Source organism: Melospiza melodia, chromosome 6 (genome assembly GCF_035770615.1).
Source record: "Melospiza melodia melodia isolate bMelMel2 chromosome 6, bMelMel2.pri, whole genome shotgun sequence".
NCBI classification, from domain to species: Eukaryota; Metazoa; Chordata; class Aves; order Passeriformes; family Passerellidae; genus Melospiza; species Melospiza melodia.
This window is the reverse complement of record NC_086199.1, coordinates 63,108,694-63,377,921: the sequence shown is the minus strand read 5'-3', so window position 1 is coordinate 63,377,921 and position 269,228 is coordinate 63,108,694. Positions and strand designations below refer to the sequence as shown.

The 269,228-nt window shown below is 40.3% G+C and overlaps 3 protein-coding genes across 6 annotated transcripts; all 3 read left to right on the top strand.

Moving 5' to 3' along the window:
- The first annotated feature begins 42,303 nt into the window (after positions 1-42,303).
- MUC2 (mucin 2, oligomeric mucus/gel-forming) lies at positions 42,304-101,423 on the top strand. Its single transcript, XM_063159540.1, has 63 exons — positions 42,304-42,373; positions 43,949-44,213; positions 46,643-46,757; positions 46,905-46,995; positions 47,375-47,484; positions 47,708-47,924; positions 48,353-48,478; positions 49,177-49,294; positions 49,609-49,747; positions 50,267-50,377; positions 51,005-51,074; positions 51,437-51,574; positions 52,112-52,276; positions 52,842-52,936; positions 53,830-53,960; positions 54,612-54,863; positions 55,770-55,822; positions 56,081-56,190; positions 56,600-56,751; positions 57,191-57,329; positions 57,866-57,976; positions 58,281-58,460; positions 59,420-59,659; positions 60,828-60,984; positions 62,137-62,265; positions 64,135-64,285; positions 64,994-65,037; positions 65,604-65,804; positions 66,147-66,176; positions 66,549-66,999; positions 67,588-67,773; positions 68,837-69,028; positions 69,801-69,814; positions 70,215-70,826; positions 74,093-74,248; positions 75,382-75,639; positions 79,401-80,009; positions 80,665-80,871; positions 81,807-81,944; positions 82,952-83,089; positions 83,589-83,625; positions 84,217-84,402; positions 85,394-85,576; positions 85,630-85,649; positions 86,602-86,775; positions 87,822-89,116; positions 90,295-90,469; positions 91,025-91,272; positions 92,377-92,560; positions 92,683-92,887; positions 93,527-93,711; positions 94,351-94,417; positions 94,720-94,820; positions 94,980-95,011; positions 95,186-95,360; positions 95,982-96,086; positions 96,686-96,726; positions 97,356-97,478; positions 97,925-98,023; positions 98,609-98,737; positions 99,382-99,421; positions 99,704-99,833; positions 100,929-101,423. Exons 1-63 carry the CDS (start codon positions 42,304-42,306, stop codon positions 101,182-101,184), a joined length of 11,061 nt encoding a protein of 3,686 aa, XP_063015610.1. The 3' UTR covers positions 101,185-101,423.
- A 5,873-nt stretch (positions 101,424-107,296) lies between these two features.
- On the top strand, positions 107,297-151,682 carry LOC134419463 (mucin-5B). Of its 4 annotated transcripts, none has more exons than XM_063158691.1 (50): positions 107,297-107,336; positions 107,481-107,651; positions 110,180-110,378; positions 112,004-112,259; positions 113,661-113,775; positions 115,109-115,196; positions 116,063-116,190; positions 116,597-116,822; positions 117,638-117,763; positions 118,486-118,603; positions 119,834-119,972; positions 120,563-120,664; positions 120,881-120,950; positions 121,189-121,326; positions 121,865-122,029; positions 122,883-122,977; positions 124,437-124,563; positions 127,547-127,799; positions 128,798-128,850; positions 129,233-129,333; positions 129,634-129,785; positions 131,490-131,628; positions 132,344-132,454; positions 132,889-133,068; positions 133,459-133,695; positions 134,560-134,716; positions 134,930-135,058; positions 135,489-135,573; positions 135,775-135,812; positions 136,861-137,016; positions 137,917-137,982; positions 138,307-138,399; positions 139,030-139,271; positions 139,764-139,941; positions 140,234-140,484; positions 140,903-141,086; positions 141,607-141,799; positions 142,556-142,734; positions 143,201-143,270; positions 143,422-143,543; positions 143,924-143,955; positions 144,387-144,564; positions 145,140-145,244; positions 145,893-145,933; positions 146,493-146,615; positions 147,541-147,636; positions 148,944-149,072; positions 149,940-149,979; positions 150,653-150,776; positions 151,322-151,682. In XM_063158691.1, exons 3-50 carry the CDS (start codon positions 110,297-110,299, stop codon positions 151,494-151,496), a joined length of 6,387 nt encoding a protein of 2,128 aa, XP_063014761.1. In that variant the 5' UTR covers positions 107,297-107,336; positions 107,481-107,651; positions 110,180-110,296; the 3' UTR covers positions 151,497-151,682. The 4 variants fall into 4 exon arrangements, with proteins under 4 accessions (XP_063014761.1, XP_063014762.1, XP_063014763.1 ...); XM_063158692.1 differs by lacking the exon at positions 107,297-107,336 and adding an exon at positions 109,817-109,909 and having other exon boundaries at positions 107,351-107,651; XM_063158693.1 differs by lacking the exon at positions 107,297-107,336 and having other exon boundaries at positions 107,351-107,651; positions 127,547-127,796.
- Positions 151,683-220,452: 68,770 nt separating this feature from the next.
- LOC134419937 (mucin-5AC-like) lies at positions 220,453-268,835 on the top strand. The gene is made up of 48 exons (XM_063159539.1): positions 220,453-220,552; positions 223,427-223,486; positions 224,461-224,722; positions 225,708-225,822; positions 226,100-226,190; positions 226,586-226,698; positions 227,197-227,413; positions 227,735-227,860; positions 228,880-228,997; positions 229,772-229,910; positions 231,229-231,339; positions 231,748-231,817; positions 232,584-232,721; positions 232,806-232,970; positions 233,690-233,784; positions 234,757-234,883; positions 235,428-235,683; positions 236,303-236,352; positions 236,967-237,067; positions 237,196-237,347; positions 237,869-238,007; positions 238,100-238,213; positions 238,494-238,673; positions 239,167-239,406; positions 239,975-240,131; positions 240,719-240,847; positions 241,183-241,324; positions 242,452-242,495; positions 242,591-242,797; positions 243,681-256,595; positions 256,757-256,980; positions 257,832-258,006; positions 258,193-258,443; positions 259,733-259,916; positions 260,276-260,474; positions 261,350-261,528; positions 261,757-261,826; positions 262,111-262,208; positions 262,563-262,594; positions 263,320-263,497; positions 264,162-264,266; positions 264,495-264,529; positions 264,892-265,014; positions 265,126-265,224; positions 265,875-266,003; positions 266,644-266,701; positions 267,305-267,410; positions 267,925-268,835. Exons 1-48 carry the CDS (start codon positions 220,480-220,482, stop codon positions 268,154-268,156), a joined length of 19,323 nt encoding a protein of 6,440 aa, XP_063015609.1. The 5' UTR covers positions 220,453-220,479; the 3' UTR covers positions 268,157-268,835.
- Positions 268,836-269,228: the final 393 nt, after the last annotated feature.

The following is a 269,228-nucleotide window of genomic DNA, read 5'->3' as shown; positions in this document are numbered from 1 at the left end:
TGAGCTAAATCCAGACGTGGAGTGCTCCTTTTTTTTTTTTTTCCCAAACAGAAAATATTGAAACCAATTTCATTTTACTTTTATAATTCCTAACCTATATTTTTCCTCTGAGTTACATTAACATGGAGAACGTTTATCTGATGGACAAAAATTGGTGAAAGCACAGGTCAGGGTTTTTTTCTCTTTTTTGGCCTTTTGGCTTTACCAACTAATCAGTATTCCTTTTCTAAGGGAAATTCAGGGAGTTTCCTGAATTATACATCAGCTCTTCTCCTGGGTAGCATGCACTTTGACTCCATACTAACCAGAAAATAAATGGAAAGCATTACTTATGAAAGCAGCAGTGGCTCATATATTTCTAGCTTAGTTAGAACTCAGTTCAGTAAGTTATTTAAAACATCCTAAATTTTCTTAATTGCTGTACTCATAATTGCCACATAACTAAGCTAAACTTGTAGTTTGTAATTAATGTTCAAACCGGACTTGGAAAAATAAAATTATTTGCTTCTTTTTACATCACAGCTCTGTTAACTTAATAATCAGATAGATTTTGTTACCAGATATAGCATGAAAAGCAAATACATTGTGTGAACCAGGAATTCATTAAGTACAAGCTTTCACCTCTCCTGGTAAGGAAGTAAAATAGAACCTGTATTTACACAAATATTAAGGGCTGGGAACAGGACGTCAGTGGCAATCCGTGTTTAACTTGTTCTTTAATGTGTGTGCATTTTAGAACAGATAAGTCTCCAAACGATGCTAATATAACATATCTGCTAAGATAATAAAGTCAAGCATAAACTTGTGTTTACCCTTTACTTGATATATTCTGATGCTTTTTCTTTTAGCATTTTTGGTTGACTTGGATTTAAAAAAAAAAAAACAAAAAAACACCCAAACAAACATAAACAGCCACTGTAGTCACTTTTCCAAAGTTCTGAATCTCACAGATGTCTGAATTGTGGTAGAACAGATTTGAAAATCATGATTTCTTTCTTATTCTCAAATTTGAAAACCTCTTTCCATTTCTAAAGAAATTAAGTTATTGCAAGAATGAACCAAAGGTAAGGGTGGAAAGGCAGTTTCCATGCACAGTTCCAGAAACAAAGGACAGGGTGGCTATTTTCCCCATGGGCAGAGAGCACTCAGTAGGGAGAATCATAACAAGAATGCACTGACAGAAATCATGCAAGAACAAAATTTAACAACTTGCATCACTTTTGAGTGTCTTTACATTTGATTATTCAAATATTACAGAATTGCAGCTGCAACTTTTCTTTACATCTTCTTGGTCTCTAGGGCAGACAGCTGTGTTTGTGTCATGTCTCTCTCTGTCAGCTGACTATTTAATATATTGAGACCTCACTGCATGGAGAGACTGGCAGCCAGGTAATGTTTATCTTAATGTAGAATAAAGATGTCAACACTTTCATTTTCTCACAAAGATCTGAAAATTATTTTTCACCTTAATAAATGCTATAAATTCTGTCCTGAAAGCCCTTTGCTTCTGTGCATGAGTAAATGTAATCAAATCTCCATATTATTATTAGTCACACTGGTACAGAAAGAACAGTTTTTGCTCATGACAAAATCCCCCACTATTTGAAAATTCTGTGTAATTAATTGAACATGCACTTTTAATACTATTATGTTCCAAAGGAAGATTAAACATAATAAACTATGAAGAATCAGTTGGAAAATGAAAACTAAACATAAAATTGCCTTTATGTGGCAATTTCAGTTTGACAAATGCACTGCTCAGTTTTTAAGCCCAGCACCATATAGCACTGAATTGCTGCACTGTGCCATGCAGTGATATATTTATTATCTCAAGCTTGGATTTTCTTCCCTTGGGTCAGGTGGTAGTTGTCTCATATACAAATGTACAGGACAAATATAAAGGACTATTTCCACAGAGTTTCAGTAGGATCCAGACTTAACTTTAGTCCTTACACTTGTGAGTAGGGTTACTCCCTTGTGTTTTTCTCAGGTAAATGTTCCACTCCATTAATTACTGACTTGAAATCTCTAGTTTCTCATTGTTCAGTTTAAGAACAAGCAGAGAGGCTAATCACAAAACATGCACATATGTTACCTAACTACAATCCAACATAACCAAGATATTTGTCAGATGTGTGTTTTAAGCTGCAAAGAACTGATTACTAAGAAAATCAAAATATACATTGTTAAATTCGTCTAAGATCTTATCCAAATAAGTTAGATGACTTAAATTGCAGTTCTTCCACCTGTTATTATTTACGATTTGTACAAATGTATATATGTATGGTATGCATATACATATTATATGTATATACCTATAAATCCTGTTCTTTTGATTAGTTATTTAGTGAGTCCAGAGAACCGGGCTGCTGTCAGGCAGACAATTGTAAACAGAACTGAAAACTCTGACTAATCAAAGTGCTTAGCGTGGGCCAAAGCATGGGAAAGAATGGCAGGGGCAGGTTTTGTTCCACTGATGTAATTCTGGTATGACGCTGGTAATTCCATTGGAGTTAACCTCACAGCAGTTCCAAGGCCTGTGGCTGCTGAGCTCTATATGGAGTACTTTCCTTAATTTCTCAACCAGAAATCAGCAGAATACTTGCTTGTTGAGAATACAAGAACTTGAAATTGCCTGAGGGCAATCTGGCAAGCTGAGCTACTCCTCTGTTTACATGTTTTCAGTGAAATAAACTAATACACCCATGAAGGCTGGCTCATGAATGATAAAACTCTCATGTACTTTTAGGGTAATACTTTCCAAGCCTCAAAAGCAGTGGAATATTCATATCTGAGAAGTGCCTGAATGTAAAGGCAATAAAGAAAATAAATAAATAAAGTGGAACTTTAGCTATTCTTTTATCGTATTTATCTATGTTCCACACATTTCCAGAAAGAATCTCATTTAATTGTGTTTCATTGATCTCACCTGAAAAGTTAGAGCTTACAATGTTTGCCTGTGCTCTCACCAATTACTACAACCTTTCACGATGTGGTGGAGAGGTGCCTATATAAATGTGCAGGAAATGTCATGTGTTCCTTGCCCTCACTGATAAGCCTATGTTTCTGGTTACTCTGGGGTTTGGCAGCCTCTGGACTTTTCAGTAAGAAGCAGACATCACAATGTGAGATGTTTCATACAGTCAGAAAAGAATGGGAAAACCTTCTTAGTGCTGTCCCTTCTCCTGGAAGAACTGCAAATACAGGTGCAAGGAAGTTTAATTCTTAGAGCATCCTCATTGACTTCTGCTGAGCTTGATATGAAAATGGGCTTCCCACACACCTTTATTTTGAGAATTGAGTTTCAAACATCATATTGAATTCTTACTAACTACTACTGCATCATACTTATGATTGTGCTTTCTTCCAGCAATGTGCTACAAAAAAAGACAACACATCTGCCAGGTATTAGTTCAAACTCTCATTCTTCCCCAAGGTGAGCATGATGTATAAGTGGGGCTCTTGTTTAAAGAGCTGATGTCTAATAAACACCATTGAATGCACTAGGAAAGCTGAGGTCACTGCTGGCACACGATGCGTGACAAGCAGTGAGCATTAGAGCAGTCCTCACTTGCTCTCAGGTAAGCTCATTGAGGTATAATGTCAGCTTATGGAAAAGGCTGCCAATTTGGTAAAGAGCATTGCTGAGGATTACAGCCTTTTGCCAGAGCTTTCTGAACAGTGAATTCAGACAGGAGAGTGCTGAAAGGCTGGTTCTGGATTTGAAACTGTATGGGAAGGCAGCACAGGTAACAAATGATATGTAATATACTTGTAATGGACTGATGAGAAGGTGCTGTACAGCATTTTCCATTTGCTGTCATTTCCCATATAATGAAAAATTTGTGTTCAGTTTATTATCCTCTATTTCAGTAGATCAATGAAAAGACCATGCTGTTTGTTGGAAAGATATTTAGCAGCCTTATATCCAATGGGAGACAACAGAAAGAACTGTTTGTAGCCACTCACTGCTATCTGAGAATACCCATTTATTACAGCCTATTCTGACAGAGGCAGGTTTTCTGCAGAGGGCTGCATGCTACAAAGCGTTACAGCTCAGCAGAAGTACATTAATAACTGTGAAAATATTTCTGCTGGTTTTGTCAGTGCTAATTGTCTCTTCCTCTATCTTGTTCTGTTTGCAATGATGATAAACACAAGTGAGAGAGAGAAAATGGTGTTTTACAGCAGTTTTTTATAATGGCTAAACCTGAATGACCTTTCTCCTCAAAACTGAAAGCAGTGGGGTGGCTGCTGTTGGGAGATGGAGGCTTTCTACTGTTTTCTACAATGGCATGTTGCAACTCCATGATACACCAAGAAACTCAGCTAAGGCAACCTGCATCATGAGTGTCCTGGTACTGGCTGGGATAGAGCTAGCAGCTTCCTTAGTAGCTGATACAGTGCTGTGTTTTGGAGTTAGTATGAGAACAATGTTGAAAACAAACCTCTGTTTTGGATGTTACTAAGGAGTGCTTACCCTTGGTCAAGGACCTCAATTTCTCACACTCTGCCAGTGAGGAGGTGCACAAGAAGCTGGAGGGAGCATGGCTGGGATGGCTGACCTGAAGTGGCCAAGGGGATGTTCCACACCACAGAGCATCATACTCAGCATATAAACTGAAGTGAGTTACATGGATGGGTACAGCCACTGTTTGAGGACAGGGTGGGCAATGGATAGTGAGTAATTGTATTCTGCATCACTTGTTTGGTTGGGTTTTTCCCAAGGTTTATTATTAGTTATTAATGTAACATCAATATTAATTTTTATCATTAAGACATTTTCATTTATTAAACTACTGTTATCTCAGCCCATGAATTTGCAGGTTTTTTTCTTTTCCCTGACTCTCTCACCCCTCCCATGGCAGAGCAGAGGCAGGGGGAAGTGAGTGAGCAGCTTTGTAGTACTTGGTTAGCAGCTGGGGAAAAACCCTGACAATAGATCCTTACTTGGAAATAACTTTGTCTTGGATCAAACAAGATAACAATTGTGACCATTCTCCTGACAATCTGGGTTGAGGACACTAAAAACTTACATGATCATTCTTCCACATAACAATAAGTCCAATAGGGGATCCACTGGACTGCTGAAGGCACACAACGTTATAAACCTGTCCCTGCATGAAAGTTTTTTCCAGAGTCGCAGATAAAAGCAGCAAAATGCTTCAGACACTGTTTATACTGCTACACTGAGTTGTATCACTAAGGTTATAATTCTCAATTTTTTTTAAACTAGATATTAACATAATATTGTGTGTTGTTCAAGATTTAGCACTTTAATAGTGCCTACTTACTAAATTAAAGCCTAAAGGATCAGCAGAAAGTAGTTAAATGACCATGAAAGTTCTCATCAGCAAGCACCAAACTCAACAGATCTCTCAACAATGACAGCATGAATCACCACATCAGGATATCCTTGAGCCTTTAAGGTTATGAAATATTTACAACAAATGTTCTTTAGTGGACTCAAATATAAGAATACACAAATGGAAGTTGACTCTAGGTTTTTGATTGCTTATTTTTAATGAAAATACAACATCTGTCCTTTTCATGTTGCCTTCTCAAGTATTTGGCCCATTTTGAAGCATCTGGATTTAGAGAAGTCATGCTATTGGTTCAGCAAAAGGAAATGTCCATTCATGGCTACTAGCAAGGAGGGAAAGATAAGAAACTCTCATCATTACCAAAGCGTGTACTGCTAAGTAACAGCATCTAAAATCTCCGTATTATGAAAGAAAATAGATTTTAAAATAACCATAATGGTTTGCCCAACTGTCTTCTGCAGACCTGGGAGACATGGAAGATCATCAAGGTGGCTCTTTCTGGATCTGACAGCAGTGATGATCCACATAAAGACCAGCAATACACCGTGAGACTCTTGGCTACAGCGTGAGTGGAAATGTCACTGATTCAGGGAACTTTTGTCTGATCCCCTACACAAACGGTACTGTTCACACTCTATCTAATGTAGCAATACAAAACCAGAGCAACAGCATAAGAATTTGTGGAAATTACAAAGAGTCCTATTAACAAGGCAGTTATGAAGCATCTGTGACTTATGATTTTACATATGACATCATGCTTTGTTGATAATCTTACTTTAGGATTATCTAAGAAAAAACCTCCTGAGCAACTTTAAGAAGATTTGAGCTATACGACATTCACTGGAGAGCAGTCAGGTAAACTCAACTCCCAGTGCCCTAGAGTCAAAATCCAAACATTAAGCTAGTATACTTGTTTTTGATTCCTTAATTTTTAACAGGCTTCTACTTCAGATTTTGGAAAAAAGCTGAATTTTTTCCCTACCTCTGTGACACTGAAGTTCTGTGTACCCATCCATTAACAGGAAGAAGAATCCAAAAATAGTAAGCTCCTGAGATGTGATTTTATCCTTTCTAATGTGACAAACCAGGACTTTTGGTGGTCCTATCTGCAATATTTTCATGTGTGACATCCCTACCTAGATGCGCCTGAAGCATTAAGAACTACTACTCAATAGCATTGTCTCTAACTCAAAAAAATATGCATATGCATACACAGAACAATTCCTCAGTGGAATAAAAAACACAAAACCAAAATACAACCCCATCTCAACTCCCCAAACCAAACGCAGCTGTAATTACAGCTGCAGCAGCTTGTTTGTGGTCGGTATGGCGTGAAATACACTGCTAAAGAGCATCTCTCTCTTTCCAATGACTAGTTAACTCTTCCTTTTGGAACCTTCCATGCTATTGAACATTATACTGAACATTGATCATTCATTACCCATGAAAATCTATTATGACTGTGCTATTCTGGTAAATTCAGACAGACTCAAGTCTTGAGAATGACTCTCAAAGTTCCAACAGCAATATGGGTTTATGTAGGCATGAAGGGGATGCCTGATTAAGAAACCATCTGGTGAGCTCAAACTATTTTAACCCATTAATTGAAAATGAAATGCCTTTAGAGCAGGCTCTCCTGAAAGAGAATAGCTGATCACTTCAGCCGTGTGAAATGCAGCAGAGCCAGCTACCACACAAAACAGAACTGTTAGCCAGAAGTTGTGTCCAGCAACTCAGAACTACTGCAAAAACACAGCGAATTATAAACCACAGAATCAGGTCTCAAGATGCAGTGACTCACATAATTTCTCAGCATTTCTCTGGAAAATTATCCAAACATCATACTCAGTCTATTCTAAACAATTCATAGGCTCCTCTTAGCCGAAAAAAGCCTCACCTTTCTGGTAGCATAGTCTTACTTGAAAACGACTTAGGAATTTAGTGTCATTGCAAGCATCAGCTGTACCATTCCCCATCCTACAGCAATGGTTTGTGACTCAGGATTGTTGATGCAGCTTTCCTGTCCAAGCATCCAGGAGCCGCTCCAGCGGTACCGCACTCGCACCGCCTGAGCTGGGCCCGGGCCCCCTCACGGCAGGAGCTTCCTGCACACCCCACACTGCACACAGCCAGACAGGCCTTCCTTACCGGCTCCCTGCACACCCAAACTCTGCACACAGCCAGACAGGGCTTTCTTACCGGCTCCCTGCACACCCCACACAGCCAGACAGGGCTTCCTTACCGGCTTCCTGCACACCCCGCACTCCGCACACAGCCAGACAGGCCTTCCTTACCGGCTCATCTCTGCGTTTCCCACAGCAGGCTCCCAGATGCCTGGATCCTTATAAAAATTTAATCGCAGCACAGCAACACAACTACCAACTGGAGTTGGTGCCCGCTGAAAGATTTCCCGAGCTTTTACCCCGACAGTCTGTGCACCCAGACTGTTTGGGGTCTTCCAGCAGTCATCAGCACCTGCCGTGTCTCTGAGTGTCCCCACCTGGGCCACGCGTCCCCGGGCCCTTTGTTGTGCAAAGGCCCGGCACTTCACGGCCCCTTGCCCGGGGCTCTCCCCACACAGAGCTCAGCCCTCTGCAGCTGCTCACCGAGCTCCCTGCCCCGAATGTGCCCCTCAGCAGAGGGGTACACTCGGCAATTGGAGGCCTTTCACCTCCCGGCCTCGGGATTTAACCAAAACCAGCTGCACCTCAGCCTTCAACACTGCGCTGGGACAAGCGCAGCCCGACTATGTGAAGGACTTGAAGCGACCTTCTCAATAAAAGTGAGTTTTCCTGAACATCCGTCTAGAAAAATTACCATTTAAAAAGATAATTAGAAGAATGGTTTTGATTTAGAAACAAAAGGGAAAGAATTGGAGAAGACTGTAAACACAAACCCACAACATCCTCACAGCGCAGCCTTTTAACTCCGGGCGCACCTTCCTCTCAGCAAGCCCCCGTGGCCTGAGGCAGCCTGTGCATAGCCCCCTGTGCGTTCTCAGGACTCTGACTCCATTAATCCTACAGGCTCCCTCACTTCCCATGGAGCTCTGCTAAAACTCTCTTCCCACTTCCCAAACCTTCCCTTCCCTGCGGATGCCCAGCGGCTTGCATGGACGTGCCCTAATACAAGAGGCAGCTGGTGAAAAGAAGGAGGTCTTTTTCTCTCTTACTACTTAGCTGCTCTTTTTTTTAAGCAAAATACTGTCAAATGTACGTTAAATTGCAGGCAATTCGACAGAATGCATACTGAGACTTGTACTTTGAAAAAATTGAGTAGGGAGGTGGGCTGATGTGGTTTGCCAGGTAGTGTATCCCGCAGACACCTCTTTTGGGGTCAGTGGTCTCTGTCATCCACAATGCCTGTGCCAAGTCTGTCAGAGCCCCCTGAACCCATCACTCTCAGGGTGAAAGTGGCTCAAAGAATGTGTGCTGGGACTGGGTACACCCAGGGTGTGTCTGCAGCAAGGTGAGGATGGTAGGTTTTGAGCAATGCCAGGGTTTTTTTATTGCCAAAATATAGATGTCTATCAGTGATGCTGGCTTGTGTAGACCTAATTGACTTTGTTTCAAACTTGGGTCTGTTTTCTGTCTCAGTACTAATAAAACACAAAGGGCATTTATGTACATCTAGTGTATTTAACTGAGCTCATCGATTTGGTCTATTTTTATTATTGAAATTTTGATCTTCATGTTCTTCAATTTTTTGGATGTAGTTTGTTCAAAATTATATATGCTCTACTTTAAAATGTAGTTACCATTGAGGTATCAAAACCATAATCTTTTTGATGCAATTTAAATATAGCATGCTAAGAGGATCAGTTCATGAGTTCTAGGCCATAAGCAGGAAATTAAATAAAGGGATTTTAAAAAAAATTTAAAAGAGGGGAAAACATACTTGTTTGTTTTTATATTTTCCTTGACTATAAGTATTATTGTTTCAAATCTGAGAGAGTCAACGGAGACTTTGGTATCTCTGAAAAACAGGATTCTGAGTAGGTCAATAATCTCCAGAACAATAATTTTTATATCAAGAAATCCAGTAAAATTTAAAGTGTTTACCCTTAACTGATTTTCCAGGACTTTAACCACGCAATCAACAGATAAAGTATGTTTACATATTGGTAGCAGTCAGTGAGTCACTATTTAGTATTTACATTCAGTGATGATGTTGATACCAGATTGTGATATCTCTGCAAGTTCCATATGGGCTTTTTTCCCACTTTTGGTCTACCAGACAAGTTTATCTCATCTTGTACCTACGAATCTAAAGTATATTTATATAGATTTTGTTATAAGGACAAAATTGTATTGTCTGAAGCAAAGCATACGTGGGGAAAATTATTGCATGACATCTTTTGGCAGTATTTCTTTGTAGCAAATGCTGAAATTATTGACGAGTTTTTCAGAGCAAAGTGTTGCCTATCTGAAATAAGAACTTGTGGTGGGTTGACCTTGGGTGGATGTCAGGTGCTCTATCACTCCCCTACTCAACTGGACAGGGTAGAGAAAATATAGCTAAAGGCTCATGGGTTGAGATAAGGATGGGGAGAGATCAATCACCAGTTACTGTCACAGGCAAAAAGACTTGAGTTGGATCTGTTACTGAAGATTTACCCTGTAGTAAATCAGTGCTGGCTACTCCTGATTGAACTTCCTTGTTCTTCATGTCCATTAAAATGTATTCCAGGATTGGGTGCTCCATCACTTTCCCAGGTATTGAGGCTGACCAGCCTCTAGTTTCCTGTGACCTTCCCTTATGGGAAATACCAGGATCTCACCTTGTCTGTCAATTGTTCCAAATAATTCGAACCAATCACTTGCAAAAAAAAATCTTGCTAACTGTCAGTTTGATATTGGAAAATCCTAAAAATCTCTTTGTGTGGCTTAGCAGTCTATTTTGATTTGTTAAGTGTTGCTTAAAATACCAGCATCTCCAAAATTCAAAAAATGTCCGGAATTATTTGGAGTTGCTCAGAATTGTTTGCATGCCTCCTGTCAATTATCTCTGTATTCTCCAGTAAGTATAACAAAAGCAGTTCCTTAAATAGAATCATTACTCTTAGTTAGTAACCATTAGTTATTCAAAGAGCCAAAGCTAATTGCTTTGTATTCTAGTGATCTTTCCTTCCTGCTGTCTGAGGACACGACTTCTGGCATGATCCCAGCAATCCTCCCCCAGATGTCTCCTCTCCTCATTACTTTCCTGTGCCAGGGCCTCCCTTAGTTCTGGACCATGCTCTCCACTACTGCCTGCTGTGTAATCTCCAGGCAGGAAGACAAATCACAGTGGGGCAATGAGGACAAATGTTGGTGTCTCGAGCCCAAGGCAGAGAATCTTTCAAGGCACTCTGAAATGGTTAACAGCATTCTGTAGAAGGTTCAGACCTAAATGTCTCCTACAGACCCTAGGTGGATTCCATGACTGGGTTAAAGAGGCTGTTTCACTTTTAAGGTAAGCTGTTCCTGCAAGGCCTAAAATGCAATCACTAATTTGCAAGATCTGGTTTCTCTGCCTTTCCCTGAGTTGCAGAGCAAGGTGACTTCTGCTTTAGGGTAGGGAGCTGTGGTTCAATCTCTGCTATTCCCCATTTCCATTAACGCCTACTTCCAGTGGTACTGATCCTTTTTACTTCCTAAACAGGGTGTGATAACACTGTTCTGCCAGGCAGGAAGAAAATTATTTGTGCCAATCCAAAGATGAGGATACTGTGAGAGATAGAGATAGCACTGGAACTGGATCTGCCTTTGCTGATTGTTTGGCTGACTAGGATTTATAGCAAGCAGGACCTGTGTCTCTCAGGGCACCCCTAAAAACCATTCACCAGCACAAACTGACACATCCTTTGTACCAGTCTGTGCTACAGAAAATTAGATATGGTTTTGTGGTTGTTTTATTCACCTTCAGAATCTGTCAGTCTGAGTGACTGGCTGTTTACATCCAATGCCAATGACAAACCTAATCAAGAGGACATCTTCTCTGAGTGCTCTGCTTCTGTCACCTGCTCCATGTGTCTTTGCAGTCTCATCTGTGTGGGCCTTTGTGCAGGCTGAGTACGTACCACAGAACTGCAGCCATTCCTCCTGAGAACAACTCTGTGCTCATGGAAGGTAATTTCTACATCTTCCTTTGTGGCAACAACTTTGAGGAAGTGCTGGCCATGTTGAGCTTTGGCCTTTTTGAAGATAAGGAGTATGGCAGCCATTCTGAACAGCAACATTTAGAAGTGTTTATTGTGTTTCTTTGGGGCTGGTTTAAAACAAAAGGCTGGCATCATGAGAGCAGTACACAATTTATTAAACTCTACAGTATTGAAGGCAAGGGTGGAAATAAACTGATTTGGTGTCACTGCCCCCTTTGAAAAGCATCTCCTCTGAGGAGAATATAATACTGTGCACTTGCTTCACCTCTGTGAAAGGAATCGTCTAGAGCTGCAGGTATAGGAAGTCTGGTATGATGAACAAGGAGATAATTTAGAAAGAAAATCCTTGCATTAGCAAGTACATAGCAAGTACATAAAATATAAAAGGGCAAGATGTATTTTTACTCTTCTGGTCTATTTGCTACTAGATAAATAAGTAATTAAAATGGTACTAGTGACTTTTTAGATTCTCTTTGGGTTGTGTTTTGGGGGTCTCCATTTCTGTTTGAGAGGCTTGGACATGAGTCTCCCTTCCCAAGCAGCCTGTGAGAGGGATGTCACTCCATGTCATGATGTTTCATATGAAAATGCTACCTTCAGAAATCCAAAGTAGAAATGTGTGGATGATCTCCCTAATACCTAATCACAGAAATCTATTTGAGCAGAAGTAAAAAGATTTGCTAAGTGGTATAATAGCATATAACAGAGAAGTGGTGTAACAGCAAAATTGACTCTTGTCTGTCCATGGGCAAAAGCCTCTGGGCTTCCCTCAGCGTGTGACCGGAAATCCGCTATATCATACAGAGAATCCGTGTGCCTTGGCAGTTCTGCAGTTTAAACTTGATTGCCCACCCAGAACTCCCTATTGTGATCCTCAGGGAGACTTGGCTGCTTCTGCATGCACTCCACTGTCCCTTAATTGATTAATATTGCTTCATTTATAAAGTTCCACTGGCAAGAGGTGACATTTGTATAGTTGCATTTGGATGGTGTTTGATATATTTCTGAGTACAGAATGGCTGTCAGATTTGACAGCACAGTAACAGCACTGCCCATGTTTTATATGCAATTGTGCAAGGTGATTTGGGCATTTCTGACTTTGAAAGCCAAAAATTTCTTCTTTGATCTGCACACAAATTAATTATTTAGAAAAACACCTTCACAGGTTTTCCCTTTTGGCTTTACACAGAACAGGAAAACATTGGACCTGACATACCTATGTATGGCAAAATCTAGTGCTCTATAGGAATCCTTCCCTGGATTTACACAGGTGCCATATTTATCTCTTTGTAAAAATACATCTATTCATATTGATATTTATATTTGTTGATGTAAGAACTGCACAATTGTGACTGGTACAGTCCCGATAAGTAGTAAGCAAGAGCTTTTGTGTGTGCTTTTGGCAGAAGCAGGGGTGTCTAATGATAGGTGCTTGGATTTTTCTGAATGCCTTCTTATACATGAGCAAGGAAGTTATTTGTAGAATTCTCAGCATGAAATAATTTAGTTTGCCTCATTTAATGTAAAAGTGTCCATTGTTAATCATGTGGAAAAGGAAATAAATAGCTGTGAGGGAGAGCAAATAAATATTTTTTCTTTTGCTTTAATTATTTTTAAGAAAAGCAAATACACAATTACAGTGAAAGACTCTATTTTTCTCCTTTTTTTTGTAACATCTTTTTTATATTTAGTGTGACCTTTATGATTTTACCAAAAGCCTTCTTAATATCCTCATGTTTGTTTATGTGGTGTTTTTAAAAGAAAGCTTGAAGCAATGAATCAAGACCTGGTTTACATCCAAATTCAAGTTTTGCAGTCACTGTCTCTTTTCTATTGGACTTTTGGACCCAGACACAACTGCCAAAGGAGGATGAAGCTACTGAAGTCTGAGGCAGCCTGGAGTGCCTGAGCCTGGGGCACTTGGTCTTCTGGCCTGCCCAGAGCTGTGAAATCATTGGTGAGCTGTGCCTCTAAGTGAAACAGCTGTGGGAGGAGGTCCAAGAGCTGTGAAGAATCTGAAAGGATGAGGAAGCTATGAAATGGCAATTCTCTGAGCCCCCAGCCACAATACTGCCAGGGCAAGGGCAACCTGAGGAGTATCAGGCATGGCTGAAGGGCAGTGGGGCAGTGATGAAGTCTTTGGGGATGGAGATGGTGCTCAGCTTGGTTCTGTCACTGAAGGAAGGCTCTGAGGATGACTCAGATCCCTCAGGTTGTTGCCTTTTCTGAGGAAACAGCATTCCTGGGTGCTGCTCTGGAATGCAGTGCGGGGAAGAAGCACAAGTTAAAAGTCTTAGAGTAGTTACAGAGCTGTCACCTCACTGGGGTCATGAAGGTGTGGTGGGATAGGTCACATGGTTGGAGTGCACCAGAGGAGTGACCCACCAAGAAAAAATTCAGCTGCTGATGCACATAATTTTCTCTTACAAACCCAATACCTTCTCAAATGAATATAATCCAGTGTGGTTTCCCACTGCTATAGAAGGAGAACTAAGGTTACAGCAAAGATGAGACAATGGTGGTCATAAATGAGGAAGTAGCAAGTATAAGAAACAAAGGATCCAAGTTTGCCAAAGGTATTGGTAAGAGAATGACCTTACTTCAAAAACTTTTTCCTCTGTTCACATCTTAGATATTTTTATTTTTGAAATGTTTAGCAAACATCTTGGATATATTAATGAGACAAGTAACTTTAAAAAATAATTTAAAATCTTCCAACCATGCAGAAAAACCCAGTAAATAATAATCCAAAATTATATGCCACTACAAATGCAAGATGCTGAGGCTAGAATTCCAATAAACAATAAGAAAATGCTTCAGAATATAAGTATAAATTGTGTATTTCAATATCTAGTAATGCTAAAAAGATACACAGGAGTGGGTTTCCTATTTCACTACCAACATCTGATTGAATTTAAAGTAAATATCTTTATATATTTTTATCATAAAAATAACAGTGTTATATTTATTGAGGACCTGCCTGTTCATATATTAAGGGTTTTTTTACATGAATGCATGAAGCATGTCAGCTAGAAATACTGCTTGGGGTTTTTGTTTTAAATATGCTAGTAGTGTCATGGGTGAGTAATTTCTATTTGACATTTCAAGAGCTTAAGAACTACACTAGGTATCTGGAGCTGATATTGAAACAGGGTTTTAACCTCTTTCCTCATGTGTTTATTTCTGTTTCTTTAACAGATAGTAAACATTCAGCAATCTTGGAATCCAACGTGATAAGATTCTTTAATTTTTCCTCACCAGCCAGGCCATCTAGCCCACAAAGTCTGATTTAATGTACAAAAAAACAAAAAAAACAAAAAAAAAAAAACAAAATAAAAAGGAAAATAAAAGAATTGGATTTGTTTTCATAGTGATAAGGTTTTATGGACAAAGTCTTGCTGTGTGTAGAGTTGGAGTGAGCACACTCTATGTGGCACAGTTTTGTGGAAAAAAGGAACGGGCTCTCCCCTGCCGAGCAGTACAACTGATCAACAAATAACAAAATAACCTGCTCATTTATCAGAGCTGGGAGTGCAGGGGAAGGCACTCACAGCAAGGAACTCCCAAACTCAGGTTAATGACCAGTCTTACTGCTCCTAGAAGACAGATCACAGATGGGTGTTAACACTTTTCTCAGTCTGTTGCATCTGCATGGAACGAATGGGGGACATTTAGTTTGAATCAAGCAAGATATGCTGCATTTTTAGCATGTTTTGAAAAGGCAGTTTACAGCATCTGGAAAATGTAGACTGTAGATTTCTGTCAGCTAAGAACAGTGCTATTGCCTACTGACTAGAAACCATTTTGATGATAACTTCAGCTCAGCTGAACAAGATTTTAACTCCAAATAATAGAAGTAACAGTATTCTGCTATGCCTGTTTGTTGCTTAATAGGGTTAGTAATCCACATCTTGTTTTACTTTCTATGTGATGCAAATTTAGGAATAATGAAAAGAGTGCAGGAACAGACAGAAAACATAATTTTCTCCAGTCACTTTAACTACCCCAATAGATGAGAAGACTGTCTATTCATAGTGTCAAGCCATATCAGGCAATCTGTTCTGGGACATAGAATAACTCTGCTGTTTTTTTTGCTGATGAGAACATTTGTCATTTGCAATTGCCAGACTGTACATATGTTGGCATTAGATAAATTCTCAGTATGCTTCTTGAATATTTTCTGCCTACCAAATGATTTATGGCTGAAAACAAATCTGAGGAACTCCTGTCTTCTCTAATAAGCTAATCAGACAGTTCTGTTCCCTCCCCAGTCCGTGGGTGTACAAACCCATGTCTCTTACGGTTCACCAGGGTGCACCGATCACCATTAAACTGCCTCCTAGCCTGTGCAGAAATGCTCCTTTTTACAGTCTTATTGATGCTGTGACACAGTGCAGCAAGATTCATGGAGGGGAAGTAAAGCAAATGAGAAGGATCATGGCCCTCTAGCTTCTGGGATAGGGCATTCATCTGGGAGGTTGAAATATATCTCTGTTAGGCCCTGCAAAAACTCCAGCTCAGTAATTTTATGTTATGCTGTCATTTAAACCCAGGAGTAATTCTGGAATTAGCTGTGTTACATTGTCCCCAGCATTATTACAATTTCACACATACTTGGGTGCAGTTTAAAAAGGATTAAATTGCCTGTCCTAGTGCACTTAGCATGGCATCAAACTAGGGAGGGTTCATTAGCAGGGTTCAAGAGAGGTTCATGGCTGTAATGCTGTGCTCACTACAGACCTTTGCAAAGACAGAAGTGCTAAATGCTTACTGATCTCAAAGCTAAAATCCTGAAGCCAATCACTTGAAAGATATGTTTGCACACATTTTTTTTTTTCTACAATGGCTGATCTAAATGGAGGCAGTGTTTACTTCTATGTTCATTTTTCCCCCCAAATCCGAACCTTAGGAAACAGAAATGTCTGGTTACATTTTAAGAAGTGGCTTCTGTAATCAAATCAGTGGAGTTCTGTGTCATGGCAGATTTTACTGGCTCACAAAAAGAAAGGGAAAACTGATTCCAGCTAGTTGTATGTAATATATTATCTTGTTCTGTGTTATTTAAACAGTCCTAGTATCTGTGACTTCCATCTGTTACATACCAGGGAAAGCATCACATGCTAAAGTGTGGTAGAAAATGGTGTCATTTTCTTTCCATCTTCATTCAAGATCAGCTGTGTGGCTGCCTTCTACACTGATTCTCTGAGTCAATTTTGTTGCTCACATTGCTTCTAATTTTCTCATGGGTATTAATTATAACTTCATTGGCTGTAAGTAGAGTTCCTGCCCTTTTGGAATTGTCATTGTGTTGCTGTCATGCTTCCAGAGAGCAAACACTGTGCCTGCTTCCCTCTGGGAGTAGCAGTTCTTCCTGTTTTGGAGCAAAGTCAGTCTCACCTTTAACCACTATGGTAGCATCACAAGATTTTTACAACGAAACAGTTATTCTGTATTTCTGCCTGCTGTGTCAGGTAGAAGGAGAAATTTAAAGTCTTCTAGTCATCATTATCCTTCCATAATTCTAAAGCAAAAATGCTCTAGATTGACTTAAATACTGCAGTTTAAAGAAAACAAATTAGATTGTGAATTCTCAGTGAACACCAATGAGGTATCTCATGACAGTGAATATGAAGGATAAGCCATTATATGGGGAAATGTCTGCAAAGCTTAATTTTGGACCAGTAACAGGCCATATTTGAACCCATTCTGTAATTAGTAATTTCAAGGAACTGCATAAATCAGCTTTCCCTTTAGCCATGAGTAACTTCCTGAGACAGGCTGGTTGCTGGGGATTGCAACAGGCTCCCGGCAGTTCTGTCTGTGGCTGTAGGGACTGCGAACAATGCCAGGAGAGAAAGTTGGTTAATAAGTTACAGTGCCCTCAGGTTGGTTTATTGTCAGTGACCTGGATCATGGTGCATGCTTTACAATGAAGTAGTTCTCAGTGTCTTGTTTGGAGTGCCCACTTTGAAGTGTGGTAGAATATATGCAGTCAAAAGCCAATGGGAAACCAGCAGCTCATGTAGAAGAGCACATTATGGCAGGAAAGTAAATAGCAAACTTTCAGAGGTCACAGACTGGTCTATTGCTTTTTTTTTTCCCCCCTGTATTCTGGAATTTGGACAGCACAGTTGGCTGACAGAGGATCTAATTAGAGGTCACACAGGGCATGAGACTGGCAACTGTCACCCTCCTGTGGGAACAAGTTTGGGTCTGTATTCTTTGGGCTTGCCCGGGAATAAAGGGAGCAAACATGATAATGAAGAGAGACTGGCATTACTGTTTGCAGGCTTCGTGTCCTTTGCCCCTTTCTTTGGTCAATGAATTCCTACCAGGGAAAGGTCCTTCTTACTATTTTCCATTTCCTGTGCAATGTCTTTATTTTTTGAGCCCCACCATATGTTGCCAGTGAATTTTGACAGAATACTACTCCTTGATGTTTATTCAAATAGTTTCATCTTTGGAACACAGTGTAAAGGTCGTCTGCTGCTTGCAAATTCTCACAAGGCTGGGACGGCAAATGGTGTTAGTTTTGCTGCAGCAGAAAATGGAGAAGTGAGTCATCCATGATTGCAAAGTTTGTTGGCATAACTGCTAGAGAGAGAGAGAGAGAGAGCTCTGTACTAAACTGTCTATAGAAATGGTTCCTAGCAAAGGAATTTCCCTTTTCTTCAGAAAAAAGGAGGTATTTGGTCAGAGTCACTTATAATAATCTTTTCAAGCTCCTCCTCTTCTGACTACCCAGCTTCATCCCCAGATGGCTGACATAGCCAATCCTCTGCTGTGTGACTTCCTCCTATGGTGATGCTTTTGCTATTTATCTTCTTCCAGTCAACCTTTTTATCCATCGTCATTCGCTCCATGTGCTCACTTTCTTCATATCTATTGAGACAGAAATGTACAAAGCAAAGCAGGTAGCTGCCAGTACTCAGTCCTAAAGTGCATTAGGTGATACTGCTGCTTGACCTGTGCTCTTTGAGACTGGGTGCCAAGCTGAGAAAGACAACTTCCTTCTTCTAAATTTTACAGTTTAGAAATAAGATTATAATTTTAGCAGCAGTGCATTTGCCAACATCAGCTGATCTTTGAAAATCATGTTCCTAGGCAATGCAACGCAAAAGAGATTAGCATAAAATAACAGATAAATGGTAGGATTTACTGTATAAATTACAATACTGCATAAATTACTGTGTTTTACCTGCCCTTTCCATCATTCAGCTACCACAGCTTCACCAGTTCAATTTATCCTGCCGTTCAGTATCTGTACTTTGCCAATGGCGTGGGGGGGACAAGTGAGGGAGCACAATGGAGGAGTCGTGACTGCGGAGCTGCGTGAGGAGCCGTCCCTGTCCCTGTCGCAGCGGGAGCGGGGAGCGGCTGCGGCAGCAGAGCCGGTGCCGCAGTGAGTCAGGAGCCGAGGCAGCCCGGCCCGGGGAATGAATCACCGCGGGTACGGGCTGCGCCTGCAGATCGCTGCACCAGCGCCGCCGCTGGGGGATTTCGGCTTCCTCTCCAGCAGAACCGGGAGCCCCAGCTCCCGTCGCCACCTGCACAGCGGCTCCTCTCCCTTTGCCGAGAGAAATGAGGCTGGGCTGCGGGGGAGCTCGCACTGGGAGTCTGGCAGGTCTCTGCAGCCGGGAGCCTGAGGAGCTGCAGACCTCCCCTCCTGTGTATGGAGCTGGTTGCTCAAGCACCTTTGGCCTGCGACGTTCTTTAAACATCACAAATAACATGTTTTCTCTCTGAGTAGTAAATTCCTGTCCCAGTGTAGTCAAGGTAAAAAAAAAAAGCCTGATAGGGTTCCATCCTCTGGGGCATTATGTTCTTCAGTCAGGCTAATTTTCTGCATATGACTTTACATTTTCATGTTATTGCCAGAACTGTTTTGTATTGTTGCTTAAATAGCTTCTACATTTCATACCAGGTCTAACTGTGTTTCAGTGGTGGGTAAATAATAACATTAAAGTGCAAGAATTATTCCTGGTAGTTACCTGATATGCCAAAGTGAAAGTAGTAGATATAGTACTATTGGACAAATGCCAGATATATGGATAAAAGTATGTAAACGGGTTTTGTTGGACACTTCTGCAGGAATATGTGTGCATATACATTTACATACACATTTTTAAAGGGGAAAAAAAGGTAATTAAAAAGCTAATCTAAAAAAAAAAAGACTTCCCTGGTATTAGCCTAATTTATTGGCCCCACCCAATGTTGAGACACAGTAAACAAAAAGCTTCATTGCAGCTGTGTGCATCCAGCTGTGGAAGCGCAATACTTCAGCTGCAATGCATGAATGTGACTTTTTCTATATTGTACAGTTGGAAAATTATTTCAGTGCTGAAAAACAGTGCTCTGTTAGTTTGTTGCATCAGATCTAATTTGATCTGATACAAGCATTATTATAAAGTGCTTTTCTGAAGAGTGTAACATAAAATCATCGTTCTCCCACATCCTTTTTGTTGGCTTACTAGTTTGCTTCTGTTCTGTCTTTCAGAGAATTTTTAAGCCTGAGACCTTAGCACCTCTTCACCAAGCATTTGAAAAAATTCAGAACAGTCTTAGTAATCGGACATTTTGGGTATTTGAGTATTTTCGCAGACTCAGTTGTAGTAATTTCTCTCATCAGTCTGTGATAGAGAAAACTTAAACCTAGGGTAGTAAAAGGGTGTTAATCTCCACTGGATTCTGTTCAGAAATGGAGGAGACTAAGAAGCAGAAATGTATGTTTGGTATTTAGGCAATGCTGTGGAACAGCTCCTGGATATTGCAGCAATATTGTGAGGCTACATCCCTAGCAAGACATCAGTTACTTCCAGTGTTTGGCTTGGTGAAGTTATGTTGCCATTACTGAGATGTAGGATAAAGCATTGAAACTCTAAGGACCTAAGGAAAAAATGTCAGCTGATGGTCTATAGATGTGGGAGTTGCTGAAAATAAATAAAGCAGTTGAGACACTAGATTTTAAAATCTGGATGCAAAATCTATGGAGATATGAGCAGAAAAGAAAAGGGGCCTTAATTTCTTTTGCAATGAATGCTAACTCACAGATAATTTGTTTTTCCCTAGCCATTGGTTACAAATATAATAGTATGTTTCTTACTCTCTCTCTGTTGTTAAGGGGAATCTGTTCCAGTACCCAGCTACCCTCTGGATGAAGAACCTTTTCCTAATGTCCATCCAATCTGAATGTCCCTTGACACAGCTTCATACCATTATGTATTATCAGGGGTTGTAGTTATGTCTAATAAGATTATTCATTATTTTTTGCATCACTTGCCATCTATTTGCACAAATAGAAGAATTGTTTACAAGCATTGTGATTCAGGGCCTGAGTCCATCTGCACAGCGGAATTTAAAAAAAAAGTAATCAAAATAATTTCTGTATGCAAAAGCGTTATTAATAATTACTTAGTATCTATCAATTTATATAGGGTCTGAATTAGATGCAAATCTCTTTCTGTACCTTCTGTCTATGAACCTTTTTCTCAGGCATAAGCTTCCAGATCTGTAGTGTGCTATTACAATGAGTTTCAGTATTTCTGTCTCTTTCTCTCAGCCTCCTGGTGTGGTCAGAGGGTTACATTTATCCACCGCTGTCCAGTGGATCAGCAACACGGCACCTAACGCAAAGCATTCTATTTTTATGTGAAAATAAAAGAGCAAAAATATCTACACAGTGGCCACAGCTTTTGTGGATGACACAGATATTTTCCCTTGATCCCTTTCCCTAATGAGAAGTAATGTTGCCATCTGCTGGCAGAGGACGAGGACAGGCTGCTTCTGGTGCTTTCTTCATGAAGCTGATGGGTTCCCTTGATGAGCTACAAATCCTTTCTTTCCCCCCCGTGCTTGATTCATTGATCTTGGCCATATCTTTAACACACCGAGGTAATTATTTCTGTGTGAGGTCCATGAGTTATTTATGAAGGTTTGAATCAGAAAACCATCTACATAGTAAGTTTTCCTTTCAAGTATCCATTGGCCTTGTCTTAATAAAGGAGTTTATTAAACATTAATGATGTGGTCCTCATTATAATTTAATTAATTGGTGAAAAAAATTTTTCCTATGAAACAGGGAATAAATGTATGCCTTTGCTGTAAACCAGGAGGTACTTTTCATTGCCACCTTCACAATAAAAAAATTTTTCAGGTCCTCTAATCTCAGTCAGAGACTTCAACAGTAGATTCAACAGGAAGAGACAGCTGGTACCTCAGACCCTGCTCATCTGTCTTTTAATGCCTAGTTCATGAATGAATGTCTTAAAATATTGTCTAGGAATGCTGGGACTAGGAATAGGACTAGGAATGTTGCTGCTTCACAAGGGTGGGGATACCAGAACAAGACACTGATTCAGTGCCAATTGACACGTTCTGCTTTGCTCTTGAAATGTGTTCTCCTTACATACCCCTGACCTGGGCCGTTGTCTGGAAAGATACAGAAAAAAACTCACTCATGTCCCACTGACACTTTTAATGGTCTGATGCCATATCTGGCAGGTTATTTCTAGGACTTTTCTTAGCTTAGCTTGGAAGAGCAATTCATATTCCTCTTCTCAGTTTGAGGGAAACTTCTTAAGACTGGCTTCACTTTATTTCACAAGACTCCATTTTTAAATCTTTTCTCTCAAGCCACTGCCCCTTTGTAAAATGACTTAATCTCATTTCCTGGATAAGTTTTATAACCCCATTTTGCTTATTTCCCCAGATATTAAGTGTTAACTCAGTGCAACTCCTAGAAATGTAGGAAAAGTTAAAAAAAAAACCAAAACAGAACTCAAAACTCCAAACGAAAAAGAAAAGTATAAATTTGATCAAACAGCCTTTTCTTCTTATCTGAAACATATTTTATTTAATACAGCACCATTTGACTTTGTTGTTTTTTTGTCTCCTGAACACAAAATAATGATACTCTTCTTCCTCTTTTCATAAAACTGCTGATGCTGAGGAGACAGATGGAGAAAATGTCCTGGTTTGACCTTGCTTAATTTTGCAGACTTCATGTGTATCGCAGGAGCTGATGGTGAAAAGCCCAGGCCTTTTAAAGGCTATGGGAATGCTTTTTCATGAGTAACCACAGAGGGGCTCTGGAGGGTGTGTGATACCACACCATTCACTCAGAAAAAGAGAACAGTTTTTCTGATGCTGATCATCTTCACCAACTGCTGGATGAAAAACTATGTGTTTTGGTTGGAAATGGAATATTATAAATTGCTTCTCTGTGCAAATAAATGCTATATCTGATGCCCAGACATTGGTTAAGTGTCGGATATCAAATGCTGCGGACTAGAGGAAGCTGTAGCTTTCCATTAACATGCAAATCTCATCATATGATAAAGTGGTGAATGTAAATAGCAGCGGTGTCTAGAGAGAAATCATTCTGACTTCCCAGGGTTTTGGCAATTAAAGGCAAATTTGTAGTAAATTCTACTTAAGTTCAAGGAAGGATGAGAAAGGAAACATGGCAGGAATTTGCAAAGAACCCTCCCTAGTTTAGGCCTATGCTGATGGCAATGTGAGCAGATCTTGAGAGATCTCAGATTGCAGCTGTTGCGTGACATTGTTTGAACTGAAAGCTTTTCTCCTTCCTTGTGTCCCGGGAGAAGCACCTGATTGGGGCTGCACATGGCAGAGCATATCTGACATGCTGCTGATGAACAGACTGGTCTTTAGGCACGTGTATACTGCAGAGAAAGTATTTGTCAAACCTCCTGCAAAATAAAGGAGGATTAATGCAGAAGATGAAAGCTAATCCTCCCTGCCCCACCTGGTTGAAACTGGATCAGAATTTCCATTGCTTCTTCATATGCTCAGTTTTGTGATAGCAGGAAAGGAAGGAGGAAGAGGAGATTCCTTGGTTGTAGTTAAGGCACAAAGCTGTCTCCCACTATTTCATCCCTAGACCCTGCAGGATGTTCTTTGAGGTTGGAAAACCATAGCAGGAACATGCATTGGAGTTGAAGCAGGAAGCTAAAGCATATATAGTTAATTTGGGGGGATGAAGGAGTGGGGTAAAGTGAACAGAAAGGTAAGGAACTAGGATTTGAGAGGGAAGGGACTGGGAGGTGACAGAGCAGGGGACTAACAGGAACTTGGAAGACCTGAATTCTAGGGAAGACTTTTCTGTAACCTAGGTTACTTCCTTTAACCTATTTTTATTTGCTCTTTTATTAAATTGCAAATCCCTTATTTCTCTGTGTTTTGGAGAGTCTTTTGTTCTGCCATGTCATGTTTGAGTACTTGGGACTTGGGCAAATTAAAGATAGGCCAAAAGAGATACAAAAAACCCTATCCATGAATGTTCTGTGATTTGGGGTTTTAGTAGGTCAGCTGACAATACCCTGTACTTCTGTGAACTGGCACTGAAAATAAAATCCTTGCATGCCCAATACTCCTATTTTCTGCTGCAGCCCAAGAAGGTTTAAACCTAAACCTGAGAGGGTCCTCACCACCAAAATTGTGGGAATGTGGTGGTGTAAATCCTTTCATTCCTGCTGAGGCTAAATAACTGTGAGAAAGTCAGCAAGTTTAACCCCAGAGGGAGCTCTGATAGGAAAGAGAGATCCCAGTTAGTTTGCAAGTGAGAAACCCTGACCACAAGGCTTATACTGTTTATTGTATCTAATGCCCTCTGATTATTGTGCCTGTGAACCCATCAACATTGTGATTGATGAGAACTAATCTGAAATAACTTTCTGAGTTTCTACGCAAACTTAGTTTCTATGCTAAGTAACTTTGAATGCATTTCTTAATCATTAAATCTCTGTGTTTACCATTAGATTTTCAGATGATTAAAAACAACTGTGTTCCACCTGGGTGGGACTTCAATAGAGCCATAGCTGTTGAACAGTAAATTTTATTTTACTCTGGCCCTTTTTGATGGGTATTTAATTATATTGCATGCAAAGACTCGGGATTTGAATTCTCTATTGTGCTATCTTAAGCCAAGTTCTACTGAAGAATGATTTGAAATGGACACAAACAGTTTTGATTTTTTTGAAAGTAGTGAAACAAAATGGTAGAATTAGGGTATGCCTTGTCAAGAAAATCTGTTGTTGCCAAAAAAGTTACTACCCCAAATGCCAAATCATCTTTTTGTATAAAATGTGGGAAGTTTCAAAATACACTGTATGTTTGTAAGGGAGATTTCTACCACAGCTTCTTACATGACCTTAAATTTCCAGTTTTCTTCTCTTGCTGTATTCATCTTGACTCTTCTGTGGAATTTCTCAGCTGTCAGTCTTGGCCACAACAGCTAAACTGCATTAGCTAGATCTAACCAAAATACAGCATTCACTCCAATTTGGGTAGGTTAGTTTGTTCTAAAAAGATAAGATTTTTTTCTCCATTATTTGGAGTGTACAAAGTAATTTTTTACACAGTGGTGATAGTTGCCATAAGGTTAACAAATTCACATTTATAATGCAAATGTTACCCCTGCGTGAATGCCATTCACTTTAACATTGAGTTTAAAAGAAGAACATAATTGGAGGAGAGGTTCTTCATTGCTTAGCACAACAGGTTCGTGTGTGGGTGGACTCTTCTGTGCTACAGCTACAGAATGGGAGAACTGAATCTTCAGATGTTCTTTGAAGGAAAATAAATATACTTAGGCAATAAAGTGAGATATATTTAGGTGGTCAATGCATTATACAATTGAACAGAAGCTAAACAATACTGTTTGGGCTTTTCCTTTCCTTTCATGTGTTAAAATTCTGTTTGTAGCCCTGCATTCAATTCAGATGCTTGAAGAATCACTTCATTTCAGTGTGATAGTCATAACAAAATACCCTGTTCAAAAGAGTACCTACAGTCACAGTCAAAATTCATTGTCCTGCTCTGCTGCATACAAACATGACATATTAGCATGTGTGAGGACTGTCTTTATTTAAGTTCCAGGAAGAGGCTGCTTGTCTTAGGGAATTCTTAGTAGAATCATATAGTCAAAGAGTTTAAGAGAAGCATTTTTTTAGAAAACCGGAACTTCCTTTCCTTGAACCAGGAACTTGCCATAAGTCAAGTCACAAACGTAAAGATGGGTGCAAACTCCACATATAGGCACTCTCATAATGGTTATTTTTTTATCAGCTGTGGCATGCAGCTGTTGTTAATTCTTCAGCTCCTCCTGGAACGTGTATTGTTTGTTCCTTTTGGAAACTGGGCGGAGATTAAATAATGAGTGTCTTTACTGGCTGTTTATCTTGGGCCAGGCAGCTCTTTAATGACAGCTGCTCTTTCTCTGTTGTAAAAAGAATTTTCATTTTCAGCATCTCAGGATTACAGCATGTGCAGCATCTGTAGAATTTGAAACTACTTCAAACCATTCAGCTTCTCCTCACTGTTGTTCCCAAAAGTTAGTCTGAATTTTCTCAGACCAAAGTGATCCAATTTACAGATGCTTTACTCCACAGATGCAGTAAATGAAAAATAAGCACGTCCAATAAACTGAAAGTACATTTCTATGTTGTGATGAATAAAATATCATTTCCCTGAGCTGCATGCTGAGGCAGCTAATTACAATGCAGTTCTAAAAGGCAGAAGTCCTTTGTTTAGGCTAGAGTTACTGTGTTTGGTGAGATAGTTTTACAAGCAGCAGGCTGTATTTGTGAGATTAAAAGAACACTCAGTGAACAGAGCTAGTAATTATTTTCTAGTTTTCACTGTTCTGAAAATAAGTGTATGCACTGAAACACGGTGTGGCGTATGCATTTTTTATTTGAAAAATTACTTCAATATTTAAGGAGTAGGATAAATGTTGATGCTTGGGGGTATAAAGCATTTAACATAACCAAATAGCTGATACAACACAGTCAGTGCCTTTTTGTGCTTCAACACAGTCTCCTCTTTGCTTTGCTGATGCAGAATGACCACTGGCGCTAATGAAAAAATATATTAATTATTGATGGATTTGATTATGATTTGAGTCAGATAAATGTCTGCCTATAGAGACTAGAAAGAACACAGGACTTTCTATTTAATTTCTACAACAGAATATACATACTGCTAAAGCTGTAGTGATTTAACCTCAGTACCATTATTTCAGTTGTTTTTTCAGTTTCTGGCCAAGATATATAAAAAAAGATCCAAACACCATTAACAATTAAGAAAATTAATGGTCTATAGTGTATGGTACTATGCAAATCATGACACCTCTTTCAGTCTTCATGCTTTTGCTTCTTATGTATTTATATTTTACCTTTTTCCCCTTCTCAGTATTAGAGTTTTACCCTTTTTCCAATCATTCTTACTTTGTCTGATCACTAGGGAAGCTGCAGTTATTTGTGAAGGTTTCTTTTCAAACTTGGTGTGTGATGAATTAACTCTGACTTTAAGATGGCATGCAAGAAGAAAAGACTAAGCTGTTATGACATGGTCTTATTTTTTACCTCTTACACTCTGCCTCCAACTCAATTATTGCTTTAAAAATTGAGGTAAATTTTTTTCTCTGCTAGAAGACAGCTGGTATTAATGGTACCAAATAAGTCAGTCTATATGTCATACATGTTTGGGGTTTTTTATGATAATAATAATTATCCTGTTGCAGTTCATTCATTATCACATTTCCTCTTCCCTTTGATGGGGAGTATTAGATTGTCCCTGACAATTTATTGCATTGCAGGTATTAACAATATATGTTATTTGCTACTGTCAAAATGTGTGTGTTTATTACAGCCTAAAGATGGCCATGCATTTAAGAAAGGAATAACTATTCATTGTATCACTGTGAGTAACTTATGAATAAGGAAAAATTGGAGCTGTAGGTTTTTATCAATGGAAATTTAACACTTTCCCAAAGCCTATAGATGTCATGAAATGGAATACAAATTTTCTCCTGAGTTCAAAAATAAGAGAAGGTGACTATGCAGTGGAAGTTCCTGGAAATGCCATCATTTGAGTAACTCACACCTAGATTTAAGAAAATAAAAAGTAGACTTCAGAAAGTAATCATGTTTGCAAAAAGCAGAGATGATATAAAGAGTGCGTGCTTCCACATTCAAATAAATTACAGAATACCTTTCTATTACAGTTGTCTGTATTCTTGGACTGGAATTACCAATATGGGTTTAATTGATCAAATACAGTTTTATAGTCAGTCTTTCTTTTTTGTGGCTTTTATTTGTCAGAGAGTCTTTTTTTCTAACAGTTTGAAGTAACTCTTATGTAAGAAGGATCTAACACCAGCTTCTATAAAATGATTGTGTAGATAAGCAGTCTAGTTTGTAAAAAGAACACATTGAAATAAAGTAGGTAAATAGAGGTGAGAGGACAAGTCTTGTCTAAGAAATGAACCCTGTAAAAGAAGGCTACTAAATACTCATGTCTTACATAACATCTCTCTGCAAAGGTGGAAGAGATAGGAATGAGTAGGCAAGCCTTCAGAGTGAGAGGATTAGTTAGTGTTCAAATAGTGGGGCTAACTGAGACTTTTATTTCATGAGTCAAATCCTGGGAGAAAGTTCTGAATATTGATGTATTTTTCCTTTCCTACAAATACATTGTTTTTCTTTAAATCTGAAGGAACAATGCAGATTGTATTTTCTCTGCACTGAGCGGCATCTACAACTGAGCACAAATCTCTGTGCTCACAGAAATCACTGTAGGAGCTATAGACTCAAAATCCCATCCTACTTTAGGGATAATTTTGGTTGCATGTTAAGAGGAGGTCTCAGAGAACTTTTGATTATTCATGCAACATAGGAAAAGTAGGAAGTGGAGGGAGTAGTCAGGAAAAGAAGAGAAAGAAGACATGGATTTGAGAACAGAGTATGTGTCTGCTTACCAGTATCCATGCACAGCAGTTCAATTTTCAAAAGAACTGGTTCTTTATTTTCTCACAATTTTTTTTCAAAGATGCTGAAATGGATTCTTGAACGCACACATCTGGGAAGAAAAACCACCCCCACCCCCAAAATGAAAAAACCTTTTAAGGTCTTTTGAAAAAATGATTTGCTGACAAGACATTCTTTCTGGAAAGTATTCACCTTGTCTGTGAGTTCTCAAGCCAGTCACACAACTGTGGGACTGGACTGCCCTCACCTGATAGTAGCCTTGCAGTAGGTAAAGGGGCCTCAGAAGAAGACTGGAGTGGGATTTTTCATAAAGGCATGTAGTGATAGAGCAAGGTGGAATGGCCTTAAGCTGTAGGTTTAAATTAGATAAAAGGAAATAATTTTTACTGTGAGGATAGTGAGGCAGTGGAGCAGGTTCCCCAGACACATTGTGGACTTCCCATCCCTGGAGGTGGTGAAGGCCAGGCTAGATGGGGCTCTAAATAACCTTGTTCATTGACAGGTATTCCTATCCATGGCAGGGGGGTTAGAAATACATGGTCTCTGAAGTCCTTTCCAACCCAGCCATTCTGTGAGTCCATGATTTCCCCAAGCACGTGTTCAGCACCATGGCCAGGGCAAAGGTAACAAGGACAATGGTAATGTGTAAATACTTGAAATAACAAGGAATCTTTCTGTGGACACGTTGCTGGTTGTATATCCAGATGTATATAGATGATCAGTAGCATATGATTAGCGAGATTCACCAGGCATAAAACTACTTAATTTCCTCCTTCTCTTGATAGTCAGTCATTAACTGTATATTTGTTTCTCTTGGAAGTCGGATCTGACAGTAAGTAAGGGAAGTTGCACCATATTTATAAACTCTTAAACAAAAGTGAAAGATAATAATGCCTGAAAGGAACTATGGCCATTTCCCCTTCAACAGTTCCTTGCTTAGCTTCCTCTTTAGTACCTCAAGTAAGGGGTTTAAATGTTTATTCTAGGAAGCTTATTCCAAGTATGAGAAAAAACACAAGAAGCTCAAGAAACTCAAAACTGAATCTGAAGGTGTAGTTTAGCTTTAGGTAGTGAATAAATAATATTAATATTAAGGATGTGCATGATTACTCTTCTCTTTCTACCTCTCTATCAAATATAAAAATGATCTTAATAACTCATGCCCTTCCCCACGCTGGCCAATCAGGGCGTATCCCCTGCAAGAAACCATTTGTGATAAAACTATATGTGGAATATTCTGGAAAAGGAGAGACATTCTTTCTTACAAAACTTCTAGATGAGTTTATTTTATCCTCTTCATTACTTCTCTCCTGGTTGCCCTTTCACAGCCACATTTTGCAAGCATTGAGCTTGGGTTGCCAAGTTTTACTAGATTTGGCCAGGATTGGTGGTGTGCAAAGCAGAGGACAAGAGATGTTGCTGTCAATGCCCATTGCATTTATTACTTTTCCTTGATTGGTGGTGGCAAACTACAGATCTGTATGTCCTTTTGTAGTCTCTGGCTGTTAAGACATGATCCTTTGCCACAGAATAAGACTTATTTCAGCTTTCAGAAATCTTAGATCTGATTACTGCTTATTGTCTGTTTTCCCCTATTTAAGTTATATGTCTTTAGTCTGTTTTCTTGGTGAACTAATGGAAAAGAAATGCAATATATGACATGGTGCTACTTATTTCCATCCTGATCTCAGAATGCAGGTCTCCCACTGTCAAGTCATCTGTGCTGTGGTCTTAGCAGAGTGCAGACCTATTTTTTCTGGATGCAAACAACACAATTCCACTTTATCCCTGGTAACAGCATCTTGGAAACAGTGATCCTAATCATAATTTTGGGCTGTTCTTTCCATCCTGGTTCTGCCACTTCTTCCAGTGCTTACACACATACGTATTCTTTTTCACATACATTCACATTCCTACTACCATCATCTGGTTCTGGGTTTAGTTCTAAAAATCACTGATTTTTCACTGATTTTTTTGGGTGCAACCCACACTCAGTGGCACTTCATGTAGAAGGTATGCACTTAGCAATGGAGAAAGCAGTCTAGGAAAATACAGGCTCCCACAGTCATCCATAGTGTCCATACCTGTTCATATTCAATCAATGGGAGGCATTCCAAGATCCTTATAAATGGTTAACAGAACTAGAACTTTACAGGTGAGCATTCTTTACAGGTGAACATCAAATATGCTTATTGGAATGGAATGACCAGAATAAGAATGTTGTTTTATTTTTTTTTTAATGTGGTCCCTCCATGAATGCAATATAGAATATGACAATGTTATTTTGTGCTTTGTTCTCTATACCTTTAATACCACTATGTGAATATTTTGAATGTCACTGGTCACTTAGATGGTATTATTTGGTACTTGTCATGTTGGTTTCAAGATATTTTTTGTGACAACTGGTAAATATCATTGTGCCCTTTGTGTGTCTGTAGGAAAGAAGAGAGTCTATAAGAAAGAAGGATGGGAAAACTGTGTGGACACACTGGCATTCTTCTTTTGAATTCACACTATATAGAGATAGTCACTGAATTTTATCTACTGTTTTTAACCCTCTCAACATTGTAGGCTAGTTCTGCAACTGTCTTTCAGTTTTGTTTTGGCTCTCCTGAATAATCATGGTTCTTAACAAATGATGTGGCTTCACAGTCACCGCTCTTAAACCTTGACAGAGCCCATCAGTGACTTCTGTCTGTTGTGACAATCGCCTTTCCTACAGCTTGTTGAAATATCTAGAAAATTTGATGATCCAGGAGGTAACTACCCATGGGATCTTGCTCTCCAACTGCTGTTGAAATGTGGCAGTTTTGTACTTGAGCTTCTTTAGAACATATAAGGAATGGCATCCAGTCTTGGAAGTTTGTTTACTGTTCAGTTTATAAATTTATTCTAAAATCTCCTTTTTCTTTATTTTGGACTAATATGTTATCTTGTCTCTATTACTGCTCTGCCTGGCCATGCTGGTTTTTGTTTTCATTCCTAGTCCTTCTAGGTCTGTTTTGGTTTGTACTATTTGCCTATTTGAGCCTTTAATACGGTGCCTGTAAACAGCTACGAGATCACTCCTTATTTTGATTGATTTGTTCATAGGAATTTCCCATTTTTAAAGTTAAATATTAATCTGCTATTAGTGGCTTTATTATTCCCACAGGTGTAGAATTATGTGCATTAAAGCATTATTAAAACATCTCATATCTCTATTCCTACATATAGCAGACAAGTCTCCACAAAAACACATTGCAGACTCAGTTCTCTGTGCTTAATAATCAGATTTCCAACAGGTAGTTCTGGTAAACTCTGCCTTATTGAAAATTTTGTTCCTAGCTGATGTCCATGGGCAAGAAAAACAAAACAAAAAAATCTCCACAAACAACCCCAAACCTTAGCAGTTAAAGAAAAATAAATTGTCATTGCTCTAAATGTATTGCTGTAGAGTTTGAGAAACTACCCAGCAAGAAAAGTAACTTCTAAAAAAATGTTGATAATGTAGCTAAAAGCCTCCTTGACCCTGCTGTTTCAGTAGCTGAACAATGTCCACTCCACAAGGATAAGCCTTTCTTGTAACTGAAAGCTGTGCCAACTTCCTGAAGTTGGTGTGTAACCAACTTCTATATGGATAGAGGGATTGGGCCAGCAGGTCCTCTAGGCCTAATTGTCCTTGCTAACACTGTGTCTCTGTCAGCTGTTGCAGAGGTATTGCAAACTCAGTCATGGAACTGGGGAGGCACACAAACATCAGGCTCTGTCTCAGAGAAATTTGTTTGTGACTAGCAATGTTCATGATCTTGTGAATCTTTTTATTAGGTTTTTCACAGAATCAAGATAAAGATTTCCATGAAACTGTGCTGGTTTTGGCTGGGATAGACTGAATTTTCTTCATAGTATCTGGTCTGGGGTTGTGTTTAGGATCTGTGCTGAAAACAGTTGACAACAGAGGGATGTTTTAGCTACCCCTGAGCAGGGGTTACACAGAGTACAGGTCTTTTCTGCTCCTCGCCCCATCAGCATGGAGGCTGGGGTGCACAAGGAGTTGTGAGGGGCCACAGCCAGGACAGCTGACCCCAGCTGACCAAAGGGATATTCCAGACTATATGGCTTCGTGCTCTGCAGTGTAAAGTTGGGAGGAAAGGACGAAATGGAAGGACACATTTAAAGTGCAGTCATTTTGTCTTGCCAAGTGACCGTTGCATGTAATGTAGCCTTGCTTTCCTGTTGGTTCAAAGCATTTTTGTACTGAATTTTTTCTTTTTTTTAATAGCTTTTGTTTTTTTTTACTGTTATTTTGCAAATTTTACTCATGATATTTAGTGATATTTGTATTGACACAGTTACGGACGGGAAGTAGTTTTTGTGAGATGCATTTGATTACTATATGAGGTAATATTAAATGAGAATATGAATAGTGGTAATGAAAGATACAGAGTGTTTTGGTTGGTTTTTTTTTAAATCCAAATGACAGTATTTAGGTAATTTTTTTTCTGACATACAAGTCTTGGATTGAATGCAAATACCTGACCGGGATTGTGTAGACAGTTAGAAACTGAAGTCTTCTATTCTTTAAATTTTAATTATGTATCCTTGTCACTATTTTGCTGTCTTACAGCTAATCAAATTAGAAAGCTTTTTCTTAAGTCTCATGTAGACTGTGCATGAAGTCTTACCTTACTCATGCTCATGACTCAGTAGCATACACTAATCTTCTGTTCACATCAGACTCCTTTTATATTTTTTACATTTACTTTGTGACATGGGAGTTGCCAGATTGTATGGGAGTTTCTCAGGAGTCTCACAAAGAGGATACACCTCCTTAGTCAATTAGAGAATTTATTATGAAGGTAAAGCATCAATCACTTCCAAGTTCATCCAGGTGTGCTTTGTTTGCTGGACTACTATAATATTATTTATATAATCGGATTCGAGATAACATACAGGATTATGTAAATACTGTTTAGCTTCATAAAATCAAATTCTTTTTATTCAAAATTACTGAATTATTGTCTGTATCTTTCATGAAAATGTCATCTAGTCATCCTAAGATATGATGAGGTGAATTGCTCTTTTCAAGTACACTGTCCCCTCAGTTAAAAATTATTCTTTTTGTGCTTGCAGTTTATTTTGGCTCAGTTCCACATACTAGCTTACATGAGAGAGACCTAACAAGTCCAGGGTCATGACATGAAAATGGCATTTTCAACCAGAGAGAGAGTTTTTTCTAGGACAGCTACAAAGTAGCTCCTGTTAAAACTCAGATAATCCATGTTTTGTAGTCTGTATTTCCATTCGTATTCTGTGTTTGACATAGGTCTGTTTATAATAAATACTGTCATTTGTATAAGTAGTAGCAAAATAAAATCTAGTATAACATCAGTAAATTCAGGAGTATTTTTTGCTTTGCTTTGGATGAATCAATATGAAACATTCCTGTGATGATAAAACAAAACAAAACAAATCCCAAATTTAGGAAATGAAACAAAAGAGTTGAAAAACAGGCTTTTCTTTGCAATATCTGTATCACCATAAATTTCTTGCAAAGAAAGGGTATATTCAACTCCCAAATGCACATAACATGAACAGAAAACATTAATTTTTCAAGTGAAGCCTAGAAGTATGATTTACATTTTATTTTATTATAATACTCTTCTTCAAGCACTCATGTGCCTGTCTCACTCTTTCAATGTGTGTAATATCGTAAGATATGTTGAGCACTTTGTGATAAATCTACATAAAACCCCCTGACCATTGTTTAATAATTTTTTTTCTTTTAAACACTTTTTCTGAATGAGAGGTGATTTACAGAACAATGTTCCTCTCTTGTCAGAGAGTGCTTGGATTCAATACCTTCAGAGTAAATGCCTAATTGCATTGTTATGTTCAGTCTGCATGTTCAGTCTGGCCAAAATTACCTGAAAAAGACCTTTTATTAATCATATGGCCCTCTGAGATGGTGAAGAGATGTTTCTGTTATAATTTATGCACAGGTGTGTGGTATATGGTAAGATTTTGGTAGCAGGGGAGCTGCAGGGGGGCCTGTGTAGAAAGAGACTTGGACAGCCCTGTGCCAGACAGACACTGGCCAGCTGGCTCCACACATAGCACAGCATGCAGATTAGCCCATCAGCCACACTGGCGGCTTGGGAATATATTTATGTGTTTGGAATTACATTCAAGAAAGGTTGGAAATATATTTAAGAAAGGCTAAAATGCTGTGTAGCAATTAGAGAGATGAGGGAGAAATATTCTCTTGAGGACAGAGAGTGAGAGAGCTGCTGGCTGAGGGTTTGCAGTCAGCCAAGCTGAACCCATCACAGCTAGAAAAATGAAGATTCTTTGTGTCTAATTACAGATTTGCCAGACTGCAGCAACACTTAATGCAACATTGGTGAAGCACTGTTCTGAACTGGAAGCTTTTCTCCAGTCTCTGTGTTGGGAAAGTACACATAAGATATTATCACTTATCTCACAGACTTGCTTTTGATTTAATATTTTTATTAAGATATTTGCTTTCAGCAAACATCTCTTACCGAGTTTTATGAAATACTTTTCCTCTATAATGTTTGTAACCTACGTAAGCAACACCAGAAAAATAACTGTTCTTCAGACTGGGCAAAGAAAGGGGATTGCGCTCTGTTGTCCCTGTTCTTCATGCTAGTTCACATCAGCAATATTCTGTTGTGTTATGTTCAGCTAAGTCTTACTTTCCAGGTCAAGTTAAGAATTCAGCTTTATTTTTTATAATCTTTTTCTTTCCATGAACTGAGAAACCTCTTTAGAGGTAGATAAAAAATTCGGGCTTATATCCATACCAAAGTTTCTATTCCCATGAGCTATATCAAATGTTTAAATGTGGTCACATCTCTCCTCCCTTTTCTCATCAGTGACATTAGATTCTCTCTAATTTCTGCATTGTAGAGTCAAGCTCCTTCCTGCTTAGCTGGTCCTTGGAAAAGTGAGAAAAAGAAAATATTCTGTGCAAAATGGAAGTGTTTCAAAATTAGGTGAGAGCCTTAGGGCCCAGAGACTCAGGTATTAGAATAAAATTGATCAGTTATAAGGGACCTAAAACAAACATCTGGTCCAACTGTATTCTCACAGGAAATTACAGAATCATAGAATGATTTGGGTAGGAAGGAGCCTTAGAGATCATTTCCTTACAACCCCCTTACCATGGGCAGGGACAACTCCCACTAGACCAGGTTGCTCAAAGGTTGCCATTTAACCTGGCTTTGAACACGTACATAGATGGGGCATCCATAGATTATCTGGGCAATCTGCCCCAGTGTCTCACTTAGTTTTTCACACCCCTTAAAGTAATTAACTTCTTTCTAATATCCAATCTAAATCTACCTTCCTTTAGCTTTAAGTCATTCCCTTTAGCCTATCACTGCATGTTCTTGTAAAAAGTCACTCTCCAGCTTTCTTGTAGGTCCCTTTTCAGGAAGGTGCTTTAAAGTCTCTCCAGAGTTTTCTTACCTAGTGCAGGCCTCTCTTTGTTCAGAATGCTGGATGTGTTATTCATATTGGGACAGGAATTTTGTGGAGATGCATATATCAAAACTATGAGATATTTTGATGCTCTGAGTAACAGTTCTTTTGAATAAATCAATTACGTACAATTTGAAGTTATAATCAGATTTTTTTATTCCAAACATTTTTTATCCAGCCCTTACAAAATTTGAACATAGGTAGACCCAATGGATGTATTGGACTGAATGGCATGGACTGTCAGTCTCACTACTGGCATTTTATAGTGCAGATAAATGACTTCTCCGAATTGACATTTGAAAAAACAGTGACTGAAAAGGAGAAGGAGGAAGGAATGCTCAAAGGTATTTTTTAGTTTTGCTTTCCTTTTGTCCCCTTTCAAAAGACACCTTGAGAGTATTCTGATCCAAATTTTGAAAGTGCATGGAAATAAAAGATATAGTGCAAAATATCATGGAAGTCTATAAAGGAAAATTTTTCTCAGATTGTCTCATTCATCAGCTCACAAAGCATTCTTCTATATTCATTCTTATATTCACAGTGTTGCTCTGATAATGTGCTGTATTGACAATATTGTCTTTTTAATGACTCAAATGTTAGTTATAAAGTAACGTTGTTAGGAAATGTGCATGGCAGCTGGAAGACTTGGATACAAGTCAGACGTATTCTCATGTTTGACGCAGTTATTCCCCGTCCTACAATACAGAGGCACTATTAACTACGTAACTGCTGACTTGCATAACAGAAAAAAGTTAAACTTTACCATGACTCTGGCAAGTTTTGCAAGGACAGCAAATTATACCAGCAGAATTCTAGTATTTGGTGGTAATAAGAGGAAGACTAAAAATTCTTAGCAATTCTTACTTCAAATGAACTCAACTTTTCATCATGTCCTGTGGAACCATCACCACACCTTTACAATGACTCAGAATATTGTTTATCTCAGCCATTTGATATTAAGTCTTAAATTTATGAAAATCTTCAGTAGAGCTGTTGGCTACAGGCCATAAACTAAGTCATTCCATTAAAAGGTGGGGAAAAATGAGAAAAGTTTTATCTATCAGCCAAGTGACTAGGCTGGCCATGCTGAAAAATATACTGTGTTGAGCAGTGATATTTGAATATCTCACATAAATTCTTGATTAAAAGCTAAAAATAACTCATAGCAAATGTTCACTTGGAGGCAATATTGATACACTGCTGCAAAAAGGAAAAAGAGAGTGAAGGGTTTGCTCTCCAATTTTTTGTGACAGTGAGTCTGATTTCCCATATAAAAATATTAAGTAAATGCAAATTTACTTCAGTTCCACCTTCAGTGTCAATAGGAATTTTGAGACAAGGAGATGGTAGAAAATATTAGTAGAGGAAAATTGCAATTAAAACAGATACGCTCAGTTCATTTCTTACTCAAATTCTTGATATATGAGCTCCATTGAGAGAGAGCACAGGTTTAGGTACTCGAGTTTTGTCTAGAATATTTTCTAGCATCTAAGTGAACTATATTGTCAGAAAAAATCCTCTCCAGAGGACAGAGGGGAAAAAAAAGCACATTTCACCAATATTTTTCCCCACCTTTTCCTATAGAGAAAATAAAAGATTTGGAAAATCCCGTTCTCCTGGGGTAAAATTACCAGAATATGGTATGTGTATTACCAGAGTAAGATGTGAAGTGTAATTCCCTTGGTGCCCTTTCCATGCTATCTCTTCTTGGCTCAGTCCATTTCCCTGTAGTAAATCCCACCGATGCTTGAGCAAAAGAGAATTCTAATATTATTTTAAATTTTCAAGCATTTTTTCCTTGTGTATTGATGTAGAAGCTGCTATGCAGAGGCTTTTTGCAGACTAAAATTTTCCTTACTCTTAGAAGCTAAGTGTTAGTAGGAAAGCGCACTAATTTAAGTTATTTCCTACATCCCTTCCTAATCTTCAGTAATTGTGTGTCACATGTTTATCCCCACTTGTACCTAACTGGAAGAGAAGGAAGTGTTTTGCAGCTTTAGTCTCAGAGGATGAGCTGCCGACTTCCAAAGAAGGAAGTACTATGAGTGGAAAATGGATGCTATTCTTAAAATTTCTATGCCAAACCACTTAAGGAAGGGCATGTAAGAACATTATACTACAGCCAGCATCAGAAGATACCTTATGATATTGTATTTCTTGGAATGAAAAGTAATGCACATAACCCAAAAGCTGCTCAAGGTTACAGTGATGAAATTGATTCTATATCAGTTTTACATCCATCTAAATGCTGACTCCTTTTGTGTTGATAATTTTGGATTAATCTGTTGGCAGCATGCATGTCAAAATGAAATTCACTCCCATTACTTCTCTGTCATTGCTTTAACACTTCCATGTACTGTTCAGCCTACTGCTGCTAGTCTCTATTTCTGGTTAAGTTTTTGTCAAGGTGTGCCATAGGGGGCTTAAATGCCTCAGTCAAGGAAATACAGTGATTGTATACGCTACATCTCTGAATTCATAATTTGACTGGATTTTACCAGAGCAATTTTACAATGGCTGCCAAGGGAGTTCCAGCAACTCAGTTCAGGTGATCTCTGTGCTTGAAATAAAAAGAGTGATGTGCTGTTGTATGGTCATGTGTAAGGCTGTGTGTGCTCTGGTGAAATTCTGGCAGGTGGAAGAGTAGGAGAACAAAACCCTATGGCCACTTCTGCAGAACAACGTTACTGATAGAACATTGCTGCTTGGCTTGGTAGCCTGTGATCAGCAAGTCAGGACTACAAAAGCAGATAAGGAAAAGGCCTCAGTCACCAAGTGTAATTGTACTTTTTGAGGTATTTGTACAGTGGTCATCCTGTTGCTGTGGCAAGACTGCAATTAGATTTCTTCTTGATATGTTAACTGATAGAAACAGACCCCACATTCTTGAAAAATTGTTTATTCTTCCTAAAACAATAAACCCAGTCAGGTCTCAGCTGAATTTTATCTTAAAGTTATATAAATGATACATATAGGCTCTCTTATTCTGCAGTGTGATTCAGAATGAAGATAATATTCCATGTAGATTCTCTTTTTAACAACAAGTATATCACAAAATAAATTTACCCTGTAACTAAATGAACATTAAATGTTAGCTATGCTGATGGAACGATTTGAAATAGTCTCATAAAAATTTTAAGAGTAGGGAAACAATGCAATGACATAACCATGACTCAAAACACATCTTTTATCTCTGCTTTTGCATCTGCTGCTACAACAAACATACTTGTCATGCAACCAACTTTTCTTTTTTATGCTTTGGATTTTAGCAGTGATTTTTGTAGCACTGGTGTTGGGGCTTCTAGGTCAGGCATATAGTGAAAGCTTATGGGAAGTTGTACTACTGCTCACGGGCTTCAGGAACTTTTAAAAAAACATCTCTGTTAATACTCAACTGTGGAATCTAAACATTGAAATCCTTCTTCTTGTCCTAGCTCTGCTGCCACTTGCATAGTGACAGCATGCAGAATTATAAGTAATATCTTTGGTAATAAAAGCATCTGAACACCTGACCAAAATTGGAAAGAGGAAGGTAACTTCTGATTAAGCTGACTGGAAGCAGGAATGGCACCAAATTTTACAGAAAGGTCAACTCAGGTATATATTACTTATGTAAGCTTAGGAAAAAGATGGTAATGATAAAGTGGAATTAATTTTGTTGCAAAATGACTGGTTAGTTCAGGTTGTCAAACAATTTATGGTAAATAAATTATTGCATGCATAAAGATGTTATCTGTGCATTACCAATCAGGTTCTTTTGGGTTAAAATTTATAGTCCAAAAACCCTTAAGGTAGCTGAGCAAGAAATAAACCAGGCTATGATGTCTAACTCAAAGACAGATTATTTCTGAAAAACGTATAAAACAGATGGTAGACAGGATCGTTACCCTTCTGTCAATAAGGAAACAGAGACAGTATAGTTTAGGACACCTTCTAATGCTAGCAAAAGTACAAATACCTAGGACTTTTGGAGATAACGATCTGAATTTATTTCTCTTCACATCATCATAACCATGTAAGCTCAAGTGTGAATTCTGTAAGAGTGGTCTCAGTGCTGAAAGGCATGCTGATGTCCCTTATTCTCCAGTTAGGGGTGTCACAGCAAGCCCCATATATGTCAGAAGAAGGGACAATGGGAAGTTGTTGGCCACTCTGAGAAGCAAAGACTGCGGAAGGAAAATTGTCATGTGTAACTTCATAGCTCAAGAAGGAATCATGCTCCCTGTACAGGCAGGACAAAGCTGGAGCAGAGTAAATCAGTCTCTAAAATTTGGAAGTGCTTAGCTAAAAATAGCTCTTCTCCTACACAGAATATATTAAAATTATAAAAATACCAGCATATTGAACTGAGGAATTGTGCAACTGCAGTTGAGGGATGATTATCTTTCTCAGTCACAAGAAATTAATGAGACTGATTCCATCGAGATCTAGAAGTTTTGTGGCAAAGAAACCTGAATGGAAAATATGCAAGTTTCCAGCTTACACCTGTCAGCATACACATCCTGTTCAATCTGAAAAGGGGTCGTGTTTGCTGTGTACATGGAGATGCTGTTGCAGTTTGCAAAGACTATATAGGAATTAAGTCATGGAAACCCTTTTTCTTCTGAGGAAATAGTTCTAGCTGGGAGACTATCTAGAAAAACACAGAGAGAATAAGAAAATCTTAAAAACAAGTCCTTTGGGAATCTCCTAAGTAATTTTAGAAAACACTTCCAAACTAAGAGTTTTGGTGGCCTAAAAGACATAAAATGCCAAGTGAGGAGATGTCTCTGAGTTATCATAAACAGTTGGGTTTGATAAAGTAACCATTGAGCAAAGATCTCTGTAGTGGTTTTGCTTTGTTTTCTATGAGTGGTTGGTTCTAAGTGGTTATTACTGGGTTTATTTTTATTTTCCAAGAAGGAAAATAAATCTATATTCTTCCAGTGATAGATTCAGGAGAGAGTAAAGGGTTCCTACTTAATTTCAGTCAGGATTGTTGAGTGATATGCTATGTAAGGATAAGAGAAGCACAAATTTGTATTCTCAAATAGAGAAAGGAGAAAATCTAAATACATCTTTTGAGATGTATTGAGGGAAAACAGGAAGATGTTCAGATAAAGTCTAGGCTATAGTTGGGATAAAATTATTTAATAAAAAAATAGCAACTAAAGAATATTCTTTTATGATAAGAGAATGTTTCTAGTTGACAAGAGCAGTCAAAAGCGCTAAGTAAAAAGTTTCCTTGGTGTTTTGAAAAACATAAAAGTTCTACTTGTAATATGATCAATGAAAGTAACAAATACTTTAAATGATCAAGTGGGTTGCAGATTTCTGCACTGAAAAATGAAATTATTTCTGCATTGAAAATTACAGATTTGTGCATTGAAAATCTGGTCACTGCATTGAAAATTTTTTGATGAGGAAATGTAGAGACTGGAAGCAGATATGTTACAAGATGTCTTGAAGGAAGTGTGCCTTTACCTCAAGGAGCCTGTGCTTCGTCTCCAGGAGAGAGCTGCAGAAAGACCTTCTAAAAGGAACTTTTTGGCACAAAATAATGTGCATGTGGAAATTCTGTATTTCTAAAGCAGCATTCCAAACTGGTTCCTGATTCTGTTTTCTGCTTTCTTTCTTCTTGTCCCAAGGAATGTCTTTCTCTGCACAAAGCAAAGCTGACCCTACAGCTTCTGTAGGATCCGATGTGGGACAGCAGACTGTAATATTATCATTTATGTAGAAAGTTAGCCACAATGAGCAAGAATGTTTAGGGGGATTAAGAACAGTAATGTTTTTCCATTTACCCTTCTTTTTCCTTTTTCTCTAAAGCTTAATATTATGTGAGAATTTCTACTACTTTGATGGACATTCTATTACACCATGATAAAGTTTGAAAGAGCACCTCTTTTACTGTAAAATCCTTGAACCTACTATGTCACCCAGTCTCAATTAGATTTTAGGCAAAATATGCAGTATAGGCAGTATTTTGGTTTAGATGTTCCCAAGAGGTGTAAAAATTAAAGAAATCCAATAATTGCCTGCAAAATAATTCCACAACACATGATGTGCCAGTTTATTTGTAAGAGTTACTGTTAATTACAACATTCTTCACAAGCATCACTTAATTTTTACAGAAATGATTCTATGTGATGATGAAAAATGAAAAATTCTTTGGTTTTGAAGCCTTTATTTTAGGGTCTCACCTTAGAATTTCTTCAAGGAATTTCTTTGTTCAGCCACCCCAAAATTCATTATTTGTTATGGGAGTTACTGAAGGTTAAACTTGATGTGAGCACTTGAAGGATTTAAAAGCACAGCATCCTGTAGATGAAGTAGAGCAATAAAAAATTACATGATTACTGAATCAATATTATAGTTTCCTGTATGCTGAATTCCTTCATTTATGGTGAAAAACGATTGTCTGTTTGCTTCTTATCTTCTGCAAATATCACACCTGTTTTTTCACCCCTCCTCTTGCCCCCTCCCTGTGAATCTCCTCCCCTGTGACAGAATCAATTGCCTCAGTGGGTATTATAAAAAGCTGAGTTTCCAGTGGAGTTCCCATTCACCCACCTTAGCCACCATGGGGCTAAGAGCGGCCAGCCTCTTCCTTCTCTGGCTGGCTCTTTCCTCTGCTAGTGAAATAAAAAAAGGTAAGCTCTGGAGATGAAATGGTAGCAGACTGCCTCCTGGAAAAGAGGGAGAGAGTTAAAATATTGTTGTGGAGCTAGAAGGAGGCTGTGCATTTAAATAATGGTCTGGAGTTTTAAGACGCCTTAAATCGCTTAAGCTTTCAAATACTGAGGCTGCATTGCTTGGACAAAATTGGTAGATCCTACTTTCTTTGGAGAGATTAGTACCTATCTCTACTGCATTGATTTCTAGTTTGATGTGCTTGGAAAATATTTTCAATGTTGCTTTTCTTTCCATGCATTGAGTCTTTATAGGTACGGCAAGAAAGGAACTGTAGGACTTTGAGACATTCATTGCTAAAGTAAGGAAGGAAGTGGATGATTGTGTCTTCTGTTGCTTTGAAACAGCATAAATTGTTCCTCAAAAATGAATGTAATAACATTGAAAAAAAACTTATTTTGTCATTTAGGACATTTTTAACCCTTTTGCAAAAGCTCTAACTTACTGTATTTGCTGTCGAATTTGAAGTGATGGAATGGAGCATTCTTACTGAAAACTGTTTTTTAGAGGAATAGGTGATTAATTATACCCAGTGATCAGGTTTGGGCTATTGGTCTGCTGTGTCTTGAATTCAGCGATGGGTGGAAAGCTTTACCTTGCATTTGGTCTTCCAGCTGTGAGCTCTGGGAAAATCTCTGTGCAGCCTTCCTTCTGGGGAGGGAAGTGTTCCAGCTTGGCTGGATGTATCTGGTATGATTGATACATCCATCAAAATACAGTAACCTAGGGGTTTTCTTAGCAGTTTTGCTTTCTCATGTTAAATGCTACAAGAAAATCTTGTGAAACGTTAAGATTCCCAAGGATGCTCAGCTTTTATGATTCACCCCTGATCTACAGTATCTGGAGATTGATCAGATATTGTTGTTAATTTGTATTTTTTGTTGGTATAGATGGCAGGGAAAGGAACAAATAATCTTCATGTTTTGCTATTGCAAAAATTTTTTTCCCTCCTACCATGGCTACTTTCTGACCTATCTTCTGAAAAACTTCTGTCTTGCAGTAATAGAAATCACTACTGCTTTTAAGAAAATAAATATTTCACTGAAATCTCCTGTTGTGCAAAAGCTCTTTCATAACATTTAAAATATTAGCCTTCCAGAGTAGGTAGTATTTTCTTGTTTTCCTACCTGTTTTGTTTCTAGTACGTGTTGCACCAGGAAAGAAGATAGTTCTTGGAAAAATTTAATATTGATAAAAATAATACTGAGATTCAAAATAAAATCATATGCTTGACACAGAAGCCAAGTTAGAGGTCAGTATTGTTTCCCCACTTCATGCAGATAAGTTCCTTCACTTCAGTGAAAATTATAGGATATACCCTGGTCTCAGAATTATTTATTAACATCTTCTTCTGCTTTTGAGATTTCCATATTTTCTGCTGACCTGGCAGATCCTTGATCCGCTTGAAATCCATGGAGTCACTGTGAACATAATTGCAGGTGGTTCTTACTGTAAAATGGAACACTTACCATTTTTCACGCTAGATAATTTCTTGCACTTCTTTTCATCTCTATTTCTTTTTCATCACTTAACAGGAAGGACAAGAAGCCATGGCCACTATGTCTGCAGCACTTGGGGAAACAACCATTTCAAGACTTTTGATGGAGACATCTACCAATTCCCTGGCCTTTGCGAGTATAATTTTGTTTCCGACTGCCGAGAGGCTTACAAGGAGTTCTCTGTCCACATCCAGCGTGCTCTCGACAGCAATGGCCATCCTGAGATCCAGTATATTCTGATGAAAATCAAGGATATAATGGTCTACCTCAAACCCAACCTGGTTGTGGTGGATGGGCGGATGTAAGTTCCTTTGCTATAATGGTATTCAGAGAAATGTGCTGGCAAGATAAAAGCAGGATTGATTCTTTACACAACTGTCAGTGTGCCATTTCAGAAACTGCTGCAAAGCATTTCCACTGACAAACAAACAAATAAACAAACAAAACAGCCTTTTGAAATTCAGCATTAAAATTGCTTTGGGGAGGGGCTTTAGTACTAATTGTCATTTCTACACTGGCATAAGGAATTATTTAAATACAAGTCAGGAATAGGTTTGAGCAAATTGCTCTTCCAGTTGTGCAGAAAACAGTGCAGCTCATGAGCCAGATTTTTCACTGGCTTAAAATGACATAGCTTCATTTTTTCAATGGCATCATCTTGAGTTTACCTTAGCAGATGGTCTAGCAAATCCTTGAAAAGGAAATGCATTTCTCCTCTTATTTTCTGACAGAAGAGAGGTAGCTTTTTCTGATCTTCATACATAATTCTTAAAGATCTGATGGCCATTCCTCAAGAGAATTTAACAGATTAACACAGGTCAAAATTCACAGCAATTTATCTGTTGCACTATGTACTTTTTCAGACTGAGCAGTGTTATTTTTCTCCTCTTTTAACATGATTATACAAGAAACTTGTGTGACACATTACTGATGCTAAGTAGTGTCTTAACCTAGTCTTTCCTATCATTAGCTTATCCTTGTAGTGTGTGCCTTTATACTCTGAATCAAGTGAGGAAACTCATGAGCTAATTAGTATGTTTTAGCATAATTGAAAAAAGAGAGCCTTTTAATTGTCAGTGGAGAACTCAGTTTTGCCCAAAATTCAGCTTTTGCTCTAACGTTTGGAAGACACGTGCATGCAATGAAAATATGTTCAACAATTGAAAGTAACATTCACTTTTCCAAAGATCATACTAGAATGCATAATAAAATGACAGAAAGTTACAAAAAGAATGCATTATTGCCTCAAATTGAAAAAGCTCTTTATTGTGCATTCAAGTCTTAAAAAGAACTCTATGAGAAACAAGTTAGAAGTCCTTTTAAAACTGTTTCTCTTAAACAAAGCCATTTTTGTCTTAGATAGATTTTATTGTCATAAAACAGCAGATCCCTGCCAAACTGTTTTGCTGCTCTGAGAATTTTTTTTTTTTTGGTAGAACTTAATTTTCCATATTGCTTCTGAAATGATAAATTACCAATTGTCATGCAAAATAGCATTTCACTGTGCTGAAGTGAAAACTGTAAAGTAGAAAAGTGTATGGATTAGCCTTCAGGTACCTGATCCACTGTTTGATTGAATGTCCTACTATTAGAAAAAAAAGATAAATATTCCATGCTGTGATAGCTAAAAGCTGAAAAGATGTCCAACATTTTATATTTCCCCTCAAGAAACATAATCCCTCAAGACTTCATTGTTTATTGATGAACAATGCAGTCAAAAGCAGAAATAATGATCTCTGAGTTTACATCTAAATGTGTAAGTCATTTGGGCATGTTAAAAATGCCTGAGCTAAATAGCTGTAAAAACCCCAGTGACAGCAAATCAGGAGATAAAGTTCTCCCAGTAAAGAGACTAGTTAAGAGATGTGCATACACATGCATGAATCTTGATGGATAACAATTACATTGATAAATTTGTAGAAAAAAAAACCAGTTATTTTGACTGGACTCCAGTTTACATTGCTTCTATTTGAGCAGACTCTAGTTTTCTGGATTTTATAGGATAAGACTGCCTGCCACAATTATTTTATTGCTGAATGAAATTCAGCAGTTCAGTTTATTTGTAAGACAGACACAAATTGTTATCACACAAAAATATCTATGCTTAGCCCTCTGCAAAGTGTCTTTTGTCACCATTAACAAGCTCAGTCCTGTCCAGTTAAAACTAACTAACTAGAGAAGAGCTACTGAATTCCTCTTAACATGTTCCTTTCTTTTGAAAATTTTGTTGGCTGTCCCTGTAACTGCCTGTGCATTCTGAACTCTTTCTAAAAGAGGCAGTTTCTTGCAATGGAACATTAATTCTCTCTGAAATGGTTATGAGATATTTTGGCAAAGAAACACTGTAAATTATCTTGTAGCTCCTTTCATTGATGTAAATTTTTAGTGAATGTTTGAATATCCTCTGTTAATAACACAATGATGATGGTTTTTCTTTGATTAATTTGAAGGTGTCTGACATTTTGGTATTTTTTAAGTTAAAGAGCCCAAAGTGTTGGGTAGGCTTTTCCTCTGAAATGGCTTTGACTTAAATGAGTTTTTGCTATGAGTTATTGTCCCAAGTGTCAGAAAGAGAAGACTTTATGCCTCATTAAAACAAGGCACCCTGTGCAGTTAGAATGAGGTAGTCAGAGTAGTTTCTCTATTCCTTGGGGTATTTGGCTTATTACTGACATTCATATCAGCCCTTATGTTTCCTAACTAATGCAAAGTCTGTGATTTTCTTCTTAGTGTGAAGACACCTTACTACTCCTCTGGTGTCCTCATTGAGAGCAATGAAATTTACACCAAGATTTATGCCAAATTAGGCATGGTTCTGATGTGGAACCAGCAGGATGCCCTCATGGTATGTATGATCAAAGTTTTTTTAATTGGTATTTCCTGGGTTTCCTGGGATATTTCTCTATCTCAGTGGGAAAAAAAAAGAGGGGGGAAAAAGGAAGAAGAAAAAGATAATTCTTTTCTGTTTTTCCTTTTTCTTTTTGTTATTTAGGTGGAGCTGGACAACAAATTTAATAACCATACCTGTGGTCTCTGTGGGGATTACAATGGCATTCAAATCTACAATGAGTTCATCAAGGGAGGTGCGTTATCCCACCATGCTGACAGTTGTCCCCAGAGACAGGCTGACAAGCCCTGTGCATAGAAACATCACAGGAGAGCAAATTTCACTTGAGAGGTTTCTGTGATTGCCCCAGACTAAACATGAAGTTCCAATTCTGCATTCCTGGAATTCCTACATTCTAAGTTTATTCTCTTCCAGATAAATCTTTTTGTTCTTTACTAGCCTTCTTTTCCTGTTTCCTCTTTACATTTTTAAGCACAGTTAGACATCATGCAGAGCAGGTACCTGTGTCTAACAGGCATATTTGTTTCCCTTGATCAGTAGCGTTCCAGAAATCAGGTGCTCCTTGTTGTCAATTTTTGGGGCTCTGCAAGTTCTCTTTCTATTTTTTCTCATAGATGCAAGCTACAATTCAATTACATATGGGAATATGCAGAAGATCAGCAAACCCAATTCCAAATGTGAAGATCCAGATGAAACTCAGGCTCTTCCAAGCTGTAATGAGCATGTAAGTATTTCTTGTGGTGAAATTCCTTGACATGGACACATGGAGAGATCCTTGTGCAACAGGGAGTTAGTTGCAAGGAGCTGGGAGGACTGTCCCTTCCAAAATATATGGTTACTTTTTCCTAGCTATTCAAAAGACAACAGGTTTTTTTTTGTGAGATAAGAAATGTCCAGAAGCTCAGATATCTGTGAATCTCTTCAACATTGTTCCTCTTCCTCCTCAGCGTGACGAGTGTCAGAAGTTGCTGACCTCCTCTGCATTTGCTGACTGTCGGCTGCGTCTTAATTTGGAGATGTACATCCAAGCGTGCATGCAGGACAAGTGTGCCTGCAATGGGAAGGACGACTCCTTCTGCCTCTGCAGCACCATCTCCGAGTATTCCCGCCAGTGCTCGCACGCAGGCGGCCGCCCGGGAGAATGGAGGACACAGAGCTTCTGCCGTAAGCAGCTACACAAATTTTACAAAGATCCAAAGGTTTCGTGCATGTAGCGCCATGAAATTTAAATTGATTACTTCTTTACAAAGCTGTTGGGATGTAATATAAATTTCATATAAGTAGTGCTAAAATATTATGGTCTCCTTATTTTCTTCTTCTGTTACTTTTACTACTGAGAAATATTTTTCAGCAAATTCTGTTCCCATTAAAAAAACTGAGATTTGATGTTGCAGAAGATGGGAATAATTTGATCTATTTGAAACCATAAGAAGTAAATATAAAAACAAGGGAAAGCAGTTCAGATTTAGATAAACATGCTTTGCCATGTAAAGTGTGGCTTGAGTCACCACTGACTTGAAGGGAGTAGGATGTGGTTTCTCAGGAATGATGAACTTAACACTCAAATAACTCCTGGGATCTTATTTTTTCAGCCAAGACCTGTCCTGCTACCATGGTCTATAGAGAAAGCAGCTCACCCTGCATGGATACTTGCTCACACTTGCAGATCAGCAGCCTTTGTGAGGAGCACTACATGGATGGCTGTTTCTGCCCTGAAGGCAAGTGTCACTCCAGCTGTTGCACTTGGGACAAAATCAAGAGCCCTGGCTAAGGAAGTCATACAAAAATACTACATGTAGTCAAATTATATCTTAGAAAAGAGTTGTGCTAGTCATTATTTTCCCCCCTTGAGGAAAATAACTTGAAAATTTTCTAAGGAGGTAGTAATTGATTGATTAATTAATTAATTTAGAGTTCAAACATATTAACACAGTGACAGGTAATAGACCTGCCTGTTAATTCTCAACAAGTGGGTTTTTGATACTATATAGTAAATCATGCTTTTTAAACTGAATAGTTCTGAGACAATGGACACCATTTGCCCGGAGAGTGGCAGTGATGGACAGTGAGTGAAATTCTCAGGCTTGCTCTCAACCTTAGGAAAGATTACAGTGATAGTCTTCACAGCTAAAAAGACTAAGAATCTAAACATGTGTCATTCTCAGATTTTTCTTATTTCTCAGATATTTCTTATTGTTGCAATAACCTTTTTATCCATGTATAGCTATATAAATAAACAGACTTGAATTTTCAAAGCTGAATCAAAGTGTTTTCTATCTGTCTTATATTGCAAAAAATAGAACCAGTATACTTCAAAGTTTAGATAACCTCAGCCTGTGTGGCAAATTAGAGCTTTTCCTCTGTCGAAATTGCTTATTTGAAAAAGAGCTGGAATAGTTAATGTTGTGTTTTATAGGAACTGTGTATGATGATATCAGTGAAAAAGGCTGCATCCCTGTTAGCCAGTGCTACTGCAAACTTGGTGGAAAGAGTTATGCACCTGGAGAAAGCATTTCCAAAGAATGTGAAGAATGGTAAGGTTGCTGGTGGTTGTACACCTTTCTTTGAATGATTTTAAATGGGCCTGTATTTTTCAAATTTCCTCATGGTCATAGGAGATGTTCTGAAAACTCTCTGAATTTAATGTTTACGTTGCGTGTCTATAGAACAAAATTCCTGGTAAGTTTCTATGGCATATGTCAGAGGGAAAATCTCAAGGGAATGGTCAAGGATACAGTTTTAAAACACCTGGAGATAGCTTGGTGGTTGCCAAATATACAGATACATTCAGTGCTCTCAGCTCTTGTAATAACTACAAGTATTTTTTGTATTATTTGTCTGTTTATAGCACCTGTAATTCAGGCAGATGGACCTGCAAAGATCTGCCCTGCCCAGGCACATGCTCAGTGGAAGGAGGTTCCCATTTTACCACCTTTGATGGGAAGAAATACACCTTCCATGGAGACTGCTACTATGTGTTGGCCAAGGTACTGTGTACAGTGGGGCTATTCTCTTGTAGAGTAAAACAGTGTCTGTAGGCCAATGTGTATAAGCTGGGAGTTATTGTTCTAGTCCACTTCCATTGGGTGAGGGAAGTCAAAATGCTGGAAGTTATACTAGAAAATTCAGGATTTAGCTCTAATTGCCATACGATGAAGCTGAGGACTTATTGCAATGAGTGATTAATTCAGTGAAATAGAAGACTGCCTTTGCTGTCATTATCCAGTGAAGTCCTTTGTATGTATGAAATAGAAAGGTCTCAGGATTAGAATTTCTTGGCCACTTCTGTAATAGCTACTTCTGAGTGTCAAAGTCAGGTGGGGAAAAGAGGTAGGCAGCTGTTTCATTTATCCCTAAAATACCTGGTGTCAGTTTTTCTAGAGAATGAGGAAAATCTTGTTGAGCTAGGAAAGTTATTGTAACTGATGAATTTAGTCTTTGTTGTGGAAATCATTTCATGAGATTTTTAATATGACTAATGGACATTTCTTTCCCTGTGATTGTAGGGTACTGCAAATGAGAGTTATGCTCTCCTGGCAGAACTGGCTCCCTGTGGCTCCACAGACAAACAGACCTGCTTGAAGACTGTTGTGCTGTTAGTGGATAACAAAAAGAATGTAAGTGCTGTTCTGTGGATTCTGCTAGATATGTTGAAAATTAACATATTTCCCTTAATGTGAGTGAATACTTTTTTCTTCTGGAGTCATAATTGTGGATAGATAAGTAACTTCAGACAGGCTGACAAACAGCTCAGATTTCTGCCCTGAGAATTCAAAATAAACCTAAACTTAAAAATATATGAGATTCAAAACAACTGACATTTCCCCCTCTTCTTTTCTCTGCTTTGTGTGTTATGATTTTTCTCACAGAATTCCAGGTGTCTGGAAGGAAGGGTACCTATTCTTTTCCACCATTCTCATAATTTTTTTTCTTCATTCAGATATAATTTTATAGTTCTAATTGAGTCTTTTTCAGAAGAAATCTTGTCTTTGAATGGTGATACAATCCAACCTTCTCAAATATTCACTTTAGTGGTCTCTTTGTTTATGAGAATATATAGACCACATAATCTATAGAGCTGCTGCCATGTTCTATTTCCAGATAGATTTTTCTTTTCAAAAATTTGGAGATCTCGACAGATCCTAAATATGTAAATGTCCTTGCTGTTAATCTTCTTTGTATTTGTAAAATCTTAGTTTTCCCCAGTCCCTGGAACCTCATTGATTCCATTTGCTGTTACACAGGTGGTGGTTTTCAGATCAGATGGCAGCGTGCTCCTGAACGAGATGACAGTGAATGTGCCTCATGTGTCAAGTAAGGGACACAGCCTTGTATGTCAAGTGTCACGCACCTGGCTTCTCATGGAGAGGTGTATTTTTATAGAGGCAAAAGTGGAAGAGGGGTATTTAGCACTTTCCAAACCTGGTTACATGGTGTGGGCATGCCCATTTGGTTCTGATCCCAGAGACCAGCCTTTATAAGTAATCAACTTGTTAAGTCTTTAAGCACCAGCATCATATCTAATTGGCCAGTGATTTTTAAAGGAAAAAGATATTAATTCAATCCTGGTCTCAGAGATTTCATGCTGGGTGACACATGAGACTCTAATAAGAAGTGTTTCTTTTGGCAGCCTGTGTGTACTTGTTCATTACAACAGTTCATGTTTTGTTTTGCAGCCAGCTTCTCAGTATTCAAGCCGTCTTCCAACTACTTTGTTGTACAAACTCCATTTGGGCTTCAGATGCAGATCCAGCTGTTTCGAGTCATGCAGCTGTTTGTGACTGTGGATCAATCAGTTAAAGGAAAACTTCAAGGCAAGTATCTAGGCAAATGGGAAGCAAAGTCATGCTGTTTCACAGCTGAATAATCATGTATTCTTTATAGGAGTGATAACTCATGCTACTTGTTAATTTGAGGGGAGAAAACAGAAAGAAAACTGGCTCTAGCAAACTAGAAATGTGGTTTTATTTTTTGATATTGAAATGACCTATCATTGCCAGTACATAGGTGTTTCTTAGAATATTCCCTACTTTTGTATTTGGTCTATTTGTAAACTATCCACAAAACCAGGTTTTTAGTGTATTTTGTGGTTTCAATATCATCAGAAAGCATAAAAAATTTGGGCTAGAGTAGTAATCTCTTGAAGCACAGATATCTTCATGGTTACTATTCTTGAATATGTGGAAGATTTAAACCAGGGCATCTAAAACCACAGTATTTATATTATGCATTAAATTGATGTGGAATAATCAGCTGTTTATAGTGTTTGTGATCAGTTGTCCCTTTCCTTTGGCCTTTCAGTATGAGACTAAGTAATGCTTATGTGAAATTTTTACCTTGTTCTCAAATAGGTCTTTGTGGAAACTTCAATGGAATGGAAGGTGATGACTTTAGAACAACCAGTGGGCTGATTGAGGCTACAGGATCTGCCTTTGCTAACACATGGAAAGCTCAGTCCACCTGCACAGACCAGGCAGAAAAGCTGGAAGATCCCTGCAGTCTCAGCATTGAAAGTGGTAAGCACATTAATGAGTCAGAGGCTTGGCTTCTGCCAGGATGAGCAGTGTCTGCTGTGCATTACTGAAACAGGCCTGTAAGAGTTGTAGTGGGGCATTGAAGATTTTTTACAGGACTGTAACATTAATAATTAGTATCTGCAAGTATGTATACATACAAGCACTTCATCAAACTGAAGTGAAAATTTAAGGGGTGATTGTAAAAGAATACTGAAGTGGTAGAATGGGACAAACAGTCATTAATTTGTACTATCTTAAAAGACAGCTTGTATCTCCTAGCATTATGTATCTTTATGTTTAACTTAAATTTATGGTCCCCAAATGGAAAGAGCTGTCACAATTCCATGTGTACAAATTGCAAAACTACAGTGCAGTTTTTGATTTTATGATTGCATGTCTCTGAAGGATTAGAAGTATATATGTGGTGATTACATGTAGTTTCTCCACTCCCCAAAATGCACACAGTTCTCTCATACATATTTCTGCACTGCATTTATGCATCAGCATAACTAGGCATGACACAAGGAAGATAAGGAAATGTGATTAATTTCTCTTTTTTTTGCAGCAAATTATGCTGAGCATTGGTGCTCTTTGCTGAGAAACCCAAAGGGTCCTTTTGCAAGATGTCACATAGCCGTTGATCCTTCAGAATACTATAAGGTATTGTAATTTTGCACTCTTTAAGTACTGCATTATTTCAGATGGTTAACTGTAGACCTTGATCATTGTTTCAACATTTGAGACATCAGTGAGTAACTTGTCCATAAGACATGCTGAAGTTTTTTCATTGTCTGATTCAAGCAACATAGCATGCAAAGTATCTCATGTGATGAGATCCTTATGGGCTGCTGCTGAATAAAAAAGTACATTTTTTTATTTTGCTTTTTTCCTTTTTGTGACATGTTTATTGGCTTGGATATTTGGACTGAAAAGAAGACTCAAGAGTTGCAGATGTGCACAGTTTAAGTTTAGAAACATTAGTTTCTCTAAAGTGGGGGGGAAATTCCAACCATATATTGGTTGGAATGTAACACCAAATCATTTTCATGCCAGAGTCTCCATGAATTCTTTTCCCCTGTGCTCATCTCTGTTGAGCAGTAATGGAGACTCACCTGAGGAAAAGGAATTCTAAAATCATTGCTTATACTTGGAAGTCAGTGTGAGCTCAAGTGTTGTAAAGGTCTTCGTAGACGTGGTTATTATTTTGCCTTTATTATTGTAGTTTTTGTGGTTCTCTGAATTTCTAATTAGTAACTGAGAATGAATGGTATCAATATCCTTCGAAAAATGTGTTCTTAGGAGGCTGACTACTTTTTAAAGGTTCAAGAGACTTGGCTTAGGTTAGAATAAGCATCCAAGTATTTTCATTGTGTGTTAAATGAAGCAGCACTTTAACTCTCTGGTCTTTGTCCATTCCTTTCACTGTTCTCTGGTCATGGGAATTAATACAAACAACATCAGGAAAAGCTGACAGGACATTTTGTAGCAATCAAGTTGCAATTGCCCATTGATTTCCTGTGGACTTATTGACCCTTTTGTTCTTTTTTTTTCAGAAATGTAAATATGACACCTGCCTCTGTGAAGACAATGAAGAATGTTTGTGTGCTGCCCTGTCCTCTTACTCAAGAGCCTGTGCTTTCAAAGGGATCATACTGGGAGACTGGAGAAAGAGTGTTTGCAGTAAGTAATGGAACAGTAATCCCTGTGGAAATAATTAACCATGGGAAATAAGCAGGCTCTCTCTTGAATTTGGTTGTTAGTGCTCCATCTCAGTGTTAAGGGATTTGGAGTATCTAAAGGACCAAAAAGAGACAATGCTGATAATGTTTACAAATTCACATTATATTCTTCAGACGTAATTTGCAATTTTTGTACTTAAAAGCAGAAAGCAATATTTTTAACTTTCATCTTATTTTCCCAGTCTAGCTAATAGGTTTCCATTTACTAATGGAATCCCAGCCATCAGGGCGTTTACTGTGCATTTGTTTATCAATGTCTTTGTTTCTGATCATGCTTGCTCTACATCAACAGTTCAGTATGTTAGAGACTAGCAGTTTATTATATTGTGCTCACTATCTGATTATCAGTATGTGAAACAGATAGGGCTATGAAAGTAGAAACTGTTAGTAGCAGTTAAAAATAAGTCTTTAACTGGTAAAGTTAGGTTAGTGTTACTTTTGACTTCTGATATTTTTCTGATACTTTATTATGATGTAAGGGAAAGTTTTTATCACTACATTCGGCACAGCCAAAGAAAGCAAAATGAAAATGTCAAGGCCAAATTTTCCATCCTGCATCCCTTACTTATCAGTTTGGTTTTTTTCCCTCCAGGCAGTGAAGCATCTTCCTGCCCAGGAAATCAAGTCTTCCTTTACAACCTTACAATGTGCCAGCAAACCTGTCGCTCCCTTGCTGATGGTGAAAAGTATTGCTTGCAAGACTTTGCCCCTGTGGATGGCTGTGGCTGCCCATCCAATACATACTTGGATAACCAGGATAACTGTGTGCCCATCTCCCAGTGCCCATGTTATTACAAGGGATCATACCTGGAACCTGGGGAGTATTTCACAAAAGATGGAGAACGCTGGTATGTTTTATTTTGGCTTCTTTTTTGTGGGGAAAAAGCCCTTAAAAATTACTTGTTAGGTGTAAGGTGCTTAGGTTTTTTGATACTCTAATGAGTATTTGCAATGCATTTCACATCATCTTCATGCTGAGCAAAGCATTATTCAATGCAATGATAATTGCAATGTAATTTATCAATAAATGAGAAATGCAGCTTGCTTTGGAGATTTGAGTATTGGCCTTCACAGATAAATGTTATTCTGAAGCTGAAGTGTTAATTAGGCTTTGTTAGGCAGAATGGTGAAAGGAAGCTAAAAGGCCAACTATGTGTTATGTTTGCTTTTCTAGCAGACGCAGATTGCTTGTTTTCCACTGGAGGAAGGTCCCTTGATATGTATTCACTGTAACATAGGCTTTTGAAAACAACATTTATGGTTCTTTTATATTTTCCCATGGTCTCTGGCAACAGTTTGCTGCCTGAGTCATCAGTGCAAACTGTGAAATTCCTTCTTTCATCCAGCAGAAGAAGCATATAGGTCAACAAATTTGCAACATATAAATTCAATAGTCATGAAAATACACTGTGTATCCAAATGGAGGCTTTAATTTAAATTATAATTATTATGTGTCATTACTATCTAATTCCTGAGTTGTCATAGAACACAGTATTAAAGATTGATAGAATAACTGTCGTTTCTTAAAACATAACATTTCTGTGCATTATGCCTAAAATCCTGCTACACTTTTTCTCCAACAAAAAAATTAATGACTGTAATTCAATAGAATTGGCCTTGAAATTCCAGTAGAAATTATGCAGGATATCTTTAATAAATACTCTCAAATTTATAAAAACCAGTCCTTAGACTTAAATTGAAGATATTGAGCTTGCTTTTTTTTTTTTTTTTTTAATTTTACTTCACTTTTCTAGTGTTTGCCGAAATGCAAAGATCCAGTGCACTTCAGTGAAATTAAGAATGAGAAGTAAGTGACATTCTATAAACTAAACTAGAATAAAATCCATAGCAAACCTCCCAACCCAAACCTTTTGAATTCTCCATTTACTTGTTTTGCATGTTTTTTTTCTCTTTATGTAAAACAGTAACACATTATCACTTTGTTCTCTCTTCAGTAAGTCTATTTTTTTCATAAGGATAGACCGAGATTTCTGTCTGAGGAACTACCACTTTTCACTGCATTTCTTTTGCCTTGATTGATCTAAACCAACAATTTATCTTCCAGGTGAAGCAGAATGTTCTTCTAACAAGACATACTTTGACTGCAATGCATTCTCGAAGTGGACTTCCCAAACACCTCTGCAACTTAGCTGTCATACTCCTCAAACCGATCATGTATGTATTCAACTTTTCTTTGTGTCTTGCTTTCTTTATTCTGTATTCTTTACATGACATGGTGCTACAGAGCAAATACAGTTGTAACTAGCAGTTTGTTTCTCTTTGGTTTAATCTACACTTCCCCCCCCCCTCCCCCCATAATAATAATCTGTTGCCATTTTCACAATGGTTTCCCTCTTCTCTTTACTGTATCTTCACTAGAGTTATGATTTCCAAGCAAAAAAGAATTTGAGTTCTTACACAATCCAAAAAGAAAAGAAAAACATTAGAAACCTAGAAAAAAAACCTTATAAAACTAATCAATATTAGACTGTGTAGTTCTAAATGCAGATTTTAAAGTGTGAAGAAGTGGAATTAGGATGCAGTGCTTTGTCATAAGGTAACCATTTCTCCTTATATTCCTTAGTTCCAGACAGAGTGTGTCTCAGGCTGTGTGTGCCCTGAAGGTCTGTTTGATGATGGCAGAGGGGGCTGTGTTGAGCAAAAAGATTGCCCATGCATTCACAACAATGAGTGGTATTATTCTGGAGGCAAGATAAAAGTGGACTGCAACACCTGGTGAGTTATAAGTGAATATTCTCTTCTTGAATATATTCTATGCACTATATTCATAGTCATATCTAGGCTTATGTGCTACAGCAGCTGCAAAAGCTGCAAGTATCATCCTTAATTTTCAGGAATACTTATTGCTATCTCAGAAAATACAGATTCTGCTGGAAGTATGGGGGTGGTGGTTACCTCTGTTTTCAGTAGGCATCTCTTGTTGGGAAAATTCACTCATTTTTTAAAAATAAAGGCTATCAAATCTAAAGATTCTAGCTCACCAGAGTGAAAATCATGTTATAGGCTTAAAAACAGGCTTATCAGTTGAAGCTGAGGCTTGGATATTTTGCATGTTGTCACATTATATCAGGCAGTTGCTTGGTTTGTTCTGCAGTTCTTCAAACAGCACACTCTTGGTGAGATCTGAAAATTCAACTTCTCTGCTCTCTTCTAGCACCTGCCAGAAAGGGGTTTGGAAATGCACTGAGGACGTGTGCTATGGGACTTGTATGATATATGGAAGTGGCCATTATAACACTTTTGATGGGAAATTCTATGACTTTGATGGGAGCTGTGAATATGTGGCTACTCAGGTAATGCTCATCAGGAGGGCTGAAAAGGAATTTGATTGCCTTGAAAATCTACTTTCCTCTTTGGTTTTATCATTCCTTATTGCCTGTCATCATTGTTCCCAAGGGTTTCACACATTCTGCCAGGATAAATTGTGTATTTTCAGTGCAGGCAAGCTGTGTGAATGTGGCTTTTCTTTTTTTTCAAATATAGATATAATAAATTACATGGAACAGAACTATGTTACAGTGAGAGCCAATTATAATTTGTGAAATAAATCCAAATTCTAAGCTTAGAAGCTTGAAACTTTTATTTAAAGATATATTCCTTACTTTGTTTCATTGTCCCACTCTTTTTCCCAGGCTGAGACTGTGTTAACTGTTTATATGTATGCATGGCTATGCATCTGTAAAAACATGTGTGTGTAGGATCTCACATTTGAAGGAGCAGTAACTATTTATACACTGTGAAGATTTAAATGATTGCAATTCTTATGAGATTGGACTAAAATGAAATATTCTACCTAATTTTCTCATGTTCTTTTTTTCTTTTTCAATAGGACTTCTGCGGTGACAAAAATTCCAGTGGCTCATTCAGTATCATCACAGAAAATGTTCCTTGTGGAACTACAGGAGTCACCTGCTCAAAGGCTATCAAAATGTTCCTAGGGGTGAGTGATGACAGTCAGTACATATCAGTACTCAAGTATTACCAAAAATGTAATGCTCTAAAGTCAAGCCCCTAAAAGCAGCTGTAACAAGCATTAGAGACCCTATCAAATTATTCTGTAAAGACATAGGTTCTCAGGTGATGAAAACTCTCTCAAACAGAAGTGCTACACCACTCTCTGCCATATTGAAAGTCATCCCAGAGTCTGAGATACTGGTTGCAGAATGAGTTGCATTGTTACAAGTGTCTAATATTTTGTCTCATCATAGAAATTAGTGTTACAATTCTTCTCTTTTATCTTTCAGAAAACTGAGCTGAAATTGGAGAACAAAGAGTCCAAAGCAATTCAGCGAGATGTTGGTGATGATGTGCAGTATTGGAACAGGACAGTCGGCCTGTACCTGGTTATTGAGGCTAGCAATGGTGTGATGCTGATCTGGGACAAAAAGACTACTGTTTTCATCAAGCTGAGCCCTGATTACAAGGTTAGTGCTTGTCTGTCTTCTTCTGAAGTAGTATTGTGAATAGACAAGGAAACATAAAAGAACATAAATGTTCTTTTATTCTGACTCCATGTCTAATCCCTATATCCTCTGTGCACTAATGGTCAGTTTGCATTGTTATAGTCACAGATTGCAGAAGTGCTTCTGGGGTTTCTTACAGTATATCACAATGCAGTATATCACAATGCATTGCACAGAATGCATAGGATGTTATTCCAATAGAGATAAACATCTCAGGCAATATTTCTGAGTTTCTGAGTATTAATAGCCATCATCCAGAATAATTTAGGGGATGTGGACTGACTGCACATGTGCTTGGAAACCTATGTGCAATCTCAACCCTGTGTTAAAACCAAACTCCCAATGCAATGTACAGCCATGCTTCTGGTTCCTGAAATTCAGCATCCTGAATAGAAGAATATTGAGGCATTGTACAAACAGTGACATACTGTTACTTGAGAGGATTGGTGGACCTTAAATAACACTACTAAAAATTCACCATTGAGGGAAGATTGATACATTTTCTTTCAAGAAAAATGGGTCCCTGTCATTTCTTTTCCACGAATGAAGAAATGCTGATCATTATGTTAGAAACTTTTAATAAAAACAGCTTTGAGCAGAGAATGGAGAATAAATAATTCTTCTCAGCTGTAAGAGGCTTGGGCACCCTTTAATGTTTTAAGTTGGATATGGAGACAGTGATATGGAAATACACTAGATATAAATTATTCCAAGGAGGGAAGACATGGCAGCTGAATAATTTGCTGAGGACAGACAAATTAAAATTTATTTTCTGCACAAATGATTTGACAGTAAAGAAGAAAGTCATCATTTACACAGACAGTTATTTGTCATTTTTCACGTCAATGTTTTTCTCTTACTTTGCCGGAGCCTGTTTCTCATTTCCATGGTATATTTAAAAACTCAATTTTCTTTTCCAGGGTAAAGTGTGTGGTCTGTGTGGCAACTTTGATGACAAGGCAAACAATGATTTTACAACAAGGAGTGGACTGCAGGACAATAATCCTCTGAATTTTGGAAATTCCTGGAAACAATCTCCCATGTGCCCAGATGTCACACAAGAGATTAAGCCCTGTGATCTGAAACCACACCGGAAGTCTTGGGCAGAGAAAGAATGCAGCATCATCCAGAGTGATGTCTTCAAAATTTGTCACTCCAAGGTTTGTAGAAGACAGTAGGTGATGGGACAGCACAGTGCATTTCTGATAATGCAAAACCATCAGAAATGAATGAAGAGATGGTTAAATAGATCGATTTTCAGTTAAGTCTTGAGTACAGCTACAGGTGTCAGAACTTTCATGTGGCCTTAGTCAAAGCAGTCTTAGTCTCTGTGGCAATGGGACTGTGTCAGTAGTGGTGACAGCCCCAGCTGTACAAACCCATTTTCATCACCACAGTTTCACTGCTACTACTCTGCAAGTTAGCTTCAAAAATGTATCCTGAACAGGCCTGCAGTTGCACCATCTCTTGTTGAGAGACAGTCAGAATTACAAGTACTGAAGGACCTTACAATCATCAGATCCATCTCCTGATGGAAATTTATACTAAACATGAAAGGTGGCTGTTGAAGAGGATCTTTTTAGACACCACTGACATCACACAGTTTAGACAGACAGCTGCTGGTACTGTGCCTCCAAATTGTCACAGCAAACACTGTGACAGCCCACAGCTTCCAGATTACAGTGCACAGAGAGCACTTCTTTTTATTTCTCAGTTCTTTCCTGATGCACGGTAATATTAACAACAATTTGTTCTTAACTCACAGTGGAAAAGATGCAAACAGTTATTAATTGAATTAATTTGTTATATATTTCCATGTGGTTTACTTCAGCAGCAAAAATCCAGTCTAAGTTTTTCCTCTTGCAGTCTCAAATAAAAAAAAAAAAGCTTTTTTTAATGTGTCATTGGATAAACTCCAAAAACTGCTAGGCACAAAATTGCATGCTTCATATTTGCTGTGAATGCAGCCTTTCTGATATTGTTCACCATTTGGTAGGCAAAGCTTGCTGGAAGATAAGATTTCACTGGCATCAATTCAGCTTGGTTTTGGGAGCACTAAAATGAAACTCTATTAGAAAATGTGAGCACTGCCAAGGACTCTTACTTTGTTTTTTCAGTTATAGCAACTTACGAAGGAGCTATATTATTTTAAGTCTATTATTCCCCAAAACATATTGAGCACCTTCAAGCCTGTATTTGTGATTTGGTAACTCTTAGGCACAGTCTCATTCCTTCCTAGCTCAATTCCCACATATCAAGAGCTCTCAAACATATTAGTTTGAAAACTAATTTGGAGATGAACTGGAGCATCATTTCTTCCCCTGACAGGTGGACCCACTTCCTTACTATGAGGCTTGTGTTCATGATGCCTGCTCCTGTGACAGCGGTGGGGACTGCGAGTGCTTCTGCTCTGCAGTTGCAGCGTATGCCCAAGAGTGCATCAAGGCTGAGGCCTGTGTTTTCTGGAGAACTCCTGATATCTGCCGTGAGTAACAGATAAACACAACTGTATCTTTCTAGCTGCTGTCAGAAAGCCAGTCAAATAAATCATTAGTACTGTTACTGCAAGGTAATGCTGGTGACTTGGTGAAACCTTTTCTCAGCATATCAGGGAACAAACAGGCTAGTAAATTTGTATATTTCAACTGTTTTCTGTTCAGCCTGGCTCTTCTCTCTTCTCTTCTCTTCTCTTCTCTTCTCTTCTCTTCTCTTCTCTTCTCTTCTCTTCTCTTCTCTTCTCTTCTCTTCTCTTCTCTTCTCTTCTCTTCTCTTCTCTTCTCTTCTCTTCTCTTCTCTTCTCTTCTCTTCTCTTCTCTCTCTTCTCTTCTCTTCTCTCTTTCCTCTTTCAGTTGTTCAAATTACTCAGAATTTGATTTTATATAGCACTCCCATGCTGTAGCCATGAACCTAATCAGTGTTACGTATATTAAGCGGTGTCCATTAGTGGTGCTAGTACTCATACCAGTACATCATAAATTAATGTAAAATAGTATTTAAATTAATATTACTCAAAAAGCGCTCAAATCAAAATGTTGAGATTCTAAGTAGTGGAAATATATAATTTTTTTAATTTTAAAAAATCATTCAGATTAAAAATTTGGATTAATTGGAGCTTTTAAGTGTAAGAAGCCACTGAAAAAAAAATTGCAAGTTTAATTCAGCTCTGCTATGTAAGTTAATGCAAACTCCTTCCTCTGTCTCTAGTCATGTAAGCTGAATTTAAGTTGTATTCATAGTGGCTCATATGCTTCCTCTTGAACTTTCAGCCTGTGTGATAAAGCTGGAGCTATTTTGTATGAAACTGAAAAATATTTAGGAGTTTGCTGGTAGCTACGGAAGAAAAATACTGTCAGAAATATACCTTTAATTTTAAACAAAAAAAAATTAAAAATAGATTTTCTTTATGATTTGAAGCATTTTTACCCAATGGCCTGAATATTTAAAATTTCAGCCTTGGGCACCAGTGTTTTGATATATCCTAAAAGTAAGCAGAGTAGTAAAAAGTCCAGGTTGTTTACCTCAAGAGAAATTTGGCCAGCTTAATTAGTAGATTGATATAGCTTGTACCTTAAAAGGCCTTCTCAGAAGTGCATTCTGGTAAGCTTGCTTTTAATCAGCTTCTCTCTTTTCTCATCAGCGATATTCTGTGACTACTACAACCCTCGCAACGAGTGTGACTGGCACTATGAGCCTTGTGGCAGTAATATCACAACTTGCAGGATGATCAATAATGTCAGCACCAACTTTACAGTACCATTACTGGAAGGTAATAAATTCCTTGCCACGTAATATTGTGTTTTGTATAACTTTGTTTGGATATCTTTTAATAATTATGGATTAGTTAGTCAACTTGATGAGATGTTCCTAAAACTGCTATGCTGAGTTTGCCTCCAGTCTTACATAAATGTTTCCTATAATGTAATGCATTATTTATTAACATCAATGAGTGATAGTTACATTGCTGTCAGCCACAAAACTAGTTCTCTGCTTGGATAATATCCTGAAACATGCATTATTATTACATCATGGTTATTTTGAATCCCATGCAAAAGTATTTTACAAGCAGGAAAATCTTCAATATGACAAAGAAGCAAGTCACTGATAGTTGGGTATTTTTAACCTTATCATTTTTTATGTACCAGATCATCTTGCCTTTACTAGATTAGTCTGAAACATTCACCTACCTTTACACTGGAAAATATCTTTTATAGCAGACACACTGATGCTGCTTTATATTGGATTCATACTGGAGATTCTGTTTTCTTTGCAGATGAGATATTAGTAGGTGGCAGTCCTTGTAGTTGATAATGGAACAGGAATTTCACATTAAAAGGACTCTAATGATCCAAGAATGTGAAAGACTTTACAAGTATCTCCTGGTTTACTACATGGTGAAGCTGGAGAAAGAAGCTGTATTTTTAGCCATAAAGTCTTTTTGGTCTGTACTGGAAGCAGTTATCTCCAGTTTAGGGACTGGCAAGAAATGCATTGAATTTGACTTTGCTTTGAACTGCTAGTAAAAAAATTGAAAGAAAAAAATCAAACAAATGAAAACTCAAGAGAAACAGAACAAACCAAACCGAATAAAACCAAAAAACTAAAACAGAGAAAAAAAACCCCAAAAAACCCCCAAAAAACATATCAAAAAAACCTACTAGAAATCGGCTAAAATCCCCAACCAAAATATTTTTTAAAAACCCAACAAGCCTCTGTATTTTAAAATAAATTATCTTATATTCTTAGAAGATAAGATTTGGGAAGTGTCAGAAGGCAGATTATCATATATCCAATTATATTTCTGAATTATTTTTGTTGCTTAATTTCAATAGAAATTTAGAGCACACCATTTTTATTAGGACATTTTAAGTACAGTCTGGCAGTGTGAAGTGACTTCTAAGTACCAGCTAATTACATGGTGCTTCAGTTTAAAGGCTATTTAGAACTTCAGTACAGTAAAAAGAGAACTTTATGTCATTAATAATTGGACTTAATAAGAGGTTATTTGGAGGAAGGAAATATAATAATAATAGTAATAACAACAGAATAATATTTTAAGCTGTATTTACATGAAAAAAAATGAATGACAATTGACAGTCAATTAATTCCTTGCAGTAAAGTTTGGATCACTGCCTATGGGTAAAGAAAACCACAGATAAATTATCTGTTTGAGGTAGAGACACCTGGTGTATTCTAGGCATAAAAACAATGCCTAATGTTCCAAGAAATGTAGTGGAAAACCTGTTTGTTAGTGAATCTGCTTCCATATTCCGCACAAAAATATTATTTACATAGTGATCTATACAAAAATTGGGGTATTTCTTTGTCTTAAAACTAGTAGCTGCCCATAGAAATGAGTATGTATTAGGGGTTTCTCCAAGGTATTGAACTAAGAAAAAGAAACTTTACTAGTTTTCTTAAAAAAACTTCTTACTTAATCCTCCTCACACTAGTATTATCAATGAGAACTGTTGAAGTCTTTTGGAAAGACTAATTGTTCACAGCTTGATTTGAATGGGAAGTTTTAGATTTCTTTCACTATGCTTGATTCAGTGAGAATAGTTTACTTTCAGAAGGTACAAAAGTAACTTTTTGTACTTTTTCTTCATCCTTATTCTGCTCTACCTGTCAACAAAAGGTTGCTACCCCAGATGCCCTAAGGACAAGCCTATTTACAATGAAGACACAAAGCAATGTGTGACTGAAGATCAATGTGGATGTTACCTCGAGGATGGAACCTATGTGCCCCCTTGGCAAGAAATACCCACAGAGGAAAACTGTACAACATGGTATATAAAAATTACTTGTGGTAATTCAGGAAATAATTAGTGTATGCAGAGTCCTTAATTTACTTTACTGGGCCTCAAACAAATAGAGATGCAACTTCAGCTGAAGAGCTGATATATTCTTGCATGTCATAATTTTCCAAACTCATAATAACACAGATTTTAGGTTGGTATTTTTATTGTAATAAATGTACTAGCAAATTCAGTAATTATACCTGTCAACTGTCATAAATTATATAATGAAACCTCAATGAACTTCTAAAACAACCTTTCAATTATCAGTACTCTTTGGGAAGAGGGGCTACTCTGCCTTGCATTCTCACTTAAAACTGGGACTTCAAAATCACTGTAGTCTGAAATACTCGCCCTGAAAGAGATAGTTCAGTCCTAACTCTTCATGCTTAGCGTGTTAGCAATGACAGCACTTACACCTCTGGCTCCACTTGGTGACCAGAGAATAATCTGATCTAGCTGAAAGTTCACTCTGCAAAACAGTTGTTATTGCAGTATTGCAACTCACAATTGAACTGAAAGTGGTGACTTAGTTTGAAGGAAAAATGGTAGGCAATACTAGAAAATATGCCCAGAAAAATATGCAGTAGTGTGAATGAAGATCAAGTGACAAATATCTATGTTTCTGTGCTCTTGATTCTGCTAACAAGTGCAATGAAACATTAGCAACATTTTAATTTTTGAAAATTTTTCTTTTAGTATCTGTGTCCCATCAGGATCCATAGAGTGTAAACCGGTCCCAGGTAAATAACGTTTGACTTTTTCTGGAAACAAAAAGAAAAGCAAATGCACAGAACTGCTCTCTCTGACCATAGGAAGGCTTAGTATTGATTCAGAATAATTCTTGCTGGTGCTAGTGAAAGTTGTGACTGAAGAAAATTTGGCAGCACTTTTTTTGAACTTTGCTGTTAATACTTCTGGTTACACCTTTTTCTCATACCCTTTCAGTCTTTCTCCCCACATCCCATATCCAAACTAATGGATTTCACTGCAAGTTAGCACTTCCTGAACATGTAGTTATTAATATAAAACTGTCAGATAGTAAATTTCAATTATTATTTCTCTTAGAACATTTTAAAACCTACTTTCTAAGTCTGTACCATCAGGCATTTTATTCAGGACTTGATTAAATATGTTCTAACATTGCTTTAAATGTAAAGATAAATTAGCACAATATAGTAGATCTAAGCTCCAGGAACAGGAGCTGAAAAACATGCATGACTCATGTAAATGCTCTCTTGTCCATAAGTATTTTGCCTCTGCCTCTTACGTGGTAGAAGAAAAATTGCACAGTAAAGCTTTCTTGCAGGATGTCCTTGTGTCATCAATGGAACGAGTTATGAAGAGGGTGCTACTGTGGGAGTCGTACAGGACGGTGACACATGTACAAGATACATTTGTGCAGAAAATGGCTCTGTAGTTCCTGTTGAAGTCTATCCCTGTCCAACATCTTCACCTACAACCATTTCAACCTCCTCCCCTCACAGTACTCTTACCACCACCACCACAGGTAAATCATGAATACAGATGTGATCTAAAAATTGTTTTCTTTAAGGAAAATATTTTAAATATAGAATGTACAATTATATGGGATTATAGTTGACACAGATAGAGCAATATTTATGGATTGTTTTATCACACCACACTATGAAAGACTTTTAGCATTTTGAGTTTATTTATTTCTCATTAAAGAAATTTTAAGTATATATTATAGGATGCCTTCCTATTTTTGAAAAAAGATGTTAGCTTTTCAATATCCTAATGGGATACTAGAAATAATGTTAGGAGTGTCAACAACAACAAAAAAATACTATTTCTTTTGAAATTATAATCTCTTTTTGTTCTATTTCAGTTTCCACCACAAGCCGCCCAGTCACTACAAGTAAGTTATAAATACAAAACAATGTTGTTAAAAATGTCAAAGGAATATTTAAAGGAAGACAAAGTAAATTAAAGACAATTAATACAGAAAAAAATATATTTTAAACAAAAATGAATTTTATTTTTTGTAATTTCAAAAGTGCTGTTAGTATATAGAGAAGAAGGACTTTTAAAGGATGCAGCTTGGTGATTTTATTTTGATGCAAAACTTCCAGTTTAAAGACCTCGTAATAGAGAACCAATTTTAGAACTCTTTTCTTTGGAACGATTATATATTACAATGCAGTCCTCTAGTCCTTAATGGAAGAAAATAAAAAATGGATCTTCTCAGGATGTTCTCTGTAAAATCTGAAACCTCTGTCTTTTCTTGCAGCTCCATGCGTAGTCACAGAACTAATCTGTGATTGGACAGAGTGGTTTGATGTTAGTAAACCTGAAGAAGGTGGTGGTGACTACGAAACATATGATGAAATAAGAAAACATGGAAACAAAATATGTACAGCTCCCGAAGAAATTGAATGCAGGGCTAAGGATAAACCTGATGTGAGCTTAGAAGAACTTGGTCAGAAAGTAGAGTGCAATGTTAAATATGGGCTAATCTGTAAAAATGATGAGCAAGATGTAACTATGTGGCCACTTTGCTATAATTATGAAATCAGAGTAAACTGTTGTGAGTGGCAAGAAATTCCTTGTGAGCATACAACTACACCTACTGTACCTTCAACTTCAACCACCACCCAGACAACAATAGCCAGCACCACTACAACCAGGACTTCAACAGAAATTACCACCCGGCCGATAGACATCCATTCCACAACATGTGAGTATACACCATCAGTTCTCACTCCATTAACTTCAACAACTTCAGGTATTTACCCGAAAAATATTCCATGATCTTTGCCTTTGGAGAAATATAGGGCTGTTGGTTACTAAAGGCAGGTCACAATCATAGAAAACATTGGTCTGCAAGGAAGTCTTACTTAAGAGAGTTTGGACTTTTAAGTTTCTGCTGGAGAAAATATTCCCAGAAGGACTTGCTGTGTGAGAAAAGAGTAGGCCATGCTTCAAACTCCTGTTGCTATAGGCATTATCGTGATGGGGTTGCACAGGCTTCCTTCTTAAGGCTGACATGGTCTTGCTGATTTTGTGAGAAACACTTTCCAGCAGTATGCCTAATCTCCTAGCTAGGAAAAGAGGGCTATGACCCTCTCTGTGCATAGATGTCAAGGATTCTGCTTTCTGGGGCCAGAATAGGAGGGCTGGTGCCAGAGACCTTTGCAGTGCTAAGGGTGAGCTGACCTCTCTAGCTCTATGGATGCTGCCTCATGCACAGCTTCTGTTCAGTTCCTATTGAGTCCCACTCATGCCTCTGTACCTTTGTCTGTTTTCTCTGTCCCTGTTCTTTCTAACAGCCCCATATCCATCCACACCAAGCACACCACAATCGACAACCACTCCTACGCCGCCAGAGACTCCCACCACCACCACCAGCACCCCGACAACAACCACCACTACTACTGGATCAACAAAGCCCACCTCAACTACTTCAAGCACATCCTCACCAACACCAACATACACCACCACCACACCAACTCCAGGTACTTCTCTGGACTGTTCTCTGATGTGTTCCTTTGCTATGGGAGAAATGAAGGTGCCTTGGCCCCTCCTTCAGTGTGTCTCCATGGGATTGCAGATTGGAGGAATTACTGTTCATCCCCTCAAGTGCCCTGTGCCCTGTGCTCAAAGCTGGTCTTTCGGCCTGCTGTTTAAGAAGAACAAGGATTAAGGGGTTCTAGGGTGAAGGTCTTGGCTTCCCTGACTCAAAATGCTGGTGCCCAGCTTAGACAGATGCTGAACTAATGGAAATTCTTGATTTTCCTGCTGTTGGACCTTGTCCTTCAACTGGCCAGAATGTAGTCACTGGTCCCCCACATGGAGGGCAATTGGAGTGGGACTTTAGTCTGTGACACTGTCATTCTAGGAACAGCTGGGCAGACTTTCTTCCCTTTCTCCTCTTCCTTTGGCATGTCAGTACAAGTGGATGAAAATGGTTCTAGATCTTAGAAGCAAGGATTACACTCGGACACTTTTGGAAACAGCTTTACCCTCAAAAATGCCACTTCCTGTGAACTGTAGCCTTTTGCTGATGACACCTGCTAGAACTCTGGGAAGCCCTTCATCAGGCTGAGATTCCACCAGAGGGAAATTTCATGAGAGTCAGGGAGGAACTTACTCCTATTCACACTACCATCTCTGACGATGAATTCACCACACAGCTCTTACTGCAAGGATTTGCAAGGTGCTCAGGTGGTGAGGCAGGGATAGAAAGTCCCAGCAACATAAAAAGGCATTACTCGTCCTCATTGCTTACCTACTGGTAGGTCTCTGTGATTTGGTGAGAAGCACCTTCCAGCAGCATCCCGAGTCTCCTAGCTAGGAAAGGAGGGCCATCACACTTTCTGTGCATGGATGTAAGGGATTATTCTTTTTGAGGCCAGAAAGGAAGGGCTGGTGCTAGGGATCTTTGCTGTGCTAAAAGTGGCCTGACCCCTCTAGGTCTGTGGCAACTGCCTCATGGACAACTTCTGTTCATTTCACACTGAGTCACACTGATGCCTTTGTGTCTTTGTCTGTTTTCTTTGTCCCTGCTGTTTCCAACAGGCACACCGAGCACAGCATCCCCTACATCGGAATGGACAACCACTTCCAAATCACCGGAGACTCTCAGCAGCACCACGACAACCACCAGCACCAGTACCACGACAACCACCAGCACCAGCAGCAGCATCACCACCAGCAGAGCACCGACGACAACAACAACAACTGTTCCAACAACCATCCGAACTCCTGCACGTATGTTCCAAAACCAAAAAATTCCTGCCAAAAGCCCTGTGCCTCCAACTACAGTACCAACAAATAATTCTCTGGCTCTGTTGTTGCTTCTGGCCTTGCTATGGGAGTAGGGAAGATCCATGAGTACCTCCATATGTGGCTCTGGAAGGGATCAGGGATGGGTGTAATTTCTGGGCAGCCTGTGGCTAAATCTGGCCCTTGTTCTGGCTGTTTGAAAGGAACAAGGATTTAGGGGACCTTGGGAGAAGGTCTTGTCTTCCCTGCCTCAACAGTGCTCCAAGGAGGTATTTCATACTTGTGCCCAGATTAGACAGATACTGAAGTGATGGGAATGTTGCTTTTGCTGCCATTGGACCTTGTCCTTCAGCTGTCCAGAATGTAGTCACTGGACCCAAGGTGTGCAGTTGGAGTGGAGCTAAAGTTTGTGGCAGTGGCATTTCAGGCTCTGTTTGGGCACAGCTGTGCAGACCTACTTCCCTTTCTCTGCTGTTTTGTTTCTGTGGCCATTGCTGCGACTTTCCAGCTGTTTGGGCTGTAGGGTGTTTCCACGGCTTTAGCTGGCAGAGTTTGGGGATTGGTTTCAGAGCTCAGATTGCCACTTTGGACAGACCCAGGCTCTGGGCAGCTGGATTCTACCAGCATTCCTGTTGGTGCTTGTCTCCAGCAATCTGTGTGCTGCTGAGAGGTGCTGGAAAGCACTGGGAAGCAGCTGAGGCTTTGTCAGCAGCGCGGGTCCTGTGCCTGCTTTCCCTCTTTCCCTGTTGTTCGTCAGATGCTTTCCCAGTGGTTGGTTTCTCCATGAGATATTGAGGTGGTGTGCATGGCCCAAGAAGCTGAGAGAGTGGCAGGAGTCTCTGCTTAGTCGCACACTCTGCCTCCTGTATGGGCCTTAAGTGTGTGTTTTTTTGCATACAAAGCAGTGTGCCCTCCAGCTGGGGCATACACACATAACTCATGAGTGCCTGTGTCCTGATTTGGGCCAGGAGTGGTTTTTAGGGCCAGGAAGGAGAGGCCTGGCCAGACCACTGAGCTTTCTTATGGCCAGTGTTGGCTGAGTGCAGTAGCAGCCTGAGGGGCACTGCTGAGTGCAGGGGATGCCCAGAGCACCACCTGTGTGTGAGCTGGTGCCCTGCATTGTTGTCTCTCTCCTGTCTGTTCCTGACTGTCTGTCTTGTTGTCTCCTCAGCGTGTGAGTGCATCTGGACAGACTGGATTGATGTGACTTATCCAGATGCTTCTGACAAGAATAGTGGTGACTACGAAACCTTTGAGAACATTTGGAAGAAATACCCCTCCTGGGATTGTGCAAAAGTTGAGAATATTTCATGCCGAGCAGAGAAATTCCCTAGCACTTCCATTGCAGATTTAGGGCAGAAAGTGGAATGTAATGTTAACGTAGGGCTCATTTGTAACAATAAAGATCAGCAGATAGGAGGTATAATACCAATGCCGGTGTGCCTCAACTATGAGATCAGTGTCTGCTGCACCCCCAACAAACCAGAGTGTCTTCCAACTCCAAGCACCACGAGCACCACAACTTCCACAGCTTCCACCACAACGAGCAGTGTGTCCCCTCCAATATCAACCACCGCTCCAACATCAACATCAGTGGAGACTCGCAGCCCTACCATCACCACCACCACCACCACCACCTGGGTGCCCCCCAGCAGCACCACCACTAGTGGCAGCACCTCAGAGACAACAAGAACTGCTCCTGTCTCAACAACACCCGTTTCAACTACTTCAAGCACATCCACGCCCACACCAACCTACACCACCACCACCTCACCAACTCCAGGTACTTCTCTGATCTGTGTTCTCATGTGTTTCCTTGCTGTGGGGAGCTGGAGGTCTGTCAGCCCCTCCATTTGTGCCTCTCTCTGGGATCTGAGACTGAACTAATTGTTGTGTATCCCCTGAAATGGCTTTTGCCCAAAGGTGGTGCGTGGCCTGGTTGTTTCAGAAGGAGCAAGAATACAGGGGTCTGTGTTCTCCTTTCCTGTAGAGATCTTGATCCTCTTGTTACTGTGCAAACATCCTTCCGTGACCACAGATTCCCATCTCAGCTCTTAATCCATGAGTTAGTGAGGTGTTCAGGTAATGAGGTAGAGATGGAAAGTCCCCAGCAGATGAAAAGCATTACTCTTCCTCCTCTCTTCCATATCAGTAGTTCTCTCTGATTTTGTGAGACGTGCCTTCCAGCACTATCCCCAGTCTCCTAGCTAGGCAAGGAGGGCTGTGACCCATCCTATGGGTGCATGGATGTCAAGGATTCTGCTTTTTATGGCCAGAAAGGGAGGGGTGGTTCTGGAGACCTTTGTTGTTCTAAGGTGCCCTGCCTTGTCTATGTCTGTGGCTGCCGCCTGATGTGCAGCTTCTGTTGAGTTCACATTGAGTCCCACTGATGCCTTTGTGTCTTTGTCTGTTTTCTCTGTCCCTGCTCTTTCTAACAGGCACAACTCCATCCACACCAAGCACAGCATCCCCTACAGCAGAATTGCCCACCACGTCCCTGGAGACTTCCAGCAGCACCACCACCACCCCCAGCACCAGCACCCCGGCAACGAAAACCAGTCTTATTGGATCACCAACGCCCACCTCAACTACTTCAAGCACATCTTCACCATCACCAACATACACCACCTCCTTATCAACTCCAGGTGCTTTTAAGTTTTGTAGTGTCATATGTTCTTTACCTTTGAGACTGCTGAGGGTCTGTGAACACTTACTTTTTTGCCTCTGTGTGGTATTATGAATGAATTGACTTCTGGGCAGCCCCTGAAACAGCCTTTGCCCAAAGCTAGCCCTTCAGTCTGTTTCAGATGGAATAAGAACTTAGTAGCTTTTGCTGCTGTTGGACTTTGTCTTTCAGTTGGCCAGAGTGGCATCCCTGGACACATGGAGTGTGATGGAGTGGGGCTTGATTTTGTAACACTTGCATTTCAAGCTCTCTTTAGGCACCGATCTGTGGTCTGTATTCCTTCTCTCCTGCTCCTTTCCCATGTCAATACTAATGCTTCTCAGCTATTATAGATGGAGGAAGGAAGCATTCTTCCATACTTTTGGAAACAGTTTATTCTGTAGACTGTGACTTTCTGTGAACTGTGGTCTTTGCCTGACCAAATTCACTAGTACTCTGGGAACTCCTGTCAGCAGAAAACCACTTGCCAATTAGCCAGGAACATATTCCTGTGCATGGTTCCTTCCCTGACCACAGCTTCCCATCTCAGCTCTTTCCTGAGGATTTACTGTGATGTTCTATATAATGAGTCAGAGATAGAAAGCCCCAGCACAATCAAAAGCTTGCTCCTTTTCATTTCCTTACCTGTTAGTAGGTCTTTCTGATTTTGTGCAAAGCACATTCCAGCGCCCTCCCCAGTCCCTTTACTAGGAGAGGAGGGGTATGACCCTGTGTATGCACAAATCTCAAGAGAGGGGGCCAGAAAGGAAGGTCTCATGCTAGGGATCTTTGCTGTACTAAGGGTGGGCTGACCTCTTTAGGCCTGTGGCAATGGCCTCATGTGCATCTTCTGTTCAGCTCCTATTGAGTCCCACTCATTCATTTGTATCTTTGTTTTCTCTGTTCCTGCTGTTCCTAACAGGCACACCTCCATCCACACTGAGCACACCAAAATCAACAACCACTACCTTGCCGCCGGAGACTACCACCACCACCACCAGCCCTCCGAGGACCACAACCACTGTTCCTGGATCAACAACAACCATCTCAACTCCTCAAAGTATGTTCCCAATGCTAGTAATTCCCATAAAACCCCCTCTGCATCTAAGCACAGAACCAACAAAAAATTCTCTGGTTCTGTTGTCATTTCTGGCCTGGCTGTGTCAGTAATGAGGGTCTGTGAGTACATCCATTTGTGGCTCTGTGTGAGATCAAGGATGTGTGTAACTTTTGGGCATTACAGGCAATGAGATGTGCCCAAAGTTAATTTGGGCTCTTTCAAAAGTGATGAGGATGCAGGCTCCCAGGAAGAAGTTCTTGTCTTTCTTGATGCAACATTTTCTGACCTTGTACTGGGAGTACTGAAGGTCTGAGAGTACCCTCCATTTGTGACTCTGGATAGGACTGGGGATGGGTGTAACTTCTGGACATCCTAGGAAATGTCATGTGCCCAAAGCCGGCCTTTTGTTCTGGCTGCTTCAGAAGGAACAATGATTTAGGGGTCCTGGGCAGACGGTTTTGACTTCCCTGACTCAACAGTGCTCCCAGGTGATATTTCATCCTGGTGCCTCATCTTGTACAGATTCTGAAGTGATGGAAATCTTGTGTTTACCCCTGTTGGTCCTAATCCTTCTGCTGGCCAGAATGTAGTCACCGGGCACATGGAGTGCAATTGCAGTGGGACTTGGTGTTGTGACCCTTGCATTTCAGGCTCTATTTGGGCACAGCTGTGTATAGTTTCCTACTTTCTGCTCCTCCCTTACCCTTTTACTGTTAATGGTGTTCAGCTACTCTAGGTGTAAGAAGGAAGGATTCTTCTGCCAGGCTTTTGGGAACAGTTCCAGTCTGCATACTACCCTTTGCTGTGAGCTGTGGTCTTTGGCTGATCAGATCCACCAGTACACTGGGGAGCCCTTTATCAGGCTGACACTGGGAAGTCACATGACAAACGGGCAGCAAGATGTTCCTGTGCATGCTTCCTTCCCTTACCACACGTTCCCATCTCAGGTCTTGCTCCAGTGTTTAGTGAGCTGTTCAGGTAATAAGGCAGAGCTAGAAAGCTCCAGCAAGTTTGAAAGCATTACCGCTCCTCATTTCTTACCTATGGGTAGTGCATTCTTACATTGTAAGAAGCATCTTCCAGCAGCATTCCCAGTCTCCTAGCTAGGGGAGGAGGACCTGGATGGACGTCAAGGATTCAGCTTTCTGGGGCCAGAACCAGAGGGCTGGTTCTGGGGTTCTCTGTTGTTCTAAGGGTGGGCTGACGTGTCTATGTCTGTGGCTGCTGTCTGTGGTTGATGTGCAGCTTCTGTTGAGTTCACATTAAGTCCCACTGATGCCTTTGTGTCTTTGTCTGTTTCCTCTGTCCCTGCTCTTTCTAACAGGCACAACTCCATCCACACCAAGCACACCACCATCGACAACCTCTCCCTCAACACCGGAGACTCTCACTACCACCACCAGCCCTCCAACCACAACCACAACCACAACAAGAACACCAACGGTTACTGGATCTTCAATGACCACATCAAGTCCTGGAAGTATGTTCCCAGCAGTAGTCATTCCCACCAAATTCCTCTGCATCTAACTGCACAACCAACAAATAATTATCTGGTTGTTCTGTTATTTCTGACCTTGTACTGGGAGTACTGAAGGTCTGAGAGTAACCTCCATTTGTGACTCTGGATAGGACTGGGGATGGGTGTAACTTCTGGACATCCTAGGAAATGTCATGTGCCCAAAGCCGGCCTTTTGTTCTGGCTGCTTCAGAAGGAACAATGATTTAGGGGTCCTGGGCAGCTGGTTTGGACTTCCCTGACTCAACAGTGCTCCCAGGTGATATTTCATCCTGGTGCCTCATCTTGTACAGATTCTGAAGTGATGGAAATCTTGTGTTTACCCCTGTTGGTCCTAATCCTTCCGCTGGCCAGAATGTAGTCACCGGGCACATGGAGTGCAATTGCAGTGGGACTTGGTGTTGTGACCCTTGCATTTCAGGCTCTATTTGGGCACAGCTGTGTATAGTTTCCTACTTTCTGCTCCTCCCTTACCCTTTTACTGTTAATAGTGTTCAGCTACTCTAGGTGTAAGAAGGAAGGATTCTTCTGCCAGGCTTTTGGGAACAGTTCCAGTCTGCATACTACCCTTTGCTGTGAGCTGTGGTCTTTGGCTGATCAGATCCACTAGTACACTGGGGAGCCCTTTATCAGGCTGACACTGGGAAGTCACATGACAAACGGGCAGCAAGATATTCCTGTGCATGCTTCCTTCCCTTACCACATGTTCCCATCTCAGGTCTTGCTCCAGTGTTTAGTGAGCTGTTCAGGTAATGAGGCAGAGCTAGAAAGCTCCAGCAAGTTTGAAAGCATTACCGCTCCTCATTTCTTACCTATGGGTAGTGCATTCTTACATTGTAAGAAGCATCTTCCAGCAGCATTCCCAGTCTCCTAGCTTGGAGAGGACAGCTGTCACCCTCTCTGTGCATGGATGTCAAGGATTCTGCTTTTTATGGCCAGAAAGGGAGGGGTGGCTCTGGAGACCTTTGTTGTTCTAAGGTGCCCTGCCTTGTCTATGTCTGTGGCTGCCGCCTGATGTGCAGCTTCTGTTGAGTTCACATTGAGTCCCACTGATGCCTTTGTGCCTTTGTTTTCTTTGCCCCTGCTGTTTCTAACAGGCACAACTCCATCCACACCAAGCACACCACAATCGACAACCTCTCCCTCGACACCGGAGACTCTCACCACCACGTCCAGTACCACGATGCCCCCCAGCAGCACCACCAGCATCAGCACCCCGAGCACAACAACTGTTACTGGATCACCAACACCCACCTCAACTACTCCAAGCACATCCACGCCCACACCCACATACACCACCACCACATCAATTCCAGGTACTTCTACATTTTGTGCTCTCACATGTTTCCCTGCTTGTTGGAGTAATGACAGTTCGTAAGCACCTCTTTCTGTCCCTTTATGGGATTAGGGATGGGTATAACTCCCAGGTATTCCAGGAAATGGGCTGTTCCAAACCTGAGGGTTTGGGCTAAGTGTTTCATAAGGAACAAGAATTCAGGGATCATTAGAAGATTGTCTTGGCTTCCCTGACTCAACAGGGCTCTAAGGTGTTGTTTCACTCTGGTGAAACAGCTTAGTGAGATGTTAAACTGATGAGAAATGTTGCTCATGCTGTTTTTTGCGCCGTCGTTCTGCTAACAAGAATGGAATCACTGGATCCATGGAGTTCAGTTGGAGTAGTGCTTCATCTAGTGGCAGTGGCATATCAGGCTCTGTTTGGGCACAGCAGTGCCAAATTTTTTCCCTTTTACTTTCTTCTTTGTTCTGTCAGTGCTAACAGTTGTCAGTTGTAAGAGATGTTGGAAGGAAGGATTGCCCTGCCAGAGTTTTGGGAACAGTCTCTCTCTGCAGACTGGCCCTTGCTGTGGACTGTAGCCTTTGATGAGATTCACTAGTGCCCAGGGAAGTCATTCATCAGGCCTTCATAGCACCACAGGGATATCACATGATGATCAGGCAGGAATGTATTCACAGAGTCAGTTAGGTTGGAAAAGATCTCTGAGATCATCATGTCCAACCTTTGCCTGATCACCACAATGTCACCTAGACAATGGCACTAAATGGCACATCCACTTTTTTCTTAAAAGCGAACAGACACTGTGGCTCTGCCTCCTCCTTGGGCAGTCCATTGCAGTGTCTAAATATTTGTTCTCTGGAGAAATTTGTCCTGACATTCAACTTAAACCTCCCCTAGCACAACTGCCTCATGCACAGCTTCTGTTGAGTTCACATTGGGTCCCACTCATGCCTTTGTGCCATTGTCTGTTTTCTCTGTCCCTGCTGTTCCTAACAGGCACAGAAAGCACATCCACACTGAGCACACCAAAATCGACAACCACTACCTCGCCAACGGAGACTCCCACCACCACCACCAGCCCTCCAACCACAACCACTGGTCCTGGATCAACAACAACCATCTCAACTCCTCAAAGTATGTTCCCAAAACCAATAATTCTCACCAAAACCCCTCTTCCCCCAGGAACAAAATTAACAAAAAATTCTCTGGTTCTGTTGTCATGTCTGGCCTTGCTGTGGGAGTAGTGAAAGTCCATGAAGCACCTCCATATGTGGCTCTAGATGGGATCAGGGATGGGTGTAACTTCTGAGAGTCTTGGGAAAAGTCCTGTGGTCAAATCTTGTCCTTGGGCTGGCTATTTCATAAGGAACAAGGATTTAGGGGTTCTTGGGGGAAAGTCTTGTCTTTCCTGACTCAACAGTGCTTCAAGATGGTATTTCATGTTGGTGCCCAGCTGAGACAGATGCTGAACCAATGGGTAACATTGCTTTTGCAGCTGTTGGACCATGTCTTTCAGCTGGCCAGAATGTAGTTACTGGACCTGTGAAGTGCAATTGGAGTGGGACTTGGTCTTGTGGAAGTGCATTTCAGGCTGTGTTTGGGCTCAGTCATTTCTCCTCCTCCTATGCCTTCTCAGTGTCAGTTGTTTTTAGCTGTTAAACATGTAAGAAGAAATGATTCTCCTGCCAGTCTTTGAGGGAGCAGTTTCACTCAGCATACTGCCTCTTGCCGTGAGGTTTTGGTCTTTGGCTATCACCTCATCTGGTGAGATCCACTAAGTGCCCTAGGAAGCCCTGCATCAGGCCGACATTGAAATATAGGGGGAATCACTTGCCAATCAGGCACAAATATACTCCTGGGCATGCTTTCCTTCCCAGCTTCCCCTCTTATCTCCTATTCCATGAATTAGTGAGGTGTTCCAGTAATGAGGCAGAGATAGAAAGCTCCAGCAAGTTTGAAAGCATTGCTCCTCCTTACCTATTGGTGGGTCTTTCTAATTTTGTGAGAAGCACCTTCCAGCACCATCTCTAATCTTTTCACTAGGGAAGGAGGGCCATGATGCTCTGTGTGCATGGTTGTCAAGGATTCTGCTTTCTATGGCCTGAAAGGAAGCACTGGTTCTGGGGACCTTTGTTGTGCTAAGGGTGGGCTGACCTCTCTAGCTCTGTGCTCGCTGCCTCATGTGCAGCTTCTGTTGAGTTTCTGTTGAGTCTCACTGATGCCTTTGTGCCTTTGTCTCTTTTCTCCATCTCTGATGTTTCTAACAGCCCCACCTACGAAGACACCAAGCACGCCAGAAACGCCAAGTACTCCCACTCCAACAGCATCTGAAACTCCCAACATCACGTCCAGCACCACGATGCCCACCAGCAGCACCACCAGCATCAGCACCCACAAGACAACGACAACAACTGTTACTGGCTCATCAACAACTTTCTCAACTACTTCAAGCGCACCTACACCCATATGGGAATGGAAAACCACTTCCAAGTCACCGGAGACTCTCAGCAGCACCACGACAACCACCAGCACCAGTACCACGACAACCACCAGCACCAGCAGCAGCATCACCACCAGCAGAGCACCGACGACAACAACAACAACTGTTCCAACAACCATCCGAACTCCTGCACGTATGTTCCAAAACCAAAAAATTCCTGCCAAAAGCCCTGTGCCTCCAACTACAGTACCAACAAATAATTCTCTGGCTCTGTTGTTGCTTCTGGCCTTGCTATGGGAGTAGGGAAGATCCATGAGTACCTCCATATGTGGCTCTGGAAGGGATCAGGGATGGGTGTAATTTCTGGGCAGCCTGTGGCTAAATCTGGCCCTTGTTCTGGCTGTTTGAAAGGAACAAGGATTTAGGGGACCTTGGGAGAAGGTCTTGTCTTCCCTGCCTCAACAGTGCTCCAAGGAGGTATTTCATACTTGTGCCCAGATTAGACAGATACTGAAGTGATGGGAATGTTGCTTTTGCTGCCATTGGACCTTGTCCTTCAGCTGTCCAGAATGTAGTCACTGGACCCAAGGTGTGCAGTTGGAGTGGAGCTAAAGTTTGTGGCAGTGGCATTTCAGGCTCTGTTTGGGCACAGCTGTGCAGACCTACTTCCTTTTCTCTGCTGTTTTGTTTCTGTGGCCATTGCTGCGACTTTCCAGCTGTTTGGGCTGTAGGGTGTTTCCATGGCTTTAGCTGGCAGAGTTTGGGGATTGGTTTCAGAGCTCAGATTGCCACTTTGGACAGACCCAGGCTCTGGGCAGCTGGATTCTACCAGCATTCCTGTTGGTGCTTGTCTCCAGCAATCTGTGTGCTGCTGAGAGGTGCTGGAAAGCACTGGGAAGCAGCTGAGGCTTTGTCAGCAGCGCGGGTCCTGTGCCTGCTTTCCCTCTTTCCCTGTTGTTCGTCAGATGCTTTCCCAGTGGTTGGTTTCTCCATGAGATATTGAGGTGGTGTGCATGGCCCAAGAAGCTGAGAGAGTGGCAGGAGTCTCTGCTTAGTCGCACACTCTGCCTCCTGTATGGGCCTTAAGTGTGTGTTTTTTTGCATACAAAGCAGTGTGCCCTCCAGCTGGGGCATACACACATAACTCATGAGTGCCTGTGTCCTGATTTGGGCCAGGAGTGGTTTTTAGGGCCAGGAAGGAGAGGCCTGGCCAGACCACTGAGCTTTCTTATGGCCAGTGTTGGCTGAGTGCAGTAGCAGCCTGAGGGGCACTGCTGAGTGCAGGGGATGCCCAGAGCACCACCTGTGTGTGAGCTGGTGCCCTGCATTGTTGTCTCTCTCCTGTCTGTTCCTGACTGTCTGTCTTGTTGTCTCCTCAGCGTGTGAGTGCATCTGGACAGACTGGATTGATGTGACTTATCCAGATGCTTCTGACAAGAATAGTGGTGACTACGAAACCTTTGAGAACATTTGGAAGAAATACCCCTCCTGGGATTGTGCAAAAGTTGAGAATATTTCATGCCGAGCAGAGAAATTCCCTAGCACTTCCATTGCAGATTTAGGGCAGAAAGTGGAATGTAATGTTAACGTAGGGCTCATTTGTAACAATAAAGATCAGCAGATAGGAGGTATAATACCAATGCCGGTGTGCCTCAACTATGAGATCAGTGTCTGCTGCACCCCCAACAAACCAGAGTGTCTTCCAACTCCAAGCACCACGAGCACCACAACTTCCACAGCTTCCACCACAACGAGCAGTGTGTCCCCTCCAATATCAACCACCGCTCCAACATCAACATCAGTGGAGACTCGCAGCCCTACCATCACCACCACCACCACCAGGGTGCCCCCCAGCAGCACCACCACTAGTGGCAGCACCTCAGAGACAACAAGAACTGCTCCTGTCTCAACAACACCCGTTTCAACTACTTCAAGCACATCCACGCCCACACCAACCTACACTACCACCACCACCTCACCAACTCCAGGTACTTCTCTGATCTGTGTTCTCATGTGTTTCCTTGCTGTGGGGAGCTGGAGGTCTGTCAGCCCCTCCATTTGTGCCTCTCTCTGGGATCTGAGACTGAACTAATTGTTGTGTATCCCCTGAAATGGCTTTTGCCCAAAGGTGGTGCGTGGCCTGGTTGTTTCAGAAGGAGCAAGAATACAGGGCTCTATGTCCTCCTTTCCTGTAGAGATCTTGATCCTCTTGTTACTGTGCAAACATCCTTCCGTGACCACAGATTCCCATCTCAGCTCTTACTCCATGAGTTAGTGAGGTGTTCAGGTAATGAGGTAGAGATGGAAAGTCCCCAGCAGATGAAAAGCATTACTCTTCCTCCTCTCTTCCATATCAGTAGTTCTCTCTGATTTTGTGAGACGTGCCTTCCAGCACTATCCCCAGTCTCCTAGCTAGGCAAGGAGGGCTGTGACCCATCCTATGGGTGCATGGATGTCAAGGATTCTGCTTTTTATGGCCAGAAAGGGAGGGGTGGTTCTGGAGACCTTTGTTGTTCTAAGGTGCCCTGCCTTGTCTATGTCTGTGGCTGCCGCCTGATGTGCAGCTTCTGTTGAGTTCACATTGAGTCCCACTGATGCCTTTGTGCCTTTGTCTGTTTTCTCTGTCCCTGCTCTTTCTAACAGGCACAACTCCATCCACACCAAGCACAGCATCCCCTACAGCAGAATTGCCCACCACGTCCCTGGAGACTTCCAGCAGCACCACCACCACCCCCAGCACCAGCACCCCGGCAACGAAAACCAGTCTTATTGGATCACCAACGCCCACCTCAACTACTTCAAGCACATCTTCACCATCACCAACATACACCACCTCCTTATCAACTCCAGGTGCTTTTAAGTTTTGTAGTGTCATATGTTCTTTACCTTTGAGACTGCTGAGGGTCTGTGAACACTTACTTTTTTGCCTCTGTGTGGTATTATGAATGAATTGACTTCTGGGCAGCCCCTGAAACAGCCTTTGCCCAAAGCTAGCCCTTCAGTCTGTTTCAGATGGAATAAGAACTTAGTAGCTTTTGCTGCTGTTGGACTTTGTCTTTCAGCTGGCCAGAGTGGCATCCCTGGACACATGGAGTGTGATGGAATGGGGCTTGATTTTGTAACACTTGCATTTCAAGCTCTCTTTAGGCACCGATCTGTGGTCTGTATTCCTCTCCTGCTCCTTTCCCATGTCAATACTAATGCTTCTCAGCTATTATAGATGGAGGAAGGAAGCATTCTTCCATACTTTTGGAAACAGTTTATTCTGTAGACTGTGACTGTGAACTGTGGTCTTTGCCTGACCAAATTCACTAGTACTCTGGGAACTCCTGTCAGCAGAAAACCACTTGCCAATTAGCCAGGAACATATTCCTGTGCATGGTTCCTTCCCTGACCACAGCTTCCCATCTCAGCTCTTTCCTGAGGATTTACTGTGGTGTTCTAGATAATGAGTCAGAGATAGAAAGCCCCAGCACAATCAAAAGCTTGCTCCTTTTCATCTCCTTACCTGTTAGTAGGTCTTTCTGATTTTGTGCAAAGCACATTCCAGTGCCCTCCCCAGTCCCTTTACTAGGAGAGGAGGGGTATGACCCTGTGTATGCACAAATTTCAAGAGAGGGGGCCAGAAAGGAAGGTCTCATGCTAGGGATCTTTGCTGTACTAAGGGTGGGCTGACCTCTTTAGGCCTGTGGCAATGGCCTCATGTGCATCTTCTGTTCAGCTCCTATTGAGTCCCACTCATTCATTTGTATCTTTGTTTTCTCTGTTCCTGCTGTTCCTAACAGGCACACCTCCATCCACACTGAGCACACCAAAATCAACAACCACTACCTTGCCGCCGGAGACTACCACCACCACCACCAGCCCTCCGAGGACCACAACCACTGTTCCTGGATCAACAACAACCATCTCAACTCCTCAAAGTATGTTCCCAATGCTAGTAATTCCCATAAAACCCCCTCTGCATCTAAGCACAGAACCAACAAAAAATTATCTGGTTCTGTTGTCATTTCTGGCCTGGCTGTGTCAGTAATGAGGGTCTGTAAATACATCCATTTGTGGCTCTGTGTGGGATCAAGGATGTGTGTAACTTTTGGGCATTACAGGCAATGAGATGTGCCCAAAGTTAATTTGGGCTCTTTCAAAAGTGATGAGGATGCAGGCTCCCAGGAAGAAGTTCTTGTCTTTCTTGATGCAACAGTGCCATGAGGAGGTATTTCGTTTTCCTGCCCAGCTAAGACACATGCCGAGCTGATGTAAAATGTTGCTTTTGCAGCTGCTAGACCATGTCCTTCAGCTGGGCAGAATATAGTGATGGAACCCATGATGTGCAGTTGGACAGTAAATTTTGTTCTTGGCACTGGCATTTAGGCACTGTTTTAGGCTCAGTTGTATAAACTTTTTCCCTCACTTCTCCTTGGCTAATCAGATCCACTAGTACTGTGTGATGTCCTTTATCAGGGTGACATTGGGAAAATCACATGACTAAAATGTGTTCTGCTGCATGATCCATTTCTGGAGCACAGATTCCCCTGAGTTTTTATTCTATGAGTTAGCGAGGTATTTAGGTAATGAGGCAGAGATAGAAAGCCCCAGGCAGATCCAGAGCATTACTCCTCCTCATCTCTTAAATACTTACCTACTAGGTAGGTCTCTCTAATTTTGTGAGAAGCACCTTCCAGCACCATCCCCAGTCTCTTCACTGGGAAAGGAGGGCCATGACTATCTCTTTACATGGATGTCAATGAGTTTTCTTTCTGGGCTAAGAAAAGAAGGGCTGGTACTAGGCACCTTTGCTGTGCTAAGGGTGGGCTGACCTCTCTAGGTCTCTGGCAGCTGCCTCATGTGCAGCTTCCATTCAGCTCTTGTTGAGTCTCACTCATGCCTTTGTGCCATTGTCTGTTTTCTCTGTCCCTGCTGTTCCTAACAGGCACAGAAAGCACATCCACACTGAGCACACCAAAATCGACAACCACTACCTCGCCAACGGAGACTCCCACCACCACCACCAGCCCTCCAACCACAACCACTGGTCCTGGATCAACAACAACCATCTCAACTCCTCAAAGTATGTTCCCAAAACCAATAATTCTCACCAAAACCCCTCTTCCCCCAGGAACAAAATTAACAAAAAATTCTCTGGTTCTGTTGTCATGTCTGGCCTTGCTGTGAAAGTCCATGAAGCACCTCCATATGTGGCTCTAGATGGGATCAGGGATGGGTGTAACTTCTGAGAGTCTTGGGAAAAGTCCTGTGGTCAAATCTTGTCCTTGGGCTGGCTATTTCATAAGGAACAAGGATTTAGGGGTTCTTGGGGGAAAGTCTTGTCTTTCCTGACTCAACAGTGCTTCAAGATGGTATTTCATGTTGGTGCCCAGCTGAGACAGATGCTGAACCAATGGGTAACATTGCTTTTGCAGCTGTTGGACCATGTCTTTCAGCTGGCCAGAATGTAGTTACTGGACCTGTGGAGTGCAATTGGAGTGGGACTTGGTCTTGTGGAAGTGCATTTCAGGCTGTGTTTGGGTTCAGTTGTGTAGACTTTCCTCCTTTCCTCTTCCCCCTAGGCCTTCTCAGTGTTAGTTGTTTTCAGCTGTTAAACATGTAAGAAGGAATGATTCTCCTGCCAGTCTTTTTGGGAACTTTGCAGACTGCCTCTTGTTATGAACTGTAATTTTTTGGGTGATGCTATCTCTGATGAGATCCACTAGTGCCCAGGGAAACCCTGCATCAGACTGACATTGGAACACAGAAAAAATCACATGCCAATCATGTGCATGCTTCCATCCCTGATTACAGCTTCCCCTTTCAGCTCGTACACCAGGATTTAGCAAGGTGTTCAGATAATGAGGCAGGGATAGAAAGCCCCAGTCGGATACAAAGCATTACTCCTCCTCATCTCTTACCTATTGATTGGTCTTGCTGATTTTGTGAGAAGGACCTACCAGCACCATCTCTAATCTCTTCACTAGGAAAGGAGGGCCATGATGCTCTGTGCATGGATGTCAAGGATTCTTCCTTTATATGGCCAGAAAGGAAGGGCTGGTTCTGGGGACCATTACTGTGCCAAGGGTGGGCTGACCTCTCTAGTTCTGTGGCTGCTGCCTCATGCACAGCTTCTGCTCAATTCACATTGAGTCCCACTCATGCCTCTGTACCTTTGTCTGTTTTCTCCATCCCTGTTCTTTCTAACAGCCCCATATCCATCCACACCGAGCACACCACAATCGACAACCACTCCTACGCCGCCAGAGACTCCCACCACCACCATCAGCACCCCGACAACAACCACCACTACTACTGGATCAACAAAGCCCACCTCAACTACTTCAAGCACATCCTCACCAACACCAACATACACCACCACCACACCAACTCCAGGTACTTCTCTGGACTGTGCTGTTGGTTGCTCCTGTCCTGTTGCCCTGAAGTTACATGAGCACCTCAAAGTTACACCGGGATGAGTGTAACTTCAAGGCAACACGGGAACAGCCGTTGCTGAAAACTTGCCTTTTATCTGACTGTTTAAGAAGGAAAAAGGTTTTGTCATTCTGGAGAAAATGTCTTGAAAATTTCGTGCTGCTGCCTAGCTTACATGGATGCTGAACTGATGGGAAATCTTGCCTTTTTTGCTTCTGGACCTTGTCCTTCAGCTGGCCAGAATTTAGTCACTGCATGGCTTTGTTTTTTTTGGCACTGGCATTTTAGGCACTATTTGTACATAATGGTGTAGACATTCTTCCCTCTCTTCTATTCCTTTGCCCTGTTAGTGCAAAAATGTTTCAGTGGTTATAGATGTAGGAAAAAGGATTCCTCTGCCATCCTTTCAGGACAGTTTTATTCTGCAGACTGTTACTTTGAACTGCATCTTTGGCTGATCAGATCCACTAGTACTCCGAGAAACCACTTATCAGGGTGACATTGAGAAAATCACATGCCAATCAGGCAGGAACATACTGCTGTATAGACTTCCTTCCCTGATCACAGATTCCCATCTCAGCTCTTACCTCATGAGTTAGTGAGATGTTCAGCTAATGAGGCAGAGATAGAAAGTCCTAGCCAGACCCACAGCGTTACTTCTCCTCATCTCCTATCTATTGGTAGGTCTCTCTGATTTTGTGAGAATCGCCTTCCAGCACTATGCCCAGTCTCTGTTAGGAGAGGAGAGTCATGATACTTTCTGTGCATTGATTTCAAATATTCTGCTTTCTACAGCCAGAAAGCCAGGGTTGGTATGAGGAACCATTGCTGTACTAAGCTGACCTCTCTAGCTCTCTGCCAGCTGCCTCATGTGCAGCTACTCTTGAGTTCACATTGAGTCCCGTTAATGCCTTCGTGCCTTTGTTTTCTCTGTCCCTGCTTTTTCTAACAGTCCCACCTTCATCCACGACGAGCACACCAAAATCAACGACGACTCTGCCACCAGAGACCTCCACCTCTGCCACCAGCGCTCTGAGCACAACAACCACTGCTACTGGATCAACAACACCCACCTCAACTACTTCAAGCACATCCTCACCAACACCAACATACACCACCACTACATCAACTCCAGGTACTTCTCTGGCCTGTGCTGTTGCTTGATCCCTTCCTGTTGTTGCCCTGAAGGTACATGAGCACCTCAAATTGTGCGTCTCATGTGGATCTCGGATGGGTGTAACTGCAGAGCATCCCTGGAAGAGTTGTTGCTTAAAACTTGTTTTTCATCTGACTATTGAAGAAGGAACAAGGTTTTGTGGTTCTGGGCAAAAGATCTGATCTTCCCTCACTCAAAAAGGCTCAGAGGAGGTGTTTCATACTGATGCTCAGCTTACACAGGTCTTGAACTGACGGGAAATCTTGCATTTTTTTGCTGCTGGACCTCATCCCTCAGCTGGCCAGAACATACTCACTGGACATATGTGCAATTGTGGCATGGCTTTGGTTTTTCAGTACTGACATTTTAGGCACTGATTTGACATAACTCTGTAGGACTTTTTCCCACTGTCCTGTTCCTTTGCTCTGTCAGTGCTTGACAGCTGTTATAGATGTAGGAAGGATGGATATGCTTTTGGAAAGAGTTTAATTCTGCAGACTGTGACTTTCTGAGAACTGTGGTCTTTGGCTGATCAGATCCACTAGTATTCTGGGAAGCCACTTATCAGGGTGACATTGAGAAAACCACATGCCAATCAGGCAGGAACATACTGCTGGGCATGCTTCCTTCCCTGATCACAGTTTCTCATCTCAGCTCTTACCTGAGGATTTAGTGTGGTGTTCTAGATAATGACATGGAGATAGAAAGCCCCAGCAAGATCAAAAGCATTGCTCCTCCTCATCTCTTACCTATTGGTTGGTCCCTCTAAGAAGCACCTTCCAGCACCATGTCTTTGCTAAGAGGGAAGGGCCCTTACACTGTGTGTGCATGGATTTCAAATATCGTGCTTTTGGGAGCCAGAAAGGAAGAACGGAGCTATGGTTGTCTGACCTCTCTAGCTCTGTGGCTGCTGCCTCATGTGCAGCTTCTGTTGAGTTGACATTGAGTCCCACTGATGCCTTTGTGCATTTGTCTGTTTTCTCTGTCCCTGCTGTTTCTAACAGGCACACCTCCATCCACACTGAGCACGCCAAAATCGACAACCTCTCCCTCGACACCGGAGACTCTCACCACCACCACCAGCCCTCCAAGCACCACAACCACTGTTCCAACTACCACCACAAATCCTGAAAATATTTCCACCAGAACCCCGTCGGGTCCACCCACTGAAGCAATAAGTAATTCCCAGGGTTTTGTGTTCGTTGCTGATTTTAGAAAACAGGGTTTATTGGCAGCTTAACATGTGTTTTAGTTTCTAAACTCTGCACTAATGTAGTTGATTATATCTCAAAAACATCCCAGCTAACCTTTCAGCAGCAATGTTATATCCCCTGCTGTCCCAGTTCATCTGCCTCTGTTAAAGGGCATGAAGGAGTTTGCCTGTTCTCACCCATATGTAAATCAGTTTTCATTGAAGCACCATCCTTGTGGGCTGCCTGGGCAGAACCAGTGTATCTTAATTCCTCTAGCATTACTACTGCACTCTTATTGTGTACACAGTGCTTCTCTCTCTATCATGTGTCACTTATGTTATGAAAGCACAAATAGATGGCTCTGAGGCTGGTCTGTGAGAGTCATGAACACTTTTTAACATCCTAATCAAAAACTACTTTAAAGGAGTTTCCATTAACAACCATAATGAAAACTGGCCATGTGAAAAAGCAGAAAAGTGTATTTTGGGTTTGTAGCATCCCAAAATATCTTGTGTGTGAGTAGTCTTAAAGGCATTGGCATTAGAAATGGAACACAGACTACTCCACCAACGGCTCAGTTTCTGTAGAGTCAAATTACTCTGACCATAATCAATAGGGATATGAATGTGCCTCATGAAGCAACATAGGGAATAACGGTCTTTCCATAGAATATAATATGACAGCAATACAGTATTAACCAGAGTTCATTGATCAGTGGAGTCCCCTGGGATCTTGGACTGCTGGACTCTTCCATGCAATATAAAGTTTTAACACTGAGGAAGATGTTCCCTCTGGTACTGATTGTTGATAAAGTGTTTATATCAATGTCTCCTACGCAAGAGGCAGGATATTTTGTTAATAATCCCTCAGTGATACAAAATCATCAATAAAAAAATTTCTGCTTTATTTCTATCTAAAGACTCTATGCTTAGGCTTGATGAATTACGTATGCTTCGTGGAAAATGAGATGACATTAGGAAGAAAATGCAATTTCGCGACTTAAAATACTCTGTTTTCTTCCTATCTTAAAGAGACACCTGAACCAGAGACACCGACAACAACAAGCATTCCAGTTACTCCTTCAGTTACCCCACTGCCAACAACAAGAACGACAGAAATAAGTACCGTGTCTATTGCAAGCACCACTAGTCAACAGTCAACATCACCAGTGTCAACAAGCCCAGTGACAGCTACCACATCTGAGGTCACTAAAACAGGATCAACCCCCAAGACCACCACTTCAGGTCCCACACCCTCAAGTTCCACCAGCACCACACCAGTAACAGAAACTCCTATCCATGAGACCACTACCACCAGGACCTCAAGCCCTCCAACAGGATTATCTACCACCACTTCCAGCCCTGGCACCACCACAACCTCGGGACCAAGCAGCCCTACAGCAACACAGCCACCAGTATCGACAACCCCATTCACTGGAACAGGATCAACCCCCAAGACCACCACTTCAGGCCCCACACCCTCAAGTTCCACCAGCACCACACCAGTAACAGAAACTCCTATCCATGAGACCACTACCACCAGGACCTCAAGCCCTCCAACAGGATTATCTACCACCACTTCCAGCCCTGGCACCACCACAACCTCGGGACCAAGCAGCCCTACAGCAACACAGCCACCAGTATCGACAACTCCATTCACTGGAACAGGATCAACCCCCAAGACCACCACTTCAGGCCCCACACCCTCAAGTTCCACCAGCACCACACCAGTAACAGAAACTCCTATCCATGAGACCACTACCACCAGGACCTCAAGCCCTCCAACAGGATTATCTACCACCACTTCCAGCCCTGGCACCACCACAACCTTGGGACCAAGCAGCCCTACAGCAACACAGCCACCAGTATCGACAACCCCATTCACTGGAACAGGATCAACCCCCAAGACCACCACTTCAGGCCCCACACCCTCAGTGTCCACTCCCCCTACCACCACAGTAGGAACAGAAATAAGTACTCCAACCACGACCTCTGCAACTGTTACGACTCCAACATCACCTACATCAACCAGCCCCGTGTCAACCACTACCGCTGGTACTACTCCAACAGAAAGCTTTACCACCACTTCAGGAACCACCTCTAGTAGTTCTATCACAATCAATGCTACAACCACCATCTCCACAACCTTCAAAACCCTGCCGCCTGTCTCAACTACTACATCTGGGCCTACTGCAACATCAACTGCAGTCACCACTACAGAAAGTTCTACACACAGTGCAACTCCTCCAGTTAATGGGTCAACTACAGGTCTAACACCAACCACTCCCAAAAAAACTTGTACTATTTTCCCTAATGAAACTTATGAGGTGAGTAGATTTCATACTTTCATGATGTTTTGGATGGAGACTAGACACATAACTTCAATATTAGTAATGTAAAGAGTAAGCATAAATCTGGATAGGAAAGGAAGTGTCAGTCTGTTCTATTTCTTTCATTTTCTTGGGCATCAGCAGGACTTCCAACAATATTTGGATTAATAGCTTACATATTACAATTAGCTCTTCAAGGATAATTTTTAAAAAGCTTTCTGCAAGGAGTTAGATCGCAGTTCAGTGTTTGTCTTTGTTGTAGGATGGTTCTGATGAAGAGGAAACCAAGAGCTTAGTGCTCCTAAGCTATCTTCTCTATTTCTGCTTTTGAATAAGTCCAGAGTGGGTAAAAGTTGTTTTTGTGTTTACATTGCAGCCCAACAAAAATCCACAGGGCTGAATTTGGAATGAGTCATACTTGTTCACAGACTGGCTTCAGGGGAGGACTGTGAGACAGATCACTGCATTCGCTGGTTGTGAAATTTGACTCAGAGTTTTTTTTGTTTTGTTTTGGTTTTTTTTTTTGAACCCTCCACCTTTGACACAGACAAGTTTATGTCTTGTACATATCTAAAGCCTCATCATAGTTTAGATGCCTACCAACTTGCTCACTAGATCTGCAGGAAATTATACATGTCTGCAAAACTGGTAGAAGATAGAAGAAAACTCAATCACAATGCATGGACATAATTACCTTGGACATTTTTCCCTGAACAGTGTGTGTTCATTGTTCATTGAGTTTTAGCTGTTAATCTGCTCTAGGCATTCACGGAAGGGAATTGATCATATATTGGCCATTCATATTGATCAGTGTCTTTTACTGTTCTTTAGAGAGGGTGTAGGGTGAAGACACCTTAGGAGATTAGGTGAGACATCTCACTTTTAGACAGCTGAAACTAGAAAAAGTGATTCTCATTTTGGTTTACTGGCTTGATTTTTGTGCATAATGCTTTCCATTTAGCAGCTCTCAGTTGTTCTAGCTCATATTGCAGACCTAGATAGTGCTGACTGATGCACTTCAATCCTATTTTCAGATTTCTGATGGGGGAAAACTTGTCAATAAACATATTTTTTTTTTAGAAACCTTCAGAAGATATTCAGGCATAACTATTGTCAGTCTCACTGCTTCCTAAAGGTTTATCTCTCTCTCCCGCTCCCCCTTTCTTCAAACACAGCAAGGTGACTCGTGGATACTCTGTAACTGCACTAAGGTTATATGTATAGAAGACAACATTGTCCAGGTGATTCCAATAATCTGCAATCCACCCCCGAAACCCACGTGTTCCAATGGACTGTCTCCTGTGCCAGTCATGGATGAGGATGGATGCTGTTGGCACTGGGAGTGTGATTGTAAGTAAATATTTTGCTGAATATTTAATCTCCTGAGGAAACAATACTATTGTCAAGAACAACAATATTTATCAGGGAACAAGTATCGTGCAAAGCTGTGACTCAGTCTTCTAGTGTTGGTTAGAATGCTCTGTTGATTCTTTTTAGCTAATTGAGTGATTGGCTTAAGTTGCCATTATCTCTACCTAACTGTTGTGTTAGTAGAGTAAATTGGTCTTCCAAAGAAGGATTTAAATGTCCAGATCCAGATATTTATAGGCTAGAAGCATACATATATTTGTTACTTGTTCAGACTATTGGTAAAGATATATGTATGGTACAGTTAATCCCATTCTCAGTTGTCTGTCATTAATGTCAGATGAACTGTGCATTGAAAGTGCCTGGTTTTTATTGATGACTTCTAGCTAATGAGCTCATGCATTGACATATACACTTCATTAAAATTAAAATGCCCAAAGTTCACTGAGATGTTTCCCACATCTACAGATTTTGCTTGTAGTCTGATACGATTTTGTACATTGCCAAAATAGCCTAACTTAACTATGTTTTTTTTAGGCTACTGCACTGGCTGGGGAGATCCACATTACATGACTTTTGATGGACTATACTACAGCTATCAAGGGAATTGTACATATGTCCTTGTGGAAGAGATCAATAAGAAAGTTGACAACTTTGGTGTCTACATTGATAACTACCATTGCGATGCACGGGATGTAGTGTCCTGTCCTCGAACGCTCATTGTGAGACATGAGACTCAGGAAGTGAGGCTAACAACAGCACAACCAAATACTCTACAAGTAGAGGTACTATTGATTTCTCGATTCAAATATTAATACTGCATTAACAGGATCATTATATTCATAAGATTTGGGAAAAAAATAATGTGTGTTTTAGATTCAGTAACACTTTAGATTATAAAATTAGACTGCTTCAGAGGACTTCAAAGCATTTTTTTATTCTGAATCTGGGGAGAAAAAATTCTACAACTTCCTGTCTTTTTAATTTCAAATCTTTGCAGATCTCTCCTAAATACACAAGTGTGTATCGCTAAGAGTTAAGGATATAAAATAAGTTAATTTATAATTAACAATAATGTAACAAAGGAAAACAACGCAGAATGGGAGGAAATAATGTAAGGTACACATAACAATAAAGCGCTGGCCTGAAGCATTTTTTAAAAGTACCATTAGTAGCTTTGACTTGTGTCACCTTTTTAGTTTTTCAGAGTAGGACACTTATATTTTTATTCCACTGATAAATGTGAAGCCCAAGGTTTTTGGGCTTCAAAATTAATGAGAAGTGTTTGGGGCTCTTAGCTTTTTAATGTTTATTTGGTTTAGTTCTGTACATTACTGTGTGAGAATATTACAAGTTAGGTTGCAACATATTGTTGAAAATTTACAACATTTAGACCTCTTTTTTCTCTAAAGCAAAGAAATCTCTGCTGAGTGAAAGTAGTAGTATTAGTTTCACAGGTATATCATGGCTACCGTATTAAAATAAATAATACAGTTTAGTCTTATTTCTGTTATTTAATTTTCCTATAAGCACATTCCCTTTATGCCCAGGAACCTAAAACTTTATACCATATGAATTTAGGAGAATTTTATATTCCACTTTCATGAGGAGTTCTTGATGCCATAGTCACTCTAATAAGTCTGTTGAGTGTTAGGATTTATCTAGTTTAAACATTGAATAACCTCATTTGTCAGAGGTTAATGGACTTTTTGTGGCTCAGAGAAGAAAAGTTTGACTTTCCAGTAACAAAGGAAACACAGGAACTTTTGTTACAAATTAAAAGGATATTATTTACCTTTACATTCTCTCTGCAAAACAAAGGAACAGTCAATTGTTTTGAAAAGTCAAACCAAATTTATGCCTCTTTTCTGTTTTCCTTTATTTATTAGGTTACAGTAAACAACCAGCTCGTGTCTTTGCCTTACAAGAAGTTTGGTGTGAGCATCTATGAGTCAGGCATAAATAGTGTTGTGGAAATTCCTGAGCTGAAAATGAATGTGACCTACAATGGCTTGTCCTTTTCTATCAGAATGCCCTACAGCCTGTTTGGCAACAATACCCAGGGACAGTGTGGTAAGCCTCACTCTTCCAAATTTTGCACTCTCAGAAAACCACAGTGACAGCCCTGATGCAAAGATGAATGGTGTTTCCTAGCAAATCTGTGAGTGAATTCTTTCTCCCCATACCACCCTTAGGTACTTGCAATAACAACACGGCAGATGACTGCATGCTGCCAAATGGAAACATTGCAGAAAACTGTGAAACCATGGCAGATCATTGGCAAGTTGTTGATCCTTCCAAACCACAGTGCTCTCCAGGCCTAGTTCCTACAGGTTCACCTAGCACAACACCAACACAGCCTTGCAAAGAATCGTCCATCTGTGAGCTTATTTTGGGAAGGTAACAATCCTCTCAGTTTTACAACCCTTTGGTCTTTGATTTAAATGGAAATTTTAGGATTAGCTTACCAGTGGAAAGTGTCTCTAGCTGTTTCTCCATTTCTTATATCTTTATGATTTGCTTCTACTCCTTTCACTTTTTCTGGCTATTATTTTTTGCTGACAGTTTCTTTCAACCCTCTGGCTGCCATATTAACCTTTGTTGATGTTCCCATATTCTTTTATACTCTCTGCCCTACCCTGTCCCATGTTCTTACCTTTTCCCACGTTTACTTAGCAGAAAACAGAGTCCAACTGAAAATAGAAATCTTAATTTTTAGAACACCATGTCAGAAATTAATAAGAAAAAAAATCAAAATTGCTTTAAAGAGATAGCACATGGTTGCACCCAATAATATACAACTCCTGGACTCAAAATGTTGGTGTCAAAGTGTTTTATAGGGGAGGGAAGAATATTTTAAGGTATGTTGGAAGGTTTCTATCTGGATAACTGCTCTTAGCACAAATCTCTCATCAATAGTCCACATCCACATCTCCCTAATCTCCCGCGTTCACTGTTGCCACATGATAGCATGTTAAGCACATTGAAATAGATATGAATCATTCAGGAAGGAATAACGATAAATATTTCTGTTTCTAGTGTGTTCAAGCCATGCCATGCATTTGTCCAGCCTGAGAAGTACTATGCAGCCTGCGTTTTTGATAGCTGTGTACTTCCCAACCTAGACCTGGAATGCTCAAGTCTGCAGATCTATGCTGCCACCTGTGCTGATCAAGGCGCGTGCATTGACTGGAGAAAACACACGAATGGTGTATGCTGTAAGTATCTGGACATAAAAATTCATCTTGAATTATTAAGGAAGATTACTGCTGAAACAGTTCCACATAATGTCATACTGCTTTCAGAGTAATGAAAACACCAATAAATCACAGCACCTGCTCACCTTAAATAATTTTCCAGTAACATTTTTAACAAAGGAAATGATAAATTGGCCTGCAAAAATATACATGCATTGACTGTGCCAGAAACATCTGTATCAGTACATACTTTTTTTGTATGCAAGCAGCTCTATGCTTTGCAGGCATCAGCAGATCACTCTCTATTTGGTGACATGTACATTAGTTTTCATCTGTAGTAAGAGTGCAAAGGGAAGGATGACACTCCCTTTTGAGAAGTTGTGCAAAAGAGACTAAAACTATGCAAAAAATTATAGTCAAGGTGGAGACTCCTGGCTTTATCACCTTAGTGTAAAGTACAGTATTGTATCTATGACTAAATTGCACAGAATTATTCCATTTAGAGACATAAGTCTATCTGGGATATTTCCTCTTTACTTCTCAAGATTGTTATAGATAAGTGGGAAAATGAGTAAACAGTGTTTAAGTTCTTGGCATAAGGTCATGGGGCTTTTATACAATATTGTTACTGAGCTGTTCCTCCTTTTTGTTCTTCCATTCCAGCTCATGAATGTCCTTCAGGTAAAGAATATAGAGCATGTGGTCCTATTAAAGAGACGACCTGCAAATCAAGGTAAAAAATTCCTTCACAGTTAGTTGTAGCTTGTACAACTATTCAGTTGTATCTAATGCACAGGTGAATGAGCATTTCTGAAACTGACAGTCAAATTTATTAGCACTATTCTGTTGACCCTAAATCTGAGTGCCTGAACTGTTTCTGTTTCTGTTGTTTGGCTATATCAAACTGACACTGCAAACCCCAGTCACAAATGGGCAGATCATTTGCCACTGTATTTTCAGTGAAAGGTTATTTTGCATAATCCTCCTGTATGTGCCTATGACTAATGGCCTTTCTCTGAACATTTTGTCTTATAGAGGACAGAATGAGACATCAACTAAACAAGCGGAAGGCTGTTTCTGTCCTAATGGAACCATGCTGTATGACTCTGGTGTGGATGTCTGCGTGAAAACCTGTGGTGAGTTTTACTGCTTCACTTGGATGCATGATTGTTTCCTCTTTGTTTCCCTTCATGTATACAACAAAGATTTGACTGTGTGCAGTCCTCATACAATGTATAGTAGAGATCCCTCCTGTTATATGACTGGTAATGGAAATTTATTTTGGTATTTTCCAGGCTGTGTTGGAGTGGATATGGTACCAAGAGAGGTATGATGCTGTATGCTTTTGGATTTCAAGTAGAAGTTTGGGTGGGGAGAGGAGAGTGGTTTTCACTGGTACAATCTTGTTTTGTCATCTCTTTACTTTGTATTCCTGGTTTTACTTTTGTTCCTTTTAATTGGTTACTATGCAATCACTCATTTTATTGTTTTTCAATTGCAGTTTGGAGAAAAGTTTACAGTGGACTGTAAGGACTGTATTTGCCTGGAAGGTGAACATGGCATTGTATGTGAGCCTCATGTATGTGATCAAAAGAAGGTCACTTGTGAAGGAGAAGGCTTCTATGAAGTCACTGAAGTCAATCCTAAAGACTCCTGCTGCCCTCTTTTCACTTGCAGTGAGTTTATACTCTTGTTTCTAGTCTTTCTATACCTCTTGCAAATAGAAAGGAAAAGAGACTGAACTACCTTAGTACTGGAGATCTACAGCAGGGAGTCACAAAATAGTATCTTTTCACATGCTTTTAAAAATCAACTTGCCCAGTGCTAGGGAAAATACATTTTAATATTGCAATGAATCAGTATAACTGAATTTGCAGTTATGGGACTCAACATAGCTAAAGCTATAGTTATTGTGTTCGGGGCCACATTTTATTTAAGCAAAATGCAGAGAGATTATGAAATTCTCTGTGGATTTTCATTTTCCAGCAGTTGCCTAAGATCATGGAGAGAGTAGGAGTTGTTCCCTACTTCTTTGCTTAGAATGGTGATACTTTATTAACACAGCATAATTGCACAGTAGAAAAAAATTCATAAACTAATACAGTACCCCATATCCAGTGCCTGGATTTATGAGGAAAAATGTGTTCTCTATTTGCAATTTGGATTTTTTTGAAGACGATCTGGACTGTTTCTTAGCAATAGCAAGTTCATCCTAAGTGCTTTGATAGGTGCTTATTTCTAGTAGCTGTGAATTAATGTATTTTCTAGCTTATGATTTTTATTTTTCTTTTCCTCAGAATGCAATACAAGCTTGTGCACAGCTAAAGCCCCCAAGTGCTCACTGGGATTTGAAGTTCATTCTTATATTCCCAGTGGTCAGTGCTGTCCTGTATACCAATGTGGTAAGTCCCTTGGAAATATATTACAAAGATCAGCCTTATAGTTCTGTTTATTACATAATTTAGCATTACACTTAATAAGACTGTACAATAGCCTTTTGAAAGAGGTGTTAAACACAATCCGATTCTACAAATTCACTACTATTAAAATTGGTTATTAGTGCTATAATTATGAAACTAGAAAATCAGATACAGCTCAGGTGACTCAAGTTCAATTTCCTGCTTATAAATAAATATAAGAACAACTACAGAATTAACTGGGATGATGGTCTCAGCTTAATCTAGCAAAGGCCCTAGAAGCATCCCCAGTAAAAGACAGATTTGCAGTTCTTGCTAACTGAAACAAGGAAGTACTTGTATTTGTTAAGTGGACATTCTTGGCTACAAACTGTACTGCATATTTTGGGACAAATCTTTTCCCCTTCTTGCACATGCAGTATTAGTTTTTATAGTTTATACATGTTGCATCAGCTACCAGAACTGGGGAATAACCATATGATTTGTGATTCATTGTGGAAGAAATGAGTTGGATTAGAATGGGTTGAAGACATTTTTTATTCATTTTTTCCTATCTAAATTTCTAACTCCTTGCTTATTAACAGTTCCCAAGGGGGTTTGCGTACATGAGAATGCTGAGTTCTTGGTAAGTTCTGTTTCAACAGTCTTCAAAAATGCTTAAAAGACCGTTAGTATATTTGATCAGAAGTGCTATGAAAAGGTTTATCCAGTACAATAGATATTTTATAAATTTTCAAATTTCTGCCAGGAGTTTATCAATTTCACAAAGCTAAACCTTTTTTGAAAAGTTTCCTGGAAACTTTTCAAAAGGAAAGAAATTGTACTGCATTTACGTCAGTATCATAAAGGAAATTGGGTTAAGTGTGCTAGCATTTAAAAAAGTCAGTCCACATTTACTGTCAGCACATTGTTGCAGTTTTAAGACTCTGTTTTTAAAAACTAAAAACCATATAAATAAGTATTATTCTAACCAAATTTAGATTTCTAATTCTCTTGGGTCTAGTAATTGTACCTTTTCTTTTAATATCAGAGTTTGTCATTGATATACAGGACTTCAGTAAAGACGCATTAAATTATATTCAGTATTTTAAATGTTGTCTTCTTAAATGACTAGCCAAATAGCTATCCAGTTGTCTTTATCTGATTCTTTTCATTTTCCATTGCTTCATTTTCAGATTTTTAAAAAATTAATAAATATCTGTTTAAACATGTAATAACTCATTAATATGTGATTTTTTTCCTTTAAATGTGTAGCCCAACTCCTCAGTCTTTGTTGACAAGTGCCAGAATTGTGTCTGCACAAATGATGTTAATGTCAGCACTCAACTGAATATAATCTCCTGTGAACGTGTCCCCTGCAACACATACTGTCAACCAGTAAGTGACAAACTTAAAGATAAACAAGACTCCAAAATATTTATATTTGTGAACTCCAGCTTAATCAGTGAGTGGTATTAAGAAAGGACAGGGAGCTGAAACCTAGAGACCAACTCCAGCATGGATATCAGCTGTTCTTTGAGCCATCTACTGCCTGAGATTAACTGTGTAACTGTCAGCATTCAGCTCACACTGGCAGAATTAGCTGGGAAATTTCTGTAGACCACATTGTGGAGTAATATTTAATTACTATGCATATTTATTCTAGTGCTTTAATTTATTCCATTTATAACCTGCTTCTATCACTTGTCTCATGTTGATTTGGAACACAAAAAGGCACAAATCTTGAGTGCACTTCAAAGCATAATCAATTAATGAATTCATATGTTTTCATTTATTTCTCAAAAATTATAGTGCTATTGTTTTTAATTACTTTTAATTTCTAGGGATATGAACTTAAACCAGTGAAAGGCGAATGCTGTGGAAAATGTGTGCAGACCAAGTGTATTATAAAGACATCAGACAATTCTGAACTCATCTTGAGTGTAAGTATGCTCTATGTCTTAGTTCTCCACCAAATCTGTAAAGTTCCCAGTTCCAAAAAGGGAACTCCTCATTGCCAGAGACAAGGCTTTAGTATAAGTTTGCACCTGAAAGATCAAAATATCAAAATCTCAAAACCTAGCTACAATTTTTTCACCTGAAGGTAGGTTTCATCAAATAAAATTATCTGTAAGGCCCTTCCTGGAATGAGAAATCAAATACCATTGGAAGGGGTTTTCTTCCAGTGTCTGGAAGCTTCAGCTTTTCTGTGTTATTTGATTTCGGTATGCTGAAAAACACTATTAAAGCCTGCATATGCAACAATTCTATTGCTGTAGTAGGATGAAGGTTTAGAGTCTTTCTTAATTAATATAAAATAGTCTAGCTTTTTGAAGGCAAAATCCATTGGCATGGATGATTTTGTTAAAGTACTCCATGTACTTTAGAGACATTTTTCTTTCTTTCTCAAGGAAAATACCATATAAAACTGAAATTCTCTCAATGTAGGGCATATTGCAATACATCAATAAAATTTCTGTCTGAGCTCCCTTCAGCTTTCCTTATTACATTTTGCATTTCTCTTGCAGCCTGGAGACTTTAAAAATGATCCTCACAACAACTGCACCATTTATAGCTGTGTAGATGTCCACGACCAGCTTATTGCTTCCACATCTGAGATTACCTGTCCAGCATTCAATGAAGACAGCTGCAAACCTGTAAGTAAAAATGGAAAATTTACCCTCTACTCCATACATAGATTACTTAATTTTATTTCAGCCATCTAACTAACAACAAAAGTAAAATTTAGCTCCGATGGCCTTTCGTCATAATTTCTCAGTCCTTAGGGCAGAAGTTCTAGATGCACCCATGCACAGCCCTAGAGAGTATACAAAATAAGATGCCTGGGTGAGAATTCAAGGTTTATAATTGGTAGCTGTCTCTCAGTGGCCAAAATACTGGCCAGCACCAAGATACTGAATCTTAGCTGACTGCTTTGTTTGGGTTCTGTCTCAACAAGAACCAGGTTTCCTTGAATGCTAAAACACAAGCTGTTCAGTCAGTAAGTAGATTGGCAGTAACACTGTGCATAGTTCCCATTCACATACAGAGGACTCTGAGAAACCATTTGTTGGAATTGCTTCTGAGCAAAAATTTCATGATGTTAACTGTAGACTTCCTTCAAAGAATTGTTTGTATTTTCACAGTCCTTTGTGAAGTCGGGAAGAGGCTGTTATCTTTGGTTATTTAGATCAATGTTACAGTACAATAATCATTGCTCTCCTCAGGTTTTGGCCTTAATGCCTTTTTAATATAGAAAAATAATATAATGTAATTTTTTTTTGTTTCTTTTTTATTTTAGGGAACTATTTCATTCTTACCTAATGGTTGTTGCAGAACATGTAAGTATGCCAGTGTATCTGAATCAACAATACAGAGAATGAATTGTCTTCTTAAATCAGCCCATTTTCCAGATAAATTTGTATTTAAATAGATACTTCTATGTTTATATTTGTCATTCCAAGACTCCGCTGTCTGATCTCTCTGGAGAAGTTTAAACTTAAAAAGCAGAAAGAGCACTTAAGGCAATTCTTTGAGTGCACTAGTGAAGCCCAGGGAATGCTGAGGTGCGAGGGACTTCTGGAGTTATTTCATTGAAAGTATTTTCTGCTCTTTCCCTGCAGGTGCCCCTCTGGACAGCAGCACACCGTGCTCTGTGCGCCACAGAAAAGACTTTATCGTCTACAATGGCTGCCGCTCCGTGGACAGAGTTGACATGACTGAATGTGAAGGAACATGTGGAACCTTCTCGCTGTAAGTAAACTCCCCAGACAATGAGATTTAAGTCCTGGTGGCACTGAGCTTGTTTATATAAAAGGAACAATAAATAGTAGACTACACAATGGTAGAAGACCTGGAACTATCTGCTTCATGAATCATGGACATAAAATGGAATCTGTGACCGACGTGCTTTGTTGTAATACAAAGCAGAAAAGTGTATTAAATTGGCTTGGGATTCAGACAGCTATGATAAGGGCTATTCATCCGTTAAGAGCTGGCTTTGTGTCAGACCACCTAGGCTAGAAATTGTCACAAAAGAACATGGATTATTTCCTGTAATGAGAATGAGTCCAGAGAGCAGCCAGACTTGGCAACTGGAAGTGGAAAAGCTGCTACTCAACAGTTAACAGCTAAAATGAAATACACATACATCTTTCAAAGGAAGATTCAAATATGCACAATTTTTATGCAGTGAAGAAATGAGAGGTTGTTTGAGTTGTGGTGTTAGTACAGTAACTTGAGTACATTTTTCTCTGAAATGAGAGAATATATTAAAAATTGGTTATAAGGAAGTGGTTAGTAGGACATCTGGTAATGAACTACTAAAACACTGCAAAACCAGCTCTAGCTCTCCAAAGAAACTGTCACTTACTGCCTATCACTGAACTTGCCACAGTGCACCTTACATGGATCAAAACTAATCTTCAGTATCACATGGAACTCTGAGAAGCCAGGGAGTTTATTAGTATTTTGAAATTCCTGATCATCTTAGGGTCTTGTTGTGGTTTCTTCTACCAAATACAAGAAAAAGATCGATTTTGTCACAGCTTATAGCCTGATATTGACAGATTCTTCAGGTTAGGAATGGTGCTTAGGAAGCTGATGAACACAAGATTGCAAAAAATACTTTGCAGTGAGATGGGAACAGAAAGAGCTGCTGCTTCCCCTTTGTGTTAACATTGCCCTGATTGGGTTAGGCATTTTATAATCACTGCTCTGTCAGATGAGCTTAGCACTTCCATTAGCCACAACTGTGGCTCTTCTCACAGGAGTTCTGTACCTGATTCCACCCTCTCCTGTACATTGGCTTCTGGCACTGAGTAACATTGCCATTTTGCATGTTGACAGATACTCTGCTGAGGCCAATTCCATGGACCACAGCTGCTCCTGCTGCAGAGAAACAAGCACCACTGAGAAGCACGTGGTTCTGAAATGCCCTGGTGGGCACGCAGTGTCACACAAGTACATCTACGTGGAGAGCTGCAGCTGTCAAGACACTGAATGCCAGAGGCCAGAGTCCAATGAGCTGCAGAAGAATGAAGTAAATGACAAGACGACCGCTCTGAACAGGATCAAGAGAGCCATCAGCTTAACATCAAAATGAAGGCAAAAAACCCCTCTGGCATTATTGACTGAAAGGACTGTGAACCATTCTTAGCTTCCTTGACTACTTTTGAACTTTACTTTTCCCAGTAACTGCATCCTGTTTGTTCTCTAATTAATTAACTGTGCCCTATTTATTTGTGCACAAAATAAGAACACAAATTTGTATTCTTACAAGTGCACAACCTCTTGAGTCCTTTCCAAATCCTCTGAATGATTAAAAGCACATCTCAAAAAGCATGGCTTTTGTACTCATTTTTATACAGTCTTGAGTTTTAGTTTGAAGAGAGAAGAAAAGTTGTTTTTCAAGTTATAGGAAGTCAAGTGGTTTCCTAAATTTTTGGGGTATCTACTCATGTCTCCTTAAAAGCTGATCAGATTGGGCTGTTCAGAAGATCCAGTCTATAAGGTGGGAGAGAAGATGTCTGCCAAAACAAAGGCAAAGAGGAATGATGGTCATGAAATTATTCAGATGACTTAGAGAAACTTTAGTTCATCACCAGAACTTACTTTAGCGGGGCTCTGTATGTTAGAACTGCAATTATGTATTTTCACTAAAAAAGTAATCCTTCAGCTATATGAAGATTACTCACAGTGCTTTCAGGATGTACAGTTACTACCATAGTAAGAGCTCTCCAAATTCCAACATTTGCAAAACAGATGCCCATCATTAAACTAAGTAATCCTAGGCTTCCTCTGCAGAAAATGGAAAGCAATAGCCATTTTTGACATTTATTTGTCTCTCAACAAAGGACAAATCTAAAGGAGTGCCTGTTTATCTTATTGTAAGGGGAGGTGAAACAGGTAACTGGAAGATGTTCATTTCTCTTGAATCATCTTAGAGTACAATGAGGGTAAACCACACCTGTTGTAGTGAAGGAAAAAAAAAGCTTTTGGTTGATTTTATCTCCATTAATGAAATCTTTATTGGCAATAGCCAACCTCAATACTGTCATCTTTGCTACCTAAAGGGTTGGTGGCACAATTTTTTGCTACTATCAAATGTACTCCAGCTTAAAAGGCAGATAAGATTTCTGCCTTTTTATAAGACTGATAAGGAAGTGCAGAAAATGAAACCCTGTATTTTTTTCAGCATTACAAAACCCTGATTGGAAAGCAGATTTCTCTGGAGTTGGACAGGTAGCTGATCTAACAAGAAGGAAGTTTTGTCAGTTTACAGAGCAAGCTGCAGATTAAATGAAGCCAAATTTCTGCTTTAGTACAGGTTTCTAAGGATTTCTATCTCTACATTCATTGTAAGATGTGACTGAGAGTTTTCTCCCAGGGCACATACAAAGTCACTCTCCTCTGTGAACTTTTTGTTATCCAAAAATTTCTATGCTGACACTAGAACCATATATTTCCTTGAGCTTTTTGCAGAAACTGCTTTTCTCAAAATCTGTTGACATTTAGCTGTCTTTGAGATTTTTATTTTTGCAGTTAAATTTAACTGAAGTCAGCAAATAACTTCTGGACACAGATACAAGATGTGATCAAATCTGCCTTGTTTCTTATGAAAAAGAGACAAAATGTTACTAGTCAGTAGTGAATTTTGCTCCACACTGTATTTACATTGAAATATGAAATCTTCCTTATTTCATTTATTTTTCATTTGGTCTGTAGTTTGCACAGGCTCTTTCTGTCCCTTCTAGTGATGGGCAAACTATTTCTTAGTGAGGAATTCTAAAGATCCTGAATAAAAGTCAGTAAGGCTGCAGATTTTGGCTTCACCACTGCAGGGCAGTCTATGGCTGATAATGTAAAGTCCCTTCATACCAAAAAAGCAACTGCCTCAAAAGGGAGTTTTTATTTCATCATATAGAGGGTTTTATTTCTGAGAATAATGAAATTTCTCACTCCCTACAGACATTTATTAAGCACTTAGTAAGCACTGGAAAGACAATTATTATGACAGGAATTTATATACAAGGTGTTATTTGTCACAGTGCTCTGGGTTATGGCAGCCCTCTCAGTTTTGTTGCTGGGTCAGTGCTGCCCATAAGCAGGTTCACAAGCACACGCTGTCAGAGAATTCTTACTTACAAGTTCTTGGCAGTTCCAGGTCACACTGCACATGCCAAACCTCCACTCCCTTCTGCACTCTTATTCACCTTAGAACTTAGTGGTTCAGTTTGCACCTGCATTTCCAGTGGAACTGGATGACAGAGTTGAACAGATTAAACTTTCTCCAGTGGAGAAATCCACTGATAGTACTTGGGAGAGAAAGGAAGAAAAGAAACTTTTAACTGTGTCTTTTAACTGTGTATCCCTACAAAAAGTAGTAGTGGCAGTGAGCAGCACTTTTGCTTCCTTCCACACCCCTCTTGGAAGTAAATTGAGATCTGTATTATCTGATCCCAGGAAGCATTTTGTTTCTTAAGCAAGAGCTGTTTGGTCTGCAGGCCACAAGAAGAGATTCTTCTGAAAAATCCTGAGGAAAATGAGGAAAAAACCCTGAGGGAAAAAAAAAAAAAAAACCCTGAGGAAATGTTTCTCATCACCCTCTCTGAAAGGGTGATATCAGCACATTAGGGATTCAGGAGACTGTGGAACATTCTGATCCCATTGTCTTCTAGGCAGGACCTACCACAAAGGACCCTGGCAGCTCCATAGAAAGCATTAATGCTGGAAGGGAGTGGGCTTGACTCTCTCTGTCCTCAAAGAATGGCTCAATTCTCCAGAAACTGCCTTGTCTTTTGGAGTCTAGCAAAAAGAAAGCAGTAGCAAGAGCCCATGTCTTGTCTCCTTGCCTGAGTCCTGTGTTCATCTCCTCCAGACTTTCTATCTAGCCTCCCACTTTCATTGGTGCTGAGGGGTTTCTCTTCCTCTGTTCTGTTTCTTTTTCTTCTTCTTCCAGTACTTAACAGTTTCAGTCTTGGAAAATGAGGAAGCCTTCTTGGGAGGCAAGTAGGACTTCCAGTCACATAGCCTTTTAAGGCACCAAACCCTAAGGTCCCAGCTCCTGCTGTCCAAGATCACACGGGTTTCATTCCTGCTTGTAGTCTTCTCATCCAAGATAGCTGGAATCTCAAGCAATTTCCTTGTAGCTACCTAGACATGCACTGGAAACTCCATGTTGTTCATGGCATTCTTCAGCAACACAGTGAGAACTTCCATCTGCAGTTAAAAAGGAGTTCACAGAAGATTTGCTTATAAAGAGAGTAGTTTTTTTTTTATGAAGCATTACTGGCTATGTGTTTTGAGAACACCAGAGACAGAAAGGAAAATAATTGTTAGCAATATGGAAACATAACTGCTGCTATATGAGGTGAGGCAGATGGGATTCAGAAAGAGGGGGGAAAACACATGCAAACCAGAAGAATTCTTCTCAAAATAATACAAGGTAGGGGTTTCTGATCTAATAACTACCTTGTCTTCTGATCTAACTATGTTCTTTAATAGTACTGTTTTGTTCTGTGGGAAGGGTAAGATAAAATTTTCAGTGTGTTTACCATTTAAGTGTACTTTGCTAAACCGCACTTCACTGAACTAAGCACATGCAGCTCTGCACATAAGCCCCAGTGAAAGGACTTTAGCAAAGGCAAAGCCCTAAGTAAATAATCCTGCAGTTACCGTGCTTGTTATATACTGTTGCACTTGTCTGGAAAAGCAAACTCAGATACTGGGAAAAGACAAAATAGACTTACAAATTCTGAGATCACAGAAAAGAACATTCTTGTAGTTTTAGGTCTGACAAAAATGAGACACATTTAAATAACTGCAACACTGATATACAATTTCTGAAATTTCACCTCCCAGTGGAAGCTTTGAGGGGTAGGGCAGTATTTTAAAGCAGAACAAGTTCTTAAAGTTGAGGAACCCTCTCCAGGGCCAAATTTCCAAAATTAACTCAATCTTTTCAGGCTACCTATGTTCTTAACTGGCAACCTCCCAGACTAAGGTCCAAACACGTCCAAGCAAGTTACCTAAGCCATATTTCCATCACTAATATGGAAAATCCCTTAAGTTAATTTTCAGCATCATGCTTCTAAAATCTGTTTTGTACAAACTTTATTCCCTTTAATGTTCCAGTTTTTCAGCACTCTTACATAAAATGCTTGAATTTTTTTCACAAGCTAGTCTCTAGAACAGTAAAAATCACCACTGTGATGTTTCCATTACCTTAATACTTTGAAAAAAACTCAAGCAGAGAGAAAGTATGGCAGAGCTGGCACTGAGAAGGTGCACCTGTGTTCCATGCAGCTTTCCTTTAAGCAGTAACAAAAGGCAACAGTGATCAAGGAATGTGGCTTTACACAGTGCCTGTGACCTGACACAGCAGTTAAATTTCAATAGCCTGTCCATTTGGACTAGTGTAGCCAAGTATTTCTTGCTGTTTTTTTTGCAGAATCTATGGGATCTGTATGATTATTCTTCTCCTTAAAAGTACAGAGAGTCTGAGCAAAATGTAAGGGCAGGTAGTTCTTGGGTGGCTAATTCTACCCTCCACACAAAAACCCCTAGTCCAAGGTTGCCTAGATTCCCACCTTAACTTGTTTTCTTCCCCATCTCTTAGCCTTTCTTTTGGCTTGCAGTCACTTTCAGTCATGGTGGACATGGTTACTGGGTATGTATTTCATGTAGTTTCAAGGTTATAGAGGCTTCATTATTAAGCATGCAGTGGCCTCTTCTGACTTATTTTGGCACCCAGGAAATAAGAAGATGCTTTTTAAAAAGAGGTAGAATCTGCTTTAGTCTAAACCCCATAAAAGTTCTAAATATTAAAGCAGAAAATTCATATGCTTCCCTTTGTTCTGCTACCCCATATTTTTCCACCAGGAAGGTTGTTTAAAGTAAAACCTTTCAAGTAGAAAATCTCTAGGGCCCAACCTCCTGATGAGATGGCTTTCTATGCAGGGAGTCTCTCTTACGTGAGGAAGTGCCAATAGGTCAAAGAGACCTCTGTGCACGACACCAATCAGCCGTGTCATTACTCCTTGTACGTGGATTTTGAAAGATCTACATCTTAAAGAAAAACAGAAAAGAGCAGCTGGACTCATTCCTTGCAAACAGGAATAACTAATATCCTTGATCTGTTCGCAAAAAGTCAAGGAGCTCTATGGCGAGACGAGAGGTTAAGGAGCTTTGTGTCCATTCGAAGGGAAAATGTAAAAAAACATTCAACCACCTCCTACCAAAATTGAAATACTGAAGGCATCTGTCATGTATTTTAGTGGACAATTGATGGCAGATATCCATTCCCTCCTTTCCCACTGCCTGCCAGAGATCCCCTTATATTTAATGACAGCTGTTTCAAACTGTGTGGTAGACACAAATCTGATAGATCAAATAAATCTTTAATGTAACTTTCCTAAATTCTGTGATATCATGCAAAGGATTAAAAAGGATAATTCATGTTGTTCTTGAATTCTACTGGCAATTACTGATTGTTATAACTACCAGTTATGTAAAATATTTTGCCAAAATCACTTTGGATTTTTTTTATCATGTGGATTATTGGCACAAACTGCCTGACAAATGAAATGTTTTCCTAGCTAATATTACTTTGTTAACGGAGCACACATAATTTCTCTAGGTTTATTTTCTAGGCAGTGCTTGTAAAACACTCTTATAGTGGATACTCATTTCAATAAGCAGTACCAATTTTGCCTGAAATGAACTGGGTTCTTAGAGGATTTCCAAACTCTAACTCCCAGTGTTGAAATGACTCAGGATGGCCATAACTCTTTACAGCACATATGGAATCATCATACCCCTTTGACAGAAGGATATGATACAAACACAACTGCCAGACTTTAGTACAGTGGCTGGCTATGAAGGGCACTGATCCACCAGATGCCTCCTACTTGAGTGTGTCTTTTACCAAGTTCGTAGCAAAAATGTATTTTTGTGAGTCACCAGTGTATTACATTACCTTCATGATGGCTTATCTTCAGTGAGTCAGTGGTGATAAAGAAACTGAGTTAATATTTACCTATTGTATTTACTAAAATCACATACCCTTTAATGACAAACGATCCATGAAATGGGCTGTAAAGGGGCCAAGAGGAATTGTTCTTTTTGCTAATACAGCTGCAGAAGAGGGAAGGCCTCTTATCCTGCAGGGTCCAATAAAGGGAAGAGTTATTAATCCCAGTTTGTCACTGTGGGGGGAATAGTTATAACTTGCGTGCCAATAGCAATGATTCAGTGGTAGGTGATCAACACAGCCTGTAAGCTCCCTGTCAGTCTGCATTTCCTTCTGAAAAGCTTCCATGTATTTCTCCTGAAAACCTCAGTGTTTCAACTCTTGAATATAAAAACTTAATTTGAATGCAAATATTCTTCCCCTGTCAGTAGCCCTGAAATCACTGCAGAAGATTGAAGCAACTAGTGACTTCTAAGGAGTGTAGCCCGCAGTATCTGTGGAGAAGCCAGAAGCAGCAGCTCTGGTTAGTCATTGACAGAAACTCTACTCCCCAAGAAATGGCAAAGGAATGGCACAAATGACAGAGCAAACAAGCAGAGGTAAGAAAATGGCTAGGTATAGAGCAAGAGAACTGGGTTTCCCATTTCTCTGAGTTGAGTTTTGCTCTTGCTTTTCTCAGGGGAGGATCCCAGATGACTGATACTACTATCTCTGCTGACTAGAGCATAAGTGAATGTTGGTTCAATGAATCATTTGTTTTATTCTGTCTTTTCCTTGAAAAGTTTTAATGTGCTGTTCATGTTCTTCCCAGGCCCCTAAGTGCTAAGTGGGGCTTACAGGGGTAAATGATGCCTAACTCATTCCTCCTGCCCATCCTCCCATTACCTTGAATCACCGCACACAATGTAGAACACAAAGGGCTGGAAGTTGCAGAGGTCAAGGTCACTATGTCTTTGTCATCAAAGAACTACTACAACCTGAAGGGTATCTTTGGCAAGTAGTTATTACATGGTTCCTGCTGCTTTTGTGCAGCTCAGTGGGAATAAAGGGGGCTTTTTCCAGAGTCAGGAATCATGGTCCTAGAGTCTGATTCCTCCTTCTACTCTCATACCAAAATGAATTAAATAGATACTTAGATTTCTTGGATGGGAATGGGAAAGGAAGTGGACAGTGACTGAAGAAATATGGACTTTATCTCAGCAGAGTTCTGCATTTGGATTTTGACACTAGCATTGATTATGAAAAATTAACGTATTTCAGCTATCCACCTTTACCTCAACTAAGCTCTCTTAGTCTGTATCTGTGGTCTACTGACCTATATGCTTTTCCTTCTGGGCTTCACAGCCCTTCCCCACACTTGCCATTAGCCCTGTTCTGCGGCCTGAACGGGAACTCAGTATTAACATTACCAGGAGAATCTGTTGTATTTGAGTGTTGATATTTCACTGTATTCAATTTCAGATCATCCTCATATTTCAAGTGTCATATTCTCATGGTTAAGTTTATCTACTAGATATTCTCCTAACTTACTTTGTACCTATTTGGACAGAGATCAGGAGGGAAGATGTGCTGTGATTAAAAGGAAAAGCAGCAGCAGTCCATGCCTTCCATCACCAGTGTCATAAAGTCTGTTGGTTCTGTATTCCAGCCAAAATGTCAGGGCTTCAAGAACTACCTTCCAGCAGTGCCCTGCCTCCAGTGTGACTGACAATGGAATTAATGGGACACGGACAGTGGCAAAGGGGTAACACGAACTCATGTTTCATGTCCTGCACAATGCTTATGCACGCTGGTGCAGACTTTTCTTTAGAGAAAGGGCAGCAGCAAATCTTCATCTAGCAGATGCTGTCACCTGTGATTCTGCAAAGCACCTTGTGCCTGTGTAGGGCAGCAGCAGTGGGCCAGCTTTGGGACACTCCACTTTGGCAACAGCACAAAGTCTGGCAAAGCTGTGAGCAAGACTGTTCCCAAGGCCCAGCTTGGTGCCTGCCAACCAAAAGGCATTCATATTCATACTCCCCAGTGGGTACATGGGCAGGCTTGACCTGAGGCCTTGCAAGAAGGGGCAAAACTATGTCCACCTTAAACTGTATCGGTGCCCACTTAACTACTGGCAATCACTCTGCTGTTTTCCCAAAGGGAATGGAGCAGCTGGAAGCATGGGAATGTCTGTTACCCAGGTTTGATTTTCTGGGAGTAGGTGAGAAGCTTCCTCTCTTGTCAGGAGCTGTTCCCCCACGGCACAGATGAGGAAAAGAAATGCAAGGTCAGTTTGTGTCAACAATGCAAGTAAATTTCCAGAAGGGACTCTAAAATCACCAAAATCAGAATATCCTTGTAGGGTGTCCTGCAAGGGGCTGTAGAGCTCATGATTGAGCTCACTGGACTTTTTATGGGTATGTGGTAGGGTATTAATGTACTTTGAGAGCACCAGGGGACTCTTTTGCAGCAGTGTAATCTAGGTGGTGAAGGAATGAACTGTGGTCTACATTATGACAGGACTTGGACACTTCTCCCTTATGATGTTTGGAGAATCCACCACTTCTGTGTGCATAAAGAATAAATTAAATCCCATTTGTGCAGTTGAGGTGAGAATTTTTACACTTTTGGTTTTGTTTCTGGTCTACTGAAGCAGTAAATCTGGCCTTTTTTTGTAAAATATTTTGAGTACACTTCTTAAGGGACAGTGCCCTCTGACAAAAGATTTTTCTCTAAATAAACCATACATTATGCTTGACATGATAATACTTTTTGCTCTGTTTAGAAGTTGCCAGTAAAGCTGGTAGAGGCAACAAACACATTTGCTTGTGCTGGGGGATTCTGCTGATGTGCAAGACAGAGAAAAATTCTGAAAGAGGTCAGTGTTTGCTTGCAACTAATCAGATGTTATTAAAAAAACCAAACAAACAAACAAGCAAACAAAAAAAAACTATTGCTGCCAAAGAAATAACAACTGTAGGAGGAGGGTGAGGGGACCTATTTTCAAAGGAGGAAATTTGAAACAGACAGCTCTCTGTCCCCATAAAGCAATAAAGAACTGGATACCTGTCCTGTTGAAGAGAGAGGAGGTTTCTGGGTGCTAATAATGAATGACTGAAAGAAAATTTAATGAAGCTCCACCTTTCAGGGACCCTGCCATCAGTGTTTTGTTCTCATGCCAAACTCCTGGACTATAAAAATCTGCCTATAAGCCAAGAAAAAACACTTCCCTGAAAGGATTTTCAAGTTACAACTTCATGGCAAGATGGAAATAAAAAACGGGAGATTGTTTTGGATCTTCTGCCTAATTTGGAGTTTTTGCAAGGCCAAAGAACCAGTTCAGATAGGTAAGAAAAGAATCTAATTCTTGCATTACTTGCTCTCATATAGCTCTCCATAGGTGAGAAATAGAGTTGACAAATGAAAATTTGTCACATATTCATATGAGATGTAGACATGCCAGATACTGTTAAACATGGTACCTTTTTATCCTGATTGTCAACCATTTAAGTATGACTTTTTTTCTTTCATTACTAGGTAGTGTTTTATGTTTTATGCTCTAAGTGACTATTCTTAAAGAGGAGACCCTCTGCACCAAAAATCCAAACCAAACAAAAAAAAAATGGTGACACCCTTTTCAACACATTTCACACATATTCTTCCAAAAATAAGTACTTACCATATCACCAGCTAGGCTTGATCGACCAGTATGAAATGCTGCATTAGCAGGAATCACATTTTTTGTGCTCTGGTGCACTCCTGGTTTGATTTTTAATCTCTTACACTTTCCCCAACTGCTTAATACACAGTTGATGTACCAGTTATTGCTGCCTTAGTAATTCCAGCAATTTCATTTCCAGGATAGCCAAACTTTCTCACCTGCCCTCATGACTGCATAGGAAAGTGCTAAATTGCCCTATGACAGTAGCAGTCCCTTTAAAAAGCTGTTTCGGCAAGGACTTATGGGGCACTTGAGTTTGGGCTGCCCATTTATAACATAAGGATCTGAATTTCTCAGTTCTTCCCTGCTGATTCTTAGGCAAGAATATTTAATAAAATTTTAGAGTTCACTGAGTAAATGAGTAACTTTTTGATTTGATCTGTGGTGGATATCTGTGTTGATAGTCCTAAACATGCTACCTGAAGTACACAAAGAAATTTGCCTGTTTCATTTGTCATTCTTTCAGAAGAAAACCTGAAAGTATTTTGTAGCGGGCATATATAATTTAATTCAAGGTGATTAATTAGTTTTCTTTGTGAAAACTGCTCAGTGGTGTGAAAACTGCTTTCTGAAGTAATGTCTTATATGCACTTAGACTAGGTACCTATACCTTTGACAGAGGTAAAGCTTAGAGGGCCAAAACATGAGTTCTGGTCGAGAAGGAAAACCAAGTATCTCTTAGCCAACAGCTGAAGCTGGTAGCAGCCTCAACCACTGAGATCAACCAGCAGCTGCCACTTTGCTGAAAATTCATGCCACCTGTGGTATCTCCTGGAAAGCACTCAACACAAAATCTTGCCTGAGTTAAATGAGATTTAGACATCCAGAATGGGATTCTTATCACTTCACTTTAGATATCTACAGTGAAAATATGTCTACAGCATGAATATAGACACAGCCTTTTTAGACAATGGAGAGATGCATGTGGTTTACAGCATCTTCTTGCTAGGCACATATGTAAGATGAGAAAGCTGAACCTCTTCTGCTTTTCACTGTTAACTTCTGCTTTTCACTGTTGACTTCAAAGGAGACTAGGCTAATCTGCTCACATTGCAGGTCTCTCTGTACTTCAAAAGTAATGGACTTCAAAAGTTCAGTGAGATGAAACTACTTCCCAAAGGCTAGTATTTTCCAAGAGTTATCAATTTTGCCTTTGAAAATCTGCCCCTTTAATGTTTTTCAGCAAAAAAAAGGGACAAGCACCTCATATGGGGTGAATTTCTAAGCTCCCCTACTATGATTTTTCTTTAGTCCAGGTCTCTACTGTCAGTAGGAGCGAATGTGTCACCTGGGGCAACTTCCACTTCCATACGTTTGACCATGTAAAATTTACTTTTCCTGGAACCTGCACATATGTCTTCGCTTCGCACTGCAATGACAGCTACCAGGACTTTAACATTCAGATCAGGCGCAGTGCCAAGAACAGCTTCCTTATCTACTTCACTGTCACCATTGATGGAGTGGTCCTGGAGGTGAAGGAGACGGGAATCACGGTGAACGGGAAGAAGTGAGTAAAGACTGCAATGTTGTTTTGAGCGGCATTTTTATTGCCACGTGTTAGGTGGTCTGACTGGAAAGCAGTGGCTGTGTATGAGATGTATAACTTTATGAGCAGGGTATTGTGAAGAGTCCCCCCCTTAGTGTTTGAGAAGGCAAGAGGCATTTAAACTAAACTACACGTCCCAGGGACCAACACCAACAAGTTAAGTAGAGAGCAATGTGTATATTACAAAAACAAAAGGTGTTTTAAGGTTTCCTTAATGTTGCTTTGATTTGAGAGGGAGGGATGAAGGAAAGTAAATAAATCCCAACACTCTATATCTGTAGAAGCTTGATGGTTTTTCTTTTTTCTCAAAATATTATTTCTGTGGTAATAACCCTACTGTTTTATGTTGCTGCTCAGGAACAGATGGTTCTTTTAGGGACAGTTTTCCATTTCCAGATCGATTAGTCTAGAAAATTGCTCTGCTTTGCAGATCACAACTTGGTCAGGGATCTTCTTATAAGAAAAGGCAGAATTTTTAGAAGTCAAAATCCACACCTTTAATTCCAACTAACCACAAACTGCAAAGAGAAGGATAAAAAATATTCCCTAAGTAAAAATCATATGCAACAATAGCTGAAAGTTAGGCACAATATTAAGGACAGTCCCCATGAGAAGTGCAGAGTCCTGATCCTAGCAAAGAATTATGAAGGGCCTAGGCAACCTTTGACTCTGGGAAAACCCCTCACAATTCTGTTGAAGAGAAAATTGCAAGCATATGGGCTGTCTTGACAGCCTTCTAGAAACAACCAAATATAGAATAGCACCACTCTGTTGTAATTATAGCACCGAAGCCCATATGTGTCTCCTAACTCAAAGGGGCAAGAAATCTCCTGTCTTCTATCCATTTTCTGAATTTCTAAGCTTTTAGACTGTTGCAAAATGAACGGTAATTGTCTTGGTAAGATGGAAAAGTAATGTAGGTCTGAGTTGCATGAGTACATGAGTAACAGAACAGAATTCTTTGTGAATCCCAAATACCAAGGGGGTCCCGGAAGGATGATGATGACCTGCAGTGTCCTCATGTGGAGGGTCATTTTCCCAATATTGTTATCTTGCTCTTTATAAACTTTATAGGGTAGAACCTTTTATAAGGGTTAGGTCCTTGGGTTTGGCTGCTTTCTATCAGTTGAGTGGCTGATCTACATCAGCCACATTGACACAAGACCAAAATGCATTGTGTTATGGATTAAGGTTGGTAAAAGGACACAGTGGACAATGTAATGCATTGTGTGGACAAAGTCTGACCTTGCAAAGAATGTTCCCGTGTCTTATTTAGTTCTCCAGTTTTCCTTCCTATGTATCTGTAAGGATTTCATCAGTCTTTTTTTCACTGCAATCTGTTTTTTCCCCTCAAATTTCCAGGATTGCCATGCCTTTCAGCTTGAAGAGCATTCTGATTGAGGACACCTGTACTTACTTCCAAGTCACTTCCAAGCTGGGCCTGACACTCAAGTGGAACTGGGCTGACACTCTCCTAGTATGAACAGTCAGTTAGTTGTTTTCCTCCTGGTGAACCTCATCAGTAATGAAAAGCGGGGCTGGATGCAGGCACTGTGCTGATATATGAAATTATGGGTGGGAGCTATCAATCTGTCCATAAACTCATAGAAAAATACCAAACTGGGCAATAGTTTCACAGGGCAGGGGCAGGCACAACCCCATGGTATTCCAGCTAATTTTTTGTGACAGAAGAGTTAATCCTGGATATAGCACATCTGCATTTAGCTCCTTGCTCCACGGGGCACTGGCAGCAACAGCCCTCCAGCTCTGCCTTGCTACTCTGTCTCATGCCCATATTGTGTGGGAAACTGATATGTGTGACCAGTTCAGACCTTGGCCTCTTTCATTCCAAAGCAATGCTATGTGGGAATTCTCCTCTGAACATCTACCCTGGAATATTCTCTTCTGTACCAGTGCATTTACACTTTTGTGTGTGAATACTTATCCTTCACAATCCAGACTGAGATTAATGAAATGGAAGTTGTGTGTCAAGTTATGCCATTCAGAGAGAGAGATAGGGTAAAAGGGGAATAGAGAGAAAAGATATCAGGAAGTAAAAAAATGATATTGAAATTCTGATTTATTTAAGTATTTGCTTTCCCCTTTCCCATGTACTAATTAATACCCAAAGTGTTAAAGGCATTATTTGGACATTACTGTAGAGTGGACACAACAGTAGGAAAAGTACTGCCTTTTTTGGGTGGACCTGAGTGGCACCAGGACATGTTCTCCAAGCATGTAGAAATGATTAGGTGCAATAGTTTTATACAGCAAGGCAATAGTGTGCTAACCTGGCTGTTTATTTCCACTAAGTATGGGGAAAATAAGTAATGCTTGGCAGACCCATGCCTAGAAGTGCTATAAAATTTTCCATTACCCTATGGACAAGAAAACCCATTATCTATGGCTAAAAGTTAACCAAAGCTGCTTCTTTACAACATCCAGCATTAGAGCACAGTTATCTGACCTGCCCAGAGAGGAGATGTGGTACCCTGCAAGAGGTACCAAATGTCTCTATACACAGTGTCAATATTGGGAGACACTGGTCCAGGGATTAATCCAGTATTCAACATGATTCAGTTACCCATCTTTAATGGGTAGGAATGACAATTGCTGGAGGATTCTCTTCCCATTTGAATTCAGTCTGTCTGCAGATAAGTTTTATGAGAGATTTGTGTCAGAAAAGGAGGCATTCCTACAAACTAGGACTGAGCATTTCTGCCTCTGCACTTTTCTGCTGTGAATCACTGTGCAACAAGTGCTGCTGATATGGGGAAAAGCCTTTCAACTCTGTGTTTCCTCTTTTGTAGCTGGACCTGGAAGAAACATATAAAGAGAAAATATGTGGTCTATGTGGGAACTATGATGGCAATGAGAAGAATGATTTGATTTTGGAAGGTAGGTCATAAATACAGCATATTTCATCCAGAACAGACCTCCTTATACATGACATGAAACTCGATATCTGTTTCCTCTGAGCAGGCTTTCAGATTTCCTGACAGGCACATGAACATTTGCATATGCAGGAGATGTATTTTAAGAGGTTCTGAGATATTTGGGGTTTTCTGCTCTTTTCAAATTTATAAGAGTCTCCAACCTCTTTGACCAAAATTAATTACTTGGCTATCATGCAGCACCATTGCCAGGTTCCCCACTGACAATAACTTACTTTCAGGAAATGCAAGAGTGCATTTTCTGTTCTTCTATTTTAATCTTTCTATTTGTGATTGTTTTTTACTCTATAATGAAATGAAAGCATCAGGGAAAACACAAAGTATCTTTGAAGAAACTGTGGTGCCATCCACTGACACCTTTAGATATTGCAAATAGCTGAGCCTCTGATCCTGCACCAGGTTGTATGGATGGAAAAACACCTTCATCCTGGGATATCAGCTGCAGGACTGAATCCAAAGTTATAACAACATCCCTTTATGTAATACCTGTATGACTGTTGCACATGTGAATAGAAAACTCCGTAACATCAAACACACCCAAAACAAAGAGAAGTCTGGAATTTATCAGAAGCACCAGAAAGTTCAGGCTGACAGCAGGCCTTGATACAAGTGTGCCAGATTCCTGACTCTAGCCCAACAGAAGGTTATATCAGGCTGTCATCCTCCATAAGAGATGGATGCTGGTTAAATTTGGGCATCTCATGAAGGGCATACTGCCTTTGAGCCCAAAGAGTAAGTGCATTTTTATAGCCCATTAATTGACCTAAGGAATTGTGGGAAGTTACTGAAATGCATCTGGGTTTTTTGCAGGGTATAAAATGCATCCAAGACAGTTTGGGAACTTCCACAAAGTAGAGGATCCATCACAAAAGTGTGCTGATGTGAGCCCAGATGACCACACTGGAAAACATCCCAGGAGGAATAGATGCAGCACCTATGTAAGTCTGTGGGACTAAGAAGCACAAATCCTCTCAACCTACAGTGTTGAAGAGACTGTTGAAAAAAATCTTAATTACAGAGCATGCACTAAACTGAATTTTTCAGAACTCTAAAGATGAATTTGAGCAAAATTATGATCTTATAGCTGAAAGAATATCTTATTATGGTATTAAAGAAATAGCTATTGGGAAAATGCCCAGTTGAATGACATCTTCCAGTCCAAGGCAAAGGACATTGTGGCAGAAAGTTACACTGGAAAATCTTCTGAGATCACTTCCAACTTGAATTATTCTGTGACCCTGGAACTGTGTCATCAAAACTTGAAATGTGTATTCAAAAACCTGAAAGGCGGTAAAATATCAAGTATTGCTTTTCTTCCCCCCCCCCCCCTTTTTTTTTTAATAGAAAAAAGGATGCAAGAAACTTATGTCCCGTTTTGGAAACTGCCCCAGAGTGGTTGCCTTTGATGACTACATAGAGACCTGTGCTGAGGACATGTGCCACTGTGCAGTTAATTCTTCTCACTCTGATTTGGTTCCCAGCTGCATATGCAGCACTTTAAACCAGTACTCTCGAGATTGTGTCCTGAGGAAGGGAGACCCTGGGGAATGGAGAACCAAAGAACTCTGCTGTAAGTAGCTACTGGTCTGGAGATTTATTTCAGGTTAGACATTTACACAAGTATTCTGATCCCAGCAGAGCAAAGCTAGGAGCTCTGGTAACTGCCTTGAATCAATCTGTGAAAATACTTTGACACAAACATTGTTAATGGAAAAATTTCTGCAAATTTAACTTGATTTTGCTCCTTAAATTAGAACTATAGCTTGATGTTGCCCACCTCCTTCTTGCAACTAAGTTTTCATGAGTTCTTTTTTTTTTTTTTTTAATTTTTCTCTGCATAGTTAACTCATAAAAAGCCTTATTTAAACATGGTGACAACTAGACACAAGTAGTTACTGAGAAGAGCAACAAGTTCATACTTATCTTACCTTGTGTTTTCATACTCAGTAGTCCAGTTACTGGGCAGGAAATCTCTTTAAATCCAGGGGGAAGGCTACAGGTAGTTCACCAAAAATGCTGGTGTGGATTGGGATAGCAAATCAATGCCAGAAGTACTGATTTGCTTCAGGCAAAAATAAACTGTTATCACTACCTAAATGATTCTGATGTTCTTTGCTTGTATTGTGACTTCAGGCAACCTTGAGCTAGTAAAGTAATGTGAAATAGCTCACATTTCCCAGCAGCACACTTTTGTCCAAAAGATAAAGTAAAGGTGGTCATAAAACATTCCTTTAAAACGTTAAACAAACACAACATATCGGCATAGAAGGTCTTGCAAACAAGATATGGAGGAAAGGAGGAAGAAGGGGTTGGGTAGTGACACAACAATTTGAGAGGTATTATAAATACATCATTAACATACTTCATTTTGGTTTGGTCTTGCAGATCAGGAATGCCCAAACAACATGGAGTACATGGAATGTGGAAATTCCTGTGCTGACACATGTGCGGATCCAGAAAGGAGCAAGATTTGTAAAGCCCCATGTACAGATGGCTGTTTCTGTCCTCCTGGTAAGGCAGGCTGCTTCTGCCAATGATCACACACATCAAGGGAGAAAAAGGGAGGTTGTTCCCTTTCTTTACCATTTCACACAACAAATAAACTGCTTCTTCTAGCATAATTTACCAACTTCCTTCTTGGAAGAGCCAGATTTCTAAAGATATGAGATCCTGACACTGGAGAAGGGAGGCAAAAACTTCTAAGGACTAGACAGGGAAAAAATGGTGCAGATATGGAAAGAGAAGAGGTGCTCTCTAGACAGTAAGAAAGCAGGTGAAGGTGTCTCATGAGATGCCTCCCTGCTATGACACTAAATCTAGCCGTAGCTTAAGTGACACAAAACATACATGCATTTCCAGGTATGTGCATGTGTAAATTTGCACATGAAATAGTCTAAGATGAGGCTCTGATTTCTGTTAGATTCACTGTTAGAAAGGGATGGAAACTGGCTCGCACCCTTGCAATCTGGCACTTGATAATCCTGCTCACAGTGAAAGATTTTGTAACAGGAAATGTTCTTTGAGTTTAGCAATGCTTTCATTTGAGTTCTAGTTAGAAATATTACCCATTCATTAACATCTGAAAGGGCCTGGTGTGGTGTTTTCCTTTAAAAGTGTCCCATTCATTTTATGAAATGCTGAATACTCCAGAGTTTTTTTCATACTCTAATCTTCCCTGATGGCATTTCCCTGACTCACCGAAGGAATATTAACTAGCCATTGTGTCTGAACAGGAACTATCCTTGATGACCTCAGCAGCAAGAAGTGCATCCCCAGAGACAGCTGCCCCTGTACATTTCAAGGCAAAGTCTACTCATCTGGAGGAACTTACTCCACTCCCTGCCAGAACTGGTACTGTTGTGGTTGTGATTGCACAAACAAGGCAGAAGTATTTATTTCAAAACATTGATGAGTGGCATTCTGTATTTCCTCCTTTTTTTTATAATATTTTCCTGTCATTTCTCTTAAATAACAATTCAAAACCTTGCTCTGAATTTCCAGTGTAAGAAAACTTGGAGGTATTCCTCAACCACACATAGTTATTATCCACCTTCACTTGAAACTGCATGTGAAAACTGAGCTCAAGGTTTCAGAATGTAGAAAAATGAGACTCTTTACTTATTAATTCAGAGACTTTGGCCACTATAGTGAGGTGTGAACTCACACCATGTTAAAAACTGGCACTTCCAACAACATCTGGATCTCCACAACACTGTTTAAAGAAGTCTCAGAAGTCCTCATCCCCTGGTCCTTGAGAATTATTTGATTTAGAAAAAAACCTGTCAGCTTGAACCCATCTCCATTCTCTACTGGTGAAAAGTGATAACATCTTAGGTATATTACTCTCAAAACAGTTTTATTTCTTACTCTTATATGTTATTTGGGCTCCTGTGACACAACATCATTTTCTAACCATCAGTCATAGTTTTGCTATAGGGAGGAATGAAATGTGGTATGGTGCATGGCCAAACATTCTGCAAGCCCCTTTGGATTATCCTGCATTTTGAGAAAATGCTCCTCAAATCCCGGAAATTTTGAGTAATTGAACTTAGTGGGCTTTGTGTGACTTTGGCTTCCATCTTGCCACATCCACCTTTAGTCCCCTCAAAGCCCAAGTCTATATGGCTGGACTCTTTTCTTCTTGTGTGCACAGGTGTGAGAACTGCTCATTATCTGAGGCCCTCCACAATTAGCTGCTGAAACATCCCATCAGTGACTTGCTGAACAGTTGCATCAGCAGCACAAGATGTTGCCAGATCCTGCTTGAAGGGGTTCTTTCTTCTTTAAAAAGTCAAGTAAACAATTTAGGCCCAGAAAACCATCTCTTGCTTTCCCATCTCAGTGTGTCTCTGAGGGAGCCAGCCAAAAGCCTGGCGCAGTTAACTCTCTCACTGATAGGAATTCAACCCTCACACTTTAAAGGCCTAATATAAAGGCTTCCACCCACAGGGTTTGAATAAGAAGCCAAGATAATGACCTTAAAACACAAAGAGGCCACATCTGTGCAGATTAAAATGGTGTTTCACTTTGCTCCCTTGAAGCTGTGTTTATTCTAATGGCTGCTTTTTGGGTTTTGTACAGTACTTGCAAAGGAGGCCACTGGAGCTGTATCTCTCTGCCCTGCTCTGGAAGTTGCCACATAGATGGAGGATTCCATATAACAACATTTGATAATAAGAGGTTCAATTTTCATGGCAACTGTCATTATGTCTTAGCTAAGGTACGAGCAATTTCTCTTTTCATTCCTAAATCTCCTGGGTAGCACGAGGCTTGAAACTGTGCTGAAGCTTTATATGACTTAATTTAATTAAATGGAACCAATCCAGCAAAGCACTTCAACACTGAGCAACATGCTCAGTCTTAAACCCCATAAATTTTTGAATTTGCAATGGATTGCAAGTCAGTTGCTGATGCTTAGCTTCAAAGCTTTGCAACTTCAACATACTTGTACTTTTTTTAAAAATTAAATAATTTTCTTAATGGATGTATTAGTGTTGATTCAAGCATTTTTTTGAAGCTTTCTTCATGTGTGACTGTCAAAAGAAAGTGGATGAACCAAAATTTCTTCAAAAAAATTGAATTATCTGTGAATGCCTGCAAATGAGATCCACACAAGCTGATAGCAAGGAAAAGGAGCACAAAGTTAGTGAAATTATTGATTTTGGCAATAAATAGTTTGCAGTTAGATATCAAATACCCCAGTTCTTTCATTACTCCTTCTTAGCCTTTCAGTGACACGTTTTTCTCTTCAAGCTCCCAGCCTGTAACATGCTAACAATGTCTGCACATACCTTTCTCATGTTTTCTCAGAACACTGATGACACAGTTGTGGTGATTGGGGAGATCATTCAGTGTGGGACTTCAAGGACAATGACTTGCCTAAAGAATGTATTGGTCACACTAGGAAGAACTGTGAGTAACTGTCTTTAATTAGCAATACATAGGAGATCACTTCTATTTTCCTTACATGGTTTGTATGGTGTCTGGACACTGAGTTACACTGATCCCAGAGGTGATGAGGTTTTGAAGACACTGCTTCTCAGTGCTTACTGAAGCTTGTCAAGTTGGTCTTGTCTGTCTCACATCATATGCATTCACTACTGTGGCCTTTTCTCCTTTTCACTGCAGACTATAAAAATATGTTCCTGTGGAAATATCTACATGAACAATTTCATTGTGAAGCTGCCTGTAAGAAAAGGTAAATCCCCTTCTTCACATCTTCCACAGAATAGCCTACATCTTTTGCAGAAGGATTCCTGCTCCTTTCTCTGAAAAGAACATGATCCTACTCACTGTTAGGTGGATACTAGGTCTGGGATTCCCTGGGAATCTCTGTGTTACTGCAAGCACTGGAAAATGGAAGCTCCTGTTTACTCAGCTTTGTAAAGATTTGCAAAAGCATACAACATGTTTTCCTTTTTCTCTTTCTTCTTTAGATGGCATCACCATCTTCAGACAATCTACATTTTTCATCAAAATCTTGAGCTCAGCTGGAGTGCAGATCAGAGTGCAAATGAAACCTGTAATGCAGCTCTCCATAACAGTCGATCATTCCTTTCAGAATCGCACATCTGGTAGGACACATAAGGCTAAACCCTTCAATGTGCTGGAGAAAATCTCTGTGATGTTTAGTGTGTGCAAATCTTATAGACTCCATCTGTTTAAACAGGCCTTCATCAGAGCCTTGTGAAGTGCAGACTATGTTCTTGGTTTTGCCACTAATCTCATGTTTACACCATTTAAGATTTTTGTGCTTCTGTTTCCAGTCTGTGTAATGGGATTACATCCTGTCTCTCTGACCCATTTTGTTTTTCTTCTGCCATTTCCTTTATTTATAAGCCTTTGGGGAAAATATTCTCTGTCTGCCACTGTTTACTGAAGCATCCTTGAGCTATCACTAAGTGCCTCTGTAATGCAGAAAAATAATAAATACACTCTAAACACAGGGTCCTATCAGATTTGTGGGAACATCAGGAAGTCTCTGAGGGAAAATGGATTTGTTTCAGGCGAGGTCCATTACAGAGATAAGAGTGTTCATCTAGAAGCCATTCCTTTTTCATGCATCTAGTGATTTCTTCTTTTCTTTTGCTTTTCTTTTGCCTCCCACACAAGGTCTTTGTGGCAATTTCAATAACATCCAGACTGATGACTTCAGAACAGTCACTGGAGCTGTGGAAGATTCAGCTTCTGCTTTTGGTAACTCATGGAAAACTAGAGCCAGCTGTTTTGATGTTGAGGACAGCTTTGAAGATCCTTGTTCAAACAGTGTGGATAAAGGTACCAGGCTTTTCATCCCTGGCTTATCAGTGCGAAATAATTTTCACATGATGGATAATCAAAAAAGCTTTAGAAATCTCATAAACATCAAAACCCTCTACCTTTGAGGCTATAACTAGAGAAAAAATATTGTGTTTTGAAGGTCTTTAAGAGGATAGCTTTGCTTTCAAAACAAAAAGACAGCACTACTGGTGAAAGAGCCAACACATTCGCTGATGACTTGAAAAGCACACACAGCATAAATGACAGCAATTTAGGCTTAAGGCAGAGCGCCACTGGTTGCCAACATTTGTGAAGTTCTTCATCCAATCTAGGTTGTTACAGCTGTCCTGAAGTCCAGAGAAGGAAGGTGTCAACAGTGCTGAGTTAAGCAAGCATTGCACTGTACTAGGTGTCCTGTCTGATTTTTCACTCTGACTGGATTGGATATATGTGTTATTTGGACTGACCTCTCCTAAGTACTGACACATATAGTTATAAGCTGCAGCTCACAGCCACACAACTCACTGATTATTACATGCTTTTCTTGACTATAAGGAATTATCTGGCTGTAAAGAATTAAGAAAGTTTGATGAAAAACAGTGAAAATGGGGAGGTTCTGTATATGTTCTGCAAAATCCAGCTGCAGTAATAATGTTAATACTTAGAAGGTGAAACCTCTCTTTTAGGAAAATGGCTGGTCATCCATCCAACTATGCTTATCCCTTTGATAAGTTGATGACCTGTATTTCCATCCAGCGTTGTCTAAATACTTCAGGACATTCTAGTTCAATGTGATACCTGATAAGAATATTGAGTCAGACAGTAATGTGGTTTAAGTGACTATGGACAATGATATTTTTTCCCACTTCAGAAAAATTTGCCCAGCACTGGTGTGCTCTTCTGTCCAATACAAGCAGTGTGTTTGCTGCCTGCCATTCTGTTGTAGACCCTTCTGTGTACATCAAGGTAAGGTACTGCTCCAAATGGGTGTTTTCATCTAGTCCAGAGACTGGCCTAGGGGAGTGAAATAGGTTACAGTAGTGACTGGTCACAAAGAAGTACACTGATGACAATTAGAAAAATTATAAAATAAGAGTTTGTGCAAGATGGGCCTTTTCAGCTACAGCCCCAAAAGCACTTGATAGGCATGACTGGCTTCTGTTGCGTGATCCAGAAACAAAATGAAAAAAATCAGTTCAAGATTTCAAAGTTTCAAAGAGTTCACTCTTTGACTAGCAGAATCAGTGTTTTTGAGTGGAACTGAATTGAGACTTTTACCAGCCCCATGGATTTCCTCTGACTTGGTTCAAAATTCACATAAAGGCAGAGAATATAAATTTACATTGTTTATATCTCTTTTATTACCTTTGAATCTTGTTAGTCTCCTTGTGTTTTGAATGCATGAAGCTCCCCATATGTTCTCTTGGTGTAAAGCTCTATATAATGCTGCCGAGAAAGCTGTCTGAGCTACAGAGTTGCCACAATTATGTAGATTGTAAAAAGTTCCTGCAAAACCACAGAAAGTTCATGCAGGGTGTGGGTGTGTGTGTATGAGTGTGTAAAACAACTTACTGAGAAAAACCTGACCCTGAAATTTTGCCTAGAATGTAGCATGTCTTCAAGTATCTTTACAAATATGGCTTATGTTTTACCTGTCCCAGAAGAAAATATATATACTTCAGAATTAATGTAAGCTATAAATAAAACAGGATTTTGCAATTTTCAGTTAAGAAGAAGTAATAACCAGTTTCTTACAGATATTTCTGTTACTCCTACTGATATCATCAGATTTTAAACCATGATTTGTGAAAGCTTTTCCACAACATCAGTAATGGCAGGATAAGTCACTGTCTATCCAGTATGATCCTACTGCTCTCTATCTGACTAGCTGTATTTGTGTTCTTTTGTACAGCCCACACTGTTAAAAGAACTCGAGCTTTAAACTCCAGCTAGACTTACATAACTAGTTCTTAAAATGTCATTACATATGACTGACTCTCTATAAGCCATCTTCTGTCATGCCCCTGTCATGTCATCGGGTGCATCTCAGCTGCTGACCAGATAGGTACACAAAGTGCCAGTCATCACTGTGCAATATTTTCAGATTATATATTTTGACAGGTCCTAGATTGTACATCCTCATAGGAGGCTAGTGAAGACATTTCTTAGTGTTCTAAGGAACTCTAGGTGCCTCTAACTTTTTAAATATTCATCTGTTAATGAGAGTTAGACATAATTTCATTTCAGTTTCTGTAACTGATTTGCTATTTCTCAGGTTTGCATAGTATTTCATTAGTATACATTTTCTCTTAAAAATATTAAGTTTATATATTGGTTGACTGCTTTTTAAATTGCTACATGTTTTGCTGTTTCTTCTATGAGCTAGATGTAATAATACCCATTATTGTCCTTTTCTGTCCTTTAGAAGTGCATGTATGACACCTGTAATGCTGAGAAGAGTGAAGTTGCACTGTGCAGTGTGCTCTCTACTTACTCCAGAGACTGTGCTTCAGCAGGCGTGTCCCTGCAGGGCTGGAGGCAGGGTGTCTGTGGTATGTGAACTGAAATCCCTTGGGCAGGGATATGGGGGAACAGCCCCATTTGTGGCAGTCACTGTCTTTTGTCTTTAGTCATCAAGTTAGAGAGCCTTTGAAAAACAGAATAAGTATTTATTCTATAAAATTCAGTTTGTGACTGCTTCATGCTCTTACAATGCATATTCCTTTTGTAAATCTTAGGTGATTTCAGTACTCAGATAAGCAAAATTGTATAAGGCATATTACTCAAATTAAACAGAAACAGGGTTAGTTTAATTTAGGTTTAGTTAGCAATTAAGTTACTTTTGAAGACATGGGCTTCTCCATGTATTTTAATTCCAATATCTTTTTTGCTTCACATTCAGTCCTCTTGTCCCAGACAATACAAATGACATCACTCATTAACCACATTTTCCCACATTACAGTAAAATAGTAATTCTATAAAACAAATATATATTGGTGATATTTGAGAATGTGAAAATCTTTAAAGGCATTTTCAGCTCAGAATTACCTAAAAAAATGAACCAAAGTTTCTTGGACATATACATGGTAACCAAATCCTGAGTTCAGAGTCCATGTGTGTATGTATCTTCCTTTGGCACTGCCAGAATTTATTACAAGATGACATAAAATCTGAAAATAAAATTCACTGCCTTGGATTCTGAATTTTGCTTCAATATTCCCAGGTTGTCATTGATGGTCAGACAGGTCAAGTGAGATTTGCCTCTGTCGACATGAAAACAGATGTATGGGGTTCTTGACTAATTGCACATCTGAATAGACAACATAGCAATGATCATGTTTTTGGAGCTTGATGCAGCTATGATCTGTTTAATTGCCTGACTTAGGAGCCAGCTGGGATACTTAATAGAAGCAAACAATGTAACTGGTGTGACTCTTTGCCAGAGGCATTTAAGACTGTGATAAGAACAATTTCACAAACCTGTGCTGAAATAATTCAAAGGAACACAGTGTAGTCCACAGTAAATTGTCCTAGAATCCTGCAGAGTTATGCACTAGACACAGACACACTGTTTATCAAAAGCTTTGTTCCCAACATAGAATTACTGACATTTTTAATGGCAAATCAAGACTGGTTTGCAGCATGGGTTTGGCTGAAATCTGTGTTCTTAAGGCACAGTAGGTAATACTACCTCAAACAGTGCATTAACCTTGAGAAAAAATGCTCATGTTTTAATCAGAACAATCATTTTAGGCCTTATTTAAGAAGAAATAATCTTTTGGGAACATGGCTGTGATAAGAGTATGGTTGTTTATGACTCACTGTTCATGAGTGAAAGACTAAATGAGCCACCACCTTCACTCTGTGTTCTGTCCCATTGTGGGGGTTGGAAAACCTGTTCCAGCTCCTGAAGCTGCATCCACTCTGCCAAGCTGCAGGCAGCATCCAAGGCAGGTTGTATCCCAGGCAGATGTCTGCACTGCAGTCAGCAGAGTGTGTGAAACAAGCAAGTCCTGCTGGTTAAACCCTATGCATGCCAGCTATACTCTCTTTAGCAGAGGCGTGAGCCATTACTGGAGTTGCTGGTTGCCCAGCAGATCACTGGGGTGAGCAGTCTTGGCACTGCTTTTCTAGTGCTCCCTGTGCAAGCTGGCTTGAAGGTATCTCTGGTATGCTCATGTTCTCTGCACTCTTGCCTCCAGTTGTGATTTGTCATCTTAGATGCGTGTCACTCCTGTGACCATGAGCACTACAGTCAAATAACCCTTCTCTTACCAGTCTCACTGTATCAAAAGTGATCTTATTCCTCTATGAAAATTTTAAGGGAGAAAGTAAGCACGGTATTTTATTGTATTAATAGCTAACAATTGAGACAGATATAAATTCATATTCAACATCTTTATAATTTTTTTTTACGTATTTTGACTTACAAATACGACTTGCTGTATCTTCAAAGAATAAAAAGTAGGAGAATATGCCTTGCCTGACTTACACAGGGGATATTGTGTTTGCTCCAGCTAGGACCAGAAAACCAAATAGTTTATGGTGGTAGGGTGCTGGTTTTGAATGTGTACACAAGCCTAGCACACTAACTAATCTAAAAAAGTGTGCCATGGTCATGGACTGGAAAAACATACAGAGCTTTATTTAAGCATGGAACCTATTGCTGATAAGTTATTAGCATTGTTGCAAAGCTGATTAGCACAAGTGCCCATGATCAACGCCCCTGTACCTTGTAGTGCATCTGTGTGTATCTCAAAAACAGCTGCAGGGTTAAACCTGCAGAATTAGAAAGAGGCCCAAGATGACTAGATCTCCAGTTCTCACTGAATTTCAAAGATATCTGGATGCCAGACTTTCTTGCAGCCTTAACCTGGGTAATGTTTCCTTACAAAATTTGTTGTCATCCCTATGGGTCAGTACTGCAGATTCTATGGCAGACCTTTGATGGTGGTGTATACTGTCAGCCCGTGAAAATGAACCAGCTTTTTACTATCTTACAGGGTTAGTTAACTCTTTAGATTTTGTTATTTATCTGTTGAGTTCACCCAGAAATCTTAGAAACTGTTGTTTCTCATTTCCCCAGAGGATGACAACAAGAGTTTTGCTAAAAACATCTGTGAGAACTGAAACACCCTTTTCTTGGTAGCATCAATTGATTGGCAGAGTTCCTTGTCACTGCCATTTAATGTCAAAATTTCTCTCTTACAAAATAGAGTAATTTCTTAAGTTATCCCCAGCCAAAGAAATCATTAGTAAAAGCCAGAAAATAAAATTTTAACAAGTCAGAAGTTACTGGTTTCAGGTTTTGGCATAAGATAGAAATGTAATTACAAAATTAAACACCCTGCTGAGTATTTCAGTGTCATATAGTTTAGGCTATGCCAGTAGATTCTCCCAGAATCCTGGGAGACAAGGTCTGGTGGTTTGATAAAAGCATGTTTATGGCTACCAGTGTGCAGAAAGGCATGCTAAAGTCATGAGAGATGATTGCACAAAGAAGGCCATACATCCCTTTTATTTCTCTTGCAAAGATCCCTCTGAGGAGTGTCCTGAGACTATGGTTTATAACTATAGTGTGAAGTACTGCAACCAGTCCTGCCGCTCGCTGGATGAGCCCGACCCGCTGTGCAAGGTCCGGATCGCGCCCATGGAGGGCTGTGCTTGCCCCGAAGGCACCTACCTCAACGATGAGGAGGAGTGCGTGCCTCCAGATGACTGCCCCTGCTACTACAAAGGCAAGATTGTTCAGCCTGGCAACTCCTTCCAAGAGGATAAACTCATGTGGTGAGTTGCTCTGATGATGCAAAGGCTGCTCTGTGCCTGGGGACATCAGGGCTCATGGGGGAAGAAGTCTGCTCCAATCCATGAATGGCATCATTTTACAGTTAGGAATAATGGCAAATTTTTCCTAGATTGTATCTTCCCCTGGCAGGAAGTGCAGCCACAGCAAATGTTAAAATCCCATATTCATGCTAGCAAACAAGAACCTGAAAATATGTTTAGTAGAAAAATATTTGTAATCTATCTCTTGCAGAGTTCATTGTTGTGTAAAAAATATCCAAAAACAGTGGGAGCAAGTTTTCTAGAAGACAGAAGGCTTGGAGGAGTTTCAGGCTTTGAAATGAAAAAGCAAAGTGAAAACCACCACACCATCCTGCAGACTATTTAAAAAATAAGAATGGTCCATGAAAAAAAAAAACCAATTATCAGTTTTTAAACTTTTTTTTTTAGACAAAAGAGAGAGAAACTGGGGGGGGGGGGGGAATAATAAAAATAATGTAATTAATTTGTATCTGCATTGAAAAAATTGTCATTATTCTCATTTTCAACTACCTTAGGGCATCAATGGAAACAACCACCAGGTGAAGGCTTCTTTATTATCTTTAGATGTTTACATGTTCTCTCTCTAGCTGTCTTCCAACTGAGGATTCTACACTATTTTGTAATCACATATTCATTTAGTAATTTAAGAGATCTCTTATTTAAGAAAGTATTAGTCTTATCTCATGGAGTAGAAAATGGATGCTTAGGAAAAATTTGATTTAGGGAAAACACATAACAAACCAGTGCCAGATGAAGGAAGAGTATTTTAAGAGCTGGGTCTTTTAATCTTCCTTCTGGGGATGGTAATGCACGTCTGTGAAACTGATAGCTGTAACAAATATTCATTTTGATAGGAATTTGTTATTCATGTGACAAGTGAAGCTTTGCAGTGCCTTTCTCCCTGGTGAGGGAGAAAAGTGCAAAGAGCTGATGTGTTTTGTTTTATGGAATCTCTTTAGCAAATGCATTCAAGGAAGATTAGACTGCATTGGAGAAACTGTCTTGGTGAAAGGTGAGATTTTGTTAAATAATGTCAGTATGGTGTCAGACAGTATTTATAATGTTTTTCTGTGTTATCTCTCACTTTCTGTAACATTTTAGTATTCTGCACATTTTTCCATTCTCCCTGAAATGTGTTAGTTATTGATAACATTTGTCTTTGTAAAATGTCACCAGACTTACTAGACTCTTTAGATGATGAGGATATTTCCCAAAGCTTAGAAGTTATCTGCCTTCTTCTCCCTTCACTGTTATTGGGCAGAACCAAACTATTAGAAACTTTAAATGATAGACACCTGCTGCCCTCTGAAATCCTCTGGCTGGTTTTGCAATTGCTGATGGCATCCTTATTGCTCTCTCTAAATTACTTCCTGAAATGTTTTCTCCTACTGCAGATTGCCCAGCTCCTATGTATTACTTCAACTGCAGCTCTGCAGGTCCTGGAGCAACTGGATCAGAGTGTCAGAAAAGCTGCAAGACGCAGGACATGCACTGTGTAAGGAGCTCACCTCCCAGCAGGGGCACAGCACAGCAGGGCTGTGCATGTAGGATCGTCCTTATCGAGCACCGATGGGAACACGTCATGCTGGGCACACACCAATGCTTCACTGATAACACAGCAGCTGTAGCTAACAACCTACCTGTGATGTTTGTAGCACGATTTCCACTAGCTTGCAATTAAGGAGATTTTTTTAAAAGCCAACACTTTGGCATCCAGAGCTAGCATATCTCTGCTGGTTCCCTGTTCTTGCCGTGCACTAACAAGTTGTCTTCTCCTATATCTTCTAACGTGCAGTATGTCACAGAATGTGTTTCTGGCTGCATGTGTCCTGATGGACTGGTATTGGATGGCAGTGGAGGATGTATTCCCAAAGATCAGTGCCCATGTGTTCATGGAGGACACTTCTATAAACCTGGGGAAACCATCAAAGTGGACTGCAACACATGGTACGTTATCCCAGGGAGGCTTGCTTTATAGCAAAGTTTGTCAGAACTGCCAGACCATAGTGCACCCACGGGACAGGGTGTGCTTTGAAGCCTTCCTCTTCATCATGAGAGCCATTGGGCTGCTAGTAAAAACAAAAGGGGAAGTATTTCTCTGCATCATGCAATACTGAGCCTGCACTTGGAGAGAACAAGCACCAATATCTTCTGTTAAACGATTTCCATCCTTTTCTGTTTCCCCACCAGCTTCAGAAACATCAACCTTACTCTGGCTGGTGTGTGGCTGCTTATTCAATAAGGGAGAATTGAGTTTGTGTGTGTTGGGCACAGCTGAACCCTGAAAAATGACTGAATTTAGTCAAAGAAGAATTGCAATGGTCCTCCCTTGAGACTTGCAGTGCTTCCAGATCCATAGTTCTCAAGATAAACTAATACTCTAGTTACTCAAATTTCTGGTGCCATAGATTTCACTGTTATTACTGATCATGGTGGGTAAAATGCTTTCAATCTTTATCCATTATTTAGCAAGGATGAGACTGTATAGTTCTGCCAAATGGATGCACAGAAAATGAGAGCTAGAAACACTTTGGTCTGATCACCATTGGTACAGGCAATCAAGTTTAACCTGTGAAGTCAAAACCTGATAAGCTGTTGTTGCTATCACAGAGTCATTAAGAAGTTTTATTGCAGTGAGGGCTTAGTTTTCTCATGAGAAGAGGACACACATGGGAAAGAAAGTGCAGTCTCTGCATCACAGCTATAACAACTAAATATTGTCTACAGTCCTCCTGAACTAGAAGTGAGGTTTGTCAAGGTGTGGTGGGTAGACTTTGGCTGGACATTAGGTGGCCACCTAACTGCTCTGTCACTACCCTCCTCAGCAGGACAGGGTTGGGGAGAAAATGAGATGGTCATGAGTCAAAATAAAGCAAAAGCAAAGGCTGTATGCAGAAGAAAAGGCAAACAAAATATTTATCCCCTAGTCCCCACTAGCAGGTGATGTCCAGCCCACTTACAGAGGTGTAGGGCTTCAGAAAACAAACATCATAACATACACCACTCTGTTCCCACCTCAGTCTCCCATTCTCTTAGCTTTTATTGCTGAGCAGACATCACATGGTTTGGAATATCCATTTGGCCAGCTTGGGACAGCTGTCCTGTCTCTGTCCCCTCCCAAAACCTTATCCATGTCCCAGCCTGCTGCTGAGGGGGAGCATGCACAGTACTGATGCTCTGGGAGCGCTGCTCAGCACTAGTCAATACACTGAGGTGTTACCAATACCTTTGAAGCTGACAATGCAAAGCACTGAGGGAAAAAAATCCTCTCCATCTCAGCCAGACCCAAGGAAAGACAGAGATAATATTTGTTCACACCACCGTAACAGAACTGCAACATGATCCTTCACAGATTAAAATTCAGAAATGGTTGAAATATTCAGTTTTTCACCCTGAATTTTTCTTCTAAACCCCCACCATCTGCTGCCAGGACTCAATTATTTAAAATATATTTGAAGGAAATAATAGAATGAATGTTGATGGGTAGCAAACATGAACTTTTTGATTGATATGGCATCTCATAGCATGATCTTAGAACAGTTGAGAGGGCACTGTAAACAACAAACCTTTTAATTATTCTGCCCCTGTTTGAGGTTAAAGAAAGCCCATGTTTCATGCAAACATTGTTATTCTTTGCATTTTGCTTCCCAGCACCTGCAACAAAAGGCAATGGAACTGCACGGACAATCCCTGCAAGGGAACCTGCACTGTGTATGGAAATGGGCATTACATGAGCTTTGATGGGGAAAAGTTTGATTTCCTGGGAGACTGTGACTATATCCTAGCTCAGGTATCAATTTATTTTCAATTTCCCATCCATATGCTTTTTACATCCCACAGGGTAGGCTTCAGTCTGGGTAATTAAAAGGCACTCCCATACAAAATAGCCAAACCAATGAGCAGAGCCTACTCCCCTCCTCTTGCACCTAGAGCTGATAAGAGAGATTTTCCAAATTAAACAAAGCAAATTGACTCTCAGAAGTGTCACAAGAGGGCACTGTGTGATCCCAAATGATTAACTCCTTGGTTGGACTGCTCTTTCCTGAAGGCATTCCACCATTTTCAAGGGAAAGGAAAACGTGGTGTTGAAAAGTGTTTCCATCAGTCATGCAAGACTGACATTATTTTTGTTGTGATGGAAGCACGCAGAGGATAACGTGTGAGCCTCATATATAATAATTGAATGTAATGAGACAGCACTCAGTGAGACATTTTGTCATCCCCAAATTACAGTTGGTTTTCCTAATTTTAAGAAAATATATTTTTACCTTTTTGAACTGTTGCTATGACAAGTTCATTTCCCACCCTTAGTTTTTCTTTTTTAAAATCCTGGTCAAAAATGCATCTGCCACCAGGTCATTTTCCACCAGATACTGCCAAAATTCTATAGTTTTAGTGAATAAACAAGTCAGATCAGAGTGTCATTCATTTAGAGCTCCTAAAAATGCTTATAACTGGTCTAGTTGCCTGACAAGATCTAATAGAATGTTATCTGTTTTTCTAAGGATTTTTGCCCTAATAACATGGATGCTGGCACCTTCCGGATTGTGATTCAGAACAACGCCTGTGGGAAGTCACGCTCCATCTGCTCCCTAAAGATCACACTGATTTTTGAGGTTTGTCTAGAACTAGTTATAACCAAGGAGCTGTGGTCTTGATTTTGTAGTAATTACTGAATCATTCTCTTATATTCCACCTCAGTTGCTGCTAGAAGTACCTATGGAAGTCAAACAGCCAGCAAGCTAAGGCAGGGAATTTGGGAAAGGCTTAGGTATTTGATTTTAACAGGGACTGAACACTTCTGTGCACGAGAGGAAAGATGCAAGGAGTCAACAACACTACAAATGTGCATTTGTGTGTGTGTGTGTGTGTGTGTTTCCATTTGTGACAGTAGACTCTGTGCATCTGGGGCTGTGGCTCACCTACCTACCAAGACAGAGTGTGAAGATGACAGAAAAATAAGACAAAGAAGGAGAGACAGAGTGCCAGTGCTGTTGCATTAAGTTTTCTATTTGTTTTCCTTCCATGCAATGCATCTGTTCCTTTGTAGAACAGTGAAATAAGGCTTTTGGAAGGAAGAATTCAGGAGATAGCCACTGATCCAGGAGCTGAGAAAAATTACAAAGTGGACCTCAGAGGAGGTTATATTGTAATTGAAACAAATCAAGGGATGAACTTCATGTGGGACCAAAAGACTACTGTTGTTGTTCACGTGGCACCCTCTTTCCAGGTAAGTAGGGGGTAGACTGGGAGTTATGATTTCAAAGTCAGAGTTATGCATCCAGAACTGGAGCCCCAGTTTTTCCAGAGTCTGGAAAAAAGGCTTGGAAAAAGTTTGGTTTAGTGGACAAGAAGAAACAGCAAGCGGGACACATCTCGTGTTTTATTGCACTGTTCAGTCAGTATAAGACACTCCAGAATATTTGGGGCAAGAAGTATTGATAACACATTGGAAGTGTTATGTCACTTGAAGTTCAACTTTTTCTGAGCCATTTTTTGCTTTCTGTTTAGAAACTTGCACCTATTTTGCCTTTACAGACTCTATAAATTATTTCTGTTAAAGAGTGGGCTGCACTCAAAATAACAAAAAGCATTAACTGTGCCTACACACATTACATAGGGAAAAGTCTGTGGTCTTTGTGGGGACTTTGATGGCCGCTCAAGGAATGATTTCACAACCAGAGGGCAGTCCATGGAGATGAGCATCCAGGAGTTTGGAAACAGCTGGAAAATAACAAGCACCTGCTCAAATATAAACATGACAGACCTGTGTGCAGATCAGCCTTTCAAGTCTGCCCTGGGACAGAAGCACTGCAGCATCATTAAGAGTAACATCTTTGAAGCCTGTCACAGCAAGGTAATCCTGTTCTCTCATCCTCAATGGTTTCACACTAGATATTTGTCGCTATTTTACAGCACATTTGCAGCATTTTTTTCGTAGTGAAGCTACTACTAAAGTAGTACTCGGCTACTTCTCTCAAAACCTCACTTCACAGCTGTGCCAATTTAAACCTGTTGCACAGTATTTGAGGAAGCAGCAGTGCCTGTTTTGAACAACTGAAGATAAGAGGATAATAGTTGGCCACCAGAAGTAGAAAGTTAGGTATCTGTAAAATGTAGAGATAAGTTAGTCTAGGACTGTTTGTGTGGTGATCCTTGGGAAGTTCGTTCAAGTTATCTAAATAGACTAATTATTTGGTTTATTTGAGTCACAAATTTAATTAAACAGAAATAAGGCTACTCTTCTTAATTAGAATGTCTATAAAAAGCTTCAGTGCACTTTAATAAAAAAATTTAAAAACAAACTTGGCTTAATTTCCTTTGTTCGTTTATGTTGGCAACGGTTAAAAAACAAGAGACAAGAAGTTTAGTGGAAATAGGATTTTCTTTCATACTCAATCACTGTCTCTCAGCTTAAGAGTACACACTGTGTAGTTGTGCTAAGCCAAAACAAGGTAGTTCAGTCCTGCAGAAATCACACTGGAAGGCATTTTAAGTGTAAGTAGCAGCATTGCACATATGAGAATAGTAAGATTTAGAGTACAATTCTACCAGGCAGGTGCAAATAGAAAACTACCTGTTGTGAAATATCATGGCTCCTTCATGACAATCCCAGTCTGTCACAAACCATGTACATGACAGAAATTCAGAACCCTTTCCCTCATTAAAACACAGTGCAGCAGACACAGCTGTGGTGACAGCTCTGTTGGTGTTTTGACAGGTGAACCCAATTCCATATTATGAATCTTGTGTGTCTGACTTCTGTGGCTGTGACAGTGTGGGAGACTGTGAGTGCTTTTGTACCTCAGTCGCTGCTTACTCGAGGAGCTGCAGCAGAGCTGGTGTCTGCATCAACTGGAGAACCCCTGCCATTTGCCGTGAGTACTGCAGGGAAGGGCACACAGAAAGCAGCGCCCCTGGTGCTCAGGCACACGGGATACAGAAGAGCAGAACACCTACACTGCTATGCATGTGTGACTGAGCAAGCTCTTTTTATCATATTTACCTTATTAAAATATTTTAAACAAGATTTAAAAAATAGTCCCTGCCCAGTATCTGAGACCTAAATGTTTTTTATTCTTCTGTTCCAGCTGTGTTCTGTGATTATTACAACCCACCTGACAAACATGAGTGGTTCTATAAACCCTGTGGAGCCCCTTGTCTAAGGACCTGCAGAAACCCACAAGGGAAATGTGGGAACTTGCTGTACAGTTTAGAAGGTAATTCTTCCTTGACTTTAATGCAGTTTATGGGAGTCACAGCTACTAGTCTGGTTTTAAATGTCTGAAGCATCAAGGTGACTGAAAGGTTATCCCATCTGTCCCAGAAGCTCATTGACCATGCCTTGCTAATTCACTGTGTGATGGTGCCATTCATAGCATCATTTCCCTGCTGCCTTTAAATATATGAAGAGATAAAATACCATTCAATATAAATTTCTATAGAATAATTACCTGTTGACAAATGCAGTAAATTAAAACCTGGGGGAGAGAGGTAAAAAGAGGACTTGGAAAAATAATTGGTGGTAAAAAGAACATTCATACTGGAATCACTTTCATTTGTGGATCAAATCTATATTTGGTAGAGGTATTTATGTAATTTCCTGTGCCTGTGTAACTCAGACTAAGAATACTTTGTTTAATTTTCCAGGCTGTTACCCAGAGTGTAGTCCTGACAAGCCATATTTTGATGAGGAGAGCAGAGAGTGTGTCTCCCTCCTCAACTGCACTTCATGGTAAGTCAGTTGATGGTGAGAAAGGTAGAATAGGACTGAAAAGGACAAACTAGGAGATGTTCTGTTAATGTTTATAGGCAGTGGCAATTACCATTAAATCCAGGAGTAGGTTTTTTGTAAAAGTAGTACAGTTGCAGACATTGTTATTCCATATATGAATTCATTTCAACAAAACAATTCTTTTTCACTCTTTCTCTTCAGTGATCCTGAAGAGAAACTATGCGCTGAAGACTCCAAAGGTAACTTTTCACCCTCACCATGCATTGAGTGATGGCAGGAATGCAACAACCCAACATCACATATTACATGTTACCAAACACATTGGCAATAGGAGGCCAGACAGGTAGTTTAGTATTAGGGTGCAAAGCTGCACAGATATACTTTGATAGAAAAAAGGCAGCCTTTGACCTCAAGAACTGTGTAAAGGATAATCACGAGGAGGAAGGGGACAGGTGTAATATGTAGGATTCATCTTACACAGGTTAATACTGCTTTTCCACTTTTCCACTTCCTTGGTAGTCAGTGAAGACAAATAGAGAGTAGTCTATAGCAGACCATTCATGGTACCTTTTTTAATAAGTACTTTTAGAACAGGGCAAATCTTGTAGAAGTGCTGACCATTCATTTAATAAAATAAACTAAGCTTATTAGATACGTGTTTGTGTGCCTAAAGGACACATTTGGTTAAGGTACAGTATCAGTTCATTCCCATATCTGGGAGAAAGCACATCCCAAAACACAGGGTGACCCAATAGATAAGACATTTGCAGTTTAGCTGATTTTGTTACAGTAATAGATACTTTGGTTCTTACATGTACAGTCTCCAAAATCTGGAGAACTTCTCATATATTTAAATGAAATTGTGTACCACTGCATGCTCCTCATTTGTGGATGGAAATGGCTGTGCAACACCTCCTGAGCCAGAGTTCTGTCACCCAGAAAGGCAATAATCCCAGTCACATTCCCTGCCCAGAGAGAGTTCTCCTGTGCTCCAATGCTGAGTTAGGCCAGTATCAGTTCTCATGCTTTTACCAACCAGCAATTCCTCCATGCAAGCTGACTCCAAGAAACACCAGGAACCAGAAAAATCCAACACACTTTAAATAAATGAGATACACTCACAGTGCAGCTTCTCAAATAGCAACTAAGAAAGTTTCTTAGCCACGTAATTCATGTTTGATGTTGTGACCTTCAGAAGGGTAAATGCAGAGTTTGGTTTGCTTTTCACTTGTATTTATATTGCAAGTGTCCTCTGTTGCCATGGCATTTTCTCTTTTGGCGCCTCAGTTTGCCTGTGCTGCTACAATGGGAAGACCTACACCTTAAATGAAACTGTGTACAGCCACGTGTCCGGGACCAGGTGTGGTGAAGCTGTCTGTGGCCCTAATGGACAGATCATTAAAACCCTCACCCACTGCAGAACTCCGACTACACCAGCACAAGGTACCCGATTGATAAGGGACTTGGTGGTGATTCTGTGGAAGTCCACAATGGTAATAAGATTTATCCATCCTGGAAAAAGATTCCTACAGCATGTCTAGGATAACAACAGTATTTAAGACTTTTGAAGTTTCAAAACGGAGGGATCAGAGCTTGTGGGTCTTGTGGTGACGACCAAAAGTGCAATCTTATAGATTCTTGCTAACCTTACTGTCAGTGAGGTTAAGAGAGAATAGAAAGATTCAGCAATTTTTCATACAACGTTTCCAATAAGCTTGAGCATATCACAGTTGACACTCTGGTGTCATTAGTCTCAATATTCCATACTTCTAAATCTTTTTCTCCTTCTTATCACCCATAACACGTTCTGGTTTTTATTGTACTGTTGGAAAAAGTGAGTCTTATACAGGTCACTTTTCTTATGAAACTAAAGCTTCCTGGCAGTTAACTCCTGTTCCAAAGACATTTTCCAGCATGAATGGAATGTAAAAAATCAGAAAACTTCTTTATCTCTTTTTCTAAAAGATATAAAGAAAAGTGGGGAATTTGCCACATGATTTTTAGAAATAAAAATAAGTGGCTAAAGTGTAAATATATATATATATATATATATATATAATCCTGATAAATATATATATATTATCCTGATATATATATATATATTATCCTGGCAGCGCAAATTATACAAGGACAACAAAGAAAATGCAATGTTAGCTTCTTTTCCCATGTGAGTGGAAGAGCTAAATACTTGATAGTGAACCCATGTGTTTGGTATTTACTGAAAATGTTAAAAAATTGAATAAATACAGTGGAGTAGTACCTAGTAAAGGCAGGATTATTGAAAGCAGAATGTAGGTGGCATAGTAAAATGTCTACATGGTCTGTTTCTATTTAAACCAACAGGTTCTTTGAAAGAAAGCACTAAAAGTCCAAATGGAGTGCCACTGGAAATCACCTCTCCAAAGTCAGGTGAAGTACTGCAGGGCTAGAAACATTAAAATGAAATGAAAAAATGACACAAGAAGGGGTGTTTATTGTATTCTGTATAGGAAAAAAAATAACTCGATGTGGGAGGGTGTGTGTGTAGTATTACAGCACCCTATGGTGTAATAGAGGGAGTGTTTATAATTACAGAAGATGGTTTCTGTGTGGACGTGTACAGAATGTAGTGAAAATAAAAAAAAAGATTTTTAAAAAAAATTTTTGGAAGTTGTAGAGAATGTAAGACATGTTGGAGGGCTTAAAAGTAGAGTAGTAGAGGATTTAAATACTAATTCATTTGATTTCCTGCAGAACCACATAAGAAATATATGACATCTGCACCTCCCTCATCAGAGGTAGCCACTCCCTGCTTCTGCAATGACAATGGACAATTGATACAAATGGGTGAGAAACCATGCAATTTATTTTCTGCACCATTGACATGGAAAGATGTATTGTTAGATAAAAGTGCTTCGGCAAGTGCTCATTCTGCCTGTCACAGTTAGATATTACCAGAAGTTGTTACATCTTTGAACTGTAGCTAACACCTTCAGAACTACAACTCTCCCATTTCCAATAACTCTGTTCTGGTTTGAACACCCCTGGTGTAAAGAAGAAACTTATAGCAGTTGCTGATGTCAGCAGAGCCCTGAATCCCAAACTGCTGAACATGAGCTTGTAACTGACAACAATATTCCAAAAGCAGAGGAGGAAAGACTCTTCTTCATCTGTTAGTAGCTCCTGCTTCACTTAGCTCCTGGTGTTTGTGAAGAGCAGATGCACTTGGTGATTTAATCAGTATTGGCTCTTCTTGTACACATTTTCAAATCCTTCCAATGTACCTAAGAGCAGGATTTCAGATTAGGCCTTGTGGCCCTCCCTCAGTCTTTGCCCTTTGGATGAATTGCTGTCCAGTTCAGCCACCGAATCCCAGGAGCTGCAGACGGTCCCCTGAGCATGGCTATTGGGTACAGATGGTTAAATGCAGGGCTGAGAATGCAGCCTCAGGCTAACACTCGGGTTTTGCCCTTGCAGGAGAAAATGTTTCTCTGCCAGTGAATGTATCAGGTCGTTGTGCTTACTCCATCTGCAATAAATCATGTCAGATTGAATTAATTTGGGCAGAGTGTAAAACTGGTCATTCTGAGACCCTCAAGGTCTGTGATCCACGTGCTGAAACCTGTCCACCAACACCTGCTCCTGGTGTAGCAAATCAAGTTCCTGCTCCCACAAGGACTTCTGTGAGTGACTGTCTTGCACTCAATCCTCCCAGAAAGGTGAGAGACTCAAGATGTGTTTAATCTTTCATCATTCCACCATTCATGCATTGCCTGCAGCCAAGGCTTGGTGTTCTCCTCTGATGCTGGTATCCAGCACTACAGCTGGACTGTAGGTGTGGCTGAACGAGATGATTTAGAAGTATGCCAGAAACCCCTCACTGAAAGAATAAGCTGAATATTCTTCTGTTCACCTGAAGCACATACATGATTGTATGTGAGCTGAACAAAGACTAGGAAGCCACATCTGGCAGTGTCCTACCACCAGAAGTTATCAGGACCCTAACATATATACCAAAAAGAGTAGATATCGAGGCTCTCTTTATTCCTATTTGGTTCATATTTCCTGGTTTCCAGAGCCAGAGTAAACACCAAATTTTGCCATGCTAGACAAATGAATGGAATGTAGTTGCTGTGTGTGATTTTAAAGATTTTGTGAAATTGCTTTGTTATTTGCCTCTCCTTTTTTTTTTTTTTTCAATTAATCAATAGTTTAATGAAACATGGAATTTTGGAAACTGCCATACAGCCACTTGCCTCGGAGAAGGAAGCAATATCAAATTGTCTGTCATGACTTGTCCACCTCAGCAACTGAAACTCTGTGTCAATGGTTTCCCAATCACAAAACACTCTGATGAAACTGGTTGCTGTGAAGTCTCTGAGTGTCAGTGTAAGTGGCAGGAAAATTCCTCAAATTTATGTTATGTTCAGCTGGGCCTCAAAAAGGAAAAGTCTATCTGGTCAACATCTATATTATGTTCATATCAATTCAGTAGGATACAATGGAACAGAAATCCCATCTGAAATCTTGGCTGTTGAAAGCAGATGTCCTTGCTAGAGTAATTTTTCTTTATCAAACTGGATTTTTGTCTCTGACTGGAAGCAAGTAAAAAGGTTAAAACCAGCTTGTACTTACAGGTAGCTCAGACGTCGAACTTGAAGCCTGTCATTCTGTCTTCTAGGTATTTGCAGTGGATGGGGAAATGAGCATTATGTGACTTTTGATGGAGCATATTACCATTTTAAAGAAAACTGCACCTATGTCCTTGTGAAGTCAATTCACCCTGACTCTCACAACTTCTGGATTCACATAGACAACTACTACTGCGCTGCCACTGGTGGAGCAATTTGCTCAATGTCCCTCATCATTTTTTACTCCAACTCTGTTGTTATTCTGACACAAGCTAAGAAACATGGAAAAGAAACAAACTTGGTAAAGTATTGTGTTTAAATGAATTCTCAAAATTATTTTGCTGTAGTTATATTACTGTACTGCCAAACATCTTGTGATGACAAAGGATTAAGCTTGTAAAACATGGAATGGGTAACAAATGCAATTGCTTCACTTCTTCTCTCTCTTTTTTGCTTTGTATCAATAGAATCTGCATATTCTAAAAATCTGAGAAATTATCACATAGCTGAAAAATGTGGGTTTTGTCCTGATAGGAGTATTCAAGTATAAATTGCAACATATTTACAAGGAATATTAGACAACTGCTTAAATGACTGACAGACACCATTTGGTGCACCTAAGGTCTGAATTTGTGCCACTCTGCTTTCCAGCTGCACTAATCATGTTCCTTACTCAATGAAGGAGCACCCATAAAAAACTTTTATTTCTTTTCTTTTAGATTTTGTTTGATGACAAGAAAGTTGTTCCAGACATTTTTAAGAATGGTATCAGGATAACCAGTTCTGGCCTTTATGCCATAATTGAAATACCTGAATTAGAAGTATACATCTCCTATAGTCGACTTGCATTTTACATAAAACTCCCTTTCAGCAAGTTTTATAACAATACTATGGGACTCTGTGGTGAGTGTCCTCATCAGCTGACAAAAATTATTGCTCTGAATTTTCCTCTATCTCTCATTCTCTTGTAAAATCTCTAAATGCTTGCAACTTCACTATTTCTCACAAATGTTAATAAATTTATTTAATGGAAAGACACTGTCAGGAAATGTAGTTTTAAGTCATATCTTTCATTCTGTCCACAGTCTGTTGGGGGATGGAGATAGAATTTTTCTAGGCCCTTCCTTTTCATCATATCTACTTCATATAGGAATGTAGGAAATGTGGAGAGTCCTGTGCCATCTCAGTTATTCTGGCCACCAGAAGAACTGTATCAGCCAACACATCAATTCTGGTTTTCATGAGTAGTTGGCAAACTGTTTCTTTGAGCCTTCACTTCCTAGAAACAGTTTGTGAGAATTTATCCAGAACCCCACATGTTGCTCCCTTCACACAAGGAAGAGAACTTCCCCCCAGATTTTCTCTAAAACCAGCTTCATCAGCATCAACTGTCCTTGAACTGTCATTTTTATATTGCTACCAGGTACGTGCACCAACCAGAAGTCTGATGATGCTATGAAGAGGAATGGTGAGGTCGTCGAGTCCTTCAAAAAGATGGCACTAGATTGGAAAGTCCCATATCCTACCAACAGATACTGTAACCCTGGTGTCTCACAGCCATCGAAGATTGGCTATCATCAGCATTGTGTGCCTTCTAATCTGTGTAAAATCATCTGGTAAGGCAACTCCCAAAAGTATCAGAAAGAAAAATCCACAGGGTATTTTCATTCTTCACTAAATGGCTTGGGTGAACTGATTCTAGGATATGAAGAAAATACAAAGTTTTGCATACCTCGTGCATTCCAGATTGAGAGCTTCTGCCAGCTCTTATATGCAAAAAGATGCAATTTTCAAAAGAACAAAGAAGAGCATGTTTAAGATGTTTTTGTGTTTACAAAATACAAAAAGCAGTGAACTGATGTGTGTGTTCTTGAGCTTGGCAGATATTTTTAAGCTGCATCAGCAAAATCAGTCCTCTCTTAATTGTATCTGCTGCTTGGCACTCCCTCTGCCTGTCAGTTCTGGAGAGGGCAAGTGGGAATTAGCTAAAATTTAGTATCTTAAAGCTCTGAATTATATGAAACACAGTCAGAATATAGTAAGCAAATATATGTGTCTGTTTTTAAAACAATTTTGTGGTTTAAAGCAGGATTTTCAAACCTGCTGGCATAAAAACGTCAGCATTTAGACTTGCAGCTATGAGCTGTGCAGGAGCCTTTGCAGGTAGCAGTCCAACATAATATTGTTTCCTTTCAAAGCACTGTAAAGAATGGCAGGCAAAGCTCATTCTTTATTAAGCTGTGGGGGTGTGTTGCCTATGAGAACAATTTGTAGTTGTTCCTTGAGGTTTTGCCCGGAGCACGGGGGATGGTTTGGCTCTGAATTGAATTCTTCCTTGGAAGCAGCCCAAGGTTTCTCTCTGCTTTGTGCAGGACCCTGACGGAGTGCCACGGCGTGGTGCCCCCCCAGCCGTACTACGAGGCGTGCGTGGCCAGCGGGTGTTCGGAGGAGCAGCCCAGCAGCGAGTGCCAGAGCCTGCAGACCTACGCGGCGCTCTGCGGCCTCCACGGCGTCTGCGCGCCCTGGCGGGGCCTGGCGGGCGGGCGCTGCGGTGAGCCTGGGAACGGGCCGCGGCTTAGCGCGGAAAACACCCCCTGGGGAGAAGCGAGTCTGCTCTGCCCTCCCTCCCCTGCTGCTCCGGACCTCAGAAACGGCAGGGACAAACGAACGAGGTTGTTCCAGCCCAGACCCGGTGCAAACCAAGGGGGAACCAGCCCCACGGTGTCTCCTGCGTAGCTCAGCCGAGGAGCTGTGTGTGTTCCCCGCAGCTTGGGCACTAGATGGCAACGCACCGCTTCCCTCTGCTCGGGCCGCCCCGTGAATCAGGGCGAGCCCTGCTGGTCCTGGCGCTTGCCCCTTGCTGGCCCCATGGGCCCCTTTGGCTGCAGGGCCCCCTTGCCGCGCCGTGCCGACCCGGGAGGTGGCCGCGGTGTCTGGGCTTTGGCCCTTCGTGTCCCTGCATCGGAGGGTGCACCTGGGTCTGGGCTTCTTAACTTGTGTGTTGCAATGTTCCACAGAGGCCAGCTGTTCTGGGGATCAGGTGTACAAGCCGTGCGGGGAAGCAAAAAGAAACACTTGCTTCAGCAGGTGGGTCATTTCCATAAGGCGGTTTTCAAGTCCATAATGTGAAGATTGCCAGGGAAATTTGAAGTTCGCATTCCCTTGGGATTTAGATGCCTTGATTGCCCTGGGCAATTTTTGCCTCTCATTCATTCTCATTTATATTCTGTTTGTGCAGAGGAGTTGTTACGAACACCCTTCCTTCCCAGAATAGCACACCAGTGTTTGTTGAAGGATGCTACTGTCCTGATGGAAAAATTCTGCTGAATGATTATGATGGCATTTGTGTGTCAGTCTGTGGTAAGAAATGGTATAAATGGTGCTATGGGAAATGGGGGTCAGAGCCTGACTAGAAGTGCATGCATATTAAGGAGGTTGTTTTGGGTACAGAGGAAACAGGGGAGATCTTGTTACTGACCCTTTCTGGGGAAGCTGGGAGCATTCCAGATTGAGAGCTTCTGCCTGCTCTTATATGCAAAAGATGCAACTTTCAAAAGAACAAAGAATAGCATGTTTAAGATGTTTTTGTGTTTACAACCTGTGACTTTGCACTCTGAATTTCTCTTTCTCTTGGTGGCTGTTTCTCAGATTTCAATACCTTCCTTCTGTTCCTGTTTTTCTGCTTCTCTTCTTTTCCCTGATGGAGTTACCTTTAAAGTAACATCTAATTCATTTTATAGGTTGCACAGCGCAAGATGGGTCAGTGAAACAGGTAAGAGAAAAGGAAAATACTGTCTTTATAGTTTGTGTTCTGTGACCTTCTGCAAAAATGACTGCATAAGTTGTTTCTTTTATTTCTAAGCCTAAAAACCAGTGAACTGCAATGACATTGGGGAGAAAATCAGATTTTATTAACTCCAGAACTTGTTTCTGTACTTGAGGTACAGAAACAGCAGTTTGTGGGAATCAGTTTCCTGGTAGAACTATCAAGCTTTCCTCCTGGAAACACATAAACCTGAAAAGGAAGGTGGCAAATAATACCATTTTTTCTTACTCTCTTCTTCTCCCTCTGGGATTTGAATTGCAATTTTCCTACACAATAAATTCGGTCAGCTCAGTCCTACACTGGCTTGCAGGAGGCATTCATTGATTTAATGCTTCCAGGTTTTTCTCTCTGAACTGCTATCCCTCTTGTTTTTATAGCCTAGAGAGGCTTGGGAACATGACTGCCAATACTGTACTTGTGATGAAGCAACCTTGAACATCTCTTGCTTCCCCCGCCCTTGTGCTAAATCTCCACCTCTCAACTGCACAAAAGAAGGCTTTGTACGCAAAATAAAACCACGTCTGGAAGACCCCTGCTGCACAGAGACAGTCTGTGGTGAGCAGATCCTTCACTTGCTGTAATATGACAATATTTGCCTTTATCAGTAATCCTTAAGTGAGATGTGGTGCCCCACAGCACACTGGAGTGGTCATTTTTTCCATCTATGTGCCAGGAGCTCTTGCTAGCAGAAAAAAACAGTCCTCTGGTCCACCTTGTTCTCTAAAATTAGTGTCATGACCTGACAGATATTTACACTGGAAAATCTCCTGTGGATCATTGGGACCAGCAGGTGTTCCACAGGATCCTTTGGCTCTTGTCCTTCTGAGATGAGAGGGTGATCCTTCCCTCTCATCACCAGTAAGAGAGGATGTGTTCATCTTCCAGGCTTCCCTAAAGCTTCCTGACATATATTTGCCCTCAGCTTTGCATTTGCACCCTCCCAGTCCCAAATGCCCATCCCAGCACAGGAGTGGCCTGCTCCTAAACCTGGCCATTCCCAGTATCTATATCAAGATGTAGGACAGAGAATCCTGGCAATGGTAATAGGATGGTTTTTTCCAAGCTCTCTCCATAAGTAACACTGCTGGATGGGAGGTTTTGGCTTACTTTGTCTCTGCTGTGTATTGCAGAATGTGATATAAAAACCTGCATTATCAACAAAACAGGATGTGACTTAGGTTTCCAACCAGTGCTTGCTATATCTGAGGATGGTTGTTGCCCTGTCTTCTCCTGTAGTAAGTACCTTGTTTCCTTAAGATGTTTTATTTGTTCTTTGAAGTATTTGATTTTTCTAAATGAGGTAACATCATGGCAGAAGGCTCTTTCTTTTCAGCCTTTACAATTGAGCTATTTTTTCCCTTTATTTCTCCCCCTTTTTTTTGTTGTTGTTTTTTGGGTTATTTTTGATTTGGAATAACTGGTTAGGGTTCTCTGTATTCATTATTCAGGGAGTGTAAGCTATTGACCATGTAGTGAATGATGGTTAAACTGAACCCATCCAGAAGCTCTGCTGCCAAATTATATTTCCAGATTCACACACATAAGTCCGTTAGCTTTGTTACCAGCATAGTGGTTAACACTAAAGAAAAGTTCAAGTGATTTCAAGTGTAGGTGAAAAAGGCAAAGGCAAATAAATTTTACCTTATGGAAAATACCAGAGTATGGAATTATCCCCACTTAATGCATATCATCTAAGCAGATGCTACATATGGGCTTCTGAATACCAAATATCACCATGTACTAGTTGCTTTTTTCCCCCCTCTTGTGTGAGCTATTAAGTTCAGCTCTACTCTTTGACTTCTCTAAATCACTCACAATTCAAAGAGGAGTACAGAAACTGCATCATTCCTAGCACAACCTTTTTCATTTTTTTTTTCTTACAGTACCAAAAGGTGTATGTGTTTCTGAAGGAGTTGAATTTAAGGTAGGCCTTCTTCCAGACACTTCTTCCTAGGAGTTAATGTTGCTTGAGTCAGAATTATCTGAAGTTCTTGTTTTCAATACTCATACAAAAAGCAGGATTAGAATGGCTTGTAATTCTTCCCTGCCAGTAAGTTTCCCTACCAAGCAATCTGTGATTCTGGGATAGGTTATTCAATAGCAATGCTAGAAGCCAGTAACTTGCTTACTAAAAGAGATCTTGCCTACACTTTAGAGTCAATGGGTCAGAATTGTAATGAAACACAAATTTTAAAGCTCATTGAATGTTGTAAGATTACTGCTTGCTTGCTCAAACTTGTCCAAAAATGCTTGAAATTTATGAAAACTCATTTAACATCACTGATACACTTAGGAATGTCAGCCTTGTCTTCATTTTGTGATACCAATGGTGAAGTTTTAGAGATCTGGATGTGTATTCATTTCAGGAAATTCTTGCAAAAGTAAACCTCATAAGCATTAGTTTTTTCAATAGGCCAGGGGGATGTTTATTCCAGAACCCTCTGAATTCTTGTCATGGTTTTCTCTCTCCCCTGTATTTCCAGCCAGGGGCAATGGTGCCTAAAAGCTCTTGTGAGAACTGTGTGTGCACAGATGAGCAGGATCCCGTGACACAGACCAACCGCATCCAGTGCCTTCCTGTGCAGTGCCAAACCACCTGTCAGCAGGTCAGCCCCTCCTTGACCACAATGCCTGATGGGTTGAAATAGGGACAGTATAACTGCTTTATCTGTGCAACACAGCAGGATAGACTCTTCTATTAATGGCTTTGTAAAGTCCTTTTTAGGGTGCTATTATTTTTGCTCCAGCAAATTTAAGAGGTCACCCTTGGAAAAGGGCTGTGAGGGGAAATGATTGCAAACCTGTTAAAGTCTGACTGCTGAAAGATGTTTGTGTCATTCTGTTCATGTTGTCCATAGTCAGCTCGTAAATGAAGATTGTGAGGAAACTGCACAGTGGTTTATATCTTTCCAGACACTTTCACTTGTGGATGGGGAATACTCAACTGCTCCTCATTATTGTGAGAATTAGCACTCAAGTTGTTCAGTCTGTTACTGAATATAAGTAGGGTGGTTGCTTTTCCATTCATGCCCAGATAAGGACAGATGCACCACCAGTGTTAAAAATGGACAAAATCTTTCATTACACTTTTTACTGAAGCCAGCCACCCCCACAGCCAGCAGAAAAGCAATGCATACCTAAAACACGGGGAGAAAATCTTCACATGTCTGACATCAGTAGTTCTTGTAGATAATGATATCAGACCAAGCAGTGGTGGCAGATTGTGCAAGTAATCATGTGCTAAATTAATTTATTTCACCTCTTTTGTGTGTTAGTCTGAAGAGAAGAATAGTCAATGACAGGGTCTTCACAGCAACTGAAGTACCCAGAAGTCATTATTCAGTAAGGCAGGAAAATTACCAGCTTTGATTGTCAGGCTTAATGTGGTTCCAACAGATTTCAAAAGACAACAAAATTGAAACCAGAAGGCTGGCTCATTTCCTCTGCCATCTTCAGTGTAGCTTTGATCCAAAGATGCTTCAGCAACAAGACACAGATTAAGATGGATAAATGGAAACTTTATTCCCACAGGGTTTTCGCTATGTGGAAGAGAAGGGTCAGTGCTGCAGCCAGTGCCAGCAAGTGGCATGTGTGGCAAATTTTCCTTTTGGCAATGTGACCATTGAGGTAAGCACTCCCTTGCTCTGCACACAAGACTGAACTATCAAAAAGACTTCAGCATTTTTTCAATCAGTGCCATGCGTTTCAAGGCTGGGAGGACCTCAAGGAGATGTAAAAATATCTGTGTTTCCAAAGTGAATGTAGATGTTTATATAGCTGTTCCCTGCTGTGTGCATTTCATAGGCACTACCATGCTGACAATTATAATCTCTGTCAGGAATGGAAATCATGTTACCTCCACTTCTCTTGACATGAAATAGCAAGAAAGAATTTAGAAGGGATGGTGACATGGTGTGATACTGCTCTTGCAGAGATATGTTGTGCTGGCTTCACATCACACTGCTCCCATCTGAAGCAGTTTCATTGTCTTGCCCTGAAGATACAGGGATACAGTGTGAGCAAGCTGATATAGCTGTGCTGCCACTGGTTCTGAATTTGCTGAGGCAGAAGTCAAATGACACAGCTGCTGTAATGTTGTGTGACTTGGTAACACACACAGCTAAAACATTGTGTCTTGTGAATGTAGCATTGTGTAGGCAGAAGCTGAGCCTTTTAGGGATGGGCTTGATGATCCTACCCTCAATGATATGGCTTGGTCTTTTCTACCCTTAATGATACTATGACTTCATGATTCTAGCTTCTTTTGGTTTTGTTACAGCCTGCTACTCCTGTTTATGGTCAATGATGCTGTTTCAACCAGTGGCTTGTCTTACATGCAGTTGCTTCTCTGACCGCTCTTGTGTTCTACATATTTTCTATTTCATCCTTTTATTCCTTGATAATTTATCTTACAAGCTAGATTTTTCTGTTCCAATATATAGTTTTTATCTATGCATGAGGAGGCTTTGCAGTTATGCATTAGTCTCTATTGCAAAGACATTTTTTTCCCTTTCATTCCTTTTCATTTTCTTCCATATATTAAAAAAGAAAATTGCTGAAATCCATTGAAAGAGTTATTTTTCTTTTGTGTATATCTCAGCCCACAAACATTAGCACACCTACCTTCTGGCATTTCTGCTAATAACTTTATGCTCATTCTGCCATTCTTTCATTCTTTCCCCCTGGGAGGCCACAGAAGTGAATTTGCATAGACTGGTAGTGGGTGAGCTTGGTACATAATTTGTAGATATGAGTTGCAGACATCTCAGTCCTTTCAGAGTGATATGAGCAACCCAGTCTCTGCCAGTTCATTGCCTTTATTACTGTTTCAGTTTTCTAATTTTTTTGCTATACTCCATTGGCTTGGGGGTTTTGTTTGTCTTTGTTTGTTTTTGGTTTTGTTTTTTAATTTTTTTTTTTTCTGTTTTTATCAGGTTGGAAAGAGTTATAAAGATCCATATGACAACTGTACTCACTACACATGCACTGAATCAGCAGGCCAGTTTTCCTTGACTAGTACAATAAAGGTCTGCCTGCCATTTGAAGAAGCAAACTGTGTGCCAGTAAGTATTTTACAGCCAGAGAAAGACTTCTGTAGTGAGCCTTGATCCTGGCCTGGGAGTTATAGTTGCTGAGTATTTCTTGATCTTTCCTTGTTTGAAAGAAATGTGCTTTTCCAGCCCTATGTCCCGTGGAAATAAGCCAAAAATATTTGCAAACAAGCCCACACCATTTACATTGTTGTGGGATAAGCATTAGAACTTGAAAAAGAAGGGTATTGGAGCAATAGCAAGGAAGGATTTTCATCACTTGAGAAACATCAGTGTTATAAAATGCAGTTGAACAAGTGGTGACTCACCATGGATCCTTGTGGGACCGATGAACAAAATGTCTTCTGATATGTGGTGTCTTATTAAGTGGGGATATGGAACATGAATGAGCAAGGGGTAATATTCATACCCAGGCTTTCAGCTATTGGTGGTTTCCAGTTACTTTTAGTAGCATTTTGGGACTTCACAGCAGATCAAAGCAGGGACTAGGACAGCCATGTACTTGAGTTTGCTCTGGCGTGGGCTCTGTCCAGGCCAGGCTGCTCAATTCTAGGGACAGCTGGCAATCTCTGTCTCTGGCTGGGGTTTTTATGCTGGCTTCAATAGGACCTAAATAAGATCAGGCATGTATTACAGGGCATCTTACCTGGCTTGTGAGAGGATATGTAGTTCTAAGAAAATTCTCTCCCTTCCTTGCTGGGTGATTTGTTCTGGTTTGGGTTCTTTAAGCAGCTTTATATATAATTGGTACACAAGTAGGTCTGGTGGGGAATTTGTATGGATTAGAGATGAGGGACTGTAACTGAGTTCTCATCATTGCTACTGTCTGCTTAGGACTACATGCATCTGAACTGACTGTTCTGGTTACTTTCAATACAGGGGACAGTTGAGGTGTCTTCAGATGGCTGTTGTAAGACATGTGAGTGCATTAAATCACTGCTTCTCTGTTCCAATACTGTTTGGTCCTTCCCTGCTTGTAGCCCTGTTTCTGCATGGATTGAGAGCCTGCAGATTCCACAGACTGAAAGACACTTTTACAGCAGCAGAACTGTTCTGTACCTCACAGCCAAGACTAAAAATCTGCCTTATTCTTCCAATGGGAACACTAAAATTTTTTATCTTCTTTTCTGTGTTTTTAAATAACTGAATTACTGTTAGCTTGAACTATACTCCTGATAAGAAAACTTGTAGAAGATATTCTCTGCGTTCTTGCATCTGCAAATTGCATAGAAATAAACTTTTGGGTTTTTTCTTCTGTAGCATCCACTCAGAAATCCCAGACTGTCATAGAGCCACATAGGTAATTTATAGCCATGTTAGAAAAACCTAAACCCTTCATGCCTCCTTTAGGTCTTGATTCAACAGTACCTTTACATGCTAAAGCTAGTACACAAATGGAAAAGTACATTGACTGGTGGGGAATCATTTTGCTCAATTAATGCCTCTTTGCACTCTCATTTGTGGGTTTGGTTGTGCGTTTGAACTGTGAGAAATTTTACTAGGATGAATTGTCCTTGGTTTACTAGCAGATACCTTTCAAAACATTTGTTCCCCAGTCTGAAGAAGCTTAACAGAAGCATTCTTCTGCGCAGGTGTTGACCTCCCACACAAATGCAAACGCAATGTGAAGGAGCAGTACATCGTCCATGGCAACTGCAAGTCAGCTGCTCCTGTCCCAGTGCCCTTTTGTGAAGGGATGTGCAGTACCTACTCCGTGTAAGTAGGAAGCCTTTCTCTCTCTGTCCTCATCTGTGGCTTGTCTTCCTGGGCTCTTGTCACCAGTGGGCTACTGCTGTTTGTCCCCTTCCTGCTGTTTGCTGGGAAACTGGGTGTGCAGGAGAGCAGTCATTAACAATGGCTTCAGTGTGATAGAGTGCCTTATCTTAGTCAGGAAAATGGATCCCCTGGGAAGGACGTCAGCTACATTTACTGAACCTGCTCTTAAGCATGTCCTTGTATGGTTTTTGAACAGCTCTAGGAGGCTTTCCTGCCTTTTGTTCTCTGCATGAATTGCTCCTTTCTGTCTTGCTAGAATGGGCCTAATCCAAAATCCACTGAAGTTACTGGGATTTTCCCCACTGATGTCAAAGGATCTGGCCCTGCATGGCCAATAGGATCCTGAGGAAAGGCTGTTATGAATAAGCAGAAGAATAGACATGAAATTTTGCTCCTTAGTAGTATGAGCATTTGGAGCAGTAAGTACAGATGAGTTTGGGAAGACCACAGGCAGCAGACTGATATGAAAAATCTCATTTCTATAGGTATTCTTTGGAGGCCAGTGAAATGGAACACAAATGCTCTTGCTGCCATGAAAAAAGAAGTCACAAAGTGAAGGTGGAACTGGTTTGCTCAAACCATAAAACAGTCCAGTTCACATATATGTACATAGATGAATGTGGATGTGTGGAAACAAAATGCCCAAAGAGGATAACATGAGTATGAACTAAAGGAAATATTTCATCCCCCATTTAGTCCTTCCCTAGCAAGTGAGTAGTTTAGAAAACAGCTGTGAGTAACCTTCAAATGACCATACTAGCGCTTTTTCTTTCTGGTATTATATGCAGTTATGGAAATTAGCTATGATTTTACTCTAAATGTTTGTAGAATAAACTGCATTTCAAAGAGGACTTGTTCTCCTGTTTTAGTGATGCTGCTAACGGGGCAAAGTGGCTGATGTCTTTAATCTTACACTGATATATACACCAAGGTTATTGCAAGACACTCTAGAGACAGCTGATGCCTTTCAAAAGTCCTGCCTGAAGAAAGTGCACATTTTTAAACCATAACCACATGTATTTCATTTCCCTTAGAAGTGAAACAACAATCACTTCCACAGCTGCAGTTCACCCAGAGGCAGGACTTGGCTCAGGGCCACATTTCTGTTCTTCTCCCCAGTTGTCTCAAATCTACTTTGGCTATGACTCTGCATCACTGGAGGAAGTCAAGGTGATTTTTTCCTTCCTCACTGTGAGCACTATATCAGGAGTGTAAAAACATGGGTCTTACATATACACTACAAAATGAATATATTTGCACCCTTATTGGGAGTCCTTATCTCACAGTGGGGTTTTTATTATTTGCCAACATCAAGCCCTCATCTGTGTGTTAGTTCAGTCTCACTACTGGTTGTGTGACTATGATTTGTGTTACAAATAATTGGTTCTCAGCTAGCATGCCCAGTGGTACTGGTGACAGTATTTCATGTGGACAGGGATCAAGATGAGCCAACAATACCTTGAGAGTGCACAAGGAAGGCAGATGGTTCTGTTATTTGAGCAATTTGTGTTTTGTGGCCTGAAGGAAGACTTCTTCTTCAGTTGAAGACTGTGACTTTCTTAGTGTCCTGCAGCCTGCTGAGGAGGCTTTTTTGAGAATTGTTTTGCAGGGAATGCTTTTGAACTGACCAAGTAGATATTATATTCATTATACTTTAGTTTTCCATTTTTAAAGTGTTGCAGCTCTTGAGCCCCAAGGAATCTTTAATTTGCTTATTTTTCATAATAAATCCTTCCAGCAGATGTCATGGTTCTTTGATGTGTACTGTCTCATCATGGTGTTACTGATCTTAAAATTGTGGGAATCCTTGACGTTGCTTGATTATAAGCTTTAGGAACCTCCAAATAATTCAGCTAACTCTCTGTGCAATGCAGCTCCCTTGGAAGGCACAATTGCTTGACTGAGGCTTATGTACAAATTTCACATTAGTCCAGAAAACTGTTTTTATTGATACAAATCAAGTGCTCAAATGCTTTTGCAATGCAAAGAAAAAAAAATAGGCCATTCCTTCCTTTCCTCCTTGCCTTTCCCTGAGGGGAAGAGGTCATTCTTGAGTGCTTTTGTCATCAGATAGTAAGTAGACTCTGGAAGTGGTCATATACACACTCATGCAAATCAACCAGCCAACCAACCCTGCAAATCAATAATTGTCAGCCAGATGACTTGGCAGGAACAAGATCAGAAACCTTTCACATCTCTGTATTATCTTCAGGTGGGAGAAGGGAATAAACCACAATCTAATCATACCAGCTGTCTTTAGATTTCTATTCTCTTGTCTGTTTCAGTGATGATGAGATTTTACACAGAAGCTGAGAATGGCATTGATTTAAAGGCATGCTTTCTGGCTTGTTTTTGGCATGCATTTTGCTTTTCAGGCGAGTGAAATGCTCGAACCAAAGGCATATTGCCATCTCCAGGATGTTTTTGATCATGTGAAATCTCACATGCACCTTCCTCATTCCCAGGTACACCTGGCACTCCCATTTACTCACTCATTCCAGCATCTACTGGCCTGTGTGATACTACTTAGAGGCCTGATGGCCAGGTTTTAAAGAGAACTTTCTGATTCTCTGTTTCAAGGTGCAGAGTCTTACTTAGCTGGTGGCAAGGTAAAGGCTTTTTAATGAGAATTTCAGCTTCTTCAGCTAAAAGACAGTCAGTAAATAAAGACAATCAGTAAATATTACAGAATCACAGAATATGCTGAGTTGGAAGGGACCCACAAGGATCATTGAATCCAACTCCTGGCTCTGCACAGGACATTCCCTGGAGTCACACCATGGGCCTGAGAGCATTGTCCAAGTGCTTCTTGAACTCTGTCAGGCTTGTGCTGTGACCACCTCCCTGGGCCTCCTGTTCCAGTGCTCAGCCACCCTCTGAATGAAGAACCTTTTGCTAATATCCAACCTAAACCTGCCCTGACACAACTTCAGGCCATTCCCTTGGGTTCTGTCACTGGTCAGAGAAGAATTCAGTGCCTACCTTTCCTCTTCCCCTCATGAGGAGCTTGTAACTGCAGTGAGGTCTCCACTCAGTCTTCTCTTCTCCATGCTGAACAGACCAAGTGACCTCAGCCCCTCCTCATACAACTTCCCTCAAGGCCCTTCACCATCTTTGTTGCCATTCTTTGGACCCTCTCTAATAGTTTAATAGCTTACATTGTGGTGACTGTTACTACACACAATACTCAAGTCAATGGGTCAAACCCTCTGCACAAAACCAAAAATCAGTCTGGAGGCTGGAGGCTGTTTGATCAAGATGCTGACAAGCTGGCCCTTCTTGGTCAGAGCCTGTGCCTCTGCACGCAGCAGCAGCACTGCTGCTTATACAGAGTAAGCTGGACTGCAGCAGAAGTCTGTATGTCCTTCTTCAGGCTGTTGCCACTAGCTCCCCACCAGAACAGGCAAAGTTAAACACAGGTGACTTAGTCTGAAGGAGCTTGATTTGACCATGATCCTGCTGCTGTTGCTGTGTGGGTGCTTCTCATGTGTGCCAGGGTCAAGCCTTCATCTGTAACCCTAGGCCATCTCGTCCAGTTACTGACTGGTCTCTGCAAGTCAAACATTTCCCTGGTGCAACTCAAGGAAAATCAGTGGCATGACTCCAAGTACTGTTTCTTCCTTTTGCATGAATTCTTTACACCAGCACAAACTTCAATAGGGTAACCCCAGGAGAACCAGAGCTCAGCTGAGCCAGCTGGGCCAGGGCTCAGCTGGTTTCAGCCTGGAGCCATTCTTTCCTTATCATGTGAGGATGGTACTCCCAACTCACTGAACAGTTCCGAGCCAGCACACCAGGAAGTACTGTCACATATTGCTAAAATAAATATTTGTCAGAGATACTGCCTCATGTCAGGTGAACAATTCCTAAGACACTTTATCATTTTACTGGTGTGCTCCGAATCTGGTTTGCTGTTATAAGATGAACTCTGACTTGCCTTTTGGTTTGAGGCTTGGAAAGGTCAGTTCACAACACTACTTTCATGTAGCTTAGCTAATTTATTTTTTTGCTTTTGTTACCAGTTATTGGCGTTTGCAAGGAGGAGTAGAAAATTCAGGTTGTACTCTGAATTTTTATTTGGGGAGAGGCGCTATTCTTTGACCTACTTCTCTACTGAGCGATCCCCTGGCTGTGGAATCCGACCTGTGGTGTTATCTGTGATGTGCTTTATCGAGATCAATCTATTCTGATATCTAGAATCTCAAGCTGAGAACAAAGACTCTGAACTGTAAATGCCCTCTGATACAGAAGGGATTGTTTAAAAGAATGCTACTCCTACTTTGTTTCAGTGTACCAGCTTAACAATTGGAAAGTTGCAAGGTAAACATGAAAAAATTTGTCTAAATATCACTCAGGAAAGTTATCTGATTAGTAATGAACCAGAAAAGAAAAGAATCTGGCAAATTCGATGGATCCTCGTTTAGGTGAGGGGGAGAATAAAGATTGAGTGGTCTGAGAGCTGTGCCTGATGCTTCTACAGATTCGTGTGTTCAAAGACATGTTCTTGGCCTTGTTTATATTTCCCTCCTGATCTAAGATAAGGACAAAGGTAGGCTTTTGTTTCTTTTATATGATTGTAACATTTAAGTTCATAAAGCCTTCATGCCGTGATATACAACATAGTATTTGCTACTTACCTGGCATCCAAAACATCCTTTAGAGAAAAACTGTGACGATTTTCCAAAGACAGAAAGACAAAAGTATCAGTTGTGAAAATCTTTCTTGTTTTTACACTTCAAAGGATCTGATTATTCAGTATCTTTAGGGCAACAATAGAGTCTCAGTTTACCTTGTACAGGGCCATTCTCACAGCCATTTAAACCTCTGACAATCGAAATGCCTCTCTCAGGAAAGCAGCCTCCTTGGAGGCCTGCCTGGGTGATTGGCCTTCTGTCAGGAGGAGGCCACAGTTTGATCGTGAAGCCACAGACACGTCGTAATTTCTCTTAAAGCACTTTACTTTTCTCTAAAACACGTGAAGCCTCAATTTCCATAAGTAGCCTGTAAAGCAGTTTAATTGGTACTCCCTGGCTTTATTTTTTTAAATTCAAATGCAGTCTGTCCAGTGGCTTCCTGAAACTGTGGATTGACACTTTGGGTCACAGATATCCCTGTTTCACTCGAGCTTGATTTCTCCAAAGGCCTGTTTTTAAACTATCTTGTTGGAAATAAAATTATATTAACCTCCAAATTAAATTATTTATCCTCCAGAGCATCCAGTCCAGAAACTAAGAAAGACTGAATAGGTAGGCAATGGTTTATCCCATTTTGCTTTAAAAAGTTCGTATAAATCAGGACTTGAAGCACTGTTCTCTTTCTGTTTAGTTACTGAAAATTGCTATGCATCTTACGTCAGCCCAGCCCTTCTCTGGAAATGTTCCTAACTCTCCTTCTTTTGACTTCCTAGTATGAGGTAAGTACAGCCCTACCTCATCTAAATCCTTTAAGCAATGTAAGGATTTGATCCCAAATGCCAATATTATGTATTTGTGACAGGAAGCACCCGATACTCACCACAAATTCTGCCAACCCTATATCCTAATTTGAACATCTCCACCAGCAGCACTTTCAGTCAAAAATATTTTCACCCTGATTTTTGCTAAGACTAATGCTGAGAATAGTTTCATAGCTTGTAATGGCTTCTTCGTAAAGGGCTTAATCTCACTTGCTTTTAACATTTATAGTCATCTTCTGAATTTTCCTCTTCACTGTTTTTTTGGTGTCCTTAGAAACTGATCTCATTCTCAACACTGAGAATAAGTTATATTATTAATAAGACACTGAATAAGTCATATTTTGACCTACATTAATGTCCCTCAGCATGACTCCAGCAAATCAAAAGGAGCTTAAAATTGGGCTACATTAGCAATGAAGTTAGTGCCATCCCTACGTGTTTTATTTATAAGTTATATTCATCTTCAATGTATGAAGGTCTCTGAAGAAGTGCATAAACTCTTCTGTGTTCCAGCTCTGAAATGGTTTATTTCATGTCACCATCTCTCCCTAAACTGGTACTCAAAGATAATCTTGAGTCAAGTCAATTGCCACTCTTTTGCAGCATCTTGACTTCAGTTCTTTACATATCTCACATTATTCTGTATTGACTGATGTATTTCCTGTAATGCCATAAAAACCTGGCTTAAAACCAGAGTTTAATCTGACCTGCAGTGCACATTGTTCTATAAACAAAAGGCTACTAAAGTGCACTGTAGCCATACCAGCTGCTACTTTATGGCCTGAAATTAGCCTTTCCCCAAGGGCTATTTTTCTCAAGAACCAGGGCACAAAACTTTACATCCCCAAATATCCCAATTTAGTTCTAGCATGCCTGCTTGAACTTACTGTTTCCTCTTGATGGTGTTTTCTGTTTTCCAGACCTCAGGTTAGGCATGGAATAGATTGCCTGGGTATGAGATACATGCTATAAATCCATCTTTCTTCACTGTTGCTCCAGGAAAATTTTTAGGAAGTGCTATAATTCATCCCACTGTTCCTAAAGAGGTAGTTTGGAAAATCCTTTGAATTTTTATAGCCTGCAATGCTGGTCTGTATGGCGAAGTTCTTGTTTGGTGTCTGTTTACTGAGAACCAGAATAGCCCCCGTAGCTCCTGTGGATGTTTGTTCTTCTCCATCACCAAATAAATTGGACTGGACATCCTCCAAGAGATGCCTGTGCCTTTCCAGGAGCAAGTGGTTGATTGGGTGACATTTCCGTGTCCAGTGTTGTGCTGTTCACAGTAAATCATAATAATGACCCTTATAGCCATTATAGAAGGAAAATCAGTTTCAAAGACATTGTCATCCTACATTTACACTTTCTTAATGGAATAATTATTCAATGCAGAGGTTTCTGCCAGATGGAGAAGCTATGCCTATTAATTCACCTTTTCCTCAAGCTCAATGACTTGAAAAACATCTGAAAAATAAACCCCAATCAAGTTGAAAAAAGCAAACAAATGTTTCCCAGCAGTCTCATATTTTGCTTTCAGTGCAATGCTCTCAAGTGTGCTGGACTTTCCTGACATGTTTTTATTAATAGCTAATTAATTAAGCTGCTTGCTTTTGATGTTGATTTTTCACTGCAGAATATGACTCAGTGAAAGGAGCTTCTTTGCACCCTGGGCATATTGTGGGATGGCTTAGCACTTCTGATTGTTTGTTCTATAAAAATAAGTTGTTATTTTATCTGATGAACAGTCCTACAATATTGTGTGATATCATTCTTGCTTGTAGATACTGTGGGATTCCATAATAAAGTTCCATTCTAATGCTTCTTTATCACTTTGAATTCCCTAGTTTATAATAGCTTTGGGCCTGATTCTCTTCTACTTTCTTTTTATAAATATATGATTCAGGATTTTTTTTCCTAAGCACAGCTTTTTATGGCAGCTTTAAAACCGAACAACATTTTTTCTTTTTATTTTCCTCATAAGGTGGATTGCCTTGCCTGAGAAAGTCTTCTAACAAAATAATAATAAAGCTTTTCATTATCATCAGCAAAGATGAATTACTCTGTGCATGAAGCTTGTAAAACACTGCAGGCTTGGCTATTTGAACAAAATAGTCTGTTAATAATGCATGCAAGGGATTATTAGTAATTAAGAACTGTTTCTCCTTGTTCCTACAGTCAAAACAAGGCAGCAAACATTGAAACGTGTTATCTTTGTTTCTAATGAATTCTGTCTGGACTAGCAGGTCCTGCTTCATCTGCACAGCTTTCTTTCAAAGAAAACTAAATTAATTATGTATCCAGTCTGCAGTATGGCTCAAGCCCTGAGATGGGTCAGCACTGTCCTTTAGAGTGGAATATGTGCTTACACCAGCAGAATCTAAAAGTGAGAAAAGCATTTACTTTCTCTGAAAATCCCCACCTGTCATTTGATACAAGAAGACAGTGAAAGTGGTGTTATGATGTGACAGAAACGTGGTGTGACAGGATCCCTAGGCAGCCAGTTCACTGAAGTGGAAAGCTTTTAAAGTAAAAAGGGCTCTCCCTTACCAAAAAAGAAAAAAAAAAAAAAAAAAAAGAAAGAAAGAAAAAAGGCAAAAAAATTCCCCCAGAAATCTTGCAACTGGATTTACTAGAGTACAGAATAATAATCTGCAGCGGGATGACCCTGAGAGGGAGTGTAGAGGTCTGAGGTGAATCTGTTTTAAAAGGTTTGATTAAATAGGTCTCCTGTGAGCTCTGTTCATGAAGGGTAGGAGCTTTTCCCCAGTCCAGCCCCTGCCAGCACCTCTGATTTGCCAGCTGCCTTCAGGGTCCCTGGGAAACCCTCTTCTGTCCTTCACCTCTCAAATCTAACTTTGGGTCTGCCCTCAGCTGCAGGGAGCCCCTGCTCCTTCTCTCCCCATCTACACTCCTGCTGCAGGCTCAGCTCCTGTGTTTTATACCCTCTCTGTATGCATTTGCCCTCCCAAACCTTCCCCCAGATAAATCTGTGCAATTACTCTCAGGAAAGGAGCCATCTCCCTGAAGAGGAATTACTTCAGGCTGCAGTTATTCGTGGGCAATTCCTGATATCTGTGCAATCTGCGTGGTTAATTAATGGTGAGTTATCCCTGTAGAGAAGGGCTGAAGGATATTGGGGTATGTAAACTTGGAAATGAGCTGGCAATGTGCCCTCACAGCCCAGACAGCCAACTGCATCCTGGGCTGCATCAAAAGAGGTGCGACCAGCAGGCTGAGGCAGGTGATTCTCCCCACTACTCCATCCCCTCTGGTGAGAGCCCACCTGGAGTGCTGCATCCTGCTCTGGAGTCCCCAGCACGAGAAAGACACAGACCTGTTAGTTCCAGAGGGCTCAAGTACCTCTCCTCTGAAGAGAGGCTGACAGGTGAGTTTGTTCAGCCTGGAGAAGAGAAGGTTTCACAGAGACCCTACAGCAACCTTTCAATATATAAAGGAAGCTGATATAAAAGATATAGAAAGACTTTTTACCAGGGACTATAGTGACATAACGAGAGACAACATTTTTAAATTGAAAGAGGTTAGGTTTAAACTGTAGATAAAGAAGATTTTTTTTTTAATAGCATTGGTGAGACACTGAAATAAGTTACCTGAGGAAGTTGTGGGTGCCCCATCACTGGCAGTGTTCAAAGTCAGGTGAGACAGCACTTTGAGCAACCTAGGGTAGTGAAAGATGCCCTTACAGGGGTATTGGACTAGATGAACTTTGAAGGTCCCTTCCAACCCAAAACACTCTATGAATGTATGATTCTATATTCTTTTCCTCTCCAGAGACACGCTCTTTATCAGAACATGCAACAGCAGTTACTTTCACCAAACTGAAAATCTGTTATAGTTTCTTTGGGGTTTTTTTTGTTTGTTTGGGGTTTTTTGTTTGTTTGTTTTTTGTTTTTGTTTTTAATGAATGCAAAGAGCAGTGAAAAACATGGCAGTGTTCTGCACCCCTTTTTGGCAAAGGAAGCTACTCCGGTACCTTCCGCCACTACCAAAAAACCCTCCTGCTTTTCTCTGGGCTTGTGGCTCTAACCTGCCAGGCCACACTGACTTTATAGTTTAACTTGCAGCTGGTCTCAACCTGTTTGTCATACCCCTCACTTTTGTGCCACAAAATATTAACAAAATAACCACAAGTTATAGTAATTTCTGCTGTTATAAATTTTTGTACATAATTATATCACTGGAACAGTGATGAAGAACTTTTGCAAGTCTGTCTTTCCCCTTCAGTGATGTTGTTACTACAGGGCTTACTACAAACACTGAGCATGGCATCTTTTTTACATAAATCTGGGTTTTCTTTGAGCATGGGTTGATGTCAGAAAATAACTTTGGTCTGAAATTTTTGCAATATTTTTAAATATGACAAATTGGCAAGATGTAAATCTCATAAAGTGATTTTTTAAATGCTCTTCAACTTAAATTGCTATGCTGTTATATTCAAAATATGTTTTGAGCTCTGGCTTTTGAAAAATACCAGTAGTAGGCATTCCAGAAATGAAATTTTATAAAGTGCCAGTTCATTTGCTCTGGTAGGTCTTAATCTTTCCATTACAATATCTAAAGATGAGAATTAAAACAATGAAGCTGTTAACAGAACAAATTAAAAATCAAAAGTCTATGTTGCATGTAAAAACACTGAAATGCTTTCTTATATTTTGATAGAGTATTAGATTAAACTGCATACACAAAAATGGCATTAAAAAAAAAAAAAAGTACCACAGTTTGACTACATGTCAGTCCTAGGTTAATATCTTCTTTATTTACTGGAAATTATTTTTGGATTTAAGGAAAACATAGGAAAAAATTATTTTTTAAGCCACTTCTGAAGATAACACGATGGTCTTCCATTTCATTAAGTATCAAAATATTTAGCATTACAAAAATTTTGTTTATAATCATTATGGGTATGCTTACTGTTAAATTGTCTTTTATTTCTGCATATAGAATTTATGATTTACTAAATCTATTTTGGTAACCATTTTCCCCTTTCTGCTTGCACCAGTCTATTGCCCTCACATTGCTATGGTATTCTCTCAATACATTTACATCCTCAGTTATTGAGCATAATAACTTTACATCAGTTTCAGCATAACATATACATATAGTGAGAAAGTATTACTCATCAAGCACTGCTGATTGTGTTACCCTTTAAGTCTGTTTAAACAATCCTGTGTTGTTGTTGCAGGTGTTACAGCTTTTACTTAGGCCAATATAAGGCAGAACAAAATTTACTGAAGTCAGCAGAACTCTAGTGAGACAATAAAGAAATGGTGGGAAGAGAGAGTTATTCTTTTGTTTATAGTAAAGTGTTAGATTTATAAGTACAACATCCATTTGATTGTATACCAATCCTGTTATTTCATGTGTTTTGCATTACTGTGCTCCTAATTCCTACTTACAACAATAGTCCCTCTATTATGTGCCTGTAGAAATGAATGTTTGTGGAGAACCAAATAGATCTGATGCTGACAGCTTTCTCAGATGAAAGGTAAAGAGTCCATTTGCATATTTTTATGCACATATCATGTGTATCCAGAAAGTCAATACAAGAAGGGTGGAACAATCAACAGGTTTTACAGAGCTGTTTGCTTTATATTCCTTAATCTGAAGTAAGACATATTTTTTAAGCCATCAAATGTGTAAGGCCCAGTAACACTTTTATTAAGGAAATTGCAAAGGTGAAAAACCTATTTGGTTTAAGGTAGAGATCAGTACATTTATGAGGGATTACCTGATATGATTCTTTCTAGATACCAGAAGGGAATCTGGTGAGCTCAGAACTCTCTTCCACTTGGAGAGTCATACTACATTTCATGCGTATACCAGATGCATGAGTTTTAGTGGCATGAGTCAAGAGGCCACCTTGATACTTTCAGTGCACACTGAAGTCCATATTCCCTGTTTGAACAACATGTTCCTGACCGTTGGTGTATTTCTATCCAAAGAGCCAAATTAAACTCTGTCCTCTTGCTTTCAGTACATGATGTGACATAAATCATGATGGTAGTGGCATGTCCAGGAGCTTTGCCAGACTGAGCACTTAACATAGTTCATGTCCTGAACTAGTGTTCCTTACTCAGCTCCCACACTGGATTTTTAGCACTAGTTTTATAATCTCTATTATAATTACAGTAATGTTGCTGAATGTCCCCTTATTGAATCTGTGACTCTTTCTTCACCATTATTGTGACAAACTCAAAGCCTGAAGTTAAATCAAGTAACCTGGACTTTTTTGCTGTGCCTGGCAGAGATTTTTGGAGGCTTGTAAGACTGTCTCTATTTCATAAATCACATTTGAAATTCACTCTCGCAAATTCAGACTCTCTTTGGTGTTCATACTGCAGAAAAGTTCAGTGCACCTCCTTTATCCTAGCTCAGTCACATTTTCTTCTCAGGATTAGCTATCCTGTGGGACCAAGTGTTACTCCAGTGGTATTCTGCCGTGTTTCGTGAGGTCCTAAAGGAAAACATTAGAGAAGCAAACTGCTGTATGTCACTAGTGGTGATATTGCACTGAATAATGTTTGCTTTCCAAAACCCATTTTCCATAGAAGTAATAAATCATTTAATTGCTTTCCACAAGTCTGCTGCAGCACAGCCAACCTCCTGCTTAACTGGCCAGACAGACTTCAGCAAACACTCTGCACAGGAGAGGTGAAAAGGGGCCCTAACATAATGGCAGGAGAAAATTTGTTTCTGTGTTGGCAAAAGCAACTATTTCTCCCTAAATCACATGCCAGTACAATGCAATCACCCCAAAATACAGCATATTGTGCTGCTCTTAAGTTGTAGCATGGGAGTCTGAGCCCTCATTGTTCTTTCCCATATGCCAGTAAGCAGTAGTGTTTACTGTACAATTTCCATGGGTTCAGCTTTTGTGCCTACTTAATTACAAGGAAGCAGCTACAATTTAAAGTCCCTACATTTCTGAAAGCAGGACAAACACTACTGGACAAAACTTAGATGTTTTGTGACTGAGCAAAGTGCTTTTGAACAGCTTTAAAGACTGGAATCTTCATTCTTCCTATACATGTCCAGCCCTGAGTCTTTTTTGTCACATACCATGGAGTTCCACAACAAAAAATGAACAAATGTATGATTTGGTAAATTTGCAATGTCAGTAAGTGACAGGAGCTACCTGGGGAGCAGCAGATTTACAAGGGGTCTAGAGAAGTCCTGCAGCCTTTTGCTCAGAACACACACAGTGGGACATCACAGGGGCCAGCACTGCAAAAAGGCAGGGATGCCAGAGGCTTTCAGTGTGTTCACTGGAGATGATAACAAAGCAGTTATGAGACAAAATCAGCTCTACTAGACAAGGACTGTTTTCCTGCAAAAATGACCCAGAATTAAAGAAGCAACTTAGTTGCAAAGACAATGGACCCATCTCATCCTTCAATTGTAACTCTGTTCACAAACCAGAAATACTCCCGTGCAACACAATTTCTAAGAAATAGGCTAAAACTAGCTGCAGTTATGTTTTTTCCTCCTGATGCTACTAAAGATTCTGTAAAATCTTTAGGGAGTTTAGCTTCTTTTGATAACTCACAAGAGTGAGTTTCTGCAGAGGCAAAAGTTAAGCAGTCACTGCAGGGTTTAGCTCTGAGCATATCAAATGTATTGTACATCGCTCAATGTCTTGAATGGTTCAAGTATATGATAATTTTGCAACTATTTTATGCCTCAGTTCTTAGTTTATTTTTTTGACTAAGCTTATAAGCAATTATTGGCCTGTTAAAAAAGAAATGTTTCTGATGTAAATTAGCATGGGAGTAATTATTTCATTCTACTTTTGACTTAAATTAAATGTAAATCATGGAAAATTAGGTTGTGAAACCACTCCTCCCATTCTGCTTTCTCCATTTATACTGGTTGATTAGTGAACTTACAGAAAGCTTATCTCCTTATGGAAGTGAATTTGTATTAAGGGTGTGTGTATGAATTTAAACTGTGCTGCTTCTCATTGATTGGCTTCTGGGAAGTGAGAGGTCTGGATACCAAACCAGTTCAGAATAAGACACTTTTTACAGCTTCAGAAAGCTTTATTTTCACATTTGCCTTCATCTGCAAAGTACTGGGTCAGACAGGGTGTAAATCCTGGAATGAGATGTTCAAAAGAGGCAGGAAGGGTTGGAAGACTAGGGCTGTGCTATTGGCCCTACAGAGCATCAATCACAAACCCACATCCTTTCTGATAACCCACAGGAGCTGATAATGGTTGAAACAGTATTTGCTGCTGTTGGGTCTCTACAGGCCTGTGAGTAATTTGCAATCTTGGACGACATTTAAAATTCTGCCTCATTTGTGGCCAGTACCATATTTATGGTGTTTTTCAGAGAGATCGAAGCGCTAACACCCTGGCATCCTGGATCTATTCCAGCATGCATACTTCCAGTTTGTTTACCCATGCTAGCCCTGTAGTTCCATCTCCTGTAGCCAAACCATTTTCTGCTTCTTGTTCTAAACTGGTAAATAAATGCCATGTTGTCAGCCTGTTGACTCACAGGGCAGGGCATTCCTACAGCTTGCACTGTTATTATATCTGTCTTGTAAAGAAAGCTTGTTATATCACACATGCACAAAACATTTTAGCTGTCACCATCTTTCCCTCATTCTTTTAACTATTCAAACATTTACCTAAGGAATGGTCATTTTCCATTCTTGGCCAACATGAGGTTTGGGTTTGGTTTTGTTTGTTTTATTTTTACTGGAAAAACAGTTTCCAGACTTCGGGGTTTTTTTAGAAATGCAGTTTGACTTCTTCCTCTGACATTTTTTTCAGCATGGGTGGCTGACATTCTTCCTCTTTTTCCCATTTTCTGTTTTTTACATATGATTAAAAGGGCCAGTAGGTACAACTAACAAATTAACTCTTAGATCAGAGAAAAAATCTACACCAATAAGAGTAGAAATTGATTAAATCGTGACGTGGGCCTGTGAGCAGTGCCAATATTGACTACTTCTACTATCTACATTGGCTAAATACAATAATAATAATAATAATAATAATAATAATAATAATAATAATAATAATAATAATAATAATAATAATAATAATAGTAGTAGTAGTAGTAGTAGTAGACTCAATGATCCTAAGAGAGAAAAATATTAATAATTTCTCACCATTCTCAGGGTAATACTGATCATGTGTTCTTATTCCCTTCACTTAGAAAAACTGAGGCAGTGAAGGGACATACTCTATTTACAATTACTTTAGGACATACATGTGGAAAGCATTTCACTGCCCAGTATCCAACAAATTCCTTCAAACCACCTGTTTGATGCTTCAGGTATACATTCACATTAACTTTGTATTGATATGAGCCTTGCAAGGCTGTCAAGTTTATTGAATCAAGAGTTAAAAGGACTTTCATTAGTTCATCTACATGAAGATGTAGGGATTTTTTTTTGGTTTTTTTTTTTTTTTTTTAATTGAGATGTTTGGCCTAAGTTTCCAGGATGTATAGTCTGATAATATTTGGCAGCAGTGTATGCTTTTAAGAGTGTTTTTCTCAGAGTTGACCTCACATATGTTTCTTGACATGCTGAAAACCAGCATGCACCTTCCTGCTTCACTCAAGCCTGGACAATGAGGCCTTACTTCATATTTTCTGCACACCCAGATTGTCAGCAGTAATAGCTGAATAGAACCACTGAAATACTAATTTTGTTCAGTGAGGAGTCTCTTTTTCACCACAGTTTTTTAAATTGTTATCTTGAAAATCAAGGGAAATCAAAATTACGTAGACTGCCTGCAGCAGTGAAAACAAATGTAGAGTTCCCCTAGGAAGGTTGCCTAATGCTGCAGATTTCTCACATATTCATTTTGGTAGAAAGCATCTGGAGGAATAAGCAGAGCCATATTTAACAGTAAAAAGGCACTGAAAATGCAATAGATTGGTAGGAAAGTTAATCTCCTTATGTTTTAAAGCATGATTTACAGGCAGAGCTGTGATGTCGGATATATTTTCAGTTAAGATAGTGTACACACAGTACAATCCTTTTATTTCATAAGAGCATTAGGATTCTTGGTGAAGAAAGGCTCTATTATAAATGCAACACATTATTATAATTATTGATATGTTAACAATTGTAAGAATTATTGCAAAGGAAGTAAGCTATTTGCTTGAACAATATCATTTTATCATCAGTTCCTATCTATGCACAATATAAATGGGATTGAATCCAGTCCATAATGTCAAAGTCCAACTGAATTTCATTTACAGTGCATTAAGCAGGAAAGAAAGATAATTTGGGAAGTGTGGGATGTTTGCACTTTGCTTACTTTGGCAAGACTCATTCCTGTATAATAATTTCCTGACTCTCCTGACTCTCATTTTTGCAGTCAGCATATGTGGGTCTTTCTCAGTGCCAGGAGATCACTGAGCTTCTTACAAAACAGGTTACATAATGCTCCTAACATGTGTGCCAAGGGGAAACCCCCTTTATTCCATGTCCTACAGCCTTTTAAAGCAAGTGTTGGCATTTTTTCCATTTTCCTGTGGTTAATTTTTTTAACTTGCTGGAAGTACAAAAAAAAAAAGCAGTCCAGTGTTTGCAATGAGTGCACCTATCAGAGAACTAGGTGGTGCCCAGTTTGAATCATTTGGGCCCTACACTGAGCCCATTTACCACAAAACTTGCAGGTAGATGGAGATATTACTGCTGGCTTTATCCTTTGTCCCTCAATTACATGTTCTTGGCATGTCCTCTCTCCCAGAAGGAGCGAAAGAGCTCCACCACTGCTTTTTCATCAACACCCCCAGCATCACCATCTGCTCTGCATGGTCTCCAGCCCAATGGGTGCTCTGGATTTACAGCTATCCCAGTCAGTTTTTGCTTAGACTTGTCAACACATTTCCTCTTTAAATAGCACAAAAATCTACATGGTGGGAAGAAGGGGAGGAGAGTGCACCCTGAATGATATTGCAAAAGCCTGATCTCCTTTCCCTGACCAGTTGGGAGCACTCTGAGAATGATTCCTGCATCCCAGCTGCCTTGTTTGCATGAGACTGGAGTGTTTAATGGAGAGGAAAGGAAGGAAGGGGCAGCTGCAAACTCGTGAATATTTTCCAAGGACCTTCTTGCAGGCCATGGATCTCCAGGTGTAAACATTCTGGCATCTCCAGGTGTAAGCAATACAAGCACTACCTGGGGTGCTGACCTTCTGGGAGTCATGTAGGCCATCTCTATCCCTCACTGAATTATATCTGGCTACCAATTTCACAACATGCATGGAGATTCATCCCCCACCTTTTTTGCACTTGGTACTTTGTATGTTCCCCAGCCCAGATGCCAGCAGATAGAAATTGCTGTGGAACAGCTGCAGCTGAGGCAGGGAACCTGCTGGCTGTACACTGGCTCACATCTTGTGGGACTTGTGGCCACTGGGAAACTTGAGGAATTTCTCCTGTCTAAACAGGTGTTTTCTCTAGAGAGATGTGGATCAGGCAATGTGAGGATGCCAGAGTAGGAAGAACGGAGAGTCAGTGATGGGATGCCTTGGGCCTTGTGTGACCTGGATGGGTCTGGCCAATCCTTCTGGGATGTCATCAAAGTCTGTCTTTCTGGGGAACTAAAGGCTGTGCCTCTTCACTGCAGCAAGTACAGGATCTTCACTGCAGCTGATCATTGACACACTGCCCTGCAAATAAATTTTTTTTGGTCTTGATTGAGGCTTCTGAATGGACAGAATTTACTTGCACTCACTCCTCTTGCTATCCCCAGACATTCAGTATTATAAGACCTCTCACACATATCTGGGGATTTTTGTTCTGCTTTTAGAAAATTCCACTGCTGCAAACTCTAGCCATTTTCAGGAAAAGGAAAGTAAGTAAAAATTGGTTATAATTAAATTTTAGTCATTGTTTAGTCAGACCTTAGACCAGCTGCTAACTGGTAGTTTTTTATGCTGGACCCTTTTAAAATGAGAGTTGTTGCTGCCGCTCCTTTCCTGATTAGTGCAAGCAGCAGGAGGTAAGAGGAGGAGGCAGAGAGAGATATAAATTAAAAAAAAAAAAACCCTCATGTTGCATTTACAGAGGAATTTCTCTATTTCCTAAAGAATAACAGCACACAATTCTGTAACTTCAAAACAGAGTATCAGGAAGTTGATTACATTTTTGTTGTTACCATATCAAAAATATTGAGTGTTTGATGGACCATGTCTGACCTAATAATTAAAAAACCCTTTTGTCAATGTATTGCCTTTATAGATCCTAAAGCCAAGTAAATTTCAGAAAGAAATCCAACATTTTTCCTTTAAAAAAGTAACTACTGGGCTTCTAGCCCATCCTCTCTTGATTGAGGTTTGTTCGAGTCATGGAGGGTTGGTCTTAAACAAATATCCCAATGAATTTTTTACGTCAAAGTCATGTTCACTCCATTGTATCTAATGCCAAAGGTATTGAGGAAATTCCATCAACAAAATCGTTTTCCAGTCTCCCTGCGTTCATTGCCAAGAACAGCATCAGCACAGCTGATAAACAGAGCTCCCATTTTCTGTAACATTCGTTTCAAAAAAAAACCAGAGCCAAACCAGTAGAGTCACTGAAATATAAATGAAGAAAACAAAAAGCTTAAAACATCACTTTTGTAGTTCTCTGTTGAATTAGACTTTATGTGATGGTAGTAGAATTTAGGCCTAACTTGAAACAGATGCTAAAATTTGCTTCTTGAATTAAGACCCTGCCCTGGTTGGGACCTGCTCATCTTTGGTGTAATAAAAGCTATGCAAGGATGCTCAGAACTACACTGGAAGTGAAAGGCTCATTAAGGTCCAGTGCCCTTCCTAACAAAATTCATGCATGGTTGTTACCCTTACATGATGTAAGACACATCCACCCCCACCTCCCTCCCTCACCCCCCGGATTACAGTTCTCTAATGGCTATTCCTATTTGGGTTATTTATATCTTTGCAAAAAAATAAGGATGCTGGAATGAGATAGATACTGTTTTTTCATATTATCTGGGATTTATCTCTAGGAAAGTGAAGGAGAAGATTTAAAACTCATGAAGCTCAAAGGAGAATAATTAGAATAGCTTTCACTGCACACCATCTTCAGTTACTAAATAAACAGAGGCCCTATGTGCACACAAACTGTTCCTTATGCCTAAGGCCAGAGCCTGTTCTCTCAAGCAAGCCAGAAAGACTTCAGGTGTTTTTCAAGCCAGATGCTGGAACTAAACCTAATCAAACTTTATGTTCAAATTCTGCATTCTGATTTTCCATATGGGACATTTCCCTATTTCACAACTTCTCTAAAAGAGAAAATAGGAGGATGTGGCTTTGCATTGCAGAACCTAAACTCCTTTTGAATTGCCTCTCCCACTACTTATCTTCATTCCTGTACTCATTCTTTCCTATATCATGTGCTTGTGATGCAACTGCAGGAACAGCACGTGGGCTCACAGCCCATGCTCACAGCAGAAATGTTATAGCCTCAGGATTACAGCATTTGTAGAGCTGGAAGAGTTAATGAAGAGTAAATGGCAACAGGCAACTTGAGAGGAGGGAGAGATGTTAAGAATCAAGGCATTGTTTTCTGGATTAATGGTTCGTACACAGCAGAGAAAGTCAAAACCTTTCCTGCTATAGGCAGCTGGGATTGGTAGAGCCTGGTCACACCTTTAGCAAAAAAAATTCTTAGCAATTTACTGCAAACAATTCCAAGTAAACTGAAACTTTCCAGGTTACTTAGTATTCCTCCTGATGTACTGTTCAGGGAAGACTTAACACTTGTAATTGGAGTTTTAGTGTTTAACACCTGATACTGGAGCTGTAGAAATGGGAAGAGAGAAGTGGGATGGATGGATGGATGGATGGATGGATGGATGGATGGATGGATGGATGGATGGATGGATGGATGGATGGATGGATGGATGGATGGATGGATGGATGGATGGATGGATGAATACCTGTAAGCCTTAATCCTCCTGCTCTGCAAATTCTGGAGGACAGTAGGCTGTGACTGACCAAAGCTAAAAGGGGTGAGTGTTAGGAAGAGTAACCAAAGCACCTAGAGTTACACATAGAAAAAGCAATCTTAACAAACACAGAAAAAGCAATCTTAACAAAGAATCACTAAGAGTGGTTATTGACTGTATTATCCTGCTAAATCCTTCTTCTGACAAAGTTATCCAGCTGGTCAGTACAATGTTAGCTGCTATGCAGAGCTGTCTGTGAGAACAGCTCTAGAAGAAATGAGTCCAGACAGAATATCACTAGGAAAAGTGTTATGCAGATTTCCCCGTAGGAAACAATAAATGACAATGTCTTCAGATACCTGTGGATCAGTAGATCTCATTCTCAGTCTCTTTTCTCTCCCATACCCTGCCTTGTCTTTCCCTGGATGACTGCTTCTTCCCAAATGTACCTAAGATTATTTCTAAGTGCTTGCATTCTTCATGAAGGTACTTGGTAATTCAGTTCCATAGAAATACTGGTTTAACTTCATTTATTGAGCCAATACAACCTGCTGCTTGGCCTGCCTTGTGTTATCATAGGTTGACATAATACCAACATTGGTCACAAGTTTTGTGGAGCCAGATGTGCAATAACTGGGAGATTCTTGGTCCATTTGCTCCTAATTTTACATGAGGCAGGTGTCTAAGAGGAGGAGCTGGGGCAGAGGTTTGCTTGGCATAGCACTATACTGTATGATGGAGAGGCAGGGGTCATCGAATTAGATTTTGATTCCTAGGATTCTCTTTAAGTTTTAGTCTGTATAGAATGCCCCAAATATCACTTTGGGTTTATAATATCTATTTAAGTGCATTAGTGTGAGTTAAAGTCCTTAGTTGCCCTCCAAGTCAATACCCCACCAAGGCAGTTGAGCTAATTAGAGACACAAATCTCCTTGCATCATTCTCCACTGACTTGGGTCCTGAATTAAGTATTTCACTTAGGTAACCAGATCAAACTGAATGTATTTAGAGCCCTCAGATTTTATTGGCAGGTAATCTCCTGACATTAAAACTAGAATTTGATTTGGATACTCATTTAAAGATACTTATCAGGACTCCAGCCTTTGAGCACAAAGTGTTTCCCCGCCTCCCTACCTGTAACCCATCAAATATCTGGAGGTGGTCTGTTATGGAGAGAGATCTCATCAGGAATACGCCACAGATTGGACCAGTCTTTATCCTGCAATTTATTGTCCAGATACTTTGCAAGTCCTTCAGTGTGCTCCTTGGAGGACCTGAATGCTTTTTAAACCCTCTTGTCCACAAAGCTCACAGCCTGCAATTTCATTCTATCATACACGAGAAATCCTGGGACTGGTCTGCTTGAAGATTACAGATTATCAGGGATGATTGGAACAACAGCATAAAACTGGTAGTAACTTCATGATCAAGAAAACTTCCCATAAACTTGGGGAAGTAGAGTTCAGTTTGTGCTACCATCAAATGTCAAGTTAAATATTACTTTGATTTCTGAAGGCAGTTATTGTTTCCAACTCCTAGCCCTGCAAAGCGCTGCCCAGTCCTAGCATCACCCCTGTCATGTGTGCTCTTGTGATCAGTGGTATTTCATGGAAGATGGCTCAAACCAGCAGACATGAGCTTCCAGGAGGGACCAGATTTTAGTATCTGGGGGTGGTTTTCAGCATCCTGAGTGAAGCAGCTCATTCAATACAGAATTTCAAATATCAAGGGCAGGGAAATCAAGGGGAAGATCGTCATTGACTACAGCTGGACTAAGATCACATCTGTCATCAACACTGCCTCTGGTGATTTTGTGTATCAGCTGACTCAGACTAATGTTGTAGTTACATGTGATGCAGGGTGCAAGGAGAGAAGCCCTGTCCAGGGGCTATAGGAAATCAAAGGACCTTCTTCAGCAGAACTGCAAGAATAACTCAGCAACAGAGAGGCACACATTACTCAGTATGAGAAAGGTGGAATTCCTCTGTGTCTGCACTTAATATCCATAACTGGGGAACAGTGAAACTGCTTGTAAACACATAGAAGTTTCCTGTAGCATGACTAAAATTAATTATAAAAATTATTTATTTTTACAAAATGTCAGGGGTTATCATCAGTTCATCCAGCCTCCTTGTTCTTCATCCCAAAGAACTTCGAATTGTGAATTTCCTTTCCAACTCTCTCTCCATCTCATCCATCATCTTAAGCTTATACTTCCCAGGTCACTTTCTGGGTGTTGCCAGGACATTAGGTATGTTCATATTGTATTTCATGCTACTCTATGAAGTGTCCCTTAATGAAGGCTACTCCTATTTTAAAATATGATCCACTCATTAAATTCAGCTATGGATTTTTATCCTGCATTTTTTTATCCTCTAAGTATCCGCTTTAAGTATTATGAGATCCAGGAAAATGAAACCATTCTTTATGGATCAGATTTTTCCATCAACTTTGGAAAATAATAGTATAGGGTACTACTAAGTTGTTGGACTTCTAAAAAAGTATGATAACCCACCATCTTTACACGATAGGATTTTGTTGTTTTTTTCAGCCAGCGCTTCAGAAGAGCACTTCTTTCCTTGACTTTGTTTCTTAGCTTAAAAACATCCTGATTAAGAAGAACTTGAGGAAGTGCTCATATAGTTTGATAAATTCCCCAAATTGTTATGCAAAATTAAATGCTCACTGGTAAATATAAATCACTTTACTTTTTGGGGAGGTGAAGTCATAGATAAATAAAAGGCAATCGTCAGATAATATTTTCACAGTAATGAACAATGGATGTATGTTTGCATAGTTGTACTCAGACAAGAAAATTTTCCTTGTTGAGACACTGACACCTATGCAAGACAAATTTGCTCAAGTCTGTGCTAAACTGTCTGCTTTGACTGGATGAAGCAGATTCAGTGTGATCAGAGTTGAGTAAGAATCGGGACAATGGTCAACTGTTATATCAAAATCCATCAGACACGTGTTCCAGAAAAACAGGAGTGAAGGAAACGTGATCTGTTGTAGTTTGAGGATCCTGCATTTTCCCCGAGGGAGCCCTTCCCCAAAGCCTAAGTAGTTAAAATGCACAACCTTTTGTTTGCTTCACAGTGGCTACTTACGTGAGAGGTCTCAGGGTTAAAGCACCATAAATCATATTTTTATTTTGTCAGGATGCTTAAAAATCTGATACAAACAGGCTCCTGACAAAAATGTTACACCACTGGAAAGGCCAGGAGTCATTGATTTTATGTTTACAGGTTCTCTTCCCCACATTCAAAACAATCCAGTTTACAGCCAAATAAGAGTTGTCGTGGAAGCAATTTCAAACTTTGAAAGCCAGTTATATGAATGGCTTAACAGGGACAGATGAGCTAGCTACGGAAAACTGAGATGCTCATTCCTCATGATAATAATGCCCATTTAATTTCAAATTATTTCCACAAATATTTGTATAAAACATTAACCTAAAGGCTGAGGTGCCTCTTACTTCAATTCAGTCTCAATTTGTGCTGCAGCTGTCACAGCACCACTATGGAGCAGAACTAGCAAGTCCACAGACAGGGAAGGTAAACCAGCAAAGCCCTAATTACAGAGCACTGAAAACCGTACCCAGAGTGTCTCTCTTTATCTAACAAGCACGGTCCTACTTTCCATTGAAGTTCATAGAAGGTAGCAGTACAAGAGAAAAGGCACCCGAAGATCTGCTGTAACAGCTCTTACCCTAAGGCTGTGTGAAGTGAATGGGTTATGAATGGGCTGAAGGAATGGGTGAAATAAATGTGTGAATGGGTTAATGAATGCGTTGAAATGAATGGGTTAAAAGTTTGAATCCTACAGATGTTAGGGAGTGCATAGAATTGAACAAAATCTGGAAAGGTTAAATTTCAGGATGATATTGTAATTTGCAGATTTAATTCAAAGACATGGAGGGGATGTTGATTTGGCTGAAGGGCAGTGTAGTTTGCCTGAGAATTAAGGCCATTCTGCCTCTGTGTGTGTGCTCTTTGTACTGGAGGAAGATGGGACAAACAAAATCTAAGCAATAAATTGATTTTAAAGATCTGCTAAAAAATATGATTACCTTGTTCATGTACGAAAAATAGCACATTTAGGAAATTACCAAATGCCTGTGCATTCCCACTGGGGCTCTCAGAAGCACAGTAACTGCACAAGAAGGTTTTCCTGAAGTTTCCAACGTGAAAACACAGATGTTTTTTATTACAGCAAACAGCAAATAGAAAATTTATATGAAACTAATAAAAAATTCTCAGAATCTCTACCTCAAACATAGCAAGTTTACAAGAGAAAAAAGATAAAGCATTTACAGCAAGTTATGTGCCTCAATGGTGCCTTATCAGGTTATATGGATACCAAAGATCACACAAGTGCCAGTTAAGAGAGCAATAAAGTATGTACAATATTAGGCTTTAGCAATATTGACACTTGCAGGGAAGCAGAAGGTAAGCTGTGTTAAATAAATCTTAATAAATCCCATTAAAGTAAGCACTGTTTGCTTGCCATAAAATCAAATCACTAACACAGCTGTCCATGCAGAACATTATCCACATGGTTTCAGATAAAGACTTGTAACTTCATCCTTCAGTTTTCCTTGACAAATGGACTGAGTCCCACTTCAGCAATTTGTCTTTTGTCAACATCTTCTGAACGATGGAACTTTATAAGCCACACAGCTGACAAGTTTGCTGCTGGGACTTCAACAAGAAAACTAAACCAGATATCCAACATCAAGGTAGATTTAAAATTAGTTCTTTGATATGGTAAAAGGGCAAAAGTAATTTGTTTTCTTAGTTTTCAATTTATGTGTCATACTATAATAGTATTTTACCTTCAATTTATTTAAATGCCCTGGAATGCAAGCATACAAACATACATATATCTCACTCTTAGTATTAAATATAGTTCTTATATTTTATATAAATATTTCCCCTTAACACAAAACTTAACCAAAAATTAATATGTTAGAGCTACTCAAAGAGGCTCTAACTTTAGTTATAATTTCATTAAAATGATTACATTAATTATAACAATTAAAAATGCTTCAGTGAGGTAAAAATACCAGCTTAGAGCCACAAAACAGGTGGACATCATCTTTGAGCATATAATCCAAAAAGTACAAATGTTTTAGTTTAATATTTGTGTTGAGCCTTGATTTGTTTGAATCTCCCTAGCATGCATACAACTGAATGGATAGAGCTTTTGTGGGTTAACCTGTAGGTCTATCCTACACACGGTGAAGAGAACTAGACTTGGTAGCTATGGGGATCATATGGATTTCCATGGAAACCAGAGGATAAGTCAGAGAGGATCTATGTAAAACACTGAATGTTTTCCTGCAGTGTCTAATCAGAGAGCTAACTCTCCAGCTGCTGGCTGCCACAAGACAAGGAAGGGCTCAAGCCATAAAATAAATCAGATCAGGGTTTCAGTCACTTTGGAAGTGCAAGTTTTTAGTTTCATTTGGCTTATTGCACTGACAGGTCCATGAACTAAATAAACAGACAAAAACTACCCAGAGTCAAGAGTCAGAAATAAGCACTCATGGCTATGGTGTAGGTTAAGACAGAAACAAAACAAAACAAAACAAAACAAAACAAAAAAAACAAAACAAAACAAAACAAAAAAAAACCAAAAAAACCCCCAAAAAAACCACCTCAAACAAATCCTCAAGTGCTCTCAAGTGCTTTCAATGCCATTCATGTGAAGACAAAGACCCAGCAAAATTCCTGATTTTCAGTCATTGTCCAGAAAGAAAAAAAGATTGGTTTACCTCATGTAGATGTTTTCTCGCTGCACATGAAATCACAAATTCCTTGTCTTGCTGCTCCTCTCTGGACAAAAATTTGAAGGGAAGTGACAATTTAGACAGTGATTTTGAGTATCTTCTAGCATCATAAATGTACATAATCCCTTCTCATACTAGAACATCATGTTCATAGTTTTTATGTATAGCAAGAGATTGAGACAGTTCCTTGCGCAAAATCTCTGTATGAAGAGGAAACCAAATTTGTGCATAAATGCGCTTGTAGGCATACATAAGTGAATATTAATACAGATGGCTTTGAAAAAACTTGCTTGACTCATCTGGTCTGCTCAATCTTCCTTTTTTCCTATAAAATACATGTATTTCAGCATATTACTTATTTTTTCTTAAGTCTCTGTTACTCAAAAGGAGCAAGGACTATGAATTAGTTAATTAAAATAAGTTAAAAGAGGATAGCTTATTTAGCCAAAGATTCAGAAGGTGATACGACATTTCTTTGTATACAAAGAAAATATTTGAATTGGAATTGGGGTGAAATGAGTGTGATTCAGCAAAGGTGATGTACACAGAAAAGCCTACATCCCATTCTTTTCTGTATCCTTTGCTCTGTTCCTCATTACAAGACATCTTTAAAGAAGATGTCTAGGCTGATTTTTTTATGTCTTCTTGATTTATGACCTCCAGGTGAGTTTTCTCTGAGAAAGCAGTATTTCACATTTGTGCCTTTAATGGAACATCCATTCAAGAGGCAAGGTAAATGTCTTCAGGAAATAAAATACAGTAGGGCACAGTGACTTTTGGAATTTATGCCGTCTCCCTTATGCAGCAGTAGTGACAAGCAGACATCTGTTCCAACATTTCCATGAGGTCTTCTGCCTGCATAGCACACTTTATTTTATTGACAGCTCCAGACTGACTTTAGAGCTTTATCCTGCTATCACTGCAATGAATGGAAGGTTGGGATTTTCATGTGATCTTTCAAGATCAGCTATGTTTGCTTTAAGACTGGCACCAGAGGACTTGGAGGCTTGTCATGAAATAGTGATGGCAAGCCTGACTTTAAGCATATAGTCTCTGACATGAGGAAATTTTATGCAAGTGGAACCTATTCTCTGTTTTCTAGAAAGATTTCAGATAGGTTCACTGTGCTCTGATTTGTCCTTTTTTTAATGCATAGTAGCTTTACCTGTAGCAAACTGGCTAGCCTCTACAAATCATTTCCTACAGGTTCTTGGAAAGGTATCAAATCCAGAAAGAAGGTTAATTAACCTTTGCGGTCGAGCTGATAAAGCACAAAACTTATTTGCAGCAGTTACACTGACTAAATACAGATGGTTAATCTTGATGAGGACATCAGCCATCAATATGTCCTTTAAGCTTTTACTTACCTCTAAATATCACTTTGGCTGTGATATCTCCCCTGCCATGAAATTTTAGATAGATGGAAATTCCTGAGAGGTTTTTGAGGCATGCAGTTTGGATCTCTGCATATTTCTGCCAAAGGAATGAGAAATTAGTTAATGTGCTGCTCTGGCTTCATTTTGCTGTTGGAATGATGATGTGACTGGCACACATGTACTGGCAAATTCTCTTAGGAATCCTTTTGGATGAAAGGTATTATTCAAATGTAAATTTTAAATTTTAGCAATATCACTTGTAACTTTGGATTAGAAATTACATGAGCAGATGTTGAATAGGCTGCCTAATTTTCTTTGAAATGCAAGGTATAAGGTAACACTGTGCAGGCCTGGTTTGAGTCTAGAACAATAGGAATTTAGGGAGGCCAGGAGTTAAAAGCAAGGAATACTGCAAAAGACAGGCAAGGTCTGTAAGTGTCCGTGCCTGCTCACTTATCTTTTCAGAAAAAAAATAAGAGGCATCATGATAGAAACTGTTTGTTGTCTTCTTTCAAAGCCTATCACATTCCCAAGGAGTCTTTCCAATACCTTCATCAGTTTTGTTTTCAGTTTTAAAATTTCCATATACCTCCACAGCTTTCTTGGCAATATGGCTTCCAACAGACCACATTTCCATCAGCTCCAGAGGCTGCTGCTCAACATTCACTCATTTTGTACCACTGACAACAGGATGCTGCTTCCTCTGCCACATTTTTGAAAAGACCTGATTTGTTCTAAAGTTGGGCCTTTTTACTGTGTTCTTTAAGGATGCATACACTGATTTATGAGCACAGGGCTCCAAACAATCTGTGTGCCAGAAACTGTTCAGTCCCACTTTAGAACTACATTAGAACCTGACTTGTGTCCAGCCTTTTTGCAATTGTCAAAGAATGAGGATATCTTAGAGATTGTCTCTGCTGATGTTCAGAGATAGTTTGTTTTGCTTTTTACCAGCCACCCTCCCACCTTTACATCTGGTCCTGTATCCTGTATTCTGTATCATCTATCTATCCTGTATCCTGCACTGAAATGCACATCCATGCATTTTTTAAGTCAGCACAGAAGATTCCTGCCAAAGGCCAGGCGATGCCAAAGGGGCCTCTCCTTGACATCTCATATCCATTGCTGTGAGGAACATCTTTACAAACTCTTGGTTCTCCTCCAGATATCTCTCTATTCCATACAGAATGTGAGAGAAGGTTTGCTGAGAGGTCAGGAGCCAGGAAGAAGGAATTGTGCAAATCCTGTGCACCAGCTTTCTGTGTTAGGTTGTGCACGTGTGTCGGGTCCAAGGACACAGACACTGGCTGGCAAGTCAGCAGCAGATGGGTCAGTCTGGGCCCCAGAGGTCACCAGATCTCCCACCATGGTCAGGCTGCACTGCTGTCTGTGGGGTCAAGTGAAAAAGCTCAGTGTTGAGATGAAAGGCAGATAGGAGCCCAAGGCCAACATTAAGGACAGCGTAACTTCAGCTACAGCTGCAGCTTTACTGACATAGCAGAACTATTCAAAACTGTAAGGGCACACGTACACAGATTCTTCACTGAATGCTTTCAGTGAGTCACCCCACTATTTGCAGTGATTTAGCTTTAGGCAAAGCAGCAAGGATCTTCCTCCAGAAAAGTTTTCCCAGGTAATAACCTATACTGTTGTCACAGACAGGAAAAAAAAGCTGGCTTTTCACTTCCCTTAATCTTGCTAATTTTTGATGTTAGACAGCTGGGGTAAAAATGAACCAGAAAGAGAATGAAAACTACTGAAATAAAAGTATCTGCTATCTAACCTGCATAATTCTCTGCATTTCCAGCACAGAACTCCTCAGTAATAACTCTATCTCATTCATTCAAGGCCTTTCATGTGCTGTGATTACACAAGCTGTTTTAGGAATCCAGTGTGGAGAGGTGATTTCCATTTATAAGTAAGGCAGAGTACAGACAAACACTGCAGAAGAGAGGATAACTATTGCACTCTATTTAGTTGAAAATTTAAAGCAAGTTTTCTAGCCATGAAAATTCCTCCAAGCTGTAATCAGACCACCATAGGATTAGTGGATCTTCTCCTTTACTGAATTTACCTCTGATGGTCAATTTTTATCCATAGAATTGTTCTTTCAGAAAATCATCTAGTTTTATGTATGATGGATGGGAAACAATGACCTGATGCTGGGGTAAAAGGTGAATAAGTCACCTACTGAACCTACTGAATTGTTTATACAAGACATTAAGGGTTTCTGAAAGGTGCCATTCACATGCAAAATGGCCAAGATTGTACTACAAGTGTGTATCCAGCAAAAGGAGGTAAAGGAAGCAGAGATGTTGCACTCACTTGATCACTGGCATTGGAAACTAAAGATGGAAAACATTAGAAATCTTTGCTAAATTCAAGTTTTACTCTCAAGTCTCTGTACCAGCAGAATACCTTCAAAAACCTTGTGGGTTTAAAGTTATCATAGTGGTTCAGGTTTAAAACACAGTGAGGTTTAGTGTTTCCACTGATTTTATTGACATTTTTATTGAGATCACCACCACAACTAAGATTTTGCTGTATTTTCCATTGGAACAAATGAGAAAGTATGTGATTTTGTACAAACATTGCTGACTTTCCAGTGGATGGATGTGAGCCAGTGGTCATTTCTGCCTTTCTTGTCTGATTTTTGATGGTTGAAAAGTCAAAACTCCTTGTATTTTTAGCTCCTGCTTTACTAGAAAAAAACAACCAGCTACGTGGCAAATTACTCTAAGAGCTTGCAGTAATGTTCCAAATTTTTTAAGTACCACTGACATAGTAAAAGTATACCTGGGAATGTAGAGATAATCTTGAAGATAACAGGTATTACCCCATTATATTAAGTAATTAAACCTTAGAGACCCTGGAAGAAAAAAGAGCACTATAGTCAAAACTACCTTCTAAAGACCTTTTCCTAATCTCTGTTACTGGCATTCTTTTTGTCCAACACACACTGCCATATAATCTCTATGAATATTTACCGAGGCCTTGCTGCTGGTTCACTATTTTTACCTAGACAACAAGATTCATGGAAACATTGACAAATCATAATCTAATCACAGATGAGATACTGTAAACGAGCTTTACGTGACTGTACTGGAGTGGCTCAACAGGTTTTGATACGTGTGTGGTACACCTCTGAGTGCTTTATGGGGACATCCCATTAGATTTACATCCACAAGGGCAGTCTTTTATTGGTTTGAGAACTTCTTACAACAACCAGTTCCTACTTCACCTCAGAAAATTGCTCTTATAATGACTCCATCTATCTATCTATCTATCTATCTATCTATCTATCTATCTATCTATCTATCTATCTATCTATCTATCTATCTCAGTTTGGAAGACCCTTTATTGTTCGGGGTTTTTTGTTTGTTTGTTTTTATTTCTCAGATAAAAGTAGCTGGATGTGGCCTTGTCTGCAACCATGCTGATCTGTTTTCACAATGAATTTTCAGGTGCTGCTTGTGTTTGGCCCAAGGCTGACACATTTATATATCTCAGTTCCTCACACCTTTAGCTCCTTGAACGGCACCTTCTTCAAGACCAGTTACTGTGCATTGATTTCAGTGAGCAGTTTGTACCTGGCTCATTTGTTGGCCACACAGGTAATTGTTGATCTGTGCCTTTAATATGTTATCAAACCAAAAGGAGCCAAGAGCTGCTCTGTCTACATTTACACACAGATCAACCTGCTAGCTGTGCATCAGGAAGATGGAAAGGGATTAAAACACAAGGGTTTTTTTAAAGTTAATGAATGCTGCAGTATCTGTGTTGGAGGAGTTTCTCTTTTCTGTCAGTCAATTTGATCAATGTTTCTCAAATCCTATATGAAATCCAGGAGATTGAAACATGCTCATAGAAGGTGCTGCCATGGAGAAATTGCTGCTTGAGGAAGCAGCAGTTTAAGCCCCTTTGGAGATAATCTCAAAAGTATGATAAAGATTTTATTCAATTAGTCAAAAATATGAAGATATATGAGTATGTTCACAAACACTGAGGAAGCTTGATCTACCTATTGTGAAAGTAAAAATTTTACTGTATATGGTTAATCATCAAAAAAAAAAATCAGAAAAAGCTAGGTATTTCCATAAATATTATCTCTGTTTCATTTCATTCCAGTTTCTTGGAAACAGGAATAATAGAAACATGACAAAATTCTAATGTGTATAATCTTTGTAAAATCTTTGAGAGGGTCTGGCAATACTACACTTTACAGAACTTTTTTTCCATGAGGACTGAAATCACAACTTCTATGGTAAAGTTCATCCAGCTTTCCCTGCAGTACAGTGCTATGAATCATTTGCATGAATAATGCCCTGAGAAAGCCTGTTTCTGAGCAGGCATTGCGAAAGGAAGCATAGGCATCTGACACAAACACTGCAGATATCAAACAGGGCATAAAATGAAGTCCACCTCTTTCCCTTTGTCTAATTAATTACGTTCTAGAAAAATTAGCCATATCCATAAACTGTGAGCATTGTTGCAGATCTTTTGGGAGGTGCTCCTTTACGTCATACCCTTTTCATTCAATATTGTTAACATAAAAATACGCAACACAATGTAGTGAGCTTTGTTATAGTTACTAAAGATAAAGATCTACACATTCACCCCCTGCCTTTTTTAAGGCACCTTTGGCCTCATGGTTTTGTTCCTCCCTTTATGGGTACAGTGTCTCTTGGTACTAGGGAGTTGAGGAGGTAAACACTGTGTCAAAGGGAAAATAGTCTCTATGCATGACAACCTTTAAATGTCATGCTCGACCAGAGAAGCAAGGGAGAAACTGTATTTTCCATCTGCACTTCTACCTCAATGGATCACTAGGTCTGAACATGGCTCATCTGGTTTCCAGCTGCACAGAGTAATTTGTAAAGCTCCATATTAAATCATTCCAGTTCAAAGAATTTTTGACAAATATCCAGAAGTCTATAATGCATAAATGGCTTCATTATACAGAATCTGAAATGCAGACTTGACTGATGGTGCAGGGATTCAGCATGAATCCACTGATAGTGGTGGTTTCAGGATATTCTTGGATTATGTGAAATATGTTCACCCCATAGAAAGTAAATAGTAAAGATACAATACAGATAAAAATCCAGTGCCCAGCTCAGGAGTTGTTCAGTAAGGAGTAAAGATACATGGATGGTGACTGCCCAAGTGAACTTTACTGCAGTATCTACATAGGTGGAAATTCATTATTCATAAGTATGTAAAATAATTTTCCCTTTTTATAAATAATCTGTTTATCTGGCTTGTGCGCCCTTTCATGTGGAGAAATACCCATCACTTCAGTTAAGAAAACTAGTGGGCCATATTCTCCTGTGGCATGGTTTGTCTTTCCTGCATTAGTACAGTCTTCAGTGTGATCGTGATTACAGCAGAATAGAGGTGCTACATTCTATTGTGAGTGTCCCCCCCTCTTTATAAACACCACGAACACACCATGTGTATAAGACATTGTAACCATGCTACCTTTTCAGTTCAGGTAAAAGCATGTGACTGACAATGTACAGACAAAGCAAACATGAAGTAAAACAAACCAATCAAACCCATGTAAAATACATACATGAAAAAATTCAGTAAAATAAGCAATGTTATGAGGAAAAGACCAACATGTTACACAAGCTGTGAAACAAGACCTGGCTTCTCTGCTGAATACAAAGGGTTGAGCTTATTAGCCTTTCTTTTAATAGCAACAGTTTTTCTTTTACTTCATGGGGTTTGCAAGAATCTAGGGCCTCTGAGATCACATACTTGCCAGATTCCACAGAAATCATCCAGTAGCTAAATGTATTGTCTGGGAGCAGCGGATGAATAGGCGGCCAGATCATCACTGGATAACCTTAACTGCAACATAAAAACCTGAAGCAATAAAAAAAAAAGAGTTTATTCAACACAGTAGACAGCTGGGGAAGCAGTGGAGTTTTATACTCAGTTAAATGTACATTTGTCCAGTATTCTGCCTTTCTGTTCCTCCTTCTGTTCCCAAGCCCAGTACATAAGTGAAATGGAGCACCATAACCTGTGGTAGGAAAAGGCCTTAGAGGCAGAGAAACTAAAATGCCCACAGCACAGCTGAATCTCCAGAAAGGCCCTATGGCTTTCAGCTATCTCCATTTTCTAGTGGGCTCTGCAGCAAGGCAGGGGTGGCAGCTGCTGAGCAGCGAGGTGTGGTGCTGATGCCCAGTTTTCCCAGCAAGCCTAAGGCTCTCATACAGAGCAGAAGGGAAGCAAGGTAGCAGTGAAAGGTTTTTGTTTTGCCTGTGAAAGATGCAAGTTTTCCTCCTACACCAGCTCTTTGTACGCTTCTGGGCAGTGAATTTCATTGACCTATACAAAGAGTCCTTTTACCTGGAAAATCACCCAGTGAGCTTCCTCATCCCTGCAGGATCAGTTGTCTTGTAGTACAAGGGAATGGTGCAAAAACCCTTCCTGGAGAAAGAAGGAATGAAACTCCCCAGCAAAAGATGCCTGCAGTCATCTCTGTGCCATGTGCTTTGTACACCTGGTGGGTGCATCTGTTCCAAACTCTCCTTGTTTCCAGACAGTACCTTGACTCTCAGTGACAATGATTAACTGCAATATCTTGTCTGTAATATGACATCTCCCTCCCAGCATCCACTTCAGCCTCGTGTGACACAGGAGCAAACAGAATCCACCAATGAAACACACTCTTTTCATCCCTTCTTCAACAAATACCTTCCATTTCTCATTTGTTTCAGAGATGTACAAAGCAAAGCACCTTCCATGTGGAAATCGCAGGCTGACGCCACTTCACGTTCTGCCATCTGGGACTGTTCCAATTGAAAACCAATACAGTATTTAGGTTGTTTAAATAAAAGCTACAAGTTTACCCTGCCAATGATTTGTAATATTATTTTAAAAATCTGTTATCATTCCCTTGATTTGGGATTTTAACTTAGAAGAATTGTAGCAAGTCTCAAGGATTAAGCTGTGCAGAGATGCTGAACCTATTGCCTAAGGACATGTACTGCTGGGGTGTTAGATTACAATTAATAGAAAGGGAGGAATGAGTTTTTCAGGTCAATACATAACAGCCTTTCTAGTAAGATAAAAAAAGATCTTTTGCAATTGCCAAATGGGTCTTTTTCCTATGTCTGTGTGAACATTTTGTCTGTGTGATCATTACAAGTGGTCACTTTGCTAACATGAGGAATGCATCTCGCTGGGAACTGGTGGTCACTGCTGACACAGGAATAGAAGTTTTCCTTGGACTTCCATCCAGTGACAAACAAGGAAGGAAATGACCACATGGACAGCATGGCTATTTCTTAGGTCATCCAAGTCCAAAAATTATATAAAAATATGAGGACTGCAGAGAAGGTATCAGCACTGTTACTGAAGCTAACAGTAGCAGGTCTGTATTTTCTTTCAAGTAGGTAGGCTGTGTAATAACTTTAAATAATATTGTTAAAAGCTTTGCTTTTTTCTGTCTGGTTTTCAACAAATATAACTAAACTAGGAATATTTGCCTACAGCTGTCACCAGAACCCAAACATTTCAAATTGGTATATACTATATATATCTAGTTACAAATATAATACCTCCAAATACTGAAAATATGTAATTATGTCCAGTGGTTGTCCAGTGTTAATGCTGATGAAGAACAAAAGGAAAGTTTTTGACCAAAGTGTTTAAAAAAAAAAAAAAAAAAAGGAAATGCAGAGAAAAATGTAGTTCTCAAGCTAGCTCTTGATGTTTTTAAAATAGCAGCCTTTTCCCATGCAATGCATGGAGTGTTAATAACAGGTGAGCTAAAGAGCAATTTCTAATATCGGTATCATGTTTCAATACATTCACAATATTTATTACAGTATAATAGGAACTATTGAAAACATTTCTAATACTCTAGAATCTCAGTAGTAGCGTCATATCACAACCCCTTTTCTCCCATATTCAAAGTTTTTTCTTAAGAGAAGCAAAAATAGCAGGTATTGGAAAGGAAGACTTATTTGATTAGTTGTTTTGTTGGGGTTTGTGTTGGTTCTGTCTTTTATTGGTTAACATTATAATTACACCACTTATAGTACTAATATCACTAGAAACATAACGTCAAATATTAACTTTGTGAGTGTCTTGAAAAATACTGCTGGACTTAAAAGGATATTTGATCCTAAAATATCTTTGCTGTGCAATTTCTAAAGATTTCAATCTTACCACATGAATGTACTGCAAGATTAATTTCTTGTATTATTCCTTGAAAAGCAGCCATGTGACTGTTCTGATATTAAGTTAAACCACAATATACTTATTTTATTCTCACGTTCAAGGCTCACACCTTCTTTTGTCTGTTTGAGCAATTGTACAGCTTTTAGCAAGGCCTCTCAAACACTTACTGGTTTCTGTTTGCACAGCTCTATGGTCATTAGAGTTAGAAGTTTAATACAGTGAATAAATACCTCTCCATGACCTGCTGACTGCCTTCCACATTCATGTACTGATGCATTAGAGCCTGATCCAGTTCCTATTTTGGATGTGCAGGTCTTCAACATTGCATCAGAATTTATTCTTCTCAGAACTGTGCTAGGATTTTCAGTGAGGACACCAAAGTGGGCCTTATTGAGCTCATGTCATATGAAAAACTGATTTAGCCCTGATTTAGAAGGATGTGTGAGTGCACAGTAAATGGATAGATATGGAGAGCAACCACATTGTGGAAGGCTCTTTTTACCTAACTTTGGGGATCTGAAGTTTGAGCACATAAGACTTCACAAATGCCTCACTTACTCTGTCCAACTCACACCAAGAGAGGGGTATCATTTTCGAGAGCTGCTCATCTTCCTCTCTGAACTAATGGAGCTCTACATGGAACCATAAGGCCAGACAGCTGTCTTCAGATGGCTCAGCTGAAGGGAGTCTTCCTAAACGTGACAGACCATATCCTTAGAGATTTTATCTTATGTAAAAAATAAAACAGATACTTTCATAATTCAGCTGCAGCAGCATGAGCTATGTTAGATGCATTTGACACAGGTTTTGTGGCATGTCTGCCCTTTGCTGCTGCAGGAGTGACAGCAGGGTAAACATGCCTTTAGGGAAACGGATGTCAGTTTATCCGGTGATTCATGCTCTCAAGGCATTGAGAGCCCTGATGTCTCCACAATGAATGTGCTGATTGTAGGCTGGGTACCACTGGGTGTGCACTGTTGAGTCCTTCTTCGATGTACTACTTGTTTTCTCATTTGTAATGCTCTTTCTAAGTAATAAGAACAACTGAAAATAAAGCCATGAACAAGCTAGGCACTACATAATGAAAACCATAATCTTCAAGGCTCCTTCTGAAATTCTCAGATCTTGCATTAAAAAAAAAAAGGTTCTGGTTTCTGCTCATCGGTAATATTTTCTTATAGAAGTCATACAGTTAAAAAGGCAGCATAAAATCTCAAAGTCATTGTTTCCCTTCCTTGGGCACTATGTAGAAAGAATTAGAAACTATGCCTGTTTATCTGGCATTTATCTCAAACATGTGTGAACTACCAAAAGTAAAAAGAAGTTATTTGTAGAGTGTAAATATCTTTCCTTATCTACTTTTTCTCCAGGCCACTGAATCTTAACTGGCAAACAGAAATGGTTTTGTGGCTCAGTGACTTATCAGTCTTCATCAGAAACATTTATTTACAATCTGTTTCTCAAAGTTGACTGTATTATACAGTAAATTCAAGTGTTTTATAAGCTAAGAGTCAGCACTTTAGCAAACTGATAAAACATCACTTACAGGAACAGTGGCGCATCTATGCTTTTGACCCAACATATTTACTTACAGATGAGGTATTAGTCCCAGTCTAGAGGATTAGTTCATCACAGTACGGAATTATTTCTGAGATTGACAAAGTTAGCTCAGTCTAGCCCCTGGGTAAAATACCAAGGATCCCCTTGGTTCATTAGAGGTACAAACTGAGGTTTATACAGAGCACGCTGCACCACCAAACCTCCTCACTCCTCATTCTGACCTTGCTCAGAATTACCAGCCCCTGCTGCCAGCTCATCACCCCTGAGTCTCTACTGCTCATTTTTTCAAATCCATGTATTTTCCTCTATTTGAAAAGCCACTGAAGCTCCTTTACATGGGTCAGCTGTGTGCCAGCCGTATCCACATTGTGAGGAGATATTCCTTTTTGCTGTTTGTTGTGAGGTTTCTTGCACTTTCCTTGGAAGGCACTGCCTGTCCTCTTGGTGCCAATGACAACCTACGGGATTTGCTGGCTTGGCTGCTGGAATTAGTATGACGCACCTCTCTGTAATTGTGTTCTTAATGTTCTCCTACCATAACTGCTTCCCAGCAATTCCCAGAAAGTCCCAAAAGGGTTTCCTGGACTGCCAGCACTTGACAAAACTGCATTTGGAGTCTGTCAACACCAATTCCCCTTTTTCCAAGAGGAAAGATTATTTTGTACCCTAGAGAAATGAACTGTGCATAGAGGGAAGAAGATCCTGGGAGGTCAGAGTGTAGGAAGGAGAGACAGGCCATTCCAGTCTGTAGAAGACTTTGATGAAGGACATGTCTCTCTGTGAGCTCTGAAGTTGACTTTAGAGTCTGTTTAGGGTTCCTTTCTCCTTGAGACGCGAGCAGTTTTCTTTAATTCTGAAGAACGTCTAATTTAGAAAGGTGAAGGATAGAAATTATTCTCTTTTATATCTATTGCCTTAAAAATATGCAGATCAAAGCCATATAGACTGAAATTTATGTAGTATGCAAACTGACACATGGGATCTTTTTGCATAGGGTTTATTACAAACACAAGTCAATCAAGACACTGAGATTAAAAAGAAAAAATAATGAGAAAATGGAAATCCATCTTGAAAAATTAATGTAACAAAAAAATTCCAGTCCATTGAAATCTTCATATTCTTTTGAATTTGAGTAGAAAAGCTTATTTATATTTCTCATTTCCCCCCTATATTCACATTGAATTCCACCTTCCTACGGTTTCTTTGGTGATCCTTGTATTCCCAAGTTCCAACATGAATAGGTGATTTCTTTCTGACCATCTAGACATTTCCAGTTTATCTGCACGGTGTTGTGAGCACATTTGATGGTAGAGGTAGATGGCAGAGTGACTTCTCTAGTTGTCTCAGTGTTACAGACTTTCTCTTTAGTCAAAACAACTTCTAAGACAGATATATTTACTGCATCCTGTATGTATTTTTCCTCTTATAGCCATGGTTAAAACTTACCTTAATAGTCACACAAACGCGAAATTAAAACCAGGAAAGAGGTTGTAGTTTCCTGTTACATAGTTTCTCCATCAGCAGAAAACTCTCACAAAACCTCTCAGTGGGGAGTTAAACTTCGACGTGGAGCGTATCTCCATCAAACATTTAGAGTTAAGGAGTTAATGGACCATTTCCTCCATTAGCTAAAATCATGGTAAGCCTACTGAAAATGAGGGTGGCTGGTAACAATTGCAGACATATCCTGTTCAGGTGCCTCCTTCAAGACATGCCCATTTTGCCTACCTTTTAGGCAGGAATAAGGTGGTGAGGCCATATAGGCTTGGAAGGACCTCAAGGATTCCTATGTACCAAATAAATATTTCACTATGGCAAAAAAAATTAAGTCAGAGGACAACTGGGTAAAGGCTACAAAATTGCATTCACATAGGCATGCTGGATAGTAATTCCTGTTTTGCACATCTATCTTTCATTTTACTTCTCTCATGTAATTTATTTTTAATGCAGCTTGCAATTGTTGAACTTATTTTCTGCTCAGTAACTTGCATGTGTTGCTCACTCAAACGAACTTCTGGATAAATAAAAGGGTGAAAAGAATAATATAAATAAGGTTATTACTGTTTGATAAGTGAGTCACAGTTACCTGAAATACTAAGCAGGGAGGCATCAGCTATGTATAAGTCAGTAAGGCAAATACAATCTTGGGCTTCACTACATTAAGAAGATAAATGGCATTAGTCACCTCTTACCAGAAACTCATTTACTTAAAGTAAAACTCATTTCACTATTGGCTTTCCTAATTTTTTGATAAGTAGACAGTCCTTTTTTGGAAAACCACACTCGTTTGCTTACCTTCCTCAATCCTTTTTTTTAGAAAGTAAACCATTCTCACAAAGGCCATAGCTTTTGAAAAAATCCAAAATAGGCAAAATGGAGGAAACATGATGAATTTTAAGAAGCCAAGTGTGTAGCGGAGTCTGTGACTCATTCTTTAAAACTGTAAACTTCAGAATTTTGAAGCTACTCTGGGAAGAGAAATATACGGTCTGTGTACTACAGGTTTTGGTTTTTTCTATATATTCAAATCAATTTTGAAACAGTTTTCTTAATTGTTTGAGCTGCCTCTGAATTTGCCCATTTGCCCTCAGTTAGCTGCTCCCCAGCGTGCTTTTCTCCTTGCCTATTCTCCTAAAGCAGGAGGACCAAAGACCCTTGGCCATTCTTGCCATTTGCCCTTTCTCATCTCTGAACACCACAGGCTGTCAGACTGTATGCTTCACTACTGTGCTTGTGACAAGGGAGCCCTGCTTCTACAAGAAAGTCAGGACACCAGATCTGGAATTATCTCCTGGAACACTAAGAAGTTTACTGGAGACTGAGAAGAGAAATGAAGGAGATAGAGCTGAACATCACCCATGTTGAAGTTGTAGAGTTGAAATAGTCCCAGAGGTAAATGAAAGCAAATAAATTATATTATTTCACCCTTTGTTGTGAATGAAACACAACTAGAGGCTTCCTTCTTGGCTTCTGAAGGTGAAGATGTCCTTTACAAATGCACAGCTTTGCAGAACCAGGAAGAGACTCTTGAATCCCCATCTCAGTGTACAGTAAAACTTACGCTGCTGGTAGAGCAACCCAAAACCACCTCCCTACCACCCTCAGGAGCACTGGGCAAAGACCAGTAACTCATGTGGTATAATACAACATTTCACATTACTTGACAAATCCACCAGAAGAACTGAGTCTTGCATAGCACTTTGATAAATCATTCATTAACAGATTTTCTTTCATCTTTGCATGTGGATTAAGGAGAGAGAGAAAGGTGGAAATGTAGATGCCATATCAGGAACAACACAAATGAAAAGAGTATCACATGAAAATCCAAAATTTCCCATCCCAATTTCTCCAGGGAAATATGTGCATTTGAGAAGGTGTGTCTGTTTTGTCACCTTTTCCGCTTGATATGGAGACAGAAATGCTTGCATCCTGCCCACTCTCCATCAAAAATTTGACTGAGGAAATAGATCCTATTTGCCTACAGGCATTCAGGCCTAAATTGCAGACAGAGAGTAATGTCATTTCCTGTACACTATGAGGAAGACAGAGAAGTCCCTTTTTCCTTAACTTTCAGGCAGGAACATGTTAAAGGGGGCTGTTTCTTGTACAAGGCTAAAGACTGACTGGAGATCACCTATGGGATTGGGCTGTGAGCATGTAACAAAGACAAAATGCTGTGTGGATGGCTGTGGACAGCTCCAGCAAGGAGGGCTGATGCACTGTGTTGTGCAGGTTTTTGCGTGGCTGAATATCATGGTAGTTATGCCCATGGATTTACCTGAGAAGAGCTGCCTGGGAGATCAGCAGGGGCTGCAAGAACCTCTATGCTGTTCCCCCTCTACCACGAGTGTCAAGACTTTACCAAATAAAGACCAAACATCTGTCCAAAGGCCCAGCCTCATGACCCAAAGAGAAAACTGAAGAAGAACTTATTGAACACTGAAGAAACAATTTTTAAATTAAGAATTAACTACAGTTAGTCAAAAAAAAAAAAAAAAAAAAAAAAGAGAAAAACATAAAGTTCAGACTGAAAGGACTGAAAGGAGGAATAGTAATTCAACAAAGTACCAGGAACAAAGAAAGGAGGAAGGTGAAGGAGGAAGCTGAGCAAAGCTCTCCAAGTCAGACAAGGAAAAACATTATCCTGGTGTGCACAGCTGCCAAAACAGAAAAAGAGCCACTTCAGACAACCAGGATGCTCTCAGGCTCAGAGGTAACAAAGAATGGGGAAGAAAGGGCAGTAGAGCTGAAAATGCCTTAATGACTCACAGAGATTGGAAAGTACATGATTACATAAGAGGAGGGGAGAAAATGGCCTCAAGTTGTGCCAGGGGATGTTTAGATTAAATATTAGGAAAAGTTTCCTCACGGTAAAGGCTGAAGAAACCCTTGCTAGGAACAAAAAAAACCTGTGAATATGTCACTTGAGAACATAGTTTAGTCATGAATGTGGTGGTGGTGGTGGTGGTGGATTGACAGTTGGACTTGATGATGTTAGAGATTTTTTTTTCAAACTTAATAGGACTATGTCTCTCTAAAAAAAAGTACCTGTAATTTTACAGCTAAAAGGGGAGTCATTCATCCCTCTCAGATCAGTAATGGGCTATGAGGGATGACCACAGTGGAGTCATTCAGTTCCACGGCGAAAAAAGTTTTGAACAATAGTTCCACAACCATTGGACCTAATAAAAACTCATTTCCCAGAGGGTTCTGTCTTCTTGTGCCACTGAAACTTTAACTGAATTACACTAAACAGAATTCTAATGGAACTATGCTAATGTTATTCCTTCAAGCTAAGAGATTATGAATGTGCCAACTTTCAGTCAGTATATTGATCTTAGTGGACATCACAGAACCCACCTGTCAGGTCAGATATTTTAGAATGAGTGGGAAAATGAAGCCTTGTTTCCAAAATATAAACATTTTGATGTTCAGTTCTCATGCTGATTCCCTGTGCATTAAGGGGTAAATTAATATTGAAGCTTTTCCTGAAGTGGAAGGGCTTTAACAGAGATATCCTAATAAAGTTGTTTTCGTTTACCTGGCTAACTAATTTCTCTAGCTTTACAGAAACTTACATAAACTTGAGACGTCTATTCATCTGCCAGATTTGATTGAATTTGGCCAAAGATCCAGAAGGTATTCTGGGAGACAGACAGATGTTTACTCTAGGGAACACATTATTATTGTATAACACATATAGTATAAATAAGTGTTATGGTAATAATTTAAAGAATGGATCTTTCCTACTAATTCCCTACAGTAAAGGTTTGAGTGTTTTAACTGACCAGGAATATTTCTTTCCTGGACACGATCACAAGGCTTTGGCAAGTGCTCTTAGCAAAGAGCATGTATGTGTGTACTCACTGCTGCTTCTGGAAACACTGTTTCTGCAGACAGGGCTTGGCTTGTGTTCAGCGAGGCCAGAAAGCATAATCAATTTTTGAATGTTCACAGGGTCAAACATTTGCACAGCTGGCATATTATTTCACAGGGAGAAGAAAAAAAAAGTAAAAAGGAAAAAAAAGTGAAAGCATTTGTAGGAGAAAAAAAGGTGGAGAATAAAAACAAGAGTGTGTACGATTTTGTAGTGATCTCCACAGCTTCTGGACTCCAACCATCTAGTTTTGATTAGCACTTCCCTACTGCTTAATTCCTGAACCAATAAAATGATTTCTGTTCTCTATGATTTGCTGCTTTCCCTATAAATGTAAACTGACCCTCATTGCTTGCTAACAAGGTCCTATGCCAACTCTTCTCTATATTTACTTCTTGCAAATAGAAAGTCTTTACGTCTCAAATAATTCTAGCTCAGTTTCCACTGGAATGTCTCTGGGGTCAGATTGTCATGCACAGCTGATAACACGTGAAAGGTATGCCCTGGATGGCTCATCTAACTTAATGTGCTTACCACCCCCTCTGGACATTTTGCCCAGGATAAATCAGATAGTACATCTTCTACCAGTCATGGCTCAAGACTGCATTTCAATGCATTATTAAGCAGCTTGTGATTCATGCAGAACCATTATGTACCTGAAGGATTTCCACCACTACCAGACTACAAGTTTATCAGTGTAACCATGTTAAATTGGGGAAGTCTTTTCCTTTGCAATACTTGCCAGTACATTCCTCCATGCCTTTCCTTGTACACATATATAAATAAAATTACATGTGTCTATGAGATATGATATGGTACAATGTGAGATTAGTATAATCTCCAAGGTGCCTGGTCCTAACTGCATGAGATTGTCTCCTTGCCATATGTCCTTGCATCCTGGTACAATTCTGGGCAGGGCACATCATTATGGTATTTGTCCCTCAGGTCCTATGCATAGACTGGTGCATAAATAGGTAATGATTTATTTTCTCACTGTCTTTCATGTTCCAGAAAGTTCCTAAACTGCTAATTGTCAGGCAAAGCTGAGATATCCCAGACAAATAAAATATTATAGAATCATAGAATGGCTTTGATTGGAAGGGACCCTAAAGATCATCTAGTCACAGCCATGGGCAGAGATATCACTCACTAGACCAGGTTGCTCAAAGTCCCATCCAACCTGGTCTTGTTGCACACTTCCAGGGATGGGCAACCCAACCTCTCTGGGCAAAATATTCCTGTACTTCACCACCCTCTGAGTAAAGAATTTCCCCCTAATATCTAACCTAAACCTGCCTTCTTTAAGTTTAAAACCATTGTCCCTTTCCCTGACAGTATCTGCTCATATAAGAAGCCCCTCTCCAGCTTTCTGGTAGGCCCCATTTAAGTACTGGAAGGTGCTCTAAGCTCTTCCCAAAGCCTTCTCTTCTCCGGGCAGAACAGCCCCATCTCTCTCAGCCTGTTGTCCTAGGAGAGGTGTTCCAGTCCTGTGATCAACTTAGTGGCTTGGCTCTGGACTCATTCCAACAGGTCTCTGTCTTTCTTGAGCTGAGGTCCTCAAACCTGGACACAGCACTCCATGTGGAGTCTCATGAGGGCAGAACAGAGGGGGAGAATCACCTAGACCTAAAGGAGTTGCTACCAGAGGAAGCTGGATCTCATCTCTTGAAGTAAACCTGTAATCATCCTAATGGCAAAAGTCAGCTCAGTAACACCTGAGGAACAAGTTTTAAACTGATGGGCTTGAATCTAAGAAAACCCCAAACCGCCAAAACAAACAAATGAGAAAAGAATAGCACAGTGCTTTCTGGTTTGTCTGGCTGCTAGACAGGGTGGAGGTAAACTTATCCTGAGGCCCAGTGCTCCACCAAGGGCTCGCAGCACTGCCTGGAGCTCCTGCTGCCACCAGAAAACACTGCTGGTTACCAAGGAGCAGGACCTCACTGCTATCTACACCAGTGCTATCAGCCCTTTTTGTTGTTCAAACTGAAACAGAAGAAAGGGACACATCTCCTTCCTACCCAGCACTTTGTTAACAGCCCTGTTAGTGAAAGATTAGGACCCAAGGGGAGCAACAAAAGGAGAACCAGGCTATGAAGTAAACTACATGGCATTCTCACATAGGTGTTTCCACCCTTGGGAAAGGGAACATAGAGCCCTAGCAGTATGTCTCACAATATGTATCAAATTTTCCATTACTTTGTGATAGCGATGTGTGACAACAGTTACACAGAGGGAAGGAAGGGTTTTACCATGTTGTGGTAATATTGAATGTATGTCTTTTGTGATCTACAATTACAGGATTATATAGACAAGGAAAGCTTTGCCTACAGCTCTGAATTTTGGGATTTTTCTCAAATTTGATACAACTGATGTTGCTGGTTAGAGAACTTAAAAACCAGCACGTAGATCTATGATCTTGAAACTGAAGTTTCTACATCACTTTTTTTTACTTTTTTTTTTGCTTTTTTGGCTTCTAAAAATGGCAAATATATGAAAGTCCTAGGGAAAATGAGCTCTCTGACACCTAGTCTTAAGAGAAAGGATCCCTACAAGCAGATGGGCCCCACCTTGTAACAAATTGAACAAATAAAGAATAATTTTTCTTTAGAAGCAGTAAGCATCATACAAAAGTTTGCCAAAGGCTGGATAATTCCATAAAGCTGTTCAACAAGAAGCCATAATTGATTAGAAATGAAAGGTCTCACACCACCACCCTGAGTACTCAGCTCTTAATCAGGTTATCAGGCAGTAGGGCTTTTCTTAATTGATAAAGTCTATTATTGAAAGAGGGTTTTATCTCATTGGTGAGGTCATAAAAAGTGAGTCACACAGAGTCAATAGGGTATCTAGCACAAAGGCCATGGTATGCATTATAGAGGCTACAGCTACTGCAGGTACTGTAGGTGCTGCTTACTTGCAGGCAACTACTAAGTGTTGTGTCTCCCTTCAACCTTCAGAAAAAGCTATTGAAACCTCATTTTAAGCTGTGCCTACTGTTCAGAATAATTCTGCTTATCATGTTTTGATATTGTTGCCTTGGCAATGCTGTGGGACATTTTTGAACCTAGGGCCTAATTTCTCATTTTCAATCCCACCAGCCGAGATTTTAATTAAGCTAAGTGGAAGGCATTCTCTGAGCACTGAGCTCTGTGTGGTTAAACTGGCAAGGTGCTCATATTAACAAAAGAAAAATGGGCACTTTTAATTAAGTGTTTTGCAGTTTTACCAAATTTTTACCTTAAGAATAGCTGCCAGTCAGAACTGGATTTCTTATCTTGGAGATCTCTGTGGTAATTCTAGGATTCATACATGAATTCTTGTGTGACTTTTGGCAAGCCTTTGGCTTTGATTTTCTTCCACTCTTAGGTACGTAACTCTTTGGTGTTGTACTCTTGCCTGAAAACCAGTGCCTTCTCTGCTTTCTTTTTTTTCTTCTTCTTTTCCTATAAATGAAGAGAAAATGATTCCATAAACAAACTCAAGAAATTTGGCTACCTCTTAGGAGGCTCCCAGCAAAGTCCGTTCCTAAAAAATCCTTCCATACTAGTGCCATCATCCTGTTCCTAGTGCTTTAAGCCCCAGAAAACAATGCACTGTGTTAAAAAAGCTGATCATGGGATCAGCATGGAAAAGATTTTGTTTCTGAAAATAATTTTTGAACCAAACCAAAAACTTTTAAGGTGATCAAAGCATCTTGTGCACATATTAGAAATATTTTGTTTCATTGTCAAGTCACTAATAATGTTTTTAAACATTGAATTAATCAAACGTAGAAGGCAGAAAGAAAGGGCTTTAAAAAAAAATAGAATATCTAAAGGCAGAAGGGACCCATAGGGATTACGAAGTCCAATTTATCAGTTGGACTTAATGCACTGGTGATGGTAGTTAGACACTCATCCTTCAGGCTTCAGAACCCTTCAGAGTTTCAGCCTGGAGGGCAGAAGTGCCCAGTTTGTTGATAAGGTGTGCTGGGTTTCACTGTGCAGCACCCCTGGCACACAGAGCACACAGACTCAGCTTCACTGTCCCGTGACAAGCCATCCATGGCTGGTTTACCAGGGATACTGAGACTGTGGCTTCTCCCACCTTTCTTCTCTCTTAACACAATACTCTGGTCAGCTGCATCAAGTGCAATGTTTTGTCCTATGCCAGAAATTGTATTAGCCATTACATCAGATGGAGAGATAACTTCATTCTGAGAGCAGCAAAAGAGCAAATGTAGCTGGAATATCTTCCAAGCAGTATTGCAAAAAGAATGACCAGAAGAACAGGAAGCATCATCTCATGCAGGAAATTAACATCTTAAAGATTAAACAAATTATGTCCATTAAAATTTTGCAAGGAAAAAAATCCTTCCAGTGTATCCTACAAAATGGTGTGAAGCTTTAGCTTCAAATAAGATGAAAAATTGCTAAAGACCATCCCACATCCTGCTAAAGCCAACAGCTGCAAACAAAGCGTTCACACTTAACATAGGTGCCATCAATCCATAATAGTATTATCAGAGAATCTAAATAGTCCTAGGGGAATGAGAAACTCTAGGCAAAGATCTTCCTGCCACTGGGTTTGAACAGGCAACTCTTGACAAATTTCTAGCCTCCTAGACAGAAGAAAATCCCAACTATCACCTTACTGCTGTTAGACCCATTCTGTCCAGGCTGCCCTCAAGAGATCAGGTAGTAGAGCACTGCTCAAATGAGCCTCGACATTATTGATTGAAAATATTGTGTGCAATAAAAAAAAAAGGCTTATTCAGCTAAGAGGCTGAAAGTTTGAATGTTGCTTCCTAGATTTGAAAGCTCCGCTGTCCTTACAGAGGCACTTCAGCAGAACTGGAAGTTGATTATGTGTTTCATGACACATCCACATGCACAGGAGTTCACTGTACCAGAGTAACTGTGTCACACTAAGACCAGTGTAGTAAAAATTTTAAAGAGGATTAGTTTACTTAGTTGGCATATATGACATAATGAATACAGAGCATGTTTTCCAAATAAGAACTGGATAATCTCTGATTCCATGGGTTTATCCTGGTAATGAAGGGCAGATAGTGAATACCTTAGACAATTAATATGCAAATGTAAAGTCTTATTTCTACCAACACTGCGGCAACTTTGAGCCTTAGCTCCACTGACCTAATTGCTATAGAGTACTGTTCAACCTGTGCTCTAGTTCAGTGGCTTCCTGTTAGACAGCTCCCATCAAACCACAATATTGCCTTCCAGAAAGGCAGCTCTGTATAGTCACGTAGAATGGCCCAATTTCCAGATTTCCATGGAGGTGAATGCAGATAAGTTACTCAAGCTGTATGCAGAAGATCACACTGGAGAGGTACTCAACCCACAGATTTTTTATGAGACCATCTTTATGCCAGCAGGAAAGTAATAGGTGTGTTTTTGGAGAATTTTAGGTAAGTTCAGAGCTCGTTGCCTGACCAGAAGCCTGTGTTAATGATGCTTGCAGTGGTAAAGCCATTGCTGAAGGCCTCAGCAGTGTTGTGGCTGGCTCAGTTGCACAGCTGTAGCCATGACCATGTTCTAGGCTTGCTGCCCTCTCCCAGCTGGCCTGTTCTGCAGCAGCAGTGAATAGTCACAAAAGTCAGCTTCAGAGTTCAGAGCCGACACCTGGGCTTGGGGACCACATTCCCTCTGAAGTTACAGGGAATCAAGCAAGGAATCAGGCTCCTCCTGGGGAATATTTACAGCATGAAACTTGACATCCTGCTGTTCTCCCCTAGGGATACAGCTACATGTATATTGTATAAAGGACACAAGCCCATGGTGTCCTTTGCAAGTATTTGGCATTGTCTATAGAAGCAGAGGTAGAAGGACACAGATTCACTATTCATGATGCTCAGGTACCCTGGGATATTTAAAGGGGCACTTTTTCATTTGCACTGTGTCTAGGCAACTAAATCCTACATCTGGGGTCTAAAGAATAATGTCCAAAATAAGGCTGTGCCTGGGAGTCCCCAGTGCTTCCAGAGGCAAGAAGATAATAAAGTGCTAAGGAACATCAGTTCAGTGAGACCATGAGTTCATGACAAGTAGTCATTCATGTCTTACGAGTGAGACATCTGCTCTGTTTATTAAATAGTGAATTCCCATGGGCTTTGAAATCCCCTTTGACATGGGCAGGCACATCACTGGTTCACACTTGCTGAGCTTTAATTCTCATCACAAGTACAAGCCCATTCCTTGTACAGTCTGGAAAACTCTTTCTGTAGCCCTGACAGAACTGCAATAGTATCCATGGTCTTTTATATTTATCCCATGAAAATATAAATAAGTTGCATCTACATCAATAAAGCTTGTAAAATGAAATTATAAGTATTTGTGAAAAACCAGGCAACAAGCAATACCTTTTCCCTTCTCTTATACCAATAAAATAATAAAAGTCAGTGTTCCAGTCTTTGATAAGTGGCAAATGGAAAAATCAATGAACAACCCCATATGTAATTGTTTTAGAATAATCAGTGGAAAAGGGCTTAAAAACTTTTTATAATGAAATTAAGGTAACTGAAATATTTTTATATTTGTTAAAAAACTGGATTACCTCTCTTTTCAAATGAGAACTGCCCCCTTTTATTTTTTTAATCTGCAGGGCTGCTGCCTAAGAGATGAATGTTTTGAGTTTTCCTTCACAAACCTCTGCAATATTGGGTGCTGTGGAGATCAGATCCCAGCTATGGGCCATCTCCAGCCTGCCCACCAGTTGTGGCAGCCCTTATTTGGGTTGTGGGGTCATGCAGTTTATGTGATTTGACTCCACCACCATCATGCCTGCCTTTATCAAGGCTGTGCAGCTCACCCCTGTTTGTACATAAAGCATGAGGTGGTGTGGCTATCACTTACTTCCTGCACAGCTGCTCTTTGTGTCTTCAAGGGAATGGAGCCAATAGGAACAACCTTGAACGTGGACCGTGCCAACCGGATGCAAGTCGCCCACTTCCATGGACATCTTTTTTGCTTTTTTTTCCAGAGAATTGATGTACAGTCCATGTTACCATTGAGGATAGTTGGTTTGCCACTGGCCACGGGCACAGATGAGCTGACCAGCCGACCCCATGGGCTCTGAGTGCTGACACCAGCCATGCAGAATTGAATCTTGTGATCTCCCAAAACATGGCCACCTCCCTGTGAACCTGGAGTGATGGCAGCCTTCTGTTGGTGGGCATTCCCAGTTGGATCAGCAATAGAGTCCCTGAAAGTATAACGAGAGAGAAGCCTTTGCTACTTAGGACTAAATAGGAATGAGCTCTTGTTACTGACTTAGTCAATACTTGACTAAGCTTGAATCAATACTTCAGAGAGATGACTTTATACAGCTGGTTAAAAAAAATACATAAAATGGAAAACTCAAGAAAATTTTTGCCTTCTGTCACCACAGTTCCTGTAATACATTTTATATGCAGTCAGAAATACAGACTTTTAAAACCTGAACTGGAAGCTTGATTTGGGGCACTAGGAAAATATCTGGAAAATGCTAACAATTCTGTTCAATGTGTGGTGGATTCATCACCTTCTCTCCCATGGGATCATGTGAAGGATATCAGGTATCCCATGACTTCCCCAAGCAAGTATGATGTGTTTGAATGCAGACTATCACTGCTGATACTCTCCTGCTTGCTATCAGGAAGGGGCTGAATGGGCACACAAAAAGTAGCCTGAGCTGCATTCCTCGTTCCCCATAGCACCTGCTTGGTCAGACTATGCTACAAGAGATCCAGGGTGGGTAGTAAAATCATGTAAGTAGCAATGGGAAGTAAAGGGAGGGTTTGAAGGGAGAGAAAATGCAGGTTGTTTGTTTATTTGTTCATGTAGCCAGGGACATCAAACAAATATAACAACTCACCCAGAGATTTGTGGATTTGGGACATCTCCCAGAGTTAGATTTCAGCACCAGCACAGGAAAAAGTCAGATTGTCTGAACCAAAAAGTTTGAATGGGTTCCTATTTCTTTGGTTATTAACTGGCATCTGAAAGCTGCTAAATCAGTAAATTGTTAGCATTTCTGGATCTGAACTCAACAAGCTTGACTTGCTCATCCAGTTACTGTTGCACCTGCTTTGACATCAACTTTATCAAGGAGGAGGATTTGAACCAGGAACTCCTATAAACAATTTTTCTTTGAAATCAGATTAGCAAGTCAGAAATGCTAAGTGATAAGAGAAGACTTTCCTTCACAAGACTTCCTTTAGCAACCCTGAGTCAATGGCACTGGGAGGACATTAGCCTTCACATCCCCCCTACACAGGGTAGAAAAATTGATTCATTGTCATCATAAAAGTTATAATTTTAACTTTGTTTCAGGAAGCTATGGACTATAATTAGAGATGTATTAAAACCACACATACCTTCCCTATTTTAAAAAGAAAGGAAAAGGAAAAGGTATTATGCACCTGGAGGAAAAGTTTGCCCAAAACACGGAATAAAAAAAAGGGCAAATAAAAAAAAGGGGGGGAGAAAATCAACCTGCAGTGTCTTTTCTTGCTAGTTTTCACATTAAGATCCTTTGTAGGCCAAAAGTGAGCCTTCCAAGTGAATAGATGGAAAGCTACTTCTTGGGGTGAAGAGATAGAGGTGGAGAGATGTTTCTTTTTTGGAAGCTGACTGGTCACTTGAAAGATCATTTTAGCAAATTTATCCTGGCATAATATTCCTGACTAGTTCTTCCAGTAAAAACCTAGTATAGATTGGAGTAAATCAAGAAGGCCCTTGCTCTTAGGTGTGCACAGCTGCACGTTGGCATCACACCTACAAAATACACTCTTTGGAGAGTCAGATACACTAAAGCCTGTGGTTCCTCATCAAGCAGGCACGCAAGATGTACTGAGGGAGGTGTACTTGGTGAACTTGTAGGAGGGCAGTTTCTCTTCTAAAACTAACAAACAGTTTCCCTTTCTTTTCTTCTGTTAAACCATAATGATATGGTCTATCTCAGACTCAACAGCTCTTTTGGGAATAGAGCTCTAGAATGAAAAGTCAGATTGAAAGCAGGACAATACTATAAGCAATTTAGGAATCTGCAAGTATCCAAACTACTACCAGCAGAAAAGTAATCTATTAAAACTAAGAGTTTTTATACTTAGGTCTGTTCTTAAGGCCATTACCCAAAAGATTTATGTTACTAATATCTTCAGAACATTGCTGTTAATAGTAATATTATTAAAATATTACTGCATCACATCATATCTACATCTACAAAACTGGATGGGTTATTCTCCAAAAAGCAGTTTTCAGGTAGGTATTCACATGCTGGTTCACTGATCTCACAAAACCTCTCACAGCTAGCCTGTAGCTCCTAGCTAAAATAGAATCCATGGAGGTGAAAAACTCAGTGTGAAATGCACTCACTGGGTGTCTTACATCTAGCAGTGAATTTCGTGGTTCTTCTCTATTGAGAGTGGAGAGAAGCACCCTCAGGGCATCATTCAGCCCACCTAGAATCTGAGTGGAACAGGTAGCATAGCTCCACCTGAGGTTACACCATTCTGTAGCAAACACCATTAAAAAGCAGCATTCAGAAGTAGCTTCTGACAGCTGACCCAAAAAGATCAGTGTCATTCCTTTGCCTTGATCAATTTTAATGCAAAAGAAGAAAATACATTATACTGCAGGGGAAATGGAGCTCTGTACATCCAGGGTTTTCATGCACAGGCTCTAGTTAGGGCTGTGATCTGTCATCACTGTGGTGGGTCATTACCCACAGGTATGAAGTTGCTTCTGTCAATATTTGCTCAAGTCTGCAAATAAATGGATTACCTGAATGTATATGTCTCTGCAAAGATTTGCATGTTAGATTTGTTGTTATCAGATCGCAGAGGGTGTAACACAAATTTGACCACAATCATTTCAAAGAGCTAAGCTTCTTTCTCACCCTGGCATTTTACCACAGGTTTCAGAGTAATATCATCAGCAGGACAGAGACATGATCAAAATACATAAAATAAATGCAGAGCAAGCCATAATTTGGCTTCTCTTACTTTTTTTAGGTTTAGTACAGAACCACAATTAAATTAGTATGATACCACAATTAAAAGATTTCTCATCTGAAACAGTTTTAAAGATAAAAATGGCTTTGTAAGCTGATGTGAATGCACTTTCAAAAAAGACAACTCCAAAGGAAAGGAAAATCAAAAACCCCAGGAGAAATGATTTCTTTTTTTCCATTCTCATTTTCATAAATGTCTAAAAGGTACGGGAGGAGAATGTAGTGAAAATTGATTTGACACTCCTTACATATCTTTGCTACATATCTGGTGGAAAAGTGGTTTTTCACTCACTGTATGATTTTTCTTGCAGCAGTGGTTCCTACTTTAAAGTGGATAAAAGGGAAAGTGCCACAGAGGTGAACAAAAGAGTGAAGATTTTTCTATCATACTTGAAAAATTACCTATAGCACCTACCTTATTAAGCTGTCATGGAAGCCAAGACTGTGTTGAATCATTACATCAGGATGTTCCAGTCACTGGGAGAGTTCAGGTTCCTTTGAGGTTCATGGTTTGGGGCTCAGCTCGGACAGAGAATTGTGAGGTTTCCTGATGAAAGGAAATAAGTATTTTTATTCATAGGCTAGTGCAGGAATAGTGTCTTCCACTGATAGGGAGGGAAACTCTTGTTGGACTTGGCTGAGAATATTAATTCTTTTGAACCTCTAAAGTGGACTGCAAGAGATGCTCTCAAACTAAAAGCTTCCTTGAGCAACATGGGTTCATATTCAAAAGTAAAGCCAAGGAATTTGGCTCTTACAAGGCACATGAAATGAGCAGCAGGTTGAGAATTTGAGTTCCAAGTGGGCGATAAAGTCAATTTTTATTGTTACACGGTACTACAGTCAGAGCTACGAGCAGTGGGCATTCACAGCACTGGCATGTACTTGCACTAAATTATAATTGCATTCAATATTTAAAAACCCAACCAAACCTCAAACAGCTATGCACTTCAAAATAACCAGGTCAAAGGATTGGAAGAATGAGGGATTTTGAAAGTCTGTAAAGGAAAAAGAATCGTAACTGTAACTATCATCTTTACTCCTGAACATTATTTTATATATTTGCTTTTAGTATTTCTTCACTTCCTGTTTGCATGAAAATAATGTCTTTCACAAACCACCTTCATTAGGCTTGTCCTCAAAGCAATTTATTTCAAATCAAACTATATTACTGCTCTTTTTACGCCTTTTTCTTCCTCAGTGTGCATTTTCCTTAAAAAAATTAATTTCTATTTTATTTTAAACCTGGCAATTTTCTGCTTGATATTTTCTCAGCTAATGCCAGACAATTTTTTTCTCCTCCTTCTTATAAGTCTCCTATTTTAGGAGTTTCTTGTTTGATTTCTTCTGATATACATATACCTATCTCAAGCCCTTTATTGTAATATTTATGGGTTTCATATATGTGGATTATGCTTTTTTAATATTGTTTCTATATAATAGAAACAATATTAAAATTGTAATATTTTTATTGGCCAGTTAGAAAATATAAGCTCACATATTAATGTGTCAGAGGGAAGAGTAATGAGTTTGCTTTTATTTTATTAGATGTTAAAAAATGGTTTACCAGTTTCTGAGAATTAGTTGGCACGTTTTTTCTCTATACCTCATCCCATTATAATTATCTGTGAGGTGTCCATGCTGCTCTGTTTTCGTATCTCTTCTGGTTTTGGCGGCAATTCTAACATACAAATGGCCAAACAACCAATTAATCCCCCAAAATCAGTTGAAACAACATCTGTGAGGCAGCAAAATTTCTATCTTTTTAGAGATATTTTAGCACATTAACAAAACCAATTACTCAGTGAAGGGCCTAAATGCTTCAAGATTTTTTTTTTCTGTTTTCTTCCTTCTCATTACTAGTGATGCAGCTTTCCCTCTTCACTGGGTGCACACATAAAATCCAAGGTTTGCCCACATGGGGAGTTGTTACGGGTGAACTCCACAACCTCCAGGACAGCAGGAACCTGTCCGTGGATGCTGTACCAGGTAATGGGCTGACATGTTTCTTCTGCTCCTCTGCACAGCAAACACAGAAATACAACATAGTCCTGGATCCTTGGGGAGGTAAAACTGCTTTATCCAATAGCTTTGGGCATTGGACTTGAATTTTAGGAGGAGCTGCTGGCTATGAGACCCTAACTCTGGGAAGTGCAACTATGAAATCAGAGGTACTTTGGACATAGTTAAACTGGAGAGTGTTGTATCTGTTAATGTCTAGCACCTTTTTGTTCCTGGCAGCATTACTTGGGGATTGCTGCAGATTCCAAAGGAGTAAACCATCTCAACTTCTTCCCACAGAGCTATGTTCGATCTATCACCCATCTGAATAGACACAGGACTAATAGCAAAATAAATACCCAAGCTGACATGGAAAAGGGATCCTTCTTTTATCCTAGAACCAATACAATATTTCAGAAAGCCACTGAGAAGAACAAGGATCCCATACACTTAAAGGTGACCTCGGACTGTATCTCTGTATACAGGGGGAGATGAGCTATTTCTTTATGAGCCACTCTCATAATTAGTCTTTACCATCAAAAGATATTATCAGAGCTGGCTGGTTACTGCTGAACATCTCCTTTTCCACCCCATAAAACCAGCTAGTTTCCAGCCTTTCTCACTGCTACCATGTTCTTCTCTTTATTCTTGCTCCCTCCAAACGAGTCACTTCTTCCTTCCTGGTGATCTCTGTGGCACTGCTCTAAACAACATAGTGGAAAAAAAGTAAAAGGGTCATTGTCAAGACCATTCTCTGCTCTGAACACTGCTTTGTGTTGCCATGACTGGTGAAGTAGAGATATATAGTGTCTGTCACTGTAAGCAGTGACTGAAAGCCTCTGCCATCAGCATCACCACACAGTGGATGCATCTTGAAGGAGGTTCTCATGGACCTCCTCATGCCCTAAAGAGCTCTTTCCACAAATGGTACATCTTGGGTAGATCGGGCCTGTTGTAACAAAGATAAAAGAAGAAGAAACATTAGCTGTGGGTGACTGACTGAATACCAATAACTAGAGGGTACAGATGTTTAAAATGCAGCTAATTTCCCTCCTTGACCTAGTCCCAGCCTTAAGTGTAACATCTTGAAGGTAAATGTTAGAGGGGGCAGACATTTTTCCTGCAGGCTATTTCCATCTTGCACACAGTTTCATGAAGTTCTTTTATGATCACCTTGTGCAATGCTGTGAGCCCAGCAGAACGGGCTGTGGCAGGGTGTTTTGGCATTTCAGTCTTGCACTTGGTCCTTCCAGTCCATGGAATGCCTCCAAGAGAACAGGTGAGTAGTGGCTGAGCAGATCGGCTGATTTCACACACATATCCACTTTCCTTGACCTGGATGAATATCTGCAGTAATTCTTTGCTAATATTTACTCAAAGAGTTGCACTCTGTGTATGTTGTACTATATCCTGCTTCCATGCTTTCTGCTTTTTTCCTATGCATTATTACCTGTGCCTGTTTTGCTGTCTGTCGATTTGTTCTTTTGTTGCAGTCCACTCTGGAAATATTTTGCCCCATAATTACACACCTAGTGCAGCAGAAGTTTGGTCTGAGGTGAAGATATTTGCACTTATAAATACATATAAGGACAGCAGTTCAGCCTCCCTTTACACGTTCATGACTCCATACCACCTTCCACAGTCACCTGCTCCAGACTGGCTTCAGGTCATCCAACACCTTCGTTTTTCTCAGGTCATTGCTCCTGTACTGGCCCATCTTCCCTAAATTCCCAACATTTCATGTTTACTAACATAAGGTCTGAGCCATGTATTGTAAAATAACAGATTTTGCCTGCTGCAAATGTGGAACAAGCAAAGCCCAGTTTGTAATCAGAGGTAAGAGAAAAGAATGTGATCCAGATCCAAACTTTTTCAGGCTTTTGACAGATGTAAGTTATGGTTTTGGTGTTAATGTTCAGGTGTACAACTGAGTGGCCTCAGGGGAGGGCAGAGAATCCCAGTTACCATCTGTTTTCCAGGGAACACTAGTGGCTGTGTGTTCCTCTCTTACAGGTCATCATGAAGTCAACTCATTAAATCAAGAGAGCTACATGGAAGTAAGTACAAGAGGGCTGACTCACAGTACCCAAGTATTTACCTCTACTAATTTTTGGTAACACAATAGAAATTTTCCAGTTAGGTGTATCCAAACAATGGCTTCCTATGAGACATTTGATGCAAATATTTATTTCAATTTAAGTCAAATTTTCAAGGGTTTAGGGAAAATTTGTACCAGATCAGTGATAGAGGACTGTCAAGGGTGTTCAAATAACAGATGCTTTTTCTCTTTAGCTTAAATTAAATTATCATGGACAGATAACAAAGAATAAGTACCCAGCTATAATGCTTGCTTTAACTTAAGTATTTGGAGAGTTTAAATGTGAGACTGAAGTGTAGCACAAGCTCTGTCCTGAAACCTCATTTAAAGGACCAATGTGATCCCATCTGGGGACAAAATTTACAAGAAATATGGATCTTTAATAGCTAGATGTTCACATGCACTGATTCTGGAACAAAGGATTCCTATCCCACCTAAAGCATTATACCTAGTTTAAAAATTGTCTATACACTGATATAATGAGCATTCCTCTCTACAGAACAGGCTGAATGCAAACCTAATGCTATGTGTTAATTTATCAAAGTCAGTGGGTTTACGCTCATTTATTAAAATTTGAGCTGGCTAATAATTACGCCACCAGGTCTAAGCGTAACATTGTAATAGTCTAGATTCTTAAGTAGTAAAAAGAGGTTCCAGTGTATCTGACATATAAAGTCTTGATATTCAATTAAACTTTTTCCACTGAAGGTCTCCTTTGCAGATAATCACAAAACTTACTGTGCTGTTCTGAAAGGTCACTATCCTACATAATCCCAAAATAGCATCACAGTGTGAAAACCATCACTTTCAATCATTTCTCCAATGTAACAATCATGTTGAGAATGCAACACAATTTTTTTCCTACAACAGGGTAGGTGTTACTTTCTAAACTTAGCAAAGCAACTTCCCAGCTGGCACCTTGAACAAATATGGAAAACCAAACAAGTAGGTTGGATTTGATGATCTCAGACGTCTTTTCCAATCTAATTGATTCTGTGATTCTGTGAAATAAAAGTAGACAAAATTCTGCAACTCCCCAAAATGGCAGATAAAAACAAGTGATCTGGAAGCTGTTTGTTGCAACAAATAGTTGTCAGGATAAGCACCCCTAACCACAACCATCAGTCATTAAGTTCATGCAAATGCAGAATCCAACTTTAACTTGTATTTGCATGTATTAATTTATATCATAATAATTATGATTAATAATGCGAAGGGTCAAAATCTTCCTCCCTTATTTTCTGACTCTACTAAGTCGAAAAATGGCCCTTTCCCCCTCTGTGCACCAAAGGACCCTTTCATCCAAACTGCCTCAGAATCCTCACTCCATTCTCACCATAGCTTTCCTCCTTGAATCCCTACTTTGCTGCTTGCCAGCATAGAAAAGGAGCTAAAGGGATACACTGCCTTTCCTCAGCTGCAGAGTCTTGTTGACTCCCCTGTACACTGCTAGTAGAAATAGTGACGAGTCATCAGCCAAATCGCTGCCTAACAACTGGGAAATGGGACTTGGAACCAAGCCTTGATTTGGACAGCATCTTAGTATTTCCAGAATATAAAGTATTACATTTTTGAGATGTGAAAATGTGTGATTTTGTCAACAGGATGTTGCACTTGTAGGTATCCATGGTCTCAAACAGCCAAGCAAACAATCACAAGCCACAGGATAATTGCACAGAAGTTTGTGCAATAATTAATTACAGGGACTACAGGGTCAATATATTTCATTAATTCAGTTGAAGGTTCTACTACATAAAAAGACATAGTATACTTCAGAATCTGAGTTTTGACCTGACTGGAGTGTTTTTGTTCAAAATAGAGTTAAATTTCCTGGCTGAAATGTGTTATCTTCGAGAATATAATTATGGAAAGAACCTGTGACATGCGCATTGGCAACACGAATTTCTGAGGGCTCTGCTTATTTCCTGCTGTTGCTGCACCAAAGCTCTCAATAAGAACATGCCCTTTCAGGTGTGTTGCTCCCTGTTTAGTCAGCCAAGAGCGAAGCTCTTGAGATTCAGGATTGTTTCCAAGGACCTGTGACAGATACAGTAATATTTGTCTCTTCCATTATGGAAAAGGTGCTGTCTGACACCTGCAGAAGCCCTGTGTAAACTGGCATGCTCCTCATACATGCAGGCTGGTGCTCAGCTCAGTATATTTAAACTCCTTAGTACACAGCAACACCCACCAAGAATAAATTACTCTTCTATCCACATTAGATGAACCAGGAGATCTCTCCAGGTGAAAGTGCAATTTTGTTTTTTGCAGTCATTTCAGAAGCATATGCATTTAACCTTGTAGGTCTTCATAGGAAACATTTTGGCTGAACAAGAATTCCAAATCTGGGACCTGTGTGGTTATAGGTAGAAAGTTTTGAATTAATCTCAGATAAAATAAAGTGAGAGTTCTCTAATTTGTTCTTACTTAATATGAGAAATTTTCTTTCAGACACCTATCTCCAGAGCACAGCTTAGTATTAAGCATGCACTTCTGGGTGGAAACCAACTACAAAATTGTATTCTTTGCTGTAGTTCTCATTCTCTTAGATAATGGTTGAACAAGCTCGTCTTTGTTTTCGATGATGCTTGACTTGAAGTTGTTCATTTAGTGTTTTGGCACTAAACAGAACAATGTTTTTGCAATCTCTGTGACTGTGTACTTGCTCAATATTTTGTTTAAAAATACTGTCATGATAAATTCTGCTCTTCACTCTAATAGAAAATACTGACATATTCAAACAGCACAGATTTTGCACTAATACCTAAGAGAATGGGAAATTGCTAAGATAAGAATTTTATACCTTAATAGTTTATTAAATTAATATCGCAATTAATTATATATTCTACTAATATCACCAATAATTCTAGTTCTTTGTATGAACATATAAATATGCATATGTTGTGGACATAAAGCCATTCAATGTTTCATTCACGATTTTGGTAACACTGCTTCTTGACAATATCAACCTTGAATGGGCAACACGGATTCAGAAATTGCAGAGGGAAATAGATGCCAGAAGCCAGCCAAGAAAGTGCATGCAGTTTGCTATATTATCCAGTTAGCAGGTCTGTAAAAGAGCATCCTTTTACTTCCTGTTTCGCATGAGGTAGGCTTACAAGTCTTATGCTTACAGAGCATTGCTGCACATCCTTATGCATGGATAAGCTGCCAGGAATTTTTACTGCAGTTTCATCCTGATTAGAGAGATTTTCAAAACAGACTTCAGTTTGTAACTACCAGTGGTTTTTATGATTACATTTCCTGCTAGACAGACTTTAGTTGTTGAGGATGAAAAAACCAATTGCCAATAATTGGGATAGCTGCAAAACTCTCTAAATACATAGAGAGGTAAGTCTTTAAATACACTGTAGAGGATAACCCTTCTCTTTAGGCTCAGTGATCATGCAGATAATGGTTATGGCACATGAAGGGAGCAGTCTGTCCATAACACTTCCTGCTCAGCCCAGCCCCTCTCAATTCCATTTCCAGCTCTTTTAGCTCACCTTAGCCAGAGTTGCAAATTCTTCAATTAAAGAAACAGTGAGCTGTAAGTAAATCTGGTTTGGGATTGTGGCCAGAATTTAAGATGCAGCATTACCATTGTACAGCATACTACCTCCAATTACCATTCCTTCCATTTTGCCTCCTTAACCTCAACATGCCCATGAGAGGGGTACAAGAAGATTCTCTGCATACCCACCAGGACACAGTGTGGTGGCACTTCCATTGTGAGTAGTTTTATTTTTTGGTGTTACTGGAATGAAGAGAAGTAGCAATGCAAGGGAGATCTGTCTGGAGCTGTTTTTCCAATGTGCTGTGTCACACCATTTCTTCCCTGCTTTGAACAAACACATGCCAACAAAAGCATTGTTTCTGACTTTCAGTGCTTCAACAAATACTGTTTTGACACTATGAAATGTGGCTTTGAGTTTTAAATACCTTGTTTTCAGGGAATGGCAAGGGCAGGAGTGATTGAACTTGTGCACAGACTGTGGGCACTTAAAATCCTCATGAATGCCATGGCCCTGGCCTCCACCCTTTCTTAGCACCTAAACTGACATTGTTATTAAATACTGAGCTTTGTTATACACTGCCCTAGACAGTGGCTAGGCTTGTTGTGTATTTAAGATTTTAATAGGATTTGCCCTGGCTAATCTTACATGTTGTAACTGCACAATGTAAAACTCATTGCTCTTTATACAGAGGAAGTGTCCTTAGACCCATTTATTTACTTATTCATGTATAGTTCTGGCTCTGACCTGCTTTTTCAGGCATTTCTATCCTATCCCTTTATTTACCAATGTGGGAACCAGCACAAGCCATCATCCCTTCAATTTGTCTGATTTTTAAATTTCTGAGCTAGGACCAAAGACATACCCATTTTTACATCCAACATATACATACCAAAAAAAAAAGGGGAGGCGGGGGGAACTAAACTAAACCGCAAGCCTGCTTATCTCAGTTTAGAGGTTAAAACAATGCAAATTCTAAACCCAAGCAATTGTCCCCAGGACCACTGAATTTAGTGGACTGCACAACACAGTGATAATCATTACTTCATAAGAGTTGAGAGAAAAGCCTTTGCCTTGAGAACAGCACAGTAAGTTTTGTGATTATCTGCAAAGGAGACCTTCAGTGGAAAAAGTTTAATTGAATATCAAGATTTTATAGGTCAGATACACTGGAACCTCTTTTTACTACTTAAGAATCTAGAATATTATAATGTTACATGAGAGAAAATGTACAAAATTTTATTATGAACTCTTAGTGATACTTATAAATTCAGCTTGGAACTGCTAGAAGGGAAAGTGATTTCGCATTATTGATGACAACGTTGTATGTTGTATTTCCTCGGCCACCCTAATCAGTGTCAATGTAATGGATTCATGTGACCCACAACAAGCTGGTTCGAAGGAGGGTCTAGCTTGATGGAGCTTCAAGCCGTACTGTGTGCAAAGCACTCAGTACTAAGTGTTCTACAAATCATAAAAGAAAAAATAATTTAAACCTTTAAATCTGCAGCAGTAACAGCAAAGTTGAAGTACAACACAGAGCCTAGAGAACAGGCTGAAGTGACTCTTGTATAGCTCCAATGTGGCTACATGCAACCCAAACCATTCCTAACACAGTGAAAGGCTTCTCTCGCTTTTTTCACATGCAGTCAATATCTTCTCTTGATCTGATCCACCTTCACTTGTGTGGGATAAAACTGAACTGATTGCCTGGGGACTGAAACTCCGTATGAAAAACAAGCCTGTCAAACAGATTTTAACCAAATTTTGTCATAAATCTTTCAGCAAACTGAGTTAGTGTTCAGCTGGGAAATGCTTCAGCTGCTGATGTATGCAGGGTAGGCTTTTCCCCTTGATTCTTGCCTGAGAAAAGGAAGACTGTCATTTAGCAATGTTGAGTATATAACAAGGCAAACAGCTTTTCAACAGAGGCAGGCAATTCTCTGTCATCGGGAATCTCTGAGCCAAGAAGGGATGTTTGCCTAAATTATTTGCCCTAAATGTAAATTGGTAAGTTACATGAAAAAAGTACAGGATAAAATATGTATGAGAGGACAGTCTGGGATATAGAGGAGTCTGATTCAACGGAAGTGATTACCTGATAGTTTCAAGTCTTTGAGTCAAGAAATGTACTGTTTGGAATACCACTGACAAAGCATGGGACTTGCAGGTTTCCTTCTGTGCAGCCCAGCTGAGTTATGCTGAACCGCTTTGAAATTCGCCAGCGTAAGAGACTTGGGTTTCCTGGAGCCTTGAATTCAATCCAAAACCTGCAAGAAAATAAAGCGCTCCCCACCTGTTTGCAAGAATGATTCAGAGAGAACAAATGAGCATACAAAGGAGTTCCAAAACTGCAGGATCCACACCATAAAAGCAAACTTACTTTTCCTGTTTCTCTTCTTGTTGGACAGAAACACAAAATGGAGATGAACAGCATTCTGGACCGTGTTTGTTTCAGAAGGCTTAAGAGCCCACTACATGCTATGAAACATGTCAAACTTTAGATCGTAGAGAGTAATTTATTTGTTTATTCTTGTGAAGACAGGAAAAAGTCTCCTCATTTCATGGCAATATTTTCTCTATCAGAAATGTTATTGCATTGATAAAGCTAATAATGGAAAACAGCCCTTTGTGTCAATATTAATCTGAGATAAATTTCAATAAGAAACCCTGCTTCACCTTCAATTTCCAAAGGAGTCAGCTTTTTACAGAAATAATTTTTGCATCCATTTCCATGATCATATAATTAGTTCAATAACGGACAATATTTCTTCAAATCTCTTCAGCATCCACTGCATAGATAGTGTAAACTTCTCAGTTCAGATCTGCATTTGATGTGCTCATTACTGCCTATTTTAATTGATCCAGTGCAGTTTTCTATCTATAGTATCCAAAATTCTTCCCAGAAACTTTAACAACATTCCTAAACTATTAAGAGCAATATAAAAAGAGACAACTGTGCTTTATTGTGTTGTATAAAAGTAATCATAGCTCTTCTACTCCAAATTTGTATAAAGGCATCAGCCCATAAGCATGTATTAGAACTAACCACACTCAGAATGTCACATCTAGTGTGACTATTGACATTCACTTCTTACTTTCCTAATAAGCAGATTACAAAAATCAGTTTCAGATCTGAAATCTACATGTGATTCTCTCTGTTCAATTTATTATTAATAGTTCAGACTCTACCTTCATTTCATCAGAAATATTGTTAGCACTCAAAAGAGGTGAAGAGTTAGAACATGTACAGTCAAAATTAGACATCATCTGCAACAATTGCTACTAGCTTACAACATCAATCTCCTACTGAAGACTGACAGTGAAACTGCCATGGGTAGTATTTGCTTGATGATGGCAACAGAAAAGAGCAGAATAATCTTTTCATCCCTAACTCTGCAAGTCATTTCAGGTCATGGTAAGAAAGTTCAGTCCATACAATTCTTATTTTCAAAGCATGAACACACAACACCAGTTTTCAGCCATTTGCAGCAACTGACCAAAGCAGATAAGGATTTTCATAGTTTTCAGATCAATAAAGCCGAAAACTGACTATAAAAAGGTCAACAGACAATTCATCCACTGACGTGTTGAATGTTTAATTCAGTACAAGTCTAGCTGCTCAAGTTTGACAGCATTCTTGTTTTATATCATACTTCAGCACTGCAAAATGATAAGGAGTCTGACAGCTCAGCTTAGCAAACCCTGCAACACCAATTAGTCACCACCATGATGCATATTTAGAGAATATATCTAAAACCCACGGTCTGTGATAACTTACAACACAGAGCCCATGAGAATTTCTCATGAGTAGTGCTCCTGTCCCTGCTCAGACTCACCGAGGAAGGGTTACTTACGTGAGCAGGGAGTGCAGGCTATCAGAAGTCACAACGTGCCATCTTTGTGCGTGGGCAGGATTGCACAACCCCGAGGCTCTGATTGGATCCTGCTGCTCTCCACTGGACTGTGTGCACATCAGGCACCTGCTGCAGGCAGCTGAACCCGGATTCGAGGTTCGATGAGAGCACGCTCCGAGCGTGATGGTTGCCCGCAGTCCTCTCTCACTGCCTGGAGAATTTGGCCACGGCAGAGTGAAAATGGCACACAGATGTCACCATGTCGAAGTGGAGTCAAATTCTCCCTTATTTTGAATCATTTTGATGCTGCACAAATTTAATCAAACTGGAATTTTCACACTTGATGATTTTTTTCTTCTAGATTCTGTGTTGGATACTTCAACATCTCAGCTGCAGAATTGTAGGACCTTCACAGTTCTACTTGAACATGGCATACTAAACATGCGACTACCAAAATAAAGTTCAGTATTTTGAAAATTAATCCTAGGGGTGTTAGACCGCTTGCCCCCGAAATTACTATGCCTTATTTAGCAACATGTAAAACAAAGATAATATATCCCAAGTACTTAAAAACATATTTTCAAAAGCAATACACTATTGATCAACTTCTCAGGGATTCCAATGATGGGCACCACAGAAAAATAAGCGAGGAAATTGCTGACTGTATTCAGTGAGGACTGAATAACACACAGTAGCAAAGTGTTAGTACACATAGGTAGAAATAACTGAACACGAAAAACATTAATTATCTAAGCTCTGTCCATAAAAAGCAAGAACCCTCTAAGAAGCATAACATTTCATTCATGTAATTTAAAACTATTTCATGAAACTGCACTGATGGTCTTAACATCAATACCTCCTAGTGTTTTGACATTGCAAAATTAATAATACTTTATAAAAATAAAGTAAGCTCTCCTTAAAATTTACTAAAATAAAAATAAAACCATAGATAAAAACCTATGAATACAATAAACCCTCACATTAATAACTACATAAGTGAGCATCAGGTTTGTCTCTAAAGTGATTATGACTCTTATCCTGCTACTGCAATAAGGTCTTATAGAAAGGACAGCAGTCTTTAATCTTAGCCAAATTTTCAAATGAAATTAATTTATGGCAAATTTTTACCTCCCTGCATTTTGTTCAACATTTTCCATTAGTTTTATGGAAAATTCTTTATGCTGTACCATTATCCAAGTTCATGAACTGCAATGCTGAATACAGAAAAGGACTTTTAAAAGTAACTTTTAAAAGTTACTTCACAATAGAGATTGAACACACATACACAGATATTCCCATGCAATATGCTCTCCCTTCAAGGATGACATAACAGAATCTTAAATTATTAATGAGAATGGCAATATTTGAACTGAAATACTAAAGAGGTCTCTGCTTACTTTTATACCACTTCTTTGAATTTAGTTAATTTTCTCTGAGTCTTGAATAATACATGCACCAAAGGATTTTATTTCTTTTTCCATGTTTGTCCTTGCTTGTATGCATTTAATTATATCTTCCATCCTTTTTTTTTTGGATTAGGATTGTCTGCTTCTGATTTAAGATAAGGCAATATACTTGAGGGTCTTATAATAGAACTTCTGACAAAACTTGCTAGTGGTAATAGTATATATACATACCTATCTCCACTTATATGCAGTCTGTAGTTTATATTATTACAAACAAACAAACAAACGAATTGTCATTCAGCAGAATTGTGTCCACCAGAGTATATTAACATAGATTTTTTTGAGCTTGTGCATCTTCAACAGGTTCCTTTGAGAGTTTATAGGCACTGCTCAGCATAGCCCTTCATTTCACACAATTTTTGACTAGTTGTACCCTTTATTTCTCTGAGTCTGCAAACACCAATTGCTTCTAAAGACTGATTTTTTATTTGGGTCATGAAGGCACTGCATAACAGATCCCAGCTTTCAGCTGGCTTTAAACAGTGCTGCAATGGCTCTATGGCATTGCATAGGTCTAGGTTGAGCTCTGATCCCAAACACAATGCTGCAGTGTCAATGCCTCAGAGAAAAGTAAATTCTCTTAGGTGCAACTTCATACTGATGCAGTGACACTATTTCCTACTATGAATTTACCTTGGCGGCTGCTAGCAGAGGGATCTCTGCAACACGCACCACTGCACAATGTAAATATGCCCTCCAGTATGTGTGTGTACATCAAATTTTTAGTCTATAATACCAATTCCAAATATTGGCATGCATGGTTGTGGTGTCTGTGTTTACAAACTGTAAAGAGGCTTAAGTGTTTATCCCCTTTACACACAGATATCCCGGAGGTGTTCAGACGACATGGGAACCCTACTCTGGGCCCCATGTTCGTACCTCTCATGGTACAGGGTGCACACTGTTTCTCCTTTACTAACTCTGCACAGGATCTTTACTAGCTTTCTATAAGGAGAATGTCTTAATACAGTACTCCAAGTTGTTCTCTGATGGATCTGCTTCCCAGAGGATAATGGTTAAATAATATGAGAGATATTATACTCAGTATCTTTTACTTCCTAATCATATCAGTATTAACCAGCCTCTTATGTTGCAGCTAGTCAGTCTCTAGTGCCTGATTTAAAATGTTATGCTTTGCTTGGGTTCTTCTAAATGACACTTCAAACTTTGAAATGAACAGATTAGTAACAGATCTTAATATCAAGTTACCTATTACTTGTTTTGAAGTCAAACATAGAGATTGCAATGGAGTTTAAAGCATTATGTGTTGCTCCTCTACAACGCACACACTAAGACAGAAGAACTACTCATGTTAAGGAAATGGCTTAAAATCTCAGTTATAATGTGATTTGATTTTCAATTAATGAGTTCTATCTAAGCACTTGGAAGTAAAGGAATGGATCAATGGCTCTGTTTGACTAGAAAAGAACATAAAAGGAATCGTATCCCTGTTTTACTCTTTAACTATAGCTTTACTTTAGATAGACTATATTGTGTCATACTATGAAATACTTACTACAGCTGATTGAAATGTAGTTCGTCTTCACATAAGTAAGAGAACACCTATAATGTTAATGAACAACTTTTAAGCTGAAATTGATCAGTTACCTCACTTTTCCATAGAAGCTTTAAGATAAAAATAATGCATTTGAATTTTCACAGGTCAAAATTCAGGGACAATGAGAATGGTACTTCAGCTGAATTCCATGCCAAGTGTTCCAGCATCTCTCTGGAGCTTAAACATGGCTTCAGAAGTGACCAAATGACCAGCCAGAGAAAAGTCAATCAGGCAGTGTCTTGTTAACTTGCAGTTTAGCCCTCACACAGAGGAAGTGCTGTAATTCCTGTCAATTACATGTTTTCTTCCTTCTCTTGAAATGAATACTCCCTACTCCAGTACGGCACCAGCTGGACTAGACAACATTTTGCATGTCCTTATAAGTTCATCATCCTGTCTTTTTTAACTATAAATGGAGACACTGATTTCAGTCATTATTGCACCCAAAAGTTAACCAAGTTTGCTATCACATTTTATTTGCATTCTACAGTGGGTATCTATGAAGATAAGATATTATGTTCTCATTTTATTTTATGAAGAAGGAGATTCAGAAATCATGAGTAAGATGTGTAAATAGCATCACAACCATGTAGCATTTGATCATGTAAGGTCAAAAAGAATGGATCTGAAAATGCTAACAACTCTTTTACTGAAATATTTCACTCAATTTAATATCATGGACACAGAGAGTAGGAATATGATCCTGTGAAAAAGGAAGAGAAACTAAAGAAAGAAATTACAGGGTTTTCAGATCAAATGCAATAGGAAAATCTTCTATCTTTTCTGTTTTAAAAAAAAAAGTAGGTACATCAACAAATTCTTCTAACATATTATTTCCATTTATGCAGTCAATTGTATGGATTTGATCATAAGGAGGTACAGAAATCGGACATGTTACTCCCAACTAATTTTTTAATATACTCTCCCATGTCACCTGTGTATGTCTATTGAGTGAATGAAGGTGAAATACAATTTGAAAAGGAATTATGTCTTCAAAAAATTAATAATTCTACTAAATCAATTTATCATAAATATTTGAGATTATTTCTGCAAGTCTCATACATTTTAACACATTTTATAATAAATTTCTGAGAAGGAATAGCACAAGACAAGAAATTTAATATGGCAGAGGTCGTATGTCATGATCAATGAATTAACCACCTAGTAGTGTCAGGATAATTGATTCATGACATATATGAGATTTGAAAATTTCAGTCAAAAATACAGATATAGGAAATCACTTCTGATGGTGCCTTATAGCTCAATTAAAGGGGTTAAACTGAACTGTAAACCAGTTTCAGCCTAATTATGATGACCAGACTGGGACGTCTCAGAGATAACAGTTCTTCCCTGAACATGCAGGAAATGTACATGAAACCACAGCATAGCAACTGTTGATATTAATTGATTTTTAGTGCTAAGTAATAAAATGATTCATAAAGTATATATTTCTTCTCACTAACATAATCTCTTAATAAGCTTATGTGTGTTACCCACGAGTTTACCATACTATTTTATCATTACTTTAAGTACATACCGTTACATCCATGAATTTTGTTATTTTTTCTGGATCTTCATCCTGGAACTTTGATACTAACCATTAGAAACAATGATACTTCCTTAAATTTTCACTGCATGTATTTCTGTATGTACAAGTATCTTGTAGGCTTCTTTTCCTTGTTAAATAGTGCTAAGTAAATTCTACAGACTTACACATCAATGAAGTTGCCAAAGGTATAACTCATGACTGAAACTGAACGATTCTTTTCCTCAAAACTTCCAATTCGATTTTGTTATGTCACCTTTATTTAAATAGTTGTACTCTTAAAATGTTCAGGACAAGCAGCATATTTCTTGCTTTTGTTTGCTGCTTAGGTAAAAATTGTGCCTTTTATTTCCCTCTTAGTGTTAAAGTTACTTCTTCAAATCTAACAGAAAGTAGATTATTATTAGATATTAGGAAGAAACTCCTTTCTGTGAGGAGTGGGAACAGGTTGCCAGAAGTTGTGGATGCTCCATTCCCTGAAAGTGTCCAAGACCAGGTTTGATGGAGCTCTCAGCAAGCTGGTCTAGTGGAAGGCGTCCCTGTCCATGGCAGGGGGTTGGAAGCAGGTGATCTTTAAGGTCCCTTCCAACACAAACCATTCTACAATTCTATGATTCCATGATAATTTTTCAAAAAACGTAATAGAAAATAATATTTGAGAGAATTTCAAATGGACATTTAGTCTATTCTCTTGCCCCAGAGCACTATCAACAGCACTTAGACCATTCTCATGTAGGTGTTTTACTAAGCTAGTGATGGAAATTGGAGAGCATTCCTAGGCAACCTAAATGAGTATTTCACTACCTTTTCAATGCCCATCTAACATCCCTCCATAACAGCTAAACTTCATTCCATTTTGAATGTTGTTATGACTCCAAAGAATATGGAGACTACACCACTACCTTCTTCCTTGCAGGAACTGTTTGAACCCATGTGGGATTATGGGATCTGCTCTCCTAATGAAAGACTGTGTTCCTCTACACCCCAAGGAAAAACATTAGAAAAGGTAAATTTCCCAAAGTGCTATAGCTGTAAATAACTATTTTAACATACTCAAAAAGCATTTTTCACTCCCTCATTGCTCCTAACATAATGAATATTCCAGAAAATATTCTTGCATATCTGTCCTTTAATATTTCTAGGGCTAGAAATTACATGGATTTTTTTTAATCATAGGTAGAATCCAACTAATTTTTAATGGTGAAATCATGTTAGAAGGAAAAGAGCTGAAATAACCCTAAAATTGCCCATATAAGAAGAGGAGACCCTCAAGGAAAAGGCCATATTACTGACTTGGCAGCACAAAAGGGTTCTCATTGTGTACAGCTGTGTTGTGCTTGGCCAGTGGGATAACTGCTGACTTTAAATAGCATTTGATGTCTTCATTCTCACAAACAAAGTAGCTACATAGGCAGGTGCAAACTCGTTTAAAAAATTTGTATCAGGTGGAACTTCTTTGGAGTTTTTTGAGAAGCTAATTATCATCACTTGCCCTTAAAAAAAAAAAAAAAAAAAAAAAAAAAAAAAAAAAAAAAAAAAGCAATTCACTCAAACTAACTTCCTGCTCAAAAGTCTCTTAAATTGTGTTTATCCCACAAGAAACAAAAATTTGGGAACACTAAGCCTAAGCAAAAATTCTTCTTGCTCACTTCATGACATTTCATCAAAAATGTGGAAAGAAGACTCCTCCTAGAGTGTAAATAGCTGAGGGAAAGTCAGAGCATCCTCTATTTACCTCTGCACCTGCAAAGGAAAACGAAAACGTCTGAAGCCCCACCTTTTAAGAGCCTTGTGAAACAATCTGGGAACTGAGCCAACTTCTACTTTCTCACTATATAAGAGTTGGGAACAGACAGGTATTTCCTCAGAGGCAGGTTGTTTGGTGGTTCCTACCGGACCTCCAGAAGATGGGTAAAGGTGGTGGGACAAGAATACCACTATGGATATCAATACTAGCCCTGGTCTTCATACAGATCAAAGGTAGGAAGATTCACTTGCTTGGCATTTTTACTGTTTTAAAGAATTTATAGCTTGCTTTGGAGTTTGAAGCTTTTTTTCCCCTGGCTTTGTGAAGCTAATGAACCTCTTACCTTCATGCAAGATTTTATTTTCTGCTTAAAATACTTTCTTTCCTAAGAAGAGAAAATTAACTCTTTTGAAACTGTCATCCTGTTTTTCCCCAGCTGAAATCTGGAACAGCTCCACTGCATTGAGTGGAACTTTCTCTGAACTTATAAGTCTACAAAAACGCCTCAAGATTTGCATTTAGCTTTTAATATCCACTTGAAGGTGGTATAGCATTTCTAAATGAACAAACCAAAAGGTGCAAAGGTACCTCTAGAAAGGAATAAATCAGTGGAGGAGTATGTCTGCATGAATTATTAAAGACTATTTATCAGGTGATGATAAAGTATTGAAGAAAGGGAGGGTTTTGCTTTAAAATCATCAGGCAATAGGTTTTAAAAATTTATTTACTCTTGCTTACGAGGTTGCATAAAAGCTTAGCACACCGGCTTGGTTTGCAATGGGCTGAAAACAAATGGAACTGCTATAAATATTCTATTCACTTAATAGTCACAGATGGATGGAGACCCCTTTAATTTTTTTTTTCTTTTTTCACCTGATAATTTCCCTTTAAGTTTAATGTAACAACAATGTTAGTTTTAAATGCATTTTGATTTCTCGTGCAGATCCTATTGTATGATTTCATAATTTTCCTGCTCCTAGGTAGTTCCACAGTAGCTTATGTTAAGAAGTGGTAGTGTCAAAGAATAGCCTATGACAGGACTAGCTGTAGCCTCAGCAAAACATGCAATGGCAGCAGGGATCTGCACAGTGCATGTGGCATGAGACAGAGCAGAGTCACACAGTTCATGGAGAGAGAAGCAGAAAACTCTCTGAGGCTGGGCACTGAAGGAGCCCAGAAGCACTGAAAGATTCCTACCCTCAAAAGGGACACACGTCCTCTAACCCCAGCTCTCTCCCCAGGAGAGGACTTGCAGAGTTCCCACAGCTCTGCTTTCAGCCTTAGCCCCTTTAGTGGTCCTACCCACAGGCTGCCCTGGTGAGGTGCAGCAGGGGGTGAGCCTCCCCTTGCACTTTGGCCAGAATAGTCTTCACCTCAGCCTGCCCTCTGACGGACTCTCACTAAACAGTGAGAGCACTGAAAGCCCATCTGGATAATGCATGCATTCTAATTCTGATGTTGCACTGGAATGGAATGAAAAATGGTTTCTTTGCTTTGGGCCAAAATCAACAGGCACAAATGTATCTATTGGAAAGACCTATTTCCTTCTGTATGGTGTGGCTTTTGCATTTATTTTCCTTCTGTGGCTTATTACAATGAATGCTTGAAACTAGAAAATACAGAGTAACTTTGGCTTTGACAAAGATCAGTCCTCTGACTCTAAAGTGAATTCTTCATGTACAAAAGGGACTTATTTGAAAGCCATCTAGCTAGAAAAGTAGGTTTTACTAATGCTTAAAGTACAGAGTGATCATAAAACCTAAAAAATTTAGGTCTTTTATCTGAAAAGCTTGTAAGGGAATCCAGAGGTATACTGTGACAGAACAAGGACCTGCTCAAATCACCACAGGCATGTTTTTGATGGCTTCCCTGCAGTAATTTATTACCCAAAAAGTTAAAAAAGGCAAAGGCTGAAGGAGTGGTGTTTGGCCATCGTTGCATGTAGCATAGGTCCTGATGCATTTCTGGCCTCTTGTACATAAATGTGTCTTTGATTTTTGATATATGGAGTGCTGCACATTTAAACAGATATAATTGAGACATTATGAGGGGATTCAAGAAAATTAGACATTCACATTTCCTTTACTACTCTTCTTGATGCAGTTCAAGCCCAGGGCGGTGAACAACCAACAAAATCAGAGTATGTTTCTCCATCTCTCCTGCAGCGACAAAAATTTTTATAGGTATTTTTATAAATAGGTATTTTTATGCTGATCTCTTTGCAAGGTTTTTTCTGAATAAAGGTGTTAAACTGTAAGATTACAAGAATATTTTGATTCCTAGCTACACACATACCACACACAATGAAAGAAGCCCTCTGTAAAATATATCCAGTTTTCAGACATTCTCTGATTGCTCTAAGCTTGGGAATTTCCTCTGAGATCTGACCCAGTGGATCTGCTCTACTGATATAATACAGTTATCTAATCTTTGACTTCACAAAAGGTACATAACTTATATCTAAAAGTGTATTTTCAGAAGAGGTGTGTGTTTACATACATATCACAAAGGTACTTGATAGTAGGTAATAAAAGGCACATTTTTTTACACTATGTCAAGATGACTGCATCACTCACAAGAGAATAAGAAAGCTGTAACTACCTTAAGCATTAGAATAATTAAGTACTACAAGATTCTGCATGAAACTTAACTGGACAGTGCAAAATAAGGGTGGAAGGATCCAAAGCTGACGGGTGTATTAGTAATGACAGGCTGAAATAATTGATCATTAAGTCTGCCCTGCAAAATGTGTGCCGCAGGTTATTTAAAAATAGATGTTGTAATCAGTATTACAACACAGTGCTCTGAGGATCATACTGCTCCTCTTCAGTTCAGAGTATCAGGGCCAGCATCAGATGGGAGTCTTGAACAAATGGTGGAAGAAAGTACTACAGTCTGTGCAATTTAGCTCTTAGTGAAATTTATAGAAAGACAGAACACAAAGCATTGTGTAAAAACCACCAATAAAACCTTGTGGAAACTTTCCACTAGAGTGTAACTAGTAGTAGGAAATATTCACTAAAAAGACTAGGCAGTCTCTACCCATATTCTAGGACTTCAGAAAAGATTAAACCTGGCCATTTTTTCTCCTTTCTATTTTCTACCAGCTTTCAAATCCCAAGGAGTGACAATCATTCCACCTTTTCCAAACGCACTGAACGTAAAGGGTAAGTTAAGCAAAAGTAATGGCTCAGATATCTGTGCCCTTGTTAATGACAAAGAGCATGGAGTGACTGAAAAAAAAAAATCAGTGAATTGTGTAAGAACCTTTAGCATCATAAACCAAAAAATTACCAGAGAATTAATTAATCAGGTAACACAGATAATCTAAATGTGAATCCAGTGCTTTTGACTCACTGCTCTATGATGCAGCTGTAAGAAAAAAAATTAATATATATGTTTAAACACGTATACCTATTGTGCATGTTTTTCCATGGTATTATATATATTTCCAGTAAAGAGAGGAAAATACTAGTGTGCTGAAAACTGTTGAGATACCTTATCCAAGGAAGAGGGTACAATTCAAGCAGGCTGAGTGTAAATGTGGAAAGGGATGGGGAAGATAATCAGGAATTTTAGAGAGTATCCTTGCAAGGAAAGGAAGCCTGAAAAGAAAGCTTTCTATAATGGGCTGGAGGAGGAGTAGAGAGGTGGAACCCCTTCAAAGTGAAGTGTAATTTTGGCACAAGAACAACCAGTCATACATGGGACAGGAATATGTTTCAGAAGATTTTGACAAAAGTCTTCCAGCCATTTAGAATTTGTGGGTATGAGTGGGCTTCCCAAGTAGGAGTACCAGCTAGTTTTAAACTAGCTTTTATATGGTTTTATGGTGAAACTTGAGGACTGCATACATTTAGGAAAGGATATATGGGATAGGGCAGTAATCAGAACTAGAGCACTAAATCTAGTGACCCCAGAGGTCTCTTTTGATTCTAGGCCCTATATCCCTATGCAAAACTGATTAAGCACAAAAAGCAACTGAAATAAATAAATAATGACAAAAATAGCTTGACAAAACAGAAAAAAGATGAGCTTTTTGGAAAGAGGCTGGTGAAAGAAGCAGGAGGGATAAAACATCTACATGGAGGTTGTTACAAAAAACTACAGAAAATTCTTATTGCTTATTTTGAATCCACAGCTGGCAACCCCTATCACAATGGCCGTGTTTGCAGCACATGGGGTAACTTCCACTTCAAGACCTTTGATGGGGACATCTTTTACTTCCCTGGGGTCTGCAATTACATCTTTGCATCCAACTGCAAGTCTTCCTATGAGGACTTCAACATCCAGATCAGGCGTGCAATGGTGGAAAATGCTACTGTGATCACTCATGTCTTCATGAAGCTGGAAGGAGTAGTGATCGAACTGACCCCCACCTCTGTCCTGCTTGACAACAAACTGTATGTTCCTTCTTTGTTCCCAGTGGGCTCTTTGAGCAAGTGTCCCTTTCCCTCATTTCATCATTGCTCCCAAGCAGTGGGAGGGCTCAGGTCCTTCCTGAGGTAGTAACAAAAACAAAGGAGGGCTTGACAGCAAGCTAAGTGTCACTTGTGCAGGTTATCCCCATGTCTGTTTTGTTCAGATGAGCTGTATCCAATATGCTGTCCCACTGCTACAGTAGTGTATGTATGCATGCAATTAAGTCTATAAGCTGCATTCTTTACACCCTTGGAGTCAGTAGTTTCCATTAATTTTACCACATCAGAATCCCTGCAAGGAATTTTTGACAGCTTCTGTTCTTGCACTGAACAGTGTGCAGTAAAGCAGTGACTGCTCTTCAGCTTGTCCCTGAATTATTTTAAAATTATCTGTTCTTCAAACTTGCTATCTATGTAGTAATTATAGCACTGACTTTGGCATAGGGTGTGAAACCTACCCAAAAGGCCAGGTAAATATTTGGGCACCTATCCCACAGTGAGTTGTCTGTTATGGCAACTATGTACAGTGAGCTAGTCTAAAGGTTATCTCGGGTACAGCTTCCTGAATGGCACTCATGCCACAGGAAGCCTGGAGTCTATCCCTTTATTAGCAAATGCTTCAAGGAGTAAATAGCAATATCCTGAAGCACACTGGCTGCAAAACAGAGCCTCCCAGCACTTTTTTGAAAAATGCAACCACAGACATATGCTAACACTTTACCCAGCAAAACACACTTAATGGAAAAGCCAAAGGGAAAAGCAAGGCTGATCCATTTGCACAATGAGAGGCAATGCATAGGAAATGGACAAAATATTAAAAACCTGTGTTGTCTGTGGTAGTTATTGCTCTAATTTCTTCACAGATATGTGTTGAAAATTCTCAAAGAGAATGAGAAAGGATATCATTGTGAACATTCAATGGATATTCTGTCCCTTCCCCTGTTGACTTATGATGATCTTTCCCCAGGGTCCAGATGCCCTACAGCCACATGGGAGTCTTTATAGAGAGAAGTAACAACTATTTGAAAGTTTCTGCCAAGTTGGGACTGACCTTCCTTTGGAATGGACAAGATGCCCTCCTGGTAAGAAAACATCCAAAACACAGCAAAAAGTCTGTATTTTGAAAATAGCCTGCTTACACCTTTGCAGTATTACAGCCAGGCAGGCATTAATTACTTTTGGATTTGTGTCCATTTTTAGTGTATTGTTCTGTCTTCTCTCAATTTCCCACTTTTTCCCCACCAAGCTCAGCTCAGAATCAATAAGCAGTACTGGTATAGGCTGTGCTCCTAACCATCAAGATGGCCATTTCTATAGACTTCCTTCCTCCTTTTGTTGTTTGTTTTTTTTTTTTTTTAGGTGGAACTAGATAAGAAATATGCCAATCAAACTTGTGGACTTTGTGGGGACTTCAATGGAATTCCAGGCAGCAATGAATTTATTTCAGGGAGTAAGTAATAATAAGCATTATTAAGTACTGGTGCTTTTTTTTTTTTTCTTCTTAGAATATACTTTAATACGGGTTGTGGGTTGTACAAACTGGAAAACTGGCATTACTTCTTTATGTATTCCTGTGATGTCAGTTGTGCCAAGTCAGGACTTTGAGATGTAATTAGACTACTATCATTGTTAGATATTTTAAGACCTGCCACATAAAAATTTCTACTTGTTTTCAATAGTTAAGATCCAGTTTTTTATAGATAGTGTTCATATTTCCCCCTTCATATTTTAGTGATATTAATTAGTAATCACTGTTCAAGTCATAGCAGGTAGTGTCACAAAAAAAAAATAACTCCATGCAAAATTTAGTAAGCATTATTCTAATATTTGAACTGTTTTTTACAGAGACAAAACTGACCCCCATACAGTTTGGTAATAGGCAGAAGATGGATGGACCCACAGAGCAGTGTGATGATCCTATTCCTCCTACTTCTCTGATGAACTGCTCGAGAGAATTTGTAAGAACATCTCTCTCAAAATGTGTTCTCTCACTATGAATGCATTCTCTGTCTTTGGAAAAAAACTTTTTAGAAGAGGGAAAAAGTAGAACATGAATATGACTCAGTTGTAGGTCTCAAACGAAAAATATTCTTAATTTCATGTTGTTTTCTTTGCTAAGGGGAATGCCAAAAATTTGCATTCCCCTTCCACAAGAAGATTGCATATTTTCCTGAAAGAGAAAATTACTGAGGATGTCTTAATATAAAGAAAGGATATAATGCTTGGGTAGTGACCTGAGGTGAGAGTAACTAAGGATATGGAAGCTACTAGAGTTATTCAAAGGAGTTCCATGTGTTTTTGCCCTATTGTTATATTTTTCCTTAAATATCAGCTTATGGATACTGTTGGAAGGGTTTCTGGACCAGATCAATCCTTGATTTATTCTGCTCCATGCCTTAAGTAATTATTTTCATATGTTCTTAACATTTGTTTACCTTCTCTCTTTTCCTTCCTAGGCCTCTATGTGTGAGACAGTACTGACCAGCAAAGCATTTACAAGTTGTAACATGCTTGTGAATGTCCAGGACTACATTGAGACTTGCATACAAGACCTGTGCCACTGTGACAGCTCTATGGCTGACTTCTGCATGTGCAACACCTTTGCTGAGTACTCCCGGCAGTGTGCTCATGCGGGTGGACAGCCCCAGAACTGGAGAACCTCAGATCTGTGCCGTGAGTATCTTGGGAAGGGACCTCCACCTGTGCTTACACATCTAGCAAACTTCACATGTGTGAGGTTTTTTCCTGAAGAAGAAAGTTGAAAAGTGCATGCAATTATAATCAGTTTTTACCTGGTCACACGCAAGACTTTGGGAATATGGAAGTTTAGGGGGTTTTCAATATCAGTCAGAAAATATAAAATGTTTCAGCCTCTGCTTGGATCAGGATACCTTGTCATAGCTTGACACAAAACAGACTAAATTGCAAAAAAAAAAATATTTCCTCCAGCTTTTAAATGAAAAGTCAGCTTTATAATACTCTTTCTACTTTTAGCCAAATCATGTCCATTCAACATGCAATACCATGAGTGTGGCTCTCCCTGCTCCGACACGTGCAGCAACCCGGAACGATCTGCGCTTTGTGAAGATCACTGTACAGATGGCTGTGTCTGTCCTCCAGGCAAGCTCATTTCCTGCCCTTTTCTCATACCAACCCCACTAGAGTACTCACCTGTACACATTTAATAACTCTCTTACTCTGGATCATTCCCATCACATCATCAGTGTTATTATCGTGGAAGTAATAGCTACATTTCTCCCCTGAATGCACTATTTCTATTCAAATTACTAAATATGGCCTTTTAAACAACAAATATTCCTTGCATATATACTTTTCTAATGTATATATATAAAATCACTGAACTTAGAATAAGATAATTTGCTCCTAAAAACAGCAGAGTCTTCTATTCTCAGCATTCAAACTCAGTTCACAGAAAGTATAAAATGTTTAAGCAGATTTTGCACGCAATCATAACTCCTGCTGCTAGCAAAGCTACATCTAGTTCCACAAATGACCAGATCCTTCTTGTCAAGTGTTATGTGTTTATACAACAAGGAGCTGACAGTGCACTAGGCAGTGTGTTAGATCTGGTCCTTCAGAGAATTATACACAAGAACTGCATATCAGTACAAGATAGATGTGTTCTTTGTGCATACTTCTGGGTCTAAATTTTTGTTGCTGTTGTGACTGTATATCACAGGAGCTTCACCCCTTGCAGCTGTTCTGCCCATCCCCATGATGTCTCACAGAATTCACCATCACTTGTTTGTGTAGTAGCATTGACTTCTCTAAGGCAATCCTCTGTCTCTGGGCATAGAAATATTTACTGTACAGATATGTCCCTGGGCAGTCTTGTAAATGGTTCATCTATTTCAGCTCATTACCTAATAGCTTTAATCCTAGTTCCATTCTAATGAAATCTGTAACAGAAAGGTATTTTCCTAGAGGTCCCTTTTGATCAGGCTAAGATTTTTAAATAGATTCCAATGGAATATAGCCCTTCAATCTCCACATAGCTTGTGTCCTATTATTTTAAAGTACAGCAGAAACAGGACATAGTCTCAGGCATCTGATAGATATGTGTTCAAAGGCAGGTTCTGCAGTGCCCAGAATAAATAACAGACCCTTTCTTTCCCTAGGAATGGTATTTGATGATGTTAATGGCGCCGGCTGCATTCCCCGCAGAGAATGCCACTGTACCTATGAAGGTGAAACTTATGCTCCTGGTGCCTCCTTCTCATCTAAATGCAGATCATGGTAATATTTTCTCACTTTCTGGTTTTTTGGGTTTTTTTGGTTTTGAGTTGGAGTTTTTTTTTGTGCATGAGCTGAATATTTACTGATTTCCCCATAAAAAACAAATGAGCAAGTACTTACCAATTGAAGTTCCATAATTACACTGCTTTAGAGGTCGCTTTCATGTCTGTTTTCCCTTCACACTTGGAACAAAAATTTGAGTTTTTGAACACCTGTTCAATTTCAAGAAATACCAATGAAGGAAGATAATCAAAGTCAAATACCAGAGGTGTTTAAAAATGTGAATTCGGGCTATACCTTTGCAGCCCTACAGTGTAATGCGAAGGTACTCATATAAATATTGTGGAGATCATGACATTTGGGGGCATGTTACATTTAGTGTGGAAGTTCACATTTGAGGGGCATGTTTAACAAATATATATTTTTTATTATCCCTATAATTACTGAAGTATTACTGCATAAGTGTATGCAACTGCACCTGCCTATTTATTTATTTTCCAAGAAATACTTAAAATATTTGACATGGATTACAAGTTCACCAGGACTGAATTCTGTCCAAAGATTGGAAATGAACAACAATATATATAGAAAGTTATCACCTTAACATAAATGTGCCTGCCCCATATTTGTCTGAGATTTCTAAGCAATACTGCTTTCTTTGGCAGTGTGATCAGTGTTTCAAGAGGAAAACTAGGGCATCATCTGCTCTTATTGCCTTTTTATTTTGTTTGCACTTGCATTACTCCAATTTTACTAATGCTTCCTTCATTTCAGTACCTGTGTTGGAGGTGAATGGTCTTGTGTCACTCAGTCGTGCCCTGGGACTTGCAGTATTGAAGGAGGTTCCCACATTTCAACATTTGATGAGAAATACTATTCCTTCTTTGGAGACTGTAGTTATGTCCTAACCAAGGTAAAAATGAGTCACAATCCTTGCTAAAGGAAAATGTTTTTATTGTATATAATGTTTTTTTTGATGAAAACTTCTGGCAATCACATCAGTTTTCTGAGTCATTGAGGGTTAACATGGTTATAGGGTTAACACCCCTAAATGGATTTCAGGGGCTTTTCTGTTAGGGTTATACTAAATAATATTGTAGTATTTTTGTGGGTTTTGATAATTTTTTAGGATTTGCACTGAGTTTTTATTAGATTTCATCGCCCTAGGTGTATTCATTGTTTATTTTTACTGAATGACTAAACTATTTTCATAAGGACTTCATATTAAATAAAATCTGCTCTTGACATGATCGATCTGAATGTTACCAAGCAAAATAATCATAAAATCTTAGAAATGAGCTGGAATGAGATGATTTAGAAATCTTATCCAAAAGTTTAAATTATTTAAATCATTGAAACTTTTGGATAAGATTCACAAGCATTGCCTTGATGCACAATGGCAGCATAGGTCAGACTTTACACATTAAACTCCTCCTTTTGGCACCAACATGTAAAATTAGATTCTCAGGGTGTCTGGAGGCAGAGGAAAACCCCTAAATCTGTACACAAAAGTTCAAAAAGCCCCAGAATTTAATACTGATTTTCTAGATTGCTATAATTATGCATCTCAGCTGTCCTCAATTTAATCTTCAGTATGCCAAAAAAGTGATAAGACACATTCAGAATTACAGCCTTCTCTGAGTCTTTCCCTATTCTGTTTTGGCCATTAGGCACACTTTGAAGATGAACACAGTTCTATGAAAATCAGAACTGAATAGAAATCTGAACCTTTATGCATTAACTTCCTGAATAATAATTTTAGTTTCATTTTCTATGAGAGGATATTTAAAGAATGTCCAAATCACCAGGGTCTTGAATAATCTATTCAGTGCAGAAGACATTGGAAACAATCTTTTCTCCCCCTGGTAAACTCATAAGCAGTGGGCAAGAAAGGCACACCTCCTTCTGCTCTAGCATACTAAACAGGTATTGCCTACACATTAGGAACTTGTCTTACTAATGCATGAGGAAGTTTTAATGTTCAGATTAATATGTCTAACTCACTCCTGAAAGCCAGAAGCAATGCACAGCTTCCAGTGTGCAGACTGCATGAATGCCAACTTAGTGATTCCAGACATATGTTAGACCATAGGAGCAAGAAGAAATGAAATAAACAATATTTTTAAAACGCCAGCTTTGCTAAGAATTTCATTTGCACGTGAATTTTTTTTTATATAACTATTTCAATATAGCAAATCCTTTTAACAATATCTTTGTTTTTTTTCTTCAAGCTCTGTGACAGCAATGAATTCACAGTGTTGGGGGACATCCACAAGTGTGGCCTGACTGACACAGAGACATGCCTCAAGGGTGTGGCCATCAGCCTAAATGGAGGACAGACGGTGAGTAGCAAATGTACACACCTGACATCCTACAGGGATGTTCTCTAAGGGTAGCAGACAAGGCAAATGACACCTAACAGCACAGACAAGAAATTTGCACTGCCTTTTTGTTTTATCAAAACAAAACATTAGTCATTTTGAACATTAGTCTTAATTTTTTTTAGTAAAGTAAGCACATTAGAAGAGAAGATCTTATTAGCGTTCTGTTATTTAGATAAATTCTGGTTTTTGCTCTCTTGGACAGTCAGTGGAACACAGAAATAAAGATTACAGAAATAGTACAGGAATCAGAACCTCATCATAGTCTCCCTCCATTTTTTCCCTTTATCTTGAGTAGCATTCGATAGGAAACATTTGGAAAGTATTTAACTTATCTGCTTGATAACTATTGTCTTTTCTTGTGGACAGAACATTGTGATCCAGCCTTCTGGGAGTGTATTTGTGAATATGATCTACACACAGTTACCATTCTCAGCAGGTAAGTTCCTTTGAAAAACTACTATTTCTCATTTTTATTTTAAAATGTTATTACATGAGTTAAGCTAAAAATATATTCTACCTATGGTTACACTGCAGCAAACCCAGAGCACTGCCATAGAGCACTATCTCCCATTTTTATGTAATAGGATTTTCCTATTCAACATTAACTTCAGTAAGATCATGGTTAATATTTAGCAATATCTAATTAGTTGAAGCAAATTGTGTTACTGCACACTTTCAGATCCAAACATTGTCATAAGAGAGGAAAGAAAAATTCTGACATGCAACTGGACTCCAATTTCTCAAGTCATTAGTTCTGTGTTCCCCTGTCCTTGTTCTGAAAGTACATTCATCACTGAAGTTTCTCATATGCCAGTTCTTCTCAAACACTACTGCACCCGAACACAAATCAAACCATGAATGGACAAAATAGGTCCAGACTCCATTGGACTCTTCGATTAAATAGTGCTATAGCAAAGGCAATGTTTTAAATAACAACAGAAGTGTGTGTTCTTCCCTCATTTTAAAACACGTGACAGAAAGTGGAGGTTTTTTATACATTTGTTGCTTAGGTGTTTAGGTTAGACTGTTTCGGTACTGGATTTGAAATTCTGTAAGGATCACTTTCCCCCCAGTTCTTCAGAAGCTAGGATCATATCAAACACAGCTGTAGAATTCCTTTATTATATTGTTCCTGTAATGAACAATTATTTTCAACTGCTCATCTCTAATGAAATTATAACTATTTTTTCTTATATCCCTAGCAAACGTCACCATCTTCAGGCCTTCATCTTTCTTCATAATTCTGCAAACAACTTTTGGTCTTCAGCTACAGGTTCAACTTGTGCCTTTAATGCAAGTTTTTATAGACTTAGACCCATCACATAAAGGGCAGACCTGTGGTGAGTGACCTTGTCCTAACAACTGCCTTCACCAGCACCTGTCATCCTGTAGGAAACTTGTACAGACCGTCTGCTTCCTTCTAGGTCTCTGTGGGAACTTCAATGATGTACAGACAGATGATTTCAAAACCACCAGTGGTGTGATAGAGGGCACCTCAGCTGCCTTTGGCAATACTTGGAAAACTCGGGCTGATTGTCCTGATGCCAAAAATACCTTTGAGGACCCCTGTACTGTCAGCATACAAAATGGTAAACTCAGCAATCTCTTCTATTCTCCTGTAAGATGCAAAGATGGAATAAGCTGATCAACCACCAAGCATTTAGCCAAAATAACAGAACTATTTGCACATGCACACAATTTTCCTCAGTTGATACTAGAAGTCTTCAATTAATAAATAACTAGCGAAATATTTTGGATCTTCAGATATATTCCTTTGGATCAAGATAGCAAGTCAACTTACTTAAGGGAAACTAGAACCATACAGCATATTAGGGATTCATTCCTGGAAATGACTAATTGTCACAGCTGTGCCTAGCCCCTCTGAAGGTTGCAGTACTTCCACTGGTAAACTAAGAACCAGACTTGCAGTTCAGAGACTGAAAGCATTCAAGCTGCATTTCAGTCAACAAAATATATAATTCTTGAGTATTCATCAGCTACTATTCTGTTTCTGAGATGAACTAGCATAGTTTTAATTTACAGTGTGAACCTTCCTTTTTAAAATTCAGCTAGGGGTATCTTTAGTCTATTCCATGACAATTATAATGAATTAGAGAACATTCAGTTTACAAAGAGTTCATACTTGTACCTAGAGGAAGTGAAAGACTGTGTGCCTCAGCTAATGCAGAGCTTAATTATATTGTAATGTTAAGCTTCTGTAATTTCTCTGGAGGAGGTATAGTTATGTTGAGACAGAGTTTTGCAAATGCATTGCCATAGAAATCCTTCCCATGTTTTCAATTCACAGACCAGTATGCTCAGCACTGGTGTGGACTGCTCTCTGATACCACGGGACCTTTTGCTGAATGTCACTCAACAGTGAATCCAGAAGTTTACCATAAGGTATTTGGCTCTAACTCCATCCATCTAATACAGGAGAAAAAGACTCAGATTTCTGATACTAACACCTGAGAGAGTAACTTGCCTGTTGTGGGGGGATGCATTCATGATAGTTCTTTAAAAGCCAAGGGTTCATTCTTATCTACACAATATGAAATTTCCTCCTTTGTGAAACTATCTTTCTATTCCCTGGAGGATAAGCATACAGCTGTATTCCTCCTGCACCTATTTTTAGGCATAAATTTAAAGACTAAGTTAGGAGTTTGGATTTGCTATCAAAGGAAAAAAATTGTTCCTTCTTAGAGATATAATGCAAGCTTTAGCCAGAATCTTAACGAGCACTTTAATTTCTCTGAACTGTTCTCAGAAGGCTTTTGCATATATGCAAGGACAAGGCAAGCAATGTGCATAAAAAGCAACAATGAAAATTAGACAAGATGTGAACAAAAATGTTCCGGGAATTCAAGGTGATGAAACCCTGTACTAGAGCCCCTGCGTACTTTAAAAAAACCTTCCTGTTATTGGAAATTTGTAAGATTATGCTCAATAAACATAATCTGGAATTAATAATATTGTATTATCCCTGCTCAGCATAGAAACCCATCAAATAACTTGTATTCTTTGTTACTCTGCTGCAGAGAGCCCAGGCTTCTAGGCAAAAGCTCCAAAAGCTGGGTGGCATCAAATAATCTCCATTTATTTTAAATATATATGGCACAGTGGCAACAAATTTGAAGTAGTTGGAAAACTGCCAACATGTGAAAAAACAAAAAGAAAAAATAGCTCAAGATAGTGGACCTCTAATTACTTTTTTTTTTCACATAAGTAATTTCTTTGGAAAGAGCTCAATGAAAATCAGGCTTATACATGTGGATTACACTCGCTTTAACCTCTAATGAACATAACACACTTAAACTGCAGAGTTCCATGGTTTTGACATGACGTTCTGGTGATCACATCATCCTCTGTTCCTAGACCTGCATGTTTGACACGTGTAACTGTGAGAAGAGCGAGGACTGCATGTGTGCTGCCCTTTCCAGCTATGTCAGAGCCTGTGCTGCCAAAGGAGTCCTTCTCACTGGATGGAGGAGCAAAGCCTGCAGTAAGTTTTACATCCCGTTTGCCTTTTGAAAATGATCACCCAGAAGGCCCCACACAGGAGCTCTCAGGGATTCCACAGTAAATTGTGTTAAACTGGGTATAGCATTGACTTTGAAGAAGCTGAGTAGGAAAGAAATGCTATGAAAGACAGCAAACAAGGAGAAATGTTAAAAACAGGCTTTGTTAGATTACTTGCTTAAAACCATCAGAAAAAACCCGAAGAGCAATACCTTTGCAATAGGAATAAAATAAGTAGGGTGTTTCTCAACTTACTTTGACTAAAAGTATAAAAACATACAGGAAGAAACATACTGTGTCATAACATAATCAAACTTCATTCTTTTTTTTTAACATGGGTAAACATATGACGCATTTAAAAGGGAAAATTTTGCTCTAGTACCACAAAAAATTACGCTACTGGGGATATCAGTAAAGTATGTGTACATAAAATGCCATGTTTATTTTACATACTTTATCTCAAATACTTTATACCTATGTTGATTCTTGAACGAGCAACAAATGTAACTCACCTTCTTGCTCTCAAGCAAAATACACCACCTTGTGTCCGAAGTCCCTGAAGTACACCTACAGTGTCAATTCCTGCCAGCCCACCTGCCGTGCTCTCAGTGAGCCTGATGTCACATGCAGCATCAAGTTTGTCCCAGTTGATGGCTGTACCTGCATAAATGGGACCTACATGGATGACAGTGGCAAATGTGTGCCTGCTTCTAGCTGTCCTTGTTACTACAAAGGAACGCCTCTGTCTTCTGGAGAAGTTGTTCATGATAATGATCTTGTCTGGTAAGAGATTTGTAAAAACAAGTGAAGAGATTGGATATAGGCAGTCATGAAACTATATAAATGTCATGAAATCAAATCAAAATAATTTCTATAACAAAAAATTTCAATTAAAAAAACACAGCTTCCTAAATTCTTAGGGCTACCCATGTTAGGAAGATTGCACATAAATAACTATGGGAATTCAACAAACAGTCCTGTGGTGGGTCAGCCTTTCCTAACAGCCAAACTCCCACCCTGTCCCTTTCTCTATGCCTCCCTTCCTCTTTGCCTCCACACATACTTTTCTTATCCATGACTGGAAAAGGTTTGTTCCATAGTGAAAGATGCCTGATCATCCTGTTACAGATTATTCCCATTATATGGAAATCTGAACTAGTCTGAAGGACAGCTTTAAACCAGGCATATAGACAGAGAAAACATTTAATTATATAGAATCTACTTGTATTTTGTTCTACTCTAATATAGAATATTAATATTTTAAATGTGCAAACTATTTTATAAAGGACACATTTTATTTGTTTTATCACACAGTAATTTTCTATTATTTCAAGTTCATTGGGAAATAGGTTGAAACTTAACAACAAAAAATTTTAAAATATCCATTCCCTTCTTTTTATAGCACTTGTGCCTATGGAAAGCTGAGCTGCATTGGAGAGAAGCCTGAACCAGGTAACATATCACTTAAGATTTTTTTTAACTCTCCCTTTCTATCATCACTAGTTTAATTTCTTTATTCTCCTCATAGTGATGCAAATTGTATAAGTCTGAAATCAATGAAGAAAATTAATTGAGGTCTTCTGTAATGTAGAGGACATTCTCAAAATATAAAGAAACACTCTCTTACCTTTCAGGTGGCTGAAACAAGTTAGAACCCCCTGGGTTACCAGGGTAAAAGGATACTTAGTCACCGCACTCAGTGTGAGAGGAAAACTATTCACATTTTAATTAAAATGTAAAAGCAAAAAACCCCAAAGCAACAAAAAACCCCCAAAAAAACCCGAACAAGTAAACAAGGATATTTGTTATCCTGCTTTGTTCTGTTTTTCTGAAAGGAAGTGTTTCATGAAGCTAAATAAAAATTCATTTTATTCAGTAGTCCAAGCATAATCGCAAAAACCACGTAAATATGAGATCAAAACAATATTTGGTTTCTCTCTCTCACTACATGCATCACATTAAGGTACACATAATTCACAAAGGAGTATTTCCACTTTTTTTTGGAAACACAAAGATACAAACGCATGGTTGGCCTCACATTTCTCATGGCTTTTCCTCTCTTTCAGTCTGTGTGCCTCCCATGGTTTATGTTGACTGTGGCAATGTCACAGCAAATGTGGTAGGAGCAGGATGCCAGAAGAGTTGTCAGACTCTAGATATGGAATGTGTAAGTACAGACTCTTTATACCTAGTTGAAAGTATATTACACAAGATATCTCTTACAATTACCAGCTACAGCTGGACTCTTCCACCATGGGAATGTTTCAAGACATCTTTTCTTTATGGTGCTTGCAGTACAAAACTCACTGTGTCTCTGGCTGCGTATGTCCTCATGATCAAGTGTTGGATGGCAAAGGTGGCTGCATTGCTCCAGAAGACTGTCCATGTATTCACAATGGGAATTCCTACAGTGCAGGAGAATCAATCAGAGTTGGCTGTAACAACTGGTAAGGGCATATTGAAAAATAATATTTTGGAAATAAAAAAATAGAACTGCTTAAGATCTAAGCAAATAACAACATTTCACTCTAGCAGTATCAGTATTTCTAGGAAAGAATCCTGCATAAAACAATGCACTTCGTACCTAAAAAGTAAGCTCTGTCTACTTGTCTCAATGGCACAGCCTAGAAATTGCAAGTTGTCAGAAAACCACCATGGTTTTGATGTTGTCATGTTCATTCAAGTCAAAAAATCTTTCTTCCAAGGAAATCCTTCCATTTCAATAGATCCAACAGGATCTGGAAAAGTGAAAGAATTGGTGTCTTCTGATGCAGTTGATTCATTACATTAAGTAACACGGTCCTTGCATAAATTCCAATAGTTCTTGAGCTATGTTGCATTTTTGAGAATAAGCAAACCTCATTTTTTCATTAGAATCTTAACACACATTAAAATACAGAAATGTACCTATATTTATATTGTGTATTTGTCTAGTTTTTACATTTGGAGTGCTTTTTGTCCTGTTTAGCACATGTAGAAACAGAAAATGGCAATGCTCTGAGGAACCCTGCCTAGAAACATGTTCTGTTTATGGAGATGGGCATTATACCACTTTTGATGGCAAACGCTTTGATTTTGAAGGAGACTGTGAATATGTTCTGGTCCAGGTAAGAGAGTATTGCCTAGACTTTTGCTCTAATTACCTTTGCTCTAAATACCTTCAATACAGTAAACAGTGAATATCATTATCCTGTTTCAGAACTACTGTGGTCAACAAGCTATGAACCAGGGAACCTTCAGAGTCATCACTGAGAACATTCCATGTGGCACTACAGGAACTACCTGCTCTAAGTCTATTAAAGTTTTCCTGGGTGTAAGTATTTTCTTTAAGTTGTGCCAGAAGGATGGAACAAGCTGTCCCAGATACACTGCATAGGAGAAGTGGCCTCCAACATAATGAAAATGTCACTAGACTCTTTTTTGCTCTCTGCTCTAGAAAGCAAAGGTGGGAAATCTAGAAAGACATTTCTTAACCTGAGGTTGTTGAATAGGATCCTCTTGATGATATTATTTCAAGAAGTTACAGTCAATATAAACAGCTACAAAATAGTGACTTTTAAATTGGTCTCTAACTTTTTCTTCTCCTGTCTTAGAACTATGAGCTGGTACTCAGTGATGGACACTCTGATGTCATCCAGAGGACACCTGGAGGAAAAATGCCATTCCAAATCCGTTCCATGGGCATCTACCTGGTGGTTGACACTACTGTTGGTCTGATACTCATGTGGGACAAGAAAACCAGTATATTCATCAAACTTAGTCCCAGCTTTCAGGTATACTTTAAAAGTGAAAACATGAATAAAATTACTTCTGTAACATAGTCATATTATCTCTCAAAGAAAGAGTGGAAATTTAGGCTGTAAACCAGAAGAGCAGAAATCACATATTATTATCCTTGTTATGTTGACTTAAATTGTGTACTATGCATTATTCTTAAATTACATTATTCAGCAAAGGCATAACAGCAACTTTATCAGTAGCTTTCTTCATGGAAAACCCTCACTGAAGAGACAGTTTTAGGATCAACTAAAACTAAATAGCTCTGTACTTAAAACAAAACCATCAGTCTATTTCTTCTTTGTAACAACTAGCTAGAGACATCTCTTCCTGAAAAGTGTTTTATGAAAATGTCCAACACTGTTACTAAATAGGCATTAATAATCTTATATAAGATGGTTACATAAGAGTTGTCCTGAGGTCTGTTTCTCACAGATACTAAGAAATTGTGCCTTACTGATCTTTGTCATTTTGTTTATCCTGATGCAGGACCAGGTCTGCGGACTTTGTGGAAACTATGATGGCAATGGAAATAATGACTTCACTACTCGCAGTCAGTCTGTGGTAGGAAATGTGCTGGAGTTTGCCAATAGCTGGAAAGTATCTTCTAGTTGCCCAAATGCCAATCGCACGCAGGATCCATGCACTGCAAACCCATACAGGAAAGCCTGGGCACAGAAGCAATGCAGCATCATCACCAGTGAAGTGTTTGCAAAGTGTCACTCACAGGTATGACAAAAATTTAGTTTTAAATTCTTGACAAAATGATTACATCCATTTTTATGTGGAATAGATTAAAAAATACTCTTACGTACATTTTGTCATGCTTGACAAAGTGAAGTTTGACCAAGTTCCTGCATAGAAATACTTTCACTTTGATTTTCTCAGCTTTTGTCTTGAGCAAGTACACTAAAGAAATGTATTGTTTTGGTTGGTTAGCTTGTTTGTTTTAATTGAAGGAGCAACAGTAGATAAATCTCAAGATATGTTTATTTGCTAACAGCATAATTCTCTACTAATACAAACATCAGCCACCTGATATGTATGACTCTCTACTAGCTTATAGTAATTACCAGTATTTTGCATGTCTTCAAGACCAAACAGTTCTTAATATTGCAGCTTACTAGCAATAGCTTTATTCTACGTTTTCCTCTTGATTTCTCAAAGCATTCTCATTATTTCTTCCTTTCTTAGCTTTCTCTAATACAGACCTATGAGTTTCAGATATCTTATTCAGCTATTTTAGGACAGTTCAAAGAAAACAAGGGCATGAAAACTTGAATGTTTTCTCTGTCAGGTTGAACCAAATGAATATTACCAAGCATGTGTGGATGATGCTTGTGCCTGTGACACTGGAGGAGACTGTGAATGTTTCTGCACAGCAGTAGCTGCCTATGCTCAAGCATGTAATGAGCTAGACATCTGCATATCATGGAGAACCCCATCCATTTGTCGTGAGTTTCAACCCACTACTTTTTTAAGAGGTTCAGAGAGAAAGAAATCAGAAGGGGGGGAAAAAGGAAACAAAGTAGAACAAGAAAGGAAGGAAAAAATTGTATTTCTAAGAAACACAGCTGTATGCTTAAAAAAACCCCAAACAAACACCCTAAAAAAACCCCAACAAAGCAGATTGTCTTCTACTAATTTACTCAACTATCTTAGTAAAATGAAACCACAGCTAATAATTTTACAAGCAGTGTGATTAGTGTCTAATTAACTTGACAATTATGATACAATACTGGTGAAATACGATATTTTATTACACTGCCATATGTCTACATCAGGTTCCTTGTAAATAAAAACTAGTGTACGCTAGCTAAGATCAGTGATTCAGTCAACTGATTTTTCATGTTTAATGCGTAACTGTTGGTGTTAAAACGTTTTAGAAATTTAACAATTGTATTGCATAAGCAATAAAATGAGATATTGCTCACAACCTATGAGGTTATGCTGATCCCATTGGATTTTTACCTAGAAAAATGGGAACAGTATAGAGCTAAAACATCACAGATATTTTTTTTCCTGGCATTTCTTCTTCTAGCTCTCTTCTGTGATTACTATAATCCACAAGGGGAATGTGAGTGGCACTACAAGCCATGTGGAGCACCTTGTATGAAGACCTGCAATAATCCAAGTGGGAAATGCCTTCATGAGATGAGGGGCTTGGAAGGTAAACATAATTATGCATATCTCATTCTACTTGAAAGGTTAAAATGCAGTGTGGTGAACAAAATTTGTATTACTCAGTGTATTACATGTTTGCACTAGAAATTATAAGAAAAGATTTTCTAATTAGTATTGTATTCTCTAATGGATTATGTACTTGTTTAGAATGAAGATGAGGACAAAATACTCCAAAGCATAATGTGCTATCAAAGGAATAGCAGTAAGAGGATCTGACATTCCACTTACCATGTAGCACATTTTGGGAAAATCAGATATGAGTGTAGACTTCTTTATACTTATGAAAGGCCTACTGTCAACTTGACTCTCTTTTTATTGCAGGTTGCTATCCACAATGTCCAAAGAATAAGCCCTATTTTGATGAGGAAACCATGACCTGTGTTTCTTATTGTGGTTGTTATGAAGATGGAAAAAATTACAAACCAGGAATGGAGATGCCTTCAAAGCAGAATTGTGAATCATGGTAGGATTAGAAAAGAATCTTAAAAATAGAGTTTAAAATTGTGGAAGACAATTCATCATGCTAAATTTGTTAATTACCAACAGCAACTAGGCCAGTAAATGTCTAATTTTCTTCCCTTCCCAGGAAATTAAATGATAATATTAGTGAAACATTTTATCATCAAGATATCAATTTACTACTTACTTTGTATATCTATTAAAGTCCTTTAAAGTTATTATCATTATTAAATGAAGTGAAAAACAAGCTAAAATAATTTTAGTTAGGGAATAGTCTGAGAATTTTTAAAAAGATATACCTAAACTCATTATGTGAAATTCATTAGAAGTGAGCAGCCAACTCATGTGCATTGTTTTGAGCTTGTTTCTGTTATTGCATAGTTGCAACAGTCAGCACGATCCTCACGCATTACCAGTGACAAGTGCTGCTAAGCCTTCTGTAAGGCTTAAGTACAGAGTTAGCAAATCCAATTGTGAAGCAGCTGTCTTGAGATACCTTCAAAGTAGCTACACTTGAATATGGTAAGCAATCTGAATAGCAGAAATCCTAAGCCAAAGCCCATTGGAGCTAAACCAACATCCTTGGCAGATTTTGCATTTCATAGATGCCTTGGACAATACAATCTAGGCCATTAACAGCACTAAACCTAATCCATTAAATACATGTCTTATTTTCAGTTTATTCAGTGTATAGGTGTCCTTAGTGCCTGTAAATAAATACATCAAGATTCAGTTCTTCATAGATAAATTGCCCTTAAAACAAGAATTCTTCTTGCATATTTTGGAAGCCTAATGGTAATTGACTCTGTAGGCTACCTCAACATCCATGGTAGTAATCCTTTGTATATATCCTTTTAAATGCAAATCCACTGTGGTTTTCTCCTCCAAAAAACAGACCTATTGGGGAGATAGGATTTCAAATCATCCATCTCACATTTTTTGTCCTGTTCCCAAAACCACTGGTAGGGACGCTGCATGTTCTATATGCTGGCTCAAAGAAGAGCTACCTTTCTTGCCAGAGAACTTGCAGCCTGAATATAATCACCTAGCCTCAATTTGTATAGCAGAACTGACTGCCTAACTCACACAACCAGTATGTCCAGACTCATAATCTGTTTTTCTCTTTTTCAGCGAATGTACAATTCATGGCAAAGTATGCAAATATGATGAACACGGTATGTTGATGAAGTAATTTTTGATATGAATAAGACACATTTAGGGTACTCTCTGTTTCAGGTAGCAACAAATAACATCCTGTTTTAATCTACAGAATGTGTCTGCATTTATGAGGGGCAGAAGTACAACTACAAAGATGTGGTCTACAACACTACAGATGGCACAGGATGGTGTATTGTTGCAACCTGTGGTCCCAATGGAACACTTCAAAGGTTTATGTATGATTGTCTAACCTCAACGTCACCCACAACATCAACGACATTTCACTTCACGTCTACACCACCTACCACTACTTCCACAGGTACGTCCTTTGTAGCCACTAAGATTGTATTATCTTGTTTAGTGAGGAAAATATATTATACAGTACTAAGTGGATTGCTCAGATATTGGCATTGAGATAATGAAATTTTGGTTAATAGAATTCCTGTACAGCATTCCTCAGGTTGGGAATCTCAAATTACTCTGGGCATATGTTGTTTTAAGAAATCAGCATTCAGTATAAAATATCTAAGTTTTGAAATTACAGAAAATACCAGCATGCTAGAATTCAGTATCTATTTTCCATCTATTTCATAATGAGAGTTCACCCACAAAACCTCTCCAACCAATAAATGGTTTCTTCAGATCAGAGCTAAAATACAAAGTGTAGGAAGGTTTGAAATACAGGAACAAAGACTGCTCTGCCCTGAGTGAGGAGCCAAAATTTGGAAGAAAAAAGTAGCAATGAATTTTGATGCATACTATAAAACTTACTCTTTCCACAGATTTTAATATATTCCAGAGAGACTAGTATATACTGAAACAAGATAGAACGAAAGCAAATACACTGAACCAAATGCAAAACAATTGAGACTTGGGTTTTTTCCAGAGCATATAAATTCTACCTGAGCCTTATTTTAGCGCCTTGTAAAACATAATTAGTATTCTCTTGGGAAGTGACAGTTCCAAGCATGTCAGTACATTAAATTGCTGGGTGATGGATTTTCTGTTCTACAATTTACTAAAATAAACTGATGCACAACAGGATCATAATGTAAGACAAATGACATGAGGAAAACTGTCAGCCCATTTAAAACAAAAAAAAAAAAATTACAAAATTTTACATTTAACAACAAAAAAAATAGCATCTACAGGAAGTAATTCTTAATTTCATGGTGTCTTCCTTCGCCTTTTCTCCTTCACAGTGTCACCAACTACATCAGTATGTGTTCATGAAGTCTGTAAGTGGTCCGAATGGTACGATGGGAGTCTACAAACCCCTGGCTATGATGGAGGAGATTTTGAAACTTTCAATGATTTACGAGCAAAAGGTTATGAAGTTTGTGAAGCCCCAAAGGCTATTGAATGCAGAGCAGAAAAGTTCCCTGATATACCACTGAAAGACCTTGGCCAAAAAGTAGAATGCAGTACAACACGAGGGCTTATATGTTACAACAAGGATCAAATTTCAACAATGTGCAACAACTACCAAATCAGAATCCTCTGCTGTGTTTTTGTACCATGCTCTTCCACAACGCCTTTCAGCGCATCAACCCCAGTCACAACTCCAAATCTGACAGAAACATCTACTGAAGCAACGTATTCAGTTACTACGGAAAGTATATTGATACCTTCACCTACTGAAGAAACAACTAGAACCACAACACCTGTCACAACACCTCCTCCAACAACTCCTCTTTGTTTCAAAGAAAAGTGTTACTGGTCAAGATGGTATGATGTAAGCTATCCAGGGTCAGGTTACGATGATGGAGATTTTGACACGATTGAAAACATTGAAAATAATGGATACAAAGTCTGCCACAATAGAAAGGATGTGGAATGTAGAGCAGTACGATTCCCGAATACACCATATCCTCTACTAGAGCAAAACATAATATGTAACACAGAAGAAGGGTTGAAATGTTACAATAAAGATCAACTTCCACCAATCTGCTATAATTATGAATTAAGATTTAAATGCTGCGTGAATATAGCAGTGCCATGTGAAACAACCCCTGAAATTCTAACAAAAACAACACAACCAACTACTATTCCATCAAGTACAATCTCCACACCAGAATCAACGACTCTAAGTTTGCAAACAAAACACAAGACAACCACGGAACACCCAGTTGAACCAAAAACAGATTACATTCACACCAGAATAACATCAAAACCTACAAGGCAAACTCCAAAACCAACTACTACAACACCAGTGCTAAGCAGCACAACCACAAAAACTACACCATATTCACCTACCACCCCCTGTGAACCCGAAGTGTGCACCTGGAGCGAATGGTTCGACGTCGACTTCCCCTCCTCGGGGCCCAGCCAGGGAGACTTCGAAACCTACCAGCACATCCGCGCCGCCGGCAAGCAGGTCTGCTGGCAGCCAAAGGAGATCGAGTGCCGGGCGGAGGACTACCCCGACGTTGCTATCCAGCAGGTGGGGCAGGTCGTGCAGTGTGACGTCCACTTTGGACTGGTGTGCAAGAACGAGGACCAGACGGGCAAGTTCAAGATGTGCCTCAACTACAAGATCCGTGTGCTCTGCTGCACCCCCAACTACAACTGCTCATTCCCCCCAGTCCCCGTGATAACAACCAGCCCCACCACCACCACCACCACCACATCGATCCCGTCCTCCACCACCACAGTCACCACCTCCACCTCCACGCCATACATCTCCACCACCACGAGTCCCACCTCCACGGAAATCATCACTTCCACCAGCACCACCATCCCCACGCCGACGACGTCTACGACAACTTCCTCCACCACCCCCTGTGAACCCGAAGTGTGCACCTGGAGCGAATGGTTCGACGTCGACTTCCCCTCCTCGGGGCCCAGCCAGGGAGACTTCGAAACCTACCAGCACATCCGCGCCGCCGGCAAGCAGGTCTGCCGGCAGCCAAAGGAGATCGAGTGCCGGGCGGAGGACTACCCCGACGTTGCTATCCAGCAGGTGGGGCAGGTCGTGCAGTGCGACGTCCACTTTGGACTGGTGTGCAAGAACGAGGACCAGACGGGCAAGTTCAAGATGTGCCTCAACTACAAGATCCGTGTGCTCTGCTGCACCCCCAACTACAACTGCTCATTCCCCCCAGTCCCCGTGATAACAACCAGCCCCACCACCACCACCACCACCACATCGATCCCGTCCTCCACCACCACAGTCACCACCTCCACCTCCACGCCATACATCTCCACCACCACGAGTCCCACCTCCACGGAAATCATCACTTCCACCAGCACCACCATCCCCACGCCGACGACGTCTACGACAACTTCCTCCACCACCCCCTGTGAACCCGAAGTGTGCACCTGGAGCGAATGGTTCGACGTCGACTTCCCCTCCTCGGGGCCCAGCCAGGGAGACTTCGAAACCTACCAGCACATCCGCGCTGCCGGCAAGCAGGTCTGCCGGCAGCCAAAGGAGATCGAGTGCCGGGCGGAGGACTACCCCGACGTTGCTATCCAGCAGGTGGGGCAGGTCGTGCAGTGCGACGTCCACTTTGGACTGGTGTGCAAGAACGAGGACCAGACGGGCAAGTTCAAGATGTGCCTCAACTACAAGATCCGTGTGCTCTGCTGCACCCCCAACTACAACTGCTCATTGCCCCCAGTCCCCGTGATAACAACCAGCCCCACCACCACCACCACGACATCGATCCCGTCCTCCACCACCACAGTCACCACCTCCACCTCCACGCCATACATCTCCACCACCACGAGTCCCACCTCCACGGAAATCATCACTTCCACCAGCACCACCATCCCCACGCCGACGACATCTACGACAACTTCCTCCACCACCGCCTGTGAACCCGAAGTGTGCACCTGGAGCGAATGGTTCGACGTCGACTTCCCCTCCTCGGGGCCCAGCCAGGGAGACTTCGAAACCTACCAGCACATCCGCGCCGCCGGCAAGCAGGTCTGCCGGCAGCCAAAGGAGATCGAGTGCCGGGCGGAGGACTACCCCGACGTTGCTATCCAGCAGGTGGGGCAGGTCGTGCAGTGCGACGTCCACTTTGGACTGGTGTGCAAGAACGAGGACCAGACGGGCAAGTTCAAGATGTGCCTCAACTACAAGATCCGTGTGCTCTGCTGCACCCCCAACTACAACTGCTCATTCCCCCCAGTCCCCGTGATAACAACCAGCCCCACCACCACCACCACATCGATCCCGTCCTCCACCACCACAGTCACCACCTCCACCTCCACGCCATACATCTCCACCACCACGAGTCCCACCTCCACGGAAATCATCACTTCCACCAGCACCACCATCCCCACGCCGACGACGTCTACGACAACTTCCTCCACCACCCCCTGTGAACCCGAAGTGTGCACCTGGAGCGAATGGTTCGACGTCGACTTCCCCTCCTCGGGGCCCAGCCAGGGAGACTTCGAAACCTACCAGCACATCCGCGCCGCCGGCAAGCAGGTCTGCCGGCAGCCAAAGGCGATCGAGTGCCGAGCGGAGGACTACCCCGACGTTGCTATCCAGCAGGTGGGGCAGGTCGTGCAGTGCGACGTCCACTTTGGACTGGTGTGCAAGAACGAGGACCAGACGGGCAAGTTCAAGATGTGCCTCAACTACAAGATCCGTGTGCTCTGCTGCACCCCCAACTACAACTGCTCATTCCCCCCAGTCCCCGTGATAACAACCAGCCCCACCACCACCACCACCACCACATCGATCCCGTCCTCCACCACCACAGTCACCACCTCCACCTCCACGCCATACATCTCCACCACCACGAGTCCCACCTCCACGGAAATCATCACTTCCACCAGCACCACCATCCCCACGCCGACGACGTCTACGACAACTTCCTCCACCACCCCCTGTGAACCCGAAGTGTGCACCTGGAGCGAATGGTTCGACGTCGACTTCCCCTCCTCGGGGCCCAGCCAGGGAGACTTCGAAACCTACCAGCACATCCGCGCCGCCGGCAAGCAGGTCTGCCGGCAGCCAAAGGAGATCGAGTGCCGGGCGGAGGACTACCCCGACGTTGCTATCCAGCAGGTGGGGCAGGTCGTGCAGTGCGACGTCCACTTTGGACTGGTGTGCAAGAACGAGGACCAGACGGGCAAGTTCAAGATGTGCCTCAACTACAAGATCCGTGTGCTCTGCTGCACCCCCAACTACAACTGCTCATTCCCCCCAGTCCCCGTGATAACAACCAGCCCCACCACCACCACCACCACCACATCGATCCCGTCCTCCACCACCACAGTCACCACCTCCACCTCCACGCCATACATCTCCACCACCACGAGTCCCACCTCCACGGAAATCATCACTTCCACCAGCACCACCATCCCCACGCCGACGACGTCTACGACAACTTCCTCCACCACCCCCTGTGAACCCGAAGTGTGCACCTGGAGCGAATGGTTCGACGTCGACTTCCCCTCCTCGGGGCCCAGCCAGGGAGACTTCGAAACCTACCAGCACATCCGCGCCGCCGGCAAGCAGGTCTGCCGGCAGCCAAAGGAGATCGAGTGCCGGGCGGAGGACTACCCCGACGTTGCTATCCAGCAGGTGGGGCAGGTCGTGCAGTGCGACGTCCACTTTGGACTGGTGTGCAAGAACGAGGACCAGACGGGCAAGTTCAAGATGTGCCTCAACTACAAGATCCGTGTGCTCTGCTGCACCCCCAACTACAACTGCTCATTGCCCCCAGTCCCCGTGATAACAACCAGCCCCACCACCACCACCACCACCACATCAATCCCGTCCTCCACCACCACAGTCACCACCTCCACCTCCACGCCATACATCTCCACCACCACGAGTCCCACCTCCACGGAAATCATCACTTCCACCAGCACCACCATCCCCACGCCGACGACGTCTACGACAACTTCCTCCACCACCCCCTGTGAACCCGAAGTGTGCACCTGGAGCGAATGGTTCGACGTCGACTTCCCCTCCTCGGGGCCCAGCCAGGGAGACTTCGAAACCTACCAGCACATCCGCGCCGCCGGCAAGCAGGTCTGCCGGCAGCCAAAGGAGATCGAGTGCCGGGCGGAGGACTACCCCGACGTTGCTATCCAGCAGGTGGGGCAGGTCGTGCAGTGCGACGTCCACTTTGGACTGGTGTGCAAGAACGAGGACCAGACGGGCAAGTTCAAGATGTGCCTCAACTACAAGATCCGTGTGCTCTGCTGCACCCCCAACTACAACTGCTCATTCCCCCCAGTCCCCGTGATAACAACCAGCCCCACCACCACCACCACCACCACATCGATCCCGTCCTCCACCACCACAGTCACCACCTCCACCTCCACGCCATACATCTCCACCACCACGAGTCCCACCTCCACGGAAATCATCACTTCCACCAGCACCACCATCCCCACGCCGACGACGTCTACGACAACTTCCTCCACCACCCCCTGTGAACCCGAAGTGTGCACCTGGAGCGAATGGTTCGACGTCGACTTCCCCTCCTCGGGGCCCAGCCAGGGAGACTTCGAAACCTACCAGCACATCCGCGCCGCCGGCAAGCAGGTCTGCCGGCAGCCAAAGGAGATCGAGTGCCGGGCGGAGGACTACCCCGACGTTGCTATCCAGCAGGTGGGGCAGGTCGTGCAGTGCGATGTCCACTTTGGACTGGTGTGCAAGAACGAGGACCAGACGGGCAAGTTCAAGATGTGCCTCAACTACAAGATCCGTGTGCTCTGCTGCACCCCCAACTACAACTGCTCATTCCCCCCAGTCCCCGTGATAACAACCAGCCCCACCACCACCACCACCACCACATCGATCCCGTCCTCCACCACCACAGTCACCACCTCCACCTCCACGCCATACATCTCCACCACCACGAGTCCCACCTCCACGGAAATCATCACTTCCACCAGCACCACCATCCCCACGCCGACGACGTCTACGACAACTTCCTCCACCACCCCCTGTGAACCCGAAGTGTGCACCTGGAGCGAATGGTTCGACGTCGACTTCCCCTCCTCGGGGCCCAGCCAGGGAGACTTCGAAACCTACCAGCACATCCGCGCCGCCGGCAAGCAGGTCTGCCGGCAGCCAAAGGAGATCGAGTGCCGGGCGGAGGACTACCCCGACGTTGCTATCCAGCAGGTGGGGCAGGTCGTGCAGTGCGACGTCCACTTTGGACTGGTGTGCAAGAACGAGGACCAGACGGGCAAGTTCAAGATGTGCCTCAACTACAAGATCCGTGTGCTCTGCTGCACCCCCAACTACAACTGCTCATTCCCCCCAGTCCCCGTGATAACAACCAGCCCCACCACCACCACCACCACCACATCGATCCCGTCCTCCACCACCACAGTCACCACCTCCACCTCCACGCCATACATCTCCACCACCACGAGTCCCACCTCCACGGAAATCATCACTTCCACCAGCACCACCATCCCCACGCCGACGACGTCTACGACAACTTCCTCCACCACCCCCTGTGAACCCGAAGTGTGCACCTGGAGCGAATGGTTCGACGTCGACTTCCCCTCCTCGGGGCCCAGCCAGGGAGACTTCGAAACCTACCAGCACATCCGCGCCGCCGGCAAGCAGGTCTGCCGGCAGCCAAAGGAGATCGAGTGCCGGGCGGAGGACTACCCCGACGTTGCTATCCAGCAGGTGGGGCAGGTCGTGCAGTGCGACGTCCACTTTGGACTGGTGTGCAAGAATGAGGACCAGACGGGCAAGTTCAAGATGTGCCTCAACTACAAGATCCGTGTGCTCTGCTGCACCCCCAACTACAACTGCTCATTCCCCCCAGTCCCCGTGATAACAACCAGCCCCACCACCACCACCACCACCACATCGATCCCGTCCTCCACCACCACAGTCACCACCTCCACCTCCACGCCATACATCTCCACCACCACGAGTCCCACCTCCACGGAAATCATCACTTCCACCAGCACCACCATCCCCACGCCGACGACGTCTACGACAACTTCCTCCACCACCCCCTGTGAACCCGAAGTGTGCACCTGGAGCGAATGGTTCGACGTCGACTTCCCCTCCTCGGGGCCCAGCCAGGGAGACTTCGAAACCTACCAGCACATCCGCGCCGCCGGCAAGCAGGTCTGCCGGCAGCCAAAGGAGATCGAGTGCCGGGCGGAGGACTACCCCGACGTTGCTATCCAGCAGGTGGGGCAGGTCGTGCAGTGCGACGTCCACTTTGGACTGGTGTGCAAGAACGAGGACCAGACGGGCAAGTTCAAGATGTGCCTCAACTACAAGATCCGTGTGCTCTGCTGCACCCCCAACTACAACTGCTCATTCCCCCCAGTCCCCGTGATAACAACCAGCCCCACCACCACCACCACCACCACGACATCGATCCCGTCCTCCACCACCACAGTCACCACCTCCACCTCCACGCCATACATCTCCACCACCACGAGTCCCACCTCCACGGAAATCATCACTTCCACCAGCACCACCATCCCCACGCCGACGACATCTACGACAACTTCCTCCACCACCCCCTGTGAACCCGAAGTGTGCACCTGGAGCGAATGGTTCGACGTCGACTTCCCCTCCTCGGGGCCCAGCCAGGGAGACTTCGAAACCTACCAGCACATCCGCGCCGCCGGCAAGCAGGTCTGCCAGCAGCCAAAGGAGATCGAGTGCCGGGCGGAGGACTACCCCGACGTTGCTATCCAGCAGGTGGGGCAGGTCGTGCAGTGCGACGTCCACTTTGGACTGGTGTGCAAGAATGAGGACCAGACGGGCAAGTTCAAGATGTGCCTCAACTACAAGATCCGTGTGCTCTGCTGCACCCCCAACTACAACTGCTCATTCCCCCCAGTCCCCGTGATAACAACCAGCCCCACCACCACCACCACCACCACATCGATCCCGTCCTCCACCACCACAGTCACCACCTCCACCTCCACACCATACATCTCCACCACCACGAGTCCCACCTCCACGGAAATCATCACTTCCACCAGCACCACCATCCCCACGCCGACGACGTCTACGACAACTTCCTCCACCACCCCCTGTGAACCCGAAGTGTGCACCTGGAGCGAATGGTTCGACGTCGACTTCCCCTCCTCGGGGCCCAGCCAGGGAGACTTCGAAACCTACCAGCACATCCGCGCCGCCGGCAAGCAGGTCTGCCGGCAGCCAAAGGAGATCGAGTGCCGGGCGGAGGACTACCCCGACGTTGCTATCCAGCAGGTGGGGCAGGTCGTGCAGTGCGACGTCCACTTTGGACTGGTGTGCAAGAACGAGGACCAGACGGGCAAGTTCAAGATGTGCCTCAACTACAAGATCCGTGTGCTCTGCTGCACCCCCAACTACAACTGCTCATTCCCCCCAGTCCCCGTGATAACAACCAGCCCCACCACCACCACCACCACCACATCGATCCCGTCCTCCACCACCACAGTCACCACCTCCACCTCCACGCCATACATCTCCACCACCACGAGTCCCACCTCCACGGAAATCATCACTTCCACCAGCACCACCATCCCCACGCCGACGACGTCTACGACAACTTCCTCCACCACCCCCTGTGAACCCGAAGTGTGCACCTGGAGCGAATGGTTCGACGTCGACTTCCCCTCCTCGGGGCCCAGCCAGGGAGACTTCGAAACCTACCAGCACATCCGCGCCGCCGGCAAGCAGGTCTGCCGGCAGCCAAAGGAGATCGAGTGCCGGGCGGAGGACTACCCCGACGTTGCTATCCAGCAGGTGGGGCAGGTCGTGCAGTGCGACGTCCACTTTGGACTGGTGTGCAAGAACGAGGACCAGACGGGCAAGTTCAAGATGTGCCTCAACTACAAGATCCGTGTGCTCTGCTGCACCCCCAACTACAACTGCTCATTCCCCCCAGTCCCCGTGATAACAACCAGCCCCACCACCACCACCACCACCACATCGATCCCGTCCTCCACCACCACAGTCACCACCTCCACCTCCACGCCATACATCTCCACCACCACGAGTCCCACCTCCACGGAAATCATCACTTCCACCAGCACCACCATCCCCACGCCGACGACGTCTACGACAACTTCCTCCACCACCCCCTGTGAACCCGAAGTGTGCACCTGGAGCGAATGGTTCGACGTCGACTTCCCCTCCTCGGGGCCCAGCCAGGGAGACTTCGAAACCTACCAGCACATCCGCGCCGCCGGCAAGCAGGTCTGCCGGCAGCCAAAGGAGATCGAGTGCCGGGCGGAGGACTACCCCGACGTTGCTATCCAGCAGGTGGGGCAGGTCGTGCAGTGCGACGTCCACTTTGGACTGGTGTGCAAGAACGAGGACCAGACGGGCAAGTTCAAGATGTGCCTCAACTACAAGATCCGTGTGCTCTGCTGCACCCCCAACTACAACTGCTCATTCCCCCCAGTCCCCGTGATAACAACCAGCCCCACCACCACCACCACCACCACGACATCGATCCCGTCCTCCACCACCACAGTCACCACCTCCACCTCCACGCCATACATCTCCACCACCACGAGTCCCACCTCCACGGAAATCATCACTTCCACCAGCACCACCATCCCCACGCCGACGACGTCTACGACAACTTCCTCCACCACCCCCTGTGAACCCGAAGTGTGCACCTGGAGCGAATGGTTCGACGTCGACTTCCCCTCCTCGGGGCCCAGCCAGGGAGACTTCGAAACCTACCAGCACATCCGCGCCGCCGGCAAGCAGGTCTGCCGGCAGCCAAAGGAGATCGAGTGCCGGGCGGAGGACTACCCCGACGTTGCTATCCAGCAGGTGGGGCAGGTCGTGCAGTGCGACGTCCACTTTGGACTGGTGTGCAAGAACGAGGACCAGACGGGCAAGTTCAAGATGTGCCTCAACTACAAGATCCGTGTGCTCTGCTGCACCCCCAACTACAACTGCTCATTCCCCCCAGTCCCCGTGATAACAACCAGCCCCACCACCACCACCACCACCACGACATCGATCCCGTCCTCCACCACCACAGTCACCACCTCCACCTCCACGCCATACATCTCCACCACCACGAGTCCCACCTCCACGGAAATCATCACTTCCACCAGCACCACCATCCCCACGCCGACGACGTCTACGACAACTTCCTCCACCACCCCCTGTGAACCCGAAGTGTGCACCTGGAGCGAATGGTTCGACGTCGACTTCCCCTCCTCGGGGCCCAGCCAGGGAGACTTCGAAACCTACCAGCACATCCGCGCCGCCGGCAAGCAGGTCTGCCGGCAGCCAAAGGAGATCGAGTGCCGGGCGGAGGACTACCCCGACGTTGCTATCCAGCAGGTGGGGCAGGTCGTGCAGTGCGACGTCCACTTTGGACTGGTGTGCAAGAACGAGGACCAGACGGGCAAGTTCAAGATGTGCCTCAACTACAAGATCCGTGTGCTCTGCTGCACCCCCAACTACAACTGCTCATTCCCCCCAGTCCCCGTGATAACAACCAGCCCCACCACCACCACCACCACCACATCGATCCCGTCCTCCACCACCACAGTCACCACCTCCACCTCCACGCCATACATCTCCACCACCACGAGTCCCACCTCCACGGAAATCATCACTTCCACCAGCACCACCATCCCCACGCCGACGACGTCTACGACAACTTCCTCCACCACCCCCTGTGAACCCGAAGTGTGCACCTGGAGCGAATGGTTCGACGTCGACTTCCCCTCCTCGGGGCCCAGCCAGGGAGACTTCGAAACCTACCAGCACATCCGCGCCGCCGGCAAGCAGGTCTGCCGGCAGCCAAAGGAGATCGAGTGCCGGGCGGAGGACTACCCCGACGTTGCTATCCAGCAGGTGGGGCAGGTCGTGCAGTGCGACGTCCACTTTGGACTGGTGTGCAAGAACGAGGACCAGACGGGCAAGTTCAAGATGTGCCTCAACTACAAGATCCGTGTGCTCTGCTGCACCCCCAACTACAACTGCTCATTCCCCCCAGTCCCCGTGATAACAACCAGCCCCACCACCACCACCACCACCACATCGATCCCGTCCTCCACCACCACAGTCACCACCTCCACCTCCACGCCATACATCTCCACCACCACGAGTCCCACCTCCACGGAAATCATCACTTCCACCAGCACCACCATCCCCACGCCGACGACGTCTACGACAACTTCCTCCACCACCCCCTGTGAACCCGAAGTGTGCACCTGGAGCGAATGGTTCGACGTCGACTTCCCCTCCTCGGGGCCCAGCCAGGGAGACTTCGAAACCTACCAGCACATCCGCGCCGCCGGCAAGCAGGTCTGCCGGCAGCCAAAGGAGATCGAGTGCCGGGCGGAGGACTACCCCGACGTTGCTATCCAGCAGGTGGGGCAGGTCGTGCAGTGCGACGTCCACTTTGGACTGGTGTGCAAGAACGAGGACCAGACGGGCAAGTTCAAGATGTGCCTCAACTACAAGATCCGTGTGCTCTGCTGCACCCCCAACTACAACTGCTCATTCCCCCCAGTCCCCGTGATAACAACCAGCCCCACCACCACCACCACCACCACATCGATCCCGTCCTCCACCACCACAGTCACCACCTCCACCTCCACGCCATACATCTCCACCACCACGAGTCCCACCTCCACGGAAATCATCACTTCCACCAGCACCACCATCCCCACGCCGACGACGTCTACGACAACTTCCTCCACCACCGCCTGTGAACCCGAAGTGTGCACCTGGAGCGAATGGTTCGACGTCGACTTCCCCTCCTCGGGGCCCAGCCAGGGAGACTTCGAAACCTACCAGCACATCCGCGCCGCCGGCAAGCAGGTCTGCCGGCAGCCAAAGGAGATCGAGTGCCGGGCGGAGGACTACCCCGACGTTGCTATCCAGCAGGTGGGGCAGGTCGTGCAGTGCGACGTCCACTTTGGACTGGTGTGCAAGAACGAGGACCAGACGGGCAAGTTCAAGATGTGCCTCAACTACAAGATCCGTGTGCTCTGCTGCACCCCCAACTACAACTGCTCATTCCCCCCAGTCCCCGTGATAACAACCAGCCCCACCACCACCACCACATCGATCCCGTCCTCCACCACCACAGTCACCACCTCCACCTCCACGCCATACATCTCCACCACCACGAGTCCCACCTCCACGGAAATCATCACTTCCACCAGCACCACCATCCCCACGCCGACGACGTCTACGACAACTTCCTCCACCACCCCCTGTGAACCCGAAGTGTGCACCTGGAGCGAATGGTTTGACGTCGACTTCCCCTCCTCGGGGCCCAGCCAGGGAGACTTTGAAACCTACCAGCACATCCGCGCCGCCGGCAAGCAGGTCTGCCGGCAGCCAAAGGCGATCGAGTGCCGAGCGGAGGACTACCCCGACGTTGCTATCCAGCAGGTGGGGCAGGTCGTGCAGTGCGACGTCCACTTTGGACTGGTGTGCAAGAACGAGGACCAGACGGGCAAGTTCAAGATGTGCCTCAACTACAAGATCCGTGTGCTCTGCTGCACCCCCAACTACAACTGCTCATTCCCCCCAGTCCCCGTGATAACAACCAGCCCCACCACCACCACCACCACCACATCGATCCCGTCCTCCACCACCACAGTCACCACCTCCACCTCCACGCCATACATCTCCACCACCACGAGTCCCACCTCCACGGAAATCATCACTTCCACCAGCACCACCATCCCCACGCCGACGACGTCTACGACAACTTCCTCCACCACCCCCTGTGAACCCGAAGTGTGCACCTGGAGCGAATGGTTCGACGTCGACTTCCCCTCCTCGGGGCCCAGCCAGGGAGACTTCGAAACCTACCAGCACATCCGCGCCGCCGGCAAGCAGGTCTGCCGGCAGCCAAAGGAGATCGAGTGCCGGGCGGAGGACTACCCCGACGTTGCTATCCAGCAGGTGGGGCAGGTCGTGCAGTGCGACGTCCACTTTGGACTGGTGTGCAAGAACGAGGACCAGACGGGCAAGTTCAAGATGTGCCTCAACTACAAGATCCGTGTGCTCTGCTGCACCCCCAACTACAACTGCCCTTTCTCCACCCTCTCAACCACCACCAGCACTTCCACCATTGCCACCCTAAGTGAATCCTTCTTCACAACAAGTTCTCCCATTTCATCTACACCGTGTTTCTGCAAGATTGGTGATGCTATTTTTTCACCTGGTTCGTGTGCATTATTTGGCACCTTCTTATTTATTTTCCATTTGTTTTCACTTTGTTTTTTTTGCTTCTCTTCCTTTCTTTATGTTATCCCTTGTTTTTGTGCCTTTCTGTTTTTGTTTGTTTTTTATGCTTCTAATATTTCTTTTTTTCTTTTTCTCCAGGTGACTTGATATACAATAGAATCGATAGTGACGGATGTCGATTTTATGCCATCTGTAGCCCAACGTGTAATATTGAACGACACGCTGTACATTGTCCTGTCACTACTTTGCCAGCCACAAGTTCCTCTGAGTGGTCTACAATAACAACAGCAGTTCCTCTGCCTCCCACTTCTACACGTCCTGCTTTTCATGGTTGTGTTTCCAATATTTACCCTCCTTTACAAGTACGTTACATTTGTGTTAGTTTTCAACTGTTGAAATAATATCTTTTTTTGGGTGGTGTCTAATTGGTAGAGTTTTTAGTGTTTAAACCTTACATGTGGTGATTGTCTTAATTATTTTGCTAATGATGTGCAATATATAGGACATAATATTTTAATTTTTCCTTTTTCTGTCTTTTAGTTTTTTATACTTCTAAAAGATGTGACAATATTCTTTTCTTGTTACTTTATTTTTAGTGAAACTCTTTGGTGCATTGCATCTGTAAGGTATCTTCTCAATGACATAATATAAGGAGTTTTCTTTTATATCTTATTTTTTCACTAAAGGGAAATATTTAAGATTCAGTGAAGGCTTGTATCTGTTTCCATTCTCCTGTTTTTTTATCTATGCTCCTTTAAACTTTTTTATTATGTTCTCTGTTGACCATGAATTACGCTATACACAGAACAGAGGGAAGCAGTTCCTGTAACCTAATACGTGTCCCAAGCTCCAGAAGAGTTCCTCATGCAGAAGTAACTGGTGTAGTTAAGGTTTCCACCTCCTTTTAACATTAAAAAAATTAATCCTGTACAATATTGACAGCTTTTTTTCTCTCAGTGAAAATTTTCATTTTAGTCTTTTTTTTTAGTTTCAGAAATGTAAGTGTGGTTTATTCCCCATAACACAGTCAGAATTTTGAATACCTATAGTTGCCGTTAAAAGTCATTAATACCAAAATTGAAGAGAAGTAACCCACATTGATTTCCTTTCCAACACTACCAGTACTGAAAACATAGCATAAATCTAAAAGGAGGAGTGAAGGTCATACCTGTTTACAGAGTTTTTTGAAAAAAGCTTTTTCTTCATTTTGCAGCCTGGAGAAAGTTTCAAATTATCCAACTGTACAGAAGTCATCTGTAATGGAGACAACAACATAGATGTAGTACCAACATACTGCCCACCGGTAAAGGAAATTACCTGTGCAAACAAATATCCACCAACGCTGGTACCTGATGAAAATGGATGCTGTTACCGATATGAGTGTCAATGTAAGCATCACTAGATACAGGAATAACATTAAAAAAAAAAAAAAAGAAGAAACAGCCAAGCTTTACACAGATTATATGGGCATTTTCATTTCTTAGGGCTGCTCTATAAATTGCAGTATCTTCAGGTTTTAGATTTTGTTCTGCCTAAATTCTCATCTTAATCTTCCAAATATTTTCTCTGTACAGGTGTCTGTAGTGGATGGGGTGATCCTCATTACATTACTTTTGATGGAATCTATTATACCTTCCTTGAAAACTGCACTTACGTCCTGGTGAAACAGATTGTCCCTAGATATGACAACTTCCGTGTTTACATTGACAATTATTACTGCGATGCAAAAGATGGACTCTCCTGCCCTAAATCTATTATTATTTTCTACAAATCTGCAGAAGTGGTGCTGACTCGTCAACTCATGAATGGTGTGATGACCAATGTGGTAAATACTTTTTTTCTATTTTTGCAAGAAAGAACTAATGTCTATAAGCCTTACTGATGCTATTTTGAGATACAGTCTGTTAGAATATCACATCATGGAGGTGATCAGGGCAGAGGATATCACTAGGGGGGAAAAAGAGGATTGCACTGGATGCTAAGAACAAAATTCACATTTCATGAAAACTGTTACATTGTGCCATACTGTTATGTAAAAAAAGCACACTTTGAGGAAACACAAACACAAATTGCAAGCAGGAATCTTCTCCCAGAGGAAGATGGATATGTATCCCTTATCTGCTGGATGACTGCTTTCTCTCCATATGGAACTTTGGCACCAAAACAGCCCTGACATGATTCCCCCTTCAATTTCCTACAGTGAAGAGAGGTATAGCTGAAGAAAAGGAGTAACTTAGACTGTCACCTGTTGTTCATGATCCAAAGTCGTGTTGGCAAACCAGTGAAAATGAAAAGATAGTCCCACTCTTACACTGGAGAATCTATTTGTTGATCAGAGAATCTATAGAAAGGGAGAAAATTTTGTCTGAATAGGCACTCTCTCCTTACAGTGCCATGCCAAATTCTCAGTCAGAAACACACATTGGTTCCCTGTGAAAGAAAACAGTGACTGACAATTTTAAGTCGTGCTTTAGCCTGGTTCAGTGAGAAGAGAGCTGCAGAATAAATTCTGACGAAAAACTATTAGGCAAATAATTTACCTTCATTAACTCATATAAATACTGGCTGCAAATTGAAAATTTTAACAAATAAATATGATCACTACTACATAAAACTGGCACTAAGGGCATCTGACTTCATTTTGAATTCAGACAGCTCTTCCTATGTCAATCACTATGTAATATAGAGATGGTGTGGACTATCTGGCAAAGTTATCACATAATAATGACAGGGATGTTTCTGTAGCTAAATGAAACTACCACACATTTTCATATGAAAAATGTTTCCAAGGCACATAATCATGAGGGATACAATGAAAATACTTGGATTTATATGCATAGAATACTGTGTATTAGCATACAATTATCACAAACACGGTATGTAGAGGCCACTTGGATTATTATCCCATTTTAGCAATATAGCAATATAAGCCAAGATATCAATGCAAATATATGCTGTCATTAGGATGCCAATGGGCACTGGATGTGATGAACAACAATATGGACTTATCCATAATTGTGAAGATTAGAAAATATATTATTTAAAACAATCAGGAAGGAGAATTGCTTATTCTGATGTGGTGTTTTGGTGTTTTTTTTAAAACCCTGTATACAGATGTACTTCAACAAAAAGATTGTTGGACCAGGCTTCAAAAAAGATGGCATTTCTTTCTCCACTCTTGGCATCAATATGATTGTTGAAATAGAAGAAATTGGTGCAGTCATCACCTTTAGTGGTCTCATTTTCTCTGTCAAGCTCCCATACAGCAAATTTGGCAACAACACCGAAGGACAATGTGGTAAGAAGGCTGCACAGATTGGAGGGAGTCCTCTTTCCCCACCCCTACCTTGGTTATGCTCACTCACTCTGGCTATGCAGTCTTACAATTGACAGAGATCTTTAAACAGCAGTAAATGGAAATGAGTACAGTTTTGCTCTTCAACTTCTGTAGGATGTCAAAAGCTCAATATTTCTTTGGGGCCGGGGTTTTACATCTGTTTGTTTTTTCCACAACCTAAAGTTCAACCTAGAGAGTGTTCCCTAGCAAGCAAAGGAAAATATGCATTTATGAGCACATCACACCTAAACATATCAGCCCAGGAATGTACTGTCATCTCTGATGTGGCTTAGGAGACTTACCCACCTTGTCTCTTCCAGGAACATGTACAAACAATAAAGAAGATGAATGCCGCTTACCAAGTGGTAAGATCATTTCCTCCTGTCCCCAAATGGCTCATCACTGGATTGTTGACAACAACAAGTCATGCCATGGAGTGCCAGTACCACCAACTATAACCACACCTCCACCAAAGCCTCAATGTCAAACACCTCCGCTCTGCAAACTTATCTTAAGCGAGTAAGAAAACAAATTCATTTTTTCTAGACACAACTGTCTCAGTATCTTACTAGAAGAATAACAGCTATAGCTTTAGCATGTGATAATAACTGAAAATGTCAGCTCAGTGACAGAATATATATAGTAAAAGGCCTTTGCAAAAGAAACTGGTCTGCCTTAATGATTTGCATGCCAAAGATAACTGAGCAAGGAGAGGTAAAGTCAGAAAATCAGGGATGCAGTGAGCACTAAAATCAATTCTCCCTGGATGCAATATTTCCAGAGTTTGTTCATTAAGTATTAAGCAAAGACTGAACTCTAAATTTGAAGTGGGTCTTCAGTACAAATCATAGAGAAGCCACTTGCCAAAAAGGTGAAGAAAGCAGATGCAAACAGCTGAGAAATGTCCTTCTTTCTTTGTACGTTTTACCTAAAATATGGAGTTCCAAAAGTGCAAAGGCTTGTTGTCTGAAGTATGTCATATACCTGTGTAGGCTGACAAGGTTACTTATAAAAGCCCTCTTACACATGTTTTCTGTAGTATCTAGTAAGTTTGGAGCTCTTTTATGTGTGAATTTTCTATTGCTACTTTTTTCATTCCTTTTTTCTCAATGTAGTGCAGTTGCCTTTTACACCATACGCCACTAAAAAGTTGCGTACACATACAGAAATACTATGACCATTAACATCTAGGAAAAAAAAGCACTACAGATTTCTTAATCTTCCTGAATCTATCTCCCAGCTTACTGGCCATTCCTAGGATCTTGTTTCTCATAATACTTTCCTTTCTGAAGCAGAGTCACATGGTATTAACTGGAAAGTATTGTCTGACAGGAACAGACTTTGTATAATGGCTCATTAATATAGAAGGGGGATGCTTTCTTTCCCGTCTGCAGGGTTTTTGCAGAATGTCATACCGTGATACCACCAGAACCATTTTTCAAAGGCTGTGTTTTTGATGGATGTCGCATAGACGATGAATCCATGCAGTGTTCCAGTTTGGAGATATATGCTACAGAGTGTGCTGCTAGAGGTGTCTGCATTGACTGGAGAGGAATGACCAACAATACATGCTGTAAGTATTGCAGGATTCAAAATGTGCGTGATAAATGGTAGAAATTACTGCTTTATTCACTAAACACCTCTTATATCTGACACTTGGTTATTGTCTACAAAAACCCATTGGGGTCCTTTCTCACAGAAGCTGCAGATTAAGAAGACAAAGCTGTAGTAATTTTTTTCTGAAAAAAATGCATCTACTGTCAATTTTTAATTTTTTTTTTTTTTGTCTTTTTCCATACAGCATTCAGCTGTCCGTCAAGCATGGAATACAAGCCGTGCGGGCCCATTAATCCAGTTAGCTGTGACCAAAGGTAGGGAAAAACAAAACACCCCACCCTGAAGCACCTGCTTATATTTTTCTTATCTATCTACTTTCCTCAGAAATTTGAGTTCTTTCACAATGAAATGTGTTGTGAATTTCACAAACTTATTCACGATTTATAAATACCAATCAGCTCTAGGAATAGGTGCTTCCTGTTGCCCTTCAGAAAGTGTACATATTTTGTCTCTCTTGTATCTGACATGATACACTGCTCTGCCCTCTGCCTCACCACAAAAGTGCTGTACTCAAGCACATATATTCTTCCCATTCCAGCTATGAGCGTCCTGGCTATGGAGTAACTGAAGGCTGTTTCTGTCCTGAAGGAATGACACTCCTGCATGCAGAGAGCAGCATCTGTGTCTCCGAATGCTGTAAGTGGCTAATTTGAGGAATAAATAGAGGCAGAGATTGTTAGTCAGGAGGCCTGAGCTCTACAGTCATCTTCTACATGGTCAGATCATTGCACATCAGGTTCCCTAAGTGTCCCCAGATACAAATTGAATAATAGTCAATATTACCCTTTTTTCCCATCATCCATCCTTACGTAAGACTCACTGAGATGGTAGAACTCTACAGTTCAGAAAAATTAGTCTGCATGTTCATTTTCTTGTTAGCTTTATCTTCACAGTTTTTTTTATTTGAAACTGCACATATGTATTCCTTTGTCAGTTTTCAGTGGTGTAAATACCCATTTGTTTGTCTCTTTTTTTTCTTTTTCTCTCTAGTCTGCAGAGAACCAAATGGAATGTCCAGACAGGTGAGTATCACAATGAGTGTGGCTTAATGAGCACAAACAAGTGAAACAAGATGATATTTAGTATTCCACTAAACCAAAGCTTTGTCACAAATGTTTGTTCAGTTTCAGTCTTAAAAATAATGAGTACTAGAGCACCCCTAAGAAATTTAATAATATGTGATAAAATATTCTTTCATTAACCTCACAGGCAGGAAAAAACCCTTAAAAATAAAAGAGAGAGAGAAATGGTAGTAGTGGAATTTAGGCATATATGCTTATTTTATTTCCACAAATTTGGCTTGCTAAAATTACTAGAAATGAAGGGAGAAATGGAGAACAAAGTTTACTTGTTGCTTATCATGTTCATATCTTGCATTCTTTGTTCCTCAGCTGCACAGAAATCAGCAACCTAATGTGGAAATGAGTATGTCATATGATCATCTCTTATTAAAAAATGGATGTGAGGCTCAATCGCTTCTCCTAGAACTCCTGTAACTCTCATACTAACACTATTAACAAATAAAAAGTAATAGCTTTGTGAACTCAGAACCTTTAGCAGCCTCCAATGTCTTCCTGGAATAAGCAGTTTGAGGGTCTCCTATGAAATCTAGAATAGGAAAAAGCTGATATAATCAATTATCACTATATGCGTGAATATGTTAACTAGAAGCAAATAAAATTATTTTGCTTTAATTTTGTATTTAATTTTTTTCTTTCTTTTGTCTGTGTTTTTCTCTTTTATTTAGCCAGGAGAAAAATGGACAAAAGATTGCCATGAATGTGTCTGTGACAAAAATACTCTTAAGGTGAAGTGTAAAAAGCACGAATGTTCTCTGACACAGCAAATATTTTGTGAAGAACCAGGTTATATGCCTGTTGAGATACCAATACCAGATGATCCATGCTGTACTAGGACTGAGTGCTGTGAGTACTGTCTTATTTCTTTATCATGGGGAATAGGTTATATTAATTTTAGGAAACTACAGCAATAATTTTGCATTTTTAATACTTTGCATTGATGTCATAATGCTTTTTAGAGCCTTCTTGCAGAGCATACAGTAAATGCCTAATGATAACAAATTTAAAGATTAAAAGATTTTATATAGTTAGACTTAGAAAAGTAACTGAAAATCTCCTATAATTTTACATTGAAAGCCTTTAATACTGCCACTACCTGAAATAATATTCAAAAACCATTCAAAACATTTGTGATTTCATTTCAAAGGCCAGTATTAGGAAGATTAACTTTAAAAAATAGTAGTGATTATTTAAAAATTGCTCAGAAAAGTTCCAGAATCAGTTATCAGAGCAGAGGGTCATCAGATTTCCCCACTGGTACAAATTTCTCTTTGAAATTATCTCTTTCCAGCAATTATTACTTTTCTCAGTGTTTTGTTTCACAAAGATTATGGGAAAGCCTGATCACATTGAAAACACCTTGGCACATAGAATGAATTAGTCATTAAACTATCTTGTGTAAACACCATATCTACCCCATGGGAAGACTTCAGAAATTCATGTAAAACAAAATTGCTTTAATTGAAAAATTCTGAGCTTATTATTTTCCATATTCTCTTACATGAAACAGACTGCAACACAAGCCTCTGTGCTGACATCACACCCCAGTGCTTAGAGGGACAGGAAATAATCACAATAATGCCACCTGGAAACTGCTGTCCTATCTTCGAATGCAGTAAGTATTGTGCACCCTCCTCATGTGGTATTTACCTCTGTATTTTTCTAGGTTACAAAAATCTTAGAGATGCAAGTTATCTGTAGTATCATATTGGGCCTTGTCGTGAATGTGTGTTTTAAGGCCACTGCCACAGCTTACAAAAAGGATCTACAAAGCTATGAAACAGAAGTTTTTTCATACGTTTCTGTCTCCTAAAACTTACACCTCTTTCTTCCTTCTTTACAGGACAGGGTTGTGTAGTCAACGAAACCTATTATGCAGTAAGTACACAGAGTTACTCACTATAAAAATATAGCCTCACATAGTTCACAGTGCAGTGTTTTTGAGACATCTATCATGGTCTATATTTTGTAGGAAGGCCTGAGATGAAACTTCATTATTTTGCTGAGGTTAATACCCTCTGGACAAGCAAAATCTTATTATGCTCTCCTTTCTGCATTAGCAGAATTTGATTCAAAAATCGATATTACCAAACCAGAAACTCTGCTTAAATGAAACAACCAAAATTGTAGTTATGGATAGTTTAGCCTGTACATAGTTCATCTTTGTATTTTCTGTGACTTGTATACACGGAGCAACTTGTTTTAACTGACTAATAATGGGGTTTTCCAACTTCACCTAGCCTGGAGCCGCAGTTCCATCAGGCCCCTGTGAAGAATGCACCTGCTCTGCATCCTCTCCCTCAAGGCCTCACCACCTCGCGGTCACATGCCAGCCTGTTATCTGTGACACGTACTGCCCACTGGTGAGTGCTGGTCTGCTGCCAGAAATTCCTACCCCTCTCAGCTCTAATAACCACCAGTTCAGGTCAGTGACCTGACTTAATGCCATTGTCTCTCTATTTCTTTCAAAACAGGGCTATAAATACACTGTGGAACCCGGACAGTGCTGTGGCACGTGCAAGGCAGCGGCTTGTGTAGTGACTGTGGGAGACAACATTACACACGTGCTCCATGTAATTACCTCTGGTTTACCTCGCTTTTGGGGAACTTTGCTAGTCTTTGCATTCTTTCCTCTCCTTGTTGTTGTCACATTTATTTCCTCCATCTTTTTTCAAATTAGACAAATGCTTACTCAGGCAGGGGCTGGACAATCTCCAGCCTAAACAATACCTTACACCACAAAACGCCAGTTCTAAGACTTCTGGAAGCAACTGTGCTATGATACTGAACAATGGCTTTCAGAAATCAACATAGGAAAATACATAGGTGAAGGCAAAGGGCTATGGTTTGCCTCCAGTTCTGAAACTGTAGCATCCTTTTGCTCAAAGGACAATTTTATCTGTGGAGGCATTTTGACACATCCATAAATTCTAATGACAAAACCATTGAAATGCATATCATTCTTTCCAAATGAGTCCATGTACTTACCGTATTCACACAAAAAGCACCTCTATATCCATATAAAAATAGAACCTCTTCATTTGGTCAATGAAAAACACTTAATAGCAGTATGATAATATGGCAAATAATTATCAGCTGAAATTCAAGGAAGTTGTTTGGAATAATCAAACTACTATACACAGCAACAATAAGATACTGGAAGGCTTTTGTTTCATTTTTATATAAGATGATCCTAATTTGTTTTAATTTTGACTACTTTCAGGAAGGAGAACATTGGAATCCACCTGGTGATAACTGTACTGTTTACACATGTGAAAAACATGCTGACCAGTTCATTCAAGTCATCAAGGAGGCAAGCTGTCCTGCCTTTAACCATGATGACTGTGATCCAGTAAGTACTGTCCTTCCAGTTCTCATTTCTGGAAAGGTTGCAGTGCCAAACACCAGTGACAGAAGAATCATAGTGTCCAATGAAAATAACTAGCAGAAGCATCATGCAGGAAGTAGCTCTCCTTTTATCCTCTCTGAACCTAGTCCCAGTCAAATTTTATCTCAGAAAAGCAACTCAAAACTAAAATGAGTGATACAAAAATCCTCACTGAGGATCAGACATGAGAGAAAAATATACAGCATAATATTTTGGATTCCTAAAATGTCAAGTGACCTAGAAGCAAAAATTAGCCTCTGGCAAGTCACTTATTTCATTCATTGTGTTACCCTGTCTGTTTTAATCCTTCACCTTTACTGACTTTGGTCACAATATTTTGACTTACATGTTCTAGGATCTTTATTGCTTGCTGAAATTATACTACTAAACTGAGGGTTTTCCTCCATTTCAACTTTCAAATCACTACTTTAATATTGATAAGAATTATGTGCCCTTAATATTTAGCCTTACTTGAAATTAGATTCCATGGAAATACAAAAATATACACATTCTCTAGTGCCAGAGAAAATCAGGAAGCAATGAAAGTCTGCTTTAGCATGCAGATATGAAACCTGAGTTATCTTTTTATGTTTTCCCACTTAAGGATGATATCAGGCTATCTGACGATGGCTGCTGTTTAGTGTGCCGAAGAGTACCGAAACGTAAGTAATATAATTTTGTTAAAAGTATTGATTATATGTGCCTGGTTAGCTATATTAACTCATTTTGCACAATGGGTGCATAGACAGATGAGGTGAACTGACCAGGTTTGGGCTCACTGCTTCACTGGGATGAGAAAGGAAACAGGTGGAAAAGAAACATGACATTTCCATTATGCATTTTAAGTCCCAGTGAAACAGATAATGAACTTTTCTATCCCCGACTGTTAAATGCTGGCTTTTTTGTGGGAGGGTGAGGACAATGACTACTCTCCAACTTCCATAGATACACTCTCTTTAAGGAGGAAAGTGAAGCCAGTTCTGAGAGATGGGTGTGCATCAAGCAGTTACTACAGTACTGCTCTTAATTTCTACATTCTGAATCAAGTTGTCTAAGAAAAAGGGAGAGTTTCATCCACTGATAACACAAACACCAAGTCTTCATTTGGCCCTCAGCAATTAAAAGAAAAATGCATTGTGACTTAGTTTTTTATTTCTGTTCCATCCTCCTTAGTTTTCAGTTACAAACTGTCATATCATACACAGCTATCTATTTATATGCACATGTATTTTAACCTGTTTTCCTTTGCTTTGTGATGACCTCAGTTTGTATGAAGTACAATACGACTACTGTCATCAACTATAATGGCTGTGTGTCTCCAGCACCTGTTGAGATAACGTACTGTGAAGGCAGCTGTGATGCTTACTCACGGTAAGTGGCATAAAAGATAATGGTGGCCTCTTGTCTTCTACTCTTTACATCAGTTACATCAAGCAAATCACAAGTGTTTTTCTGATGTGTCCAACATCCACCCAGCCATCAACTGTTTCCATGGTGCTAATTAACATGATATTGTGCTAGCTTGATTATCTTGAGATTCAGTGTTCAACAGCCTGTTCAGCATCATAGTGAATAGATTGAAATTTTGATTTTGCCCATTTGAAACTGAGGTTATTTGTCTCTCATTGTTATCTCACTGGACTGGCTCACTATATGATCTGGAATAATTCTTTACTTTTTCCGTGCCATAATGAAGACTTAGTCATAAATTTTTGCAATGAGGAGCAATTTACCTGTATTTCACCACAATACTGTAAGAATGCTAATATTGAGCAACAGTCCCACATGCAAGCATGCAATTTCTGGTTATGTTTTGTAATGTTTGGGAGGGGCAGCATTATACCTCACACAAATTCTGAATCTTTCTCATTGGTTTTTCTATCAGATATTCTCAAACGACAAACACCATGGTGCACAAATGCTCGTGTTGTCAGGAAATCAAGACCAGCAAGAGAAAGGTGACTCTGATGTGCAGTGATGGAACCTCCCTTGATCACTCCTACACCTACGTGGAGAAATGCAGCTGTGTGGATGCTGAGTGCGTTACCCAAGGCAACACCCAACAGGAGACACAGCAGATAAAGACCTCTCAGGAGCAAGCAAATGTCAAAAATTAGAACTAGAGAGAAGTCCTCCAGCAAGGGCTGAGCATAAGACTAAATAAAGAAACTTCAAAAAATACAAAAGTGTCAAGAGCAGCTAAAATTTTGGATGAACAGATGATATTTTCTGCATAAACCCTCAGTCTGTCTGTCTACAGAATTTCAGCTTTCATTATCAATATATCTCCCATTGGTTTTTACGTCTGTTCTTTTACACCTTGAGCGGTGTAAGTTCATCTTGACATTTTCTGTTCATTTGTCTTCTGAGAAGTGCTGGACTTCTAATAACATTTTCATTCCAGTTCATCGAGAAAAATCAAAAGACAAATCCAGGAAACAAACCAAACCCAAGGAAAAATGTACCCCTCTGCTTCTATAAGTTTCTTTTCTTTGTTGAGGAAAACTTAGAGGGCAGAAAGCCATATCTTTTCAAAACTATAAACTTCAATATTTTGAAAAATTTATAATGGACATATTTCCCTACATGTTCTTGTGAGGAAAAGGAAAAATCCTATTGTGAGAAGCTGCTGCACACTACTTTTTGTTTACATAACACCATCAGCATAGTAGCTGTATGAAAATATGGATTTTTTTATTTTGTTTTGTTATGTGGTTAACTGTTTACAGAAGAAATATATATATATATATTTGCCAACAGAGGCATATGAAGGATTTTTTTAAACAAAAGTATAATATTAATAACATTAATAATAATAATATTAATAATTGTAAATTCTTTCCTAGGAAGGTTTAAAAAGTTGGACCACTACTATTTATTACTTTTTTTTTTGAAAACTGATTTTTTGGGTAATTTCTTTCAGAATTAATGTTATCCCATTTCTTACTCTCAGTCATGTTGTCGGGGTATGGTATATTTTCTTTTGGTTTTGAATATTATTTTATTTTTGTTCCTTAAGACACTAAAAAGCAATTATGATTAATAAATTTTGAGCATTTTACAGCACGTCTGTTTTGACTTTTCAGTGAATCCCTTGTGTGAGAATTGCTGGGTCCATAAAACATAGTTCCAGGTCAAAAGTCCTAACGCCCTATAGAGCTTTGAAACGGCTTTAAATGAAAAACACTC

Bases quoted from the DNA above. Each gene is read 5' to 3' on its own strand.
- MUC2 (XM_063159540.1), top strand. From the start codon at position 42,304: ATGGGGCTAAGAGCGGCCAGCCTCTTCCTTCTCTGGCTGGCTCTTTCC. The intron at 48,479-49,176 runs GCAAGTGTCACT...TGTGTTTTATAG, and splicing joins TGGCTGTTTCTGCCCTGAAG to GAACTGTGTATGATGATATC. The intron at 65,038-65,603 runs GTAAATAACGTT...GCTTTCTTGCAG, and splicing joins AGAGTGTAAACCGGTCCCAG to GATGTCCTTGTGTCATCAAT.
- LOC134419463 (XM_063158691.1), top strand. From the start codon at position 110,297: ATGGAAATAAAAAACGGGAGATTGTTTTGGATCTTCTGCCTAATTTGG. The intron at 112,260-113,660 runs GTGAGTAAAGAC...TCAAATTTCCAG, and splicing joins ATCACGGTGAACGGGAAGAA to GATTGCCATGCCTTTCAGCT. The intron at 135,813-136,860 runs GTAACTTTTCAC...TTGGCGCCTCAG, and splicing joins ATGCGCTGAAGACTCCAAAG to TTTGCCTGTGCTGCTACAAT.
- LOC134419937 (XM_063159539.1), top strand. From the start codon at position 220,480: ATGGGTAAAGGTGGTGGGACAAGAATACCACTATGGATATCAATACTA. The intron at 223,487-224,460 runs GTAAGTTAAGCA...TTGAATCCACAG, and splicing joins AAACGCACTGAACGTAAAGG to CTGGCAACCCCTATCACAAT. The intron at 267,411-267,924 runs GTAAGTGGCATA...TTTTTCTATCAG, and splicing joins AGCTGTGATGCTTACTCACG to ATATTCTCAAACGACAAACA.